This window comes from Amblyomma americanum, chromosome 5 (assembly GCF_052857255.1).
Source record: "Amblyomma americanum isolate KBUSLIRL-KWMA chromosome 5, ASM5285725v1, whole genome shotgun sequence".
NCBI lineage: Eukaryota > Metazoa > Arthropoda > Arachnida > Ixodida > Ixodidae > Amblyomma > Amblyomma americanum.
In genome coordinates this window covers 41,959,989-42,181,499 of record NC_135501.1, presented here as the reverse complement: position 1 = coordinate 42,181,499, position 221,511 = coordinate 41,959,989, and the positions used below count along the sequence as shown (strand labels likewise).

At 47.7% G+C, this 221,511-nt stretch overlaps 2 protein-coding genes, 2 long non-coding RNA genes and 2 pseudogenes across 4 annotated transcripts; 2 read left to right on the top strand and 4 right to left on the bottom strand.

Moving 5' to 3' along the window:
- Positions 1-2,995: 2,995 nt before the first annotated feature.
- Positions 2,996-22,827, top strand: LOC144132409 (uncharacterized). The gene is made up of 6 exons (XR_013314802.1): positions 2,996-3,409; positions 12,464-12,632; positions 19,874-19,940; positions 20,163-20,567; positions 21,508-21,710; positions 22,258-22,827. It is a non-coding gene; the product is annotated as an uncharacterized LOC144132409 (long non-coding RNA).
- Positions 22,828-35,972: 13,145 nt separating this feature from the next.
- LOC144134650 (uncharacterized) lies at positions 35,973-132,341 on the bottom strand. Its single transcript, XR_013315194.1, has 3 exons — positions 132,039-132,341; positions 131,531-131,741; positions 35,973-36,101 (listed from the first exon to the last, which is right to left on the bottom strand). It is a non-coding gene; the product is annotated as an uncharacterized LOC144134650 (long non-coding RNA).
- On the top strand, positions 126,238-127,560 carry LOC144134649 (uncharacterized; annotated as a pseudogene).
- Positions 132,342-137,631: 5,290 nt separating the features above from the next.
- LOC144133799 (organic cation transporter protein-like) lies at positions 137,632-139,988 on the bottom strand. Its single transcript, XM_077666896.1, has 2 exons — positions 138,885-139,988; positions 137,632-137,649 (listed from the first exon to the last, which is right to left on the bottom strand). Exons 1-2 carry the CDS (start codon positions 139,986-139,988, stop codon positions 137,632-137,634), a joined length of 1,122 nt encoding a protein of 373 aa, XP_077523022.1.
- Positions 139,989-148,225: 8,237 nt separating this feature from the next.
- Positions 148,226-207,885, bottom strand: LOC144134648 (DNA-directed RNA polymerase II subunit RPB7-like). Its single transcript, XM_077667512.1, has 8 exons — positions 207,874-207,885; positions 207,581-207,690; positions 206,189-206,348; positions 186,094-186,144; positions 181,696-181,761; positions 165,469-165,540; positions 157,788-157,823; positions 148,226-148,294 (listed from the first exon to the last, which is right to left on the bottom strand). Exons 1-8 carry the CDS (start codon positions 207,883-207,885, stop codon positions 148,286-148,288), a joined length of 516 nt encoding a protein of 171 aa, XP_077523638.1. The 3' UTR covers positions 148,226-148,285.
- On the bottom strand, positions 175,779-181,550 carry LOC144133610 (uncharacterized; annotated as a pseudogene).
- Positions 207,886-221,511: the final 13,626 nt, after the last annotated feature.

Sequence of the window (221,511 nt, the reverse complement as noted above, 5' to 3'; positions counted from 1 at the left end):
TTATTTGAGGAATGAAACAAATTAAAGTTTAAAAATCAGAAAAAGGGGTCGCAAATGCGTCAAAATGGTCAGATTGAAAAATCCATTGTTTGATGATTTCAATTAAGAAAACTTAGAGCATAATTCACGAATTAATTACTTAAAACAATTGAAAATATAAAAATGCTTTCAGTGTTGTCAAACTGCTTAGCATGGAAAGCTTAATCCACTATGCTTTAATTCGCATCATACCCTTAAGGTGGAGTTTAACTGTCGTCTCCAATTTTTTTACACAAAAAATCCACAAACAGTACTAGATAATGCCTTTGATGAAAACTCAAGCAAACGTGAACACTCTGATAACGCTGCTCAAAATAATAGGAAATGAACAGAATTAAACAATGCTCAAATCTAACACATACAAATCCAACAAACACTAAGAAAGAAGAGCATTCAGAGTTTTCGGCTGACGTCGTTCGGGGCTGTTGGGTCGAGGTGAGTCCCCGTCGGAATGCGCGTTGCCACTGGCGCTCACGTTGGAAGAAGCGTCAGCGTTGACGTCCACAGAACCCCTGCGCTCTGCAGGCGGTTGTAGAAGACGCTGGTCCTGACCACAGGCGCAGGCACTGTTGGACAGAAGGGACGGCACACTCGGAGCGACGGCAGGAGATGCTGCCTCCCGGGTTAGTCAGCGCTTCTCGCCCCCCCCCCCCCCCCCCCCCTCTCTGCCACCTGGTGTGACGCGCTTTTAAGGCGAATGCCTTTAGTGGCCCATCGTTCTCCGTCCGCGAAACCTCTGGCACTATGACATCATCACTGGCTTATTTGCTATAACCCATATACTGTTAGAAATTAGTATGTAATGGGTGATTAGTAATTAGACATTCTTTAGTATATAGTTAACATAAAATAAAAATTTTAAAAATACATAATGAATTTTTGGCGCACGGCTGCTGGCCTGAAAGACGCGAGTTCGATCCCGGCCACGGCGGTCGAATTTCGATGGAGGCCAAATTCTAGAGGCCCGTGTACTGTGCGATGTCAGTGCACGTTAAAGAGCCCCAGGCGGTCGAAATTCCCGGAGCTCTTCACTACGGCGTCCCTCATAGCCTGAGTCATTTGAGGACGTTAAACCCCCCTAAACCAAACCAAACCAAATATTGTTTTAAAAATAAAAATGAATACCTTGAAATAAAGGAAATAAAACAGAAAAATGAAAATTTGAAATATAAACAGAAATTAAAAATCATTTAAAAGTAAAATAAATAAAGACATAAAGTGAAAAATAATAAAAACGAAACTAGAAACCAAGAGGAAAAAATACAATGTCTACAGGCGCCGGGGAAAAAGACCCGTGTAATCGAGAGCTCTGTGCTTTCGCATTCCTGCACGCAAGCATGCTTAAGGGCCCACAGAACGTTTATACTTTTCACGTCATCTACGTTCTGCCTCTGGCCATGTAATTATTACACGTCATCCATATCGTCGCCATCTTCTTCCTTCGGTGCCCGTGCATTCCTTTCGGAAATTCGCCACGTCATTGGAACTTTTCTGTATTTTATTCCTGTCAACTCTTATAAGTGAGGAAGGCCTCCTTCCACGGGATTTTTGTTCTGAAGGAAGCTCCGCATTCTTCCTATTGTCTTATTACCGACGGTAAGCGGACTTTTGTGGTCATCCTCCAAACCGCACTCGACGTGCTTATCCAACAACATTGCAATTGTTTCCGACAAACCCGCGGCACACCACAGGCACAAAACACATACGTTGCCCCGAAATACGAAAAACTTCAAAACAGTGCAATCCTCCACACTGCATCATTATGAACACACTACCGCCAGACCAACACATCTAACTACTTGACCAAACAAGAGCAAAATTAAAATAAAACGCACTCTATGCCTAGTTCGCACTGTTGATACAATCGGCTTCAACATTGTCTTTGGTTTTATTATATTCCACCATAAATTTGTGGTATTGTACGGCCACACTCCGTTTCATAATACTACTGTTGCTCATATTGACATTAGATATTAAAGCGCTTGATGATCAGTTTCCACTTCAAATAGCCACCAATAGAGATAGATCTGAAATTTTTTTACAGCCCACGCCACAGCAAAAGCCTGTTTTTCAACCGTGAAGTAATTTCTTTCTGCGTTCGATAATCTTTTGCTGGCATAAAATATTGGATGTAACGTTGAAATCTCTTTTTTTAACGGTCCTAAAGCTCTGTCGGGTGCATCGGTGCAGGCAATAATCTCTTTCTGTAAGTTGGAGGGAGGACGCTGGCGCTGCCGAGGGGTGCGGACGTGTCTCACATGAGCTTCGCAAATTTTCGATGTCTCCGGCGGAATTAAAGGGCCTCAGAAAGAGACTCGCAATAAAGTTGCAGGATGTGTGGGATATTAAAGGACGCTGCTCCACATATATCCTGCCGCAAGATTTTTTTTAATGCGTTTTGTGCAAGACCAATTATATGCCGCAAAATTTTGAACTTCCGCATCTTCGGAATTTTCCCTCTCCTCTTGTCAATTCTCGCACGCCAAAACGGCGGCGCTCCTCCGCTGGCACCACCGAGTCGGCCCCTACGCTACCTCCGCCGGCTGCCGGCACGCGTGCAGTGGCCACGGGTGTGGTAGCTTCGGGACGTCCGAAAGAATTTGGCGCGGCGAACCGATAACCCCCGGCTGCTGACGTCACTTGCAAGACGTGACGTCTTGTGCCAGGTTTCGCATGAAAGCGCGGCATCGCGCGTCGCCGCGAGGTGCGAAATGGGATGAATGCGTTTGAACGCGTTCGCGGCAACTTAATCAGCAAGTGCAACCCTAAGATTTTGGGGGCTAGAAGAATAGGAAAGGAATCAAGATCGATTCTGCTGCTGTTTGAAGATGAGAAGGTAACCTAGTGCATCCACTACGTGAGCACCCCCCCCCCCCCCCCCACTTCTGTGCCAGTTACAGCGAAGAAGTACCAAGTCTCTGTCACGTGCGGCCAGCTCAGTCATCGCGCTAACGGGTGTCCAAATCCGGGAGAAGTCAGGTGTCGAGAATGCGGCATGGACAATTCGTCAAAAGACCACACGTGTGAATCTAAGTGCGCACTCTGTGCCAAGGGACATGAACTGAGCAGCTAGTGTCGTGAGATCTACAGGACTAAGTATTTGATCAACGACCGCCAATGGGAAAAGAAGAAGCAGGACAAGATCCATCACTGAATACATCCGATCGCAGAGCTGCTCTAGGATCACGGAGGATGAGGGCTACCATGGCCGCCCGGACTTCTTCCCAGTTCTCGCATCACGGGGCCGTTCCGGCTCCAAAGCAAGCTCCGGATCTAGGGCCAGGTCAAACTCCAGGGCAAGTTCTGACCCCGAGGGCGATCGCCATCAGCGTCTTCAGTCAAGAACAAGACGGCAATCGAGCAGACAGAGGTGAGCTCAGACTCCCAAAATAAGAACCACAAGGGGGCAGTGGAGTTATCCTAATTAAGGAAGATAGTACAGTCTTACAGACGCTGTAAAAAAAAACTCACTAAAAATACAGAACAATTACAGACAAAAAATTCTGAATTCAGAATGACAGGACATCGAACGTGAAAAACCTAAGCTAATACAGGACCCGAGGCCGGCGGTGAATAATTACGCTAAAACCATGACGGTAGAACCTTCGCTTCTCCCGCCTACAAAAAGCAAAACATGCAAAAACACGCAACCTGAGCTCACGTTAGCGGAGGTATATATGAAAAAGATTCTAAAACGAAATTCACACCGAAATTCTGCCCCTAGACCACAAAATTCAAGCACAAATTCAATCCATGATGGTATCCATTCAGGGGTTAACGGTGGAAACTCAAAGGCACTAATACGAGCTGCTGAGCATTAATTCGTGGCAGCTATCCGCAGAAAATAAGTCCGACGCAATTATGACAGCTGCTCAACAACTCCAAAATGGCCGGACAAACAAAAGATAATAGACATACGCTATGGTAGTAGACCTGTCGTGGGTATCGTCGCGTGCAAGTGATTCATTAACAGCTCTGGTAAGTAAAGACTGCCCAGACGTGGTTGCTCTTCAAGAAACTGAGCGGAAGACAAATTATCAGGATACCAGGCTCTAAGCGCCTTTGTCGTGAAGGCGGGCGTTACCACTCTCGTCAAAAGGAACATAGCGATAATTATGAACGACACGGGGATAAATCACGTAGACCATACTTTTATAGAACTCATCCACACTAAAAAAAACGCACACCAGCCTATTCGCACTGAACATATATATCAGTCCAAAACAAAGTAAGCTCCGTTTCGGATCTCTCCTTCAAATAACTCTACGCATCGCAGAAAAGCAAGCAGTGCTGGTAATGGGAGATCTGAACGCTCAACACGCTGCTTGGGGGCACCAAAGAGAACGCATCAAGGATAGAAAGCTCTGACTGGTTATGCAGCAAGAAAGATTCACCTTGCTCACGGACCCCCAAAGTCTAATAATTAGTACGGCAAATAACGCCAGCTTGCGCACGTCTCCCGGCCTGGCCTTCTTTAAAAACGTCAGCAAAGCAACCTACACTGACACCTAGGAAATGATAGGGAGCGATCACTTTATTCTGGAAACGGTAATTACCGCCGAACGGGGTAGACGAAGATCCCAGCCCCGATCGCTCGTCGAATGGGACGCTTTCGTTAAAACCGGTAAAAAAAGATGGCTATTATATAAAGAACACGTAGGAATTGGTTAATTAAAAAATCCTAAACGGATAGCCGCAAAGCAACTAAGACTATAGAAGAAGAGTCGGTATTGGAAAAGATAGACAGCCGCCTCTTTCACATCTCGGAAGCCAAAATCAGCATGAAAAAGAGGCTTAAAGACAGAAGTGGAATCGTAACCTTAGAAGAAGGATAGCAAGGCACAACAAAGAGATAGACGACTACGCGTTTCAGTTCTTTAGACAAAACTGGGAAACAATGTGGGACAAAATGGAAGGAAATATAGGTCTGCTAAGGACGTGGAGTCTACTGAGATACCTCCTAGTCTCCGACGGCTGCAAGAGGGCCCAGTGACCAAATCTGCAGGAGATTCAGCATAAATATGATGGTGCAGAGCAAGACCTTCTCCATAACATTAAGACCAAGTATATAGGAGGCACCGCCAAGGTGTCCCTCCCGAATTAAGACGGAACGCTCAACGCCCACTTGGAGGGGCCCATTAGCGAATCCGAAGAGCGAGCCGCACTCGCTAGACAATACAAAGTCGGCACCGGAACCAGATGGGGTGCGCAACAAAATACTCAGAAATCTAGACGATAAATCTAACCGCACTCACTGCCTTAATGCAGAAATGCTGGGAGGCGGGCCAAATCCCTAAAGAGTGGAGACGGCCAAGGTTGTCGTGATTCCGAAGCCTGAAAAACCCCTTTTGGTCGAGAATCCCAGACCTATATCCTAAACCTCAAGTACCGGAAAATTAATGAAGCACTTTGTGCAGACCCGTCTTAACAACTAAATGGAGGACAACCTCTAACCCAGCTCTAAGGTGGGTTTCAGGGCCCACCTCTCCAAGCAGGACTCAATGCTACAATTAAAGCATCAAAAACTATAGAAGCCGACACGCAGGACACGAAGGTCATCCTGGGTCTGAGCCTGGCGAGGGCCTTCGACAACGTCACGCACAAGGTGGTCCTAGACAAGCAAGGACGCTTAGAAGTAGGATAGAAAGCCTACAACTACGTCAGAAATTTCCTTTTCGATGCAGTTGCGCAAATTCACTTCGGGAGAATAAATCAGAAGACACAGGTCTAGGCAACAAGGGAAACCCACAGGGTTCTGTTCTGTCTCCGCTTCTATTCAACGTGACCATGATTGGAATCCCAGGCAAACTGCCGCGACAGAGAAGGTAAATCATTGCATGTATGCAAACCACATCACCACGTGGATGGCAAAAGGAAGTTATGGCCAACGGAGGTAACTCTCCAAACAGTCGTCCAAGAATTCAAAAATTATGTGAACTACACGGGACTCGGATGCTCCCCGCAAAATTCGGAAATGCTGCAATACCATCCAAAAAGCAGATTTAAACCAGATTCCCCACAAACCTCACTGAAACCTCAAGGACAGGATATTTGGAAAGTGGACATGATTGTAGTTCTAAGGCTACACATTTAGATCAACGATTTAAATGAGAACACAATCAGGTAATTTCATTTCTTCGTTTCTTCTTTCACTTCCTCGTTTATGCCTTTCCTTACGGCTTAGTTCGGGTGTCCACTGAGATATGTGAGACAGATACTGTGCCATTTCCTTTCCTTAATAATAATAATAATAATAATAAGTTTTGGGGGAACGGAAATGGCGCAGTATCTGTCTCATATATCATTGAACACCTGAACCGCGCCGTAAGTAAAGGGATAAAGGAGGGAGTGAAAGAAGAAAGGAAGAAAGACGTGCACTGACATCGCAGAGCACACGGGTGGTGCTGGTGGTGGTAGTGGTTTTATTAAAAATAATAGTAAAAAGGACGGAAAAGATTCTTGCTAGCCCCGGCATCTGCCATCGATACTGAAGCACCTGAGCTGGGGCAGCGGAAATAAAGGACAGCAGGCAGAATGGAGAAATGAAATGAAAGAGGTGAGGAGACCAGCACACGGGTGCCTTATCGTTTTTCCTCCATAAAAACGCAGCCGCCGCGGTCGAGTTCGAACCCGGGAACTCCGGATCAGTGGTCGAGTGCCCTAACCACTGAGCCACCGCGGCAGGTGTTTCCTTTCCTTAAAAACCACTTTTTATCTCTGCGGGCTGCAGAAATTGCGACTCATCCGTAGTGTCGCCAACAGGCGATGCAGAATGAAAGAAACAAATCTAATTTCTCAAGGGAGCGCTGGGGCTGCCCCATCTTCATAACCAAAAACAGAGCTTTTTGTAACACTTCATTTCATCTCAGAGTACTGTAGTTGTGTGTATTTGTCTTTACTATTTCTTTTCCCTTATATTCAGGCGAGTTTGTTTATTAACATTGTCATTTTTCAGGTCTGCTAACACGCGAGTGTTTGTTGCATTTTTGTTGTATTTTTTATATTGTAACAAGACTGCATTTGTAACATTATTCATTTCCTGCGCGAAAATCGCATGTGCTGTGAATTGTTCTCTTTTAAACATTCAACATTTCATGCATAACTGCTGCACAAACTGCCATGTAAAGGGGGTGGGGACCCAGTCAAGCTTGCCTTAGAGCAGCTTTTTGTCCCCACTCCCTGCATTTTTATTTGTACTAAAAATGCAAATAAAGATTGATTGATTGAATTGATTGAAACCCCACCGAAATGCTGCTAGAACAGGGTCTTCACAACACGCTGGACGAATTTATGGAAACCGTAAAAATCTCGCAGCACGAAATACTGTCGGAGATCGTCGTAGCTCGGGAGTTCCTAGAGAAACTGGGAACAAATTATGGAAATCAGCAAGGTCTAAAAGTAGATAAGCTTAAAAAAGAACATATATCCCGTCCAACATAGGGATCGCACAGAGAGACGGGCTGAAGCCCTGGGCAGAGGTTTTAAACACTATTCGAAAGAAGACGTGGCCTACGTGGACGCTGCTAACTGTGGGAACAGGTGAATGGTGATAGCGGCAGCTAGCGCCGAAATACATCTCAGAAGCGTGCCTCAATCACACCGGGCTGCCCAGAAATTGCAGAGCACGCTGTCACCGCGCTCGTGATCGCGGGCACGAATGCGGAAATTATAGTAGGCGAATCCAAGGTTGCAGTGACGAACTCCGGCAGAGGGAGGACCTACGCGTTGACGAACGGAATCCTGCGGACCGCAACAAATGATCTCAAATTTCAAGTAATCTGAACACCTTACACATGCATCCCTAGCTGGTATTGAAGCAGCCCACGAACTCTCTCGAGGTCTCGCTTTCCGAGCTGGATGTTGTATCGAGGGACTTCACAGATAAGGATCGTCTTGTGCGGTTACACAACACTACATACTCAGTAAGGCTAGATGCCCCCAAGCCTACAAAACATTGAGCAAAAGCCATGCCACCACATGACGTCACCTGCAAACGAACATATTTCCGAAGCCGGCTATGTGCAGCCTCTATTACCCGCGTCCGGATTCAAATCGCTGCAAGCTCTGTAAAAATAAAGCTTATCTTAGTCATATCCTCTAGGAATCCCTCTTGCCACTCCAAAGGGTCCCAAAATAAAGTAACTCGATTATTGGGAATTTTCACTACTCTGCTCAAGATCACAGATCCAACTAGAAGTCGTCCGACTGGCCGAAGCCGCCACCAAGATTCAAGACCTCTTAGCCGTCGTCTAGGCGGGAAGCCTAAAAGTCTCCCCTTTCGGTTGTACAACAAAAGTTTCGTAATCCAATCCAAATCTGAGTTTGAGCCAGCAGAATGTGTGGCTTTGCCATCTTTTACTTCACAGTCACAAATGCATCCTCCTGTTCAGCCGTCCAATTTACTCATTCTGGTGTCCTTTTTACTGAGCTCGATGGGTGATTCAGCATGCGAGCGTCACCAGGAATAAACTCGCTGTAGTTCCCTGTCTGTTCAATAAATTACTGCACTTCTTTCGTTGTTGTTGTTGCTTGAGCTGTCTGCATTTTGTCTATTATTTCATTTATTTCATTCTTCAGACATGACAGTTTCGCTAAACACACACACACACAAGACAGGGTACGGGAGGAGCGCAAACTTAAAGAGTACAGCATGTGACAATCAACAGCCCACCAAGGCCAGAACTTACATCGTCTTATCGAGGAAGGCTACCTCACTGTTGAACAGTGCAATCGATGCATCACTGACACATGCATCTCCTCTTTTCTTTATGAAACTTATGGAAGCCTTTATGGAAGCTTATTTCACTGGATGTTATAAATAGCAACTGCATAGGTAACATAGCAATGAAGGGCGTCAGGCAAGGTGACACGATTTCGCCAATGCAATTCACCGCATGTTTACAGGAGCTATTCCGAGGCCTGAATTGGGAACCGTTGGGAATACGAATAAGTGAAGAATACCTAAATAATCCGCGATTGGCTGATGGCATTGCCTTGATGAGTCACTGAGGACGTGAACTGCAAATTATTATCAATGAGTTAGACTGGCAGAGCATAACGCTGGTTCTAAAAATTAACATGCAGAAAACCCAAAGCAATGTTCAACAGTCTAGCAAGGAAACAGCAGTTCACAATTGAAAAGGAGGAGCTGGCAGTGGTAAATTAATACGTCTACTTAGGGCAGGTAGTGACAGCTGATCCGGATCAGGAGAGGGAAATAACTAGAAGGATATGAATGGGCTGGAGCGCATATGGCAGGTTCTCTCATATCATGGATGGCAGTCTACCTACACCCCTCAAGAGAAAAGTGTGCAGCAGCGGTATCTTACCGGTACTCATCTAAAGGGCAGAAACATGGAGGCTAACGAAAAGGGTCCAGCTTAAGTTAAGGACAACGCAGCGAGCCATGGAAAGAAAAATGATAGGTGTAACGTTAAGAGACCGGAAGCGGCAGAGTGAGTGAGGGATCACGGGTTAATGGCATCCTAGTCGAAATGAACAGAAAGAAATGGGCTTGGGCAAGGCATGTAATGCGAAGGGAAGACAACCGCTGGTCCTTAAGGGTAACGGATTGGATTCCAAGGGAAAGCAAGTGTAGCAGGGCGCGGCAGAAAGTTAGGTGTGCGGATGAGATTAAGTTTCCTGGCGATGAGCGGATGCAGCTGGCAACTAACAGGGTTAATTGAAGAGACATGGTAGAGGTCTGCCCTGCAATGGGCGTAGCCAGGCTGATGGTGATGATGATGATGATGATGCAGAGCTAATCAAAGCCTATAAGACGGAACAAGTTACCCACCTGTCGCGCACTTTTGTGGGACGCGTAATTCTGTTGAGGAGGTTTGTGCAACATTGCATTTATCGGTCGACATCACTAGTAGATTAGTTGAACCAGTAGCTAAGAACATGCTGCCAGGCAGACGCGACGCAACATGCGTGGCATGTATGGTCACTCGAAAGTAAGCCCTTTGTTAACGCCACAATCCTTCACGCCAGCTCAATACGCGAGGCAGAGGAAGTAGTTAACTCACTGGCCATCGGGGGGCCCCGCTCCAAAACTATTCAAAGGAAAGGAGCATAACTGGCCGACTGGGACAGTCTCGCTTTAAGCTACGTGGCGTAAGTGATAGATGTGCGCTGCACATTTTGGCTTCGACAATTCTGTGGTAGAAACGCGGCCTTCGGAATGTATTGTGTTCATTGGCGTTGGCGTTTACAACGTACTAGACTCCAATGCTTTTGAGAGATGAAGGGCGCTCGAATGGCTCCCTCGGTCAGTGGATGGATGCCTCATTCGCGCTTTGAGGTACGTGCAGGTGGTTTAGAGAGAGAGAGATGTGGGCTGCATGCGTTAACCCTAACAACGTTGTGGCAGACACGTAGCACTGCAACAATAGGCCACAGCGTTCATCGGGGGGACCAACCTCTCGCGATCAACCATTAATTTAACTGCAACTTGCAGGGTGTCAGAGTGGGTGCGCTGCCTATGCATTGCCCAGAACGCACTCAACGTTACAGACGCCAAGCCACGTCTAGTTGTCAGATACACCACAGCTTTCCCTCTCAAAACAGTGTCAGCAGCAGTTAAACCGCAGCTAATTTTTTTATTACCGTCACCTCTTGTATGTGGCAGTTGTAATTAGGAAAATAGATCAAGAACGAACGGATATCTATCGAGGTGGCAAGGACGCTAACAAAAGTGAAACAAAAATATTGGCGATTTGGCGCTTTTTGTAAATGCGTTATATGCACGATAGCAGTGTTTAGTCCCTTTGATGCCCTGTAAGGCTACGCAGAACTCTGTTGAGATTTCCGGTATGTCTTTTGAAGCCAAGTCGGAAAGGTACGAACTTTCGCTAACCATTTTCCGCTAAATGTTTACCATGCACAGTGGAATGATCGTCCTTGATTTTACGCGGCAAAGCTTTGAGCATGCTTTCCGTCTTTACCGGAACATTGAAAATTGGCCCTTTATTCCGTACTGGACAGAGTTGTACAGTTATACAGGAGTCGGCTAAACCTGCATGAATGGAATTAGGGGGAAGATCAGCCGTTGTGCTACTAGATTTAACGAAAGTAAATTTGTAGATTTTTGAGGGTATAGCAACCATTACTCGCAGAGTATGAAGGAGCCTTTTTTGTCTCGTGGCCACCTTAGAGATCGTGAGCACACCAAACCCACTTACATGCCTCACCTTGGAAAAGGTTTCCCTAACCCGCCAAACACGTTCGTAGTGACTGGGGTTAGGTCCCGCTTTTGCCGGAGTTGATAACACAGAGAACACGGAGAATGGATTGTCCCGGAAATCCTGGTTGAAGGTGTTTGTCGTGGCGACAGACGACGTGCTGCAGCTGTACGTCCGCTTTCGGCTTCCGTTGAGCTGCCTTAGCCAAGCAATCGAGTTCCAGTCGAAGGGCTTTCTGCTCTGTGGTTTCCGAAGCTTGTCGATCCTGTATTTCGGCAGCTCGTTGCGCGGGAGTCTTCGCCATTCGTTTTTCTTCGTAGGAAAGGGCATCCGCATGTAGTCGCTGCCCTCGTTCTTCGGCAGATTCAAGATGTCTCACGCGCTTATAGCATTTATGCCACAGCGATTCTGCTTGTCTTTTATTTTGGTTTGCATTCTGACCTGCTAGAGCAAAGCATCTGGATCGACATTAGAAGACCCGACGTGAAGCGAGTGCGAAGGATGTGCGAAGCAAGCGCGGGGGCAATGCGCTAAGGAAACATTCGCCCGCTGTGAAAGCCACACGTAGCGTGCGTCAGGCTAGGCAAGAAAAGCAAGATGGAATGGGCGATCGTATAATGAAGCCTGCGCTGCTGAAGCGTAGTCGTCGTTCTGCGGCAGAACACAGACGAAGGGGACCAGGCCAATAAGTTCACAAAAAAGAATCGACCCTTTTTTGCCACCCCCTTAGGCGGCTGGAGAGAACGAAGCGGTCAAAGAGCGGGCGCACGACTGAACACACAGGCCAGCTGTCTTGTCTTCGGTTTCCAGAAAAGGGGACAAAAAACCCTCGTTTACTGAACGGACTATTCTGTGCTTGTAGCGATGCATTCGAATTTATAATATACGAAACTTTATAAATTTTGTAGCATATATTCTTATTCGAATCGCTGGCTGCAGTTCTAATCTGATGCATTATGCGTGGGAAAGATATGTTGTGTCATGCGCCTGTGTCCACGGCGAATTTAGTTTCTGTGCGTCTTCCCATTTCTTTGTTAAGCCGGCGGTGCTCCAACGTGTTGATAGAATAAACAGTGTTTGTTACGTTCCCCCAGCATGTTGCCAGACGCGTTGCTGGTGGTCCCAGCGGCTAAGAAATGTTGACTCGTCAGAAAACACGACGAGCCGCCAATCGTCTAGGCCCCAACAAATGTGCTGGCGGGCAAACTGCAATCGCTCGTTTTTCTCTCTGGCTTATCCAGGGCCGTTGGCATCCAAAACGACTTTTTAGGCCAGATTGACTCAGCCGGCGGCGGACACCCATTCCCAGCTCCTTTTTGACGCCAGCGAGGCTAAGCGTTGCTTTGCAGCTGACTGCAGCAACTGTGGCAAGATCTTCTGGAGCCGTTACCGGCGGTCGTCCTGCTATTGGTGCGTCTCCTATGGGGTCTTCATCTCGGTGCGCACGTAGGCACCTCTGTACAGCCCACCGTGAACAGCCAATTTCTCTAGCTATTTGCGTTTGCGATCGTTTAGCCATTGGTAACAGAGCTATAAACCTAAACCTAGCGTCAAATTCAAGGGTTTGCACGGCCTTCGCATGCAGGAAAAAAAACTACAGTGTTGGAATGCCGCTCAGCATATTACCAAGAATCAATCTTTGATTCTGTCTTCGTTCCTTTCTTAATTTTTTCGTTTATAGCCGCCAGCACACGGCCGTATCACTTCGTTGTCGACCTAAAAATCCAGCAGAGCAGTCTTCAGAAGCGATGATGACTCGACGCTTTCTCCAGGTTGTTCGAGTAATCGTAATTGCTTGACTCGTATGTTTGAAGTTAAGCGCCTCGTTGAAATATCAGCGCCAGAGACCGGGCATGGTACTATCAGTTTGTGGCGACGGCAGCCAGAGAGACAGCAGAAATGGGCTTCTAAACTAAACTATTTATAGTGTTGACTAGCGCCCAAACGAACTAAAATGACTCGGCGGTGGCAATAGGTAACAAGCGTGCTCGGCGCTCGTCGCAGCCTTGATCGCAGACAAAACGATGAGATGCCTGCCGGCAGCATTTAGTATGGGCAATTAAGCATTTCAAAGTTTTGCAGCAGTGAGGACTGCCGGCAACCGCCAAGTGCCGCTGTTGGTAATGTCAAAGCTTAGTTGTTCATTTCGTGGTTGGCGCAAGTCAGTAGCCCTCCGCTATGGCTCGCGGGTTGGAGCGCTCGGCTACTGAGCCGAATTACCCGGGATCGAACCCGACTGCGTTTCGATGGAGGCGAAACGCAAAAGGCGCCCACGTGCTGCGCTATGTCAGTGCACGTTAAAGACCCCCAGGTGGTCAAAATTATTCCGGAGCCCTACGGCACCTCTCTCTCTTAGTTCACTTCCATTATTCCTTCCTTACGGCGCGTTTCACGTGTCTACCCAGATATGTGGGACAGTTACTGCACTATTTCCATTCCTCAAAAATAATAATAATAATTGGTTTTGGGGGAAAGGAAACGGCGCAGTATCTGTCTCATATACCGTAGGACGCCTGAACCGCGCCGTAAGCGAAGGAATAAAGGAGGGAGTGAAAGAGGAAAGGAAGAAAGAGGTGCCGTAGTGGTGTGCTCCGGAATAATTTCGACCGCCTGGGGATCTCTAACGTGCACTGACATCGCACAGCATACGGGCGCCTTAGCGTTTTGCCTCCATAAAAACGCAGCCACCGCGGTCGGGTTCAAACCCGGCAACTCCGTATCAGTAGCCGAGCGCCCTAACCACTGAGCCTCCATGGCGGGTAAGTTTCAATTTCGAGTCAAGTCAGTGCGTTTGGAACTTGCTGTCTCCAAACACAGTGGAAAGTCGATCGGCCGAGTCATTCTGCAGCGCGCTAAAGAAAAACATAGGTATGTAAATCTGTTATTGGAAACAGATGAAGTATAACCTGTTTAATTTATTTGTTGTGATTTTCGCTATCACAGCGATGGTCTACAATTAGCATTCATGTGCCTACATTTTTTTTCTACTTTTTCATGCGAAAACTGTGCTAAAAATTTTTTGCAGTGCTTTTTATGCTGTGTTATGTTTGTTTCTATCTTATTTCCCACTCCTGCCTAAGGCCTCAAGTAAGGCTGGCAGTATCTTCGAAATAAATAAATAAATAATAAATAAAAGATACTTTCTTCGACCCGCACAGAGCCTGTTCCACCGACACGCTGGCTGAGTGGTTATGGAGCTTGGCTGCTGACCCGAAAGACGCGGGTTACTGTTGCTGGCCGGAAAAATGAAAAGTAAAGTGCGCATGCCTGCCCACTGGCTGAAGTTGAGCCACAATCGTTACCCCGTGCTGAAAGTAGGAGAGTTGAAAGATAGGATAGAAATGACGCGCGCTATAATGTACCAGGCCGATCCCGGAGGCAGTGCAATGACGGGCCAATCTGTGGCAGAGGTCAAGTAAGCTTCAAGCACTCCGCTATATTTCCAAAATTAAGTTTAATATCTTGGGTTCAAATGGGATCCGTATCAGATATCAAATCAAATCGATCCCGGCCCTGGTGGTCGAATTTCGATGGATGCGAAATTCTAGACGCCCGTGTATTGTGCGATTTCAGTGCACGTTAAAAATCACCAGGTGGTCGAAATTATTCCGGAGCCCTCCACTACGGCGCCTCTTCCTTCCTTACTTCTTTCAATCCCTTCTTATCCCTTTCTTACTGCGCGGTTCGGGTGTCTACCGAGATATGTGAGACAGCTGCTAGGCCATTTTCTTTCCTCAAAACCAATTTTCACTTTTAGTTGAAGTCAGTACTTCCCCGATTAAAACAGCAACTTTCATTGACCCGCACACAGCCTGTTCAGCCGCCGCGGTGGTTCAGTTTTTATGGAGCTCTGCTGCTTACCCGAAAAACGCGGGTTCGAGCCCGGCCACGATGTTGGAATTTCTATGGATGCAAAATTCTAGAGGACCGTGCATTGTGCGATGTCAGTACACGTTAAAGATCCCCAGATGGTTGAAATTATTCCGGAGCTCTCCACTATGGCACCTCTTTCTTCCTTTCTTCTTTCACTCCTTCCTTTATTCCTTCCTTACGGCGTGGTTCGGGTGTCCACCGAGATATGCGAGACAGCTATTGCGCAATTTTCTTACCTCTAAAACCACTTTTAAAGTTCCCGGGTTCGAACCCGACCGCGGCGGCTGCGTTTTTATGGAGGAAAAACGCTAAGGCGCCCGTGTGCTGTGCGATGTCAGTGCACATTAAAGATCCCCAGGTGGTCGAAATTATTCCGGAGCCCTCCACTACGGCACCTCTTCTTCCTTTCTTCTTTCACTCCCTCCTTTATCCCTTCCCTTACGGCGCGGTTCAGATGTCCAACGATATATGAGACAGATACTGCGCCATTTCCTTTCCCAAAAACCAATTAATATTATTAATTATTAATAAATTTCATTTCAAGTCCGTACTTTACTTAAAACAAACTACTTTCATCGACTCGCACACAGCCTGTTCAGCCGCCGTGGTGGTTCAGTGGTTATGGACCTCGGCTGCTGACAAGAAAGACGCGGGTTCGAACCCAGCGCCGGTGGTGGAATTTCGACGGATGCGAAATTCTAGTGGCCCGTGTATTGTGCAATTCCAGTGCACGTTAAAGATCACCAAGTGGTCGAATTTATTCCGAAGGCATCCACTATGGCACCTCTTTCTTTTTCTTCTTTCATTTGCTCATTTACCCCTTCCTTACGGGGCGGTTCGTGTGTCCGCCGAGATATGCGAGACAGCTACTGCGCCATTCTCTTACCTCGAAAATCAATTTTAAATTTCGTTTGAAGTTGGTACTTCCTTCCTTAAAAGAAGCTACTTTCATCGACCCGCACACATCCTGTTAAGCCACTGCGGTGGTTCAGTTTTTATGGAGCTCGGCTGCTGACCAGGAAGACGCGGATTCGAACCCAGTGCCGTTAGTGGGATTTCGACAGATGCGAAATTCTAGAAGCCCGTGTATTGTGCGATGTCAGTGCATGTTAAAGATCCCGAGGTGGTTGAACTTATTCTGAAGGCTTCCACTACGGCACCACTTTCTTCCTTTCTTCTTTCACTCAATCCTTTATCCCTTCCTTACGGCTTGGTTTGGGTGTCTGCCGAGATATGTGAGACAGCTACTGCGCCGTTTTCGTACTTCAAAACCAGTTTTCAATGTCAGTTCAAGTCAGTACCACCCCCATTACCTGCCTGAGCCGCTTCTCTTGCAATGTCATTTGTGCCTCAATTAGCTATTCAGGGGTGTTGTGGACCCCAAGAAACAGAAGACACACAAGGGGCTCTAGATTTTGCGAAGCTTAAGCATACAGGGCGAGGACCCTTCAGGCCAGGTGATTCTACCAACAGAGATGCGCGAGTGCATTCGGGTAAAACCTATCTCCAAGAACACGAAAACCAGAGGAGCGCCAAGGCAAAGACTTAAGCAAACAGTGTCGAGGGGACGACAGTGCCGTGTATGTTGACGCGGAACGTTATCACATTACAGACAAAAACGCTTTCGCTGTGAGCGCGGTGAGCATCTCCCGCAGGGCAGCGGCTATGGTTGTCACGGCCCAAGTGGAAGACGCCGAAGAGGCTTCAATAGCACTAGGGATCATTCAGGAAGGCACCAGCACAATTCTCAGTTACTCCAATACGGAACAGCATCCGCGCTCCCCATTTTAGTTATCCGTGACACTTAAAACGATACCACGTTGGACGAGGACCGTAGAATGCTGACAGTCATAAACAAAGACAAGAGTTTTTTTTGTTACAATCGGTTACCGTTCGGCATCGCGTCACCGCTACCCATATTTCAACAAAAGATTGAATGATAGCATACAAGAAAGGCGATGACTCGAATTTGCAGGTAGTGCAGCAGCGTTTCAGTGAAAGTGGCATCAAGCTTCAAGGCGATTCAGCGAGAGCGATAAAGGCACCGCATCCAAGCAGGCTGACAGCAACCCGGTGGAAAATGATTTTAATGCAGTTGAGCTAGCCCATTCGCCTCAAAACGTACCAGAACTGCGTACTTTCCTTGGTTTAATTACCTTCTACAGGTTTCTGCTGAACATGTCTATGCTACTAGCCTCCTTGTACAAGGTAAGTGATATGGGGTTAGAAGAGAAGGCAGCATTCCAACGTGTCAAAAGCTGTTTGTGCGCAGCGCTCATCCTGAAGCACTTTAAAGTCGTTAAAATGCGGCCTTCAGCCGCATTTTTAATCTGAAATTTAATGCCCCAGAAAGTTCGCTCTCCTCACGCATTAGAGACGTATTCAATTACATTAAATTCAGTTTATTTTAACAGAATTTTATAAGCATATCTGGGCTAAAATCTTCAATGCGACGCTTCACCACGTGATATCGACGCCATACATTTTCATCGCTCTAACGGTGAAAATAGGCCAATTGGATTTCGCTCCGGGGCCTGAAATACGCGATAATAATCAATGAGTTAACGGCATTGGTCGCTAACAAAATTTTGGCTGCGGAACTGTTGTGTTTTTTTAAAGCATCCGTAAAAGACAGAGAAATGACTACTGCCACTCCGTCGCGCATAGACATGCACGCCTTCAAGCATGTGTGTCCAATCCAGGTATCAACAAAGTATACGGTACCATTAGCTATGTCGCAGTGAAATGCCCGATGAATGTTACACATACAGTTTTGTTGCTTGGCTTTAACGTCGTAAGAGTCTGCACGCAACTCACCGTGAAGCTGAGCGCGCCCTCAAGAGAAACAGAATCTGCAAGCTTATGTCTGTCCGAACCAAGCAACGGCTAAGCTTTGCACTTACGCGCATGTACAACGTGGCCGGAAGAAGGAATTTCGCAGAGCTGCCGGACGGAAATAGACCGATCACGTTCATGGTGACCACGTCGATGAGTGTCACATCCCGGGACAAACGCGGGTCCACCAAAAGCATGAAGGCGACGAGCTGCAGGGCGACACTGAATGTCTCAAGCTCTGGGAACTTATCTGGAGCACCGCCACTGCGACCGATAAGCACACGCCTCCGGCAGCTTCGCTCACCCATGGGCATGGGGCGCCTCCTGAGCACGGTTGGAAGAAAGTATTCACATCGACCATAAATTTTACAACCGTGGGTAGGAAGAGAAGCTAACGACACTCTAAAAATGCGGCTGAAGGCCACTGCCGCCTGTTCAGGATTTATCTGAAATTTAATGCCCCAGACAGTTCGCAGCCCTCATGCATGAGAGGTATTCAATTTGATTAAATTCAGTTTATGTTAACAGAATAGACCCTTTAGAAAATTCAGTCTGGCAACTTGGCAGGCATCATCATCAGCAACTTCCGTCAGCGCTGTGGCCATATTTTGGGCACCTAGAACACGCGCAGGTGCTCTGCTCAGCATTTGCAAGAGTTCAACCTTGTTGCGTCTACAATACTTTGGTTCCATTTGTGAAAGCGACTACGGAAAATCTGCAGTGGTCGAAGGACCTGACCATCATCCCGGGCGGATTTTCGGAAAAGCTTTTGGACTCCTATTGTGATGACCACGGTGTGCGCGGTCTGTCCGGCCGCACCTCTCAGCGAAGCTACAAGCTGGTATGCGAGACTTCCTGCGATCCGTCGACAGTGCGCGTTGCCGTCTCATCCTGCAGGTATGGTATTAGTGCCTCTCTTGCGGACTTGGAAAAATTCGCGTTCACGGTGCTTCTGCTGCGTCCGTGCATACCACTGAAGTGTGTCGGCGCTGCACGTAAGTAGCAGAGAACGCGTTTAAATTTAGTTGCTAACCGCAGCATATATGTCTCCTCACTAGGAACAATATAAGGGTAGCGTGTTCAACAACTTTTAATGCACAGACTTGAACTCGGGCGTCATGTTGGGCGAAAATGCGATACGAACGCGACCTCGTACATTATGTTGTCTGAAGCCGTGTTGATGTGTGCACGCTGGTCTACAGAGCTCAGGATCGGTGTGCTACACAAGTAACCAGAAATCTTAACGCAGCTGCTTTGTGTGAGAACTGCACTTTTTTATGCTTTGTTTGGCTATGCTGCAGCGGTTGCGTGCTGCGATCACCCCTGAAAACGCCTGCTTTTAAATTTCTCATTTCTAGCTTCGCGGGCCTCAGTTCGGGCGCTCTAGACAAGCCTGCGTCTGTACAGTGTTCTGCGGCAATGACTGAAGCGTGCTGCGTGGGCTGCTCTGTGTTCTCTTGGAACAAGCGCGTAGAGAAAGCAAGGGGGAAGCGACGCGACACTCCGGTGCCGTGTGTTCGGTAACTCAAGACGCCTCGCCCATTTGCGCCGCTCGTCGGTCACGGGAGGCGCGCTGCAGCATAAACCTCTAGCCGCTTTGCCCTTTGAGATATATATCTCTCTCTTTTTGACTCCGCACATCCTTCAGAATTAGTTTTCCTTGGTCGAGAATCAAGTCTGTGGTGAACCTGCACACTCAGAGCATGCTTCATGCTGTCTGGCGAACGAGGCTTTCGCTACAAACGTATACTCATGTTGCTGCCATACAAGAGTAGCAGGATCGTAATGCAGTTTCAAGCGAATGTAATTGTTTGTCATGTCTATAGCTCACCAAATAGGTTGCATGGAGCTATAATGGAAAGTGTACAAAAAGCTGCTATCAGTATGCAGTGGTCAAAAATTCCTCTAAATGGTTGACATGAAATTTTTCCTTTTTTTTGCAGGCCTGATGAGGTGTATATCAAGTGCACTTGTTTTCGGAGCCAGAAGAAGGCATCAAAGCCTTATGAGGTGTGTTTTACTTTAAAAAGCTGTGGATCAGTGGCGTCTGCAAGATGCGATTGCCCAGTTGGTGCTTGTGGAGTTTGTAGCCATAGTGTTGCTGCATTAAAGCTAGTGTCGCTACTTAAGAGCAATGGCTATAAGGAACCTCCACCAAAGGTAGCGTGCACCGAGCTGCCGCAGCAGTGGAGGCGCCCTCGTAGCAGCCAACTTGCACCGCTACCTTTGCAGTTTGTGGACTGGAGGAGTGTGCGACAAGGTGACCTCTCAAAGCAGATCAGCACCAGGTTTTATGACACAAGACAGCACGCCCAGCCTTTTGAGGACCTTTCTTCAAGAATAAGGACACTTGGGGAAAGCATTGGTGAACTTTGTCCTTCGCCATTTTCAAGACACCTTGAAAGCACTGAACTTGTTGAAACGACTTCAAAAATTGGGCCAACACCAGTTGGCAGTCCTTTGCAGTATTTAATGGCTCTCGTGCCACATGGATTTGAAGTTCATGTGACACCAGGAATAGTGTGCACAAATGCTGGCACTGCAGAAATGCCGACTACACCACAATTGTTTGAGTAGTGTCGCAAGTGGCATCTACAAGATCGGGATTTCTCTGCCGCTGAAGCAGCCATCCTTAAGGTATGTGCCCGTTTTACCTGGAGGCTGGATATTACCGACTAAATGGCCTGCTGATCCACTTCGTGCATGACTCAATGAGACCAAGTACGCTCTAGGTGGCATTCCCTCAATGTCATCGCAAGAAGTGGCAGATGGAAGGCAGTTAACAATGACTTAATTGGAGTGGCCGTGGCGCAATGAAAATTGGTCGACACCATTGTCTTGTGTGCGTAGGGGGAGGGGTTCATTTGAGGGGAAGTGCCGTTTTTTTTCTTGAGTTGTATCCGACTATAGTGTGGCTTCCGTGTCGTGCTGTTTCTTTCATACCTTCCATGTTGAAAACCTAGCTTCCCCAAACCGCACAGCAGTCTGTTTCGTAACTGCTGAAAGAAATAAAAATAGATGGTAACCCATGAATGACAAAAAAGCACACAAAAGCAACTAGCAGCTGGTAGTTTATGTAGCAGGTGTCCATTATAACGATTTCATTATTTCCGTTGAAGAGCAGTAACCTTCACTTCAAGCATCATTATAGTCACTCAGATATTGAACGAATTGTTTACACAGGCTACTGCCTCGGTGGTGTTTAGTTGTGATTGCTAGACCACTTTGCGCAATATGGGCCTGAAAAAGTCCCTTTTTTGGGAGAAATGTTTAATCTATCTACACAAAGTGGTAGAGCCATAGCAAACAGCACTGCCAATATAATATACTTTAAAAGTGTTAGATGTTGGACTAGTTGGATTTGGGACAAATTATACATATTTTTAGCGCAACCAGGACAGGGGCACAAAGAACAGAGACAAACACGACCGCTCGTGTTTGTTTCTGTTCTTTGCGTCCCTGTCCTGGTTGCACTAAAAATATGCATAATTTGGGAATATAAGTAAGTCTGAGTGAGAGGTTACACAGCTGAACAACTGTCATATCAGTAACTACCTGAAATATGTTTTCTTTCCAGGGTTTGCAAGTATCCAGCCAGGAGGCCATCGATCTCGAAAAGAACACGAGGCAGCAGTCTGGCAGCGAGATGTGGAAGAGAGCCCGCGTCCATTGATTGACTGCTTCATCATTTGGGGTTGTGGTCAAGCGCCCTACGTGGACAGAGAAAGGCCTGCAGAACCTGACTGCAGACAAAGACCTTTCCCGTGTCAGGGCTGTTCAGTAAGTGAGGTCTTATTTTACTAACTACGGACAATGAATTTCAAACAACACATGGCGCCATGGATAGTGCTGTGAAGCCTCATATGTGCACGTCGAATAGCTCAACAGGTGACCACAAGCGGTAAATTAATTCACTATTTGAAAGACCAAAGGTCAAAATTTTTCTCTTCAGAAAAATGAAGAAGGAATACCAACAAGTGCGGAGCATATGACATGGCATGCAGAACGTTGCCTGGAGAGCTCACCATAATTTCAGCAAAATATGTGGACGTCTGAAAAAAAGAAAACGTTGCCTTTATAGACCTCCTCAAAAAGAGGCCAAATTGTGTCACCACATTTGCTTCCTTGCTGTGGATATGCACCAAGTCAGGTTCAGAACATCATGTGTTCTTTCCTTTATCTTCATTTTTTGATTAGCCGACTGCCCTACAATACAATGCGAACGGTTATTTATTTGCTGTAGACCAGGCAAGCACACCCAACTCTGCTCTAGGTGAAAGTTCCTCTTGAGATGAAAGTACCTGTCTTTTTTATGCTGTTAATGCAGGTACGGCATTACGAATGAGCAGCCGGCTGTGCAGCGGTACGTGGCTGTGATGAAAGCCTGGGGCCATGATGTCGAGGCCTTTCGGAGCGGATTGGTCGCGGACCCTACGTGTCCATGGCTGGGAGCTTAACCGGACAGGCTACTCTTCGACCGGTGCGAAATTCCTTCACATGGCCTTCTTGAGGTGAAGTGCCCATACAGTTTGAAGGGAAAAACTCCCGACGATATGGGGGATGGGCACTGCCTCAAGAAGGACAGCATGGGTGTGTTTAGGCTGGACCATGGCCATGAGTATTACTATCAGGTCCTTGGCCAGGTGGATTTATCTGGTTTATCCTGGACCGATTTTGTTGTTTTTTCTGATCAGTTCCTGATCATTGACCGCGCAGTTTTCTGCTGAAGATTGGGCTGTTGCAAGACAGAAACTCGAAAATATTTTTTTTTCTGTGGAGTTGCCATATATGGCCTCGAAACGCCCTTAAAGATGCACTAAAGAGAAATCTGAACTCGCCTTTTCCCCGCAGGAACTCTGTCTACACGTTCCGGGCATTCTTACAAAATTCGAATTATTATCCTGTGCGGCCGATTGCCCTAATTAAATCGGATGAAACGTCCTGGCTCCCGCCTTTTTTGAACTGAACGCGGTAGGTAGGCGGAGTCAACCAACTCGTGGAGTGCCTTTAAGCCAGTCCAGTGGTGGCTGCGCTTTATTTAGGTTTTTAGGTTTCTGTGAATAAACAGTTTCAGTCACAGGCAATATACCCACAAATTAGGCCCACGGAAATAAAAATACATGTGGGCTCTTTGAATAACATATCACTCCACCGATAGCAGAGCGGCAAGCCGCCACGGGACTGGCTGACGCGTTGGTTGACTTCTCCTACCTACCGCGTTGAGTTAAAAAAAAAGAAGAGGCGGGAGCTGGGACGTTTATTTCGATTTACTCAGGGCAATCGGCCATCCAGGACAATAATTAGAAGTTTCTAAGAATGCCCGAAACGTGTAGATTTCCCGCCGTAAACAGATGAGTTCACATTCCTCTTTAGTACTCCTTTAAAAATACATAGTCCTGTAAACCAACGATTCTGTTCTCAATATTGCTAAAAAGGCGACAACGAACAAGCGGGCAGTGGCACGGGACTGAGCGATGGCACTAGGCCCACAGCCATTAAAATTGTATTTCGCCTGCCATCATGTCGTACTGTTCTTTGGCTTGCCACCCTGTATCCATACCATTAAAGGAATGTAGACTCCAAATTTTTGTATGTTTCACTCCTCTGTCATGTTTCACTCCTCTGTCATGTTTTGTATGTTTCACTCCTCTGTCATGTTTTTTTAAGTATAGCTCTAGTGAGACATGAGAACATTATGATTTATTTGTCATCTTCATTCACTGTAGCACTAAATGCAGCCTGCCTGAACAGTGTGGTACGAACCATGAAGAAAAGATAGCAACTAAAGTTTGGTGTCTGTACTCTTTTGGGGCATGTCTTATGTGACAGGGAATAGAATAGTTTTTGTTATGTAAAAGAGATGACAAGCATGTCACAATATTTAATAAAGGCTAGAAAATACATGCAAATATTTAATACACTCTGGAAAATACACGGGAATCACTACAAATATTCAATGGTGCTCCGTGCGTGCACAAATACTTGTTCTGTCGGTTCGATGGATATCCAGCAACCAGTTTGGAGTGTCCAAGTCTGTTGACATTCATGCCTGTCTTTATGGCAGTTGTGACTTCCACCTTAATATGCCTGTCTATACCACCTTATCTTTCCATTTGTTCTTGCTTATTGTTTTGCTGTTATGCCGTAAAGCTGATAGTGTGCCAAATTGGGTTTTTCATACCAGAGTTTTTAATGTGTTTATCTGGTAAACAAGCAACAAGGGATGAAGGAGACCACTCAGACCTTGTTGCTTTACCTGAGAGAATAACGAAGTCGAGCACTGACATTTATATTGCTCAGTTCTTGCGTCAAGTCGTAATGTGTATTGGGTTCATGGTGCATTTACTGATAACTCAGATTTTCTGGCATGCACATTGTATTCTGTATGTTGCATCCTGTAGCCTTTGTCTTCCTCTTTCATGGCTGTGTAAATAAAAAATGTCATGGTTGTGTGGAAACGGGCAATAGGCTGTACAGCTACCCTATTCACAAAGTCCATTGTCAGTTTTCAAGCATCACTTATTTGCTGTCACATACTACATAACATCAAGGCTCAGAAAAGGGAGAGCACAGCTTGCCTTTTATTGAAAGGAGCAGATTTGTCAAACATTCACTCTTCAGATAGTTGCACCAGCGGAGACTGGAAGTTAGTATAGCACATACAATCCACATTTCATTTATGATGGGGCCCAGAGAAAGCGGTACCAGCCTATCGAATATATGAAAACTTTTGATGCGCTGTATGCGTCGCTTTGTGTGTCTACTCGTCTTGGTCCCTTGTCCTGTTTGCGCTATTGCCATGAAATACGCTCAACATGTATCCACAGGGATACCATTTCTTCCGTTTCTTTTATCTTCTCTTCACTGAACTGAATTGTTCTCAGGAAAGGCGCGTTGTTCAAAGCCACGTTGATTGTCTCGAGCATTCCTTCAATCTTGAAACCTTTGTCTGCCATGACATCACCATCATTGAAAGGAAGGGCCAAGAAACCACTCTTGCTCACACATTCTTTGTCAGAAATAGATGCTGGAAACAAATTGGAGACAAAGGTCACTGCACCATCGGGCGAGATGCCAATCAGTCCTTTGAAGGTGTTCGCTGATTTGTACGATGATAATGTTGCCGACTGCAGTGCAAGTGAGCTGGCTGCCTGAAATTTAATTTCTGTAGCGTCCAGTATGACTCGAGTTGCAGAATACTTTCCTTGGAATGAAAGTGGCATTTTCTTTTGAACATGTTCCTTTGACGTCCACAGAGGTATCTGTGTTAGTTTAGTGAAAGCAAAACTAGCCCAGGTAATACAGATTCTTGATATTGTGGCAGTTGACACACATAACCTGTCAGCAAGGTCCTTTTCAAAAAGTCCAAGGCACCTTCTTACAAGAAAAAGGAAAAACTCGTTTTCCACCGTCAGGCTTCTTGGTCTACCTGCCTGTTATGGGTGTGCTTGTGATGAAGATTTTTGAGTCTGATGTTTTCTCCCTGTTCCCCTGGATAAACAGAAAACTAAAATTATTTTAAACATTCCATATGATGGCAGACCGGTATAAAATCTCATGCAATCATCACTGTGCTTGAATCGATCAAGAGAAAACTCTCTTCCAACTTTCTTTTCAAGCTTCTCTGCTGTTGCTTTGGTGAATTCCAGTTCTCTGCTGGTACAAAACAGCACTACTTTTACTGATTTTATTTCTTCTTCCTTTTCTTTTACTTCATGTTTAGCTCTTTGAAGTTCGAAATGAGCCTGTCGTAGTTGTTCTTCGGTAACTTTCAGCTCATTCTTCACTGTTGTGAGTGATTGCCTCAGATCTTGTGCTTCTTTTTGTCCCGTGCAATCATGTGTACATTGAAGCGGCTGTAATTTCAAGGAGTTGAAGTCCATCTCAGCATCCAGACATGCTGTTGGTACATGAGGTGTTCCAGAAAGTTCATCACAAATGTCGTCGGCTTGCATTCCACTGGCTGTTGTCACTTCTCCATTCACAACAACATTCTGCACGCAACGCTCTTTCGGTGGCTTCCTTTGCACTTTAGTTTGCTTGTGTGCGAAACTACTTGTGCTTGGCACTGCATCATTTTTGAGGCGCCTTGTGCCGGTAGCATAGTTTGCATAAAAGTCACCATCGGCGAAGTGTTTGAGCACACCTTTGTGTGCTTGTTTATGCGGAACTCCTTGCCCTCATCTCTCCTTATTGCGGCAATCCGTTTTTTTTTTTCAAAGCAGGATTTGTGGGGAACCCTAGAAAAGAAACCTGCAAAAGTACAGCCCACTTAGTAATTGGTCAAGGTGCAGGTGTAAAAGCATCAATAAACATGCGCTTTGAAAAATGGTATCAGATGTGTTCTTGTGTACTCATCAAGGTGAAGAAATGAAAAATGTACATTTTTTTCAACTCTTCAGTACATAAGAGAATGAGAATTGAGAATTGGTTTTTTGGGGAAAGGAAATGGCGTAGTATCTGTCTCATGTATCGTTGGACACCTGAACCGCGCCGTAAGGGAAGGGATAAAGCAGGGAGTGAAAGAAGAAAGGAAGAATAGGTGCCGTAGTGGAGGGCTCCGGAATAATTTCGACCACCTGGGGAACTTTAACGTGCACTGACATCGCACAGCACACGGGCGCCTTAGCGTTTTTCCTCCATAAAATCGCAGCCGCCGCGGTCGGGTACATACAGTTGAAGAGAGAATAATGTGGACCATGCTTGTGCATTCAAGCTCGTCTAAGCACCATCTAGCAATACTAATGTAGTGTCTCATACTTCTGCAAGTGTCATGTGCACTTGCACATTTAGGAAGAAAACCTTCGTATGTTCATTAATAAATGCGAGGCAGGAGTTGAAGCCACAGAGTGTGGCCTATAATATTTTGTCTGCGAATGTGCTTCAGTCTGGCAGAGAGCTCCGGGGATGCGTATGCACAGAAGAAGTTTATCTGTCGCGCGGTAGCAGAGTTAAGTGTCTAAGTGCACCCGCGTAGCGTTAGTTACTACTAAGCTAGTGGGACGACTTTGAACACACTAATAAGGCTGCTAAAGGCTGAGCTCTATGCACACGAAATTTCGAGCGAAGGTCCTAGCGACCCTAGCGATGAACGGCGCTTTCGCGATAGGTTCTGCATACACAAAAATGTTGCCCGTAGCCCAGAAATGCATGCCGCTTATGCTTTGTTTTAGGCTTCCAGTTTGTGCGCTCCTCCCCATGATCTGTCGTCGCCTCAGCAAGCGGACCGGACCGTCTTGGGTCAGCGCCGTTGCCGTAGAGAAAATATTCCTTTTGCCGTGACTGTGAGGCAGAGCTGCAAAAACTTAGCTTAACTTTGTAAATCAATGTACTGTCGTTAAAGGAGGGCTAACAACTCTTGGAGCGGACTCGACTACGAGCAGGCGCACAGCAGGGCGAAATGCGCGTCGATCCGGGTACGGGCGTTCGATCAGCAGAGGCGGTGCGCAAAATCACTCGCGGTTTGCTCACTTCAGATTAAAACGACAGATTACGGGAGCGTTTGCTAAGCCGGAGTGCGCAGGCACTGACCCAACGAAAACACCGCTGCTGCTGCTGCACTCCGCTTATGTCGCCTTCGTTTGCTGCAGGTTCGCAACGGAGAGAACGACGGCGCTCCTCGCCGCGCCGCATCGTCGTTCTTTTTTTTCGCGCACACAGAACTAACTCGCTATGAATGGTTGAGACGCGGATGCTAGCAAATGCAAAAGAAGTGCGCATGAGCAACGTTTTGATTTTCTGACGGGCTGAAACAGTCGCCAGCATCGGAAAGAATGCATCGAGTGCACCGAAGGTAGCACCTTTATATTTGTGCTCACTATACAGCGGAAAGGCTACGCGGTAGAAGGAACTTTTCGCTGCTCTTGCAATACTTATACCATTTATTTTAACGTGACAATGAACAGGTCACGAACAAGAAGGAGCAAGCATGCAGCTGTTTCATGCGCTCCGTGCTCTGGATACACACCTTGTTTCCGTGCGCGTCTCTTACGCCGCGCTGGCTGCAGAAGGGCACACAGCAGCATGCCGGCATCGCGACTGTAGCTTGGAGCAGAGATTTAATGTCAAGGAAGATGTCTAGGACACAGAAACAAAAAAATTACGCTTCTTGTGGCTGCGCTTGGCGCCGTACCTTTCAATGCGGCCCAAGCGCAGTCCAGCAGGCGTATGCCCAAGTAATGGCGAAGGCACCCCAGTTCGCGCGCCACATACCAGATGGAGCTAAATTTTCTATAGGGTCTATTTTGTAAGGATATCTGGACTAAAAGCTGCAAATCACCGAATCACATGGCCCAGAAAACCTCTACAAGGGAGTGCCGACGTAATTACTAACAATAGTTAACAGCAACAATGGAAAAGATGGAGAATAGCAGACACTGCACAATAATAACCTCGCGTTGTTTTCTGAAACACGAACAAGCTTAGTTTTCAATATTATCAGAAACAATGCAAGAATACATCATGCATGCATATTTCAATAAAACTTTAGATGACTCTAATAAGCATGATTTGGCGACGTAGAAATATTTTCTAAACATTTTCACACAAGCTGCGAACAATAGATTCTGGGAACACTTTCATTACCTTCAGTTACGAGTACATAAAACGGCACTTTCTGGGGGGAGTAGAAGAAAGAGAATAATAAGTGGACAAGCCCGACGCTGTCTCAGCTCTCTCTCTCCCGCTTTTTGTAATATTTTTCCTGACTTTTCTTCTGCTAGTGCTACACGACAATTTTGATTTTGTTCACTGCTTGCATCTTGCTTCAGGTTTCACTGATAGTATGTATGATACATTAACTAGAGCTAATTGAATATTTGTGCTGACAATATTATCATATTTTCGGTTGAAGAATGGGCCGCAAAAAGCAGTGACGACAGCAAAAAAGATGAGGAATGTGTCTTGAAGTCCAGACTTTTCTTATCATATTTGCAAATAAAAAGCTAGTTGTTCGTTTTTTTACCTCAAATCTTGCCGCCTGGATAAAAGGAGTTAGGCAATAAGCCTCAACCGCCAGAGAGTCTTCCATGCTTCTTTTTGCAACGAACAGGTGGGGAGCGTGCTGTTGGAGTACCGGCACCGGCCAGATGTCAGGTTGCTGCAACTTGTCATGGGCTTAAAATATGTCGATGATGAAACACTAGGTTTGATTATTTTCTCAAAAGTGGCGTGTACAGTCAGCAGAGCGTGTCAGCACGAAAATGAACTTTCGGAAAAAATCCGCCGGCATTGGGGTTCGAATTAAGACCCTCTGTGTGCCTGGCTGTCACGCAACGCATACGCCACGAACGGCAGTTGGTTCAAGCGTGTAAGAGCGGCACGAAGTGAACGCGTTGTGATGTGTACAGTGGTGACAACGATGATGTGACAACGGTGACTTGTAAATAAATGGCTGACGTGCAAATGCAAATGCTTTCGCATTTCTTCAATGCAGCAGACTGCAGCGCTCTACAAAGTTTTTAGCCTACTGAGACTAAACCGGCCACAACAAACCACACCTGTCCCACTAGAAAGGAAAGAATAATGACCCGTTTTAAAAATGATGTCTGTAAAATTCTCTTAGGTGAAGCGTTGAAGCAAACACAATAGCACACGCAAGCGTCGGGACAATCGAATGCCAACACTTGTGCCTTTAAATAAATTATGCGAACAAGAAAAGCAGGCATTCATTCTAGATCTTTGTTTGCTTGATAGTTTGCATCACATTGTGGTCAGCGTGTATTGCATAGTATCTAGGGCTGCTTTGTTAGAGTTTGAGTGGACATTAGGGTAGCTACTGTGCTGATGCTTTTACAAAACCCAACGCGTAATAACAATAGGGCTCCCTCATATACGAACTCGGCTATGTGCCAATGGCGGAAAAGGAAGCGGTCCTTTGTAATCGAAATCAACTCGTGAAGCCGACTTCAGCACATCTTATAGAGCAAGCATACGCAGTACTTAGAACTATCACTGCAGTCGCACGCCACGTCCACCTTGATTCAAAACGTTTTCAAAATAGTTTACTTTTGAGCCCTGTTTTGGCAAGCTTATGGTACCCCTCAAATTCCAATTCCGTACAGGGTTGTCAAGAGGACCCTCCTCAACCGCTTCCTTGAGCGTTTCGACATTAGGAATGCCGCAAGTTTCCAGTATACTAGTCTGGCCCGAGCTAATGTTCGGCCTGTCAGCGTTAATACAAATACATATCTCAACTCTGGGTGGCATTGTGAACAAACGCACAAAATCAGGAAGTCGCCGCTCCCACAGTTCTTCGCTGAGTGTTTAGATGATGTTTAGATGAGTGTCTAGATGAGTTTAGATCAAAATTACGAGACATCTTAAGAAAAAGCACGCGCTAGATGAGAGCTGTTTCGCCGCTGAGGGCCGAAATCTGGCTGAGACAAAACCACAAACTTTTTCGAAAACATCATACAGAAACCCAGGGAATTCTTTCCGACTTCCAATGGCAGTTACCCTGCAAAAGTAATGCGTTTCTTAAGAACTCTAATTTAGCGCGAAAGTGATGACAACAGTAACAAAAGAAGTAAGGTGAAATGAAAATTGGTTTTCTGCAGAAGGAAATGGCGCAGTATCTGTCTCACATCTCTGCGGACACCCGAACCGCGCTGTAAGGGAAGGGATAAAGGAGGGAGTGAAAGAAGAAAGGAGGAAAGAGGTGCCGTAGTGGAGGGCTCTGGAATAATTTCGACCACCAGGAGATCATTAACGTGCACTAACATCGCACAGCACACGGGGGCCTTAGCGTTTCGCCTCCATCGAAACGCAGCCGCCGCGGTCGGGTTTGAACCCGGGTATTGCGGATCAGTAGCCGAACGCGCTCAGCACTGAGCCAACGCGAGAGAAATTCGGCGATGATATGGTTTTTGAACGAGTCCCTCGAATGACTGAAAGCGCCACCTTTTGCATTACCAGTCCACTGATGCTCGCGGGCAATTTAGACACCTTATTAATAAGATTGGGAAGTGCACGCCTACGATGTTCTTTTTTCGCCCTTATGAGCTCTATGGGTATATGCTCTATGAGAAGAGTGTGTGGCAACTTATGTGCACTATTGTCTTCAGCAGTGCGCGCGGAGGAGGAGCACGCTAGTTGCCAAGTTTTTCCAAAGCAGCAGTAAATACGAAGTTCTCTTACCAGTGCGGTGCCTCACAAATGTGCGTGCTCAACCCGCAGCACTAATTTAACGGGGGGATTTGTCACAACATCACTAATAAACAAATTCACGGCAAGGAAACGTGACAGTTTGGAAACATGAGGACCTGCGTCTGGAAAGAGACGGTCTGGATTAGGACGTTAGCATCTAAAGCGAAGTACTGTCGGGGTCAAAAGACTCTGACCACCCACCCCCTCCAAGTTCCGAACCGTGCCGCGCTGCAAGGGTCGCAAGCAGACGATGCACTTCTGGTGTCAAGACCAGCGGTCACCAGAGCAACCAGATGTGACCTCTTGTAGCACGAAAAATGAAAATGAAAATGTGTTTTGGGGAAAAGGAAATGTAGCATTAACTGTCTCACATATATCGGTGGACATTCGAACTGCGCCATAAGAAAAGGGAGGAACGTGCGAGTGAAGATTTCTACCAGCTGGAGATCGTTAACGGGCACTGACATCGCACAGCACACGGGCTCGAAACGCGGACACCACGGCTCAGCAACTGAGCGCCCTAACCACTGAGTCACCGTGGTGGGTATCTTGTTTTACCTCTTTGGCAATTTTGAAAAACTTTAAACTTTGGGGCGTACCATAGAAGGCAGTGACGATGCCGGAAAGAGCGGCGGGCTGGTTGCTCCAGATTTGCTACACACCTGTGCCACACAGGCATGTGAGCCGTGGAATTCTGCTACGTTGGCCCAAGCTCCAGTAGACCGAGCTTGCCTAAATAACGCCGTTGCCAGCCCAACAACGAGACGCTCCAAACACTAGCGGAGATCGTTACGGCAGCGTTCCGCTTCGATAGTACTCGAAACTTTCCATATCTGGTACTTTCATAAAACTGCTGAAGCAAATACGATAGCAATATATATGAAAGTAAGAATGGTAAAATAAAGGAAGATCAAGATTATACGATCAACACTTCGAGCAGTGTGTGAAAGGTTGACAACTAGCATTATGGTGATGCCCAGGTCCGCAGGTCTTGTTCATTGATACGTTTCATGAGGAGGTTAGAGAACTGAGAGCAGTTGGCTTCTGAAATATTAATGAAAGTCAGGCTTCAAACATAAGGGTCGATACAGGCCGAGCCATATAAATTAAGGGGACACTTAAGCTCTGCCCTAAAGATATCACGAGACAGCGTTAATGTATATTTGCTACATTTTTCTTATTTAATGCCTTCGTTCCAGTTATGCCTTCTGAAGTATCAATGAAAGTCAGGCTTCAAACATACAGCTCGATGATGCGAGCCATTTAAATTAAGGGAGCACCTAAGGTCCACCCTAAAAGTATGACGCGAGAGCATTATGTTTATTTGCTTTTTTTCTTATTTACTGCCTACATTTTAATTACACACACTTATTCATTTAAGGTATACCGGACAACACAACACACGAGGTCTCCCTTTAATGGCCTACTTGACATAGAGGGCCTTTTCGAAAACTAATGAAAGTTATTTGAAAACTGTTTTTCTCCGCCTATGAGCATTTATTGGGATTCATATGTTTATTGTTTTGCTGCATACACTGAAATTCAGTCCAAGTGATTTGGACTCTAGGTGATGAGGGCCATATGTTGTTAGTGGCTATTTATGAATAAAATAACAATGAAATGAAAAGATGTTGCTAGCCGCGGCATCTGCCATCGGAACCTGAACCACCTGAGGGGCGACGAGCGGGAATAAAATGACCGAGAAAGGACAGGGACAGGGAAAGAAAAGGGGAGCGATAGTAAGAAAGAATAGGGATAGGGGCAGTATACATTATGTACAAATAAATAATATGTAAATAGATGCGGGATGCTGCGCCGCGCATGATACGGTGTACTAGGGCCATATGAGTTTATAAAACTGGACGCGACAATGAATCATTCTTGCGTCACTCTAGCTCGACACAAAAAGTTCCTCCATGCATAACCGCTTGTTCAATCCTATATTCGTTGCTTACACTAATTACTAATGATTAAGAGAACGATGCCAGCACTGCTATTATTTTAAAAAAGTTCGATCATTTCGTCGGCGGCTGCTGTTAGGGAGCCTGCAGCCGACAAAGGGGTCAATTTTGGAAGGATGGAGCCAACCACGAGTGCAGGCGTAGTCGCAACGAAGATCAAACCTGCATTGCAGAAAAGAAACACAATTTTTTACTGTAGATTCACTTTCAGAACGTTTTCTTACGGGTGCAAGGGAGGGTAAAAACAGACCAACCAACTCTAAGTTGTCGCACTACGTTGTCCACTTTTAAACCAATTGTAAGCCGAAATGGGCAAAAAAGACGAGCTTCGCAAGATCAAGGCTGCAAATGTGGCAGAACCGACACTGCAGGCCACTATCGAGATCAAGGCTCCCCGGTGCACAAGAAGTGATATGGGCCATTATAGAGTTCATTTATAGAGTGTTTGATGTAAATGAGCCTCTAGAAAAGCATGGCGCTTGAAAAAAATCCCTCAAGTCTTCATGTTCGTGACGTGGCAAAACAAAACTTTAGGGGGCGATTGTTCGGACTGATGCGGCAGAAGTGCGTTAGCTTGCTCCTTTCAGTCGCCAATATATTCCAGTTCCTATTTATTCCATTTCAGATCCTATTCCAATTTCCACTGCGCAATCACGCAAAATGTCTTACAATGATGATAGATCGCGGCGAAATTTCACACTCTTAATGATAATTGATGCACCACTGGTTTCTGAGAAGGTAGACCTGCCGCAAGGCTCATTTTCGTACTGACAGTTTTTTCATTACGATGTATATTTTGCACGTACGGTTGATCTTGTCTGAGTCATTTGCATTTTTGCTGAGTTCTTTAGCGTCTTCCTCCTAACATAGAGAGGGAATGACTAGCAGGTTGTTAGGGGGACAGGAAACAGGCGGCAGGTGAAGAGAGGAAAATCCCCTCTTAATGCCAGCTTGAAGGTGAAGGCTTCACAAATACCCCGACACCGCTGAAGAGTTTCCTTTTTCATGATCCTCCCAATGCTCTCACATTAAAACTCTCACAGGAAATGCAACAACTCAAGGATATTTACATTTCTTTTCAAATTTCGTCACGCAAGGATACCACCGGCATTTAGTCAGTACGTCCGCTGGAGTAAACAATTTTTCTCGCTCATTACAAAGATTGTATCATATCAACCACAAAATCAGCAACTGAGGTCAATTTTTAGTAGTATGTCGCTTAAGTGGGTAGAAAAATGGAACATTCGAACTGCTGCTCTGATGACAAAGCAAAGCAGGAGTGAATGCGACATTTCACTCCTCTGAATATACATATCTGAATATTTCACTCCTCTTAATATATATTAAACAATGGCTGGAGAGGCTAAAGTTGCCAGTTTATTCCTGAAGCGTGGCTGCCTCCACTAATAAGAGCGCAGAGGTGGCCAAAATAAAAGTGCGGTTTCTGCTCGCGATGGCAAGCTGAGAGTGTGACAGCAGCCAATACTCATCGAAAACAAGAAAATCTTACCAGAATCTTTCTTTCGTTTTAAGGTTCCCTTTGGTGACAAAAGTGGAGTTTTGTGTAGTGATTAACACTGAAGATACTTGTACAGAAAGCAAAAGACGACAGCGTGCCGCAGTTAGATCCAAATCCACGATAAGAAGCGTCAGGTAACCACTGACCTAGAGCGGCGACTGCTTCGTATTCTGTTTTTGGGTGCCCGTATGTTGCGTGTGCTTAAAAATTAGAGTGTTGTCCGTTTTTTTCTTTCGGTTTGGTTTTTGGGGCTTAACTTCCTGAAGTGACTAAGGCTATCAGGGACGACTCGCTAAAGGTCTCCGGAAATTTCGACATCCTAACGTTCTTTAACGTGCACTGACGCCGCAGAGTATACGGGCCTCTAGAATTTCGCCTTCAACGAAATCAAACTGCCAGGGCCAGGATCGAACCCGTGTCTTTCGGGTGAGCAGCCGAGCGCCATAACCACTGAGCCGCGGCGGCGGCAGCTGTCCGTTCGCCAAGAGTGGACCGTTCGCCTTGTTACCCTTTTTAATGTTCCTTCTGTCCAGCTCCTTTCTACAAGAAAGACCACGTCGGCTACAAAGAACGCGCTAGGTGAAAGAACCAACTAGGTTAAAAACAAGTTCTGCTACATAGATGTCACCTGCGATCAACCCAGTCATCCTCTGCGCCGATCGAAGGGAAGCCGCGGTGGTGGCCACGATTGCAGAGCATCTTGCAACACCTCCGGCAGCTGAGGTCCCGGAGCCAAGACTTCGGCCAGCGTCAGGCCCAGCAGGATGAGCCACACCACCACAAGGATCGCGTCGGCTGCAAACTTGCACGACAGCTGGCAGCACTCGCGGACGCGCAGCTGCAAACAAAGTTTTCTAAAGCTGCAACATAATTTGGTGATGCACAGCGGATTGGCAGTTTCCTGTGGCGGTTGAAATGCTTTGACACCTTAAGCAAAAATCATGCAAATGGGACTAACTGCCCTATAGAAACATAGAATCATTGTAGAAGCTACGATTGTCAGAGGCTGCTTTTTCACAATTTAAAAGTGATGCACAACTATTCAGACCGAAATATGCACAACGTGAGCCACGTAGCAAATTTATGACAACGAGTTGTATCCAGTATAAATGTAGGACGAGCTATGGAACACACTATTCACACAAATTTCTAACCTGCTGAACCATCCTGATCTGACTGTTGTCATGAAAACCAGTTCCTCTTTTCGTGCTTTCCGACAACCGGGTAAGATTTTCTCAAACATGATGATCATTTCAAACCTGGCCTCAGACAGGAAGACGCTGATCTGCCCTAATCGAAGGGGCTTTATTTCCTTGCTTCTTATATGCATTTTAATTGTGCACAATGCAGCATTTCCAAAAGCTGCACTGAAGCCAACAAATTGCAGCAGCCGGAGCTGTACTCGTTGCACTGTTCTTGGCCGTCTCGAAGGAAGGTGGCAGGTCTGGACCGCCGAGGTGTCGTCAAGGGTCCCGTCGTGCAACGAGCTGCTCAGCAGCGTGTCATTCGAGTATCGGCACTGGCCAGAAGTCAGGTGGCGACATCCTGTGTTCGGCTGGACAAAACGATTCTGATTCACTGATTTTTAACACGCAGTGTAGAGGCCTGGTTTTGCTTTTCTCATCTCTAAAGCATAAAAAGAGCCCGCCCTAGGTTCCAAGAGCCTTCTCAGAGTTTACTCCTTACTGTTGGCACCGTATGCTCCCGCGTCTTTCTCTTTAATGGCGCGGTCTTGTTGGAAGTAATCATTGCTTGAATTCACTTTTTCAAAATTTGCCCTTCTTCGTAATTTGAGTGAAGACGCTTATTTGCCCTAAGTAAGCGGAGGGGTTTTATTTCCTTGCTTTTTATATACATACTAAATGTGCACAATGCAGCATTGCAATCTCGCAAGAGGGGGCGGTGAGCATAGTAAGCGAGAACGTCTTAATATGATAATAAAAAATAAAACTAAGAGAGAGCGCAGATCGACGAAGGTAAAAACACATCTAAATATACTGAATGTTTATGTGAAGCAAGAAACAAATATTTGTTATTATAGAAGGGAGTAACAGTGCTTGCCGGAAATAAAGTTTCCAAAGCTTGCCAGCCTACCAGAGCGACACTTAGAGAGTGGTTTGATGATAACTTGCGTTTGCACATATGGTCGCCAAGCTCGGAAGCGAGGCGCAGAAGGCCGCATCGAACATGGAAGCCCCTGCCGTCAAGAAGGTGTCTGTGAGCACCATGCCGACAAGGATCTTGACTGGCACCAGGTAGGCCATGAACTCATGAATACGACGAAGAGGAGACCATACAGAACAATCGGCGCCATTGGTGCAAGTACCTTTGCAGGAACGGCTGACTTTGATAATCAGTGTGCTCCTTCTACTGGTCTGGCAGCTGATGCCAGCGGCTGTTGTGCAGGAAAAAGCAGATCTCTTTAAAGCATAAAAAACCAGAACTTCGATACCAAGATAAACAATGAAAGAGCAGATATTCTGCAAGTATGAGTTCCTCAACTTACGGATGGCGCAGCTTCTCAAAGCGCCGTTGTTGTTGTTGTTGTTAGCCTATCAAAAGATGACACATACCCACACTGGGGTATCGGCCAAGAATCGGGTGGCTATTCACCACAACGCAGATAATAAAAAGGAAAAGCACGTGGGAGCGCAACACCGGTGAATTCTTCCTCATGAACAGAAAAGGTATGAGAGTTTTGATTTCAAAATTGTAAGAATAATATAGAGAGGGAATAAATCATAATGATTAAGTCAAAATGTAATGTACAAACAGATCTGTGGCTGAATCCAAATGTGGTGGCGCCAAATGATAGCAAGAGCGGGCTGCTCAAACTAAGGCCAAGATGCTGCAAGTGCTCCTCCAGCAACCTTTTTCTCAGAGAGTTGAATCGGCGACAATACAGCCAAAAATGTTCTATAGATTCACGCTCACGGCAAAATGCACAAAGGGGAGAGAGCGCCAAACCCGACTTGTGTAAATAGAAAATTAGAGGGGATATGCGGCAGCGCAGCCTCGTCAGTGGTACTTCAAGCTGGCCGAGAGCAACAAATTTTCCTGTTCCAATAATAATTAAGGTGCTCATAATCCGCCGATGTTAAAAGTGTTGTGTCTTCGTGCTTAAAAACGCACGTCGCCGAAATCTAGATGCTGTAATATAGCCTGTAGCCGGGATGATTGGCAACACGGGGCCGCTGAGGGAAGTCCTTGCGAGATTGTAAGCAATCTCATTTACTGCCACACTGCTGTGACCGGGAACCCATACTAAAGAAGAAGGCTCAAATGCGGAGGAAGTAGGTATAAGAAAGTTGTCAAAATGGGACCGTCAACATGTGCAGCGAGGGACAAACACAAAAAATCAGTAATTACTGCAACTGCTGTAATAGAGGTGTCTAGCCTTGGTTGAGCAAGTACAACTGCTAGAAACTCTGCTTGAAAAATAGGGGCGAAATCTGGAAGGCGCAGTGAAAAGGACCAGTCTAAATGCGAGCAAAATATTCCCACACCTGCTTTTTCATTGCATTGCGATGCGTCAGTGGCTATTGCTATATCTGTAGGTAGGGTCCTCAGATGATCTTCTAGTAGACCATTTAGAATACTCGGTGGCAAAAGTTTTGCATTTTTTGGGAATATGTCGTCGAAAACAATGAGGACAGCGGGCCCATTGCGAAGCGCAGGATGGATATCATAAATGTTTACATCTAAAGGCTGAAGTAATCTTTGCACAAACACTACGTGAGGGGAATTGAAACGAGGCCAGGGGACCCCAAAAAAGTAGGTCTGCTGACAGCAGAAAATGCTTTGGGAACGGTGGAAATTGGGTTCATAGATCCTGAGGTCGTGAAAATGAAGTCGTGATAAAAGAGACGGAATGTGGGCTTCGAGGTACAGCACGTTGGTAGCCACAAAATTTGGAAGGCCGAGGCACATGCAAAGTGCTTCCCTCTCTAAAAGGACGAGAGGACGAAGTTTATATGTAGCCGAGCCTGAAAACAACATTGATCCAAATTCTAAAATTGGCCTAACATACATTATGTAGATCATTAATAGCGCATTTCTGCGCATGCCGCACCGGTGACGACATAATCTCGGTAACATGCCCACGGCACGAGCCCCTTTCGCCGCGACATGGTCAATGTGAGGTCGCCAGGTGAGTTTTGTTGTCATAAATGATGCCTAAGTATTTTAGGGATTGAACCTGCGGTATTATTTTTAACTGGCAAGTGAGAGAGAGCACTAAAGGAGTGTATAGAGGGAAAACAAGGGTGGCGCACTTGCCAACATTTAACTTCAGGTGTAATGCGCTCAACCAGTGCTCAAGTGTATTCAGATATGACTGCAACAGAACATACAGGGAATGTATATCCGGCGCAGCAGCAAAAAACGCAATGTCGTCCGCATAGACGTAAGTGCGTACATGGCGGTGGAGAGGAATTCAGCTCAACAGAATATTAAAGAGCACCGGAGAAAGAACAGCTCCTTGCGGTACACCTCGCGTTTGTCTGTACCTCTCTGAATGAACACCATTATGGATGCAAAAGAATTCCCTGTTATAAAGAAATCCAGATATCCATGCAACTATATAATCTGGAAATTGAAGAGACTGTAGCCTATGTATCAGGATGGAGTGTTCTACACTGTCGTAAGCTTTGGCGATGTCTAACGTAACCAAAGCCGCGACCAGGCGTTGACGACGAGCAAGGAGAATTCCGCTCTCAAGATCAGCATGTACATTCCATATCGAACACCGTGGCCGGAAACCGAGTTGGCACGGGCTGAGTATAGTTTTGCGGTCCACAATGGCTGACACCCGAATTAGTACCACGTTTGATGTTAAAGAAATTGGCCTAATATTATCCAATTCATAGCCTCCACCCTGATTTTTAAGTAAAGGGATCACCTTGGACAGCTTCCACTCAGAAGGTATCCAAGCGTGTATGAGAGAGTAGTTTATTAGGTGCAATAAAGAGTTGGGAGACTCTTCAAAGAGAATCTTGAGCATCTTTGTAGTAACACCATCAGGACCAGGAGCAGCAGCTGGCAATCTCTGGACAACTTGTGAAAGCTCTGATAGATTTACTTGTGAGGCATTATCATTTGGCACGACTGGTGTAAACAACATTGGGCGCAAAGGTAGTAGACGAGAACCGCTTTTGCAGGCTTGTGGCAATTAATTCAACCGCTTGGAAAGCTTCTTCAGGTGACATAAATAATGACTGAAAATTATGAGAGGGCATGAGCTGTTTCCTAGACTGTAGAAAACCAAATAGTGCACATCGAGTGCCCGCCTTTGAAAGATAATCGTAGTGTTCTGAGTCATATTTTTCCTTTGCGCAAGAAACTGTTCGTTTAAAGGTGGCTGCAATAAATTTATAATCACTCCAGTTATTCGGGCATTGGTTATGAAGAAGCTTTTTCCATGCTGCCTTCCTCCGCCTGTAATCTCTTGTACAGTCCGCATCCCACCAGATAGAAGAATTCCCTTTTGTTGGCCTCACCAGGAACTGCGACTTTTTAAGGCTTTCCTCTATAGCCAGACATATGCTTGCTGACTGGTGGGCCTCGGCGATGATAGACACTGAAGCAAGGGCAGAGCGCAACGCCGTCTGAAATCTGTCATAATTTACATGTGACCGCAACTGAGAATACGCCGCAGTTACACGACATATGATATCAAAATGAATAGGTATATGGTCACTTGAGGTGCCGCTATCAACAGTCGACCAATTCGTTACGCCAATTCCAGGACTAATGAACGTGAGATCTAAAACAGATTGAGTGTGTGAGCGAAGATAAGTGGCCGATCCTGAATTTAAGCACATCAGGTTGTCATCAGAAACCCAGTCCCATAGGCGCTTGCCGCATGTATTAGTCCTAAACCCCCGACACATGGTGAGAATTGAAGTCCCCAGCCACGAGAACTGGATTTTTACAGTTAGCGAGTAACAAGTCCAGACGTCTAACATCCTGGACTCCATTGGGGAAATAACAATTTGCTATTGAAAATGGAGAGCACCCAGGAAGTACAAAGTCTAGTGCCAAAATCTCACAGTCAGGAGACATTTGTTCAAAAGATACCATAGCCCTGTGGCAAAATTTTGAAGAGACTAAAGTGCGCCGTTGCAGTGGAGCGCGGGAAGAACTTTGGCTTTCTTCATTTGCCTCTTCTTCGATTATATCGCAAGTAGGGCCCCTATCGACTGCCGTAGCTCCACTACCCTGCTCAACATCTCGGAATATTTTGTCAGCAGCAATCGTTCATAGCACTCGCCGCTCCAGAACCAGACTCCCTGGTTATGATAACTCCCAGAAAGCCTGTCGGAATCTAGAAGAAAGACGCATATCTTATCGCGCCGCCAAAATTTTAAATAGATGTGAGTTCCGGGATCGCCCGGACACGCGTGTCGTCATGCAGGACATGCAGGACTGTAGGGAAACGAGGCTGCAGACGACTCAGCCCGCGCGCTCAACCAGCGGGCATCGACTCACCGCCTAAGGTATCAGAACCTTATCCGGCTATCACTTACAAAAAAAAAATAATTGTTATATCAAACACAGCATAGCCACTTTCATCCCCCTGCGAAATGGCTAGCCAAAAGCGAGGAGCGTTGGCTTCTTTGCTTATATACCAACACGGTATAGTGCCCGGCAGCGCTGCAATATTTTAATCTGGCTTTCAGCGGGGAGTGCCCGCACTGAGGGTGCGCGTTTTTGGACGTGTACCACATGGTGTAGGCATGCCCCTCTAACCCTGTTTACCACCTTTTCCCCTCACCTACACGAAAGAGCTGGGAGGCTGCCCTGCTCGGCTGCTCTACGTTAGAGAGAGCCAGAGCGTCCTCGTCACTGGGGCCAGAACTGTCGCGGAAGCCAGGGGGCTCCCGGACTACGGACCCCTCCTATTATCTGTAAGGAGCTTGGCATTTAATCATAAATAAATGTTTTTCACCGCCACTTTCATTTCCTATGACTGCCATCACGCGAAATACCTGACCGACACGCATGCACTCGGAAACAAGAACAAGTTACTAAACCTACACAGCCAAAGGCTACGGCAATGCCTACGCTTATTCTGTTAGGACTGAGAAAGAGCACACATTTTATAGAGACTGGTCAACACATGGGTAGCGCCTGTTTTTGCATACAGGAAAGGCGGCACAGAGGTTTGGTCGACTACAACTATTTCGCTAGTCATTCTTTCAAAGATAACAGATGAAGTCATCTTTGTGAGGAATTTGAAGGTCGCTTACCGTTTTGCCTAGATGCGTAAAGTTGAGAGCGCATTTCAACAAATAAGAGAGGTGTAGAGATACCGCGGGGGCTATAGTCACATATTTTAAGAGCCTGAAAGGGCTGGCTCCTCTTTAAAAATACATTTTTCTTCAAAAATGTTCCATTCTGTGGTTCAGTAATGTAATTCTTCTTGGCAAGTACCCCTAAACGAACGGCGTATCATATAGACATCCTGCATGTTTGTAAACAAACGAGGTGGCGCTGCATTAGCGAGCGGGCTCGTGGTAGGCAAAAGGCCAGGGATTGTCGTCGCGCAGAGGTGTTGAGCGCGGGTTTTCAAGGCTTGTAGGTGCGTTTTCAGTTTCTGCGAATCACAGCAATGGTGGATGTTTACAGCTTAGTAATTTCTTGAACTACACGAGCTCGCGTTGGCCACGTGCGGTGTATTCAGAGAAATAGTTCGCCACTGTGTATTGTATATATGGTTAGTGGTAAACAGAAAGCGTTTCTGCCGTTGATTTCTACGCTAGGCATTGAATAAAATAGGAAGTTTTTGACACTCTGCTCTAGCCAGAATGATTTTGCTTCGGGACAGTAGTGACAGGATGTGCTGGCGATCTTTTGGCGGAGCAGACGTGCGCTCACCATCTGTTGACATACGTAGGTGTCGTGCTGTGCGAAAAGTGGGGACAGCGTCGTGTCCTTATTCTCCTCTAGCTGTCCCGCTTAAGCGCTGTTTTTATCCGCAGGATCACGCACCAGCCAGGCCGACTTCTCCCCTTGTTAAACTGGTCGATTTGGTGAAAAATTTTGATTTTTGCAATTTATTTTCTTTGCCCTGGGGTGTCCTGTTTCGTGACGAAAAATTATAGCAAAATATTCACTAGAAATTTATAAAGTACGCTTTCGAGATGCGGTGTCGTCGAAAATTGTGACGTAATTCCTTTGAGGCTTTCTTTGAGTTCAGGGCCGCATTTCTTTGACCAAAGCGGAAGCGAAGAGGCCAAAAACGAGGAAATTAATAAACGTTAATTATAAGGTTCGTTTTCTGAACTTTCACGTTTTCTGCTATTGCCATCACTCACACCTTCGTAATTTCGTAACGCATGAAAATAAAATGGTTCTATTCCTGAGACGATTCCTGAGACGTTGAGGAGTGTAATTTATCTCTCGAATTTTTTTCCTACACGTGCAGTATTACGTACGTTTTTTTTTGTAAGAAAAGTTTTCACGTAACAATGCATGCATAAATACATGATCATCTAAAAAAAATAAGTAATAGCGTCATATACAAAACAGATCTTTGTGAACATGCTGGCATAAAAAATTTGCGCACTTTCTACTCAATTAGTTAAGACCTTGAGGTTACTTGACGAGGGTGTTAATTATAATTACCCAAGAACTGCACCAGGTATAGCTAAAAATAAAAGGCATTACTGAAACTAGCGTAGCAATTTCATATTTGCACCAAATATAGTTTCATATCACGTGCATAAATAACGAAAATACTTTTCATTGTCGCGCCCCCTCTCAATCTCGACACGTCTTTTAGTAGCACGGCTGCTGCTGCTTCTTTCCAAACAAGCTTCACGGTCATGGAATACATCATGAAACATTACACATACAAGGTGCAATGAAAAAGCATGTGGCTTTTAGCACACTTAAGGTACGCGAACGTGACCGCGCATGAACTTACCAGACTTCTTTCTACTCGAATCAAATAATTACGTCTTTCATATTAAGAAACACTTTCTAGTAAATATCAAATGCCATAAAACTTTCCATTAAAACATGCTGTGCTATTAACAAAAGAACGCATTCCTTGGGGGCGAGTGAACCTGCCGGCGGGAGCCCTGAGCACACCGGCTCAAGGTGATAAATGCGTGCGCAGCTACATTACGTGCTTTTTTTCCTTGCGCAGTTATAAGCGTACTATGCTGATGTTCAGGTGAATGAACGCAGTAACTTGCATGCTATTAAGTACATTGAGTGACAGTGCCGATCGAATCCCAGGCTTCGCGCTTTACTACCGCGGCCCATTCCGCGTTAGCCAGTTTACTAATGCGGTATTTATCGCGAGAAGCCTATCGGGGCTAATTTAAATTTCCTTTTATGGTACTACGTGGATAGAACAGTGACGCAGCTGATCAATACATGCTGCTGCATGATATAGAGCCGCCGGTAGCTGCAGTAGCTGCGGTTGGCACTGGCTGGCCGTAGCTTGTTTTGCCTACCATGCGAAAGTCGCTCCTGACATCAGCGCCACCGCATCTTTGTGACGTCGCGGGGTGAAGGAGGTCTATACGATACATGACTATACTTCGCTACAATTCAGCAACGAGATAATTTTTTATGAAAAATAAAGATGGCAAATTTCTTTAGACGCTAATTAAAGCCACTGTAATTTTTTAAACGAAAAAAATTCATGCGGCTGAAAAAAATTCATGCGGTTAAGGCGGAGCTTTAGCGTCCAGTCCAATTTTTTTTAACTGGCGCGGCAACGCAGCCGTGCAGCCTAGCAATCTCTCGAATGTTGTGCTGAATCACGTGATACATCAGATTTTGTGTAATACATCGGATTTTGATCTACCTGTCATGCCTTGTAGTCAAAGCGCCATCAATTCCTCTCCACCAAAAGATTTTTTCTCTCTCTCAGCTAATCCAGGATACACAAAGCGAAAGCTGTCGGCGTTCATTGTGGTCATTGGCGATGGCAACGTTCTAGACGCAGATGATTTTGAAGAAAAGCATATTGCGAGGAGTGCCCACTGCTCAAACCCGTTGGTAATATGGATAAAAACAAGCTGAATCACTCCAGCACTCCAGCAGCAGCTATTCTGTGTGAAACGCTGTCAACACTCACTACCAAGGTTTACCTTGATTTATCACGAACCGCGCCGAGTAATGTGCGCGTAGTCATCGAGAACCACTTGCGACGCCGGACTAACACTTTCGGCGCCGCTTCAGACCCTCGGAGAGCTTGGTGAGGTGGAAGTTCGCAGAGAGGAGATGGCGCTCACCATCGAAGCGTCAGTCATTCATTAGCGAATACAGTCTTTCTATGTCCCAGCTGGCGGTGAGCAAATGCATAGGCGGCGTCGCACTATAGATACTAGATGTAGCAAGCAAAGGAAGCGGGTGCGCGCTGTATGCGCAACAAGTGAACTCGCAACTGTTAAGAAATGCTTCCTGCAATGCTGGGGAATTGGTGGCTTAACAGGGAGCCCCGCCGTCGCAAAATTCGTCGCAATAACGACACCATCTTAGCGCAATGCTCAAAACGAACCGCACTGGTGCTGAAAGGCCTGCAACGCCTCAAACATGATGATCATTTCAAACCTGGCTTCGGACATGGGTGCGGTAAAGTTACGTTAATAATTGGCTGCGCAGCTGATAAAGCTGACTTAACCATTCTTTAGGCCAGCGATACGGACACGCGAATTTTAGCTGTTGATTCGCGCTTTTCGGGCTCTTGCAACGACTCGCACTCTCGGAAGTAATCTGCATTGTGACGGGTGTTTCATTCATATCGACTGGCTCGCCGAAATACAGTTACTTTTTTGTGAGCGCTAGGACTTGTCTATAAAAAGAAAGTGTCTGTAAGAAGTGACTACAAGACGGTTTAGGACTCTCTTCACCATCCAGCTCAACGTCGACAAACGCAGGCGACGACACTGACGCCCACTAAGGCGTCGAGCCTTTGTTAGCCGAGAGAGGCGTAACGCCATGCCGAAAAGAGGAACTCTTCTTGGGCAAACAGTAAAAAAAGGAGGTCTATTTAGCTTGAGAGGCCGACAGCATATACAGCGTACATACGACGGACCTGGCTTCAAGCACTGCTTTATCTGCATTTTGCGCAGCACCGACAATTGTGAGGATGAGTCATTTTACTTCAATGACAGGGACGCTGGCTGACGCCGCCCCAACTCTTTGTTGGCCATCCGTGTGTGCTTAAAGGGCTACCTGCCAGCCGGAGGCCATCGAGCACATATGACCGCGCACACGTCACTCAGTAGTCATCGAGGCTGTCGATTGTTGGCTAAGGATCATGGCCACTTCCGGCGAGATCCTGCTTCACAGGCGAGCTCTAGAGCAACTTGCTCCGCCGTCTCTATGTTGCGCCCTCGGATAGCTGCCGTGGAGACTGAAGCCCCTTGGCCATTGACGACCGAAGCTACTGCCGCTCCCGTCCAGCCACCCGCCGCATCAACATAGGCTACGTCGGCTATCTCTATATTACGGAACCTGAGCTCCAGAGCCTCGGCTCTCTCGGCCGAGGCCGAGGCCTCGCTCGCTTGGCAGAGGCCGAGGTGCCGAAGCACCCGCTGAGCACAGGCGGAAAGAGGAGCGCCTGCAGAATTACAAGGAAAAATTGTTGACCATTACCAATTGGGACGTACAAATTTGGACGTACAAATTGAGTGGGGGACGTAGAACCCCCACCAGACCCAATATTAAATAGTAGAGAAGCTGTCGCGTGGAGCCGGCTACATTTATAAACACGGTATGGTACACATAGTTGAGGTCGCTGGATAGATGCTCAGACTGTATTTTGCCCGCCAGAGAAGCCTGGGAGACCCTGCTAAGAAGCCGGACCCTGTGCTCCAGCGCACTACCATCCATCTGGCAGAAGAAGCCGATACCAGTCAAGGACTGCCAGCCAGCTTCTAAACGCGGACGTGCAACTCCCCGTATCCCAGGTCTGCGTGCCGGAGGTGGGGAGAAACGTCTTTTCTGTTGAACATAAAAGTTGTTCAATGAATCAATCAATCGAGACTGTCGACTCTCTGCTGCAGCATGACGAGTAAGTTTACATGCACACAGCTCACTGGCAGCAGTGTGGTGTTGGTGAAGTTGTCAGCTACCAACCTCTGCTGCTTCCACTGCCGATGGTGCGGCAGCGTCTGTAGCTAAGAAGGCAACCTCAACTCGCCGACACTGTTGGGGACACTGCAGAGTCTGCCTCATCAGGACAGGAGCCCTTAAAAAACAGAATCCTCTTCGGGTTGGCGACGCCTTTCTTTAAAAGGTAGGTGTGCCAAGACGCTGCCTTCATCTAAGGTGAAGTTTGGAGAAGGATATTCGAATTTAGGAAAACTGCAGCAGCGTAAACGATGAAGACAGAAGAGAGAGCACAACCGCTGGACCTCTTCACCGCTCCACATGGCGTGTCCTTGGCTAGTCTCTTAACAGCTAGGTAGCCGAAGTAGGGAGGGATTGGGCGGCTGGTCCTGTTTTCCTTTTCCCCCTGTACCTTTGCTCCTTTTTTCTTGTGTGGGGTAATGTCTATGCCGTCTCCCGGCCAGGAAAGGTCCCCTGGTCGGCTTCCCTACTGCCTCATGAGATGCCTCTGGAAGCTCAACGCTCCGGCGTCCACAGAATTCCTCTGCCGCTGGTGAAAAAGGATGGTGGTTCTATCAAAACGAACCATCCAGGGCCTGTTCGAGCTGCTCTCCAGGCAGCCGTTTCCCTTTATGAGTCAATCACTGGGGTAAGGCAGTTTGTACAAGGCGAGATTCTGTGGCGGGATTCACCAGACCTGTCGTGCGTAAACAATCTTATTTTTTGGGTCTCTTTCGGTAAACAGCTTCATTCCGTCTCATCTGGCCTGCACAAAATTAGCTGAGACCCTCTACCTTCTCTCTGCAGCGAGTGTTGTTGCTATGTATCGCTGTAGCCGGGAGGTGAACAATGAGCGGGTGCCAACTGAAACGGTTATTGCCACTTTTGCGGGTACTGCCTGCCCCTCAGAAATCAAAGCATGGCCCCTATCTTCCTTGTAGATCCCCTTGCAAGTCAACCTTGCGACTCTAAGCCAAAAGAAATTATTATAGCGCAGGCAGTTGCTGCTGCCCGGATTTCTCCACCATAGGGGTGTTAAGAGTTCTCCAGTGGAACTGTCGGTCACTTCTTTAAGCTTCAACAGACTTGCTGTACCTTATATCTCAACATAATTCAGACATAGTTATTTTACAGTAAACTTGGCTTACATCTGAAAAACACTTCCATTTGCACAATTATTCTTCATTTCGACAAGATCGTCAGTGAAGAGGAGGAGGCTTACTCGTACCAGTTTATTCTAAATTTTGTCACAGGGCTAAGATTACTTTTCAGTCCTCTACTGTAGACTGAATTATTGGCTTTAGGCTGAAATTTCATGGTTGCTCCCCGTTTTCATTAGTAAATGTTTATTTTCCTTGCGGTGTGCAGGATACCAGGCTGCTAGATCTCCTGCTCCTTAATTGTCAGAAGGCAGTTGACTAATTCTCCTCATGTGCCATGGGGCTTTAAGACAGATTTCTGTGGTAAGCGCCTTTGGGATTGGGTTACTGATAACAACCTTTCGTGTATGAATTCAGGTTCGGCGACATTTCTCCGCGCACAAATTCGATCTGTGTTAAAGTTAACGTTCACCAGCTCTTGTGTTCCTGTACTCAATTGGTCGGCTGTGGATTCTGGTACAGCTAGCGATCTCATACCTATCGTTTTTTATGTTAACTGCCGCTTAACTCAGTCAGGCGTGCTCTCATTTGAGCTCATATATCAGCTATGACCAGTTTCAGTCCTCTTTGCGCTCCACCCTTGCTTCAGCGGTTAATTCTGCCGAAGAGCTTACAGCAAAAGGCATATGCTTGGCTGGAGAGGAATGCCGAAAGAAGTCCGAAGTGTTGGTACGTACAAGAGGGAAAGCTTCAGCTAGATGGTGCAATGCAGATTGCTCACGAGATTCCAGACGCAAAAAGGCTGCATGGAAGAAGCTCCTACACAATTGCTCCTACAATGGTGGTGCCTATTGCGTCCTACTCCTACGTGTTTCGAAGTAAGTGGACCGCAATAATATCCTTTAGTCCCTGTCAAATTGGTTTCCGCCAAAATGTTTTATATGGAACTCTTACACCGATCTTGAGAGTCGTCATCTTGCGCGGCATCAAAAAATGCATGCTGCATTGGTGACTTTAGATGTAGCCAAAGCTTATGACAGCGTAAAACACTACATATTATTGCAAAGATTACATACTTTGCAGTTTCCGAATTACTTACTTGCGTGGATATCTGCGTTCTTTGAAAACAGACAGTTTTTGTACGTGTATGTGTTTTTTTGTAAATGGTGTGAATTATGGATGATATAAACAATACAAAGGTGTTCCACAATGGGCAGACTTGTTGCCTGTGCTCATTAATATTCTAATGAGCTCTATTCTCAGCCATCAAAACATTCGCACGTACGTCTATGAATGTCAGCTTCAGCAGTGAAAAATACAATGTCGTCCACATTCTCTATATGCGCCTTCAATCGTACCAGAATTTGCTTGAAAGTTGGTTGTGTGACTTAAGTCTCAACTTAAATGTAAGCAAGTGCGCTGTACTTGTTTTTCAAATGAAAGATCCTGTTCGTCTGTCTCTCAGTTACCAGCGACAAAAAGTTAAATCATTAAAATATCTTGGTGTCATTTATGATGACAGCCTCACATGGCGCTCTCACATTGACCATTTCGCCGCGAAAGGGGCTCGTGCTGTGGGCATGTTGAGTAAATTAAGTAATCCCTCTTCTGGAATTTGGATCTGTGCTGTTTCCTGGTACAGCTGCTTACAAAATTCGTCCGCTCGTTCTTTTGGAGCAGAAAGCCCTTCGGTTGTGCCTTGGCCTCCCCAACTGTTAAGACGTACCTAAGGAAGTCCACTGGCCCAGATTTCGTACCCCTCAGGTAGTTATGGTACATAATTTGCTCAATCCTTTAAATAATGTTCTTTTGTATAACATCCCCGGTACGTCAGTCGTCTTTCCCTCGGCGCCGAGCCCGCACCAAAGTGCAGTTCAACGTGCCGGTGCTCCAACAGACTGATCGTCTCCGCCACCCTCCATCTCAACCCCATCAACACCAAAGATGGGGTCGCATGGGTGACGTCGATCCATTCTGACAGCGGCTTCCAGACTGAGCGGACACGTTTTTTGGAGCTCCTGCCTGGGTCTCTGGCTAGCGCCTTGCCTGCCTGCCCTGCCCTGTCTCCTGCTGCTGCCGGGGTCCTGGGTGCCCTGTGGACCTGGTTCTGGCGGTTTTCTGGCGATCCCCAGTCTGCTGCCGGTGAACTCGACCGCTTTTGGCGGTTTTTGCCGCTTTTTGCGGTTTTGGCCTCGGACGGGTGCCTTGCTGCGGGAGCCGCTGCCGTTCCTGTTGCCGGGCCCTTTCCGGGGTTCTGGTCCTGGTTGCGGCGGTCTCCGGTGGGCTTCTGGACCTGTTGCCGGAGGCCTTTTTGACCGCTTTATTGCGGTTTTCTGGCTGCGTGCCTTTTGCGGGCCTGGCCTTGGGCGCGGCCGCTTTTCATTGCGGCCTGACAGGGAAGAGGAGGAAGAACGCGGAGCTGGTTTTCTCGACCGCCTCTGATGTACAGACTACGGGGCTCTGGGCTTGCCAAGTTATTTTGTGGAATGGGTGTCAGCTTTCCTGGCTGACAGAGAATTTTATTGTTGTCAACGCGGAGTTTCTACAAGGAAATTTCATCAATCTAGAGGTGTGCCTCAAGGTGCAGCTCTCCCCTGTTCTATTCAACCTCTTACTCAGTTCGATTCCGACTTCCCCTGACGTGACTACGTACGTGTATGCAGACGATATAGGTTTATTTGCTGCTGCGAGTGATTTACATTCTGTGTATATGGTTTTACAGTCATATTTAAATTCCCTTGACCGATGGTTATCTGAATTACACTTAAGTCTTAATGTAAACAAGTGCGCTTTGTTACCTTTTCCGGTCACTCAACAGGTACACATTTCATTGTCTTATCGTCATCATGTCATTCCTCAGGTACGTTCCCTAAAGTATCTCGGGGTAACTTATGACTCCTCTCTCTCTTGGCGGTCACATATAGATCAGGTTGCTGGGAAAGGGATTCGGGCGGTAGGCCTTCTGCGATGGATGAGTAGCCCTCGCTGCGGTATGCGCAGACATGCTCTTCTGCTGATTTACAAAATGTATATCCGGCCAATCTTGGAATTCGGTTGCGTTTTGTTTTCTGGAGCAGCTGCATACAAACTGCCCCCACTTCTGCTCTTAGAGCGAGAAGCTCTGCGCCTGTGTTTGGGTCTCCCTAAATACGTGGCAAACAATGTTTTGTATCTGGAAGCGCGGGTGCCGTCTCTTACTGCAAGGTTTCGCCTTTTGACAGTACAAACGTTTTTAAAGTTTTGCGACTCGGAGCAGCATGCATCCGAGTTGATCTTCCTAGGGCAGCGAGCGGAGTTTTTGGGTGTCGGATGGTCTCGCCTTCAAACTCCCCAAATCTGTTTCGTTGAATCTTTGCTGAGCCCACTGAACGTGCGAATACCTGAAACTGTTCCGGTGCAGTCCATCCCCGCAACTGTGTCTATCATCTACGATGACATTTATCCATGTAATGCAAAATTACTGCCTTTCTCATGGTTAAATGGTATGTTGCAGGGTTATTTGTCGACCTTCAGCTCACATGTTGCAATTGCGACTGATGGCTCGGTGTGTGCAGAAAAGGCAGGTGTAGGTATTTACTCCCAGTCCCTTGACTGGTCTTTTTCTCTCCGTCTCCAAGATTTCACTCCTATCTATCTGGCTGAGTTTCTAGCAGTGGTTCTCGCTCTGCGCAAGGTACCAATTTCTTTATCAGCAGTAATAATAATTACGGACTCGTTATTTTTATGCACTTCCCTCTCGGCGTCCACTGAATCGCAGCTCTTTCGGATACTAAAATTCCTGATCCCTCCACCTCCACACATCACATCAATTCGATTTCTTTGGGTTCCTGGGCACAGGGGGGTTCTATTAAAAGAATCAGCTCATGCTTTAGCGAAGGCAGCCCTGAGTGGACCGATTGTTGACCCGCTTCCAACAACTGCTTACATCACGGCGGCACGCTTTCGACGGTACACTGTAATGAACGAATTGGGCGCATCAGCGCTTACTTCCTTGGACGACTTTCAGCACCTACTGTTCCCTTGGAGAAGCTCAGTCTGGCGATCGCGCAATCTTGAAGTTTCCTTCACGAGGCTTCGTTGCCGGGTGCCGCAACTAAATTTTTACCTCTACAGGCCTGGTCTGGCGATCTCCCCATTGTGTCCGTACTGTGCGGAGCCGGAAACAATAGAGCACTTTCTTCTTTTTTGCCGTCGCTACTCATCGATTAGGAGGCGACTATTAGAAGTTCCAATACATAATCTCAGTTTGCGCCTGTCTTCTGCGGTTGTTCTGTCTCTTGGCGCTTCTATGCCTGGCCATACCAATGGGAATGTTTGCTCTGCCGTTCAAAATTATCTCCTAGAATCAAAACGTCTACCATCATGAGCTTTCGTCCTGCCCATCCCATTATCAGCTTCTGTATTTCGGTTTTTACAGCCACTTATAGTAATCCCTACCCCTTCTTTGCCTAAATTTTAGTTTGTATGACCCCCCTAACCTCCTGCAACGACCTCGGCTACGGAAACTGTGCGATCCAAATTTTAGTAGGTCATCCCATGCTTGCCACATGCAACTGGTCATTTAAATAGTCACCGCCTGGTTATGGCCAATCCCCCTTGTGGGTATGTGCCATTGTGTGAGGACAACAACAACAACAACAAGAGGTGCTGCTGCCTCGGGGCCCCTTTTGGGGTCTTTCGAGGCGCCCGTACCGGCGGTGTTTGGAGGGCGGGCCCGGTCGCTGCTGCCGCCATGAGCGCTTCGGGCGCTTCTCCTTCGGAGTCGTCGGCAGAGGCGGCGGTGCCCGTGGTGGCCCTTCGTCGGTTGTCGCCGGGCGCGGCATCGGACCCGGGCGCTTTGGCGTCTGCTTCGGCCGCTTCGCCGTCGTTCTCGGAGGCCGGGGACGACCTCCTTGCCAGAGTGACTGTATCGGTTTCGACCGCGAAGCCGTCTGTGGCAGCGCCTCGGTCCGCGGCCGGCTCGCCGCCGTCGGACGGTGTTGTTCCCGGTGGGACCTCGGGAGTGCCGGGTCCCTTGGACGTGCAGGGGTCGGTGTCCGGCTGCGAGCGGTCGGACGAGCTGGTTCAGTTTTTGGAGAAGCCGGCTGATGCGGAGTCACCGTCGCGGGTGGCGGCTGGACTGGTTCGGTAGGTGCCGGGGACGGGCTTGGCCTTCGAACCGGTCCCGTCGCTGGGCGCCACTGTGACGGCACAGGAGATCTTGGCAGAATTAAACGACAGACAACAAGCTGTCGTTGCCTTTGCGCACGGTGCTCGCTACGCAAGTGGCGGGCGTTGTGCTGCAGGCGGCGGATTTGCGAGCCCTGGTCTTGGACGCCCGGGGCCGTGTGGAAGTGCTTCGAGACATGTGGGCGGCCTCCCAGGCCGAACTCGTGGCGGCCAGGCGGGGGGCCGAAGCCGCGCGGCGGGAGGCGGTGGTGTTAAGGGAGCGGCTCGCATTCGCCGAGGACCGTTTGCGTCTTGGCCTCGTGGAGCCTCCGGGCAGGACGTTTGCAGAGATTTTGAGGTCCGGGACGACGTCGTCTGCAGGAAAGAGGACGGAGGGAGACCCTGTGCCGCCGTCGGTTCCGGGAACTTCAGGCGAGGTGCCGGTGAGCCACGAGCAGCACGCGCAGTACGTCGCTTTTCTAACACCTGTGGCGCCCTCCCGGACGCCCGCTCGCGACGTGGCGGCGGTGTTGAAATCGAACATCGATCAGGAAGCAGCGGGTATCGGGCCCGTCGTCCTTCGCCACACGAGGTTGGGAGTTACCGTGTTGGCGGAGGACCGCCGGTCGTTGGAAAGACTTGCGGAGGCTGTGAGGGGGAGTGCGCCCGCGAGCGCGGCGATGACGGTGAGGGTGGCGGAAAGGAGGCGGCCACACGTGAAGTTGATTGGAGCAGACCCGGACGTTTCGCCGGATGATTTGGTTCGGGTTATAAACGCACGTAATCAGGGTCTGAACCTGGACCCGGCGTCTACCGAGGTGAAGTTTTCTTTTCCAGAGCGTTCGGGAAATTGTACTTAGGTGCTAGTAGTAGCTCCGAACGCTTTTGCGCGCCTTATGTCGAGGGGCCGGGTAGCGATCGGATGGACGAGGGCGCGCGTAGAAGAGGACGTGCACGTCCCCATGTGCACGTTTTGTGCCTCGTACGGCCATACGCGTAGGGGGTGTCGTGCGCGTTCTGACCCCGCAAAGGCGGTATGCACGAGGTGCGGGGGTGCGCACTTGGCCGAGTCGTGCGGGGTTAGGGCCGGGGACGCCGGGGTTTGTTGCGCGGAGTGTAGGAGGGCGGGGAGGCCCTCGGAATCGCACTGCGCGGGCGCCCAAGCGTGTCCGGTTTTGCGCGCTCGGGTAATAATAATAATAATAATTGGTTTTTGGTGGAAAGGAAATGGCGCAGTATCTCATTTTGGGTGGAAAAAACAGCGCGAAAGGGACGGAAGACAAAGAAGAAGGAAACCACACGGACGAGCGCTGGTTTCCTTCTTCTTTGTCTTCCGTCCCTTTCGCGCTGTTTTTTCCACCCAAAATGAACGCATACCAACTCACCCAACTTTCCATTCTACTACGGCGCAGTATCTGTCTCATATATCGTTGGACACCTGAACCGCGCCGTAAGGGAAGGGATAAAGGAGGTAGTGAAAGAAGAGAGGAACAAATAGGTCCGTAGTGGAGGGCTCCGGAATAATTTCGACCACCTGGGGATCTTTAACGTGCACTGACATCGCACAGCACACGGGCGCCTTAGCGTTTATCCTCCATAAAAACGCAGCCGCCGCGGTCGGGTTCGAACCCGGGAACTCCGGATCAGTAGTCGAGCGCCCTAACCACTGAGCCACCGCGGCGGGGCACGCGCGCTCGGGTGGAGAGGTTGAGATCGCGCACTGAATATGGAGGGCAGGGGTTTTCTTTTGCCGAGTGCCGTTGTAGGACCGTAGCGTTTTTTCTTTATTTTTTGTTTGTGGGGCGAGGCGCCTTTGTTGGGCGCTGTTTATTTGGCAATTCGGTATATTTTGTTGTTCATTGCGCGGCAGGCGCCTTTACCTTTTTGTTTTGTTTTTGTTTTCCTGTGCCGTGTTTGTTTTGTGCTCTTTGCGGTGCGAAGTTTGTGGACCGTCTGTATGTTTTGGCTTGGATGTCCCGCGTATGGGAAGTGCGTATTGGTCGGCACGTGTTTTCGTCGGGGTGGCGGTGGTCGTTCCTCTCTCCCGGGCGGTGTGCGTGTTGGGGGGTTTCAGACTGTTACCTATTGTTTGGGTTCTCGCCTTTTGCAGTGTGTTTGGGGTTTCTTTTGTATTTTGTTTTATTTTCATTTTTTTCTTTTTCTATTTTCTGTGTTGTCCTTTTGTTTTTTGTGTGTGTTTTGTGCAATTTTTTTTCCTCTCTTTTTTTCTTTCCTTTCCTTTCTTTTTTTGTCTTTTCGATGCGTGGTACTTTTGTTTACTTTTTCAATTGGATTTTTTTTTCTGACAATGTTGGTTTTTCTGGGTTTTTTCTTTCTTGGTTTTGTGGCTTTCGGTGTGCCGATGCCGGAGGGCGTCTCCGTCCAGGCGTATGCGGATGACGTCGTCATCCTTGTGCCTGCGGACGGCAGTAAGGACATGCAGACGCGTGCGGAGGATGCGCTCGGCAGGGTGGCGTCGTGGGCGAAGGGGGCGAGAGTAACCATCTGTCGGGAGAAGACGGTCTGCGTGCTGTTTTCCCCTCCTCGTGGGGGGATGAGCCGCAGCAATCCCACCATCCGCCTGGACGGTAGGGGCTTGTCTTTCAGGCCCTCCGTCAGCGTGATGGGTGTCGTCTTCGACCGCACTCTCTCCTTCCTGCCCACGGCAACCGTCTGAAAAAAGCGGCCCGAGCAGCTCTCCGCGCGGCTATCAGTGTTTTTTCGCCTGGGGGGGGGGGGGGGGGGGGGGGGGCGCTGGCACCGGCGCGCTTGCTGAAAATATATCGCCAGGTCGTTCTTCCTACTCTCGCTTAAGGGGCGCCAGTGTTGTGGTCGGCCAGGCCGCATTCGGGGCTTCAGGCGCGAGTGCTCTCGGTGCAGCGGTCGCCGCTTATGGCGTTGGCGGAGGCGTACTGTACCGCGAGCACGAGGGCACTGCAGGTTCTCCTGCATGCGCCGCCCCTGGCCATGGAACTGGACCGACTTTGCGCGGAGCTCGATCTGTTTTACAGGGCCAGAGACGTCACCTTCGGTGCGCGAGCGTTCAGCGCTTCCGAGGTGGCGTCTCCGTACGACGATTCGCTGGTGCACCCGGCTGCGGCGGTGCGCTTTGGGCACGTTCGGTTGGGCGTGGACGATGCGGTGGCGTGGGCGTCGTCGCCCGCGTTCCACGTCTACACTGATGGCTCATTCCTGTCGTTTGCGGCCGCGGCGGCATTCGTCATATTTGGCCCCACGGGCCGTTTGAGGTAGGTTGGTCGTTTCCGAGTGGAGGGTGCCACGGACTCTTATGACGCGGAGGTGGTGGCCTTTGCGGAGGCGGTCGATTGGGCGACGAGGTTGTCGGAGGCGGGGTCTGTGTGTTTTTACACAGATTCTTTGTCCCTGCTGTCCGCTCTCGCCTCCCTGTCGACGGGCGGATCGCGTCTCTTAGGGCCGTTGTACGATCGTTTCGGAGCGGCTTCCGCCAGGTCCGCTTCGCGAGCGGTCCGCCAGTTTTCGGCCGCCAGGCGGACGTGAAGCGGAAAGGTGTTGTACGATCACTTTGGTGCTTGCGAGCGAGGCGGATGGTCCCAGCTTTCCGATTGGCGCGCCCGGCAGTGCCTGTCGTCTAATCGCTTGCGGCGGTTCAGGCATGCATGATTGCAGAAAAACACGCAGATATCTTGCAGTAGGAATAGCCCGTATTAATTGCGGCGTACTCGATACATCCGTTCCTTCAACGCTTTTTTTTGCCGTAGGATTTTCGTCGAAGGTACAATCGTGGTCGGCTGTGATATGTGTGAGAAACGACATGTGGACCATTTATATCCAAGAGACCGAAAAATATCGCGATCGCGAACTCCTCCTCGTTCGATCGCGATTTTTTCACAACGGTCGACGATTTGCCAAATTAACAGAAGGCTGCACCCTCTGAAAGTTAGGCTACCCTCAGGATTTCAGAACAACGACGCGATTCTTATTGCGAATTCTCGTTAGGGTCAGGCCACAGTACAGGCTGCTATCAACCGACCGTAATTATAACCGGGATAATTACATTTTTCAAATAGTCCAGATTACATACTTAATATTTTAGTCAGTTATTAAAAATTGCACACTGCAGTGTTTTTGCACTGCTGACAGAGAAAAAAAATAATGGCACTTGCAGCCTTTCCTAAGGGGCCTGTCGCACTTGCCCGACCCGACGCCGAGGCAGACACGACAACGACACCGATGATCGGCCGACCGGGTCGGCAGACCGTGTCTGTGGCAGACCAAGCTGTCACACTAGGCCGACAACGACACCAACGCGTCCGACGACCAGATGTCTTCGTAGTGTGACATGCTTTGACGCCCGCGACGCCGACAAACCCAGTCTACCGACTGTGTCGACGCGAGATCGGTCGCCGAGCTAAAACATTCACCAGGCACGAACACGATTCCGCTATAGTGCTGTTTGTTCACGTTCATAACAAGCTCTGGGATAGATGAATGTCCAAAAAAGTATCATTACTGAGGATCGTTGGCCAATGCCAAGGTGCTGGTTGAAGTGATAACTACGATACAAGCAAATTTCAGCCGCCTGCTGCTGCTGCTGCTCCTTCGTGCGGCTCGCCTGACGTCTGCTGGATCCGCTGCTGAAGGTGTCGCTGAAGTCGAGCATAACTTAATTTTATTATGGGACAGGTTGGCAGTATAGGGGTGACTAGAGAAGTTTATTACGGCGCTGGATAGTTCCAAAGCGCCCTGAGCTGCGGCATCGATGCGAAACCAGCTAGGCTTAGCGACGAGCACGGCAGCCGGGAAGCAGCGCAGTTCGTCGCACTGGCGCTCCCGCAGGCGGCGTCGTTGACGAAAGCACGGCTGTTGCGCAGGCATGCTGTCGTTGCTCGAATATAGCAGACGGCCGTTCTGTTAGCATTGCTGATTTGTCTTTTTTGGTGCGAACGTGAAGTAAACCGAGCCTGCTCGCCGGCAGGCCAGCCTGGATCCCGTCCGCCGCCGTAATAAAAATCTGCTTAAGATTGTTTTTGACGTAAGCAGTAAACGCTGAGACAGAGAAATGTGCCAAATGTATCATTCCTGAGGATCGTTGATCAACACCGAGTTGCTGGTAAAAGCAACAACTCTGATGCGAGCAAAATTTCTCGCCAAAATCGCCTCGCAAGCTGCAGCTGGCCCGCCGTTGCGGTCCGGCTCGCCTGTCGTCCGCTGTCTCCGCAGCCGAAGGTGTCGCGGAAATTGATCATAATTTTAGTTTATGGTGAGATTATACTGTTAACAGCAAAGCGATATTAAGAGATATTATAGCGCAGGCTACTCGCGAAGCGGCGTGTGCTGCGCGTGTGTCGCGCCTGGCGCGACGCAGGTGGTGCCGTTGCCGAAATCTCGCTACTAGCGCAAGCATGCTTTGTCGCTGCTCGTGTATAGCAGGCTGTCTTTCTGATAATATGGCTATTTTGTTTTTATGGTGCGAACTTCAACACCAAGCCAAGCAGTAATCAGACCGCTGCGATTGTCAAAGCGTACGCTTTGAGCTCGAGTGCATGAGTCGAGCGGCGCAGCGATGCTTGCTGCTCTGTGTGTCCCTGCTTGCAGTGGGGCTGCAATTCGCAAGCAGCGACCGGTGCAGCGCGCCGGCCGAGTTTTCGCACATGGGTCGCCTGCTTTTTACTTCTGTCGCGAGTGTCACACTGCTGAGTGCTCCTTATCAGCACCTCTGAAAAAGTGAAACGCTCTGTTCTTCATGGCGTCGTGGTTGTAGCAGTAGCTTCGCATTCCAGAGGTTCCTAGTTCTAATCCGCGTGGTCGAGAATTTTTTCTTTTTAGTATTTTAGTCTTAAATAATCTCTCCCGTCTTGTTTACCCGCGAGCGACTTATTTTTCGAGACATGCCTTTCTAACCCAGCAATAAGTTTCGCTCAGTATGGGCTGCACTCAATCTAGGTTCATAATCAGGAGTGTTGAGTTTTTTTTACTATGATGGGAGTTATTTAAAAGAGTGAAAAATGAAGCGTCCCGGCCCATGAATTTTGCATAGCAGGAAATGACAAAAGAAGAGTGAGAACGAGAAAGGGCCAAGTCGGCAATAGGTCTCGCACGTTGTCTCGCATGACATGGGAGTTGGCGAATCATCGGCCAACTGCCGTCTTGTGGGAGACGTGGCGCCGACGCCGACAGTCGACCGACTGTTTTCGTCGACGCAGTGTGACATAGAGCCAGACATCACGACGACATGGTTTTGGCAGACCGAATTGGACGACTGTTGGCCTGTCTTTTGCACAGTTGTTGTCATTTTAATATGTAAACAACCTCCCCCCCCCACTTCCTACAGTCAGCTGACTGCTAATGCAAAAGACATGCTTATCTATTCAATATATAAATTGTGTGTGTGTGTGTGTGTGTGTCTGAATTGTGTATGCATTAAAAATTCATATTTCAGCACAATGCTGTCAAACACAAATGCACATGAGAAATTATGACTTTTCCAGTTGTTTGGAACAGGTAAAATCAGTTCTATTTAAAGCTTTTCTACATTTTACAGAACAGTGACACAGTAACAATAGTGACTTATTTTTGTTGTTTTTCAGTCCATTATTAAAGCCAAAATAGAAATAGCACTGTGTGGCTGCAAAGGGGCTTAGACATGCATCACTTGACTGTAGTGCAAGGCGCTTTGTTCTCCACAGAGACATCAGGCCATCAGGTAGTTCTTTAGCATATCTTCATGAGCTGATATTGCCGTTGCAAAAGTCAGACTACAGCTTTGAAAACAAGTATGGGAAGTTATGCTGAAGGCCATGTCATTGCTGCCATGTAAAAAATAAGCTGGCATATACTCTGTGCAACTCCAAAGCATTTTCAAATGTCGCAGTGAGTAGAAAACAAAGTGGGTTCCTTTGAATTGCATAAGAGTCTACACGTGTGTTTCTGTTACTATAAACATAATGAGATCTGGGAGCCAGTAAAGTGGATTACACGAAGAGGAAAAGCAAGAACCAATTTAGTCGAGCGTTTGACGGAATCCCGTCTGGCGAGGAGGGAACATAATAACAGAAAAAGAGGAGCACTCGCCAAAAAAGAAAAAAAGGAAAAACAAAGACGTTTCGGGGCCCGTACGGGTCCCTTGTTCACAATGGCAGCGGATGGGCGAAGGTGGTTACTTATGTACGGTGCAGGTGACGTAATGAGCATGCGTAGATCTCAGGAAGATTACGCCTCGTTCGGTTTAATACATGTGGTGTCGTTTGGATGTGAAGTGATTCTAGAAGTAAACGGGACGATAAATACTTCTCCGTCGCGATGACTGAGGCGTTGTTCCAATCGATGGCATGGGATGCAACTTGACAGTGTTCAGCCAAGGCATTTTCTTTCGTGCGGCCTTTGGCGACATCATTTTGATGTTGTTTTAAGCGCCTGATAAAATTGCCTGATTCGCCGATGTATGCAGCTTTGCAGTCCTTACAGGGGATCTTGTACACCACTCCTGGGAATCTGTTTCTTTCAACCCGGTCTTTAACTCTGACAAGTTTTTGCTTCAGCTTACTTGGTGGCACGTGGGCGATATGGACATTGTAGTCCTTGAAGACCCTGGCTAAGGCCTCGCTCATTCCTGGAGCGTAGCCAAACGGGCGTAGAATGGCCTGCGCTGTGGAGCAGGCAGTCCGCAAGGTAGATTCTGGTAAGCGGGAAGAAGCTCGTTGCCGTGCCATCGGGGTCCTTTCGAAGCGTTGCGGGAGAAAAACAGAAACGTTGACTACCCCTGAAATGCATGCCTTGAAAAGGCTCCAAGAGAACGAAGACATTGTCGCCCTGCCTGCTGATAAGGGGAATTCAACCGTCGTTCTCAACCAATCGGACTACATCCAAAAAATGACGACGCTTCTCCAGGACGAGGCGATGTACGAAAAAGTTAAACGTAACCCCACAAAGAAGGTAGAGACAGAACTTCAAAGTCTACTTTCCGACGTCTTCAAGTTCATCCCACCAGAGAATAAGCACCTCTATTTTCGGCTGCTGTGCCACAACGGTTCGGCACCTGCTATCTACGGCCTTCCTAAGGTGCACAAGCCGGACGTGCCACTACGCCCTATCGTAGACTTTGCGCGCTCTCCTTTGCACGCGCTCTCCGGATACTTACATCAGTGATTCGCCCTCTGGTTGGAAGAACAACGACGTATGTAAAGGACTCCTCCCATTTCCTCAACAAGCTTAAGGACGTCACTATAGACGACGAGGATGTCCTAGTCTCTTTCGACGTGAAGTCAATGTTTACGTCAGTCCCGGTAGACTTCGCAGTTTCATCCTGCAAACGCCTTTTAGAAAACGACGCCTCGCTTCCTTCACGTACGCCTTTTGAGGTTGTTGACCTTTGTCGTCTGCTCGATTTCTGCTTGCGCAACACGTATTTTGTATTTAGAAAGCAACACTACAAACAACTTTTTGGCACAGCCATGGGTGCTTCCGTCTCCGTCGTGTGCGCAAACATTGTTCTTGAACGCATTGAAGCAGAGACACTTGGTTCATTTCATCCAGCCCCTAAACTGTTTGTCCGGTACGTCGATTACTGTTTTTGTGTGATTCGCCGACAGGATGCAAGCCATTTCCTTGAGCACCTGAACTCCGTTCAGCCGACAATTCAATTCACCAAAGAACAACAGTATGGAGCCATTCCCTTCCTGGATGTGCTTGTGCAAAGAACAAGCAATGGGCTTGCAACGAACGTGTACTGCAAGCCCACTCACACTGGTCGGTACCCGAGTTTTCATTCGGCACACCCTGTCGCACATAAACGCTCTGTTGCATCTGCACTTTTCGGCCGCGCTTTCCGCCTTTGTTCAAGCCCGAGGACACTCAGATCCGAACTAAAAATTGTGAGGAAAAATCTTGCCAACAACGGGTACCCGAAAAATACGATAATCACTGCAGAACGCCGCTGTTCACGCCGAAACGCGGAAACAACGGCCACCGAGAAAAGCAAGCGAGCAAACATCCCCTACGCTCCAGGAGTGAGCGAGGCCTTAGCCAGGGTCTTCAAGGACTACAATGTCCATATCGCCCACGTGCCACTGCGTAAGCTGAAGCAAAAACTTGTCAGAGTTAAAGACCGGGTTGAAAGAAACAGATTCCCCGGAGTGGTGTACAAGATGCCCTGCAAGGACTGCAAAGCGGCATACATGGGCGAATCAGGCAATTTTATCAGGCGCTTAAAACAACATCAAAATGACGTCGCCAAAGGCCGCACGAAAGAAAATGCCTTGGCTGAACACTATCAAGTTGCGTCCCATGCCATCGATTGGAACAACGCCTCAGTCATCACGACGGAGAAGTATTTATCGTCCCGTTTACTTCTAGAATCACTTCACATCCAAACGACACCACATGTATTAAACCGAACGAGGGGTAATCTTCCTGAGATCTACGCATGCTCATTACGTCACCTGCACCGTACATAAGGAACCACCTTCGCCCATCCACTGCCATTGTGAACAAGGACCCGTACGGGCCCCGAAACGTCTTTGTTTTTCCTTTTTTCTTTTTTGGCGAGTGCTCCTCTTTTTCTGTTATCAAGAACCAATTTGGAGGGTTTACATTGCAATGGCTCCTGGCTTAGGCTGGGAAAGAATACTTTGTACAGTCAGGGAAACATGATATAATGACCGTATAATCTTGTTATCTCTAGCAAACACCAACATCTCAAGCAGAATTTGTAAACTTGGATTTCCAGTATGAGGACTATGATGTTGCACAATAAAATGAAATAAAAATTGAGCCATTTAAGTATGTGACAGGCATATATGCGCATGTTCTCTGATACAAATTTAAACCAATGTTTAAGAGTTATTTTCACTCATTAGTAAAATGTAGACTGATTGAATGTAAAGGTGACCAGTTCACAATCTAGCTAGCAAAAGTGAGCATTGCTTACTGTTAATTGATGTTTATACCACTCAACATGTGTTGAATTTTAGATGGTGCTATTAGTCGCCGACTATCAACATTTTCAGCAAAATATACCTATTTCACTGCCAGTCTGGTGTTCAAAGAAATTAATTGAGGCATGGATAGGCATCAGAAACTTGGAAAAGACGAATTTGAAGATAGGCCGAAGAAAGCAAAAAAAAAAACCAGAAAAGCAGTGATGACTTTTGTCTTTACTGGTGTCTGCTGCAAATTGAAGTTGACGGCTTTTGTGTTCAAGATGAACCAACAGCCCTGTTAACACTATCCAAAATATATAAAAATCACATGCATAGACATGCATTCGTAGCATTCTCACTGAGCCATGTTATGAAGGCGGTGTGTTGCTAAGCTGAAGAGACGATAAGAGAGAGAAACCAAGAAAAATCTGACCTAGTTAGGCACAATAATGCATGCTTAGATTTTGAGTGCACAGGTTCAGTTGGCTAGACCTAGCTTGTGCACAGTGTGCAAGTTAGCGTAAATGCAACTGTATGCCGTTCGACAAAACTATTGTGTAATTCTGCCCCAATATTACTTGAAATAGATTGTGAGGAAAGTTCGTACGCGTAAGAGAACATTGCGTTGGCTTGCCGAGCTGAGCAAGTGACTAAGCACTAATCAGTACTAAACTAAACAGTACTAAAGGACAATACTTGAGTGGTCAGCTTTGTGTATAAGTAATCAACCATTAGCATCCAAGCACACAGTCATACGGCTAGAAAAGAAAGCTTTGTAGCTCTTCTTTGTGGCCTTATGGCTGAAGTTTGTTGGATGTCAGTGAGTGATTACTTGCTTATTACAAATATTCTCTGCCTTGAGGGAATTACTTTAATTAGTGGACAAGCATCATCATTTATTGCGTGCATTTCTGCTGTGACTAGCTCAAGGGACAAGAGGTTAGTAAGCCTTGTGAGGTGGAAGGCCATTCCAGCCTTTAGCGGCAAAAACAAATCAATATTGAAATGCAGTGGCATGAGCTAACTAGGCACAACAGAACTAGTGCGGCTAGTGCAGAAGGAAACATGAGTAAGAACAGATTAGTTGGTTATGTGACGGTAAAGAGTTAAAAAAAAAACCTGCAGTTTCTGCATGACATGAAGAAATTTGAAGATTCACCTTTGGTGCTGTGAAACTGGAGCTTCAACAATAGTCTGAGAAAATAAAACAAGGGCTCAGGTCTGAACTCTTCTAGGATTTTAGTTACGTTCGGTTTGTGCCATGCACCATTAGAACGCCCAAGGTGATGCCACACAGAGGATCTGAACGCAAGTAACTTGGAAGACGGCGATGCTAAGTGCATGTTATGGTGTAAATATCCTAGGCTGTGGGAGGGCGTACAAGCATTATGAGGTGAGACCATGCCAGCCATGTGAATGGCTGAGTGTTTCAACCAGTATCCAGTGAATATACCTTTCTCGGTAAGGCCTTGGCAAAATAAGTAGGCAAACGTTAGCAAACAGGCCATTCTAGAGCATGCAAAATGTTGTTTTGGAGAACTAAAACAGGGGTATTTATTGCAAGATGGCAGACCCCTTAATATAGCCATCAGTGAAGGCATGTAACAAAACACTGAAAGAAAAGCCATAATGTAGGTATTAAAAAGCTGAGGCTCAAGGGCAATGCCTTGGGGGACATCCAAGACTGCAGGAAAAGGCAGGATGCGTAAGAATTGGCAAGGGAAATCTGCTGACGGCTGGCTTGGATCCAGTTTAGAGCTATTGGATACAAGTTAAAGCACGACAAAAAAAGCCATACATGAATCACATGCTTTTTCAAAGCCAAGAAGAAAAGCATCGAGGGGGATATTGCAGTCAAGGTGCATGTCGTGAAGAACAAGAGCAAGCTGGCTATTGCAGGAATGTTTTCTAAAAGCTCGCCAATTTGGATGAAACAACTGAATGGGCCAAAACAATCTAGCAGGCAAAGAGTACAAAATGTGTTTGGTGATTTGCAGCACATAGCAATGGCATAAATAGGGCCATAGGTGCTGGGAAATGATGGGTAAGAAACATAGAGGGGCCGAACTATGATGAGGCAGGAAGCTATCTCCACAGTATGCGCTAGATATGCGTACACCGTGCTTCCTGTCCTGTTGATGTTTGCTACAAATTTCACAAAACTTGGTACGAGTGTACTGTCGGGTGAGCCGGCGGTAAGTTTGCATGTTGAAACTGCGTTAAGGGATGAGGACAACAGAGCAAGAATTGCTACTATGTGCAGTGGTGCTGTTTTCCGACGACTTTGTTCCTAACATACCTTTACCAGCTCAACAGGACTCATTTTGCAGTTTGCTGTTTTAAGAGGTGTCAGGTAAAGCCAATCGCTATTCTTCAACCAACAAACTGTTGTGCCATTCAACACTTCCTTCTAATCATCTTCATAATTTGCAAGATAAATGTACTTCTTTAGTCTCGTATTCAAAATGACACAGATTAATTGCTTGTGTCCTCATCAGAACTAAAAAAATTAACCATACTTTCACATATACAGCCATTCCTCATTAGTGCAGTCCTCGTCAATTTCGACTCAAATTATTAGCAGTATTTCTGGGATCAAACTTTTTTCAATTTACTTACGCTTTGCTAACATAGAAACTTGCTGATCATAGTGGACAGAGTGAAAATGCGTACGGCCCATTGTCGCATGTGTTCTTGTCCCATTAATGTGCAGAGAGGAAAAACTTAAAACTTTGGATTTGAGCAGATAAATCGAACGCTGCCTGAATCATACACCTTTCTTGCACACTGGAATTGCCATCACAATGCTTGCCCTACTGTCTGCACAGACTGTTATGCTAACCCGTGGACTGCCAGGCACACTGACTTCTAACCAGCTCATACACTTTCTGGTTGCCAAAGATCTTCTCTTTCTAGTGTAAAAATCACTGTTAGGGCTCGACGACTCACATCCCGGCTTGGATTGCTCATTGCACGAAATGAAATAACCTGCTTAAAATTAAAACAACAGAATCGCTTGCTTATATTATAACCTCACATATGCCTCCCCGCAGCCCGCAATGCTAGGTTAGCACCTTTTATACTGAGTAAACCGCAGAATAAAAGAAAATTGCGACACTCCTGATTCAGGCATGCGCAGCGGGCAAGAACAGAACTAGGCGCCGGTGCAAAGCGGGGAATCTGCTAATGCAAGCAGCAACAGCCATTTCATTCAAGTAAAGGAACGGGTTCAAATTAAATGTGGTCTTTGCCTTGGCAGGTCAACGGTTCCATTGATACTACAGGACTCTCAAAAAGAGGGCAACGTAGGTATTGCAGAACCAACCACCATGCAACAATTTTTCTTAATATATTTTCTTAATATATATATATATATATATATATATATATATATATATATATATATATATATATATATATATATATATATATATATATATATATATATATAAAGAAATAATATATTTTTCATCAAGACTCGTTAATCCCAACTTGTTCTGTGGACAGTTTTTACCCCATAGGCTGCTGCCACAGTTATTTTTTTGCACAACAGAGTGGAATGCACATTGAAAAGTAGACTCATGAGTTAACACATATTAGAGATTCTACACAGTGAACTAGCCGTGATTTAGATGCGGCAATAATTCTTGTTCGTAATCGCGTAATACCATGTTGTCACAACCTAAACCGAAATGGCTAGAGGAAGTGTTCAGTCACCCATTCATCGCGCAAATATTTATTGCAGACAAATGTCTGCACAGCGGGCAGGAAATAAAAAGAAATGACGCCCCCGAAGATACATCTGCACTGCACACTCATGTTATCACAAAAGTCACACAGTCGGCCGGCCACTCGTAACCCGAGCACCCATAATCACAAAATGTATTGAATGGAGCACCAATACGCATAAGGATTGCGGCGTTGCTTTTGTCGCCGCAGAAAACAGTCCGATGGCCGTGCAGCCAAGATCATGCCACGTCGCACACACGGCTGTACTCGAGCACAGTGCCCGCACGAATCGCGGTAAAAATGGTAATGGATACGTAGCAAAAATAACATCGTGTGGTCGCGATCACTGCAACCATCGCAACGAATGCGACTAGCTGCGTAATGCCACGATCATTTCAGCATTCGGAAAGCACGGCGTCCGTCGTGAGCTTCCGCAGGTACACATTTCGCTGCCTTGACGTAAAAGCACTCGCTCCGATCGCAATCACGTTCACTGCGCGGACACTTGTCACTGTGCTATGCAGCTCATGCACGCACAAGAAATTGACCGTGAGCAGCTGTTACTCGCCGCTGTCCGTGATGATCCTCGCAGGAATTACAAACGCTTGCAACAACCACAAACAGCTCGAAATAAACACTTCGTGACACCGCCACTACACCGCCACTACACTACACCGTACATCCAAAGCGCGTTCACCACGAAGTCCTGCGTTCACAATCTCACCGAAATTGGTCCCGGGTTATATAAATTGGTCGCACGGCATAAGCCGCTGCAAAATAATGGCAACCTATTCCTTGGGTCCGTATGCTTGGGGTGCCACTTCAAGCTTCTGTCGACACAACTCCTACAGCAAATGTGTGTCCTTCGCGTCATTTTCCTTTGTTCGACAGGACTGAGCGTCGCCCTCCAGCAGGAATCAAAATATTTTTTTTCAAGTTTTCAAGGTTGCCTTGGCAAGCACCATTTGTACTCGGTGGTAACCGTTCGTACTCGGTGGTACTTCGAAATCCATGAACATTGGGAAGTAGATCTTGATTACAGCTTAAATTGAATAATCTACTGAGTGTACAGAAAGCCTATACTGTCTAGCTACAAATAAATTGAATGGAAACCTCAAAATTAATGTTGAGTTCTTCATTTGAATAGCTGTCGTCCAAGGACACGTTTTCTTCATGGCGCACAATATACCGCCTCATTAGAACGGGCATGCGAGATCCCAGTTCTACAATCCATTCGCATCGACACAAAATACAGCCAAGCGGCCTTAATTCAAGGCATAAAGGGGGACAAGTAGAAGGATAGGGCCAAGCCCATAGCAGTTTTGTGGGGAACAAAAAACAAAAAATAAGTCCACGAAGGCGGCGTCTACTTCCCCCACGGGTAGGGAGCACATTGCGCGACGGAGAGTTCTACGCTTCGTATTAGACTTGGAAGGTCAGCGTTTATAAAAACCGAAAGTTCCACTTTTCCTTTTTCTTCGAGGAATACTCCAGAGTTTCCTAGAAATGTTTCGGTACGCGGTAATACCGAAATTCAACATGCAGCCGCCAGCGGCGTTCATACTGAAGACGGGCCGGCCTTAGGTCCCGGTTTCTCATTAGTTGGTACCGAAGGTCGCCGTAAGGAGGGCAACGACTGCCAACAGAGCACAAAGGTACACTTCTCATTTATCCCCTCGATGATTAGGGTGCTGTCAATTATTATGCACGAAAAGCTACTCAGCCACCTGTAACGACGACGAACGCGACAGGCTAGGACACCCCCAGACGAAGAGCTATGGTCGTAATTATGAAGCAGATATGTTCTTTATGAATGTCATCATCGAGCGCCGTCGTTTTCTATGCAGATGAAGGCAAGAACCAGGGGGGGGGGGCAATTTCCAAACATGTTACAGTTCGTTACAGGACTTAGTATGTTATAGGACTTAGAGAACGCGTGCTACTATGCCACGTCTGAAGAGATCCCTTGCGAATAGTTCATAATGGAAGTGGCGTCTGAGAGAATTCATGAAATACTATTGGCACGGGGATAATCAGTGATGTTATAGGCGGGTGTCCGCATTGCGACTCAGTATAAACAGTGGTGGACGCTCCGGCGTTTGACGCCGTAGTGCAACTTGTTGAGAGGACATATGCACAGCTTTGTCTCCCTCCCTTCGAGGGCTTAGGCACCCACCACACATTCTTTTTCTTCGATAAACGTTATTCGCCCTCTCCGTCTACAAAATAGGGGCAAAGAAGTGAGCCGGATCATAAGGTAAGCAAGCGAAAAGGTAGTAGTGGAACACGGCAGCGTTTCAATGCAGGCCAAACGCTCAGGCGCACGTGTGCTGTGCAATGTCAGTGCATGTTAGGTCGAAATTATTACGGAGCTCTATTGCGGTACTAGTACCTCTTCCTTTCTTTTTCACTCCCTTCTTTATCCCTTCCGTTCCGGCGCGTTTCAGGTGTCCGCCGATATGTAAGACACATACTGCGTCATTTCATTTCACCACAAAACCAATTTTCATTTTCAGAATGGCGGTCTAGAATCTGCAAGTTCCGTACGTACGCCTATTATGTTGATTCTGCACAGGTCACCATGATGACCTCTGGGCAGTGTGCGCCGGACTGAGCTATGGAAGACTCGTGCAGAACACAGAAGCTTGGTGCCAACACCTGGGCACGTTTGTCTACTTCCAAAACTTCCCTTCCGGCGATACCTGTCTGGCTGAAAAGCCGAAATCGCATGTGGCGGCATGGGTGTCGTCGATGAAACGTTCTCGAAAGGAACAAAAATTGGTATGGGCTCAACCGAAGTCTCTCGTCCGGTCGAAGCGACGCCGCATGGAGGCACGGCCTCCTAAAGGGCCATGGCTTCGATCCGGAGGGCTGATCTGTATACACTGACGTGAGTGAGCGGTGCCCTAAGGGCGGGGTCACAATATATAGTGCTCTTCTAAGTTTTGAATATGGTTACCGGTTCCAAAATTGTCCGCATACATGTTCAGAGGCCCTCATGTCTGCGAAAATGAACCCAACTGTCATAGCGGACCAGCATCCGCGCTCTTTTGCACCTGCAGGATAAAAGTCAATATCGCAGCATAATACTGTAGAATGTAAGAGCAATTTCAATCCTTGTTACTTTAAGAGTAGTTCACTACGATCACCATGTCCTTAGGAACTCTTCTGTGGCGTGTCCGCATTGAAAGAACAATCTTTATCTAGTTTAGGCAACGTGTACTGTGTAGCTTAGCACCGACTGCCGACCAAACCACGTTCTTCAGAAACCTCTAAGTATTTTTCATTGATGGCCACCACAACAGCAGTTAGAAATATGCGCTGGGTATTGGACGCGCACATATTGAGCAATCATCATTGCTGGATGCCGACGACCTCTTGCACTCTTACATTCTGATTTGACGCCGCACCTTTGGCTGCGCCATTTAAGTGATTGCAGCGAACATCAGCGCACTAATCACGCCAATGGCTGGCGAAGAGGTCTCGCGCATAGAGCGGCTCTTAATTGGCCTTGATCAGGCCTTCTCAGCCAGGCCAGATGCCGCGCGGCTTTGTTGTAGCAACGAGCACTTCCGTTGTATTTAGCCTCCAAAGTGTTCCTATCCGCTACTAAGTTTCCAGACAAAGAGCTTCTTCGGAGCCACTAATCTGACCATCATGTTTGTGAATTGTAGCGTTAAACGATAAAAGACGATGCCAGAAGGAAGCGCCGGTCGGACTTCTGTTTAACCCATCGAAGCCTCTCATGCTGCAAACGCCCAGGCCTGACAAGGTCGAAAGAAAGAATCCGAGCGATCAGGTTGCATCACAATGATGAAAGATTACTGATGTCCATTGAAATTAATGTTGTGCTGCCCTTTTGAGAGCAGTCTATGTGTTTTCCTTTCCATAGAGTTCACTTCAGGCAAGGTAATCACACCTAGAGAGATGCGCGATCGAATTCGGGCCAAATCTATCCCCAAGAGCATGCAAACGCACGGTCACGAAAACCGAAGAAGCGCCAGGGCGAAGACGCTAAGCAATAAGTATAGAGTGGACGATTGTGCCGACCTCTCTAAGAGGGTAGGGGCCAGCGAGATACGGAGCGAAAGTAGCTTTTAGCTAAAAATATGCTGAGCACAGTTTGCAGCGCAGTAAGGACGAAGCTGTGATTTGCACACGAAATCGTCGAGCGTCTCAGAAACCCGAGGTGCGAAGGGAGACAGCGCAGCAAAGATCACGTGATTCAATCGTGGAGGTGGCAGCTGTCGGACATTGGCTCCGTGCTGCCATGGACCTCCCTTATTTGGATCACCTACGCAAGCCTCCTGCATTCCTTGCAAGCGTGGAGGTGGCAGTCGATGAACTGAGGTCCGTGCTGCCGAGAGGCACTCTTGGATAGCCTGCATTAAGCCTCCGGCGTTTCGAGATGCAGTCGATGGGTCTCAGCTACGATTTTTCTTTCTGCTGCTGCCAAGTTCTTCGGGCTCTTGACAAGAGGTCACCGGCGTCTTCCTGCAGTCCTCTCAGCTCCTATACCACCTGGCTCGTTTTCTCCGCTTCCGTCGACGCAACGCCAGCGACGCGTCGCAGCTCATCAACCCGCGTTCCATCCGTCTGCAAGGCATCCCCGCTTCACCTGGGGCGGTCTATATCTGATGAACGCTTTCCTTTTATCTGTACTGTTGCCCGCGTGTTCAGTGTGTTTTTCTTTCTCTTTGCTCTTTCGTTTCAACCTGCACGCGATAGCGTTCCACTTCGGCAGTCGATGACGCGTTACCGATACGCGACAGACGGTAACGCCAAACGCGAGGGACGACAGTGGCAAGCAAAGCTGGTGTTGTGCAGAGCTCTACCGCTCAGGCCCGCCAGTCCCAGGGAAGGAAGGAAGGAAGGAAAACGTTTATTGAGCTCTAGAGAGCAGGTGAGGTAGTCCATGGCTCCGCTAGATGCCGCTGCCAGCTGTGCTCGCCGGATCAGCCCAAGTCAGACGTCCTGACGGTCGTTGGAGAGCATTCCTTCCCATTGCTCCGCACTCGGGTTTGGTATTTTTGGTGCCACCTCTATTTTCTGGCAGGCCCACGTTATGTGATAGAGCGTGGGTGTTTCATGGCACCATGGGCATTTGTCTGTGTATTGTGTGGGTTGAATTTTGTTGAGTGTATTTTAGATTCGGGTATGAGCCCGACTGTAGCAGCCTCCAGGCGACGGCTCTTCTCTGGAGAGAGATTTATGTGGTGAGGGTACCGTTTCCTGCAGCCCTTGTAGTGGTTTAAGATTGCCGAGTAATCTATAGGGACAGGTTCGGCTTCCTCGAGGTCGCTTGTGGGGGGAGCTCGGTAAAAAGTGTACCCTCGAGCTACCCTGTCGACCACTTGGATGCCTTCCCCTCCCTCATGTCCCGGCGTCCATACTATCGCGTTTTGTTGTTTCTTCTTCTTGCGCGCTTTGTTTGGGTCGGTCCCCAGAGAGGAGTATGCGGAGCGCTATGTGAGCTATTCTGCCTAACATGAAGTTTCGGCATGCCGTTTTAGAGTCGGTTAGTATTGTTAAGGATCGCTTAGTCCGGTAGCCCTGCGCTGCCACTAGAGCGAAGGCCACTTCTTCAGCCTCGACTACCGTGCAGTCCCGTAGCGACGCGCTGACGATTTCCCGCATGTCCGACTTCATCACAGCGTTGGAGTTATTTTGTCCCGTCCTTCTTTAGTATGTGGCTGCGTCCACATACACCGTTGTTGCCTGGGGGACTCGTGATTTTTGGATGTACTCGGCTCTCGCCTTTCTGCGTTCTTCGCTTAGGTTAGGGTCCATGTTCTTGGGGATGGGGGTCACTCTAATTGTACTCCGTATGCCGTCAGGGATAGTCGCGGTTCGCTGGATTTCTTGTATTTGTTCGTTGCATCCCTACTTCTGCAGAAGCTCCCTGCCAGACGGAGTCTGCTGTAGTCGCTGCAACTGGGCGACCGGTTGTGCCTCTCTGAGTTCTTCAAAGTTGTTTATCAAGTCCTAATGCTAAAGTGGATGTGCATTGTGGTAGATAAAGTGGTGTTTTGTATGCTTTACGTGTAATCGCATCAATTTGTTGGATTTCGCCTTTGAATTGGGTGATATTATGGGAGACTCGGATGATCACCAGGCTCCTGACCAGCTTTAGCGTGTCTTCATCTCGCATGCCCTAGCGTTTATGGGAGACGCGCGTGATAACGCGGGCAACTTGTAGGGTGGAAACATTGAGTAGAGCAAGAGCATGTGTACACCGTTGATTTGATTATATATCCACAAGCCCAAGGTTCTGATGAGTGTTTTCTCTGGTATGGGTTTTCCCTCTACGTTGACGTTGAGCCTAAGCTACGACTGTGCTCTCTGGCCAGCGCTTGGGGCATGCATCCCACGTTGAAAGCACTTCAATTGGGCGGCAGAAATGGCGCCCTGGGGTGAAGCGAAGCCTTCGCCGCGGTTTCAGACGCCGTCTCCCTCGCAACACCCAGCGACGAGTGCGGCGACCCAGCCTCTGCGCCGAAGCATAAGCATGTCGTCGCTCATGACCGACAAGGACACCCGCAACCGGGTACCACAGAGCCAAGAAGCTGTTGCCCGAGGGTGGCCTGGGCAGAATGCCGCCAGAGGACGGGAACGTCAAAAGCAAGAGAGGATAGTGATGCCAGGCAGCCGAGTGCAGCTACCTACAGATCCCGCTTACCGGCCAGACATCCGACTGCACCAGCAAGGGCCTCCTGTTAAGCTGAACAGGCATCACAAGGATCAAAAATGCAGGGCCTCAAAGGAATCATCGGGCCTCGTTTAAACGTGTAACCGGTCCTCGTGTAGCCGGGCCTCGTGTAACCGCCGCCTCCCAGCTGCCAATGGTAACATTGACCCGTGTGGCGACACGAGCTCGGGGCTCTCGAACGCAAGAAAAGAGGACCCTAGTGCGCTGGCCCCTTACCGTGCACGACATCGAGAAGCCCACGGCCGCTGAGAAGGCGATATTAAAAGTTGAAGAAAAGCCCAAGCTCCTTGAGAAGATGTTTGAACTGCAGTCCGCAGCCAATCTTCAGGCGGGGAAGCAGTATCCGAAGCCTCGAGTCTGACGGCTGAAATCGCCTCCGCCAAGGCTGCGAAGGAGAAGGCTGAATAACTAGCTTCCTTTTCTTGCGAAGAACGATCAACCAAGGACAGAGACGAATTGCGAAGACTCTGCTAGTGCTTGAGGCGGAGGGAAGATTATAACCCCCCGAGTGCGCCTACGCATCCTGACACTGCTGCCAGCGAGTAGCAGGAGGTGGATGAGGAGGAGAAAGCACCACGCAAGGCTGGTCGCCGCCGCCGACGACGACGACCGCTCTCCATCAACTCAACCCATGCACTTACAGGTGGTTAGGGCGCCAGCACGCCAGCACTGCCAGCCGACGGCCACCTAAAAGCCGACATTAAAGCTCCTTGAGAAGATGTTTGAACTGCAGCCCGAACTCAAACTTTAGGCGCATAAGGGACTGGCGGCCCAGAAGGAAGTAGACCAGCTTGAAGCCCTCATAGCCAGTGAGTTCAAAATGTCCGGCACGCTGGAAAAATCGGTTGCTGAGGTAGCACCCGAAGCCTCGAGTCTGACGGCTGAAATCATCTCCGCCAAGGCTGCAAAAAACAAGGAGGCCGAAAAACTAGCTTCCTTTCTTGCGGAGAACGACAGTTTGAAGGCGGACCTGAGTGCTGCCAACGCGGATCTGCTACAGATTGAGGCATCGCTCACAAGAGTCACCAAGGAGAGAGAAAAATTGCGGAAGACTCTGCTAGTGCATGATGGGAACCAGCCAGTGAGCCTACACCTCTTGACTTCATCATCTTATCCATTGTTCTTCACCCTCAGTTTCACTGTTCCCCTGGGAAGCCACAGCTTGACTCGATCATGGTCATCCTATTCGCTCTTTTCTCAGTGTCGTTCTTGAAAGCCAACGATGAGCACAGTCACCGAAAATATTTTATCCTTTGTGTCCCCAGGAAGCAGCAAGTGGCCTTGATCATTCATCATCATCTTAGCCTTTGCTCCCCGCCATCAGTCTCGCTATCCTCCTTGGAATCCAAAGCTGGACACGGTCACAAGTCATCCTATTCGCTCTTTTCTCGGCGTCTTTCTTGGAAGCCAAAGATGAGCTTAATCCCCTAGAATCTTTTATCATCTTAGCCTTTGCTCTCCACCGTCAGTCTGAATGTCCTCCTCGGAAGCCAAAGCTAGACTTTATGACCGGTCATCGTATTCGCCCTTTTCCCTGTATCCTTCTCGGAAGCCAATGTTGAGCTTAATCACCGAGAATCGTTTTACCCTTTGTGTCCCCAGAAAGCTGAAGTTGGCCTTGGTCATTCATCATCTCAGTTAGCCTTTGCTCTCTACCACCAGCCTCGCTGTCCTCCTGTGAAGCCAAAGCTCGACTTATTCACCGGTCATCATATTCGCCCTTTTCTCTGTGTCTTCGGAAGGCAATGTTGAGCTTAATCACCGAGAATCTTTTTACCCTTTCTGTCCCCAGGAAGCAGAAGTTGGCCTTGATCATTCATTATCTTAGTTAACCTTTGCTCTCTACCACCAGCCTCGCTGTCCTCCTGGGAAGCCAAAGGTGGACATAATCTCCGGTCATCGTATTCGCCCTTTTCTTGGTGTGCTTTTCGGAATCCTTTGGCGCATGGGTGTAAGAACTCCACTGGGTTTCCTGTGAAGCCAAAACTGGACTCGATCACCGGTCATCCTATTCTTTTCTCGATGTTTTTCTTGGAAGCCAAAGATGAGCTTAATCACCGAGAATCTTTTTACCCTTTGCGTCCCCAGGAAGCAGAAGTTTGCCTCGATCATTCATCATCTTAGCCTTTTCTCTCCACCATCAGCCCTCGCTGTCCTCCTGGGATCGTATTTAACAAGTGTTGTTCACCACAATCACCATGTCCTTAGGAACTGTTGGTTGGCGTGTCCGCATTAAAAGCAGTATCTGTTGCTACTTTAGGCAGCGCGTTTTGTAAAGTTTTCCACGAACGGAACACGTAGCACCTGACAACAAGCTGGTCGATCTGCGCGAGAAGAGAGATCGCGTAGAGCGATCTCCTCGAGCGCAGAGCGACTCACGGAGCCGCCGACTGGACTGGACCTGCGTGTCCTATCTCCCTTGTGTGTATTAAAGTTTTCACCACCACCATCTGGACGCGGCAGCGCACCGCCACACCAACAAGCTATACCGCCGGCAGTGGGTTTTAGTATGCCAAAAGATGGAGGAAGATGTCAGCGCGCGGAGGCTGTTTGACACACTGCGGCACATCAGCACAGTCAAACTCTCAACCTCTGGCGTCCTCGCCATCTCCAGCGGGCTCAGCTCTGAGGAGCTGGCGGAGCGCTTTTCCGACCGGTTCGCGCCGCCCAGCCCCGCAAACGCAGCTAACATAGTTGCTCCCGAGAGCCCCCAAAGCAACACCAGTCCCCGTTCCATCAGCTCGGAAGGTCCATGTGATGCGGCGTTCACCGCGGCGGAAATGCGCTGCAGCGCTGCCGCCGCCGCATGGCACCCGGACCGGACGGGGTGACCTACAAGATGCTGCGAAACCTGGATGCGGAGCATCGCCAGATCCTCTTGCAGCAGATCAACCAGATGTCGGAACGCAGGGAGCTACCGGAGGATTGGCGCACCTCGGTCGTTTGTCCCATCCTATAGCCAGGCCGCCCACCTACGGAGCTGACCGGATACCGGCCAGTGGCACTAACATCAGCACCAGGTAAGCTCATGGAGCATATGGCGTTGCAGCGACTGAACGAGCGGGCTGCGGAGGCTGATTTGTTTGACGAGCAGCAGACGAGTTTCCGTGGGATGCGGTGCAGGGCTGATTCAATATCGGATGTCACAGCGCTGGAGAACGCCAGGGTGGCAGGACCGATCGCGCTGCTGCTGCTACTGGACGTCGCGGGCGCTTTTGCAACGTTCACCGCGCAACAATTCTCGTGGTGCCTGCGGGAGCCGGTGTGCCAGTTCCGTACCATGCCTGCAAGAAATTTGGTTCATAATACCAGACACGCGATTACGTGGTCACACGTCTCGCCAGGGACAGAAATAAACCGAGATGTTCCTGTTGTTGTTGTTGCCTTGGTCAGCCAGCAATTGATTGGCCACAGGCAATAATGTTTATTGGCCAGAGTTCAGTGGGGAGACCCCGTAGAATAGGATAAACTGCTGTCAAGCTAATGATTGTGCCTTATTTGGACCGCAGTACATCTTTTTCTTTTTAGAACCTCGTACAATGCGAGGCGGAGCGAGAGACGATTCAGGCCAAGGTGGTTAAGCTACTGCTTTATTTAAATGGTAACATTATAGTGGTTGGCTTTGCCCACAAGACTCTGCGGCGCTGCTTTCTTATACCCCCATTCCAGCGGGAATAGAAAAGAGAAAGAAGATACTACTGTACTGTACTCTGAGTGTGAATGAAAAAATTCCAAGCCCATGCCGCTAACAGGCTTTGATCTGGCAGTGGAATTTCGTAGAACCATTTTTTGCGCCGCTGCCAGTTCTTTGAAACCACACTGAGCTGATTCGGACTTCGTTTCGGGAAACAAGGCTTAGAACTTGGGAATTCAACATCCTTCCTAGTTATGATTTCTTCATATTTACTTACACTGTGATCATCTGACTCTTAGCTGATAATGAAAATGACTGCGGTGTCGAGGTTCCCATTGGACCGGAGGCCACCTGCACGGCCCGGCCAGCGCCCCCTTAAGGTGCATCCAGAGGGCGGGCCATGGACTGGCCCGCAGACCGGTCACGTGGGGTCGACCGCGCGTGGCCCGGCCGCGCCTGGCCGGCAACAGCATCCACACGACGAACCAAAATAGCAGACGACATGGCGGGCCAAGCTTCTGTGATCAGCTTGCAGCAACGCTCGTCTCACGCTTCGACATTTGGCGGCGAGAACAAGCGGAATCCGCCGCCGCGGCAGAGATTCCACCTGAATACCCAGCGGAAAGCTCGATCGGTACGGATCGGTACAGATTTCTGTCGCGGCGCGGAGGAGGTTGCATTCCGACAGAGACAAACATGGCGGCGCGCTTCTAAGCAGGACAGCTCGCTTCGGACTGAATTCATCGCTGTTACTGCCTTTTTTGCTGCGTTCCCTGGCAATAAATGGTGCACCCATTTCTCACTTGGTCTCATGTCACCTATAAGAAGACGTATGAGTGAAATATTTGCGTTATTTTTTATTTAGTGTGACGATTGTGCCCCTTCTAGGCTTAAGCGGAGCGTACGTTTGTGACAAAAAAGTTACCCGTCCTAACAACTAGATGGCGCCATAAGGCTGAGCGTATCCTCCGTCTGTGTTTGCATACGCTGAACTAAATGTGGGAAATGTGAGAAATGCGGTAACATGCTTCACCTCACCATGTCTTTCATTCCTCACCCTCGTCCTCACGAATTTCCATACGCCCATCCTTCCTCACCCTAACCTCACTGAGTGAAATCCTCATGAGATGAGGGTGAGAACGTCTTCATGAGGGTTCGCCCTCGTGAGGATGCCCATTTCTGACCAGGACCATCTTCGAAGGCAGCACCCCAACGCAAGCAATTGAGCGCATCGACATCATCACCGACTGCCGCGCATTTAAGCGGTCGCAACGCGCAATGATCTTGCATGCGCGCATTGGCTGCGTCTGGCCCGGGAAACGACGGGTGCGTCACGGAATCGCGACGAGTGACGTGTGTGACGGATGCGGTGCAGTGGAAACACTGGAGCGGCTCCTTCGCTGTGCCGCGTTCGCCGATGCTCGTCGCCGTGAGCAACCTTGGTGAGCCTCTCTGTATTCCTCGAACCGACGGGATTGACGTCTTGTCAGTTCCCCGCCAGGTAGTGCCGCGCAATGACCGAACGCTCCGCGTGTGCTACCTTGGACGATCAACAACTGGACTCCCCACTCCAGCTGCAGTGTACTGCACAGTGTTGTGCGCGTGTGCTTTCTCTTCTTTCATGGATTCAACACACACGCAATCTGTATGTATATATGCAATATTGTGTAAATAGTGTATTTATGTATGTTACTACTCCCCTTACCCTTTATTACTCTCCCCTCACATCTTTTATTTCATTTCTCCTTTCTGCCTGCTATTCTTTATTTCCACTGCCCCAGCTCAGGTTGCCTTTGAAGGTAGGTAGGCCTCAAGCAACGCTGGCACAGCGGTGGAGTGGCCAAGACACAGGCGGTTAATTGCTGGATACAGGAACGTTATGACGGGAAAAGGAGTAGTAATAGCATGTAGACTGATAGATTGGAAGACGCAAGGACAGGAGTACTGTTAATTTTGAGATCAAAGACGGGACAATGGCTTAATGTGCATAATAGTATACAATGTCTGTAATGTTTCAATGTTGTACTGACTGAGAGCGGGAAAAAGAAATTAGATTGGGAGTCACAGCGTTTCTTGAAGGAAATTGTGCATAGCCGAGAGGACACTCCTGTCGAAACGAAGCGCCAATGGAAAGAACAACCGCAGAGGACGCAGGCAAACCCAGTTGGTGAAATGGAATTTGCAAAAGACGCTTTCTCAAATAAGAGAAGCGGCGGCAGAACCGCAGGAAGTCATGCATTGCCTCAGGTTCGGCACAAAAAGGGCACAATGGGGAAGCCGCCAGGCCATATCTGTGAAGGTAGAAATTTAGAAGGGGAACCCGGCTACGCAAACGCGTGAAAGAGACCTCTAGTCTGCGCGAGCACCAATCTTTGCTCCTCCGAGGATGCAGAATATGCTGACATACGGGAGATGATGAAAGACGAGGCAGAAAATTCCTGAAATAGTGTGTAGCTGCGAAACCGCACCGCAGCTGTATATGCACAGGCTGGCAGGAGAGCAATAATTGGGCCGCAGAGAGAGACCCTTGCTAAGGAATCTGCAACCTCATTTAAGTGAAAGCCAATGTGACCTGGTACCAAAAGGAACCTTACCGAATATAGATGGAGCGGGATCAAGAACTTAAAGAGGCATAGTGCAGGAGGCTCAGTGGGTGAGAATAATGAAGAGCAAATGGAGAGAGAGTTCGCCATAACCATGCCCTAGGAAACGGTTTATTCTAATTTTCGAAACCCTACAATTACTGCTAATAATTCAGCCAGATAAATCGGAGTGAAGTCAGAAAGACAGGGAGAAAAAGACCAACCCAGTGAAGGCGAAAAAATTCCCGCATTTGCCTTTTCGCGATCCTGCTAGGCAGCCGTAGCAATAATAACATGAGAGGGAATGGACCTTAGGTGGTCCTGCAGCAAACCCAGAAGAAGAGGAAAAGGCTGCAGCTTTGCATCAAGGAAGGACTGCACGAAACATATCTGCGGAGTATGCAAACGAGACCATGCAGCACTAAAAAAAGGCTGAAGGTTGACAAAGAAATATACTGGAAGCGTGAAGAGGTGAGTCGCACAATTTTAAAAATGTTTGAATTGTTAAAAAGCGAAACCTAGCTGATAACGATCGGATGCGCTCCTCAAGGTGCAGAACAGCATTGGCGACATATTTTGGAAGCCCAAGACAAAGGCGCAACGCCTCACGCTCCAACAGCACAAGCGGGCGAAGTTTATATGCAGGAGTCCCTGAGAATAACACCCAGCCGAACTCTAATATTGGGCGGACGTACATACTGTAAATCATCGGAAGAGTATGCCTCCTCGTGCCTGACCTAGCACTACAAAGCCTGCGAAGGATGCCAATTGCCCGAACTCCTTTTGCAGAAACTTGCTCAATGTGTGGCCGCCAGGACTGAGTAGTGTCCTATATTACTCCGAGATACTTCACCGTCTAAACTTGAGGAATTATGTTATTTCTACAGACCAGGGAGATATTTACAGAAAAAGAAACCGGAAATACTAACAATGCGCATTTCTTCACATTGAGGGACAGATGAATCCTTCCTAACCAGTTGTCAAGAACATTGAGGTAATTTTGCAGGGTTCCATAATGAGTGTGAATGTCACCTGCTGATGCAAAAAATGCCATAACATCGCTGTGCACATAAGTTTTCACAATTTGAATGCATGCAATTGAGCATAGAAAAACGTTAAAAATAACAGGCGGAAGAACTTATCCTTGCGGTACACCTTTTGTCTGTTGAAATCGCCTTGAGGAAGCACCATTCTGGCAGCAACAAAATTCTCTTATTTTCCAAAAAAGCAGCAATCCAGGCTATAAAATAGCTTGGGAAGTTGAGTTCCTGTAATCTGAGTAACAGAATCGAGTGCTCAATCAACGCTGTCGTATGTTTTGCTGACATCAAAAGTGACAAGCGCAGCTAACTGTTTTCTATTGCGAGCTAATTTAATACGTCTCTCGAGGTCAGTATGAGAACAACAAATTGAACAGCCTGGCCTGAAATCAATTTTGACATAGATTCAAGACAGCATTTTCCGAAATAAAGGACATGATATGGCTAAGGGCCCTTTCCATCAATTTTACTAGGTTCGATGTTAATGAAATAGGGCGTATGTTGCCTAAAGTAAAGCTCTCCTCTTGCTTTTTAAGCACTGGAACTATTTCAGCAAGACGCCACTAATGAGGTATCCAAGGACCTTTAATGGAATGGTTAACTAGAGCCAACAGGTCTTCAGGAGATTCATTGAACAAAATTTTTATCTTAGATGAAGTGACCTCATCGGGGCCAGCAGTCGAAGGGGATAAGCGCAGAACAATTTGTGACAGCTCAGCTATAGAGACCTCACTGAAATCACTTGAGGTGCATGTGAATATAGCTGCAGAAGGTAGAGCAGATGTAAAGTGAAGGTCTAGGCCACACAAAATGTCCTCTAAGGCCTTTGCGATGTCAGCAGGGGACTGAACGAGGATTTAATGTACAGCCAGTGGAATCATCTTGTTGCGCCTCATGAAATTAAACAAAGCTCGTTTATTTCCTGATTCCGAAAGGAAATCATAATGATTGTATTATAGTCCTCCTTTGCACGGGGACAGTGCGCTTAAATGTTGCTGCAACATACTTATAATCCAATCAATTTTTGGGGCATTGATTGATGAGAAGTTTCTGCCAAGGTGCTTTCCGTCGTCTATATGCACGCCTGCACTCAGCATTCCACCAACTGTTCGCGATTGGAACCAGACTTTTGCCTTGCATAGTCCAGTACTGAACATAGATGTGTAGCCTTGCTTTCGGCACTTGTCTCAGCGCATGGATCTGAAGTGATTTGGAGAGCTGATTTTAGCTTGTCTTTATATGAACTGTAGTTTATTAACGTGCGCTCATGTCGCTCAGATAGAGTTAATTTACACGCAAACATGAAACTAATCGGTAGATGATCACTGTTGCACGTTCAACAGGCGCCCAAGACATAACAGAGACTCCTGAGGAAAAAGTTAAATCAAGGCAGAGTGGCACTGACTCCAAACAAACGTAGGCAATCCGGAATTGTTGCAGATCAAGTTGTGGTCAGAAACCCAATAAAATAGCCTAGAACCAAAGCTGTCTGTTTTAAACCACATGGTGCGAATTAAGTCTCCATGTAATAAAACCTGAGTACGGCTACTAGACATGAGTGAGTCAAGGCACCGAGTGTCATGCACACCAGACGGGAAATATACATTAGCTACCGTAAAGGGCTGTTGACCTAGGACACTGAGGTTAATTGCAAGGATTTTACCAACCCTCCCCCTCGTGATGGCCGGTCAAGCCGGAACGAACGGCAATTTTTGAGATGATAATTGAAATTTGTAGTTAGCCATGTTTCCTGTAACGCAATTAAATCTGGTAGAAGCTGATTGCATAGACAATTTAAATCTGTTGAAGCTGCGAATATAAATCGGCAGTTCCACTGGAGTACAGAGTCGATCACACTTGTCTCGAGCGCTCGGGCGGTGTGCTGCGGAGTAAATGAGGTGAAATATTTTCGCACCTGCTTTGCTAGCGGTAAGGCGCTGGTGCCTGTGCGGTTCAGGTGTCTATTCTGTTGCTGTCCAGCGCAACCAAATAAATACCTGCTTCAGAATTCCGCTTTATTTCCCCTGGATGGCATCTCTCCGAGCACTCTAGGCAAATGTGGTCGACTCTGTATACTTAAGAACCCTATGTTGGCGGGAGTGCCGCATCCGCGTGCCTTTCCTAGAATCGTGGTCTTTGGATTTTGACTAGTTACTTTTCTTTTTCTTCGCCTGGGGGCAAGGTGGATCTCTACGACTAGGTGGATCCACTACGACTACTGCTTGAGTCTGGGCTGAAAATTCATTCCACAACTGAATAGAAACGGTGGATGAGGTCGTCATGTTCAACTTGTGTGCAGTAAAGGACGATGTATCATGGATGTGCCTGTAAGATATTGGTTTATCACGCGTCGCACCGAGTGAAGAGCGCGTAGTTATCGGGAAGCACCTGCCACGCCTAAAACTTTCGGCGCCGCTTCAGACTGTCGAAGGGCTTGGTGAGGTGACTGCGCGGAGAGCTTTCGGACACGCTTCACAGACAACGCATGGCGCTCACAATCGAGGACCATATGCTAGGTACGTTGCGGTCTCTCACCTCCGGCAGTTTCCAGGCGTCAGTTATTAGCGAATACAGTCTTTATACGCCCCAGTGGGCGGTGAGCAACTGCATCAGCGGCTTCGCATTAACGATTGTACAAGTAGGCAAGCAGCTGCAGCGCGTTTTACGCGCTAAAAGTGAACTCGCAGCCGACAAGGAAAGTTAACTGCGATGCCGGCGAATTGGTGGCTTAACTAAGAGCATAGACGTCGCAAAATTTGCGCCATTAACGGCACCATGGTAGCGCACTGCTCAAAACGAACCGCACTGGTGCTGAAAAAGCTACAGCGCCTTAAAGGCGATGATCGTATTGTCACGGTGTTGGAGACATGATAGGGGCCCGGCAAGAGAAGGCTCGGCAGCACCTCCTTCGGTGGGAGAAAACGGCGAACTTACACTTCCTTCAATCCACACGCCAACAGCGTCTTTTTGCTTCAGCGCTTAGCTGAAAAATTTCGGCCATCAGCTGGGAAATAAAAGAGGTCCCTCGGTCGGTAATGACGCAGGTCGGAGCGCCGTGCCGAAGGACGATCTGTTTCATGAAGAAATCCGCAACCTCGGACGCTGTTTCCCGAGGTAAGGCTTCGGCTCGGCGTATTGAGTGCGGTAGTCTGTGCCAATGATGATGTACCGATTTCCACCCGAGGACAAGGGGAAAGGTGCGAGAAGGTCCATGCCGATCTGATTGAAAGGGGCACGTGGTGGTGCAATTGTTTGGAGGAACCCCGGAGGCTTGGCGGTCGGGGCCTTATGCCGCTGATATTTCCGACAGCTGTACACATAGCGTTTCACAACAGTGGCAAGTTTGGGTCAGTGGAACAGCTGGCATACTCTGGAAAGCATGCGAGAGTATCCCAAATGACCAGAGGTTGGTTCGTCGTGGCACGCAGAAATTATTTCCTCTTGAAGTGTTGTCGGCACGACGAGGAGGTACGCTCCCGAACTAGAACCAGGGTTCTTATAGAGCACGCCTCGTTGCAGGGAAAACGACGATAGGTGTCGAGAAAAACATTTAGGAACGGTGGCCGACTGACCTTCCAGATAATCAATGAGGGGTCGTACCACTGGATCGGCGCGCTGCTGAGTCCACAAATCAGAATAATGGATCGCCCCAAGGAAACTGTTGTCATCGTCCGTGTCGGGTGCAGCGAGTTCGACAGGCGCACGAGAGAGGCATTCTTTTTCTGTCGTGGAATAGTCAATCTCTGCACGCGACAGAACGCGGCTTGCATAAGCGATGACTCGTTCAACGCCATCCTGGCGCTGCACGAGAACCGCGCCGAGGCCGATGTTGCTGGCGTCGGTGTGTATTTCAGTGTCACTCCGCTCATAAAAATGGCCAAGAACGGGCGCGTATGAAGACGCAGGCGAAGCTCGGCGAAAGCCACGTCTTGCTCGTGTGACCAAACAAAAGGTGTGGCGTCGCGGGTGAGGCGAGTCGGCGATTCTGCGAGGTCAGCGAAATTTTCGATAAAACGCCGGTAATAACTGCAGAGCCTTAGGAAACGCCGAACAGCTTTCTTGTCACGTGGGGGTGGAAATTTCGCCACCGCTGCAAGCCTGTCGGGGTCGGGCTTCACGCCGGCGGCGCTGACGACATGGCCGAGAAATTTCAGCTCTTGGTAACCGAAATGGCATTTCTGGGCGCTTCAATGTCAGTTAGCTGAACGAAGGGCTTCGAGGACCGTTCGCAGGCGTCCAACATGTTGACTAAACGAGTCGGCGAAAACCACCACGTCGTCGAGATAGACTAGGCAACACTGCCATTTAAGACCGGCAAGGACAGTGTCCATCATGCGCTGAAAGGTGCAGGCGCAGAACAAAGACCGAAAGGTAGAACCTTGAATTCATAAAGGCTGTCTGGAGTGACAAAGGCCGTCTTCTCACGATCCCGTTCATCGACCTCGATTTGGCAGTAGCCACTTTTTAGTTCGATGAACGAAAAATACCGAGCGCGCCAAAGGCGGTCGACAGAGTCGTCAATACGTGGCAATGTGTGAACGTCCTTCTTCGTGACTGCGTTCAGCTCCCGGTAGTCGACGAAAAAACGCAGAGTGCCATCTTTCTTTTTAACGAGGATGACCGGCGAGGACCATGGGCTGTTGGAAGGCTGGATAACGTAATCTTCAAGCATCTCCTTAACTTGGGACTTAATGACTTCGCGCTCTATAGACGATACGCGATAGGGGTGTTGACGGATTGGGTGTACGTCATCGTACGTCACGATGTGGTGCTTATCTATGGTAGTTTGATCCACTTTCGACGAGGAGGCGAAACACTCTCTGAATTCTGGTTGACAGCGCGGAGTTGACATCGAGGCTCTCGAGGGAGAAAAGAGGCTGCACTGGTTCAGAGAATAAGCACTCGGAAACATAGGAGATGCGTTCGACAAAGGCTACGGAAGTGGCGCGAAAAAGATGCCGATGATCGTGCGTAAAATTGGTCGCAAGTACCTGTGACTGGCCACTATTAATATGGATCAGACTGCGGGCCACGCACACGCCTTGCGTCGTCAGTAATTAAAGGTTGGTTTCGGCAATGGCGTCACCGTCCTGAAATGATTCGCACTCAACCGTAATGAAGGCGCTGGTTTGAGGTGGCAGGCTGACAGTGTCCGTAGAAACTCGAAGCGTCTGGCTTTGTAGCGCTGCACTGCTGAGGGCGACAGCATTTTCAGCTGAAAACGTGACCTTGTTATCGCATAGGTCAATAATCTCCCCATATTCACGCAGAAAATCTACACCTAAGATGAGGTCGCGCGAAAAGTTATTCAGAACAAAACAGCACACGACAAATGTGGAAACCCGGATTTGAACTCGGGCGGTGCACATGCCGAGAGGTGCAACCAGATGGCCGCCCACAGTGCGAACATGTGTGTCAACCCATAGCGTGAGAACCTTTTGAGAATGGCGGTGAGCTGGCTGCTTAGAATCGAATAATCAGCACCAGTATCTAATAACGCTCGAACGTGGCGGCCATCCAGAATCACAGCTATGTCTAAGGAAAGCCGCTCGCGAGTTCGAAGGCTCCGGGGGGGATGATCGGGCACAGGCGTCGTTGTCTGCAGGCTTTGGCACAGGGAATTCGTCGGCGTGGTGTGTGCTTTCTAATGGCGTCAGTGCGTCGGAGAGACCGGAGAGCGCAGGCGCCGTAATCGTCGAGGCGCTGCCATGCGTCAGCGTCGATGTGTCCAAGCGAGCGGGTACTGCGGACCTCGAAACCGTCGAAGTGTCGTTGTGTCGAGGAAGGGTCGCTGTGTCGGAGTGAACGGTGACCGCGGACTTCAGAACCGTCGAGGCGTCGGCATGTCGTGTCAGCGTCGATGGGGGGGTCGCACGGACAACGATGTCCAGCGAGCCCACCCTCTAAGATCGCTGGCTGCAGGTTTCCCGCCGTGGGCTGGGCGACCGGCCTTGCGCAACCCGGGAAAAATTCGCGGTAGATGAAGGACAACCCCTGCGGGATGGAGATCGAGCCTGCTGGCGACGAGACTGAAGCCAACGTTGGTATTCAAGGAAATCTCCGATGGCCCGTGGTCGTTCGCCATAGCGGTGTAGAGGAGAATCGGCGGGAAAGCCTTCGAGGCCCACACGGCGGTAGGGGCAGTGCCGGTACAGGTGACCTGGTTCGCCGCAGTGAAAGCATAGGGGGCGTCGGTCGGATGTGCGCCACACGTCGACTTTGCGTGCAGATGGTCAGGGAGCTTCCACGTATTGCAGCACGGATGCAGGCGGCCCCGGCACTTCAGCAGGACCCGGAGCGAAGAACGCCGAAGCCGGATCAGGGCCCCGCAGGTCTTCGGTGTAGGTGAGACGACGGTCAGGCGAGACAGGAGGATGGGATGGTCGAGGCTCATCGGCAGGAAAGGACGGCCGGAGCGCTTGTTGCACCTCCTCACGGACAAAGGTCGCTATAGAGCTTGGAGCTGTGGGAGGAGCCCCGTACAGTTGGCGGAGTTCGTCGCGCACAATCGAACGTATGAAATCGCGTAGCGGGGAGCCGTTGGTGCCGTGGAATGGTAACTCACCGCAAACGGAGGCGGCAGACACGGGTCGATCGTACGTGGACGCTCTTTGCTGAAGAACTTTTTCAGTCGTCGAAGACTCAGTGAGAAATTCGGCGACAGTCTCGGAGGGCTGCGGACAAGGCCAGCAAAAAGTTGCTCCTTGACGCCACGCATGAGATGGCGTACCTTTTTGTCGTCGGGCATTGCAGGGTCCGCGCGCCTGGAGAGGCGCGTCATTTCCTCTACATACGCTGCAACATTTTCATTTGGAAGCTGAACGCGAGATTGCAAAGCGCGTTCCGCCCGTTCGCGACGATCCGAGCTGCCGTATGTTTCTAGAAGACTACGCCGGAACTCGCTCCAAGAGGAAAACTGATCATCACGGTTTTCAAACCAGGTCCGAGCGAAATCGTTAAGACTGAAGTATAGACGTTTCTGAGGTGGGCGGCGTCGTCCCACTGGTTGAATGCGGCAACTCGCTCGTAGTGCTGCAACTAGTCTTCCACGTCCTCAAATATTTAACCGTGGAAGGACTTCGGGATGCGGGGGTTCTAGAGCATAAAGAAGGGTGTGGGCGCCCAAGGTCGCGGCAGCGATTGGGGTGGTCACGCCAGGCATTGAGGCGGCGCCAAGTTGCTCCGAGGACATACCCGATGGGTCAAGCTCGGATGGTAAGCCTCGAATCCGGTGGCGAGGACGGTAAACAGGCGTGTTGACGAGTATAGGACTGGAGCGCCGGCTGACCGTTGGGGTGCGGTTCATGAGATCGATCCCACATCCCCCAGATTTGTCACGGTGTTGGTGACAAGACAGGGACCCGGCAAAAGAGGGCTCGGCAGCACGTCCTTCGGTGGGAGAAAACGGCGAACTTCAACTTCCTTCAATCCGCGCGCAACAGCGTCAACGCCCTTTTGCTTCAGCGCCACCTGGCAATATCAAACCAGGCTCAGGACATGGATGCGCTAAATTACGTTTATAATCGCCTGCGCTGCTGATAAAGCTAACTTAAGCATTCTTTAGGCCATCGAAATGGACACGTAGGATTTAGCCACTGATTCGCGCTTTTCGTGCTCTTGCAACGACTCGCACTTTCGGAAGTAATCTGCATTGTAGCGGGCGTTTCATTCAAAGCGACAAGATCGGCGCATTACAGTTAGTTTTTAGTAAGCGCTAGGACTTATGAGAAAATGCGCCTCATCCCGGCATAATAATCGCTGCCGTTTTGACTATAAGAAATGTCCATAAGACGGTTTACGGCTCCCTTCCCCATCCAGCTCAACGTCGACAAACACAGGCGACGATATTGACGCCCACGAAGGCGTCGAGCCTTTATTAGGCGAAAGAGGCGTGACGCCATGCCGAAAACAGCCACTCAACTTTCTTGGCAAAACAGAATAGCACAAGAATGTGGCCTATTCAGATTTACAAACCGACAGCATGCACGGCGCACTTACGACGGACATAGCTTCAAGAACTGCTTGATGTGCATTTTGCGCGGCACCCTTTCGCCCCACAGTGAGTGCATGAGCAGCTTTTCACTTCAATGACAGGAACGCTGGGTGCGCCACCCCAGCTCTGTTGTTCGTGTGTGCTCAATGGGGCTGCTACCTGCCAGCCGGAGGCCATCGAGCGTATAACCGCGCAAACTTCACTCAGTAGTCATCGAGGCTGTCCATTGTTGGCTGAGGATCTTCGCCGCTTCCGGCGAGATCCTGCTTCTTCGAAAATATTTGAATGGCAGTTTTACTCTCGCTTACTACGAATTTTTTGTTTCTACGCAGGCGAGCGCTATAGCAACTTCCTCCGCAATCTCTATCTTGCGCCCTCGGATAGCTGCCCTGGAGACTGGAGCCCCTTGGCCATTGACGACCGAAGCTACTGCCGCTCCCGTCCAGTCACCCGCCGCGTCAACATAGGCTACGTCGGCTTAATCAATATTACAGAACATCAGCTCCGAGCCTCGGCTCTCTTGGCCCTGTGTTCTACGTTGACCAACCGCTAGATAGGAGAATTCTTTTAATTTGGACACCCGCACACGAAGCCGCCCCCGGTAACGAGGAGGCTCATGAGCTAGCCTGTGTTCTCTATTTTCGGGTAGCCGTAGAGCCCCCCGAGCAATAGGGGAAAGTGGAGGGACTTCCAATCTGCGGGGAAAAATTGTTTACAATTACAAGCTGGGACTTGGGCTGTTATCGCACCAGACCCAAAATTAAATAATATAGAAGCTGTCGCATGGAGGGGGCTAAAACCCAATACATTTATGAACCCATTATGGGCTTACCACGTGTACCCAAGGTAAGGTCTCGGGATAGACACACACTGTGGGGCGAGAGGGTTCCTCGACCACATGATTTCGGGATGCCCAAATTCTCCCGGGGCGGCCAAAAATATTGATATTTAAGAAGCCTAGAAGACCCAGTTAAGAAGCCCGGACCCTGAGCTCCAGCGCGAAACCATCCATCTGGCGGAAGAGGCCGCTACCAGTCACGGACTGCCAGCCAGCCTCAAGCCGCGGACACGCAACTCCCCGTCTCCCAGAGCTGCTTGCCGGCGGCGGGAAGAAACGTCTTTTCTGGTGGAAATAAAAGTTGTTCAATCAATCAAACAATCAATTAATCGACGCTGTCGACTCTCTGCTGCAGCATGACAGGTACGTCATGCACACAGCTCAGTGGTGTCAACGTGGTGAGGGTGTCAGCTACCCAGCCACGCTGCCTTCAATGCCGATGGTGCGGCAGCGTATGTGGATAAGAAGGCAACCTGAACTCCCCGACACTGTTGGGGACACTGCCGAGTCCGAATCACCACGAATGGATTCCTAAACAATGAAACCCTGTCGAGTCTGAGAGTGTTTGTTTAAAAAGTTAGGCGTGCCAAGACTCTGCCTTTTAGTTGTAAAGGCGAAGTTTGGAGAAGCAGATTCGAATTTCGGAAACCTGCAGCACCGTAAACGATGAAGACATAGAAGAAAGAGCACAACCGCTGGACGCCAACTCCAACACGGGACAGCAGCAACAACATCTTTATCTCCGAAAGTAAAACCTAAGAAAGAATCTGCAAATCCCGGACGCGTTTAAAGTTGATTCTGCACCGGTCACCAGCATGACCTCTGGGAAATGTGCGCCGGACAGCGCTATGGAAGATCCGTATGTCACGTTGATTCTACTTCAAAAACTTTCGGTGATACTTGTCTGGCTGAAAAGCCGGAAGCGCATGTGGCGACACGGGTGTCGTCGAAGGAACGTTCTCGAAGGGAACAAAAGTTGGTATAGGCCCAACCGAAGTCTCTCGTCCGGTCCAAGCGACGCCGCATGGAGGCATGGACTCCTAAAGAGCCATAGATTCGATCCGGAGGGCTGATATGTATTCAGTGTCATGAGTGAGCGGTGCCCTAAGGGCGGGGTCTCAATATATAATGCTCTTCTAAGTTTTTAATATAGTTACCGGCTCCACTGTCTGAGCACCCCAGCATCCGCGCTCTTTTGTACCCGCGGGAGAAAAAGTCAATATCACAGCATAATACTGTAGAATGTAAGAGGAATTTCAATCCTTGTTACTTTGTCCACTTCTCGCCCTTCGCGCTCCAGAGACGTAGGAAATATTTTTTTCACAAGAGATGTTCACTGCGATCACCATGCCTTTAGGAACTGTTGGTTGGCAAGTTCGCATTAAATGCAGAATGCACCAGCGAACGCCGACCAAACCACTTTCTTCAGATACATATTTAAGAATTTTGCATTCATGGCCGCCACTTAACCACAGCTAGGGATATCCGTTGAGTGTTGGACGCGCGCATATTGAGCAATCATCATTCCTTGATGCCGACGACCTCTTGCACGCTTACGTTTTGATTTGACGCCGCACCTTTGGCTGCGCCATGTAAGTGATTACAGCGAACATAACCTCACTATACACGCCAATGGCTAGCAAAGAGGTCCCGCGCATAGCTCGGCTCTCAACTGGCCTTCATCAGACCTCTTCAGCCATGCCAAATGCCGCACTGCTTTGTTGTCGCATCGAGGACTTCCGTTGTATTTAGGCCCCAAAGTGCTCCTAACCGCTACTAAGCTTCCAGACACAGATTCTTCGGAGCTACCATTCTGACCATCATGTTTATGAATTGCAGCTTTAAACGACCAAAGACGATGCAAGCAGAAAGCGCAGGTTGGACTTGTGTTTAGCCCGGCGGTCACCGAAAAATTGCCATCGACGCCCCTTACCCTGCAAACGCCCAGGCTTACCATCTCCCAACAAGGTCGAAAGATAGAATCCGAGCCATCAGATTGTATCACAAGGATGAAAGATCAGTGAAGTTTATTGAAATTAATGTCGTGCTGCCCTTTTGAGAGCAGTCTATGTGTTTTCTTTTCCATAGAGTGTAAAGTATATTTATCCGCAGGTTTATGCCAGAAAGCATACAAGGTGGAAGCAATATGTTCCGACTGTTCTGATTTCGGGCATCTGCGTGCATTTATCACAAAATTTGGTGTCGTCTTTCTCTCATGCAACATCCCGTGTCGGTGTACATTATATACAGCTAATAAGGGGAGACTATGGTTATTATTAACTCTACTTCTCAGATAGTTGTCACTTCTCGACACTGGCATGAGAGCGCGTGACACATGGCTCGTTGAGGCTTTCTTCGTCAATCGGCTCGTGTACGCCTCCCCTTATCTGGATCTAAAGGGAGCAGAGAGTGAAAAGCTGAACTGCCTGATTAGGCAAGCATACATACAAGGCGGCTCTCGGCGTCCCCAGAAACACGTCCACCGCGAGACTTCAGTTTCTTGGGGTTCGCAACACCCTTGGAGAGCTGATTTTGTGACAACTTGCATCGCAAGGGCAGCTGCTCAGGCAGACAGATAGAAGGCTCTGTATTTCGCACATATATGGCTAGCACCCTTTAGGCCAGGTGATTTCACCTAGAGAGCTGCGCGATCGCATTCGGGCTGATCATATCCCCAAGAACATGCCAACGCACGGTCACGAAAACCGGAGCGGCGCCAAGGCGAAGATGTTAAACAAAAATCATCGAGGGTACGATGGTGCAGTGGATGTTGATGCGGCACGTTATAACAATACAGGCAACGACGCTTTCGCTGCGAGCGCGGTGGGCATCTCTCGCAGGGTAACGGCTACGGTAGCCGAAAGAAAAAGACGTTGCACTAAAGAAAACAGTAGAGATTCCACACATGCATGCTTTGTCCGACCGGTTGTAGAGGGTGGGGACGAGATACGGAGCCAGAGTAGCTTTTAGCTAAAATATGCTGAGCACAGTCTGCAGCGCAGTAAGGAAGAAGCGGTTATATGCACAAGAAATCGGGGGATTTTTGAACGCGGTGCGTCAACAGTGGTGCATCGGACAGCGTAGCGTTGCGCGTGGCAGCCCGTGCGAATTGTGTGTGCGAGGCGACGGCGACGAAGAGCGTGGCAAGCATGAGGAGCGGAGAGCTGACGTCTCTGAAACCCGAGGTGTGAAGGGAGACAGCGCAGCGGAGATCGGGTGATTCAAGAGTGGAAGAGGCAGACGTCGGACGTTGGCTTCGTGCTGCCGTGAACCTCCCTTATTTGGATCACTGACGCAAGCCTCCTGCGTTCCCTGCAACCGTGGAGGTGGCAGCCGATGGACTGAAGGTCCGTGCTGCCGAAAGGCAGCCTTAGATAGCCTGCATTAAGCCTATGACGTTTCGGGACGCCGTCGGCTACAATTAATCTTTCTGCTGCTGCCAAGTTCTTCACGCTCTCGACGACAGACCACTGGCCTCTTCCTGCAGTCCTCTCTGCTTCTACTACCACCTAGCTCATTTTCGCCGCTTCCATCGACGTAACGAAGGCCACGCGTCGCAGCTCATCAACCCGCGTTCCAAACTGTCTGCAAGGCATCACAGCTTCACCTGGGACGCTCAGCATCTGGTGAACGCTCTCCATTCATCTCTAGTGTTGTACCCGTGTTGTGTTTTTCTTGTTTTCGTTTCGTATCAGCTCTTTTACTTTAAATTTTATTACGCCTTCGTTTTGTTTTGTCTGATCTATTTTTTGTTTCGTTCCAACCTGCACGCGATAGCGTTCCCCTTCTGCAGTCGGAGACGCGTTACTGATTCGCGACAGATGGCTACACCAAAAGCAAGGTACGACAGTGGCAGGCAGAGCTGGTGTTGTGCAGAGCTCTGCCGCTCAGGCCGGACGGCCCCTGGAAAATACGACTGTGCTCTCTGGCCAGCGCTTGGTGCAGGCAGCACGGGTTGAAAGCCCTTCAATTGGACCGCCAAAATGGCGCACTGGGGTGAAGCCGAAGCCGTCGCCGTGGTTCCAGACACCGTCGCCTTGCATCGCCCAGTGACGAGTGCAGCTATCCGGCCTCTGCGCCGAAGCATGAGCACGTCGTCGCTTATGAGCAACAAGGCCACCCGCTACCGAGCGCCGCAGAGCCCCACAGCTGTTGCCCGAGGGCCGCTTGGGAAAAATGCCGCCAGATGATAGGAACAGCAAAAGCAAAGAACGATAGTGATGCCAGGCAGCCAAGTGCAGCCTGCCAACGGATTCCGCTTACCGGCCCGACATCCAACCGGGCCAGCGACGGCCTTAAACTCAGCTGAACAGGCATCACAAGAAAGAAAAATTCAGGGCCTCAAGGGAATCTTCGGGGCTTCTACTGGGACCTCGTTAACCGCCGGCTGCCATCTGCCAACGGCGCCCATCGTCCGGTGTGGCGACACGAGCTCGGTGCTCTCCAACGCTAGAAAAGAAGGCCCTGGTGTGCTGGCCCCTGACCGTGCACGCCAGCAGCAGCCCACGGCCAGCGAGAAGGCGACATTAAAAGCTAAAAAAACAAACTCTAGCTCCTTGAGGAGATGTTTGAACTGCAGTCCGAACTGAAAGTTCAGGTGTAGAAGACACTTGCCGCCAGAAAGGAAGTAGATCATCTTGAAGCCCTCATAGAGAGTGAGTTCAAGAAGCCGGCGCGCTGGAAAAGCTCTTGCTGAGGTATCCGAAGCCTCGAGTCTGACGGCTGAAATCGCCTCCGCCAAGGCTACGAAGGACAAGGAGGCGGACAAAGTAGCTTTTTTTTCTGCGGAGAACGACAGTATGAAGGCGGTCTCGGTCACGGATGTCCCCGAAGAACACTCGGACCGAAAGAATGGGCTAAGCGACAGGAGTACCCACACAGACGCACATTTAATACACCCTACGTGACACACACACTAACACACAAAACAAGCAAAGCTCACGCGAAACACAAGGACTATAAATACACACGACCGGGGAACATTGCTACCAGCGTCTACTACTAGCGTCCTACTATTAGCGGTCAGCGTTCGTGCTCACGGTTTGTTCCGTGCGGCTGCAGCGTTGTATAGATCCAGTAGCCGGCGTCGAGGCGGCGTTCGACGTGCTTGGGCGGGCGTCTCTGGCGGCGTCGCTGGTTGCGACGTATAAGCTATCGGTCCAAGCGCCCCAGGAAGTGATGCCGGTGTTGTTGGCATTGGGGGCCCCACCCGGATAGGTGGCAACAGCAGTGGAGACACGCCTGGCCGTAGCATGTTGTAGCGTCCTCCGTTGACTCCCCGGAACAGGCTCAGGCACGGCAGGAAGTCCACGATACAAAGCCGTAGAACGCGAACTCACCGGAGCAGTAGCCGGCGTCGCTCTCTTCCAGCCGATGCGTCCCTGACCCGCCGGAGCCTCCGCTTCTCTGCTATTCCCCCCGTGCCTCGCTCGCCCTCGCCCTTTTATAGCCTCGGCGTTAGTTCACTTAAGCCTTGTCGTCGTCTTCTCCACCAATCATTCCTCCACCTCACCGAATGCTTCTCCACCAATCATCTCTCTCCACCTCACCGAATGCTTCTCCACCAATCATCTCTCTCCGCCTCACCGAATGCTTCATCTTCTTTATTCTTCAGTTAGTCCACGTCGTCTTCTTCGCACCTCTTTCATTAAAATTTAATTCAGGCTTCTTAATATATGTGACAACCTGAGTGTTGCCAAGGCAGAGCTGCTGCATATTGAGGAATCGCTCACAAGAGACACCAAGGAGAGAGAAGAATTGCGAAAAACTTTGCCAGTGCATGAGGCGGAGGAATGATTGGAATACTAGTCTGCCTACACCTCCTGACTTCACCATCTTACCCTTTGCTCTTCACCCTCAGTCTCATTGTTCCCCTGGGAAGCCAAAGCTGTACTCGATCACCGGTTATCGTATTCGCTCTTTTCTTGGTATCCTCCTTGGAAGCCAAAGATGGCTTTATTCACCGAGAATCTTTTTCACTCTTTGTGTCCCCAGGAAGGCGAATGTGGGCTTGATCATTGATCATCTTAGCTTTTGCTCTCCACCTTCAGTGTCGCTCTCCTCCTGGAAATTCAAAGCTAGACTTAATCGCCCGTCATTGAATATTCGCTTCTCTCTCGGTGTCCTTCTTAGAAGCCAATGGCGGGCTTATTTGCCGAAAATATTTTTATTCTTTCTGTCCCTTGGAAGCAAAAACCTGAGCTTGATTATCGATCATATTGCCCTTTGCTCTCCACACTCAGTCTGGCTGTGCTGGAAAGCCAAAGCTGGACATAATCACCGCTCATCGTATTCCCTCTTCCCTCGGTGCCCTTCTTGGAAGAAATTTATTAGCTTAATCCCCTAATCTAGAAGTATTTCGTTGTAAGACAGTTAGTAGGACATCGTGAAGAGCAAAACCGCAATACAAGACGGGACTGAGGCAGGCGACAGCACAGGGTGGTGTGCTGTCGAAAATAACGGAAAATATTTTTATCGTTTTTGTCCCCGGGAAGCAGAAGGTTGGCTTGATTATAGACTATCTTTCCCTCAGCCATCCAGCCTCAGTAAAGGCATCTCACCTGGGAAGCCAAAGCTGGACATAATAGCCTGTCATAGTCTGCGCTCTTTTCTCGGTGCCCTGCCTGGATGCCAATGACTGGCTTAATCTCCGAGAATGTTTTTAGTCTTTGTTCCCAGGAAGCAGAAGGTGTGCTTGATCATTGATCATATTACCCTCTGCTCTCCCCAATCAGTCTCGATGTTCTCCTGGGAAAAAAAGCTGGATTCGGTCACCGGTCGTCGTCTTCGCTCTCTTCTCGGTATCCTTCTTGGAAGCCAAAGACGGGATTAATCACCGAGAATCATTTTAGCCTTTTTGTCCCTATAAGCAGGAGGTGGGCTTGATCATTGATCATCGTACCCTTTTCTCTCCAACCTTACTAGCACCGTCCCACCTGGGAAGCCAAAGCTGGACTTCATTCCCGGTTATCGTCTACGCTCTTTTCTCGATGTCCTGCCTGGAAGCCAATGGTGGGCTTAATCACCGAAGATCTCCTCATCCTTTGTGTCCCCGGGAAGCAGAAGGCGGGCTTCATTATCGATCATCTTACTCTTTGCTATCCACCCTAAGTAACGCCGTATGACCTGGGAAGCCAAAGCTGGACTTCATCACCGCTCATCGTATACGCTCTTTTTCTCGGCGTCCTGCTTGGAAGCCAATGAGGGGCTTAATCTTCGAGAATCTCTTCATCCTTTGTGTCCCCGGGTAGCAGAAGGCGGGCTTGATTATCGATCATCTTACCCTTTGCTATCCACCCTAAGTAACGCCGTCTGACCAGGGAAGCCAGAGCTGGACGCAATGACTGGTCACCGTCTACGCTCTTTTCTCGGTGTCCTGCTTGGAAGCCAATGGTGGGCTTAATCGCCGAGAATCTCTTCATACTTTGTGTCCCCGAGTAGCAGAAGGCGGGCTTGATTATCGATCATCTTACCCTTTGCTATCAACCCTAATTAACGCCGCCTGACCCGGGAAGCCAAAGCTGGACTTCATCACCGGTTATCGTCTACGCTCTTTTCTCGGTGTCCTGCTTGGAAGCCAATGAGGGGCTTAATCTCCTAGAATCTCTTCATCCTTTGTGTCCCCGGGTAGCAGAAGGCGGGCTTGATTATCGATCATCTTACCCTTTGCTATCAACCCTAATTAACGCCGTCTGACCTAGGAAGCCAAAGCTGGACTTGATCACCGGTTACCGTCTACGCTCTTTTCTCGGTGTCCTGCTTGGAAACCAATGGTGGGCTTAATCACCAAGAATCTCTTCATCCTTTGTATCCGCGGGTAGGAAAAGGCGGGCTTGATTATCGATCATCTTACAATTTGCTATCCACCCTAATTGCTGCTGTCTGACCTGCGAAGCCAAAGCTGGATTTACCCACCAGTCATCGTCTAGGTTCTTTTCTCGGTGTCCTTCTCGGAAGCCAAAGACGGGATTAATCACCGAGGATCATTTTAGCCTTTGTGTCCCTAAAAGTAGAAGGTGGGCTTGATCATTGTTCATCGTACTCTTTTCTCTCCAACCTCAGTAGCGCCGTCCCACCTGGGAAGCCAAAGCTGGACTTCATCACCGGTCATCGTCTACGCTCTTTTCTCGGTGTCGTTCTTGGAAGCCAAAGACGGGATTAATCACCGAGAATCATTTTAGCCTTTGTGTCCCTAAAAGCACAATGTGGGCTTGATCATTGATCATCGTACCCGTTTCTCTCCAACCTCAGTAGCGCCGTCCCAACTGGGAAGCCAAAGCTGGACTTCATCACCGGTCATCGTCTACGCTCTTTTCTCGGTGTCCTTCTCGGAAGCCAAAGACTGGATTAATCACCGAGAATTATTTTAGCCTTTGTGTCCCTAAAAGCACAATGTGGGCTTGATCATTGATCATCGTACCAGTTTCTCTCCAACCTCAGTAGCGCCGTCCCAACTGGGAAGCCAAAGCTGGACTTCATCACCGGTCATCGGCTACGCTCTTTTCTCGGTGTCCTGCTTGGAATCCAGTGAGCGGCTTAATCTCCGAGAATCTTTTTAGTCCGTGTTCTAAGGAAGCAGAAGTTGGGCTTGATCATTGATAATATTACCCTTTGCTCTGCACAATCAGTCTCGCTGTTCTCCTGGGAAGCCAAAGCTAGATTCGATCACTGGTCATCGCATTCGCCCTTTTCTCGGAGTCTTTCTAGGAAGCCAATGATGGGCTTAATCACCAAAAATCTTTTTAGCCTCTGTGTCCCTAGGAAGCAGAAAGTGGGCTGTATCGTTGATCATATTCTTATGAAGACGAAGAAGAGGGCAGTGGCGCGGGAGGGAGTGCTCGCTCTAGGCGCTGACCCATTAAATCATATTTTCATCTGTCTTTATGTCGTCCCGTCCGCTCGCTTGTCACCTCGTATCAATATTATCCTTTGCTCTCCACCCTCAGTCTCGGTGCTCTCCTGGGACGCGAAAGCTGGACTCAATCATAGGTCATCGTGTTCGCTCTTTTCTTGGTGTCCTTGGAAGCCAAAGGCGGGCTTAATCACCGGGAATCTTTTTAACCTTTGTTTTTCCAGAAAGCCGAAGGTGGGCTTCATCATTGATCATCTTACCATTTTCTCTCCACCCTCAGTCTCGGTGTTGTCCTGGGAAGCCAAATCTGGACTAAATCGCCAGTCATCGTTTTCGCTCTTTTCTCGGTGTCCTTCTTGGAAGCCAACAATAGCCTTAATCACCCAGAATCGTTTTATCCTTTGTGGACCTAGAAAGCGAAATGTGGGCTTTATCATTGATCATCTTACTGCAGCCCGATCGGCCCACAGCAGTGCCAACTTTGTCCGGATACCACATACAAGAGCCCACGCAGCAATACATCTGCTGAAACTGGAACTCGACATGGCGTTTATACCGCCTCAACCTTTTACTTTAAATCAATACACCGCCCAGCCTCTTCGCGGCAATGCTGCGCTCTTGTGTCCCCTGGGGCTGGGAGTGGCGTTTACGAATGCCTGCTCCCACTTAATCGCAATGAGACTCCTGCTTGTCAGAACTGTGCGTGCGATGAGAAAATTGAGAAGCTACTTTGTGACTGCGTTCCATTTGAGCATGAGCGTATCCTCCTGGCTGCAATGCTCCACAGCTTAGATCGTCGCCAATTTACAGTATCCGATTCTGGGTCATTGGACTAAACCTTGATCGCAGAGGTCAGCTGTGAAGATGCTTTTGAAACTCTTGAAGGACTCATAATTGAGTTCATGGTTGTAAACTTTCATAATACGCCCTGTGTACATTCTTAGTTACGGACTAAGAACATGTGAAAACTTGATCTACCTATCTTCCTTTTCTCGCATTGTATACCTCCCCGCGTTTCCATTTATCTTTCTCTCTCTCTCTAGTCTAGGTAGCGCGACAGTCGGGGGACAACAGTCAATTTTTGTAGGAAGAAACGGGCGACACCTTTGAACCACCATATAGATATTTGGAAACAACCTACGAATTTCACCAATGTAAGAACCCCAAGCAACACAGGTCATCGGCCAAATATTGCAACCGGATTGTCCCATCCTCGGTGTAGGGCCAGGTTTGCCAATACAGTTCCAATGGTGGGCCAATTACTTGTGCTGCTAGGGACGTTAAACCTATTTTAGTTGTATTAACCACTGTTTACACCAAGCTTCAATTAGAGAACGATCTCGTAGGGCGTCGAGGTCACTGTTGTTATATACCGCGCAGCAAATTATTTAATCGTAAGTCATGTATCTGGATCTTAGAGGAAATATTGGCCGGAAGATCATTATTGTAAAGCAGTTCATATGCGCAGCACAGATGAAGCTACATTTTTTCGAATTTTTCGACTTCGCCACAACAGCCCCTTCATAGCACGACTGCTTCTAGTTGTGCGATGTCTGGAAAGGAAAAGCCACAGCGTTAATCATTTAGCCCAGAGTTTATGTGGAAATATAAAAGGACTCTGGCGGTGAACGCGCGTGTGCTATTTATTTCAAATACCTCCTTTTTAGAGAAGCCAGTGCTTAGTGGTTACGAACTTTTAAAATGAACAAAGTATGTTGTACTCACCTTCCTCAACAAATAAAAATATTCAGGCAACAAAAATCGTGCAGTTGATAATTTTAAAAAGAAGGAAGATAATACCGGCAGTTCGGAAGCAGATAACAGACTGAACTCTACCCCAGCACATGCACATTAAACTCGCTGCACTTCATTTTGTAGCGATAGCTCCATTATGGTAGCATTTCGAGCCTTCAGCGTGGCGGCGCCGCCACCCTGTGGCTGCACCGTCACCCTGTGGCTGCACCGTCACCCTGCGGCTGAGCCGCCACCCCGTGGCTGCGCCGCCACGCTGTCACTTGGTTGGTCACGTGGTGCGGAGCAGCTGCCGGCGGTGCGGCGTCGTGGCTAATTGCATGGTTCGTCACGTGACCAGCCACGTGGTGCAGAGCGGCTGCTGCTGCTGGCGGCGCGGCGCGCCAGTGAAACCGAGCTGCAACCGCTGTGCGCATCCGTGTCAAGTGAGACGGAGATGAAGAAGGAACGCCCAGCGAAACACAACGGCGGAAGACAGACTTTGCAATTCAACTTAGCAAGTTCCACCCATCCAGCTGTAGCAATCGCGTCACTCCAGGTTTAACCAGATCTAATCCACCGCCATTATTTTTTTGCTCCTACAATCGAGCCCTCCTCAGGCCAATTTGTATGCTCCTTACGGTGGTGGGGGTGCTCGATATCTTCCCATTCATGGGCACAATTATTGTCTTCGTATGGCTCATCAGAGTCGCAGAGCTCTGCATCTGATATGTTCCCATTGTCAAGTTGGGAAACAGTGTGTGCCCTGCCCCTCCTGCAGATTAATCATAGGAATTCTTTGTCATTGAGCAAACGTGCTACATTCTACAGCACAACCAGAAAAAAAGCTGTAAAAGCGCTTTGACCAAATACCCCATTGCCGTGTCACAAACCACACGGCAACTTTGATCTGGCGTCCCATATAAAAAACACTTGGGCAATGACGAGCGATACGCAATCTCTTCGTCCGGATGTAGTCTTTATGGTGCGGTAATTATGCCCAGTGAACAGAAAAGTGCGAAAAATTTCCGGCATGCACAGGGAAGTATGTCTAGAATAAACGAAGAAATCTTAAAGATAACGAGGCTTACACTTTGCGTGTAGTCCGCCATCTTTATCATCGTTTAAAAACAACACCTGATTCTACGCTGTCAAAGGCCCTCCCAAACCGATTCTTCACACCGCCAGATCGCGTATCATGGAGTGGTACGAGTGTCCCTAAACACGCCGCTTCCATAGCTAGGAACGACGCCCCATCGGCGTTTAAATAGGGGAGTAATTAGTCAATGTCATGTATGCACCCAGCGCAGTCATAAAGCTACCAAAATATTTGTACAAATTTCTCAAAAACTTCGCAGTTAAAGAAGAATTCGTCCTGATCCGGGGTACCAACCCGGGACTATCACTTCACCGGAGCTGTCGCTCTACCAACTGAGCTAACCGGGACGGCAAGCTTATGGTAGAGAGAGAATGAATTGATAAATAACACGAAGTGGGAACTGTGCTGGTCAATTTTTTAGAGGAATCCTCCCCCTCACCTCTTGGGGATTCCCCTAAACATCTGACCATCGGCGTTTAAATGTTCGCGAAAACGCTTTATACAGTGGCCTCAACAAAGGCAGAAAACACAGCGACTGCTCGGCAGCAGCATATGCGCGCCATTATAGTTGCTCGAAAGCGCGCGGAAGCGCCATCGTGTCTTTGATGACCGCCTGCATCGCTTCGGATTGTACACGAGGACGCCAGCCTGAGATGCTACCTCTTTGCCGGGGATGGCGTCGCATTCATAACCAACGCTCTGAGCGCAGACATTGAGCGTAACGCTGTACGTAATCAAGCTGCAGCCCTGCATCTGATGATGATATCGTCAGGCTTAATAGCACATGCCGACGGCGGGGATCGGCCAGGGTGCATTGCGGATACAAACTCACTCATGGGCAAGTAGTGGAGTAAATGGATAATTTTGTGACCTAGACTGGAATTTGGAGGAAAAGAAACGAATGATTCGTGAATGTGACATCAAATGAAGAGCGTTACTTAAGTTGTTTTCACGTAATCCTTGTGACAAACTCGAATATCAACGTACGCATCACAAAACGACGATTCGTTTGGTACCACCGGCATCCCTCTGCGACCACTGGTTTGCCCGCCGCGGCACTCCGAAGGTGGCCCTATTAGGGTTTCGAGCAAGAAGGGTCGTTTGGACGAATCCCTCACGCATACCAGTCTTCAATTCGACTAAAAACTTTGTGTGTCAAATCGTGCCAATTTGTTTGCCACCACTCCGAACCCTCTGTGCCAAACAGGCGGGCCACGATTTTGTCACCAATGGCGATTCCCAAGTGTCACTAGCATTGGCAACCGCTCAGACGGTACATATATATAACGGAACACCAGTACAGGGTGTAACCCGGCCGCCGTGCCGAGACACGCGGTCACTTCGGTGGGATGTCACATTTTGCCGACCCAAGATTTGCTGACCCGAGGTGTTACGGCTATGATTCCGTGATTTAGCCGCCATCTTGAAACCTGAGAGCAGAAGGAGAAACGGGCATGAAACGAGCAATTGTAAGTAGTAAGCGCTAAGGCTCTTAAAGCGGAAAAGAGAAAGCAGCGAATTCTCATTCTAGCAGAGAAATCTGCCTGGCAGAAAATACGCGAAACGCACATCTGTTATACTCAATCAATTCTCAAGCAGCGCCTGAAAATTGCGCATTCTACCACATAAAGTCTTCCCTGCCCCCGGGAAAACTCGGTCTCTGCTCCTGTGGGGACCTGCAAGGCTTAGTCGCAAGTGTCCTTTGTGAAACTCATAAACGCGTACTTTGCTATCAAACTCTTCTCATTCGCATCCATGTTGCTGTATCCTGGAATCTTTTTACCAGGTTTCGTAATGTTTAGACATAAAAGCTTTAACAAAAGCTTTAACAATAATCCTTCTGGCATTTCGGTATATGAAGTCAGAAAAAATATAGACAAGGGAAAGAATATAAGGCGCATGTGACATTAACAAGAGCTTGTGTGTGTTTTCTACTATCCGCCATCAGTTTCCGCTTATTTCTTCACGTCATGCAGCACCAACTATCTCGGCAGCTTGCAGGCTCTCCTGAACAGCATATCGAATCAGTGTGGTTGAGCTGTGCAATTTCTTACCTTCTCAGGCACTACAGAGATTCATGAATTAATGCCCCTTCGCCAGCAAAGCTAACCCCGCAAAAGCTGCACCGCAGCTTAACCCGTCTATTAAACTTTCATCTGCCACCAGGAAATCATCCTAGAGCGACGAATAAATGAAAGCAAGGGGGCAGGAAATGTATATCGTCCTTAATCTGTTCCTGGACAGGGATTTTAGGGACAGCACTAAAAATAACTTGCAGGAACATACAAACGGACAAGAGTGAGTAGGCTCTTCTGGTATTTATTAATGTCTAACTTTCCCCCTCTTACTCTGTGTGGCGCATGTCGCTGTAATCAATAGATTTTTTCCTCTTTATCTCGATCTGGCGCTTTTACCAAACTCTGCTCCGCTTCGCGCGGAAGACACCTTAGCCGACATGCAAATGCACGCAATGGAATGCAAATTACGCTGTCCAAGCAGGCGCCGCATCATCCTCTCGTTCGTCTTTCTAGTAGTGACTGCTTTACGTCAACGCTGTGTTAGAACTTTTCCTGATAAGATTTCCTTTTTGTTTCCGGAAATTTGTTCACACTCCCTATAAGAAAAAAGAAGAGAATGAAACACACCCAAAGAACTCTTTTCTTGTGTGGGTGCTGAGTGAATCACTTGCTTTCCTTAACGCATGGCAACGCGGCAGAAATTCAATGGGTTTGTAGCGCCGAGTATTATGCCTTCAGCAGGAACCTGCGTTTTCGTTAAATGTATGTGAAACAAGGTTAAAAGAAGAAAGGACTCTAGAACACGTAATGAAACAACAACAGGTCGAGCTTCATTAACGTTGAATCAGAAAGCCCCCAGTAAAATAGTAATTAAATTCTCTAAATAGGTCCCAGAAAAGCATAAAACACGACACATGCAACGCCGCGTTCACTTTCAAAGAACGGGCTTCAAGAAAGGACGGGAGATTTCTCCGTGACCTCATAATAGGGACCCTAATTCATCGGCGTTTTTGATAAAGACTCGATGACATATTTGCAGCTTTCTGCAGCTAGCATCGCGATAGGCGTGGTTTCGTGGTATAAGTGTACGCTCTTAATGCGTAACCTTTATGTATATCTTTTTCAGTGTTTAACCTTTTGTCTTAGAGGTTACACGTCTTAACGTTTTCACGTTTTTCTTTTTTGCAAGGCTTAAAGGTTTACATACATTTTTACAGCGGTCCAAACCAAATTTTAAAGGTATGCGGTTCGTGTATGCCTTTAACCTTAACCTATAGGTCTGATCGAATGCGCGCCGTATACATATGTGTATACGTTTCTACTTTTGAGAGGTTGCCACATTCGGCCACGTCTGTTGTACTAAGGTTTACTGTCACAGTCGGCAAGGAGCATTCGCAGTTTTTATACTTCAGCGCCACCTGTTTTCTAAGTGCTTTATTCCACATAGCCCTAAATGGCTGTGGTCAGCATGCCTTGCTGTTTGAAAGCTAGCAACATATACATCGCAAGCAATGCGTATTAAGATTAGTATGCGTACAGCTTCCGCCAAACGCATACATTTGAGGGAGGAACAAACTAAAAAGTAGGTGCACAAAAACAACAATAAATAAATGTAGTGTTTCACCTGTGCGGCAGAGCGAAACTATACGCCTGTGTTCTTATCCATAAAGAAGAAATGGAACGAGCGGCAGCATATCATACCTTCACACTTCAACACTAATCAGCGATGCGCGTTAGCGAGATTCGTAAATTTCAGTCGAGGGCGGACCGCCGGCCCCTTTCGTGACGAGACCTGGAGTCAGCTGGATTCGTGCGTGCGATTTTAACCAAGACAACCTTTTTAGATCCAAAGTATATCGACAAAAAATACCTCTCAAAATATTTAATGTACAGAAGATGTTTCTAAATGACCGCATTTTGTGCATTCTGCGTCTACATGTCTCTATTGTCTCGGAATGGACATCTACAGAATATCACGAAGCTTCACTGTAGTGCTGCCTGGTGCTAATTTGAGATATTATCGAACCGACGAAAAGCGGGAAAAAACCTGGTATTCAGCGACGGCTTGTATACGCCACGCCATTCACGGCGCGTATCGGCGAAGGCAGGTACGCGTCACGTGAAGCATTTCACTCTGGCACATATAATAGGGAGTCTAAAATAAAATAATGAAGGAAAGAGATTTGAAGAAGACGACGTGGATTAACCGGAGACTAAAGAAGATGAAGAAGAAGCATTCGGTGAGGTGGAGAAGAGAAGAGGACGACCGTGACAAGGCTTACGTGGTCCAACGCCAAGGCTATGAAAGGGCGCGTCAGTTCTTTCACTCTTTGCCCTCCTATACTTTACCCCTCCTACTTTAAGCACGCAGCAGCGAGCGTGGCTCGGCTTGAGCCAGTAGGCAGGCCCGTGTTCTTTCTTTTCCCGTCTTCCTCTCAGCAATATCGGTCAGTCAGTCAGTCACAGGGGGGGGGGGGGGGGGCAGAGAAGAGGAGGCTCCGGCGAGTCAGGGAGGCTTCGGCTGGAAGAACCCGACGCCGGCTACTGCTTCGGTGAGCTCGCGTTCTACGGCTTCGCATGGTGGACTTCCTGCCGTTCCTGAGACCGTTCCGGGGAGTCAACGGAGGGCGCTACCACCTGCTACGGCCAGGGGTGTCTCCAGCGCTGTTGCCACCCATCCAGTTGGTGCCCCCAACGCCAATAACACCGCCATCACCCCCCGGGCGCTTGGACAAGGAGCTTGTACGACGCAGCCAGCAACCCCGCCAGCAACGCCAGCCGCAGCATGTCGAACGCCACCTAGACGCCGGCTACTGGACCCATACAACACCGCAACCGCACCGAACCAACAGTGAGCACAAACGCCGACCGCTAACAGTAGGACGCTAGTAGTAGACGCTGGTAGCAGTGTTCCCAGGTCGTGTGTATTTATAGTCTGTGTGTTAGTTTTGCGAGTTTTACGAGATAGTGTGTTCGTCACGTAGGGTGTATTAAATGTGCGTCTGTGTGGGTACACCTGTCGCTACTCCATTCTTTCGGTCCGAGTGTTCTCCGGAGAGATCCGTTACAAAGTGACTTATCTTTGTCACGCATTTTGCAAAGATTATAAATTGTGTCTGCGCGCTTCGAACAAAACATGAAAAGTCCGCACGTACATACTGAAGGGTGCCTTAAATGTGCGCTAGCTCGATGCTGATTATAGGCGTTTTTAGTCTCCTACCTGCCTTTCCGTCCGTCTGTTTCTCTCTCTCTCTTTAAACAAAAATGGGATTTCGAGGCGCTCCTAGTCTGGGCTTGCAATCTGGCATTCAGATTACGTAAATAACGTAGCCGATGTGCGATCACGAAAGCTGTAAGTGATATCATTTCCTCATAAAATATTTCAGTTTTCCTACACGCAGATATCGCCGAGTGAGAGAACAGGAAGAAGCTGGTTACCACAAAGGAGAAAAAAAGAGGCCAGAAATTTTAGCCTCGTGCCCGCTGCGCTCGAGGGCGCGCCGGGCTTTTTCTCAGCTGCAACGGCCTCGTCTGAGGCCTGGTACACCGGGCAGCGTATTTCAAGGGCGCAGACATGGAAGAAGCAGTGTCTACGCCTCAACAACAAAGTGCGACTGCGCTGGACGCTGTTACGCCTTCATGCCCAACGTCAGAGCCACCGCCACTTGCTCTTCGGGTGCCTTCTTCGTCAAAAGTACGGCAGGAGATGCGCGGACGCTGGCTCAATGAGACGCAACACCTTCCCTTGTCAAAGAAACCGCATGTGACCAAGATCAGGAATTCCCGCCAGTCGCGACACCAGGCGACGTGTCTTTGCAGTGTAGCTGCTCCAGCTGCTACCAGGACGGGTACGTTGCGAAGGAGCAAGCCGACAAGGTTTTATATGGCCTGACGGATGACGACTGTTCACTGCCCCCTGCAGTGAACGAAATCACAGCAAACAACGCCACGGACACATTATTCGCCGCCACCTTGGTCACTGCTCTGACTGCTGTCGCTGGCCCATCGGCACCGGACTCAGACTATTCAGGCACAATTTTTCAGCCACTGCAGACGGTCGCTGCAGTGGCTTCAGAGAACTTGACACCGGCGGTTAAAATTCGCCATGCCTTTGAGCGAGCCGCTAAATCATCGTTCCGAAGACCCACGCTGTTTAAGGAACATTCTACGCTGCGAGCTGCGTGCGCTCATGACCTGCGCAAACGCCCCCTCGACTACCAGCCGGGGACAAGACCCTGCGGCTAAAAAGATGCGTGCCAAAGGTTGCTCGGGGCGACTGCATGTTCCGACTGGGCAAAAACGACGTTCTCTTCGTGTGGCGCCAAAACCGAGGCGTAGACGTACTAAATTAAGTTGTGTTAACACCTGAAGAAGGAAATATTCTGCTCCACATAGTGCGCAGCTTCAAAAGCAAGACTGACAAGACTGCTTACGAGCGAAACATGGCTCAGCAGAAAACCGCTATGGGAAAACAAGGGCATGTAACGGTTCCTGAATCGGAGTCAACGACCCACCGGGTTGACGCTGCTCAGAGCAGCGCGGGGGAAGAGTTCCAGTTGTCGCGTGGCCTACTAGGTAGGTACGACGGCGAGGCAGGAACCAGCGCTGGTGAAGCTACGAGCAAAACGCCGGTAGACGAATGGCATGTTTTCCAGAAGCTTAACAACACCACAAGTATGTCCTGCCTCCATGCCTCGCCCATATTTTTATTTTTGTGCATTGCTAATGCTATCTTTCCATCTAAAATGCAGATTGCACGTGTGTCTGTCATATACAAAAAAGGCGACAAAAATAACTTCGGCAATTATAAACCCATCTCTGTGCTACCAGTTTTTCTAAACCACTTGAAAAACTAATTCACGACCTTTTCCCTATGTTCGAGGAGAAACAAAATATAACAACTGACTCACAGTAAGGATTTCGTAAGCGCCGTTCTACACAGCACGCATTACTATCTCAAAAAGAGTACATAATAAAACACCTTGATCAAAACAAAATAGCCATCGGCATTTTCATAGACTTTACAAAAGCGTTTGATTTGTTGAACCACGCATTACTAATCCGCAGACTTGACCGCTACGGTTTTAGAGGCCACGCAGGATCTCTTGTACAGTCTTACTTGAGTAATCGCAGAAAAGGGGTCAGTAAAAATGGGTATATATCGGAAATGAAATCACTTCACCGCAGTGTTCCTCAGGGAAGCATAAGGGTCCTTTCATTTTTAATATTTTTATTAATGATATTGTGCACATCGTCCCTGCTAGGTCTATTTTATGCAGAAATAAAGACGTATAAAAAAATAATATATGCTTACGATACGAGTATATCTTTTTCAGGATCTCGAGCATATACTTTAGTAGATGCAGTGAGTTCTGCCCTGTCTAATTTATATGAATGGACGCGAAAAGAAATGGTTTACAGGTAAATGTCGCGAAAACAAAAGCAGTTATTTTTAGAGGTTGAGAGTGTGGGTGGACACCGGGCGGCTCACCACCACATCTTTGCGACCCAGGCTATACTGGGCTCAGAGAACTTTATGATGTGAGTGGAAATGAACGTAAGTGAAGGGTTGCGAGTGCGAGTGGACATGAGTGTGAGTGGTAGTGAGTGCAAGTGAGTGGTTGTGAGGGTGAGCGGTAATAAGTGAGACTAAGTCGTCGTGAGTGTCAGTTGACATGAGTGCGAGCGTGAGTGAGTGGTTGAGAGTGTGAGTGGTTGTGAGTGCGAGTGGACATGAGTGTGCTTGACTGGTTTCAAATGCGAGTGGCCGTGAGAGAGTGTGAGGGAGTGGTTGTGAATGTGAGTGGGCATGAGTGCGAGTGTAGGTGAGTGGCCGTAAGCGCGAGTGGTCAGGAGTGTGAGTGAGTGGTTGTGAGTGTGAGTTGACATTAGTATGAGTGCGAGTGAGTGGATGTGAGGGCGAGTGGCCGTGAAAGTGAGTGTCATTTACCCACACCCCATGGCGCCGAGGTATGTTAGCAGAGCGACGAATTCTGTGCGAGGAGCATCGACGGTGATCTCACCTTCCGCAATCGGCTCACAATATTGTAATCTATTCATAGGCGTATGCAAATTGGCAATTTATCGTTGAAAACGTCCGAGCTCACTGGGGGTCTCCGATACAGATATAGACGGTTGTTTGCCTCACGCATGCATGGAGCTCACGATTTTGCGAATTAGAAAATCCTTCAGGCCTGAAGCCGCTGACTGCTGCACAAAGTGCCTTTAACCATAAAACAGATAAATTGTTAGTTACAAAATAAAATACAGTACGTTGAAGCTTGTCCGCAATTACGCAGCAGACCGCAAACCAAGAAAACTAAACCTCAATGTTAAAGAGAAAAAAGAAATGTTCATGATGTCTCCGCACTGTCCATAAGTAATATAACCGGAAGTTTGTTCGGCAGTCAACACTGATGCGTAATTCCCTCGGTTTACTGCGGCTACCCAGAGTGGCTATGGCTATGACAGTGTTTCGGACTCTGAACAAGAAAAGCAGCGCTTTAAGGGCCCACAAAACAGTACCGGCAACCAACGAGAGTAGGAAAACCACTCATTAATATTGTTAAAGTTATAATATACTGTGCAGTCTTTGATTATGGGTGGCCCTGCAATGGTGTGTGTACGAACTGGACGCACTTCATTTACAGCGTGAGCAAATTTCTTGCACAGCAGTTTTAGACACAACTGTATAGGCTTGAAATGCGGACTGCATTCTTTCAAAATGCCTTGTTTGAGACCTGTGTTGTTCCGTATCGCAGCAGCTATTCGCCGCTGAGTGCCATGCTTGAGGGCTCCTCTTACAGCACAGAACAAATTTAGTTTTTGTCAGTGTAACAGTCACAACTGTATATAATGCAGCAAAACCTTCCTGCCCAGCTTTGATCACGTCCTTGGCCTCAACGTGCCTACGTCCAGCGAGAAAATTTTTGTGTCTGAAACACCGATAAATTATTTGTTCGTGACTTCACATCCTCGACACAGCGTAAGCAGCATATTTTGTTTTCAAACTCGTTACGCCTAGACATTACCTACGGCGTCGTATTGTCGACTAGTACGTCCCTTATAATCGATGTTCTTGAATATCATCGTGCGGTAGTTACTAAGTACATGTTAATGTGCTACTGCGCTGCTGTTGTGCGATTACGACATGTGCATTGTGAGGAAAATTGGAAAACAAAAACTTTTCAATTCCCTCGATGAAGAGTTAGGAATGAAACAACGCAACCCCTGTGGCGTCATTGTGAAATGTTTTGCGCTGCGCAATATTCCCATGGAGCGTATCAGTGCACAGTCTACGTTGTGCTTGAGATGCCAGTACAGCCCGTTCCAGATTACAGCAATTGTACGACGATGCATAACTGCATCGTGCAGCGGCACTTTCCCATACGTTCGTAATACAGTACACAGTAGCGCGACGTCTCCTGCTGTGCGTGCACTCTGAAGGGATAGAAGCGCTACGTTTCAGCTGATATCACTGCATATACTATAAATGCCTGCCCAATTCTACTCACAGCGTATATGAATGTGTGTATTGTGATATCTTTGTATTTACTCATGCTCCTGGTTCTGGTGTCCTCCTTGGAAGCCAAACGTGCCCTCGATGACAGATCACGCCTGTTTTGGTTGCTTCATTGTTCTGCTGGGAAGCCTTCTTTGCTAGGTAGGATCATCGATCATATTCATTTAGCTCCAGTCTGTGTCAAAAATTCAAGGCTAAAGTGTCATCGATGATACCGGGCTCAATACTCCGATTCTCGTCTTAACACAAAAGCTAATCAGCATTGGGCTCGGTCATTACTTCAGAGGGATAACACCTGGGAACAACTAGTGCTAAAGGCATTTTTGAGCCGCCGCGGTGGCTCTGTGGTTATGGTGCTGGGCTGCTGACCCGAAAGACGCGGGTTCAAAAACTGCCACGATGGTTACATTCCGATGGAGGCGAAATGCTGGCGGCCTGTGTACTGTGCGATTCAGTGCACTTTAAAAAATTCAGGTGGTCTTCATTATCCGGAGCCCTACACAACGGCGTCCTTCATAGCCTGAATCACTTTGGAAGGTTAAACCCCATAATCCAAATGAAGCCAAAAGCAAAAGGTGGGGTTCATCGGGGACCACGTCTGGTCCGCTGGTCGTGGTGCTCTTTTCAAAGCCAAAGAAGAGTTCTGTCGCCTATAGACTGTTTCTGTGTGTTTGGTATCCTAGCTAAAATTACAAGGCTCGGCTTCATAGCAATCGACTGTAGTATTTTTTTCTGATGCCCTTGTTGGAGGCCGAATTTGAGTTTGAACTCTGCTCGTCACTAAACATAACGCAAAGAGTGCGACTTAAAAGAGATACAAGAACCCAACCGACTAACATCCTTCGTGGATGCACTGTGAACGCATGCAGGTGCACTGTGAACGCATGCGTCTATTTATGTTGCTGACACTATTTAGTCTCTGGAAGAGCCGCATCATCGACCGCCACGCCGAATCCCCACGGTTGTCGAAATCTTTGTTTCGTGAGCAATGCACTTTGCTGCGGGGAATATATGCCGCCCTGCAAGAGCCGCCAAGCTGGCTCCCCAATCTGGATGCATCTGTGTGCTTCCCAGAATTTTGATGTTTTAGAAGGTGGTGTCATGCAGAGGTATGGTGGCCTAGTGTTTTGTGGCGAAAGCATGCTTATATTTTTCTTTTCGGTATTATTTCCATGCAATAAATAAATCAAGTGCCTCTATGGCGCCAGTGTAGTGCGCCCGCTTCGTGGCATAGGGGTCCAAAGTTCAATCCCCTCTTCCCACTAACTAACCATTTTATTTTATCGTGCAAATAATTTATCTCCGTACACGTCTATTCCGGTGTGACGTCTGGTGTAACGTCAGTTCCCAAAAACCATCACGTAACCTCTCACGTGAAAGCAAAATATGGTTCTCTACGAGGATTAAGACGACTGAGTCCCTTTCGATCCCCTCTTCCCACTAGCTAACCATTTTATTTTATCGTGCAAATAATTTATCTCCGTACACGTCTATTCTGGTGTGACGTCTGGTGTGACATCAGTTTCCAAAAACCATCACGTAACCTCTAACGTGAAAGCCAAATATGGTTCTCTACGAGGATTAAGAAGACAGGTTCCCTTTCGACCAACTGAGAAATGTCGCTTCAGAGACACCGGCGGTAGTGACGAACGGCCGGACTAACGCTGTCGCGTTAATAATAGCATAAGCGCAACTTAAAACGTACTAGCGGACAGAGGTTTCAAGTCCACTCTCAAATATTGCAGTGACCAAATCGTGGCAGTCTTTGGATTTCTACGAACATCAGCTGGTTGTAACAATACTGTGCATGCCTGTGGCCAGTGTGATGCCCATTTTTTATGTCAAGCAATGTGAACTACTCCGCATAAATTTTCAGCGTCAGTGTAGTATGTTCGAACGTCAGCCCTGACAAAGATCAGGATAAAACAGCCGTGCGCACAGGTTCTCCTCGTACACAGGATAAAATAACCGTTCGCACCGGTTCTCCTCGTACCCTATATATAGCATGGATGCATAAGACAGGCCTGGCACCATCGACGTTGTGTTGTTTATGTGGTGTGTGCGGGGATGTTGAACATTATATTCTGCTGCGGCCCGCACTACAACGCGGAGAAGTGTGCCGTACTCTTTTCCCTGAAGAGGGCAGTAGCGGCACATGGTTTACTTCCAAGAGATTGCTTACCCACGCGAAAACCAGCTGTATAAAAATGTGGCTTCCTGCCTCCTTCTAAAATTCCTTCTAGACTCTCATCTGTGCTCCAGATGATGATAGCAAAAGTCGATGGCTTTGAGAGCGACTGTGTGCATGCTGACGTAGCTCTTCCGTGTCCCAGATGAGCCCGAAAAATTCCCGATCTGATGCCATCTAAGTATCGCTACAGTGGAGAATTTGCGCGCACAGTAATAGCAAGGGTAATCCCCCCAATAGCTTACAACAACCACAACTCAACGCGCCGAGAGATCGCCCCATCAAGTACCGAAATCGCGGAGGGCTAAAGGCTTCACCAAAGAAACTTCTCTCAGTGTTGATGGGGTTTAAGGCCTGCGTTGAGAGAGTGCTGCAAAGCAAAAAGGTCATCACAAACCAATTCTGCTTGACTGTCTAATACACAGTTAAGGTTCTGATAGGTGATTCCAGTAACAGTGCTCGGAAAGAAAGACCCTGCTTCCAATATAATGCTTTGAGATCACACGCGCAATTAATTATTCAGGCTCTCTTTAGCAACTAAGCGCTTCTCACAACCGACGCTCAGAAAAGCTTAACCGGCATAAACGAAGGTAGGTGTTGTAATGAGGGTAAAATGTTTCAACTGTTTGAAAACAGGCGTAAATTAACGGAAATACACGGCTAATGGTTTACCACAATTTGTGGAACAAGATTTTTGATCTGCAGATACGTGAATTACCATAAAAACATTGAATCATCATACGAAACACAACAGCGAGAACAATACGGTACATAGCGACAATCGACCCCATTTCAAAGCTGCAGCAAACAGAGCTCTTCTGTGTCGCCGACCACACCATTTACCCAGGCAAGAATATTGCTCTCAAAACCGCTGTCATGAGAAGAATTCACGCGACAACGCTGATAGTTCTACGCGTGCAGCGAGAGGCAGTAAAAAGCGGAACAACTTGTACAGCGAATGGAGAACAAGGTTGCCGTTCCCGCTGATTGCAAACCGAAAAAAATGTCCACGATAAGAGCTAATCCACGATATAAAAAACGAGAGATGTCGGGGATCATGCTGTTCATAGGCGTTGGCGTTGACAAGGTTCTAGACGGCGATGGGTTTCAGCAAAGGAAGGGCGCATAGCTGGCTCTCTGGATATGCGGACGCCTCATTTGCGCTTTCATACATGTGGCGGTGGAGAGAGAGAGAGAGATGTGGCCTGAATGCATTAGCGCTGACAGCGTTGTGGCTGACATGCGGCACTGCAGCAATAGCTAGGCAGCAGCGTTCATTTGGTTATCAATCTCTCGCGATCAATCATTAAGTGCATGCCACCTCCCAGAGTGGCAGGGAGGGAACGCTGCCTATCCTGTGTGCGGAACACAATCAAGGCACGCTTTTCCAGTTGGACACCAACGCCACGTATATGAAAGCGAGATTGAGGTCTCCACTTACCCTCGAAGTCGGTTGTGCCCCTTTCCATTCGTGAAAATGAACGGCCTTTGCAAAGTTGTCAACACCAATGAACTCTATAAACGCCGTCGGATCACTTGTTTCGTTCGGTTTTTGAGAAAAGGAAATGGCACACTAACCGTCTCACATATCTCGGTGGACGCCCAAACCGCACCGTAAAAGAAGGGATAAAGGAGGGACGGAAAGATGAAAGAGACAACTGAAAATAGAAAGTTGGATTTTGAAGAAAGGCGCGGCGAGGCGCGCGTTGGGACGTCATGTGGCTTCTCGGAGCACCGCCACCGCGAAATCGCAAGTTCACGGCCAGTAAAGCTTTCGCGTTAAATGTCAGCGCCATGGCTTAGAGCATTGCATATGAATGGGCGTAAGGGCCGCGTTTCGATGGAGGCGAGACACTAAGGCGCCCGTGTGCTGTGGGTTGTGAGTGCATGTTAAAGATCCGCATGCGGTCCAAATTATTCTGAAGCCCTCCACTTCTGCACCCTTCTTCCTTTTTTCTCATTGTCCCTCCTTTGTCCCTTCCCTTATGGCGCGGTTCAGGCGTCCGCCGAGATGCGAGACAGATGCGGCGCCATTTCCTTTCCCCAAAACCATTTTTTTAATTTCCTCAGGGAAGAAGTCTCAATACACTGATGGGCGTACAAGTGTGAACGACTTGTGGTTAGAATTCAAAACTACGGTTCATCCATGTATCAACAAGTACGTGCCGCTTAAACATAAGAAGCTGAAAATGGCGTGTCCCTGGATAACACGCGAGATCATACAGTTAAAACGTCGCGTGAAGCGCTTATCAAGGTCAAGCAACAAAGTTGGTGGTGCTTTGCCGGCTCTTCGGGCTGAACTGCGTTCAAAAATAAAATCTTCACGGTACCACTTTTTTAATGTCAAGATGCACAATTTTCTAAAAACTGACCCCCAAAAGTTCTGGAGGCATCTGTCACAGAAAAAAGACCCGGTTAACAAACTTCTCCTTAACAGCACAGTTGTTACCGACTCCCTCTGCTTAGCGACTGCCTTCAATGAGCACTTTTCCTCTGTATTCCTGAGTAACAGCAACTCAGTCTCCGAATCTCGAACTAGCCATTTCAATCTGCCAGACCTAATTATTAACGAGGAGGGTATTGTTTCGGCTCTATTGCAGTTGAACACAAAAAAATCCTCCGGACCAGACGATATTCCTAACGCTTTTCTGTACAGATATGCTGAGTGGTGCGCTAAATACCTTTTCATTATTTTTACTGAAAGTCTCAGGACAGGAGAAATTCCAAACGATTGGAAAACAGCAAAGGTGATACCCATTCACAAATCAGGAGACAAGCTTTGCGTGAAGAATTACAGGCCAATTTCTTTGTTATGTACGTCCAGTAAGGTGTTAGAACATTTTATTTTCAAGCACATAAGTTCATTCCTAGAGGGAAGCGGTTTTTTTATTGAAAGCCAGCACGGGTTTCGGCAAGGCTTGTCGACAGTGACGCAGCTTATTCATATCACAAATGAAATTATGTTACTTGACAATAATGGACAGGTAGATTTAATTTTCATTGACTTCGAAAAAGCGTTTGACCGGGTATCGCATGGCAATCTTTTGTTAAAAATAAGGTGGTGTTTAAATAATCGGCAAGTAGTACAATGGTTAGATTCCTATCTTACACAGCGGCATCAGTTTGTTCAAATATCTGAATCTCACTCCACAAAAGCGCCGGTACTTTCAGGAGTTCCCCAGGGCTCAGTCCTTGGGCCGCTTCTCTTCCTTATTTATTTGAACGACCTGTCCTTCAACTCACCCATACGCTGTCGGTTCTTCGCCGACGACTGTGTTATATACCATAGTATCACATCAGTCGAAGACCAGACACTCCTAGCCGAATACTTAACAGCAGTTTCCAGCTGCTGTTGTACTTGGCAAATGGGTATAAACAGTTCAAAATGCGGAAAAATGACAGTAACACGAAAGAAACAACCGCTCCAATGCACATACAAAATCAATGGCCTTCCGATAAACTCAGTGACTCAGGTGAAATATCTTGGGGTAACCATGACATCCAACCTGAACTGGAGCGTACACATCCAGTCCATTGTCTCAGCAGCGTCCAAAAAACTTCGATTATTAAAGCACCGCCTAAAGCATTGCACGAGTAAAACTACACTGACAGCATACACATCACTTGTGCGTCCAGTGCTCGAATACGCCGACGCTGTATGGGATCCGCATACAAAAACGGATATAAAAAATCTTGAAGGCGTCCAGAGAAAAGCACTCCGGTTTATTTACCACGCTTATGGTCGGCAGGTCTCGGTGTCTGATTTGCTCAACAGATCTGGGCTTCCCACTCTTGAATCCCGTCGCAAGCAGCACCGACTAAAAATGTTGTTCAATATCATACATAATAAAACAAAACTGAATTTTCAGAGTTACATGCAATACAACACAACACGCCCCACCCGTAACAAACACGAAAGGACTATCTTGATGCCACGATGCCGAACAAAAGCATATCCTTGTTCCTTCTTTCCACGCACCATTTCCGAATGGAACCGACTGCCAAGCGATATCACCAACCTGGTATCTTCAGAATCCTTCTTGTCTGCTGTTTCGGCTCATGTATCGCAGTAGCGTGTCTGGTACACAGTGTATTTCGGTTTCCTTGTTTTTATTCTGTTCACTTAGACTGTTTGACGTCGGATGATTTGCCTGTACTTTTTTTTTTTGCTTCCCGTTGGTCTTATTGAATTTTGTCCTCGTACTGTAATCGCCCTTTGTCGCTGTTATTTTGTTGTTGCCACTTTGTAATTTTTTTCCTTTGCGCACTCCTGCCCTGACCGCCAAAGGGCAGTCGGCAGTATTTATGAAATAAATAAATAAATACAGGAGAGGGACAAAACGGTGGTCAGAAATGTTAGCGGTCCGTACTATACCGCAAAGCAATTGTTGCTAGGGTGTCTGATCACCTAGGTTGCGTGGTCAAATGGAGGCGAATAGGGTGCCCACATCTAGTCACTCCTTAAGGCTAGCACCATGTGGCGATAAATAACAACTAAGGCGTCCAAAGGACTCCCACCCAGAAAAGCCAGCCAAATAGAGAAGCGGCTGGCGGAAGCCGCGCGCAACGTCGAAGTCGCATAAAGAACATAAAAATTTGGAGGACTATTCAGCTTCCCCTTTAAGGGCGGGACGCGACAGCCTCTTGCAGCATTGCCAAAGAATCCACGGAACGCCGTCGTCCTTGGGTGCGACTCCTTGCCCGGACAATTTAAGGAAAGGAAACATATCTTGGTGGACACCCGATCCGCGCCGTAAGGCAAGGAAAATTTAAAAAAAATTAAGGAAAGGTAGGTAGTGGTTTTATTAAAATAGTAAAAAGGAAGGAAAAGCAAAGCAAAGAAGGAAAGCAAAGGACGCTTGTCACACATATCTGGGTGGACACTCGAACCGGGGCGTAAGGGAGGGAAATTGAGATGAAAATTGGTTTTACAGAAGGGAAATGAAGCCTGTCTCATAATTCTCGCTGGACAACTGTACCACGCCGTTCAGGTGTCCATTTTGATGTGCCATTTTTTGCCCACGCCAAAGACGCCGACTACACCGGCTTTTCTATGACACGAGCTCCCTAACGCTGTCGCGTTAAAAAATGAAGAACGCTGTGTGTCCGACGTACGTTTAAACGTGGTCAGCTTCTTTTGCAGCCCAAGCGGCCGTCGGCAATAGCTTTTCATAGCGCATTGAAACAAGTGCACCGCCAACTATGCAGCGTAGGTTCATTATGCGTTAACGGCCGCGATCTCTGCGTGTTCTAAGGCTCGGCAACAGCACTACGACCGGCAAACAAGCTTCGATGATCTGAGAGCCTGTCTTAATAACAATAATTGGTTCTTGTGGAAGGGAAATGGCGCAGTCTCTGTCTCATGTATCGTTGGACACCTGAACAGCGCCGTAAGGGAAGGGATAAAGGAGGGAGGGAAAGAAGAAACAAAGAAATAGGTGCTGTAGTGGAGGGCTCCGCTAAAATTTAGACCATCTCGGGATTTTTAACGTGCACTGACATCGCACAGCACACAGGCGTCTTAGCGTTTTGCCTCCATCAAAACGCAGCCGCCGCGGCCGGATTCGAACCCGGGAACTCCGGATCAGTAGCCAAGGGCCCTAACCACTGAGCCCCCGCGGCGAGTGGAGCCTCTGGTCAAAATCTGGAACGCAACGCTGCCTTGACAATGCCATGACGCTGGAGTAGAAAAACGCTACAGCTATCAAGCAATGGCTGCCCAACACGATCGCCAGAAAGCACAGGACGCTGCACAGGACGCGTATTTGACTTAATTAGGCGTCCTACATTCGTCGGCTATATAGACCTTTTTTTTAATTCAAATGCGTCTCAAGCTCTTCGCCTGGTACGCACGGGAAAGAACTCGAGTGTTCTCACTACACAAGAACGTGGTGTGCTCCATTAATTCCGGTGTTTGCAGTTTCGGCCACATCTTTTTCAAAGCAGAAGCTTTACCGGCCGCCTAGCCAAGCCAAGGTGATCGGCGCCGCAATTTGAGCTCGAAGTGGACGAGCAGTAGAGGTGTGGCAGCCACGTAACATACACGTCACTCCAACCCCGACCGGGAGCTATGGCTCTGGGCGACCGGGCGTAGCATCGAACGCAACCAGCGTCCCGTTGAACGCATTGAACTGCACCTGCGTTCTATGAAGAACAATAAACGACGCTGAGCAATGCGAAATATTTGTTCGTCATTATAAGCCTAACCTGGCCTAAACCACAGCCCAACCAAGCATATTGTAACGAAGACAGGACCGGCACAGATCACAGTCTCAGCGAAGTCCAGCGCACACCAGGGAACTCACAAGATGGCTGTCCGAACCACACACACACTTCGTCTTTGTCCACCGGCACACGCACACTTCGTCTTCATCGTCGGCGTGCTCCCATGAGCACGCGCCATTACCCCCTCCATCAAGGCGGCGGCCCGACGCCGGAAACGAACACGAACAGCAAAGGTAATGTTCGGTATAGACGGCGGACGGCAGAGAATACAGAGAGCTGTTAAGCTGGTAAAGCGGCGGGTTGCAGCCTGTCATGGTAGGGCTTCATGCGCACCACGTGGACAGTCTCGGTCGGATGGCGCCGACGTGGTGAGGAGGTCGTGTCCCGCTGAAAAACTTCGTATGGGACATCACTTATACGACGAACCACCTCGTACGGACCGAAGTAGCGTCGGAGGAGCTTTTCGGAGAGTCCGCGGCGGCGCACAGGTGTCCATACCCATACAGAGTCGCCGGGCTCGTACCGAACGCATCGGTGTCAGAGGTTGTAGCGACCAGCGTCGAGTTGTTGTTGATGTCGAATCCGGCACCTTGCGAGTTGGCGGGCTTCTTCAGCCCGCTGGACGAATGTGTCAACGTCAGCGTAGGGGCCGATGTCTCCGTTGTTGTGAGCAGCGGGTAGCATAGCATCCAGCATGGTAGTGACACACCGTCCGTAAACCAGCTGGAAAGGTGTAAGACGGGTAGCCTCCTGTTCTGCCGTATTGTAGGCGAAGGTTGCATAAGGAAGAACTTCGTCCCACGTACGATGCTCAACGTAGACATACATAGCAAGCATATCTGCAAGCGTCCGGTTGAGGCGTTCAGTCAAGCCGTTTGTTTGGGGATGATAGGCTGTTGTCTTCCGGTGACTGGTGTGGGTGAGTTCGAAGAGAGATTGCATTAATGCCGCCGTAAAGGCGGTTCCACGGTCCGTGATGACGACTGATGGCGCACCGTGACGCAAGACAATTGATGTCATAAAAAACTGAGCCACTTCTGCAGCACTAGCGTGGGGGAGCGCCTGTGTCTCGGCGTACCGCGTTAAGTAGTCCGTCACCACAACAATCCATTTGTTCCCAGAGGAAGACAATGGGAATGGGCCCAGCAAGTCCATGCCCACTCGTTGGAAAGGTGTTGTAGGCGGTGGGATGGGCTGGAGAAGCCCTGCGGGTTTAACTGGTGGTGTATTTCGTCGCTGGCAGTCACGGCAGGTCCTCACATATTGCTGGACTGATGAGAGCAACTTTGGCCAGTAATACTTCGCACGAATGCGGGCATACGTCCGCGTAACACCCAAATGGCCAGCCGATGGCTCGTCGTGGCAGGCATGCAAAATTTCTGGGCGGAGTTCGGATGGCACAACCAGAAGAAAGGTTTCCGTGTTTTGGGCGAAGTTCCTCTTGAAAAGGACGCCATCTCGGAGACTGTAGGAACCCAAACCTCGAACGAAAAGCCGCGGAACAGCGACGTTAAGGCCCTCCAGATGCTCGATGAGCGGACGCAACTCTGAGTCAGCCCGTTGACGCCGGGCAATATCGGACGACGTGACGAGAGCAAAAAACGGGAAGTCGTCCTCCGTTTCGGCCGGAGCAACGTCGGCAGGTGCACGTGACAAGCAATCGGCGTCATTGTGCTTACGGCCGGACTTGTACACTACCGTGATGTCGTATTCCTGGAGGCGAAGGCTCCATCTCGCAAGCCGTCCCGAAGGGTCTTTGAGATTGACTAGCCAGCATAACGATGATGGTCACTGACAGCTCGAAACGGGCGACCATAGAGATATGGTCGGAACTTGCTAATCGCCCACACTACCGCAAGGCATTCCTTTTCTGTGGTGGAGTAGTTTGCCTCTGCTTTCGAGAGGGAGCGGCTGGCGTACGCTATGACTTTCTCGTTGCCATCCTGCCACTGAACGAGAATAGCGCCGAGACCAACATTGCTGGCGTCAGTATGAATTTCAGTGGCAGATCGTTCATCAAAATGGGCGAGTATTGGGACAGTTTGTAGGCGGCTGCGTAGCTCGTTGAAGGCAGATTCCTGATCATCATGCCACACAAAAGATACATTGTCTCTAGTAAGCATTGTAAGGGGCTCGGCAATTGTGGAAAAGTTTTCAACGAAACGTCTGTAATAGGCACAGAGGCCCAGAAACGAAAAAATGTAACGAAGACAGGACCGGCCCAGATCACAGTCTCAGCGAAGTCCAGCGCACACCAGGGAACTCACAAGATGGCTGTCCGAACCACACACACACTTCGTCTTTGTCCACCGACACACGCACACTTCGTCTTTATCGTCGGCGCGCTCCCATGAGCACGCGCCATTACCCCCTCCATCAAAAATGTAACGAAGACAGGACCGGCACAGATCACAGTCTCAGCGAAGTCCAGCGCACACCAGGGAACTCACAAGATGGCTGTCCGAACCACACACACACTTCGTCTTTGTCCACCGGCACACGCACACTTCGTCTTCATCGTCGGCGCGTTCCCATGTGCACGCGCCAATATTAAAAACCATTCCCTTGCATAACCACGCTTAGCTGGGCTTTTTTTGTCCTTTCGAACCCGGTGCTCCATCACAAGATGAATCGATACCGAGTAAGGACTCCCGTCGAGTCTAGGGGTAATTTGGAAAAATTAGTACTCTAGTACACTGACATCAAGTTAGGCCCATCCCACAGCACCCACACATATGTTCGCAAAGTGCGCAAACGCGTGCTCAGATAAAGTAAGAAGACACATTTGCGAAGTCAACCACCTGGGTAAGACCGCGATGCATTCGATGCTAACTCCAAAGAAAAAATTCAGGGGGGCACTTTGTTGACCTAAAGTGCGTAGAGGCGAAAGCCTTAAGCACGGTATTGCTGCTTATGTCGCTGATGTGGGGAGAAGATGTTGATTATAGACTACACGACACTTTCGCTGGCGTTCATTAGAGTGCACACTCTTGGTAGCTGGACACAGGAGAGCGTTTAGACAGCTTCCATTCAAATCGGTGTTCAGGAGATGTCTGGCAAGATTTCCTGGGAAAAGCTCCTCTCGAGCGATGGTGGCGCCACTCAATGACGTCACACGCATGCGCAGTAGACTGAAGCGCCGGTGTATTGTCTGCTGGCGCCTTGCATGTGGGCAGCGCATTATCGTATGCGGAGTTCCCAGTTGCGACATACAGCAACCACTAGTATTACTAATTAACCAATTACCAATTACCTAATCAGTCATTATTCATTAACTAGATTTTAATTAATAAAATACTACATAAATGTGAGGACACTTGTCTGCTTACTTGGAGAAATACGAACGCATGTGTTTTGAGGAAAGGTAAGGTTTTTAGGAAAGGACGCAGTAGAGCTCAGATCTCGAAATCTCGGTGGATACCTCAACCACATTTCATTGACAGCTATTGTGTGACACTTTTCTGCGAACATCACCGTTGGCGAGACATGAGCCTTTAAATGCTTTTGTTCGGCAGCGACTGTTCCGTTCTTAGATCTCTCTCTCTCGGAACGCCTAGTCGGGGCAACGAAACCTCAACCGACGCCTGCGAGCCCCAAGCTGCGACAGACTATTCGTATCTCGCCGCGGTGGCTAAGTGGTTTTGGTGCTCACCTACTGATCCGGAGTGCCCGTGTTCAAACTCGACAGCGGCGGCAGCGTTTCGGTCTAGGCGAAATGCAAAGGCGACCGAGTGCTGTGCGATGTCAGGGCACGTTAAAGATCCCCATGTGGTCGAAATATTTCCGGAGCCCTCCCCTATGGCACCTCTTCTTTCAGTCCCTCCTTTATCCCTTCCTTTACGGCGCTGTTCAGGTGTCCGCCGATATGTGAAAGACGCTGCGCCATTTCATTCCTCAAAAACCAAGGTTCAATTCTCTCATAACGCAAAAATCTTTTGTCACAATGCGCATGGAAAAGCAAAATCGGTAATGTTCAGAAAACGTTAATCGATATAAACGAAAGTATATGTTGTAATCAGCGTAAATAGTTGAAAAAGAAATATGAAAAACGGCGGAAATACAGGGCTACTTGACTACCAGAATCTGTGTAGCAAGATTTTTGATATGCAGATTAATTCCCATACAGACAATGAGCGTTCACAGAAAACATGACCGCGAGAACTTCACTTCACTTCACTTTATTCACCTTAAAGACCCCCTTCAGGGGGTATACATAAGGGGTGGGTTAATATGTTGATCAACAAGTACAAGTCATTTCTTTGAAATAATTGCTTAGCGTATCTGAAAATGCAGACAGGTGTGTGATGGCAGCGATATCGGTGGGGAGGCCATTCCAGTCCCCAACAGTTCGGAGAAAAAATGAACCTGAAAAAGTTGCAGTACGCGACACAGGGCGGGCGATCTGAAACGGATGGGCAGTGCGGTGAGATATGCGGTTCGGATGAGTAATGTAGGGTGGTTGATTTAGAGAACTATGGAAAAACTTGTGGAGCAAATAGAGGCTGGCAATGCGGCGGCGGTCTGCGAGGCTTTCAAGAGCGGTATTCTTCTTCAGAGCTGAAACGCTGGTGGTATATGAATATGCAGAGTGAATGAAACGAATGGCGCGGTTCTGAACTGATTCGAGTGCATTTGTTAGGTATGCATGGTGTGGGCTCCAGATGGGGCTGGCGTACTCAAGTTTGGGTCTGATGAGGGTTTTATAAGCGAGAAGCTTCACGTGTTGCGGCGCATGACGAAGATGACGTTTCATGAATCCTAGAGATCTGTTAGTAGATGATATGATTGTGTTAATGTGTGTTCGCCAAGAAAGATCGCTGCAGAGGGTGACACCAAGATACCTAAACGATTGGACGCTTTCTATAAACGAGTTAGCAACTGCATAGGAAAAAATAGGAGGGTTGTGTTGTCGATGAAAGGAAATGAGTGCATTTGTTAGCATTTAGCGTCATTAGCCAGAGGTCACACCATTTATGGACGCTGTTAAGGTCGTTTTGAAGGGCCATTTGATCAGAAATGTTAATGACAGTGCGATAGATTACGCAGTCATCAGCGAAGATACGAATTTTACATGACACATGTGAAGCTAGATCATTAATATATATTAGAAACAAGAGTGGGCCGAGCACAGATCCCTGAGGGACGCCAGATTTAACAGAGAGAGCGCTTGAGCGGTGGTTGTTAATAGAAACGAACTGAGATCGGTTAGCTAGAAATTCTTTAATCCATTGCAGGATATTAGGGTGTAAATTTAAAAGGGCGAGTTTTAGTATTAGGCGCTGGTGAGGTACCTTGTCAAATGCCTTCGCAAAATCTAAAAATAACGCATCGGTCTGCAGGTTGCGGTCAAGGTTAGCATGCACGTCGTGAGTGAAGATTGCCAGTTGGGTTTCGTAGGAGAGCCCCCTACGAAACCCGTGTTGAGCCGGATCAAGGAAGCTGTTTGAATCTAGAAAGTTTATGATATGGGAATAGATGACATGTTCCATGATTTTGCAAGGCACGCTGGTTAAGGAGATGGGACGATAATTTAGCGGAGAATCCTTTTGACCTGATTTGTGGGCCGGGATGACCCTCCCCACCTTCCAGTCGTCCGGTAAAGTTCCTGTCGACAGCGATTGCAGAAACAGTAATGAGAGATAAATGGCAGAAATGTGTTTTGTGTTTTTCAGTACTTTTGAGTTCATTTCGTCCACTCCAGCGGCTGACGAAAGTTTAATTCTGTCGATAAGGTTTTCGATACCCTGCGCTGTGATTTCGATGGGAGACATGCTGGCAGTGTTAGAGTAGGCGGAGTGGGCAATGGTGAGGCAGTTTCGTTTGTGAAAACAGATACAAACGCGCGATTAAATATTTCGGCACATTCAGTATCACTGGCATCCTCGCCTGCGGCATTCGTTAGAGCGATGATGCGAGTTGCTTGCAGATTTATTATTTCCGAAAACCTCCTGGGGTTATTCGTTAGGATTTTTGGTATATCGGTTTGGAAAAATGCTTGTTTCGCGCAGCGAATTGCATTGTAATACGTGTCCTCGGCCTGATAGTACCTATCCCATGCATCTGCGTCTGGGCTCCGTTTCGCTCCACTATAAAGTCGTTTTTTTCTTCTTTCTAATCTCTTAAGGTTGTGTGAAAACCACGGTTTTTGGCGGTTTGCTCGAAAGCTGATAGAGGGAATAAATCTGTTTGTCAGTTCTTCGATCTTCTTTTTGAAAATAGACCAGTTATCATTGACAGACCGGTGATGAAATGTAGATTGAAAATAAGGCAGGAATGCTTCTAGAACAGTAATACATTGAGCGAAAATCGACCCCATTTCAACGCTGGAGCACACAGAGCTCTTCTGTGTCGCCGAACACGTGCACCATTCACCCAGGCAGGACAACTGCTCTTAAAAACGCTGTCATGAGAATAATTCACGCGGCACCGCTCATAGTTCTGCCCGTCCAGCGAGAGGAAGTAAAAAGCGGAACGAATTCTAAAGAGAACGGCGAACAAGGCTGTCGTTCCAGCTGATTGAAAACGCAAAAAGGTCTGTTCCATGACTTAGAGTACACCACATGAATGAACACAGGCGTGATACAGGAGAGAGACGCAACATCGGTCAGAAACGTTGGCGGCCCGTGTCCTACAGCATGCAGGTGTCCCTTGGGTATCTGGTCCCCAGGGTAAGGATCTAGTGGGGGCTGCTAGGGTGCCCACTAGCCACTCCTTATAACTGCCACCACGTGACACCAAATAACATTTGAGGCGTCCAAAAGGCTACCACCAAGAAAGCGAGAGATGAGGGTTCCGCTAAATTTAATATAAAAGTGGCTGGCGGAAGCCGCACGCATCGTTCGTTTGCATCGCAGCCGCGTAAGGAACATCAAAGTCAAGAACGCTGTATGTCAGGCGTGCGTATCACTAGAGAGTTTTAGTTGGGCGGGTTTACGGCCAGCGGAGCTGAGCGGGCCAGCGGATACACCAGCGGATACGTCGCGCAAGAAAAGCGTTTTAGCCCGGCGGAACCCTCAGCGGCTCTAGCGGAGCGCACTGCTGCCCCATCTAGTGGTCAAAATTGGAGTTAGCGTGATACGAATATGAATCACACTTGCTTTTATTTTGGTAGAACTGCTAAATAAAATAGTTTTTTTTAAACATTGCTTTATAATAGTGTTGTTTTGTATGTAATCGCGAGGATGGTATGTTAGAAAAAGTGTTGAGCACTGAAACAGTGCAGTCAAGCCGCAGCCACCAAAGAAGCTGCTTTTTTTGTTTCTCCGGGTTGTTGCTGCTTACAGCTACAGCTGCTTGCACAATGCCGAAGAGCATACTGCAGGACCCGCTGCTTCTTTCTCGACTAAAATGGTCTGAGATTGAAGATCTGCTGTGCCTAGAGGTGTTTGGTGAAACACGGTGTGACCCGCTGTCAGTTCGTGGACTTATCAACATTGATGCTATGGACAGTGGCGTCTTCAGGACGTATTTTCGTTTCGAAAAGGACGATTTACGCGAACTGCAGTCGGCTTTGCGCATTGCCAAAATGGTGGTAACTCCGCAGAAAGTGTCAGTTCCTGGGGACGAGGCTCTATGTATAACCCTTCGACGACAGGCTTATCCGAACCGCCTGTGCGACCTCGAGGACCTTTTCGGGCGGCACAGCTCAGCGCTATCGTCCCTGACAAACGAAGTTCTCCGGCACGTCGACGAGTGCTTCTTCCACTTGCTGGACGACTTCAATAATCACAAGTGGCTGAACCTGAACACGCTTGAGAAATTCTCGCAGGTAAGTCGCAAATACAAAATATTTAAGGTCAGAACTTCGTGTGTCGACATTTATAACACATTTTCTCATTCTTCAGGCCATTCATGCTAAAGGTGCCCCTCTGACTAATTGCTGGGCGTTCATCGACGGCACCGCACGGGCGATATGCCAGCCTTCAAGAGATCAAGAACCTTATTTCAGTGGCCACAAGCGCTTCCATGCTTTGAAGTACCAATCGATAATGTGCCCTAACGGGATCATTTGCCAGTTGGATGGGTCCTACCCCGGCAGCAAACATGATGCTGGTGAGTAAATAGCGAGCAGACCCGTTACATCAAAATGTACAATTTATTTTTACTCTTTCAGGCAACTTCAGGATCAGCAAGGTCTACTCAAAGCTAGAAAAGCTTGTTCAGGGCCAGAGTTATTGCATTTACGGAGACCCTGCTTATCCACTGCGACCACTTCTGCTGAAGCCCTATGGCGGTGTGTCCCTGACTCCGGAGCAATGCGAATTCAACAAGGCAATGAGTGGTGTGAGGCAGGCTGTGGAGTAGGGGTTTGGCAAAATTGCGGGACTGTTCGCCTTTGTCGACTTTAAAAAAAACCAAAAGGTGCGCCTCCAGAACTTGCCACGCATATATAAAGCGAGTGCACTTTTCGCGAACTGTCATACCTGCTTGTATGGTGCCCAGGTATCGCACTACTTTGGCGTTGATCCACCAGAACTTGAGACTTACCTCACCTCTCTGTAGTAACACACAGTTGCAGAAATGGTGGCTTTATTCATGACATTCATTTTAAGTATGATTTCCATTCAAAAATTCAAGCATTTCATTGCGTTGTGCATTGAACATTTTCTGTATGCTGTCAAGCAGTTTCTCATTGTCTCTTTCATGCCGGTAAACTTCCAACTGGTGTTTGCGCTCTTCGAGGTCCAATTTCCGCTCCACTAGAGCGATGCGCCGTGTTTCATTGTCCGCTTTTTGTTTTTCAATAGCAACCTTTTCTTTTTCATTTTGAATCTCCCTCTGGCGTAGTTCGTACTCATTAGCCTCGCGCATTGTGAGCAGCTGAAGTCGTAAGTTCTGTAGTCCTCGGATTCCTGCAAAGACAGGCAGACAGGGTTAGTTCGATCTTTATTTCAAGGAAGTGCATCCACTGGAGCAAAATAGCTGCCATAGTGTTTTTCGACCAGCAATAATGAGTTGGCATGCTACAAGTGCAGCTGAGCTCAGCTTGTATGTATGCAATGTGTATTACAATATGAACATGCATAAAATAGGAAAAAATTGTGTAGCAAGGACAGTAAAAATATTACAATTCCTATGTTTCTGCTTGTGTGACATTTTCATTACGATTTCAGTCAACAGAGTTTCACTTGCAGTGTGTCCTGTGTGCTAACTGCAGAAACCGTAATGACGACGTCATTTAAATTTGTGTTTATGGTGCTTCTATATACGTCATTCTGCCATGCACAGTCCGGAACGAAAGTCGCCAGAATGTGTGAATGACAAACGCCAATTTCTCCCTTACTAGCCGCTACATCAAGACCACACTTGTGCAAGGCAAAGACAAAATCGCATTTTGTACTCTGTGGTAGCGGAATGATACGATTGCTAACATACACGGCAGCTATGTTCATAAATTTCTATCCGAGCCGTCCAGAGATTTTTGTCACCGACTGTACACGCAGTGGAAAATATTCCTTCATGTCTTGCCTGTAGTCGTGACAGGCAGAAGCTGTCGCCCAGCTGAAGACTGGTGCGGCCCTCTGGCTGATCCACTTGTCTGCTGGTGGGATTGCCCTGCGGGGTCATGGTGCTGCTGCTGAAGGCCACTTGTTGAGGGCGAACCTTCTCGTCCATCTGTCTCTGGCTGCTCGGCCTCTCCATAAGCAGCAGTATCAGCAGGAGGTGGCGTATCCGGAGGATTTTGCCCAATCGTGCTTAAAAGGAGCCGAGTAGCAGGAGATTCTGGCTGTAATGTACGAGAAAAAGGAGAGGCGAAATGACAGCAGTCATCCTGACAGCATCTTTTCCTCCGACTCGATCCCATAAAAATAAGCACACTCGCACACTCTAGCTCGCCTATTAATTCATCCAAGCCTCAACTGCCGAGTATTAAGTGAGCCCACTTTATAATTACAGAACCATAATTACAATTGCTTAACCCCACAAGAATACAAGTTAAACATTGAGGCTAGCCGTCTTGGAAGTAGGGCTTACAAAGACTGTCCACACACCTCAATGCGTTTTTTCGGCTGTATGAACATGCATGCGACACAGACGAAGCCCTTGAAGTCCAGTGTTTCATTTGTACAAAGACATATTCCTGATTAAGACCCACAACTTTCGCGTTTTCCATGCGCTTTTAAATTTCAGCCGGCGAAAATAAAAAGCCGAAACGTGCGAAACTAGACGTGCGCGTGACAAAACTTACCAGCTATCTCTCCGAGCACGCAACTCTGAGAAGGCGCCGTGACAGAAGCGCTGCAGTCACCTCCCGCTGCCAGCACCAGGGTGGTGCTACCTGCCCGTGTGTCCATTACGGACCTCTTCACGGAGGTAGTGCGGTCAGTAGTTGCTTGTCGCTTCCTGTTAAGTACGCTGCCGCCCCTTCGGGGAATTATCCGGGGCTCATAGTTTATAGCCCGGGCGTAATCCGACAGGTCCTGCAGAATCTGTTCCTTCTCGGAGTACTGCTCCTCAATCCCCGACCTGAATGCACAACATGTACGTCACACAAACAAGTGCACCAGAGCGCATGACCGTTTTTGCTGTAAAGAACAACAAAACTCACTTCTTCAGGTTTCTTGCGTCTTGTTGCCTGCAATATCCTATGAGGAGATCGATCCGGTCTTTCACACCGCGCAGTGTAAGCTCGCGGCTTATCGCTTGCTTTACATTTGCGATTACAGTCATCCACTTGTGTCATCACCAAATGGCCTCGTCGCTGCAACTTCGCGTAGCAGACAGAGGTCTTCCTGCGCGGTGTAGCACTTACGCGACTTCTTCGCTTGCAAACGGGCCTGCGCCGTGGTCGGCGCAGTCGGCGATGCGTCTGTGTAGCAGGCCGCCATGTTGAATTACCCATACACGCCCGCGCGCGCTGGGAGACGCTCACGCGACGCGTACGCTCTGCTGGGAAAGGCCGCCCAGTGGACGTAAGCGCCGCTGCGTAAACCCGCTCGCTTCCTCAGCGTTGTGCGCATGCGCAGTGGCGTCCCCGCCCAACTAAAACTCTCTAATAATAATAGGTGGTTTTTGGGGAAAGGAAATGGCGCAATATCTGTCTCATATATCGTTGGACACCTGAACCGCGCCTTAAGGGAAGGGAAAAGGGAGGGAGTAAAAGACGAACGGAAGAAAGGGGTGCCGTAGTGGAGGGCTCCGGAATAATTTGGACCACCTGGGGATCTTTAACGTGCACTGACATCGCACAGCACACGGGCGCCTTAGCGTTTTTCCTCCATAAAAACGCCCCGCCGCGGTGGCTCAGTGGTTAGGGCGCTCGACTACTGATCCGGAGTTCCCGGGTTCGAACCCGACCGCGGCGGCTGCGTTTTTATGGAGGCGAAACGCTAAGGCGCCCGTGTGCTGTGCGATGTCAGTGCTCGTTAAAGATCCCCAGGTGGTCGAAATTATTCCGGAGCCCTCCACTGCGGCACCTATTATTCCTTTCTTCTTTCACTCCCTCCTTTATCCCTTCCCTTACGGCGCGATTCAGGTGTCCAAAGATATATGACAGATACTGCGCCATTGCCTTTCCCCAAAAAACCAATTTTTACTCCATAAAAACGCAGCCGCCGCAGTCTGGTTGGAACCCGGGAACTCCGGATCAGTCGTCGAGCGCTCTAACCACTGAGCCACCGCGGCGGGTCAGCGTAGGTTCCCTATACATTAACGGCCGCGATCTTTGTGCGTGTTCTAAGGCTCAGCAACAGCGTAGGTTCCCTATACGTTAACGGCAGCGATCTTTGTGCGTGTTCTAAGGCTCGGCAACAGCGCTACGAGCGGCGAACGGGTTTCGATGATCCGAGAACCTGTGCCTTCAAAATGTGGAACGCAACGCTGCCTTGACAATGCCACGACGCTCGATTAGAGATACGCTACTGTTATCAATCAAAGGCTGCCTCACACGAACGCCAAAAAACAGAAAACGCAGCACCGGACGCGTATTTGACCTTGCCTAGACCGATCGAAAGCAGTGATAATCGCTGGGTGTTGCCGTCCCATAATATGCTACCCTTGGTCTTACAAAACTGAGTGGTCGTTTACTGAGGAGTGCTACACTCGTTGGCTATACAGACCACATTTTTTTTTATTCAAACGCGTCTCAAGCTCTTTGACTGGCACGAACGGGAAAGAACCCGAGTGCTCTCCCTATACAAGAATGCGGTGTCCTTCATTGTTCAAGGTGTTTGAAGGTTTCACCACACCTTTTTCAAAGCGGTAGCTTTTCTGGCTGAGTCCAGCGAAGGTCATCGGTATCGCAATTCGACTTTCTAGTGGAGGAGCGGTGGTGGTGTGGCAGCCACGTGACATACAAGTCACTCCTTGCCTGGCCGGGAGCTTTGGCTCTGGCTGACCTGGCGTCGCGTCGAACGCAACCAGCGTTACGCTGAACGCATCAAAGTGCACAGGCGTTCCATGCACATGGTTAATGAATGCAGCGCGAAAAGAAAAGGACAAACGATGATGTGCACAGGACTAGCGCTCAGGACAGGACTCAGCGCCAGTCCTGTGCAGTTCTTCGTTTGTCGCTGTCCTTTCGCGCTGCATTCTTTAACCCTGATCACTGACCAACAATCCCAAACAGCCACTTTAGTCCATGCGGAACTCACTTTCATGCCCTGCGCATGCGATGCCGGCAGACGCTTTCCCGCTCCACTCGGTCAAGGTGTGTGACGTCACGGAGCAAGTAAACAGCGCACATGGGATGCCTCCTTTCCTCATCTCCGCAACGCAGCGATAGAGCGCACATCTGCCGGAGCTCTGCACGGCGAACGTTGCATCGAACAGAACCACCGTGCCGCTGAGCGCATCGAAGTGCCCCTGCATTATAAGCAGACCCCACATCACGCATGCGATGCCGCGTCTGTAAGACAAAATAATCAGGAAATTGTCACGGATCTACCCAGAGAACACTCGGACTGAAATAATGGACTAGGCAACGGGTGTACCCACACAGACGCACATTTAATACACCCAACGAGACACACACGCTAGCACACAAAGCTAACAATACTAACACAAAACGCAGACTATAAATACAATACACACGACCCGGGAACTCTGCTACCAGCGTCTACTACTAGTGTTCTACTGTTAGCGGTCGGCGTTCGTGCTCACGGTTGGTTCGGTGCAGCTGCGGCGTTGTGTGGGTCCAGTAGCCGCAGTCGAGATGGCGTTCGACTTGCTACGGCTGGCGTCGCTGGCTGCGTCGTACAAGCTCCCGGTCCAAGCGCCCGTGGAGATGATGCCGGCGTTGTTAAAGTTGGGGGCACCACCCGGATGGGTGGCAACAGCGCTGGAGACAATCCTGGCAGTAGCATGTGGTAGAGTCCTCAGTTAACTCCCCGGAACGAGCTCAGAAACGGCAGAAAGTCCACGATGCGAAGCCGTAGAACGCGAGCTCAACGGAGCAGTAGCCGTCGTCGCTCTCTTCCAGCCGAAGCGTCCCTGACGCACCGGAGCCCCCGCTTCTCTGTTCTTCCCCCCCCCCCCCCGTGCCTCACTCTCCCTCGCCCGTTTATAGCCTTGGCGTTAGTCCACCTAATCCATGCCGCCGTCTTCTGCTTCTTCTCTTCTCCACCAATCATCTCTCTCCACCTCACCAAATGCTTCTTCATCTTTATTTTTCGGTTAATCCAGTCATTTTCTTCACTCCTGTTCCCTTCATAATTTTATTTTAGACTCCTTATTATATGTGACAGAAATATAAACGACGCTAAACAGTGGTGTTCTATGCAGACACCACTATCACGCATGCGATACCGCGTCTGTAAGACAAAACAACCAGGAAAAATGAACGACACTAAACAATAGTGTTCTATGCAGACCCCACTATCACGCATTCGTTGCCACGTCTGTAAGAAAGAACAATCAGGAAAAATAAACGAGGCTAAACACTCATGTTCTATGCAGACCCCACTATCACCCATGCGATTCCGCGTCTGTAAGACAAAACAATCAGGAAAAATATACGACGCTAAACAATGGTGTTCTATGTTGTTTTCGTCTTTAAGAGCATAACCTGGCCTAGACCACATCACAACCAAGCATATTTTTTTCGCTTGCATAACCACGCTTAGCTGAGCTTTTTTTTCTTTCCAACAATGACCCGGTGCTCCATCATAAGTTGAGTCGATACCGAGTAAGGACTTCCGTCGAGTCGAGAGGTAATTTGGAGCCAGTAGTATTCTAGTACGCTGACATCAAGTTAGGCCCATCCCAGAGCTGCCAAACATATGTTCGCAAAGTGCGCAAACGTGTGCTCAGATGAAGAAAGAATACTTACGTTTGCGAAGCCGCCACCTGGGAAAGAACGCGATGCATTCAGTTCCAACGCCAGAGAAGAAGAAATTCAGGGGGTACTTTCTTGACCTAAAGTGCGGTGAGGAGAAAGCCTTTAGCGCGGTGTTGCTGCTTGTGTCGCTGATGTGTGGTGAAGATGTTGATTAAAGACTACACTGCACTTTCGCTGACGTTCATTAGCTCGCGCACGCTTGGTTGCTGGAGACAGGAGAGCTCTTAGGCTGCATCCATCCAAATCGGCATTCAGGAGGCGTCTGGCAAGATTTTCAGGGGAGCGCTCCTCTCGAGAGATGGTGGCGCCACTCAGTGACGTCACACACATGCGCAGTCGGCTGAAGCGCAGGTGCATTGCCTGCTGATGCCTTGCACGTGCGCAGCGCATTATCGTATGCGGAGATCCCAGTTACGACATGCACCAACCTCTAGATTTACTAATTAACCAATTACCAATTAACTAGATACTCATTACTAATTTTAATTAATAGAAGACCATTTAGCTGTGAGGACACATGTCTGCTTACGTGGAGAAATCTGAACGCATGTGTTTTGAGGAAAGGCAAGGTTTTTAAAGAAAGGAAGCAGTAGAGCTCAGATCTCGAAATCTCGGTGGATACCTCAACCACATTTCATTGACAGCTATTGTGTGACACTTTTCTGCGAACATCTCCGTTGCCGAGTCGCGAGCCTCTAAAGGCTAATGTTCGGCAGCGACTGTTCCGTTCTTAGACCTCTCTCTCTCGGAACACCTAGTCGGGGCGACGAAAACACAACCGACGCCTGCTACCCCCAAACCGCGACAGACTATTCGCATCTCGCCGCTGTGGCTAAGTGTATGGTGCTCAGCTACTGATCTGGAACACTCGGGGTCGAACCCGACCGCAGCGGCAGCGTATCGATGGAGGTGAAATGCAATGGCGACCGAGTGCTGTTCGATGTTAGTGGACTTTAAAGATCCCCATGTGGTCAGAAATTATTCCGGAGCCCCCACCACATCGCCTGTTTCTTCCTTCACTCCCTTCTTTATCCCTTCCCCTACGGTGCGGTTCAGGTGTCCGCCGATATGTGAGAGATAGTGCACCATTTCCTTTTCCCAAAAACCAATTTCCAATTTTCTCATAACCAACGCAAAAATTTCTTGTCACAATGCGCATAGAAAAGCACAATCGGGTAAAGTTTAGAAAAGTTAATCGATATAAACGAAAGTATACGTTGTAATCAGTATAAATAGTTGAAAAAGATATGAAAACAGGCGTAAATACACAGCTACTTGTATACCAAAATCTGCGCAGCAAGATTTTTGATAATAATAATAATAATAAAAATAATAATAATAATAATAATAATATTAATAATAATAATAATAATAATTGGTTTTTTGGGGGAAGGAAATGGCGCAGTATCTGTCTCATATATCGTTGGACACCTGAACCGCGCCGTAAGGGAAGGGATAAAGGAGGGAGTGAAAGAAAGGAAGAATGAGGTGCCGTAGTGGAGGGCTCCGGAATAATTTCGACCACCTGGGAATCTTTAACGTGCACTGACATCGCACAGCACACGGGCGAATTAGCGTTTTTCCTCCATAAAAACGCAGCAGCCGCGGTCGGGTTCGAACCCGGGACGTCAAGCCCGTGTGTTCGAGGAATGCACAGAGGCTCACCAAAGTTCGCTCACGAGTGCGCGCACTGCCCTGCGGCCACAATAGCGTCTTGATGGAGTATGGTAGTATGTATACCGTGGATCTCAAGGCCCCTTATTAAGCTAATTAAAATAAAAAATAAACTATCAGTCCTTCCTGCAAACCCGTGACCCGAGGAAATGGATGGATTTTAAAACCCTTCGAAATAAAATAAACAAGAAGAAACAGAAAGCCAAGAGTGAGTGCTATCATCGCATTTTCAATAAGGATAGCATAAAAAGAAGTGACGTCATGTGGCGGAAGTTAAACGAAATGCTAAATAGAAAATCTGGTGGCAGACATATGGACAGTCCGACTATCGATGGCGAAACAATAAATGGGGTAAAACTGGCAGATAGATTCAATGACCTTTTTGTTGAATTAGGGGACAGAAACAATGACTTAGATACTGCTTCAAGCATTCCAGTTGTTCCACAATCAATATTCTTTGCACTCACTTCCATCCATGAAGTGTGTAAAATTTTTAATGGCTTCAAAAACAGCCATTGCCAAGATGCGGATGGCATAGAAATTGGGCCACTGAAATATGTAATATATTTAATTTCGCCTGTGTTACTACATATTTTCAATTCTGCCCTTTCCACAGGTGTTTTTTCCGGAACAGATGCAGATAGCTAAGGTCGTCGTTATTCATAAAGGAGGTGATAAAAACAGCCTAACAAACTATCGCCCAATATATATAATGCCCATATTTTCTAAAGGCCTGGAAAAAATAAATATTGTCCGCATAGACAGTTTTTCGCAAATACATGACCTAATTACTGACTGTCAGTACGGATTTAGAAAAAAAAACGCTCTTCTGAGATTGCTCTCTTGCCACAAAAAGATATGATCCTAGATAATTTTGAAAAAAGACACATGACGCTAGGTATATTTTTAGATTTCAGCAAGGCTTTTGATTGCGTAAATCATAAACTACTTTGTAAACTCGAGTCCTACGGCTTCCGTGGGACACCATTAAACTTAATTAAGTCGCAAGGTAGCATCCTTGGTCCAGTACTTTTTCTTTATTATATAAATGATATTGTAGCAATCAGTAATACCTGTAAATTCTTTATCTATGCAGACGACTGCACCATATACATGGAAGGAAAGGATTTGGGAAGCATTTAAGACAGTCAAGCTCTGTGTGTTGTAGCCTTCAAGATTTGTCTGAAAAGAATAACCTAGTACTAAATGAATCTAAAACAAAATGTGTTCTTTTTCGTGCAGCAGGGTCTCAAACAAAAGTGGCTGGAAACATTACTTTAGGCCCCCTACTCAATGACAGTCGAAAAACACGTTAAAACTTTAGGAGTAATTTTCTCAGAAAACATGTCCTGGAATGAACATATTAACGCTACGTGTACAAAAATTCGCAAATCAGTTGGCGTGCTTAACAGAACCCGGCATTCACTTCCTGTCGCCATAAAAAAAAACTCATATACTATTCTCTTTTCCATTCTCATCTGTTACTGTGCGTCAGTTTGGGGAAATATGACGTCCTAAGACCTGTCTAAATGGACTATTTTACAAAAGAAAGCAGTAGAGCCATACAAAATGCACATTTTCTTGAACATACGGAAGGATTTTTTCAGACACTTAAAATACCTAAAGTGGCAGACGTGTATAATAACAAGCTACTAAGATGCTATAAAAGTGCAGTCCATGGAAAACTGCACTCATTTTTACCAAATGCCAACCTCAAACGCTCCCACTACGTGTACCCATGTAGACACCCACCTCCATGGCAAATACCATTCTCACGCACAGAGTACGATCGGAAACGGGCAAGTTGTACTCTACCTAAACTAATAAACTACTTTGATCAACTAGGTATCTATGTGTTTACTGTAAATAATCGGCGCCTAACAGAATTATTTTTGTAGGTAATATGCATCATATTTTACTAGACAGAAATGAATGAAATATTCAATTACAAGTGCAATCGTGTTTTTCTGTGTCTCTTGTGTACTGCATTAATCAGCCTTCCAAGATTTACATATTTGATAACCATGTGCTATTTCGACAGTTTTCTGTTACAACATATGTTATCATACGTGACAGATCTGAGTGGTATTTCTGTCTTTGTAACTCTTGATCAGCATCGATTATGTTTTTTTCTTTTGTTATCAGTGTGTGTGCATGCGCGTTTTTTTACATGTACTATAGCCTGTCGCTGCTCGAGGGGCGGACGGGGCTTTTGTCAAGCTGCGAAACTTGCAGCTTTTTCTCCACCGCCCTTTTTCACCACCTGTACACTTTGTTGGTGAAATAAATGCTAATTGATTGATTTCTCTCGCTCCCTAGTCACAACTGCGCGTGCGCCACTATTAGCACCGAGCCACAGGTGTTCCGCCGCTGCGCAGCGCCGCGCCTTTCCTCAAAATCCAACTTTCAATTTTCAGTTTTTCTTTTTTCCCTCCCTCCTCTTTATCTCTTCCTTTACGGCGCGGTTTGGGTGTCCACCGAGATATAAGAGACGATTACTGTGCCATTTACTTTTCTCAAAAACCAAACAAAACAAGTGAGCCGACGGCGTTCATAGAGTTCATTGACGTTGAAAACTTTGCAAAGGCAGTTCATTTTCTCGAAAGCAAAGGCGCAAAACCAGCTCCATGGGTCACTGGAGACCTCAATCTCGCGTTCACTTTTTATATCCTGGTTTAGCTGAGCTAATCCACATTAATTTTTTTCTTCCAATATTCAGGTTGTCTTCTTCTCCCGCCTTCCTCATGTGATAAGCATGCACTAGCGGTTTCAAAGCAAAAGACATGTACACTCCAATACCCATACGTGTGGCCTCCATGCACTTTTTACAGCCTCAGATATGTGCAGCTTTCGGTTATTTCTTCATCGCCCTTGTACTCGTGCAATTGACCTCGGGCGACGATACTGTATTCTAGTACTTGCTTATTTCTACCGTAGCAGAGCCTTGTTTTCAGTAAGAGTGGTCTTTTTGTGGTTAGGAGCTGGTATTTTATTGATATATGCCAACTTCAATTTCTCATCAGTCTCCCTTTTTGCTGCCTGATACACGCTACTATTTATACACAACCATGACGCAGAGGCTGCGAACGCCAACGCGGCTCCTCAATATGCTGAAAGGTCTAGTCTAACAGAAGACGCTAAAATAAAGACATTTTACAGAAAGACTTCGCGCTGCATCTCAAAGATGGTGCCACAACTAAGATACTTCGGACATTTTGCCGTTCGTAGAGCTCTGGCGGTTCCGGCATGCGTAACGAAGATTCGTGTAATGCCAAGAGTTAAGTGGGAGGATTGGATGCTGCGCATTTATTACTGATTGAGGCATTGTGTTCATCCGAGCAAACTGTAGCGTCGACAGCCAACCAAATTCAAAACCTGTCATGTGCCATGGATGTCGGATCCCAGAGGAAATTACGCAGAAAATCAAGAAAGGCGCGTAGTTGCGATTGGAACTGAGAAAAACTACGACGCTTAGGACAACTTATTCTGCTGAGCCATAGACAGAGAATACAAGCATCAATAAGGTATAGATGACTTCCCGTTGTTTTTTCGTTTGAATCAGTCAGTCCAATACTTTCAAAAAAGAACGCTACCAGAGAAAAACTACAAAGCACAGCGATACACTGAGCTGCATGGCGTGCGGCACTGCCCACATAGTACAATACGGCAGGCTTTTCACATTCTCTATCGAAACGACAATATCAGTTTTGTAGAGTAACTGTTAAGTTCTTTAAGGGGCATGTGCAGGCTGTATACATAGGCAGTTCGGATACGGGCTGCCTTTGAAGCACATTGTTCACGCTCCTCGCACGACGTGCCGACATTATCGACGAGCACTGCGAGCTGCACGTGGACTGCTGTGTCCACTGGCGCGCGGCATTGGTTTCAGAGACTATTAAAAATAGCGGATCCTTCCTCTGCTCTATGTTTGGGTGTTCTCGGCGTCGAAAGCTTGTCTCTGGCAGTCTCAGTACAAATACCAGGCAGACAAATACCGCGCTGCCGACGATGGCAAAGCCCACATCCTCGCGCCTGTACGCCTTGAGCAGTCGGAGCGAAGAGGCGACAATCCCCCCTACGCGACCACACGCGTACGCTGCGCACGTGACCGCGCATCGAGCGCTCGTCGGGAACAGTTCCGCTGTGAAAACCAAATGAGCAATCGTGGTCAGTATAGAGCACTGCTTGGCGATGGTGATGAGGACGTACGGGAAGTACCAGGGACGCGCGTACACAGCCACGCCGCACATACTGCACAGACCTCCGAGCAGAGGCAGCATGAACAAGAGAATCTGCTTCCTGCCGGCGACACTGATGGCGATGTAGAGGGCTGTGTAGCAGGGTATCCCCACGCACAAGTCCGTGACCATTACCACCTCGTGGTCTTGGTGCTCCAGCATGGCCCAAACCATGCGGGAGAAGGCGAGCATGACGACGAAGTTCACGAAGACGATAGCGGCTCGCTCGCGAAGTTGCCCAGCGCTCACGACGACAGCCGCTGAGACGGCGGTGTGACTGCCCTCCCGACCTTTTAGCTGCGACCGCAGTCTGCGCACCGACTGCTGGGCTGCTTCGAGCTTCACGCCGTTTACCTTGGCAGCTCGCTTCATGACTTCCTCCGTTTCGCGGAATCGGGACATCGTGATGAGCCAAAGGGCTGACTCGCTGATGACGCCGAAAGCGGAGAGCAGGAGGAGCGTGGGACTCAAGAAGACTGTCTGCAGCCAAAACCAGGGCAAATCAAGGTACACCATGCCGAGGATGAACATATTAGTGCAGATAAACGGGATGGAGTTCATGAGGACTAGGTACGATGCCTGGTACCTGAACGGAGTCACCTCGTAGATGAGGATAAACGTGATTACCAAGATGGTGCTCGCACCTCCTGAGCTGACGAACCGTGTGGCCACGTAGACGAAGTACGTGTCCGCGCAGCAGCTGCCCAGAGCACTGAAGAGCACAGCCATCACAGCTGCGGTGATTACGGGCTGCCGGCTCGACATGTCATCCACGTACCCGGTCAATGGAATGAGGACCAGTGCTCCACTCATGTAGACAGCGTCGGCCAAAGCCCGCAGCCACGACCGGTGGCAGACCATGTTCCAGAAGCTACGGACTGTCCGCCTGGCCAGTCCTTGATCGTAGTCCCACGCATCTCATGCAAATGTCTCCGTGGGGCCGCTGCCGTTACCGACTGTGGGATGGACGTAGGCGTAGTACTGGCTGTAGCCGCCTCTTTCGTCCAGGGGTATGCCCACGTTGTTCCAGGTCTCGACCGACAGATGGGAGAACTGCGGTGGACGCTTGCACCAGTGGTCCACGGGGTCCGAGATGAGGACGAATGACTGCCTGTGCAATAGCAGAGCCACCATGGCGGCGATGCCGAAGGAGAGCGTGCGCCGTTGTTAGCTTCCGTGGACGTACGGTCCGCCAGTCTGCACTTCGTCGGTCGATGCTACGCCGGTGTCGGGTACCATGGAGAAACTGACGGACGCGGCGGATGGCGTGCCCGACCTCAGACTGCCGGCGCGCGACATGGCGGTGGAGACCAAGGTGCTGCGTTGGCCGAAGGGATTCGCGAAGGCTAAGATAAGTGCATACGAAAAGCAAGAGGCCGTTTTGAGCCTTAGTGTGGCGGATGTGGAAGGGCGTGCTGCCTCGTGCCACGGTTCTTTGTAAGAGCGTGCACTCGTGGCTTCCTCGGAGATGGTGATAGTGGCAGTAAAGAAGGTGAAGACAGCAGTTGTGATTCTAAAGGAAGAATGAACTGAACAGAAAAATAGTGAAGGCATCCGAAATAAACCACCGTAACCAATGTACCAGCCGCCGTTCATTGCCTTATGTTGTAGTGAAATAGTGTTTTTTGACCAGTGGGACGCATGTATCTGTGCTTAAGTGGTTTCGTGAGCTGCCTTAGCCAAGGTGTATATGACCTTATTTAATTTTTGTCCTTTTTCCGGAAGCGCGTAGCTAAGCATATATGTATCAAAACTAGAACCTTAAACACCCATATGTAACCTATCGAAGGCGGTAGGAATGATTAGTTATGTTTCTACAGGAGCAAGACTAGTCTAATTTACTTTGGGTGAGGAACACTGCAATGAGTTACTCCAGGAGTCACAGCGAGAAGATTCAGAGGATGGAGGGAAAATACGCTCATCTGCCCATTCGTAGGAATACTAAGCGATAGCTAGAAACGTAAAATGTACACTAAAGGTTATCAAGAAATAGGCAACAAAGTCTTCCAAATGTGGGAGTGCATGAGTTGTGGTCTGTTTCAAAAACTATCGCAAATATTTTGAACCTAAGAAGTTCTGCAATGCAGTAAAAGCGTGCCTGAAATTTGAGTAAAACACCGATAGCCACATGTGCGTGAATATTTAGTACAAGCATTCATAGTTATTAAGATTGCATACGCGACTCCATCTCTGCATCATAGTCGAAAGAGGAGGAGAAAATAGACAGGTTAGTACGAAGTGCATACGAAAGAGCTCTCGGCATCCCACTGATCTCCCTAACGGAGAAACTGCTTAGTATGGGAGTCCACAATACCTTTGCGGATATTATTAGGGCAGTAAGAGAAGCGCAAATTTGGAGGCTTAGCTCCTCAATAGCAGGCAGGCAGATACTAAATTACCCAGGGGAGAGCGAGAGGAAACCCCCGTATACTGCAGAGCTAATCCCCTTAGACATATGGAAGCATCTCAAAATCGCCAGTTTACCTGCACCCGGAGCATGCTAAAGAAAGTAGAAGACATAGAGCTCGAAGAATAATAATCTTTCCCGGGACCCACCGGGGGACACAGCCTTCTGTGACACAGCCTGCTGGTCCGATGGCGCCTTGGTCATTGCCGCCGTTGATGGTAATGAGGAGAAAGTGACTGTAGCATCTATTAATACTAGGAACGCGTTAGTGGCAGAGGAGGAGGCGATTGCCCTAGCGTGTGTCAGTACCAAAGCCAAGATCATCTTGTCTGACAATAAGGCAGCTGCTCACAACTTTCCAAATGAGTGCAGGGCCTGGAGGAGGCTTCAGGTCAACAGATTTTTTCCGCACTTTATGCTACACGATGAAGACACTAGTGAGCCTGAGCTCTGCAGTAGCTGCCACAGAATGACTTCACAAAATCCCGTAATTTGGGAGTGTGAGGGTTCTCCTGGGGCTAAATCACAAAGCATCCCAGACCTTTATGACGGAAATAAAGTTCATTCATTCATTTATTCATTCATCCATCCATGTGAGTGAATATTCTGAGGCTTGTGCATATGGAAATAAGTAACACTATAAACCACTTCAAACGTTATAAAAAATATCCGCTCCTCCTATATTTTTGTCATTCGCTCCTTCTCGTCTCGTTCTTGTTCCGCTCTGCAGGAACAATTAACAGAAAATGTATTCTGCAGCTGAGAGATAGACCCCGCCGCGGTGGCTCAGTGGTTAGGGCGCTCGACTACTGATCCGGAGTTCCCGGGTTCGAACCCGACCGCGGCGGCTGCGTTTTTATGGAGGAAAAACGCTAAGGCGCCCGTGTGCTGTGCGATGTCAGTGCAGGTTAAAGATCCCCAGGTGGTCGAAATTATTCCGGAGCCCTCCACTACGGACCTATTTGTTCCTCTCTTCTTTCACTCCCTCCTTTATCCCTTCCCTTACGGCGCGGTTCAGGTGTCCAACGATATATGAGACAGATACTGCGCCATTTCCTTTCCACCAAAAACCAATTATTATTATTATTATTATTATTATTATTAGCTGAGTGATAGGGAAGTGCGGGATCAGACTGGAATCTTTTTATTTAGCGGCTGCTCCCTGGAACACACTCAGCACAAATGTACCAAAATGGGAGTATCAAACTGGCACATACTATTTCAATCTCCATGCTCTGGACATTTATTACATCACTGTTCCAAATATCGGTTGATCCCCTTATTGTATACCGGTCCCCATGTATATACCCTCATACGCGTCGGGCACTGTTGGTCGACATCAGAAGCGGACAGCTGGGTCCGCTTACGCTTAAATACGTCGCAAATGTCAGCCGAGTTGCCGCTCCTCGTCTCGTCCGTCAGTGCAATCTCCTCGATGAGCGCGGGTCCATCCTCCTAAAGAACTCCTCAGCAAACCTGCCGAAGTCTGGTACCGGCAGACCTTGGACGAGCGCCCCGCTAGCCTCACAATGCATGGCGAGACACCTTTTGCATACCGTGTACCGTGGATCCGTTACGGTTACCTGTATACTGGGAGCCTACCCATTGCCAGTGCGCCCGCGCTGATTGGTCCCGATGAGGCAGGGGCGCGGACAGCTGCCGGGTACCTGGCGCCATCTGGCGCCCTCAAGGCAATCTGCGCATGCGCACTGACGACGCGTGGGCTCGCGGTACTCCGGTAACGCTAACGGTAGCACGGCACGCGGTATGCTAAAGGTGTCTATTGTCGCCATGCACTGTGAAGCGAGCCGAGCGCTCGACAACTCTAAAGCATTTCGATCCTGAATTCGATGGGCGGTGCTCGCACTGTGGGGAGGTGTCTGACACCTGCCACATGGTGCGGGATTGCCAGCAGAACCCATCCGTACCCCCTATCCCAAACCCCACCCGAGAGGACTGGCAGACGACCCTGTTCGGCTGCAGCACCCTCGAGGCCTAAACGGCCTTAACGCAGTACGCCCGGGCCAACCGCAAATGGCTTGCCTATGGGGTGCCGTCTACTGAGCCATTATACCCGGGTTTGAACCCGACCGCAAAACGCCAAGGCGCCGTGTGCTGTGGTGTCAGTGCCCGTTAAAGATCCCCAGCTGGTCGATATTATTCCGGAGCCCTCCACTACGGCACCTCTTCCTTCCTTTATTTCACTCCCACCTTTATCCCTCTTCTTACGGCGCGGTTCAGGTGTCCAACGATATATGAGACAGATATTGCGCCATTTCCTTTTCCCGAAAAACCAATTATTATTATTACACGACCGCGGCGGCCGCGTTTCGATGGAGGCAAAACGCTAAAGGCGTCCGTGTGCTGTGCGATGTCATTGCACGTTAAAAATCCCCAAGTGGTCTAAATTATTCCCGAGACCTTCACTACGGCACCTCTTCCTTTCTTCTTTCACTCCCTCTTTTAACCCTTCCCTGAGGTTCGGGTGTCCACGGAGATATTTGAGACAGTTACTGCGTCCGTTCCTCTCCTCAAAACCAATTTTTATTTTTAACTCTGTCAGTCGTGCTGAATTTTGGCGGGGGCGTCCCACGTTGTTACAGCTCCCTTCCCCCGAGCAGCGGGAGGCCGTGCTGGTCAGCTCGGACCCCAAGATTCAAGTACGGGCAATCGAGCAGGCCAGTGAGGTCACCGCCAGCCATGGGCTAGCGGCCATTTAGTGTGTCTCCTGCAACCTTCTCTCGACCCAATAAATGTCTTACAATCCAATGCCACGTTGTTAAGGGTAAAGGATGCTTTCCGGCCTGCTGACGGATTGGTAGGGTGTCGCCTGGACTGAACGTGTGTGCTTCGGGTGGAAGCGATGGATCTTCTGTGACCTGGGATTAACAGGAGGAGTCGTTTGCTGCTCCTTAGGGAAGCCCTCCAGAGCGAGCGTGCATCACGCGTGAGCTGAATGCGACACCCGGCCACAGATATCCCAATAGTACATCTCTGTCATCATCTGATGTTGTTGCGACTGGAAGATGGATGAATAGAAAATTGCACAGGCCAAAAAAATGAAAATTAGTTTTTGGGGAGAGGAAATGGCACAGTATCTGTCTCACATCTCGGCGGACACTTGAATCGCACCGTAGGGGAAGGGATAAAGGAGGGAGTGAGAAAAGAAAGAGGTGCCGTAGTGGAGGGCTCCAGAATAATTTCGAGCAGCTGGGGATCTTTAGCGTGCACAGACAATTCAGAGCACACGGGCGCCTTAGCGTTTCGCCTCCATCAAAACGTGGCCACCGCGGCCGGATTCAAACCCGGGTACTCCGAATCAGAACCCGAGCGCACTAACCACTGAGCCACCATGACGGCCGCGCGTCACATAAGCAGCATTGCGTATAAAAGGCGATGTAATGGGCGGCTGCATCACAACGTTTGATATGGATGCACATAAGGAGAGTCCAACCGCTGCTAAATGGCGGTACAGACAAGAGATTAACTCTTCCGATCCTGAGCTTGTCGCCTGGCACTTGGCTACTCAACAAAGAGAGAATGAGCGTAAGAAGGCAGAGAGAGCAGCGGAGGCGCCCGAACAGAGAGACGAACAGTTTGCCAAACGGAGATGCCAGACTGGCAAGCGTAAAAGACGCGCATAGCCGCCGAGATGGAGCCCAATGTCTCTCATTGCTAAATATACAGTGACCACAACAAGCTCAGCCAGGGAAAAGAACTTTTTGCTACGCATATCCTGGCATGGCCAAGCTAAGCGGCTGCCAGCTTTTTTCCACTGAGCAAATAACATGTTCAGAACAAGACACCCTTCCTAAATGTGGGAAAGGCAACGGCACGAACATGCTTCGAACCAGGCAATTTTTCACACTGCCGTTGCTGCTCTCGGCCATTGGTGACAACGACATGCTTTCGGTGACAAGGACGCACCATCCCTCAAGATAGCGCTCATGGAATTCGCCGCCTTCATTACAACCGCAAGAATCCTGGTTTGACTACCCATATCATCCATCGACGAGGACATCACATGACAGTCTACAAGATGTTCAGCATGAAAGGCTCCATCCGTACCATTTTAAATTCAATGGGAAAGGCAGCGGCAACAGCACGAACATGCTTCTAACCAGGCAATTTTTCACACTGCAGGTAAGACTTGCATTCCATTGCTAGAGAAGTGATGATCGCTTTTTGCTGCTGCTGCCTTTCCCACAAAGGATGTGCGATCTAGTGATGCCAGTGAAGGCGTTCTTCGCCAAACTGTGGTTGCTGTCGGGTGACATTGAACAAAACCCCTATCCTGAAATGGCTATTATCCTTCAAAGTTTGCAAGAGGGTCAGGCAACAATTCTGAATAGGCTACGTGACATAATGGAAAGAAAAAGCAAGCTTGAAAACATTATGGGTGATTTCATGGTAAGGTTATATTCACAAGAATCAAGGATTGCCATTCTCGAAACCAAAAAACACGAGACTGTTAGTATAAATAGTGGTACGCAAATATGTTCAGAAAAAGTTGATATGACTTCCAAAAAAATATATCACTTAGATAATAACAGCAGAAGCATGAGCCTCATTTTCTATAGCTTCAAAGACAAGGAACCACGCGAAAGCTGGCAAACTACTGAAGACTTTGTTAGGAACCTTTGCCAGGAAAGGTTAAAAGTGAGCATAGGGGAGATTCAGCGGGCCCATAGGATAGGCAAACACACTATTGAGCGTAAACGACTAATAATAGCAAACTTTGCATCATACAAGGATATCGAACTGATCCTAAGCAACAGCAATACTAAAAAGCTCGGATTACGTTATCTCACGGAACTACTCTCGGTGTGTCAGAGAAATTCATCAGAAGCTCTAGGCTGTTGGTAAGCCAAGAAATCTTAGCGGTAAGGACAATGTGTCCCTGGCATATGATTAACTAATCATAAATGGAGATGCTTTTGGGTGGGATAGGATACCCAGTCTGTAAATAAACTAAATAAGGAATGACCAGTTTCAAGTAATAGGAAGTCCCAATATTCTGAATGCTCTGTTCTCTTAATAAACTGCCAAAGTATTAAAAGAATCGATTAGCTTTATGGTTAATTGGTGCAAATGCTCAACGCAGACATTTCTGCTACGGAATCATAGCTACACGACTCAGTAACAGACGGTGAAGTGTTTCCTTCGGGTTATCACACCTTTAGAAAAGACAGGAACTCTAGAGGCCGCGGAGTTTTTACCTTAGTTAAGGAAATCTTTCAGGGTACTGCAATGGATGTGGAAAACAGCTATCACGATTCAGTTTGGTGCAGGCTTTTCACTCCTGATAAAGGGATGATGATAGCATTGGGAGTAGTTTTTCACTTAGTGCACGACCACAAGTTATCGCACACTAGATGATACACTGGCTTCACTTTCTGATAATCGCATTGTGTTAGCAGGAGACTAACTTTCCAAACTCAAACTGGGACGAGAGCATGCACTCAGACAGAACCTGTTCAGCATTTTTTGACAAGGTTTGTGTACCATAGCCACGGCCTGCGGCCCGTACAGTTACGAGGCACAGACAGCTCGAACATAGAAATAGAAAGGTGAAATAAAATTCCAAAAAGCAATGGAAAGGTGATGGATATAAATGCGAAATATGCAATGAATACTCCTAGCTCAGATTTACTACACCGCATTATGCGATTGCGTATACACTCTAAGCAATTTATAGTCCTTTCGAGAGGAACGACAGCCGTTTGTTCCCCGAGATGAAGCTTGCCGAGCGAAACTACTAACTCCGAGATGAAACAACCCTATGAAAGTTATGTGAAAGGCATGTGAAGCATTATCTCATGAAACTCGGCACTCAGGCAAGTCTCAAGCATCTAAAGTGACTTAGCTTCTCCGTGGATATAAAGCTAGTGCACTGTTACCACTTGTCAACTACACATCTAAAGAGTCTGCAGACATGGAGCTGGATGCTGTAGGACCCACAAAACTGAGACATGATAGCTCTATAAAAACATAGCATTTTGGCCATTATGTAAAAGGAATGCCGATTTGGGATGTTCCTTAATGCAGTGCAAACAAACTTTCCAATTAAGAGTAGTAGTTCCAACTGACATCTGCTGTGCAAATTTTCATTGACACATCACTTGCGAAACTACCCAATGTCTAACTACCCGAAACTGTAGACTGCCTATGACTATCCACGAGAGAAAATACAAGTGAACTGGGCTGAAATTTAGAAATCAGCAGACAATCTTGCCCTGTATGGCAGTCAGACAGAACAGTTCAGGAGTACTCATCAATGTGAAAAGTTGCAGGGCACCACAAAAGCCAACGCACAATTCATAACTGGTGTCTGTGAAGCTCCGAACGTTGGGCATAAAATATTCCCAGATACGAAGCCCAAGATTTGAGAATGGAATGCTTGCCCCACTTCAGTAGTAGCAATGGTACTAAAACAAAATTTCAAAGGCCATTGAAACAGTTTAGCTGCTACTACTACATGTTACTGGTGCAGAAAAAAGAAGTGCTAACTACGAACTGCAGCTCTTTGGAGCAAAGCAGTTTTTGCACAAGTAGTATATTTGTGATCCGCTTTGTCTTCAAAGTAAATCAATTCAAGGTCAAGCCATAACACTCACAAGAGTTTTTACTTATCTCTCTGTACAACAAACTTCGAAACAAGCACAAGCCAGCAGCCACATGAAAAACACCGATGGCAGGCCCACGACAAGTGACTGGTGTGCAATAAGGTGACGACTCAAGCTCCACCTGTTCAGCTGAGGTCTACAAAAATAATTTCAAAAAGACAAAACAAATCTTGGTCAATACACAGAGCCCAGCCAAACTCACTATGACACAAAATTTTAAGCACTACTCTGCCTCCAGTGACAAACCTTGGAACCACACATCAACTAAATGAACTATAAGGGATAAAACTCTTTAGGAATGGCAGTCCAGGTGTACAGTTATGATGCGTACGAATGAATGCTTGATTAACTATTCAGACTTTTAAATCATGATGATGCTGAATTTTAATGGCACAAGTGAAGCTAGGCAAAAGAGTGCCATGGCGCAAGGCATTTTGTCCCTACAAGGTGGGATCAAACTAATTTTCCCCACATTCAAAAGCCAAGCAGCAAGTCAGGGGAAAGCTTGTGAACTTTGTATCACCAGTGTGTACCAGGCAGTACAGGGGATCAAACCCCACAGCTGCCACATGCAAGGCGGATGCTCAACCCACTAGGCCACCGCCGCTGTACATTAGTCTCCTTGCTAGCTGGTGAAAGAAAGATGCTAAAATGTAGGTGATAAAGAATAATTTTTGCTCAACTAAAGCAGTTTTTGTTTGCACCGTCCATACTTGCGTACGTGCATACGATCTTTGTCACAAGCATATAAAGAAGAGTGTAAACACAGCCGGCACCAGCGCGTCCTGTATCAGTGTCTTGTGTTGATAACTAAAAAAACATTGAATTTCTTCTCCCTGTAGCCACAGCAAACCAGCTACACAGCAACATGTATTGCTGAATGATGCATGCACTGCCTTTGTCAAAAACTAGCCAGGAAGCCGTGAACAAAGCTGGAGTGGGCGCACAGCCAAGCAGCGGTGCTACAGTAGATCGCCCTCGTCGGCGCTTGCGAGCTATCAGAATAACCATAGTGACAAGCGTTTGCGCCTTCATTTTCTTCCTCTGGATGATAAAATGTCCCCCGATCATGCAATCTCATGCTTTTCAAGTGCAGTAATGCTGCGTGAAGGCGTTGTACGCTGCGAAAGGTGCCACTTCACTGCTCTCAAGCAAGCACTGCAAAGCTCAAAAGCTTCGCGTTCTAGCTACAAAACTGCACATTCAATTTCAGTCCACTGCTCCTGTCGTTAAAGAAATGGGCAAGGAACTGCTTTTCTGCATACATGGAGTGTCTACAAAATAAAATGAGGAGCGGCTGCCGAAAATTTAGTGGACTTTTCTCCATGACTGCTTGTTCTGCCCATCCACTTAATGCAGCTGCGGTGTACGGCAATGAAGCAGGCTATTAACCAATTTCAGCACGCTTCTAACGCTTCATGTCTGCTTATCACTTTTCTGTGAGGTACTGGCTGAACAGATTAGCGACATCATGTTCCCTGGAAATGAAGGGCAGTGTTTGCAACGCTAAGCAAAACCAAACGAGTTTTGCAGCAACAGTGAGAAACTGTTCTTCCTGAAATTATCAGTTCACTTAATGTGGCAGTGCAAAGCAAGAAATAGCAGAAATATTATGCAGCTTTAGCCAGTGTAAAATTGAAAAATTCGGAAGACGAGACCGTGATTGGAAGACACATACAATAAGAAGGCCAGACAAAAAAAAATTGCGGAGACATAAACTGTGCCCAGCCTGGTTTGCAGATCGCACAAGGACCTCATCAGGCTTCCCAAGCATGACCTAGTACAACCACACATGCTCCACACATATATCGAAATCAATCGTAATGTTTGATGCCTCGACGCTTCAATATGATTGGTGCCACTAGTTCATGGAGGGCCACTAAGCCTCTGGTGGTGTCACCATGCCCGCTAAACTTAGCGGCAGAGCACTGATGCAGGTGTTAAATTTTGCCAAGTCAGCGACACTAGCCCAAGCGATACGGCGCACATCAACTTGAAGAGCCAATGAGCTTCCTAAGCTGTTGTTCAATAATAATAATGCCTTGCCTACAACACCTGTTGGCAATGAGAAGCACACTCCAAATGATCTAAAGTCTGCTTCATTTCTGTGCATTCGGGCTGCAAAACAGAATGAACAAAGTAGGCGTTGTGGAGAGAAGTGCATTGTAATATCAGCAGCCACACCCAATTTTGCTCCAAAGACAGCCTCAATGCACATAAAAAGCAACATGTTGCACATTTTGGGGGGCTGAAATTAAATGCACTAGGTTTTGTAGCCAAGAACGTAACGTCCTCTAACTTCACGGTGTCGGCCTGAGGGAGTGAAGAAGCACCCTTTGCACTGCACAGCGCCCTCGTCCAACTGTGCTATGCTCTCAATGAGTTAAAGTGGATGCCGCCCATGCTACCAGGCAACTTTTTATCACCCAGAGAAATAAGCCGAGGGGGCGGGCTCAGGTTACCCTGGCAGCCGACAAGTGCCAGCGAATGCTGCCGAACACACCACCATAGCCATGCTACATGCCTGCCCCAGCTGTGTTCATGGCGGCCTGGTTACTTTTGCTGTAGAGGGTACACACGTGGTATTAGTGCAGCAAGAACACTTACAGTAACCCTTCTGCTCATGTTAGTAACCTGAAGGATTTTTTTACAAAGCAAACAGGTTACCTAAGGCAAGAAGTATTGGCTAATGCTAGGCTAGATAAGCACCTGCAAATGGAATGCAACAGTATTTGCTGACAGTCCCTGCGTAAAACTAGGTATACCAACCCTGAAGCCCAGCACCCAGTGCAGTAGTTTGTGAAGGCCTACAATTAAAAAGCTGGTCAGTTATAATTCAGTTTGCTGGTGAACAAGCAACTAAGCCTATCATGCACCAAATGCTGGAGTAAATATATATATATATATATATATACTGCCACGGACCTGGCTCGAGCTACCTGCGCGCTAAGCCGTGACGAGGACGAAGTGGTCGCGTTCGCGTGAGGCGCGCTCGAGCTGGCTCTGTTCTGGGCGATTATAAACCTCGGCCGTTCTGCGGTCCCCCTCTACGTCTACGACTGTTCTCCGTCTGGCCTGTGACATCTGGTGGAGGTCGCTTGGGTATTCTCGGCTGATGCTCCATCCTTCCTCGGAGAGCCGAAGGACAAGCCCGGTGCCTCTTGTGCGAACCCCCGTCCATCGTGTCAGCCGCAGGCTCCGCGGCTTGTCTCCAGAATTCGGACTCCAGCCTCAAGAGAGCGCACCCATGGCTACGACCACGGCAGCAAGGTCAGACAGCGCCCCGTTCATACCTGCTTCTTTTGTGAGCCTGCAAAATCCCCGGATCCCGAAGCCCTTTCACGGCGGATACTCGGAGGACGCCCAAGACTGGCTTGATCAGTTCGAGCGCGTTGCGCGTTTCAACGGCTGGGACGACAGTGCTAAGATCCGGAACGTTTACTTCAGCTTAGAAGACGCCGCTCGGATCTGGTACGAAAACCGCGAGACGAGTCTAACGACGTGGCAGGACTTTCGTCGCCAGCTGTTGGAGACTTACACCAGCAGCGATCGCCGTGAACAGGCCGAGCGTGAATTGACCGCTCGCATTCAGCTACCAAACGAGAACGTAGCGATGTACGTGGAGGAAGTGACGCGCCTCTGCAACCGAGCGGACCCGACCATGACGGAAGAGAAAAAGCTCAGACACCTGATGAGAGGCGTGAAAGAGCAATTGTTCTGCGGTCTTGTGCGAAGCCCGCCCAGAACAGTCGCCGAGTTCCTCTCCGAGGCTGTGCTCATGGAGAGGGCGCTCCAGCAACGGTACAATTTCTACGACCGGCAGCTAAACCCTATCTCGGCTCTACACCCCCTGGATGCTGCTTCGGGGGCCAATACAAGCTCCCTTCGGGACATCGTGCGTTCTGTGGTCCGTGAGGAGCTGCAGAAACTTCAGGGGATTTTTCCTGTGGACTCTCTGACTAGCGCCATTCGGGAGGAAGTTCAGCAGGCGCTCAGATCGCCCGTCGCTCCAGTAGAGCCGCCACCACAGCCAGCTGCTTGGCCGCCAGCGACGTATGCGGACGTGCTGCGCCGTCCTGCGCCGGTTCCCTGCGCGCCACCGTATGCCCCTTCGGTAGTCGCAGTACACGCCGAGCAGCCGGTTCCCTACTGGCAAGCTCGAGGACAGGCGCCGAGGAAGACCGATATTTGGCGTGCGCCAGACCGACGTCCCCTGTGTTACCATTGTGGCGAGGCCGGTCACATCTCCCGGCGGTGTCCATATCGGCCTCTGGGATTGCGAGGCTTGTCTGCAGGTAGTCCCCGTCCGCGGCATGCCGAACAGCCTCAGGAGTTTGACGAATACGTCACCCGCCGGCGTGGTTCACCACCTCCTCCGCGCCGAACGTCCCGATCGCCCTCACCTCGCCATCAGTCGCCTCATCAGTCCGGTTATGGACCTGGTGCACAGCGTGGGTCCTCGAGGCCGCACCGGGAAAACTAGAACAGGCGACCTTTGGAGGCGAGGCCGCCGAACGCCGTATTGCCGAAAAGCTTCCACCGACGCGCCGACTGACCCTTCCCGAATCGACGACCACGATACCGATGACGACGACGACGACGACGACGAAGACGGCGCCGACGACTGGGTCTGGTAAGACCAAGGTCTCCCTTGACATACCCGTGCTGATTGACTCTAAGGAGGTTAGCGCACTAGTGGATACGGGTGCGGACTACTCGATAATGAGCGGTAGGATGGCTAAGGTGCTGAAGAAAGTTATGATGCCGTGGGCAGGGTCACAGATACGTACGGCTGGTGGCCACGTGGTTACGCCGCTCGGAATGTGTACGGCAAGAATTACGGTGCGCGGATGCACGTTCGTGGCAACTTTCCTCATTTTGCCTGAATGCTCACGAGACGTCATTCTCGGTCTCGACTTTCTTCGAGAAAATGGTGTGACTATAGACCTTCGAAATCTATTGGTTACATTTTCAACTGAACTCGCTGCCACCAAACCCGCCCCCGAGAATTGCAGAGCCGCACTGCGTATATCCGACGATGCCGTAACGGTGCCTCCACGGGCGAGTATTCTGGCTAGGGTCACTTGCGACGCGCCACATTGCGGACAACGTGTTGTTGAGCCAAATGTCTCTCTTTTGCTCACCATGGGTGTTTGCGTAGCAAGAGGGCTCGCCTTTCTATCTGACGGTCGCACTGAAGTCATCGTGACCAATTTCAGTAATGAACACCGCCATTTATTTGGTGGCACAGCCATCGCCCACGTCAACCCCGTCCAAGAGGTGGCTGAGTGTTTCGCATGCCTAGAAGACACGCCTAGTGAAGTTGACGAAGAGGCAGTACGCGCCGTTCACATAAACGAGGGCCTCCCGCCCGCAGAAAGGCAGCAATTGCAAGAATTGTTGCTGCAGTTTAAGGACTGCTTTACCTCGTCGTCTAAGGTACGTCAGACGCCCATCACTAAGCATCGGATAGTCACGCACGATGGCGCGCGCCCAATACATCAACAGCCTTATCGCGTATCTCCCCGAGAGCGGGAGGCCATCCAAACGCAAGTGAAGGATATGCTCAATGACGGCATAATCCAGCCATCGAATAGTCCCTGGTCGTCTCCTGTCGTTCTCGTAAAAAAGAAGGATGGCACGCTGCGCTTCTGTGTGGACTACAGAAAACTTAACAGCGTAACAAAAAAAGACGTCTATCCGCTACCTCGTATAGATGATTCCCTCGACAGACTGCGCCATGCAAAATACTTTTCTTCGGTAGATCTGCGCAGCGGATATTGGCAAATAGAAGTTGATGAGAGGGACCGGGAGAAAACCGCCTTTGTCACCCCGGACGGCCTCTATGAATTTCGTGTGCTCCCCTTCGGACTCTGCGGTGCTCCAGCAACATTCCAGCGAATGATGGATACCGTGCTCACCGGCCTTAAATGGCAAACATGTCTAGTATACCTGGATGATGTAATCATTTTTTCAACAACGTTTTCGGAACATTTGCAGCGGCTCAGAGTGGTGTTAGAAGCCGTCCGATCAGCTCATCTTACTCTAAAGCCGCAAAAATGCCATTTTGGATTTACTGAATTGAAGTTTCTCGGGCATGTCGTCAGCTACGAGGACATCCGGCCAGACCCTGACAAAATTTCTGCCGTCGCGGACTTCTCGGTTCCCACTGATAAAAAAGCCGTCCGACGATTTCTAGGCCTTTGTTCGTACTACCGACGTTTTATAAAAAACTTTGCTAAGCTGGCCAGTCCTCTGACGCGCTTGACACGAGATGAGGAGCCATTTTTTGGGGTGCCGAGCAGCAAACTGCTTTTGACGATCTACGACGTCGGCTACAATCACCACCAGTACTAGCCCATTTTGACGATGATGCCGCCACTGAAATTCACACGGACGCCAGCAACGTCGGTCTTGGAGCGGTTCTCGTCCAGCGTCCGAACGGTGTCGAAAAAGTAATCGCTTATGCTAGCCGTGCACTTTCCCGTGCAGAGTGTAACTACTCTACAACTGAGAAGGAATGTTTGGCCGTAGTATGGGCCATCACAAAGTTCCGCCCCTATCTGTATGGCAGGCAGTTCAAGGTTATTACTGACCACCACTCATTGTGCTGGTTGACAAACTTGAAGGACCCATGTGGCCGCCTAGCACGTTGGGCATTACGCTTACAGGAATTTGACTTCACGATCATCTACAAGTCTGGTCGCAAGCACACCGACGCTGACAGCTTGTCGCGTTCACCCGTGCAACCTTACGAAGGTAACGCAGAAGACGAAGCATTCCTTGGTGCAGTCACGTCGTCCGACATCATCGCACAACAACGTGCGGACGACGAGTTGAAGCTGCTCATGGAGCATCTAGAAGGTCACCATCCCTCGATACCCTCCCACCTGGCTCGTAGGCTGCCATCCCTATGTCTTCGAGGCGGAGTGTTGTATAAGAAAAATCCGCCTCCAGTTGTAAAGAGTTACCTTCTGGTTATACCAGCCGCCCTCCGCCACGAGATCCTCCTCGCCTGCCACGACGAGCCGACCTCTGGGCACCTTGGATTCACGCGCACACTTGCGAGAGTGCGGCAGAACTACTATTGGCCCAACCTTGCCTCATGTGTGAAGCGATACATTCGGACCTGCCGTGAGTGCCAGCGTAGGAAGACGCCGCCTCTGAAACCGCCTGGCATGTTGCAACCTATCATGCCTCCTAACATACCCTTTGAACAAGTCGGCATGGACCTCCTCGGACCATTTCCCTTGTCGTCGGGAGGAAACAGATGGATAGCTGTTGCAACCGATTACCTGACGCGTTACGCCGAAACGCAGGCTCTCCCTCAAGGCACAGCGTTCGAAGTTGCGCACTTCTTTATGCGTGCAATAGTGCTTCGACACGGCGCTCCGTCCGTCGTCATCACAGACCAAGGGAAGGCATTTACAGCTCAGCTTGTCCACGACATCTTTGAGCTGAGTCACACCAGCCATCGAACAACGACAGCATACCATCCCCAAACAAATGGGCTCACAGAACGCCTGAATAAAACACTGGCCGACATGATTTCCATGTACGTGGATGTGGAGCACAGAACCTGGGACCAAATACTCTCCTACATCACATTCGCGTACAACACTGCGACTCAAGAAACAACCCGCTTTACACCATTCCGTCTAGTCTACGGCAGAGAAGTGCGGATGATGCTGGACGCCATGCTCCCGTGCGTGGATGATGACTTGACACCAGATGCGGGCTCCTTTGTCGAACAAGCCGAGCAAGCTCGCCAGCTTGCTCGTTTGCACATCACAGCTCAACAAGACACGGACTCCAGACGTTACAACCGGCGCCACAGGGAGGTTACCTACAACATCGGTGACAGTGTGTGGGTGTGGACCCCTGTCCGCCAAAAGGGATTGTCCGAAAAACTGCTGCACCGATATTTCGGACCTTATGAGGTGCTCCGTCGTGTTGGAAACGTGGATTATGAGGTTGTTCCACGTGGAACTGTGGCTACCGGTCGTCGGCAACCACGGACTGACATTGTGCATGTAATGCGACTTAAGCCATACTTCTCGCGTGAGAGCGATGACGCTCCACTTTAAACTGTGTTCGGGTTCTGCGTTTTAATTTGTTTCTTTTTGTTCGTTTCTTTTTTAAACATTGTCTTCCTGCTTTTCCTGTTCGTTTTCTGCTATGTACATACCCTCGCATCGGGACGATGCTCTTCTTTTTCGGGGGCCTAATGCCACGGACCTGGCTCGAGCTACCTGCGCGCTAAGCCGTGACGAGGACGAAGTGGTCGCGTTCGCGTGAGGCGCGCTCGAGCTGGCTCTGTTCTGGGCGATTAAAAACCTCGGCCGTTCTGCGGTCCCCCTCTACGTCTACGACTGTTCTCCGTCTGGCCTGTGACAATATATATATATATATATATATATATATATATATATATATATATATATATATATATATATATATATATATATATATATATATATATATATATATAATGTGAGTGACACCTTTGCTGTTCAAGCACAAAGCTTAAAAGAAAAATGCACAAAGTTGAGTTCAATGAATAGTCAAAGAACAATATGTACAAGCTGTACATCTTTTCAACACCAGTATGAAGTTCAAGCTTAAATAAGGCACCCATTCAGATGAATGAAATGATGTAAATAAGGCAACAGTTCTGGTAGCTTGCTCAATAGGTTTGTGGCACGAAATGAAAATAACAACCTGCAAACTGACTCAAAGCGTGCTGCTGCTAATGCTCCAAGTGGTGTATACTATTATATTCCGAAGTACATGGCATGTCTTAAGACGTGCTTAAACTATAGTGAATAACTGACTGGCCAACTGTCTGAATACTGAATTAAGCATGATAATTCAAGAACAGATGCAGCCAGTTCAACTGCATTCACCGATCAGCTTTCATGTGTTCCCTTCCAACCAAGCTGAAAAGAAAGTATGTCATACTTCAAGAAATGCTGCACTACTAGCCACACAGTGCAATGGTGCTTACTGCCCTCAAACACACATTTCCGACAAATGAAATCGCTTCCATAAACCCCAATGCTTGCACAGGTGAAAGAACAGCTTTAGGCGTATATCAAATTCATGGCCTATCCCATGAAGGATTAACTAAGTAAGCTGGATAGCTTGATCCCTGCTCTGAAGTGGACTGCGCTGTCACTTTACATTCATTTTCCTATCACCTCCCTTTGCTGATAGGTATAGTGCTGACACTGTTGAAAGAGATACAGCCCAGCAATTTATTGCGTCTTTTTGCGTCTTCTACAGACAACCTCAGAAAAGCCAGGTCAAGCAGCAACTATTTCTTGTGTTTACCACCACCACCACCACCAAGAACTTATCCAGTCACGGCAGTTGTGAAGAGATATCAGTCACTGGAAATATGTCTAAAAAGGGTACTGTTTTTGCATGTAAGCACTTAGTTACAGAAGCCACCACTCTACTAATCAATTCTGCTCAATTTGTTCAACTTAGCATTTTACAATGCATCAGAACCGTTAGCAGGTGCCGGATGAACATGAACAAACATGTAACCAATGACAACAAATGGTAAAAAATAGAGATATCTCTCGAGTCAGAGGGAGATTTTCTTTGTTGGTTTGTTTACTTACCGAGATAGTCATCCATAAGTGTGCCAATGGCAAACTGCAAAAAAAAATTAAGCTTATTTGCTTATCTACATACCTGCATATTGCCCGACAGACATTCAATAGACAATATTTGTTCCTATGTAGATGAGTTCAACACGCTACACAGGAAACCCAAAAAAATTAAGAAGAATCTCAGTAATTACTACAACAAACTAAAGCAAACAGAAGAAAGTAATGAAAATAAATCTAGTACATACAAAACAGCCAGAAGAGAAGAACAAGAATGCGAAGAAAACTAAGAAACTGAATGACCCGAACAACGAATAATCTAGGTGGCAACTCTTGAACTAAAATCACAGTTAAAAAACTAAATATACAAACTATACCACAGATGCGGTTTCACATTTGCACACGTACCCACAGTCACTTCTCATCAGCTGGGGTTTCAGCAAGAGCAGTCAGTTCGAGGGCATGTCAAATGATTGGTTGCCCAGATATCAAATCATAGATGGAGTTAAGAGCCAAGGAACAGTATTAACTCGGAAAACTGACGTCAAAACTTTGCAGCCAGACAATTTCTCAGCTCCACGAATAGTGCGACACCTGGCACTGCATGCATATCAGAGTGCATGGGCAACAGCACACCGTGCTATTCAGGATCCCTTGCAACTAGTAACAAGTATATATAGCACTGAAAAAACAGGACACAAGTGTAGATATGATTGAGCGCTTATCCTCCATGTTTGTCACTTGTGTCCTGTTTGTTTAGTGTTGTATACTTTTTTTTTATTTAACAATACTGTAGGCCTTTGCACAGGCCCAAACAGGAAGTGGATTGTAAGATATACACACGAGCATGGGAAAAGCAGGAAAAAAGAAAAAAAAACAAAAAATAGATAGAGCAAAAAAAAAAACTGCCATACAACAGCACTGGAATTCAATACAAGACACTTTCTTTTGTTTCACATGAATCAGGGAACAAAGTACTCAAAACAATTGTAATATTTGTCATATAATATTCTTGTAGTTATCGCGGATCTATAAAACACCACTATTCAGCACATTGCAATATTTACATTTAAAATGAAATCACACGTGCACTAGTGTCCAATCACTCAACCAACGCAATATCTTGGAACTACGCATTCAAATACTTTCATGAACAGCCAAAATATGACTCCAATTTTGCAACAAAGCTATCCACAGAATCTTTTTCTACAATTTCCTTTGGCAATGTATTCCAGATTTCAATTGCCCATGGGAAATATGAATACCTAAACGTGTCGCATTGTGTCGGATACTGCCTGATGTGTCTATTATGACAGGTTCTATTGGAGTGTCGGTGTGGTGGCTGCACGTAATCTCGCTTATCTATATTAATGTTGTTATTACATAGCATAAAAAGGAATTTCATGACAGCCACACGACGCCGACAAACAAGGGTAGGCAGTGCTGCCTGGCTTCTAAGAGCACTTACGCTTTCGTGTCGAGAATACTTACGGTATATAAATCGCAACGCTTTATTTTGGATGCTTTCTAATTTCTGTGAGAGTCCTTTCTGGTGCGGGTTCCACACTATGCTACCATACTCAAGAATTGGCCTTACTAAGGTTTTATATGCTGTTAGTTTCACATAGAATGGTGCTGCAGTTAATTTTCTTCGCAAGAAACCTAGTGTTCGGAAGGCCTTCGTGCATGTATTATCGATATGGGTATTCCATTTTAACGCGCTTGTAAAGGTTATGCCTAAATATTTTACTGTGTCAGTTTGTATTAAATCGTTGCCCATTAATGTATAATTTAACCTAAAGATCGACTTTCTATGAGTTACGGTCATATACTGTGTTTTCTTAAGATTAATTTCCATTCCCCACATGTCACACCAGCGGGCTATATTGCTTAGTGTAGTATTTAGTCTAAGCTGGTCCTCGATTCCTTGTACACTTGTATAAATTACCAAGTCATCGGCGAATAGCCGCAATTTTACTCCATTTTCTGCCCAATCGGCGATGTCGCTAACGTATATTAGAAACAATACTGGCCCCAATACGGACCCCTGTGGTACCCCTGAATAAACTTCGAGTTGGTCCGAGTCATAATTATTTATAGTAACATACTGAGTTCGGTTTCACAGATAGGCTGCTATCCATTCTACTACATTGTGTTCAATTCCGATAGACTTTATTTTCTCGATTAGTTTACAGTGCACGACGCGATCATAAGCCTTCGAGAAATCAATAAAAATAGCATCAGCTTGGAATTTGGAGTTTATTATTGATGCGAAATCATGTGTTATTTCTAATAATTGTGTTATAGTTGACAAGCCTTTTCTAAAACCGTGTTGCTTAGGATATAATATGTTATTTTCTTGTAAGTATGTCATGACGGCTTTACTTACTATGTGTTCCATTAGTTTACAGCAGCAATTGGTTAGTGATATTGGTCTATATGTTTCCACGTGTAATTTATTGCCTTCTTTATGAATGGGTATTACTTTGGCACATAGCCAATCATTGGGAAGAGAGGCTGTACTCAGCGATTCAGAAAATATAATTTGCAAAAAGGGAGACAGCTGCTGCGCGTATCGTTTCAAAAATACATTTGATATATTATCGGGCCCCGGCGCCTTCTTGGTGTCTATTTCCAAAAGTAAGTTTAAAATGCCCGACTCTCTTATCACAACTCCGCCCATCCGGGTGTCAACGGCTGTCACGGGTGCACTCGATATTGGCCAGCGCGTGAAGACGGATTGGAAATAGGTGTTAAATGTATTTGCTACAACGCGCTTGTCTTCTATGACCAAACCTGCCACTTCTATTTTACTGCTCACGCCTTCTGGCTTCCACAAGTAGCGCCAAAACTTTTGCGGTTGATTCCTTATAAAATTTGTTAACTTATTTGAAAAGAAGTCGTCTTTTGCAGCTTTTATTTCTAATTTCAATTTGCATGCGAGCTCTATTATCTCCGCAGAACTTATCCTTTTTCTTCGACGCCTTCTTAGTTTTCGTTTTAGGTGAATTATGCTCCGCGTAATCCACGGTGTTTTCCGCTCGGTTCTTTTGAATTTTGTAGGTATGAAATTATTTTCGCAATGCATTATAGCCTCTTTTAGTTTTATCCAAAGGCCATTAACGCCTCCACAGGATTCAGCTGAGCAACCATCCAAGGTTTCCTCTAAGTAGTCAATAACACTCTCATCATTAGCTCGGCTATAGTCCTTGAAAGCTATTCGAGATGGTTTAGTCTTACACCCAGCGCTCATACGCAGAGTAAAAAATGTTAGAACCAGCATCTTATGATCTGAAATCCCTTCTTCAACGCGTAATGGTGGTGTTATCAACTGCGATACCAAAGCAAGATCAAGTACTGAACAGGCATTCCCCTGGACACGCGTAGGTTCATTAACAATCTGTGATAAAGAAAAACTAAACATTATGTCAAACAGGTGCTCACAGTTTTTTGCATCTCTGTTGCCGATAGTTAACTTATTCCAATCTATCCCAGCTAGATTAAAATCCCCAGTTAACAACAGCTTTGTACGGTTATTAATTTTGCTGTGTAGGTAATCATGCACTTTCAAAAGGTATTCCTCATGCGCTCCAGGGTGTCTGTAAATAGCACCTATCAACAATGATGTATTATCAAACTGAATTGTGCACCAAGCACTTTCATGGTTAGCTATTCCAGGCTCTTCTTGAAATTTTAAACTGCTTTTTATCATAATAGCTACGCCGCCTCCTCGGCTATCACGATCTGTGCGTATCAATGAATATGAGGCAGGCGAAATTTCAGTATCATGTATTTGGGCATGTAGCCATGTTTCGGTAATTATTATAATATCTGGACTATACAGTATGATTATCTCTTCTAATTTATCAATTTTATTAATGAGACTTCGAGCATTCAGGCACAATATCGAAAGCGGCGCCGATATCCGTTGCGTCTTGTTACCTTGTCATTTCTTTCTGCGTTCTTTCGTGCTACCCTGTGCCGATGACGAGTTGTGGGAATCACTTAAGGTAGGTGCAACGTTTCTTGTTATTTCTATCTGGTGCGTTTATCGGGATCCCACGTGTAAATACGTCCGTTCAGTCTTAGTTTATCAAATGATAGTGAGGCTTTTGTACCGTTTGCCCGTTCAATTGCCGCTGAACGCCACAAGTTAGATCGGATGTCCCTTATTCTTTTTGAGAAATCTTCTGATATTGATATCGGTGTGCCCTTGAGTTTGTTACAGCAAGAAAGAATTTTGTTTTTTTCTCTGTAATCGAAAAGTCGAAGAATGATTGGGCGTGGGCGCTGACCGTAACGATTGCTAATCCTATGGATTCTTTCAATAGATTTAACTTCAAGGTCGAGTGTATCCTTGAATATACCTTCTTTTATTTTGTTTTCTAGTGTTCTCGCTTCCTCGTCTGAGTCTTCAGTAACGCCATAAATTACTAAGTTATTTCGGCGACTTTTATTCTCCATATCATCCACTTTATTAACGAGTTCATGCAATTGTTCGTTCATGCTTTTGCAACAACTTTCACATTCCGATATTTTTTGTTCGCATTGTCTGAATCGAGATAGCTCATCCTCAATGGACGTTATTCTTGTTTGTATACCGGCTACTGTTTTTTCCACTTGCTTCAAGTTAGAAGCCAAATCCTTCAATGTCTTATTTGTTTTACCTTGTTCTTTTAGTATCTTCTTCAGTAAGTCAGTGTTCGTGCCTTCATCATTTTCTGAGTCAAAGTGCGGTCCTGGATTAAGTTCTACATCTCCTTACATTAGCAGTAACTGTCTTATAACATCACAGCATTCACACACCAAACCAGCAAGAAATCGTGGACTCGGTAGCACCGTCAGGGTGATATCATCATCTCGAACAGAATATACGAAATACTTGTCACCAACCTGTGCAATAAAGAAGACGTGCATGAACATGTGTCCCGAGACGGTGCCACCAAGTCCACTGAAGGGCTCGGCATGAAGACCCGCTTTTATATCCTGGGGTGGAAGTGGGTCTGCTGACGTCACTGGCTTTGGTAGTTGATAGCCGCATTCCTGAGCTGCGTCCGTGCTCAGTAGGTCCCGAAAATTTCCTTGGGATGGCCGCAAGGTGACAGCCATTGGCGACTGCTTACTTCCCGGCGAGGCATGCGCGGTTGATCCGAGGCTAATACCGAGTTGCCACCACGCAATCTGTGCAATAAAGAAGACGTGCATGAACATGTGTCCCGAGACGGTGCCACCAAGTCCACTGAAGGGCTCGGCATGAAGACCCGCTTTTATATCCTGGGGTGGAAGTGGGTCTGCTGACGTCACTGGCTTTGGTAGTTGATAGCCGCATTCCTGAGCTGCGTCCGTGCTCAGTAGGTCCCGGAAATTTCCTTGGGATGGCCGCAAGGTGACAGCCATTGGCGACTGCTTACTTCCCGGCGAGGCATGCGCGGTTGATCCGAGGCTAATACCGAGTTGCCACCACGCAATCTGCGCAATAAAGAAGACGTGCATGAACATGTGTCCCGAGACGGTGCCACCAAGTCCACCAAGTCCGCGCATTGTTATGCTACATCAACTAGCCCAAACTGTCACCTCAGTGATATTTTGATGATTGCCTGCAGCACCAACACACCCTCTGTCTGAGGCCCGCCTGAATTAACCAGTGTGAGCACTGCTGCATCTGAATTAATGGATGCTCAGCAGCACAGACACACGTGAGTGCTAGCCAGGATCATGACGGCAGTTCAAATCTGCTGGCCAAATTTGCAGGGGTCGAGCCAATGACATTTTACGGTCTAAAAAAGAACACCTTAGTAATCTTTGGTTTGGTCTGGTTAAGTAACTCTGCGGAGGAATTTCAACACCTGATTCAGCACCTGAACGCTTAAGTAGAACAGCAAGCCTCTATAGCTAACATATGAAGAAGACAAATAATGATCGACGATGTGGGGTCGGAACAACAGTTCATGACAGGAGGTAAAAGAAGTAGTAAGCAAGTGGTTCTTTCTAGACCAAGAAGTAACCGCAGTTCCAAAACAACATAGAGAAATTAGAACGTGAACTATATTAGATTGGAGTGCATATGGTACGTACTCTCAGGCTGTGAACAGCAACTTACCAGTGTTTCTCAAAAGAAAAGTATTGAACAGCTGCATCAAGCCAGTACGCATGTACAGAGCTAAAACCTAAATGTGAAACGAAAGGCTTAAAACTAAACTGCCGACTGCACTGTGAGATACGGAAAGGGCAAATGATGAGGGTAACTTTAAGAAAAAGCAAGATACCAGAGTGGGTTAGGGAATAACACCCTCATTTATTAAATCACAAGAGGAGGAAATAGATTTGGGTGGGATAATGCAATGTGAAAAACACAGACCTGATGGTCCTTTAGGACAGGGGTTTCCAAACTGAGTTCTGCGGGCTGCTTTTTCGGGTTCTGCGAGCACCCACACTGGCCAGTCCCCATTTTCTGGTACACTTCTTGCGGCCCCGTGCAGATGACAGTGTTGCTTGTTAAAACTCGTTTTTACTATACCGTAACTTTGAAACGCTAAAGTATCTCGCATGTTGGACCAGCCAGACAGGGCACAGCACTGGCAGCGGCAATACTACACCTCTCATTTCCCAATACTAAACCTCTGGTCAGCCTCATCATAATCAGCCTGCATTTTCACTTCTGTTCCTAGCCAGCAGATAGCACAGCATGTGCGTGTGGCAACTGAAAGAGTGGGCCGCACCTCCAAGCTAGCCGAGCGAAGCCAAGACAAAAAAAGTGCGTATTTATTCCAACCACCCTATCTGCCGAAACATTTAAGCGTGGCTTTTAAGTGTGGTGGCGGCAGGGCAAGCTTTTGCCATCAGCAAGCTCTTGGCACACCACAACATAATTCTGTGCGCAGCCCAGCAGATCGAGCATGCAAATGCCGTGGGGCATTTGTCTTGTGACTGTGATTTTCTCCATTCTTAGGTCTCAGCTTGGGTGAGAAATAGGCATTTAAAAAAAAGTGATTCAAGAAAAGAAACACTTGCTCATAAAAAACTGACATTTTGAAACCACGAAGTGTCCAATCACTAGCAACACCAACCGAAGCACTGACACAACGCAATGCAGGGAGGTGGGGGGGGGGGGTTTCTTGGCACACACTGTAAGCTGCTGAGGCAAAATTTTGGGAACCCCTGCTTGAGGGTAACAGAGTGGATTCCAAGGGAAGGCAAACGTAGCAGGGGTGACAGAAAGTCAAATAGGCTGTGAATAGAGTTCAGAGGGAGATGACATTGTCCTTTCATGAATGTAGCCGCGGCTGATAACGATGTCAAAATAACTTCTTATGATTATATGTCACTCACAGTAGTCCACGTGAGCGCTGATGGAGCTACCAGACGTTACTACACATCTCTACTTGAACTTCATGGCATGTAAAAAACAAAGAAAAAATATAGAACACAACTGGAAGGTTTACCAAAATCTCATACAGCTTACTTTGCTGGAGCCATAATAGAATTGACTAAAGTACCTCTTGTCCGTTTTTTCTTTTATCAGAGTTGGAGCAATAAGAGACTTGATGAGATGACAGGACTGCACCGCTAGCCTAGTTCACCTCCAGCTATACTGAGGTCCATGGCACATCTGCCCTCAAATGTGTAATCTTAAAAATGTGTAAAACGTGAATGACTAAGCACCGAGCGAGGCAAATCGATAGAGTACTCACGATGCATGATGCATCGACCCGAGTGCCCACAATCTTCAGCCTGATCTCGTCATCTTGCTGGATGATGATGTCATGAAAGCAGGAAGAGCAAAACGTAAGTCAATACAAAGGTTTGATGTTGAAGAAAAAAGTCTCCTATCCAGGACTCCAGTCCTAGAGTAAACCAGAGTGAAAAGCAGCAGAGAGGACCAGGGAGGGGTTGAAAAAGAGAGTAAAGGATAAGGAAATGCATCTTGAAAGCAAAGAACATCACAAGGTTGAAATGTGCAACAAATATGCAGCACGTGAAAGAAGTTCTGCATGCTGCAGATGTGCTTGAGTGATCTGTCCACATTACTGACAATCTTGCCACTTCTAATATTCGGTGCTGCGGGCACTTATGACAACAATGAATCTCGCCGTTTCAAAAACTGTGGCGGGGCGGAGAGCTGTGAAAGCGATGACCTCCGTAAGGAGCAGGGAGCTCTTTGGCCCGTCCAGATATAACAATAATCGGTTATAAGGATCGGATTTTCCATTTTCTCAGTATCTTTTTAAGTGGACTGCACTGTACATAGATGCATATTACAGTAGCCGACGGGTAATTCGGACTTGTAGGATATTTCAGACCCCGATGAGGCACCGTCAGTCTCCCCATAGATGCGCATACATATTCACGACAGATATTTCGGACCTAAAAAGTCTGAAAGTTCAATTTTTCGGACTAATTTCAGTCGCCTGCGGGCCAAAGTCGGCCATCTTATCGGCTTTTTAGCGGCGCAAAAGGCACCATCTTGGATTGAGGTGGATTTATGCTGCAGTTGGCTTGGCTTGACACACTTTCGGTACCTCATTGTTGCCAGTAGAGGCCCCTGAGATCTCTGACCCTTCGAGGTGGCAGCCGGATTGTCATCGCCGCCAACTTGCTTTTGTCGCCTTGTCGCGGGCAGTTATCGCTTGTCCCATGCGCTGAAAATTGGTTGTTGGGAAGGAAATTGTGCAGGAGCTATCTCACATCTCGGTAGGAAAGGATAAAGGAGGAAGTGAGAGAAGAAAGGAAAAAAAGAGGTGCCGTAATAGAGGGCTCCGGAATAATTTAGACCACCTGGGGATCTTTAACATGCACTGACATCACACAGAACATGGGCGCCTTTGCGTTTCTCCTCTATCGAAACGCGCCCACCTCGGTCGGGTTCCAACCCGGGTGCTCCGGAGCAGTAGCCAAGCGCCCTATCCACTGAGCCACCGTGGCAGGTCTCATACGTTCGCCATTCGCCGTTTCGTCACTTGGGTTTCTCTGACCGCGTTGGCCGAGTGGCGCTCAGTCCTTACGAAGTTACATCTGTTCGCCGTTTTGTGATTGCGTCCGGCGGTTCCGCCACTTTGAAAGAAAAGTGCCTTATCTTTGCTTGTGGTTAACGAGCGGTGTGATGCACACTCAGATTGTGGACAACATGGCCCCGCTGGGTCCGTCAAACAAGCGCGGGAAGTATTTCAACTATATGCGGTGACCTTGCTGTCTAGCGTGTACAGTGAAAGCACAACCTTGGCGCAAATACAGGCGCAAATCATCGCCAACAAGAGAAATTTGCCACAAGGTAAAATCAGTGACATTTTTAAGCCAATTTAGTCTGAATAAACTGATTTTTGTACTCCATGGATTTTTCGGACTGTTCGATTATTCGGATCATTTTTCGGGTCCCTTCGAGTCCGAAAAATCGGTAGGTGACTGCATGTACTTTCTATAACTACTATAACACCTTACCGTGCTACTATCTGCACTAATAACTGCCCACAGCACTAAGCAAAAGCAATTCATGCAGTGCAATTAGATACAGAAGTCTGCTATGCTGTGAGCATACTAGAAGAATTGGAAGTGAGAGATCATGATAAATGTTGACAGAGCAGTGCTTGCCAATACTGTTGAGCCCCGAGAATACTATCACATTTAAGACATCCAGTCTATCCACATGGTGAACATATGTAGCATGAGACACATGCCATAACAGCCTCCTTGTAACAGTGTAAAAAAGAATATTGCTGGATATTACAAATTTTGAACTTGCTTCACATCAGAGTATCATGCGCCAAGCACATGGTTAATCCAAGGCATGTTTGTGTTGTGTTCGGTTTTATGGCACATAGGCAGCTAGGGCCATCATGCGCCAAGCTCAAGGTAGTCCAAAGCCATTTTCTGCAAGCACTTCATGCTATGCAATCTAGCATAGGCTCAAACAATTTTCGTTTGAATATAACACAAGTCCAAAGCAGTGCACATTCTCATCACAGCCCCTAATCAAACCGAACAAAAAATCCATGAACTTCAAGAAATCCCTTTACTGACGTTCTTTATTAATGTTTAACGTCTTAAATCTGCCCATGAGCTATGAGGGATGGCATGTGGAAGGCTCCGGATTAACTCAGACCACCTCGGGTTCCTTAACGTACGCTGACGTTGCACAGCACATGGGACCCCTTTGTTTTTCGCCTCCATCGAAGTGCTGCTGCCGTGGCTGGGATTCAACCCCGCCACCATGTTCTCACCAACCGAGTGCCAACGCCCCTGACCATCACACATGGTAGTTCTGCCCTAACGTGCCACAGTGCATGGACCCCCCCCCCCCCTCCACCCACTTTCTACAGGCAAATATTTTTTGCAATCTCAGCAGATGCATGCTGTGCGACGCAAGAATAGAGTATTTCCAGCGCAACTATGGCTGGGACGACCAAGACAGGCAAAATTCACAAATTGGGAGACTCTGACAGCAACCCCCTCCTCCCCAGTCTCTGTGGCAGCATCTGAGCCACAATGGATGCCTCCACTATCACATTATCAGCATGAGCAAGCACTTGGCTTCATAGGCTGTGTTTCTTGCATTGCTGCTGCTTTAAAGGACCATGGTGCACAATGCTTCATGAAGAATAGCATACCCTGTTTCCTCCAGTGGCAGCAACGCAGCACTTAAATTGTCACGCCTATCCAAGCCAACCCATATGCACACCGAATAAACAATGGTGCATTCCATGATTGCAAAAAGTCAACTCGATAGTGGCAGCGATGCCCACTCACAACCTGGAAATCAAACCTTCGCGCTCTATAGAGTGTGATATATCAGGAATATGTGATACTAGTGAGTCGCACCGACCAAAAATTAAGATGAAATGACGTTTCGGCTCCCACACGGGAGCCTTGTTCACAATGAGGCAAAACGTTACGGTGGCGCCTGTCATGTACAGGAATATGTATATGGTTCTCTGAGGTGTGCGGTGAAAATCTCGAACATTGTGTACGCCCCAATTATCTCCAAAAAATAAGTCAATTACTGCTTTCTGGTCTCACAACCCAGATTGAATGATCAAACTGCTGTGCAGTACTGGCACATAAATTGTTGCTATTCAGCAAAGCACAACACCTTGAGTAAGGAGGTTGATTCAAGATGTAGCCGAAGCTAAAGCTGTTCACGAACTGTGTCAAGTGTAGTACATGCGTCCCAAGTCACTAAGCTGCACCTGATCAACGAGAGTTGCCGTCGTAAAGGGCTCTGGGTCGATTTTGACCACATGGGGTTCCTTAACATGCGCTAACCTCCCACAACACATGGATGTTTATGCATTTCACCTCCATCGAATTGCACCTGTTGTGATCGGCAGTACATCTAGAACTTTAGAACTTTGGGTTCAGCAATACTGTGCTACAACAGCGGAGAAAAAGAATTACGGCTCAACAAAGTTTGGAGATAACCGAAGCGCCAAACAAATTTCAGCATACTGATCACCCATTACCGAAATTTAAGCTACATACGCAGCCCTATTTTGCTAGAAAAGCCACACTATGCAAACAAAGCACTTCAATTATATTAAGAGGGACACCCCTCTTAGAACTATTTTTCTTATTTCTTGATAGATATTCATGGAACAGTAAAGGCCACAGTGAAGTTTAGCATACAGGTAGTGTGGCTAGACTGGGGAGGTGCGAAGATCGCGGCGCTTTCCCTCGGCCGCACGGGACCCCTCTGCGCACTGATGCCACCAGGGGGAATGCGGCGCTGCAGCTAGCGGCGCAGTAAGCTCAGCCGCGTCGGCCTTGCACACGCCGTTGCAGTTTTAGTCAGTTCAGTTCGTTTCGTCGCCTGTATTGGAGTGTCTATAGCAGCGTTTTTTTATGCGAGGGCGAGATGCCTTCAACAGCAAAAGTGGCTGCGGAAGAAGTGGAAGTGGCTGTAGGCCATCACAGCTATGCTGAGCGACACAGCGATGTGCGGCTGATATATTACATTGCAGGCTATGTAACTAAGAAGGGTGCTTTGACAACTCATTGTGAAGCCCGCAGAAGCTCCAGGGACTCCGGAACAGGAGGGGGGGGGGGGGTTGCCCCCAGCATTTTTCCAGAGGAGGCAGCCCCCCCCCCTCCCCCCAGTCTCCAACTTGCACTCAGCCCTCTGGGCCCAACTGCTTTCCTCCAATTTCCAGTGGGGACCAGTTGGTCTCTGTTTACATTCCAATGGGGACCAGTTGATTTCCATCTCCGTTCCAGTGGGGACCAGTTAGTTTCCAACTGGGACCAATTAATCCCCACTGAAACCCATTGCTCCCATTTAATCCCAGCTGCATTTCCAGTTGGAGATTTTCACCAGGGTCAGATCAGATTTCTAAAAAACACTTCAATTTCAGGACGTTATAAATGTAAATCACAGTGAGGCTGAGCTTGTTCGCTTCATACCCAGCCTTAAAACGTGTAATATCAGCAACCTAAACCAATCATGTCCCAGTGAAAATGTTTAATTGACTGAGTTCTGTTCTAGCCTTGAAGAAGTATGAACAAACTTTTTTAATGCAGTCAATCACTCCTTATCTGTACATCTTTATATATATGTAAAGTTGCCCATTTCAATTCAGGTTTTATATGCATTACAAATATACTTTTGAACAGTGAAATATGATAATATTAACAAAAACTAAATAAAATAATGAAACATTTAAATAAAAGATGGAATAAACAGACAAACAACTAAAAACCCGAAGACCTGCCCACCACTCGAAAAAAAAGAAACTTTCGGAGTCCCAGCAGAACAGCATGTCTCTGTGATAAAGGCAACATACCCAAAAAACTTTCAAGCTGAGGCAGCTAACGAGTTGGACCTTGGGGGACATTTACATTCGTCAGTCTCATTTTACGATCTTGTCAACATCCTGGACAACAAACTTGCGTTCAGCCGAACGCTCTTGCATGCCGAAGCTGGTGATGTGCCAAAAATTGGTTGTTCTGAGCATTCTGTTGTGCTGACAGCATCTGGTGTACGTTTTTATTGCCTCACAAGGATTCAGTTCTTGCTTAAGGGTATAAGGATAGTGAGAAGAAACGGAAAACACTGACACCTTGTGTGTTGTAGATCAAATTCTGCAAAAGTCCCCCCCCCCCCCCCCCCAGGTGAAAATTTGTTAATAGGATTCTGCTTTCTAATGGTTTCATCTAGTTCCAGAAGGAAGGCGTAGATCTGGTTTCCTGCTGGTTGAAATGATCACTGTAGGGCACTCAATGGTGTTTTGCTTGGATCTACTGGTCAAAGAAGGAAGCTTTCTACTTTTGAGCTGGGGTCTGCTGGTCCCAGATGGGAGCCAATTCTGGTTTGCTGCTTGTTGAAATGGGGCCTTCAGTTGTAAATCAACAATTTCATGGAGAGATGTGTTGCTTCACTGTCTAGATTCAGTCATGTACAAGCGCAGAACAAACAGGGACAAAGAAGGATGGGACACCACGAGCGATTACTTCCAACTAAAGATTTACAGACAAACAAAAAAAAGAAAAAATGTTTTTGGGTGCAGCCACTTGATGTCGGCAGTGCTGTCAGTTTGACGTCATGCAGCAAGGTTGTATGTAATGTGCTTGTTTGTCAGTAAATCTTTAGTTGGAAGTAAGCGCTCGTGGTGTACCATCCTTCTTTTTCCCTGTTTGTTCTGCGCTTGTACATGACTGCAATGCACCAACTAGCCCAAAGGTCTGTGCTCTTGTCTAGAATCGTCGGAGAATGCTTACAGCTTATATGAGCGTCAAGATGGCATACATGATACAGGCTCGCAAGCGGCGACAAAAAACTGGTTTGTGTTGGGGCGGCGATCGGCTACTGATCCGGAGTTCCCGGGTTCGAACCCTACCGCGGCGGCTGCGTTTTTATGGAGGCAAAACGCTAAGGCGCCCGTGTGCTGTGCGATGTCAGTGCACGTTAAAGATCCCCAGGTGGTCGAAATTATTCCGGAGCCCTCCACTACGGTACATATTCGTCCTTTCTTCTTTCAATCCCTCCTTTATCCCTTCCCTTCCATGCGGTTCCGGTTTACAACGATATATGAGACAGATACTGCGCCATTTCCTTTCCCCAAAAACCAATTATTATTATTATTATTATTATTATTATTATTATTATTATTAATATTATTATTATTATTATTATTGGGGGCACTTTCAGTGGATGCGACTGCAGTTGCGAGGTCCTACGGCACGCGTTACAACGTGCTCTTCTCGCCGTAGTGGCTGCGTTTCATAGCGGCGCCGCAACGCACAGAGTCAGTGCACGTTAAAGAAACCCAGGTGGTTGAAATCATTCCGAAACCTTCCACTACAGCGTCGCTCACAAAAATGAGCACGCACAATACGCGCTTCAGCCCAGCTGCGCAATGCAAACTGCGCTTCTAAAGCAGCATATTTCACGGGAATAATGATGCGAGTTCACGAAACATTTTTTATGGTAAAGATTCATTCATTGACACAAGCAGAAAACTCGCGGTAAGCGAAACGGGCTCATTTTTGCCTCAGTGGTAAAAATTTAGCGTACGCGATGCGCTCATTTGGGCTGTGCGCCTTACCGCGCCGCAGCCGTCAGCGCCGCCACACGGCATCGACGTGCTGCGGGGCCATGCTCCCCTGCCCGCTTTTCACACCTGTCCACTCTAGCCACCTTAATACAGGCATGCTCTAGAATGTCCATTGTGTGAAATAAGGTAATATGAATGTTTGAGGCCCAATTGAGCAGAAGTTACAGCACATTAAACTTTACCAGGGAAAATTCAATATGGCGGCTCAGACGAAATGTATTGTTTTAAAATTATGTTGATTGGCAACTGGTCTTGATTTAGTATTATTTCACTCTCTATGAGTTCACCTTTCCAACAAAAAAAAGAATTATGAAGCTGGGCCACCCAAAACCAGAGATATCATCCCTGCACTATTGCAAATGTGTCAAAATTGGTGTTTTGAGAAAACGACAAAGAACGTATCCAACCATCTTAATGCCACAGGAACAACTTCAAACTCAGAGTAATGCACCAGGCGCATAATCAGGATACATTTCATCTCTCTGCCGCCTTTTTGCCATCATAATGATGCCCACGGGTAACTTTTGCCTCATGGTGAGGCCTCAGAAACAGACGCGACGAAATGCTCGTCTTTCGCGTCGTCACTAGCGTTAATTCAAAACGAAGTATCACTCATTCACGGGCATTAGTTTCCACCACGTCGCTATCGGTCATAATTCCAGAATCGATGCATACGCAGCTGGCGTAACTCGAGCTGCACATCGTTTTTGCCCGGGAACTGAGCCGGCTACGGTACTAGAGGTGTGCCGTCGTCCACGGCGCGGGTCCGCGACGCGCTTCGCGGTTGTTCACAACGCGGTTGGCAATGCGCCAACCACACTTTGACCTTCGTTCTGAAGAGGCTGCGTCAACTGCAGCGTCGACTGCGTTTTCTTCGTTTTTGCTCGGGAGCGGAGCCAGCGACGGCACTGGCGATGTGTCTGTTGACGGCGCGCGTCCGCGACGCGCTTTCACGGCCGTTCACGATGCGCTTGGCAGCGCTTCAATAACAGGTCTCCTCGATTTGGCTGCACTTCTTGCACTAGTTCACAAAAGCGCCGTGCTAGTGCAGCGCCAGATCTGGCGGTGCCAGTGCAGCGCGACACTGGCGCTCTTCGTGGCGCGGCCGAATCGAGTGCTCAAGTGCAAGCCTTGTCTGCCGCTCTTGCCATGCTAGCCGTGCGCCGTTGTTGGTTTTTGCTTGTACCCATCGGCCCTTCAACTGCCCGATTAAATCAGTGATTTTAGTGAGTGAATCATGGAGGAACATGGCTGACGTTCAGTTAGGCATGGAAATAGTCAAAGACGACGAGAGTGAAGTGCGCGTCTTGTGTGAATCGCGGAAAAACGTGGCCGACATTGTTCTGTTAGCGATGGAAATTGTAGAGGACGACGAGAGCGACGACGAGTTCGACGCCGAGCTGGAAGCTGCGTTTGCCCTTGCAGCATGCAAGTTACTACGTGCAGACCGCAACCGCGTCAATGGCTACTTCCAAAATGTGACGTCCAGATACTTCGACTTTGAGTTTAAAAAGCTCTTTAGGTTGTCTCGAGAGACTTGTGACCTCGTGTGCGAGCGCTTCAGGCACTCTTCCTCGTATCCGAAGGCTGTGAGCGGACGGCGGAAAATTTCTGCCAAAGGGACAATTTTGATTGCCCTTAGCTATATCGGGAATCAAAGCAGCATGAATTCTGTGGCCGACCGATTTGACGTGACCGAGTCTTCTGTTGTGTTGTGCCTTCGGAGGGTGCTGGACTTTCTCATGGACATCAGCTACGAAGTGATCACTCGGCCAGACAAAGCAGAGCTGGCCCGCAGCAAGGCACGCTTTCTCTCTAAGAGTGGTGGGAAAGGTCCCCGAAATACTGTTGGCTGCATTGATGGCAGCCATATCGAGATTGCCAAGCCTGAAGACTCCACTGCTTCCTATATCAATAGGAAGAAGTGGCCGTCGATAATACTGCAGGGGATCTGCAATGACCAGAACAAGTTCCTGCATGTGTTCATCGGATTTCCCGGCTCTGCGCAAGATGCCCACGTGCTGAAGGAGAGTCCCTTCTTCGCGGAAGCCACCAGTAAATGCGGGGACAATTACATACTGGGCGACTCGGCGTACCCGCTTCTACCGTGGTTATTGACACCCTACAGGAACAATGAATCAAGCTTTCCTTCGTGGAAAAAGAAGTTTAACAAGTACCATAGCCAGCAAAGAGTGGCTATAGAGAATACGTTCGGCCTTGTTAAACAGTGCTTCAGGCGGCTGTATCTGATTGATGTCAAGAGCATTCTCCAGTGCTGCAAAATTGGACTGGGTGCTACTGTGCTTCACAATTTGTGTAATGCTGAGAGATTTTATAGCCGAGCTTGCAAACAACCCTGACATTGACGATGTAGGTAACAACAATGAAGATATCGGAATCACCTCACCAGCGTGCTCCGAGAGCCGAAGGCAAATGATTGCTCAGCATCAGTGCTCGAAAAACATCCTTGCTTGCGTAAAGAAAAACTTCCCCGACAAGTTCTGAATGGCTACTCTTTATTTGTGCGCACGGCACTTACCAATTCCTTAAGCAGGGCCATTCTTGCGTCGTTCCGTGCTTGCCTGGCAGCCTCCGCATCTGCAACAACCTTCAAAAGAACTTCCACAGGCGTGTCCCTGCGACACCTTTTCTTTGTTGGCCCAAGCTGTGGCTCTGCTTGAGGCTCGCTGCTGGGTTCGATTTCTTCCCTGTAAAATGCATGAGAATGACTTCCCGTCATGTCATCACAAATAAAAACAACTTACCCAGAGGCGGTGTCTTCTTGTTCTGGGGATGGCTGGGAAGTCAGGGTTCTTCCCTGTGTCAGCAGCACAGTTGGTGTTATGTGGTGCTGTTTTTCGAGTACGTCCGCTAGCTCACTGAAACATTTAAGCAGCTTTTATAGCAGTTTGGAAACAGACACGAAATCAAACTTATTTTACTTACCTCTTGTAGTCGCACGACACTCGAGTGGCCCGACCAGTTGTTCTTTTACTTTAGTTTTTTATATCGGCGCCCTAGTGATTTCCATTTATTCTCCACCTGAACCGCTGTCAGGTTTCCACCGAACTCTGCGTTTATTATGCTTGCCAGCTTCGTCCACATCAGCTTCTTTGTTCTTTATATAATATTGGAGTAATGCATGTGCATGCAAGAAGCCAAACAGATTAACGCATGTTACTGTTACCAGATAAATAGAACTTTGTTTACTAGTAATACACGGCTTACCTGAAGCCACCTTTCTTGCTCCCCAACTCGGTGAGCGCTTTGTACTTGGCGATGAAAAACAGCGCCTTTGGCCTCGGCCAAAATTCTCTCTAAGCATCGAGCTGGGCTTCGACGCTCGTACTAGGGCCTGGCAGTGCCAGCTGCGAATCGTCGGCTGCCGAGACCGAGCCTCTATCTCCACTACTTTTTGGTATGTCGGCTGCGGGTTCCGTAGCCCTTTGGCTGCCGGGCAGCTAGGCACTTCCAGCTCCACTGGCCTCGTTGGCAAAAACAACGCCGATGCGGATGCCGTCTACGAAAAATAAGCGGAAAAGAAAAAACAAAAAAACTTGGATCAGCAAGCCACTGCGTTATGAACAGAAGTGCGAACTGCGTACCCGCGAAAGTTACCACACACGTGCTATTGCTATTACCGTCACATGTGTTCAAATGGTGACACTCACCTTCCGTCTCGTACAGCAATCCTCCTTGCTCCCTGGCCGCATGAACGCCATTTTCGTCGACAACGGGAAACACGTCCCTTTCCCCGTTGTGCAGAAGCAACTTCATGTCGTCAGCAACAGTTGGATTGCCGCACCTTGTGATCTCGTGAACTGAACAGAACTGACAGCGGAGCAAGTGCAAACGTGCAGAGAACTCGTGCACGAAAAGGCTTGCACGATGTCAAATGAAGTGCGGCAGTGCAGGTGGCGCGCGCTGCACTCGCCAAATCGAGCGCCAGAGTGCAGCACTCTTGAACTAGTGCAGAAAGTGCAGCCAAATCGAGGAGACCTAGCACTTCCACCTTCGCCCTGCTGAGGCTGCGCCAATTCAAACAGCGATTTCTTCGTTTTTGCTTGGGAGCGGAGCCGGTAACAGCACTAGCGATGCGTTGTTGACGGCGCGGGTCTGCGACGCGCTTCACGATCGTTCACGGTGCGGTTGGCAGCGCGCCATCCGCACTTTGACCTTCGCTCCGCTGAGGCTGCGATAGTCCAAGCTCCTTGTGCCTTCTGCGTTTACGCCGTTCCCGGGCGCCGAACCAATGAAACGAGTGATAATCCATCCACACGCGCCGCGCGGCAGACTCTCAAGATGGCACCGCGCTTCTGGAGCAGAGAAGCCTAACCCGAGGCCTACCCAATCACAGAGCGCCATTTTGATCACATGGCTTTTCTAACCAATGACAATGCGGCGAGCACGTTTTCTTTGCTGTCATTTTGTCCGCGAATGGAAAAATCCCAGCTTTGCTTACCGATTTTTTAAAAAAGAAAGCTGGAGGCGCGAGCTTGCGAACAAGACCAAAACAGCGTCAGGGGAGCGCGGAGGTACCGATCAACGGCGAGACATGATTTGACCTCAATTTGAAAGGCAAATCATTCGCGTTCGGGAATTTAAATGGCTATTACTAAGCCAGTGGCGGTCCACCCATTTCATGTTTTGGAGCAATTTTTGGAGCAGACAAATAGCCATTCTGGAGCACCTTTGTATCAGAACAATAATTCTGGAGCAACCCCGGAGCAGCAAGAACGGAATAAAGGAGTCACCCAGAAGCGGTTGTTATTAACGAGATCAGGTTCAGCCATGTGTAGCTAAGAAAAAACAGTATTCACAAAAAAACAGTGACAAAAACATTTTATTATTGCTGGCACTGTCCTGCAGGCGTGTTCAGTCAAGTGTACTAGAGTCCAAAGAACATGTTTACTATAACCATTTTTTTATGTCGGCACTATCTTAACGCTTCTTGGAATTGTTTACAAACTCTTCGAGCTCGCGAAGTGAATCAGCAAGGCTGAAATTTCTTTGTTCCAACAAAGCTTGACCATGTTGAACATGCTCCAAGCTTTTGTTCTTCAACCCAGAAGAGATGACTTCTTCGGCCGTCTTCAGGGTTGATCGACACGATGCAACCTTTTCTTCGAATTGCTTCCATGACCGTTTCACGTCGCAGTCATCTTCGTCACCCGCAGAATTCTCAGGTGTCTTTCTTTCTAGGTCTGCTGCTCGGCTCTGAATTCTTTCTGCGTACCTGGCTCGTGCTCTTTCTACGCTTCGAAGAAGCTGTGCTGACAAAGGCACCTTCGTGGCATCGCTGCCATATCTTCTTAAATATGTCTTCACATGCCGTAAGCCATTGATGCTCTCGATGGATAGTGAAGCTCGACTTTCAAGCATTCATTTGTTTTGACTGAAGCCAGCTCACAGTCAGCATTGCCGTGGGGTAGAGATAACAACGCTTTTACCAGCTTTGAAAGAAATGGATACTTATTTTCACCAGCCGCACTCTTTTGTTGAAACAGCTTTGCCCACCGATCTTCTATACGACCTTCTGCAAGGTGAATGTCGTTAGCCAAGTCACATTTGAGCATATGCCACTCATCTACTAATCCAGACACTTGAGTACTTTGGATGACTTGTGGAAGTTCGCAGGCGAGCATTCGTAAAGAACGCACTTCGGCATTTACCCTGCCAAGCTCAAGTCCACGAATACTTGCACTTTGAAGAACTTTGTTGTTCAGAGGCAATTTCTGCATTAGGTCCTTCGAGCAAGCCATGTAGAATGCCCCTGCACCAAGACACAATCGCTTTCTTTGACTTGCATCTCACACCACCGTAGCTTGCTCGATGTCCGCACCAACTTCGGGTTTCATTTTCCACAGCGCAAGGTCCTCCACATTGAGAGCCTTCAAGTCATCTGCACTTTTGTTGATGTAGGCTTCACTTCGCAAAAACTGACTGATTCGCTTCACTAACGACATCATCTCCAAGTGAAGCACGCGCAGAAGTGGTTCTTCACTTTGAAATAACTTCTGGAAACCCAAGAAAAGGTCTGCACAGTTCTTTAAAAACAGCACCTTTGCATACAGGGTTTTGTCTGCAAATGCCGAAGAAAGCTTGTCGTGCAGGTTTTGAGCTTCCAAGCGCCGTCAAGGTAAATAATCTCTGCGGAAGTATGTCTGGAGTGCTTGAAATTGCTCCTGTATGCGACAAAGAGAATCTTGAAGCGTCAACCAGCGATTTGAGACTTGCCTAAGAAACACATGGGAAGAAATTCCTAGCGCATCTTGGCATTCCTTAATGCCTTCGCTGCGGACGGTGCCCTTAAAGTAGTAGTAGATGCTTCGCACAAGCTCCTCGACGTCTGCACCAAATGCCTCCAGTCCCTTTGAAAAGGCGTTATGCCCTTTGTGCAAATTGCAGTGGCCAACGTCCACCAGGCCTGACATTGTGTACTTGTCAAGTTTGCTTCTGACGCTTTTCATAACATTAGGGCCGCCACTAAAGAAGCAAATAAGCCCTTGCTTCGGAAGCTCTGTCAAAGCACCTTCAATGCATTCAACAATTTTCTCTGCAGTGCCACATTCAAGATGAAATGATTGGAGGTGGTCAACAACCACTTGTTGCTGCTTGTTAGAAAAGTATCTTACAAGTACATCCAGCTGCTGCACCCTTTGCTCGGGTTTCGGGGTTTTTCAACCATTATTGAGAAGTAGACATTTGGGTGGCGCAGTTCACTTATTACTTAAGATTTGAAGTAAGGACCAAGCACATCAGAAACAATGCGGGACAACTTGGTCCGGCCACAGCTGAACCCCTTTGCAACCTGACTATCTGGAAACTTGGACTGGTACATTTCTGTTGCTGTGTCTCCCTAGGAAAAAGGTACAAACTTGTAGATGACGGACATAGCAAAAATGGCTTCTGCTTTCATAACTTCACCTTTGACAGATATGCCAGCTGTCCCGTGTGAGAAGTCCAACGTAGTTTGCACTAGCTTCAGTGGCTGCAGGTTTCCATCTTTGTCCCTGTGCTTTGCAGCAAATTCAATGTGTCTTTTCAACGTTGCATGGTGTTTGATGGCTGCAATTCCATGCATAAAACATGAAATGACTGTATTGCAGAGCACACAAATGGCATCCGTTTCTTTAGTTGCCTTTTTGCACCACACATTAATGATATCATTGTTGGAGTCCACTTCATTGAGGATGGATTCATTAATATTTGTTTTGCCCTAGAAAGAAAAAACATTAAAATTTGCGTTACAAACAACAGGATCACAAGTTTCAATGCAGAAAATAAATAATTCCACACTGAACACATGTTCCCATCAAGAAACGTAAGCCCGAAGTAAATATCCTGAAGAAAAAAAAATCGGAGCATCTGCGTGGAGTCTTGCTAACGAACACATTAGCTTCCTCTTTCGATAGCCACGAATACGCAAGCGCATGCTAAACTGCAAACTTCGAAAACTTGAATGGTTAACTCCTGAGCTGTGAAAGCACGCAAATGTGAACATTCCCAAGGCGATGGCAATTCCCTTGGTCGTTAAACAAGGTTCCAATTATACTCGTCTGATTGTGCATGTAAAGGCATTCGGTGGTGGCAAAATGCATATTCTGAATGCTCAATATGTCCACGTAAAACGTGTTTCACACGCAAGCGTTTGAGCGAACGTGAGAACGTGCAGCGCGAATTACCGGAGAATTTCCGACCTGTTGAAACTACAGCGCTCTGTCACAACTACAATCCAATTCTCGCACTGCAATTTCTTACTGTATGATTACACAACTCTAACCTGAACAGCCTAAATGGCGTAAATGTATTTCATTTTAATGAAACTCCAAAGAGTGCTAACGTTAATGAAATTCCAAAGCGCTAGCAAACTGCCAAACAAAGAATGATAAACCATGCTTGCGCACACACACCACTTTTATCCCACAAGTGCAGAAAGTTACTTATTCTTGTTCATCATCAGTGATCCTGCGAAGAGCTGATAAACGAACGATGTCACATAAACCACGTCTGTAGTCACAGTAGCAGAGGCGCGGAATTCCGATGCTGAAGGTAGCACTTGCACCGCTGCCTCGTTTCACGTGTTCGTTTGCGTTAATAGTGAATTCTAGTTGCGCGAATGAACTGGTAGTAGCTGCTAAATTCTACCACGGACCGCCAGCGCACTGCGTTGCCAACTGCGGAAACGTTTTAGTAGGTTGCCAACTGAAACCTTGAAAGATTTCAAAAATAGCTGCTTTCCCGTGACCGTGTCATCTTTTTGGCGCAGCTAGGGCGCAATATTGATCAATTTGCCATTTTTGGAGCAGAATGGCGCAGGAGAATGTAAATGTATCAGAACGGCGCAATTGGCGCAGCTGGAGCACCACTGCTAAGCAAATACTGGCTATTTCTTTCTAAACATTCGATGTCAGGTGCAAAATGACCTCGTGAATCTGAATATGACAAAATTGAAAAACCCATTTTTTCGCAAATTTTCGGCCCGAAAAAGCCGTGTCCCCCCTTAAATAGAGTTTCATATAACGAAACAGCAGTACAGGAAACACCGTTGGAAAAAAGGGTGTACGACTGCACAGCATCCCTTGCCCCCTGAAAAGTTGGAAGAGTGAGACCGCCGCCCCCATTGCTTCCCTAAAGTCCCTCGATCAGTTTGCCCAGCTGTCGCTGCCATAATAAACAGATTTGTGTCATGCCTGTGTCTCGCACCCATGGGTCATGGCAAATCTAACTGCCCTCCACGTGAGTTTTCTTGCGGGCCATATTTCAGGACATCCAAATTTCATCACGACAACCTTTCAAGGTATGCAGTGAAAAACACAAGCTGCTAATCTGACTTCGTTGTGCAACATAAGAAAAGTTCAGATGGCCCATATTTTGAGACATGCATTTATATGTTACGTATAAAACTGGCCAAAGACTTACTAATTCCACAGAGAAGAGTGTTATGCTTGCTTCATAAACAGAAGCATAGTCCATGCTCAGTCTAGAATTCTGGTAGAGTTCATTGCGAGAATGTAATGACAAATAAAGACTGTCTTCAAATCTGCAGTTTATTTTAATTGACACCATGTGGTCAAATGAACAACTGGCAGTTTTAGTGGCGGTTCAACACAAACTAGGAGTCCTCCATCACACTCAACTGCAATGCACAAACTGCACGGCTGATCTGCAGTATGAGTTCAGCTGGGATTTCTCCAACTGGGTATTGGGAAGCCCACGGTTTCCGCATGCATGTCAGGAGGAATGAATGGCGGTCAAGATATGTGGAGGTTCCTTAGCAACTTTTGAAAGCCATGAGAGTTTCCTGAGGTTAAAAAGTTCGAAAACTCCAGTACTTCATGTGTCTACAAACTGTAATATGAAACGCGTCCAGCTCACCTCGTCTTGAGTCCTGTAGCATGGTGGGTTCGAGTTCGGGTCAAACTGCATATCTGATGGAATGGTCTGTAATTTAGAAAAATGAAAATAGAAAAGGATGTAAGGAAATGTGCAAACACACGACAGGTCACCAGCAAGAAAAGAATAACAATTAGAACTCATAAACAATCGGAATAAGGACACCGTAGACAGCCGAAAGTACAGTCATAAGTAAAAGTGTCCTTCATTTCTTGCAGTGTAAGTGCAAAGAAAGGAACAAAGATATGAACACAAGAACAATTTCGAACAGGATAAGAACACAACATACTTCCGTAAAAAACCCTTCGTTTCACAATTTATAAATGCTTCGAAAACTGAAACTGAAAGGTCATTCAAGGCAAAACATCAAACTACAAGACAACATTAAAGGAAATTGTTGAGCTTTTACTCGCTTTTAAAATGTGAATAGAAAAGAAAAATAAAAAGCTTGGAATAACACAGTGGCAGGAAATAAAAGGAACATACAAAAAGCCAGCTCTTAACACAACCAGAATGCTCAAGGTTACATGGCATCAGAGATTTGCAATGAAACCAACGCAATCACGCAGCTCTACGAGCGGGCAGGGACAGCACCCATGCCACGCAGCAGTGGACACGCATTATCTCAACAACTTGTCAAGCTACAATAGTTAAGGAGGCCGTACTGACTCCCATGTTCTTTGCAGCCCAAATCGGCCAGCGTACCATTCTTAGCAATTGCGGATTGCTTGCATCCGCAGAAATAGCAGCGAAGTGCTGCCAAATGGAAGCACCCTTATTTTGTTTCCAACTGTTTATATTTGGCAACAGATAAGGGGCTCCGAAAAATTTTCGCAGATACAGTAGACAAATTTCATGCCAGGGAGATCAGCCGTGCATTATGGCTTTTCGGATATGCACCATTAAGTACGTGACCTACTGCCTGGCTGTACCGACAACCAAAGCAGATGAAATGAACACAAGAACCAAGCCTTGGTAAGGCATGTGCAGTCGCAAAATAAAATTTCATGAAAAGTGGGTGTACAGAAAAAGATGTTTCTGCAGGACTGCCTTGCCTCCCAATCAGTTCATATTCATTTCAGTGGATAAAGGGTGGCTTTTCTCTCATGATTACAAATTTTTTCCCACACACCTGCATCCCGTGAAGTGTTGTCCACTGGCTCCATATTAGAGCAGGAAAGGTTATGGTTCTGTCAGGGTTCCATCACTTACAAGCAAGTCATACTACCATCTCATAGCAGTCGATAATCACTTCTTGCTTTGTTTCTATAACAAACATAACAAACTATAACAAATGAATTTCCTCTTGCAGCCTACATAGCACCCATGGTGGTTGCAGACTTCAGGCCAACTCTGTGCAATAAAGTTAAATTTCTCTTTTTCCTCCCCTATTGAAAACATTGCCTGCCACTTCTGGACTGAAACTATGCTGTGCAGACTTACTACGATTGCAGATAGACGGCCAGCCTAATTCCGAATGCTGTAGAGGGCTAAGAAAGCAGCGGCAGAAAATGTTTATTGAATCCAGCCAAGAAAAGAGCTGTTATGAAAGATGTAACCCAAAGTTCGTATTTATATTAAGAAAGAAATGTGAGCACACTGCTGCACTGCCACAAAAAGATCACAGTACAAGCCAGAAATCACTACTATATGACGTGCCCTAGGATGCTGCCAAGACACTAATGCAGCCACGATGGACTGAAATGATATAATCCATCGTGTCCCACAATTCTAGGCTGCCCTCTAGCCAAGACGTAAAAAGCTGGTGGTAGTGCAACCGTCATGATAAAGTGGGTTTTCAAATAGCTCTCTATCAATGATGCACTAATTCATATAAATTTCAAAGAGGTCATGGTGTCCCTACTTTGGTGAGTACACATACTCAATGGGCATGAGAGATGAGGACATGTCCACCACAGCGCACGGTTGTATTTAGCCACCAGAGTTACCAGACTGCAAAAGTAATGTCTCCTTCCTACTTTTCTTTCTTCCTTACAGCATCAATGTCACTGCATCCTTCCCTGATATGTAATTCTACAGTTGGTATTGGAGGATCAGCATTAAAATTCCCATACCGACATACCTACCTCTTTTGACTCTTCTTTCAGGCTGGAGGCTGTGCGCTAAAAAAAGACGTTCGCAGGAGAAAGGAGACAACAGGAAAGAAGCGCAACTTTCTCCGGTGAACGTCTTTTTTTAGCGCACAGCCTCCAGAAATGAATATGTACCAACTAACCCGTCAGAAAGTCTTACTAATTCTTTCAGGCAGACCAGCAGGAGTAGCAGCAAGAAGTTGAAAGGCTGCCATACAATTTTGTATAGAAGAGCAAACATGCCACAAAACTAAACTTCATTTCGAGACTCACACTGTGTGTGATGAAACTGACAAGAAAATGTGTTTTTTTCTATCAGATGGCTTCATGGAATAACGGAGCCGCCCATCGTTCCTGGCTGTACACAAAAAATGCGTTATTCATTAATTTTTCCAATCAAAGTTCCTGACAGTTGCCCAAAATGTTGCTAAGATTGGTCTTGGTCACAGATGAAATGCACATGAATAACATGGGTGGTCTTTTTATGATATGTAGTGCTATGAGCCTGTTCAAGCACATTTAACATGGCCAACAAATCCTTCGGTGCATAGTCGTTAAACAGTGCACAGTTTTCTTCTATGCAAAGAGAAAAGCACAGCTGCCAAAAGCTGCCTTCTGAGTGCAATAAATTATTTAAACAGCGCCACATGGCCATGCAATATATGGGATGCAACATACCAGAGCTGCACAGGGGCTGTAAAGGACTCCACAGTGGAGGACTTGAGACATTTCAACCAAGTGGGGTACTTCTACGTACACTCACAATGCACAGCATAAAGGTGAATTTTGCATTTCGTCTTTATCAAAGTGCAGCAACCACACTTGGGATTCAATAACTGCAGCCTTGCTCCCAACAGCCAAATTCCATAGCCGTAACCTAAGGGCCTTTAAGGGTAAATAAATGATGATGGTGAATAAGCAACCACAGAAGCTAAATTATTTGGAAGTCACCTCAGGCATGTACAGTTGACCCCACATATATCAACCTCAAAGGGGATCATAATACATAAAACATGTCAGTAGGTAAGCTGATGTCTAACCTAGAAGCATGCATCCATGCTACTGGCATGCTTCCTGCCACTCGCGAGCATACTAGAACATAAAGCGCGCCGCTTGCTAATGTATGCGCCAAAGCTGTAGTGAATGGTCCTTTGGAACCAATCATCAGCTATCATAACAGATTTAATAGTGTTACCGGCACACCATAAACACAATACCTCGTAAAAATTTGGGCACTATTGATATCCGCAATGCCTTCAGCAGCAAAGCAGGCAATGCAAGAGCTTCCACAGGCCTTTGGTAAAAGTTGGCTTCACTCCGCGACAACTAGAGCACGGAATGCCTCAAATGACAGCGGTGTTGCGTTGAACTAAGTACACCGGACCGAAGGCTATTCGCAACCACACCCCACATTCCCCTCATCATGCAGTTTTACAATGCATTCACATGGCTAGTGATGCCAGCAGCTGCCCATGGCTGCACTGCCAACAAAGGTCAGAGTGCAAAAAATTGCCACAGGAGGGCTGTTACAAGAAAAGCTACTTGCAAGGGTGCAGCGCATAGTTCGATACAGTAGAATCTTCATATACGAACCTCATGGGAATCACGAAAAATGGTTCTTTCATCCAGAATGAACAAAATTCATATGCAGAATTTACGCAGATGTGTTTTCGGCTAACAGGGTTTACTTATGGCTGCGCGCTATCACTGACTCGCAATGTTGGTGCTATGTTGGTCGTGCACGACTGATGACTGCGGCATCTACGATGTACAGACAAGTATTTCGTGCTCGAGGGTACAGTCGCAGCTTACACGTTTGCAGTGAGGCAGGTGAGGTAGTTCGCAACCTCTATATTTCTGCCCATTGCACGCAATACGCTCTGATATAATTCCGAAATTCACATCAACCAGGATCGTACCATTGAGATTGTACTCTACATCCAAATAGTGGTGAACAAGAGTTCGATAAACACGAACAGTAGTCCTGCACTTTTGCATGGAATTTTCAGGAGGATGCTTTAACTGTTCGATATACACAGTAGTGCAACCTAACCGGGTTCAATATAATTGAGATCTACTGCACTATAAACAAAATAATCCTCTGCATTTTGTACTCTCTGCACACATGAAGACATCAAACAGTGGCATGTCTTCTTGGTTTCTATTCCCAAATGCAGCCAAAAAAACACGACAAAAGCTCACTATTATGACAAAAGCATGAAAAGAATCCAGCACATTTGTCCATTCTGGTGGAAAGACCAGGTAAGCAATGAGAACAGACACTCACATGCCTCGAGATGAAGCAGGACAGGGGGCCAATCTCCGCGAAGTGCCCCACCTGCGAGAAACACAATACTACCACTTTAGCTCACCCAGGCAACCACAGGAATCATCGTCGCAGTTCTAGACATAGTAACACTACAAAGGCAGTTCTTTTCACATCCTTTTCCCAGACCCAGGTTGCTCTTCTCTGAGAAACCTCTTTTTGACTAATCATTAATTTAACTACCACCTGCCACGGTGGGCAGTTTGCCCACAGTCCAGTGCGTAGGTTGTGATGACATCACAGCCACATGATCTAGGTGGTCTACCTGCCACCCAGCTCTTCCAGGTTGCGGAGAGACAAGACAGACAAATGGATACCACCTTTTCGGCAGAGTGGAAGCTGTAATGCTAGCGCAGAAAAATGTCAAAATCTTTAGGTATTATCTAGGAGCATGCCCTGATTGCATAGCGAAAATTCCCATCCTCCCAGCTTTCACCATATTTTTGTGAGAGGAACTTATTACGCAAACAAATAAGCCCACTTTAAGAAATTTAAAGCACTTACATGTGCACAACAAGTTTTAAAAAAATGTGCACTGGCCATGCAGTCATATCTGTGCTACCACAAAACGCATGGGCATCAATCTTTAAAACAACTTTTTACATTAATTTCACATAACTGGCTTGAAATGCATGACAGAAGACAACAGTCACGGAAACAGGGAGCATAGATGTTTTTGTTTCTTTTAAATTGTGGTATTAATTAATTGGAGATTAATAGTGTAAATATTGTCACGTAGTGGTGACGGCAGTCGAAGCAGCGATGAAGACGGACGAAAGGGTCTTCTAAAAGAACTGTTTATTGGGCTCACATGCACCCAAAATGGACTGAATCACTCGGCGGCGGCGAAGCGACAAGCGTGCTCGGCGGTCGTCGAACAGAATGCCGGCCGCTGTCGGCCGTGCTCAATTTAAAGCTGATAGCGAACTTTGGGTATAAAGAGCGCAAAGTCACTAGAACATTCCGGAACAACGTAGAATCAGCTCTGCCTGGCTGCGATCAATCGAGATAAATCTAGTCGCGTCTTGCGTCGCAAACAAAGCGATAAATTGATGTGGCGGCAGATTTGAAAATCTAACAAACACTGCAAATATTCGTGGCATTACTCCCCTCTCAAAGAAGCATCGACCCGATGCATTAAAACAAATAATGCGACTAGTAAGGAAAAAAAAACGGATCTTGCGAAAATACAGCATGGAAATGCAGCGGCCTTTAGCGCGCTTAATACGGCTTCAGACGGACTACATGGACAACTTCTGGTCATACGCGGCGTCGCTGGGATGCAGTCATTGCGTCAGGGATGACTTCATAATCCAGTTCACCCAGCCGACGAAGAACCTTGTACGGGCCGAAATAGCGGCGCAAAAGCTTTTCACTCAATCCACGGCGGCTAATGGGCGTCCACACCCAGACTTGGTCTCCTGGCTTGTATTCCGTATTGCGTCTTCGTAGGTTGTAGCGTCTGGCGTCGGACCGCTGCTGATCTTTGATCCGTAATCGGGCAAGCCTTCCAGCTTCTGCGCGTTGAAGGTAGGCGGCAACGTCGACGTTCTCTTCTTCTGTAACGTTGGGCAGCATGGCGTCTAGCGTGGTCGTGGCCTCCCTGCCATGGACGAGCCTAAAAGGCGTCATCTGGGTGGTCTCCTGCACATCGGTGTTGTAGGCGAAGACGACGTAAGGCAGGATGACATCCCAGGTTTTGTGTTCGGCATCGACATACAAAGCGAGCATATTGGCGATGGTTTTGTTCAGGCGCTCGGTCAGTCCGTTGGTCTGCGGATGGTATGCAGTTGTCCTCCGGTGGCTGGTTTGGCTGTAGCTCAGGATGGCTTGCATTAGTTCAGCCGTGAATGCTGTTCCTCTGTCCGTGATGAGGACATCGGGGGCGCCGTGTCGAAGAAGAATGCACTCCACGAAAATTTTGGCGACTTCTGCTGCTGTTCCGTTCGGTAGGGCTTTCGCCTCGGCGTAGCGGGTCAGGTAGTCGGTCGCTATGATGATCCACTTATTTCCAGATGTTGACGTTGGAAAAGGACCAAGCAAGTCCATGCCAATCTGCTGAAAGGGCCTTGAGGGAGGTTCAATGGGGCTCAGAAATCCTGCTGGTCGTGTGGGAGGAGTCTTTCGTCGCTGACCATCTCGGCAGGTTTTCACATAGTGTGCGACATCGGCAGACAGTCGGGGCCAGTAATACGTGTCTTGAATGCGACGGAGGGTGCGAGTAAACCCGAGATGTCCAGATGTCGGCTCGTCGTGTGAAGCCTGTAGAACTTCTTCGCGGAGACAAGTAGGTACAACAAGGAGGTAGGCTGTTTTGTTCGCTGTAAAGTTCTTCATAAGGACCTCATCCTGCACACAGAAGGAAGACAGTCCTCGCTTGAATGAAGCGGGGGGTGAAGAAACCTCGCCTTCCAGGTACTCGATGAGGCCTTTTAGGTCGGGGTCCGAGCGTTGCTGCTGAGCAAAAGAGCTGGGGCTGATGGGTCCCAGGAAGGCGACCTCATCGTCGTCCGGCAGCGGTGCATCTACAGGGGCGCGTGAGAGGCAATCGGCGTCAGAGTGCTTGCGTCCGGACTTGTAAACGACGGTGACGTCAAACTCCTGGAGACGCAGACTCCATCGAGCGAGTCGGCCAGAGGGGTCCTTCAAATTGGCAATCAGCAGAGCGCGTGGTGGTCGCTGACCACCTTGAACGGCCGTCCGTAGAGGTAGGGGCGGAATTTTGGCGTAGCCCAGATGATGGCAAGGCACTCCTTCTCAGTTGTCGAATAGTTAGCCTCGACCTTGGAAGGGGAACGGCTAGGGTATGCGATGGCTTTCTCCAGCCTGTCGCTTTTTTGAATGAGGACGGCGCCTAGTCCCAAGCTGCTTGCGTCGGTATGAACTTCAGTACCGGCGTTTTCATCAAATGCGCAAGGATCGGTGGGGACTGTAATCGACGCTGAAGTTCCTTGAAGACTTCTGCTTGCGGCGGTTCCCATTTAAACGGCTCGTCTGCCTTCGTCAGTTGGGTCAGGGGCTCAGCGATAAGCGAAAAGTTTTTCACAAATCGTTGGTAGTATGCGCACAGTCCGAGAAATCTGCGCACTGCTTTCTTATCGGCCGGCGGTGGAAACTGTTCAATAGCAGCTGTTTTCTGCGGGTCTGGGCGTGCTCCTTCCTTGCTAACGATGTGGCCTAGAAACAGCAGCTCTTCTTAAGGAAAGTGGCATTTCTCTGCTTTCAAGGTTAGGCCAGACGACTTGATTGCGTCTAGTACTGTTCGAAGTCTTTTGAGGTGCTCTTCAAAGTTCGAGGCGAATACAACGACGTCATCTAAATATACCTGACAAATTTGCCACCTCAGGACTGCCAGCACTGTATCCATTACTCGCTGAAACGTCGCTGGTGCGGAACAGAGACCACATGGCATCACCTTGAACTCAAACAGCCCATCCGGAGTGATGAATGCTGTCTTCTCGCGATCTCTTTCGTCGACCTCAATTCGCCAGCAGCCGCTCTTGAGGTCCATCGATGAGAAATATTTGGCGTTGCAGAGGCGGTCCAGTGAGTCGTCGATGCGGGGGAGGGGGTAGACGTCCTTCTTTGTTATGTTGTTCAAGCGGCGGTAATCCATGCAAAATCGAAGTGAGCCGTCTTTCTTTCTCACTAGAACAACCGGTGCCGCCCATGGGCTGTTTGAAGGCTGGATGACATCGTCGCGAAGCATTTCTTCGACTTGGTCCCGGATGGCTTGTCGTTCTCGCGGTGACACAGGGTAGGGGCTTTGACGGAGAGGTCGGACGTGTTGATCCGTTATAATGCGATGCTTGGCAATTGGTGTCTGTCGCACCTTTGCCGATGTCTAAAAACACTCACTGTAGCTTTGAAGCAGATTGCGGATCTGGTCTTGTCTGTTCCGGTGCAGGGCTGGGTTGATGTCGAAAGTGGGCGAGTTCTCTTGGTCAGGCGAATCTTCTGCGGAGGGGTCGGAAAGGGCGAAGGAGTCTCGTACGTCAGATATTTCGTCGAAGAAAGCAATCGTCGTTCCTCTGCTAATGTGCCGCTATTCTTCGCTGAAGTTAGTCAGCAGTACTTCGGCCTGGCCATTGCGCAAATGTGCGATGCCTCTTGCGATGCTGATTCCTCGGTCTAGGAGCAACTGCATGTTGCCCTCGATGATGGCTTCCAAGTTAATGGCTTTCGTGGCGCCTACGGTCAGGATAACGCTTGATCGGGGTGGGACGCTCACGTCTTCCTCCAGGACACTCAGGGCAACGTGATGTTTCCGAGTTTTCCTCGAAGCGGTGGCTTCGTCCGTCGAAAGCGTCATCAGCTTGGATCGCAGGTCGATGATCGCCTGATGCTCATTAAGGAAATCCATACCCAAGATCACTTCGCGGGAGCATTGCGGTAGCACAACAAAGGTCGCAGGATAGGTATATCCTTTGACAGTCACTCGCGCTGTGCATCGTCCTGATGGCGTAATGAGGTGGCCCCTGCGGTGCGAATTTTTGGGCCGTCCCAAGCCGTTGTGACTTTTCTCAGCTGCGCTGCGAATGTTCCATTCATCACCAAGTAATCGGCTCCTGTGTCGACTAGAGCGGTAACTTTCCGGCCGTCGATAGTCACTTCTAAGTCAGAGGACCTGGCTCTTGCATTGCACGTCGCTCTTGGCGTCGGGTCACGGCTTCGTCGCGTATGCGAGTCGCGGGTGGGGCGTGTGAGCGAAGCTCTTCTGGGTGGCGGCGTCGTTTTCAAGGCAGCCTGCGTCGTGGTCGGGGTTTTCATTGTGTGCGGCGTCGGTGCAGCGAGTGCCGGTTCTTCATGCGGCGTCGCGGGTGCAGCGTCTTCATGGGGCGTGGTCGGTGGAGGATCTTCGGCGTTTCGCTCTTGAGCAACCTCACCTCCAGAGTTGCTGCCTTCAGTTTCCCCTACGGGGGCTGCGAGACCTTCCTCGTACCACGGCTGCGTAGCTGCGGCGTGGCGACGCAAAGCGCGAGGTTGACGGCGATGGTGAGCGCGAAAAGCGGTTCGGCATGTACTCTTCTCGACGCAGGTACTCGTCGATTTCCTGCGGACGTTGCCCGAAGCGTGGTCGTGGGGCGTTAATAGCAAATCCTCGAAAACCGATACGTCGGTACGGGCAGTGACGAAGAATATAGCCGGCCTCACCGCAATGAAAGCACAATGGCCGGTTGTCGGAAGTCCTCCAGGCGTCGCATTTCCTGGGGCTTGAGCGTCGGTCATAGGCTGGCCGGGCGAGGGCTGGGAGGCGGCGTTGTGGAACAAGTGGCTCATCTCGGGGAGGGCGGGGGGGTTGTCGTTGGAGCTGGGCAGTCCTTACTGCAGCGGCGTAGGTCATGGCCTGGGGTTCTGTGGCCGTCGGGGTGCCAAGTGCCTGTTGCACTTCTTCCCGTACCACGTCCGTCAGAGTCGCTGCTTGTGGCTGTGGGGAGGATGGCAGAAATCGGCGTAGCTCCTCTCGGATGATTTAGCGGATAACTTCCCGCAAGCTGTCGCTGGTGGTGGCCGGCGTGTCCGAACGGATTGCACAGGCAGAGGAAGGACGATTTTACTGCCGAGCTCGGACGTCGAGGGTCTTCTCAATCGTGCAGGCTTCTTGCATGAATTCCTCGACTCTTTTTGGCGGCTGGCGGACGAGGCTTGCAAAGGGTTGTTCTTTTACGCCGCGCATTAGAAACTGAACTTTCTTTTCTTCGGTCATCCCGGGGTCGGCGCGGCGAAATAGGCGCTTCATCTCCTCGACGTAACCGCGGACGGGCTCATTCGGAAGCTGGATCCTGGACTAGAGGAGTCGTTGGGCTCTTTCTTTCCTCACGACACTGGTGAATACCTTCAATAGTTCTCTCTTGAATAGCTCGCATGTCGTAAGGGACGACTCGTAGTTTTCGTACCACGTGCGTGCGGAGCCATCCAATGAGAAAAACACGTGTCCAATTTTTGCCGCATCATCCCACTTGTTGAATGACGCCACGCGCTCAAATTGATCCAACCATTCTTCAGGGTCTTTGCCTAGGGATCCATTGAAAGTTAGCGGCACCCGCGGCTGCTGCAGTATGATCGGTGTCGACATCTTCGGCGAGGTTGCGGTGCTCGTAGCCGCGTCTTTTCGCTGTCTTGTGCGGTCCGGCAGTTTCCCGAACTCAGGCTCTTCTCCCTGGAGACGTCGGCTGGCTCGCTGAGCTGCTGGCTCGTCCTCGGGTGCGAAGCGCTCAGGGCTGGCTTCACGACTTGAAGGGGGCGTCCGGAACATGGGAGGCTACCCCGCACCACCACCAGATGTCACGTAGTGGTGACGGCAGTCGAAGCAGCGATGAAGACGGACGAAAGGGTCTTCTGAAAGAACTGTTCATTGGGCTCACTTGCACCAAGAATGGACTGAATCACTCGGCGGCGGCGAAGCGACAAGCGTGCTCGGCGGTCGTCGAACAGAATGCCGGCCGCTGTCAGCCGTGCTCAATTTAAAGCTCATAGTGAACTTTCGAGATAAAGAGCGCAAAGTTACTAGAACATTCCGGAACAACGTAGAATCAGCTCTGCCTGGCTGCGATCAATCGAGATAAGTCTAGTCGCGTCTTGCGTCGCAAACAAAGCGATAAAGTGATGTGGCGGCAGTTTTGAAAAACGAATAAACACTGCAAATATTCGCGGCAATATTCAATCACTTGAAGATAATTGATAAAAAAGCAGAAGAAAACACAACCGCATGCCGCCGGTGGGATCCGAATCCATGACCTCCAAATACGAATTATTGATGCATACTTCAGCCATTGTTCTATGTACAAACATTAGCGCAAAATAAGACACATTCACAAGAAAGGTGGACAAGACTTGTGAGTGTGTCTTATTTTGCGCTAACGTTTGTACATAGAACTATGCGCCAACTAGCCCAACAACAAGTGTTACTTGAGTACTGTTCAGCCATTGTCACAGTGCTCTCATTTGTTTGCACTGCACCTTGTGTACTACACTTTGACAGTATTTTATGTAGCGCACACAAATGTGGGCACTCCGCCTAAAGGCATGTCGTCAATAGATGCCCACTTTCTTCTACGTGACAGTGGGCACAGGCCAGTGCACAGGTGATAGAAAGGCATACCCGATGGTGAGGCTGCATCTAAAATTGAGGTGCTCAATGCAAAGAGGACATCCTCATCATTATTTAGAGAACAAATTTTTTTTTATTTCATCATTTATTTAAAGGGGGACACTGGTCTTAGACCTATTTTCCTTACTTTTAGTCCAATCCTAATGAAACTGTATCACGTTGCTCAAATTTTTATACTGATTTCAAATCTGAAAGTACTTTTAAATTAATTTATTAGTTCCTAAGATAATTAATTTTAATCATTTATCAGTACCTCGGTACAAAAAAATGGCTCAATAAAAAATAATTTTTAACCCATGGCTACATAGTATAGTGAGCAAAGAGTGCGATAATCAAAGCAGTTTTCATTCTACCCTCATTAGTAATTTTACAGCACTTTGAATAGCAACATTTAAAGTGTGAATATCATGCATCGATAAGGTTTGCAAAATTACAAATTCTTGAAGCGTGATTCAACAATTGTGCTTCAATTATTTCATATATTGTGTCTTCAGCTTCCCTTAGCAAACAATATGACATATAAGTCTGTCTTAGACGTTGAGATATTGAAGAACTAAGACAGCCAGGTGGCCAAAATTTTCATGGTGTTAAATCGCCTGCTCTTGAACATATTGAGCCCACAAAGTGATCTAAATTTAATATTATGGTCGAAATACCGATTTTGCGGGAGGAGAAAACTGGTAGAGTTGCAGAATAATAGCTATAGGCCCCCAAAATATCGTTTTTATAAAAACTGATTTGAGGGTTGTTTTTTTGGTCTCAAAGACCAGTGTCCCCCCTTAGAGGGTACAGCCCAGAAAGCAAAACCTATTAAACCTTGCTTGTATACAGGATCCCTGAACTAATTCCCTTCATCTTAGCATTAGGAAATAAACGCCGCAATCAGAGCAAGCTAGCTGCATGCAGTGGAGTGTGACATTCAATCAACTTTTTGCAATCCACAAGTTATGGCAAACACAAAAAGGCAGTCGAATTTACTGCCATGGTCCCTGGAAGTGCACCCACCACTTGCACCCCTGCATTGCATGAGACTCCTGTGATGCATTATGGCATTTCCACTAAGCAGGAGTGTCAAGTGTTGAAGCGAACAAACGGACACGTCTGTAGATAAAAATGGTCCCCTCCTTACATGTCTCGACACCAAGATGAAGTCTACCCAAGCTCGATTAGTGTGCATCATTCTTGCTTTCAAAAATATACAGTCAAACCTCGTTATATTTAACACGTAAAAAAACGTAAGGGCCGAGATACATGGAACGTTTTCACGGCGGCAAGTCCGCGTTTTTCACCTGACGGCGCGCACTCGACGCCTGGCGTCAAAAATGCGCCCGCCGCCGTCGATCTGGACAAGCCAGATTTTTGACGCGCGGCGTCCGATGGCCGCTGGAAGCGGCCAGCAGGAGCAGCCAATCGGCGCTCAGACTGCCTCCGCCACTTCCGTCTTCTCGCCCGCGCGGTCTCTTGTGTACTACGGTGTGCATGTGTTGTGCTTCGCGCGCGAGTGCCATCAACCTGAATCGAAATGGCAATTTCATCCAGGGCAGCTCGTCTCGAATATAACGACAGATTGATCAGCGAAATTCGAAAACATCCCATATTGTGGGACTCTTCGAGGACCGACTGTAAGGACCAGCGAAAAAAAGCCTTGGCGTGGGCCGAAGTCGTCACCGAACTAGGATGCGACCCAGGTGTGTTTACATTGCTATTAATTTTTTAATGCTCGTTATGCTCGCTAGAAAAGAATTTCGTGCTGACAGTGGTCGTAAACCTAGCTCGCCGGTGAGCGCAGAGCAAGCACCGCGGTGCCTGCGGTAGCATTTTGTAGAGGAACGCTTCGACGGTTCAGTGAATCAACAGCGACAAGCTTGCACGCGACGGCGCTGCGACACTTATTTCCATGACATTTTTTTTACATATGCTGGTAAGCACGCTTGTTTAGAATGCTGAAGCGGGGTTCCTCTAAGCTAACAAATGCAATCTTGGGTACCTCACTTCTCAGACACAATTCTGACATTCGATCGAAGCCGCAAATACACGTGAGAGATGAAGCCCAAGAATCGTGCACCAGGGAAAGCAGCTACAAAAAGGTTTTTCTTCCATGGCACATCGCGCGCTGTCTGAACAGACCTGCTCATAGGTGCGCTAGTCGGCCGCACATAGTTGTTTATGCACAAACACTAGGCATTCAGTTTGGTACACCAGCTTTGCACTAAATGCATATTTCAGACCGTAGCATGATGAGGCGAAGGTCAGCTAGCAGTAAGTTAGGGAGACAGCTATTGTTGAAAGTTGTGCAAGAAATATTCACGATAGCATTTGCACTTTTGATGGCATTGTGGTGAGGAGATGAGTTTAATCTATGAAACTTGCATACAAATTGCTCCTCTCATGTAACGTAATGTCACCTTGTATGGGACTCCACGACTGCAAGCAACCTAAAAAGAATTCATATGCTTGAAATAGAGCTATACCGAGTATTGTTTTGTTTTGCTGAGACCAAAGTAAAAAAAGCATTCTAATGATGCACGCCTAATCAGGATTTCTTCTGTCTACACTTTTCGACTCATTTCCATAAACACCTCTTTCAGCACATGCATTTTGAAACCGCCTATTGAACACCGAATGGAACACTGATACCAGAAATAATCTACCATGGCATATGAAAACTGCTAAGACCAATTATTGCCATCAAATGGTTGCTTATCGGCTACCCACATAAACATGTTACATGAAAATAATGTTGGTGTAGTGACTATGTTGACCCATGAGCTTTTCGATCATTTTCTGGATTTACACGAGGAGCTTGCCTGCATTTCTTTTTCTTGAAATGTATCACTCACTTTGTACTTGTTTTGAATCAGTGTGATGTAGCCTTATTATATCTGTAACTGCAATTCTCGCCCTTTGTATGTGTACATGGGTCAAGGCTGGTCAAGCTCTTGAGGCTTTTTTCCTCAGCCCTCTTCACCCTTTCAGGTGAATAATGCCGTATTTTTAAACCCTACTTGCAGGATCCAATGTCCAGGCGCAGTGGAAGAGTTTGAGATACACATTCACAAAAAAAAATCACCGCACCTGGAAGGATGGCGCTCCGAGTGGCTCGGGAGCGGACGCTGTGAAGAAGGTGCAATGGCCGTATTTCCACCTGCTCATGTTCTTGAAAGACCAGGTGGATATCAGCAGGTATGTCTCCATTGCTTGATGCTTACAGTTAACTTTTCAAAAGCATTTATTTTCTCATCGGGGCCCATAGGAGAGTGTTACATAAGGGAAGGGATTCACATGACAACAACCAGATGATGTAAAAGGAGTTTAAAAAATACAAAGTCACAGTAGTTGCAATAATAAGGCAAAATATATTCACCAGTTGGAGGTTTTACACTGTAGTGAGTGCAATCTCTCCTTTTAGGCTTGAATGGCATTGAAAAGTAGCGCGAAGATCACGTTATTGAACCTATGCTTGTGTGAAACTCTAAGGATGATGACCAGGCTAAACGATACCAAAACAATGCACAGTACTGGAGCTGCTATTTCCAAACATTCATGAAGGAATGCTCGCAAAGCTAAGGAGTGAAAAAGTAGCATGCGCTGATTAGCCTCACTTAACATATATTTTTTTTCTGCACCTTCTCCAACAGCCACCAGTCGGACGAAGCAGCCTGTGTAGAAACTGCAGAGACGGTGCTTAATGGACTGTTCACCGACTGTGACGGTAAGAACGTGCATTCAAGTTCCTTACTGCCTATTTGCAAGGGTATATACAACACCCAAAGGTCCATACAAACAGCAGATCCAGACAGTATTTAAAGCCACACAGAGACATAAAATTCACTCGAGGACTATCTAGAAACACCACAAGCTGGTCTTAAGAAGAGGAAAATACCATTGCATGTAGGGCAGTCAGCAAGGTCTAACTTTATCTTTGCTCATGTGGGCTCATGTCAGGAATGCATGTTCATATGGAGAAACTTAGCAGAGAAAGTTTCTGAAGAGTCATTTTGCTCTCCTGAACTCAGTTGCATAATATAAAATGATATGCAGTAATTCAGTTTTACAATTCTATTTTACAATTCTACTTTTTTTTCTATACGCACTGGCAGAACCGTCACAGGAGAGCTGCATCCTTGGCAGAACTGAAAGCCTGGAGCCAAGCACATCTTACGGCTGCCCACAGACCACCCCATCAACCATCCCTCTACAAGTGCAACGTTCTGCAAAAAGGAAGCGCTGGGATTATGAGAGGGTACGGTTACAAGAAAACGGAAAAAATCGAGCAACTCATCAAGGATGACAGAGACCAGGCCTCTCTGTATGGCGAAATTGTGGCCCACAAGCTGCGCAATTGCCCGAAAGAACGCAAGCAAGAAATGGAACTACTGCACTTGAACTACTGCAATTTATTTCAAAGTACACATTTAATGAAACGGAGTGAAGTTGAATAAATAACACATTTTCAGTAGCACATAGCAGCACGAGCACAGAGCATGAAGACGCGAAGCAGAACAAGCATTGAACTTCAACTTAATTCGGAGAATTGCCAAGCCACTGCATATACACTCGCTGAAACAAACAGAACACCCACCAGGACTTCAAGAAAAATTTTGTAACCCTGGTAGGCATGTTGTTTTTTTCAGGGAGTATGTATGCATTGTTTTGGCAGTTCTCCAAATTGAAGTTGAAGTTCAGTGCTGGTTTTGTCTTCATGTCTTCACGCTCTATCCTCATGCCACTACATGCTGCTGAAAATGATGCAACACCAACTGCTTAGGTAGCTTGTTTCATTCAAAAAATTAATTTTCCTTCGAACCGAGCGCAACGGGTTCGAGCGGACAGAATAGCAGGCAGCAAAGAGCAAATGCGATTCATTTTCTTGGGTTTCAGTTTGATATGGTACACCACTGAACCGTTTTGAAGCTGAAAGTGTGGCATTAGGTGTGTTCTGTATTTGTATTTAGTAGAAGGTGGGTACATATCATTAACAAGAAAGATTACAAGAGGAGCATTCTACCAAAGTAGATGAGGCAAAAGGCACTTCAGACACACCTGACAAGGCCTCGCCTCCTGGCACACTGAACACTTAATTCTAAGTAATATTACTATACAAAACAAATTTTATATCAAGAACAACACAGGTAATCAAAGGGCACACAGCACAATGCATAAAATAGTGTGGCCACCAGAGTGAAATGTATTTGAAGCATACAAAATTCAAGAAAACGGTAACAAATACGATTATAGTACAAAGGTTCCCAAGCAAGTTATAAGTAAATTGATGGTAGCACCTGCTAAATTGAACACGATAGGCGTGGCCATGTTTGCATAATGAGATCAAAATGTGTGAAAACCATCTACACCTTCTAAGGGGCTGCGTTTTTATGGAGGAAAAACGCTAAGGCGCCCGTGTGCTGTGCGATGTCAGTGCACGTTAAAGATCCCCAGGTGGTCGAAATTATTCCGGAGCCCTCCACTACGGCACCTATTCTTCCTTTCTTCTTTCACTCCCTCCTTTATCCCTTCCCTTACGGCGCGGTTCAGGTGTCCAAAGATATATGAGACAGATACTGCGCCATTTCCTTTCCCCAAAAAACCAATTATTATTATTAAGGTGCTGGAAGCCCGGTGTGTGCCCACTGCCATGGCACAACACCTTCTTTCATAAAGTATCGTGCAAAATTGGTTTTTTGGGGAAAGGAAATGGCGCAGTATCTGTCTCATATATCTTTGGACACCTGAACCGCGCCGTAAGGGAAGCGATAAAGGAGGGAGTGAAAGAAGAAAGGAAGAATAGGTGCCGTAGTGGAGGGCTCCGTAATAATTTTGACCACCTGGGGATCTTTAACGTGCACTGACATCACACAGCACACGGGCGCCTTAGCGTTTTTCCTCCATAAAAACGCAGCCGCCGCGGTCGGGTTCGAACCCAGGAAATCCGGATCAGTAGCCGAGCGCCCTAACCACTGAGCCACCGCGGCGGTGCAGAGAATGGAAAAGGAATAAAAGTACGCGAAAACCAGCTACCCGGAGTGTAAAGATCTGAATCCAGCGTAGGCAATGCTTCTACCGCTTTTCAGGTTTCGGCAGCAGCTGCTTTATGGTTCCTTGACTGTGTGGGTTACAATTCGACAAGGGCACCGGATTCACTTTCTGACCTCCACTGGCCTATGACAACATTTCCATAATCACCTTCGTCTGCATTGCCCGGTGCACAATATGGTGTGTTCTTTACCGCGGAACGAAAGTTATGCAGAGCACACCATGCTAAAACAGCAAATGCTGCATTACGAGGCAGGAGGTTCAACGGGCCCAGAAGAACTCTCTACCGAGCAGTCAGGATACCAAAGGCATTTTCCACAATGCGTTTGTAATAAACACGGTAAATCCATGGTAATCATCCGTCAACTTGCCATAGAGGTTTGCATAGTCATTGCGCGCCAGGTAGAAGTATCAAACATTACTAAATTTCACTGGATAAAGTAACTAGCATTATATATTGCAGCCACCAGTTGTATAGGCCAGGTGTAGCATATCTGACTTGGTGAAGGCCTTTATCTTCACCGATCTGCTTCTTCTTTGAGACCAATTCTTTTTCCTCTAAGTACCTTAAGTACTATGCAAAATACTGGAGTAAATTTAGCTACTATGACAAATATCTCTTATGAAACAATGCCAGAAATTATGTAGTTATAGTTCAGGAGAGCATTTTGTTTTCTTGTAACAGATAAAGGCATGCCCAGCTTACAGAATGTCATTCACTACCTTGCTCTGCTGAGCCTGTAGCTGAATACCCTCTTGGTAGGTTCCACGTTCTTGCCGGGGTAAGGACGCAAGAAATCATGTCTCAGATGAAAAGCTTCATCCCCGAAGAAGACGTGTGGCTCAACTATTTGGGTCTTTGGAAGGCATGCTGGTGCTGCAAGTTCACAGCGTTATGGGCGAGCTTTTTTCCAAACGTGCACTCCTTGAAGACGCCTCCATCGCTGTATCGCCCAGGAGCACCAACGTCCACCATCAAAAACCTGTACTTTGCGTCAACTAAAGCCATAAGCACGATGGAGAATGTGCCCTGAAAAATGCATAACACAACATGTGCATCAACAAACCCTGTATTCGTTACAGAGCCTGGACAAGTCATAGTAACTAGCTGCACTGAATGAACCATACCTTATAGTTGAAAAAATTGCTACCGGAAAGCGGTGGTGCTGTTATTTGTACGTGCTTCCCGTCAACTGCACCAACACAGTTGGGAAATTCCAGCGCCTGCCAAAATCATCCGCAGTTTCTTGCCATCGCTCAGGCCCTGGCTCCTAGATAGCAGAAAAAAAAAGATTTGTGGAGGATCTAGTTTTGTATGCTAATGAAATGCCATAACTCGTTTTACTTTTTACACTACTTCATTTCAGCCACTACAAAACTTTTCATGTGGCACTTTAGAATGGCAGATTGAACTGATGGCTTTCCGGAATGAATCATATATGCAATATTTTCTATTTAAGCTCCACAACAGCAGGCACCAATAAAATAAGGCAAGCAGCACTCACTAGAACATACAGTAGCTCCAACTACTTCCAGATAATTCTGCAAGTGTCATGGATCACCTTTCTGCATGTCGATGGCGCAACTCTAAACACCATGGCCACCTGTTTGAAGGCCATTCCTGAGGAAAGGCACCTGGATACAATAAAAAATAATGTGCATAAGAACATAGGTGTTGTGACGAGCGCTGAAAGTACCTGCGGGTGATGGCCTGCCTCTCTTCAGAGCAGAGAGGCTCCCTGCAAAGGAACTGGTGTTCCAAATTCCTTTTGATAATCCTATGCAGCTCATCGAACTACTGCGGGGTCATTCTGTAGCATTGGAAGAACATGTGCGGGTCCTTCCTCATGAGTTTATACTGAAATCATGACAGAAAACAAAAGTAAGCTGTCAGTGGTATATCTCTATTTCATGAACAGTAGCAATTTCTGTCCTACTCATTTATTCCACTTCACTGGGTTCTTGGCAACGAAAAGGACACAAAAAACTACGGCTTTTTTTTAATGCCCGTTTTTCTAAGGGTTGTACAGTTAGTCTCCACTACAAGCAAAGCTTTTCCTTCACTACTGTAGTCGTCAGGTGGCGCTTGTTAAATAATAAACGCCTTCCCGGAGAATCCTGAACTCCCGACTGTGTTTCATGGCCCATTCAGAACGGAGGTCGAGGCTGACGTGACTGATGGTACTATGACACTTGCGCGGAAATATTTCTTGATATACGTGGGACGACACCAGAATGGAATCACTCAGGATGATGAACTAAAAGGACCCTTATTTTGAGCACAACCGCGGGCCACACGAGGCTATAATCGCATTTTTTATGCCTACTTAAATGTAATCAACGTATATTCACGACGTCCAGCTGGTACCTTGAGCGTGCAATTAATTGAAAACATGCTGCAAAAGCTGCCTGATATATGATGTTCTCCAAACAGTGCAAAATCTGATGCTCACGGCACGCGAAAGCAGGCAAAGATAAATTTTTTAGGCGGAGATATTGGCTACTTGAGGATTCCGCCTGCACCGGAGCATATTGCACGAGAAGCAGAAGAGAGGTCAATCGGTCAACCGCTAGCAATAGCCAAAACGTACTTACCGAGGTGTGGTACTCTCCCTCCTTTTTTCGCGGATGCCATAAGAGATGGACCCAGAATCTCCTTTTTCTGCTCCTCATCTCTTCAAGTTCTCTCATCTTCACGAGGAGTAACTTCTTCAGCAGAAGTAGGCGACGGAGTACCCCCATGGAGACTAGTCTAAAGTGTAGCGAAAGGCTCAACCACAGCTCAAACAAAAACGAAGTCGACAAGACGAAAAATGAGCCCAAGAGCTGCTTGCATCTGTACCTCGTTTGCCTCATCAGCACAGTGTAGCCATCTGGCGTGCGCGCTCCGCTTAAACGAGCACAAAAATACCGACACATTCAAAAAAGGTGCTAAAGTCAATAGTAAACAATTGTTTAGAACGTTTCTTTTGTATTTAGTTGCTATAAGCAAAGAATGGTTTCTATATATTATTTATTTATTTATTTTCTTCTGGCGAAAATATTGTCATCTCGTCTGGCCACACTGAGGCGGCGTCCGCTGGTTCTTCGCTCCATGTATCCGCAACAAGCGAACTCTCCTCGCCGCGCAATCGCGGTGCTTTCTGCCGCGCGAACATCGTCGGAAAAAACGTTGCATGTATCCCGGGCATAAAACAGTTTGATATAGCCGAAATTCATAATACTAATTATCGTCAACAATACACCCAAAAGCAGTGCATTTTAGTCATTGAAGTGACAACTTAGGCAATGTTTACTAAAGAAACGGGGAGATCTTTTCTCATGTTTTAGCGGCCCTTTTGAAGATGCTCGTGGCGATTCTAGAGACTACAAAAAAAAAGTGAATGCCAGTTAGGTTGTCTTCCCTGCACAGTACCACCACCAGCGTGTCAAGAGCTAGCTAGGGTGGCTTCCCCGCTTCACAACAGAGTAGCATGGATAATGGTATCTCAGAGCGAAAGCTATCGGTGTTTTCATCCCTACCGAGACAGTCGGTATGAGCGTAGGATGGTCACTGCAATGGTACAACCATCCATGCCGCTACTTCTGGGGTGTTGTCAACATCTGCGAGAGGCGTAACGGATGCTGACCGCCTGGCTACCAACATTCCATGCCGTTCTAACTTCCATGGCGTTGTTGGCGAATACAAGATCTGAACACCAGCACGAGATAAAAGCGCGAATCTTGACACAAATGCTTGCAGCACCATCATCAGTCACTTGTATAGTGCGGTGAAGCCTGACACCTGCCATCCGAGCGGATGCCATATGTTGCTGTGGGGTTCGATATATCCGTTTTGAGGGCAACCACATTCGAAACATCAAGTGAAAATTACATGTGTTTATTAAAAATATTTAGGAAGAGTTCTATATAGCCAATAATTCGGAATATCCATGTTCGTTTTGTCAAGATTTGACTGTATGTACAGAAGCAGATGGGTAATTCAGACGCCAAAAATTCGAACTTGTAGGATATTTCGGACTTTGATGAGGCACCGTCCGTCATTCCATAGAAGCGCATTCATAATCGCGACGGATATTTCGGACTCCAAAAGTCCAAAAGTTAGATTTTTCGGACTAATTTAAGTCGCCTGAGGGCCAAAATCGGCCATCTTATTGGTTTTTTGCTGGCGCAAAAAGCACCATCTTGGAGTGAGGTGGATTTACTCGGCAGTTGAATCGGCTTGACATACTTTCGGCACCTCAATTTTGCCAGTAGAGGTCACTGCGATCTCTGACACTTCGAGGTGGCAGATTGTCATCGCCGCCAACTTCCTTTTGGCCAATTTTGTCGCTAGTATTTATCACTTGTCTCATATGTTGAAAATTTAAAATTGGTTGTGGGGGAAGGAAATGGCACAGTATCTGTCTCGCATCTCGGTGGACACCTGAACCGCCCATTTAGGGAAATGATAAAACAGGGACAGATAGAAGAAAGAGGTGCCGTAGTGGAGAGCTCTGGAATACTTTGGACCACCTGGGGATCTTTAACATGCACCTACATCGCACACACGGGCGCCTTTGTGTTTTGCCTCCATCAAAACGCGGCCGCCGCTGTCATGTTCGAACCCGGGTATTCCGGATCAATAGCCGAGTGCCCTAACCACTGAGCCACCACAGCGTCATTTGTCGTTTCGTCACTTCGATTTCCCCGACCGCATCGACCGAGTGGCGCTCTGTCTTCACGAAGTTGCATCCATTCGCCGTTTTGCGATTGCGTCCGGTGATTCCACCGCTTTCAACGAAACGTGCCTTGTCTTAGTGTGTGTTTGACGAGCGGTGTGGTGCACACTCGGGTTGAGGACAATATGACCCCGCCGGTGTCGTCGAGCCCGTCAAAGAAGTGTGGGAAGTATTTAACTAAACGCCGTGACCTTGCTGTCTAGCGTGTACAGTGAAAGCACGATAGCGAAAATGCAGGCGCAAATCGTCGCGAGCAAGAGAAATTTTCCGCAAGGTAATATCAGCGACTTTTTTAAGCAGATTTCACCTCAATGGAATGATATTTTTGAACTTCACAGATTTTTCGGACTGTTCGATTATTCGCACCATTTTTCGGGTCCCTTCGAGTCTGAAAAATCGGTCGGTGACTACGAGCAACACATCCTAGTTTCTCCAGGGGCACTTGAAGATGGTGGCCATCTTTTTCACTACATAAGAAACATATCCTTTGATCTGAAAACCTGTTTTCTTGTGGCAGTGTAAACGAAATAACTCATGCCATGCTATTTGTTATGTATGCCTAGCAGACAAAGCCAAAGACACCTGCGCATCCAATCGCATTATGTATGAGCACACTGCATGGGACTGCTATACCTTACCAAATTTCATGCAACGCCACCTGCTCTTCACTTGCATGGACATCTGAGAATCTTCATTAAATACCCTGCCGTCAGCCTACAACTGTATTTATATAGCAGCTGTACACAAGGGTGACTTGGGGCTTATAGACTCTCCAGAAAGTGACTGCCAGGACTGTTCCATGGCAACACTTGAGTTCGGTGGCATACTAGTGTTTAACAGCAGGTCCAGATCATAGAACTCCTGCTACAAACTGTCGTTTTTCAAAGCTGAAGACATCACGGATGCACTGCACATTTACAGTGACATCTTAGGTAAATTTTTATTTTTGTCAAAAAGCCATGGTGTGTGCCTTCTGGGTGCCCAGCTCCTACTTTCTTTCCCTGCATTAGCAGTAAAGTACTTTTTGATAAAAAGCTTTGTGTGCATGCGGAACGAGCAGCCTTTTACCGGTAAAAATTCATCTCCAAAACACAAGCCTTCACCTATCACTGACCACTGCCCTCTAGAAGCGCTACCTACATCAAGAAGTCCTCCACCACCCACGTGACTACTTCACCTCTATGTGTGTGTGTGTGTGTGTGAAGCCTCTACCCTACAGAGGCAAACCGTGCAGTGAGTGCACCTTGGGGCAACCACTGGTAAAAATACACCTTCCAAATACAAGCTGCTACCCACCACTACCCACCGGAGACCCATACAGCATGGGAACAAAAAAGCAATGCTGAAATCAAATTCTGACACAGTGGGAAGGTGATCCCTGTGAAAGAAAAATGTATAACTAATACTGCTTACACAGATTTGTCGCATCACATCGTATGATTGTGTATAAATTTTTTTTCTGGGAGGCTTGTGATTGCACGCTCTCCTGAACAATGCATTTTGTAGCGATAGCTACACTATGCTATTTCTTCGACTCTTCAGCGCGGCACCACTTGATCTCCATAGCGACGCCGTTGGTCACGCGGCGCGGAGCAGCTGCCAGCGGCGAGGCGCGCAACGGCTCCAACAGCTGTGCGCATGCGCCGTGTCAAGTGGGACGAAGATGAAGGAGGAATGCCCAGCGAAAAGGAGCAGTGAAAGACTGACCTTGCAATTCGACTGAACGAGTTCCCCTCGGCCAGATGTAGGTATCGCGTCACTCATTTTTTCTGAACCACTTCTTTCTAAACACATTGATGTCATTCCACGATGCAAGGATAGCACAAATGTTGGTGGAAGAATTACTAATGCTGTGTTTACACTGTATATAAATGCAGGTTACTATGAATAAGCACATGTTGTTCAATGAACTGCCATGTGGCGACGACGATAAACGTACCGACAACCCACACATTTATACTGCACAAATATAAAAAGGCTGCATCTAAATTAAATTTGCACAGAGTACATATATCCACAATTATGAACACATTAAAGTTCCAGAGAGGTCATGTCAAGCTCTGTGAGTGGTCATCTCCAGTAAAACACTTTAATTTTGGTCATACTAAGCACAGGAAAACGTAGCAGTGAATTCTCAAACAAAAAGGAAGAACTAACAACTAACCGGCACATATCTCTTCATACAACATACCTTATTGACTTGTGTGACTACAGCATCAAGCACTTCCCCCTTGAACGGCCTGAAGACTATGGCCTTGTACCGGACAGGATACACGACAAAGCCCCTGCCAGGCTGTATCAGGCCGCCACCAATGTTGTCGATGGTTGTGACAGCAACCACGAAGCAATACCTAGTGCCAGATTGCAATGCACAATAAATGGTTTGGTTTATGTGGGTTTAACGTCCCAAAGCGACTCAGGCTATGAGAGACGCCGTAGTGAAGAGCTCCGGGAATTTCAACCACCTGGGGTTCTTTAATCTGCACTGACATCGCACAGTACACGAGCCTCTACAATTTCGCCTCGATGGAAATTCGACCGCCATGGCCGGGATCGAACCCGCACCTTTTGGGCCAGCAGCCGAGCGCCATAACCACTCAGCCACCGCGGCAGCCACACAATAAATGAGAGCATGCTTTGACACAGTTGCCTCTACAATCTTAGCACAACAAAGCACTGCCTAGCGAACTACAAAAACTCCACACCTAACAGGACATTTGCATGAAACACAAAATTCAAGTCTGAATACCGGTGCACTTAGATTTCATTGTACACAGACGCATCCTACGCCACTTGATACCAAACACTACTTAGACCACATGCTTTCTGCGGGCTGTAAACACACTTGTTGAGAATACCTGAACACTAACAAATTCTTACATAAAACCCATAAGTCCCCTAATGTGGATGCAACAAAACTAGGGTGAAATTGAACACAACATGCAGCACCATTTTAAGACAGGTGTATGAAATGAACACAGATATTTGTTCGTTAAAATGGATTCTTCCACACTTTATGGTTCCAGTGTGTGTATTCCAGTTTCCTTTTTATTGTAAGCTTGAGTGCTTTACAGTGCCTAAAATATGCTGATTTGTTTATATATTTACCTCATATAACATGAATGAGTAAAAGTATAAAATATAACTGAGACTGAAAACAGCGTTGTGCCACGAAGTGGACACAGGAAAAGCCGAAAAAAATTGCACAATTATTTCAGTGCAATTTTGCCATTCATGCTCGTCACAAAGGTCTGAAAATTTTTCCCGTTAGGTAATAAAAAGTGCCAGACGGGGATATATTACGGTGGTACTGTGCGTTTTCAGCAGTGAATCTGATTCAGCCACTAATGTGAAGTATTTATTCATGCTAGAAAACATAAGTCGTGCACAGGACGTCTGTAAGGTCCGCTGCGGCGACGTCAAACCACCAACCTGCGAAGCAATGCACTGTATGTTGTAAAGTCTCCTGTATCACAGCTGCTAAACACAACTTCTGCACAACCACTCTGAACGAAGCACCGCACGGCCCGCTCAAAATGCGTTGCCCATTCACGACGCTTCTAAACCACGTCTCCATACTCACTTACCCGTGCAGGTGCCCTCAACCTCGGCGTACAGCTTCTGCTTCACGGTCTCGACCAGCTGCGGTCCGAAGTATCGGGGGTGCAGCAGGATTTCGTAGTCCAGCGAGATCTGAAACACGCGGAACGCAAGCGAAACGATCACGTGACACAAAGGCCATTGAGAGAGAGCGCGCACTGTTCTTCCCGATGTATCCCGGCAAATACCCGCATGTAATGAACACAAAAGAAGCATACTAAAATGGTCAGCTTGCATTCCATAAGAGGTCTGCACATATCCCACTTAAATACTCACGTGGTAAAACATCTTGACTCGCCAAACAGCGCAGGGCGCCAAAGAAAAAAGATGCTCCACGCTACCTACGCGATGCACAAGAAAAAAAAGAGCTGCAGGATTGAGGCATACCGCGATTGAAACGCCAGTGGCTTAATAATAATAATTGGTTTTTGGAGGGAAAGGAAATGGCGCAGTGGCTTCGAAGTTTTGTGTTTTAACAGTTTTAATTTTAAAAAATCAGACAAAAATGATATACTCATAAAAAACTGCCAAATTTGCAAGGTAATTTTTATTGAACACATTGTGCAAACAGTGTGGAAGTTTTGCAATGCAAAAGTTGTTGAAAACGAAACCATAACTCCAAAACCTTCTTACGGAAGGGGGCGCTTCTGTCGTCCGCGGCTTTTTCGCTCGTGACGCCTTCGGAGGAGGACGCTTTTTTTCGGAGCTCCAGCGACTACGTCCGAAGCTAAGTTCTTTTTTGGTGTTGGCGCTTGTACATGCTTTCGGGCGGTAGTTTTAAACCGAGTTAAGGGTAGGAAGGTTAGCGGAAGTGTGTGTGCCGAAGGTTTTTTTTGTAGCAATTTTGCGAGCCTTTTACGTTGCGTAGTGCTGGAGGTTTTAGGTGTAGGAATTTTGGCGGGCTTTTACGTTGCGTAGTGCCGAAGGTTTTTTTTTTGCTGCAGGGATTTTGGCGGGCTTTTACGTCGCGTAGTGCTCAAGGTTTTTGTGTAGGAATTTTGGTGGGCTTTTACGTTGTGTAGTGCCGAAGGTTTTTTGTGTAGGAATTTTGGCGGGCTTTTACGTCGCGTAGTGCCGAAGGTTTTTGTGCAGGAATTTTAGTGGGCTCTTACGTTGCCTAGTACCGAAGGTTTGTGTGTAGGATTTTTGGCGGGCTCTTACGTTGCGTAGTGCGCTTGGACGATGGGTCGACAAGCTAGGAAAGTCAAGGTGGACGGGGACGGGGAGTTAGTGCAGTGCAAGGAGTGCGACCGTTGGTGATATTTAGACGAAATCAAGTTCAGGAGCTTGGCCGAGGCAGATGGGGCTAGCTTCGCGTGCAAGATATGTAAGCGTTTTGAGGAGGCCTTTCAGACGTTGAAAGGCAGTGGGCAGTGGGCAGCTAGGTTTAAGGAACTCAAAGGAGACCTGAAGGTAGAACGAGGGTAACGGATTAAGTTAGAAACTCGGGTCGCCGAGTCGCTTAAGAGGGAGGAGGCTAATGCCGATCTGTTGGAGACAGTTGTGGGTGAGCTGAAGGAGGAGCGGGAAAAGCGGGCCCAGCTAGAAGAGCAGGTAGAAGCGCTGAGGTCGCGGCCGGCAGGGCACCCCGGTTCGGAGCAGTGTCAGGTGGGGGCGAGGTTTGTCGACCCTACATTGCTGTAGCGCAGCAGGCTTTGAGTGGGGACGAGAGGGAGGTAAAAACTTGCGACAGTAGTGCACGGCGGCGGGAGAGACAGGTAGTGCGATCCGGAGGGCAACAGTCGCAGTCAGGAAGCGAACGGTTAGAGCGGAGGAAGGTTCTGGTAGTCGGTGACTCGAACGTAGCGAGGGTTGAGGGAGGAGTTTTGACGACAGTGAAGGCGTACAGGCGGGTGCAGGTGGAAGCCCAGTCAGGGAAGTGCATGGTAGATGCAATGGCCAAAGCCCAGGAGGTGGTGGGGGGCAGCATGGATGGCGAACACCTTTTCCTTATCCATGCTGGTCTCAACGATGTGCTGAAGGGGAGGAGCCAGAATCTCGAGAAGCAGTTAGAAGTGAAGATGCGTAGGCTTAGAGAGGCCTCGGAGAGTGTGCATGCATGTGACCATATGAACAATCCCAGAGGTCCAGAGGCAGGCTAGCGAAGCGGAAAGGAGGATCGTTGAGGCTAACCATGTAATTAGGTTAATGAGTCGAGGACTAAGATACGGAGTAATGGAAGTTAACAGGTATGTGTACAAGGCCAGGCCCACCCTTTTGCATAGGATGGCATTCACTACGGTGGTGCCACTGGCAAGAGGGTGGGTAGTAGGATAGGTCGCCAGGCAACAGCTTTTTTGGGGGACCCAGAGCTCTGAGGGAGCCAGTGTAGAGATCAAAGGGACGATGGAACCATAGAAGAAGAAATAGACACAAGCGCCAGGGCCAAGTTAATTCAGATATATGTTTCATTAACATGCAAGGTGGCAGGAATAGACTGAAATGGGAGGAAATAGAAGAACAGTTAAGGCAGGAGGAACTAATTGTATATGGTTTAGTGGAAACGCATCTTAGAGACATCGAGCAACCACCCTGTAACCCAGACTACGCACGGGAATATTGCAATAGAGCAGTGAACAGCAGAAAGGCGGGTGGAATTGGGGCATTCATTCATAAAAGTGAGAATCTTCAAAGGGTTAAACTGGGATGCAAGGAACATTTATGTCTAAAAGGAAAAGTGGCAGGGGACCAAACACTCCTTGGCTTGGTATACGAGTGGACAGGAGCTAACGCCAAAGTGGAAAACAGGAAAATGTTAGAATGTATTGCAAGCGACATTGCTGAGCTAGGAGGACAGGGCGAGATAATTATATTAGGTGACATGAACGCCCATATAGAAGACCTGGATGGGTACACAGATTCGACAGGATGCATACTGCAGGACATGTGTGACAGTCATGATTTAGGTCTATGCAACAGTACCGAGAAGTGTGAAGGGCTCATAACATGGGAGGCATGGAGTCTGCACTCGACGATAGATTATGCACTAATGCCACAGAGGATGTACAATAGATTAAGGGTAATGAGCAGAGATGAACATGGTTCCAGAAGTCTAGGTAGTGACCACAAGCGTATCAGGTTGACTTTCAGAAAAGAAACCAAAGTAGGACTAAAGCGAGAAGAACAATCAGAGGGGAATTTTTACTCAGAAAAGCAATTGGACGCAGCAGCCAAACAAATTGAGAAAGTAATTTTTGAGGATAGTGAAACAGAATGGACTTATACCAAATTAACTGCATTACTGGAGCAAGAGCTAGCTAAGGTGCGAGTAAAGCTAAAAGGGAAAAGATGCAAACCCAAGAGTTGGTGGGATGAGGAGGTCAAGAGGGCGATAGTGAAATGCCAAGAAGCGTCCAGGGAACACAGATATGCCAAGAAGTGGGGGGAACCAGAAGTTGAAGTAGACAGAAAATGGGATACCTTCATAAACTGTTGAAGGGAAGCGTCCTATTTGATTATGAGAAAATCAGAAGAAAGGGTACCCAATAGATGTCAAAAGTAAATAAAAAGGATAGAAAAGCCGCTCAAAAATTCTGGAAGCATCTAAATGCAATGATTAATAAGACTAGGCTAGAACAAAGGTTTATTGTTACAGATCAGGGTATTCGAGTAGAAGGGGATGAAGCGATAAAACACATAGGAACAAGTATGAGAGAAAAGTTTAAGGAAAGTAATGTTGCACACAATTTACCAAAGGAGCATAGACCGGTTACTGCAATAGCTTCACTTGAGCAAAGAGTGGGAAAGGGCAGAGAAGAAGGTTCCTAGTGGCACGTCAAGAGGACCAGATGGTATTCCGATTATGTTAATAAAGAAGCTAGGACCAAAATCCAAGCAAACATTATTACAGTTAGTGAATAAAATGATAGTGGATGGGAAAGTCCCCGATGAATGGCGATTAAATACAATGAACATGATATATAAGGGAAAGAGGACAAAGCTGACGTAACTACCGTCCCATAACAGTGACATCGGTGGTGTACAGGGTGGTGATGCAGATTATAAAGGTCAGATTGCAGGCTTGGGTGGAGAACGAGGGGTTACTAGGGGAGTTACAAAATGGGTTCTGGAAACAAAAGAGGTTGGAGGACAATCTGTTTTCATTGACGCAGTGTATAGAGATTGCTGAAAAGAAACACAGTCCCCTATGGCTATCATTTCTGGATATTAAGGGAGCCTAGGACAACGTTATTAAGAGTATCTGTGGGACATACTGGGCACATTGGATGTGGAAGATGGTGTAATTAATTTTTTAGAAGATATATTTAAAGTTGCCAGAGTGCTTATAAAATGGGAAAAACAGGTATCAGAGCCTGTAGAGATACAGCGGGGGCTTAGGCAAGGATGTCCTCTGTCTCCTTTGCTGTTCATGTTTTGCCTGGAAGGGTTGGAGACCAAGCTAGAGAGGAGCGGACTAGGCTTCAACCTTTCTTTTTTCAAGCAAGAAGAATTGATTAAACAGTCTATACCGGGACTAATATACGCCGATGATATAGTGCTAATGGCTGACAGCAAGGAAGATTTACAGAACTTGATAGACATATGTGGCACAGGGGGAGATAGATTAGGTTTAAAGTTTCTTAAGGAAAAATCTGCAGTCATGATATTTAATGATGAGGTCGGCGAGCATAGAATACAGGAGTTCACGCTAGAAATAGTGGTTGAGTACAAGTATTTTGGGGTGTGGATAAATAACGGCGCTGAGTATCTGACAGAGCATGAAAAATATGTAATGAATAAAGGTAGTAGGAATGCATTAACACTTCTTTTTGGGCGAGTTGGTGCATACTTGATTTAAAGAAAATAGCGCCAGAGCATGCAAACCTTGTCTCGTCTTTGTCTTTTCGTGGTTTGCATGCTCTGGCGCTATTTTCTTCAAATCAAGTAGGAATGCAGCTGTCATGAAAAATAGGACACTGTGGAATTAAAATAAGTATGAAGTGGTAAGAGTGATCTGGGAAGGGGTGATGGTTTCTAGCCTGACTTTCGGTAATGCGATCCTGTGCATGCGACCAGATGTTCAAGCAAGGTTAGAAATTAAACAACGTGGCGTAGGGAGGCTAGCTTTGGGAGCAGATGGCAATACACTATATCAGGGTTTACAAGGTGATATGGGATGGACGTCGTTCGAGAGCAGGGAAGCTAGCAGTAAGATAGCATTTGAGGAGCGATTGAGAATAATGGGGGAAAAGCAGTGGGCTAGGAAAGTTTTCAGATATATGTATATAAGGAATGTTGACACGAAATGGAGAAAGCGGACTAGAAAATTCACAAGCAAATATTTGAACAGCAGTAGGGGGGGGGGGCAATTCAGCAGTTATCAGTTAAGAAAAAGGTTAAAGAAACAGAGAGAGCTTTGTGGAAAACAGGTATGCTGACCAAATCAGCACTGGGAACATACAGGATTTTTAAGCAGGAAATTGCGAAAGAAAATATCTATGATAATTGTAGGGGAAACTCTTTGTCCTTTGAGGCCAGGACGGGAGTTTTGCGGACTAAGACATATAGAGTCAGGTACCTTGAGATAGACACGCTGTGCGTTGCGTGCGGAGAGGAGGAGAAAACGGCTGAACACTTGATACTTTTCAGTAAAGGGCTTCACCATACAGTGGAAAGCAGCGGGGCTGATTTATCCAAGGCTTTGGGGTTTAAGGACATTGAAGGGAAAGTAGATTTTAAGCGGGTAGAAGTAACCAAGCAAAGGTTATCTGATTGGTGGCTAAAATAAAGAGAAGAGTAAAATTTCATAAGTCATGGATATGTGGCTTGAGCCGCCGCCCGATTTAGAGGGTTCAGCCTTATCCATCCATCCATCCAAATAGCCGACGCAGGCACCATAGCAGACGCCTCCGCCTCGTTTCGTATTGTTTGTTTTACCTTGAGTACAGGCCACCACACCCACTGAGCGAGCCTACGCCCTTACCAGGCGACATATTCTACGGCGAGCGCGTCATTCGTTCTACCTCGGTGAGCGACAAACACCGTTTTGACCACAGCGTTACCGGCTAACGCTACAGCGTCCAGGATCACCCCGAGCGAAGTTGCCACTTCAGGAAGCGCGTGAATTTGGCAACGCCATCAGCTTTCCAGGCATGGAGGACAACGTGAGGCACCTGGTCGAGCAGGCCGAAGTAACCGGTGGCCTGCATTACAAGAATACGGTGAGCTTCGTGCGCTTGCGTATTCCGCGCGTCATGTTGACGGGGTGGCAGTGATTTCATGCTTGTGAGCTGCACGGCACGGGATCGTTTTATTCTCCTTTGGCTGCATTACTTCGGCAGCTTCTATCGATACTTTATACCACCACCATAATTATGACGGTAGTATACCCCCAAATGTGCACCATGTTCACATACTAACTGTATCGCCAGTACCACCTGTGGTGTATTGTCGATCCCTCTCTAGTATAATTGTACGGTTTAGTTTCGTAGAATAATTAAGTGAGTAAATATAAGCGCAAATTAAACTTATGTTTTAGAGTTCGCACTTTTCATAGTCGCCGAGGGTATATGCGTCTTTTTGCTACAGTAACCAATTATTGCGCTAGCCTATATGTATTCAGTTCTGTTGGTAAATTATTCAAACCAGGCTCGTTGGCGTGGTGATGGTTCATCTGGTATTGCCATGATATAAATCTGACCTGTTATTTCCGCTTTATGATTATAATTCCATATGACACACTACTCATGCCCGTGATCTCGATATTATAATTCCTCACGACCCTACCCACTCAATTAATGCTCCGCCCGGCAGTCTCCCATCAGGTTCATTAAATTTAAAAATCAACCAAATACATATCCTGTCATACACTGTTTTCATTTTTATTTGCAGCAAGACGTGTCTACGCTGACCGCCCAGATGTGGCATGCGTCGCTGCTTATTAGAGAGACGATCCACTGGACAGGAGGCGGTTATTTTTAGGATATCTGACTGCTAGACTCCAACTGCAAGCGCCTCGCGTCAGCCGCGGCCGCTGAGCGCTTATTTCAGGATTTCCGTTTGCGGCGCGACTCGCAGAAAGCAGCTCGGCAGTCGCTTAAGCCCTTCGCAATTTCGCGAAGGGACGTATCTCCGCCACTGCATACAAAATTATTCTTACGGTGCCAAAAGATAGGAAGGAAGTGGATCTGGTGTGGGTCCCGGCCTACGCGGGTGTTCCAGGGAACGAGGTCGCTCACCAGTATATATGCGTGAGGATTTGTCAGCCGAGCAGGTGGTTCTCGGACCCGGATGTCCCCAGGGGTGAGGCGCTAATTACACATTAGGCCATAACCAATTATTACAGGGAGCTTAGAGCGAGCCTGCCTCCTCCGCACGTTTCACTCAGGCGCGAACAGGCAACCACGTGGTGGCGATTGCAAACGCGGTCGCAGCCAAACCCGTGGACGTATTCCAATATCTTTCCTGATTTGGTAAATCCGTATTGTCAGCTGTGCAGCGAGCCTGCCACCTTAGACGACGTAATCTGGAACTCGACGCAGGATCCGTCTCCCTTGAAAAACGGGGAGTTGTTTTCGCCAGCCCGGACCCGGACGTTCAGTCCCGGGCCACGGCAAGAGCGCAGGAGATCGCCGACAGACTTAAACTGCCGGTAACCTGGAGTGGCTGAAGTGACCAAAGAATATCACCATCTTCCTGGCAATAAAGTTTTCTCTCCCTCCCCCATTAAAAGAAGCTACTTTCATTTACCCGCACACAGGCTGTTCAGCCGCCGCGGTGGCTCAGTGGCTATGGAGCTTGGCTGCTGACCCGAAAGACGCGGGTTTCAACCCGGCCGCGGTGGTGGAACTTCGATGGATGCGAAGTTATAGAGGCCCGTGTGTTGTGCAATGTTAGTGCACGTTAAAGAACCCCAGGTGGTCGAAATTTCAGCACCCCTTCACTAAGGCGTCCCTCTTAGCCGGAGTCGCTTTGGGACGCTAAATCCATATAAACCATAAAAACACAGCCTAGTCATCACTTTTGCCTGGTCAAACCCCGCCACCATATACAGGGCTATAGGATTTGGCGCTTCGAAAGATGCAACCCTGGTTACCTCCCCGGCTTTTTTATTTCTACGTTAGCGGTACAATAAAACACGACAGCTCCAACTCCGCCAAAAGCTGAAGTCACAATCTACTTTTTTCTATCTGGCAGAAGAGGCCGCTACCAGCCAATGACTGGCAGCCAGCCTCTAAACGCGGACGCGTAACTTCCCGTCTCCCAGGGCTGCGTGCCGGGCGCGGGTACAAATGTCTTTTTTGATGGAAATACAAGTTATTCAATCAGTCAACTGTTTCCTTTACTTCTTTGTATTTAGCGCTGATTCCATTTCAGTGTTTCTGAAGAGCGTGGCCGTCTGCTGCCTGAAGGTACTTCACATATCGCTAAAGGGTTGCCATGAAGCGGTCGAAATTTAGGCTTCCTGGCTTTATTTCGGCCTGTTTGAGAATGAACCAATCCATGCGGCACCTAGCGGCGCAGGCCAGAAACGGCCGGAGTGTAAAGGTCCAATAGCAGACGCCCCTCGCCGGCCTAGAGGAAACACGATGGCATAACGCTCAAAGAGCCGCAAAAACCTAAAAAGCGAACGGGAAACGATTTCTGCACTGGTCCGCTGTCCGTGACAACGCACTGACACACCATTTCATAGATCATCTTCGTGCTGCAACGATCGGTGCCGCAGGATTGGTCGTACTGAGGTTTTCCTGTGATGGCAAAAGTCACACCAGCAGTACTATACTCGCCAGTTCTAGTAGCAGGATTTCGTGTCTCCTAGTGTCTAATATCTGCTCCTAAGGTTACTAAGGTGCGAGACTCGTCCGCAGCTGTTGTGCTCAATACTCGCCTTTGCTATCGCAACGTCGGCATGCATAAACTGCAACAACTACGGTTAGAGCGCACTTCAAGCTCGGGTTTTTAAGTTAATGCTGTCGCAAAATGTGCAGGGAAGCACTTCGTGGTTCTCGGCTTTTTTCGCCGCATCTTTTGTCAATGCATCACTGGCACGAGGCTCAATACTGGACCACGTGCGTTGCGGCGAGTAGCTAGATCGTTCCTGTATTCGGCGTCGCTCTCCGGACTGTAAATTTGTGCCCCCGTATTTGTATTGCGGGGACTGCGAGGAAGCGACGACACGGGAACCGTTACACAAGTGCCTTTATTCCAAATAAGGTTCGCGAAGGGCGCACGCCTAGGCGCCAAGTCCACACAAAGAGCGGCGAGACGTGCGCTGGAAGGTATGCGTTCTTCGCTTCCAAGGAGGTGCCGTTAGCATGTTGGAGCTCTTTGTAGATTTGATGTGCGTCCACATGAATCAAACACATGCAGATGAGTTTAACATTCATACCCAGCAGAACTTGCTTTTAAAACCTGCTAAGCGCTTAATATTAAGCCACACATGCTCAGCAGAAAGTTAGCCTAGAAGACTAGCTGTCAGAAATCTCTTTCAATAGAATCGCACGTTGTTTTAGCAAGGCATTGATGTTTCAGTGCCCCATGGTAGTCACATGCTGTACTTAATGATGCACATGCATTTGACATACTCCTCTTGATATTATTTCACTAGTCTCACTTATTTAGTACACTTCTTTCTAAGCCTTAGTAGGCAACAGCAGCAAATGCGTCAATGTTCGATTTGCGCAGAATATAAAGTAGTATGACCAGTCAAAATATATATATATATAGGAGCCGTGCAGAAAAAGTCAAAAGCATGTGTTATGTCTTGCCCTATAGCGGAGCTTACATAAATTGCAAAACTTGACCACACTCATAGACAAGGTATTAACGGAGCTATTGCCTGCTGTATACCCACATAGTCTTTAAACTGCCACTGGAGCTGCGCTTCATGCATTATGCCTTCACTTCGAGCTGATGTACACGTCAATATTTCCAAATTTTCAATTTTTACACCAGTGCTCTCTTACCTCAACCACAGCATAATTAGAAAGAACTCGCACTGAGAGTAATAATAATCTGTTGTTTATCCATGAATAAGCATACTCACATGGACACTATACATGAGATATTCTTATTATAAACCACAGAAGAATGACACACAAGGTTCCGCTACAAACAGCTGTGCCAAACACTTCATCACCCTCTCCTGGTTTTCAACAGGGAGGGAACAGTGCAATTCAGTATCGATGATTTCATTCCCTCCCACCAAACACCAATGTTGCGGAAAAACGACACTATAGTTTACGGTAAGTGCGAACTGCCTTTTTGTCGCATATATTAAGGAGCCTAAATTGAATTTTAAAGGAAAAAGGTGTGAAGAAGACGCGAATTAACCGAAGAATAAAGAAGAGGAAGAAGAAGCATTCGTTGAGGTGGGGAGGGATGATTGGTGGAGAAGCATTCGGTGAGGTGGAGAGAGATGATTGGTGGAGAAGAGAAGAAGACGACGAAGAGGCTTACGTGTACTTTACCGTACACGTTTTACCGTTTCCCAGGTTGTGGTTATGACAGACTCTCTGTCCATTTGCTCTTCCTTATCCTCACCCACTGGGTCTCGGGCATTACGCCTCTTTAAGTTCCTGATTCCGCTCCATCTAAATTCGGTAAGGTTGCTTTGGGTACCAGGTCACATGGGTTTTCACTTAAATGAGATTGCAGATTCCTTAGCCAGAGCCTCTCTCTGCGGCCCAATTGTTGCTGTCCTGCCAACGTGTGCATATACAGCTGCGGTGAGGTTTCGCAGCTACACAATATTTCAGGAATTTGCTGCCTCGGCTCTTACATCATCTCCCGAATTTCAGCATCTTCTGCATCCTTGGAGTAGCAAAGACTGGCGCTCACGCAGACTAGAGGTCTCTTTCACGCGCTTGTGTTGCCGGGTTCCCCTTCTAAATTTCGACCATCACAGATCTGGCCTAGATCTGGCCTGCTGTTCTGCCGCCGCTTCTCTCATTTGAGGAACGGTCTCTTGCAAATTCCATTTCATCAACTGGGCTTGCCTGTGTCCTCCGCGGTTGTTCTTTCCAATGGCGTTTCTTTGCTTGGACGAAGCGACAACAGTGTGCGCTCTGCTGTGCAAAATTTTCTTCAAGAAACGCAGTGCCTCCCATTCTAATTTTTCCCGCTCTCAGTCAGTACGACATTGAAACATTACAGGCATTGTATACTATTATGCACATTAAGCCATTGTCCCGTCTTCGATCTCCAAGTTAACAGAACCCCTGTCCTTCCGTCTTCCAATCTATCAGGCTACATCCTATTACCACTTCTTTTCCTGCAAAGATTTCCTGTATCCAGCAATTACCCGCCTGTGTCTCGGCCACTCCCCCGTAGTGGGTATGTGCCAGCAACGTCTGAGGCCTTCCTTCCTTCCTCACACCGAGGCTATAAAAGGGCGAGTGAGAGCGAGGCACGGGGGGGAACAGCAGAGAAGCGGAGGCTCCGGCGGGTCAGGGACACATCGGCTGGAAGAGAGCGACGCCGGCTACTGCTCCGGTGAGCTCACGCTCTACGACTCCGCATCGTGGACTTCCTGCCGTGCCTGAGCACGTTCCGGGGAGTCAAAAAAGGACGCTACCACCTGCTACGGCCAGGGGTGTCTCCAGCGCTGTTGCCACCCATCCGGGTGGTGCCCCCAACGCCAACAACACCAGCATCACCTCCACGGGCCCTTGGACCGGGAGCTTATACGACGCCGCCAGCAACGCCAGCCCAAGCACGCCGAACGCAGCCTCGACGCCGGCTACGGGATCCATACAACGCCGCAGCCACACCAAACCAACCGTGAGCACGAACGCCGACCGCAAAATTAGAACACTAGTAGTAGACGCTGGTAGCAGTGTGCCCGGGTCGTGTGTATTTATAGTCTTTGTGTTTTGTGTTAGATTTGTTAATTTTGTGTTCTAGTGTGTGTGTCACGTAAGGTGTATTAAATGTGCGTTTGTGTGGGTACACCCGGAGCGCTGTGAATGGGCCAGGGCATTGAGCATGTGTTTAGTCGAAGAGGCGCTGAATGTGTTTGGAAGGATGCCCACTGCTGATTCCATGGACTACGAGAAAGTCAAAAAGGCACTCCTCCAAAGATTCAGGCTTACAGCAGAGAGTATTCGTGAGAGATTTCGCACCGCGAAACCTGAGGACTCGGAAACCGCTAAGCAGTTTTCCTGCAGGCTATCCAACTATTTTGATAGGTGCCTCGATATGTCAAACACAGAAAAGAGTTTTGAAGGTGTGCGTGACATACTGGTCACAGAGCAATTTTTAGCGTGTTGCAGCTCAAAGCTGGCGCTATTCCTGAAAGAAAGTTGTGTTCGCTGGAAGAGTTCACTTACACTGCAGACCAATTCCTCTAGGCTCAAGGGGTAAGAAATCTGAGTAAGGCAAAGGAGGAAACCCAAAAGACCCTAGAGATAGATGCGGCAAAACTGAGAGCATATGGCGGTGCATCTAAGGCGCCAGTAAGGTGTTTTCTCTGCGGCAAGGTGGGACACCGTGCAGCTAGCTGACTGTCGGACTAGTAGTGCTGCCCAAAAAACACACGTTGTGTGTCAAGGTTGTAAGAGGAGTTGTTATACTCTGGACGAGTGCCGATACAGAACGCAGGACCGCGCTGCATGCGTTGGCGACTCTAGGATAGAACTTATCACGCCACCCGAAGTTCCACAGCTGAAAGGAGAGCAAACGCCGCTGGAAAATGTGGCAGTGAGGGGAACACCCAACTCGAAAGCAGCAATGCCGGTGGTGGTTGGGCAAATACGGTACCGTCCTATATTGGTGCTGAGAGACAGCGGAGCCAACACAGTATTGGTTCGGAGATGCCTGGTGAAGGACGATGATCTTACAGGGGAAGCGTCGGCGTCGCTCTTGTAGACAGCACAGTAAGGTACCTTCCTGAAGCCAGGATTCTAGTGTCCACGCCATGTTATATTGAACAGGTAGTGGCAAAATGCGTAGAGCAACCCATCTACGATCTCATCTTGGGAAACATTACGGGTGCAAGAGTGTCGAAGACCCCGATCTCGAGAGGAGGATGCTCGGCATTGAAGAACACCCAAAGGAGAAATGACCCACGACAGCTCAGGCGAGTGTAGTCAGTTTGTCGACGCCAGTGGAGACAAGAGCTCAAGCGACAGCCAGAGCAATGCAGCGTCCGCTCTCTACTCCTGTTACGATGTGTCTCAGCGTAACACCGGGCGAAATTGCAATTAGGCAAAGAGAAGACCCGAGCTTGAATTCCTGCTTCGAAAGAGTCGGGAAAAAGTGAGAAGAAAGAAGAGTCGAATGTCATTCGAATATCAATTGGTAAATGGTATTCTGCACAGGGAATGCATGTTTAGCTCAGGGAGGCGGTTCCAACGAATGGTGTTACCTGTTACGTGCTTTGCACGCACGGGGGTTTATTCAAAGAGGGGACCGGTCTAAGCAGGATGGAAGCAGGAAGCCTAGCAGCGTCCTTCAGCTCTCTCTTTTTCTTCCTCTTCCTCCGCGGGTCAGTCCTTCATCTTCTGCTTCTTCCGTCGAGGTTCTGTGGAAGCACGTTACATTTCCCTCCTCGCAGACGATGCCCGTCGGGCGAGTTAAACAGACCGTCTGGGATGGAATCGCTTGAGGCGGGCTACATGCACCACCTGAGATTGGCGTGACCGTCGACCACTAGCAGTTAGTCGTGCTATAACGTAATTAACGTCACTTATGCACTCCAACACAACAAATGGTCCAGTGTAGTGGGATAGCAGTTTCTGACACAGACCACGCTTGCGTAGAGGGGTCCACAACCACACAATGTCACCAGGAACATAAGAAACTTCTTGGTGTTGGACGTCGTAGCGGTTCTTGGAACGCTCTTGCGAAGATAAAATTCGAACGCAGGCAAGCTGGCGAGCTTCTTCAGCTCTGCAGAGTGTGGTCGCAAGAGAAGGTTCATCGTGGATGAAAAAGGGTAGCATGGTGTCAAGGCCGCAGCGAGGCGAGCGAGCA

Bases quoted from the DNA above. Each gene is read 5' to 3' on its own strand.
- LOC144133799 (XM_077666896.1), bottom strand. From the start codon at position 139,988: ATGGTCTGCCACCGGTCGTGGCTGCGGGCTTTGGCCGACGCTGTCTAC.
- LOC144134648 (XM_077667512.1), bottom strand. The intron at 186,145-206,188 runs GTATGTTGTATG...TGTTTCTCGCAG, and splicing joins TAGTCACACAAGTCAATAAG to GTGGGGCACTTCGCGGAGAT. The intron at 157,824-165,468 runs GTGAGTACTCTA...TTTTTTTTGCAG, and splicing joins GGGTCGATGCATCATGCATC to TTTGCCATTGGCACACTTAT.